At 41.6% G+C, this 239,556-nt stretch overlaps 15 protein-coding genes across 27 annotated transcripts; 9 read left to right on the forward strand and 6 right to left on the reverse strand.

Annotated features, from left to right (window-relative positions):
• Positions 1-8,588: 8,588 nt before the first annotated feature.
• On the reverse strand, positions 8,589-21,443 carry ccdc169 (coiled-coil domain containing 169; the record flags this gene model as incomplete). The annotated part of the gene is made up of 8 exons (XM_084074350.1): positions 8,589-8,763; positions 9,477-9,553; positions 9,852-9,905; positions 11,957-12,055; positions 15,289-15,329; positions 16,658-16,768; positions 17,099-17,181; positions 21,367-21,443. 8 exons carry the CDS (start codon positions 21,441-21,443, stop codon positions 8,589-8,591), a joined length of 717 nt encoding a protein of 238 aa, XP_083930476.1.
• A 5,743-nt stretch (positions 21,444-27,186) lies between these two features.
• Positions 27,187-28,741, reverse strand: LOC311057392 (caspase-8-like; the record flags this gene model as incomplete). Its single annotated transcript, XM_084074351.1, has 4 exons — positions 27,187-27,337; positions 27,500-28,073; positions 28,285-28,387; positions 28,652-28,741. 4 exons carry the CDS (start codon positions 28,739-28,741, stop codon positions 27,187-27,189), a joined length of 918 nt encoding a protein of 305 aa, XP_083930477.1.
• An 18,209-nt stretch (positions 28,742-46,950) lies between these two features.
• LOC311057706 (uncharacterized protein) lies at positions 46,951-50,370 on the reverse strand. 2 transcript variants are annotated; one of them, XM_084074740.1, is made up of 2 exons: positions 50,177-50,370; positions 46,951-48,558 (listed from the first exon to the last, which is right to left on the reverse strand). In XM_084074740.1, the coding sequence occupies exons 1-2, from the start codon at positions 50,244-50,246 to the stop codon at positions 47,318-47,320; spliced, it is 1,311 nt and encodes a 436-aa protein (XP_083930866.1). In that variant the 5' UTR covers positions 50,247-50,370; the 3' UTR covers positions 46,951-47,317. The 2 variants fall into 2 exon arrangements, with proteins under 2 accessions (XP_083930866.1, XP_083930867.1); XM_084074741.1 differs by lacking the exon at positions 50,177-50,370 and adding an exon at positions 48,931-49,011.
• Positions 50,371-52,725: 2,355 nt separating this feature from the next.
• Positions 52,726-188,624, forward strand: LOC311057518 (uncharacterized protein). Of its 4 annotated transcripts, XM_084074479.1 has the most exons (6): positions 52,726-52,927; positions 54,104-54,202; positions 55,558-55,680; positions 56,495-56,596; positions 186,453-186,734; positions 187,309-188,624. In XM_084074479.1, exons 1-6 carry the CDS (start codon positions 52,858-52,860, stop codon positions 188,388-188,390), a joined length of 1,758 nt encoding a protein of 585 aa, XP_083930605.1. In that variant the 5' UTR covers positions 52,726-52,857; the 3' UTR covers positions 188,391-188,624. The 4 variants fall into 4 exon arrangements, with proteins under 4 accessions (XP_083930605.1, XP_083930606.1, XP_083930607.1 ...); XM_084074480.1 differs by lacking the exons at positions 52,726-52,927; positions 54,104-54,202; positions 55,558-55,680; positions 56,495-56,596 and adding exons at positions 144,510-144,672; positions 147,642-147,740; positions 149,447-149,548; XM_084074481.1 differs by lacking the exons at positions 52,726-52,927; positions 54,104-54,202; positions 55,558-55,680; positions 56,495-56,596 and adding exons at positions 175,869-175,949; positions 176,460-176,518; positions 177,629-177,724.
• Positions 57,157-141,478, forward strand: LOC311057520 (uncharacterized protein). Its single transcript, XM_084074484.1, has 4 exons — positions 57,157-57,241; positions 57,526-57,627; positions 61,353-61,631; positions 140,090-141,478. Exons 2-4 carry the CDS (start codon positions 57,558-57,560, stop codon positions 141,406-141,408), a joined length of 1,668 nt encoding a protein of 555 aa, XP_083930610.1. The 5' UTR covers positions 57,157-57,241; positions 57,526-57,557; the 3' UTR covers positions 141,409-141,478.
• On the forward strand, positions 66,403-120,138 carry LOC311057522 (uncharacterized protein). Of its 3 annotated transcripts, none has more exons than XM_084074488.1 (4): positions 66,403-66,557; positions 87,882-87,978; positions 116,845-117,096; positions 118,720-120,138. In XM_084074488.1, exons 2-4 carry the CDS (start codon positions 87,909-87,911, stop codon positions 119,940-119,942), a joined length of 1,545 nt encoding a protein of 514 aa, XP_083930614.1. In that variant the 5' UTR covers positions 66,403-66,557; positions 87,882-87,908; the 3' UTR covers positions 119,943-120,138. The 3 variants fall into 3 exon arrangements, with proteins under 3 accessions (XP_083930614.1, XP_083930613.1, XP_083930615.1); XM_084074487.1 differs by lacking the exon at positions 66,403-66,557 and adding an exon at positions 77,932-78,067; XM_084074489.1 differs by lacking the exons at positions 66,403-66,557; positions 87,882-87,978 and adding an exon at positions 115,039-115,162.
• On the reverse strand, positions 101,219-106,780 carry LOC311057054 (uncharacterized protein). The gene is made up of 4 exons (XM_084073942.1): positions 106,707-106,780; positions 105,007-105,108; positions 102,869-103,147; positions 101,219-102,301 (listed from the first exon to the last, which is right to left on the reverse strand). Exons 2-4 carry the CDS (start codon positions 105,074-105,076, stop codon positions 101,712-101,714), a joined length of 939 nt encoding a protein of 312 aa, XP_083930068.1. The 5' UTR covers positions 105,077-105,108; positions 106,707-106,780; the 3' UTR covers positions 101,219-101,711.
• Positions 110,435-114,064, reverse strand: LOC311058028 (uncharacterized protein). Of its 3 annotated transcripts, none has more exons than XM_084075293.1 (3): positions 113,805-114,064; positions 112,726-112,824; positions 110,435-111,871 (listed from the first exon to the last, which is right to left on the reverse strand). In XM_084075293.1, exons 2-3 carry the CDS (start codon positions 112,793-112,795, stop codon positions 110,544-110,546), a joined length of 1,398 nt encoding a protein of 465 aa, XP_083931419.1. In that variant the 5' UTR covers positions 112,796-112,824; positions 113,805-114,064; the 3' UTR covers positions 110,435-110,543. The 3 variants fall into 3 exon arrangements, with proteins under 3 accessions (XP_083931419.1, XP_083931418.1, XP_083931420.1); XM_084075292.1 differs by having other exon boundaries at positions 113,801-114,064; XM_084075294.1 differs by lacking the exon at positions 113,805-114,064 and having other exon boundaries at positions 112,726-112,864.
• LOC311057013 (uncharacterized protein) lies at positions 125,712-133,802 on the forward strand. The gene is made up of 4 exons (XM_084073888.1): positions 125,712-125,838; positions 128,354-128,455; positions 130,831-131,136; positions 131,349-133,802. Exons 1-4 carry the CDS (start codon positions 125,724-125,726, stop codon positions 132,344-132,346), a joined length of 1,521 nt encoding a protein of 506 aa, XP_083930014.1. The 5' UTR covers positions 125,712-125,723; the 3' UTR covers positions 132,347-133,802.
• Positions 154,540-161,534, forward strand: LOC311057524 (piggyBac transposable element-derived protein 4-like). The gene is made up of 4 exons (XM_084074491.1): positions 154,540-154,675; positions 157,123-157,216; positions 158,572-158,670; positions 159,519-161,534. The coding sequence occupies exons 3-4, from the start codon at positions 158,601-158,603 to the stop codon at positions 160,895-160,897; spliced, it is 1,449 nt and encodes a 482-aa protein (XP_083930617.1). The 5' UTR covers positions 154,540-154,675; positions 157,123-157,216; positions 158,572-158,600; the 3' UTR covers positions 160,898-161,534.
• Positions 168,930-174,124, forward strand: LOC311057523 (piggyBac transposable element-derived protein 4-like). Its single transcript, XM_084074490.1, has 3 exons — positions 168,930-169,059; positions 171,281-171,379; positions 172,000-174,124. The coding sequence occupies exons 2-3, from the start codon at positions 171,310-171,312 to the stop codon at positions 173,394-173,396; spliced, it is 1,467 nt and encodes a 488-aa protein (XP_083930616.1). The 5' UTR covers positions 168,930-169,059; positions 171,281-171,309; the 3' UTR covers positions 173,397-174,124.
• A 1,928-nt stretch (positions 188,625-190,552) lies between the features above and the next one.
• LOC311057519 (uncharacterized protein) lies at positions 190,553-197,016 on the forward strand. The gene is made up of 4 exons (XM_084074483.1): positions 190,553-190,669; positions 192,207-192,308; positions 194,316-194,558; positions 195,504-197,016. The coding sequence occupies exons 2-4, from the start codon at positions 192,239-192,241 to the stop codon at positions 196,862-196,864; spliced, it is 1,674 nt and encodes a 557-aa protein (XP_083930609.1). The 5' UTR covers positions 190,553-190,669; positions 192,207-192,238; the 3' UTR covers positions 196,865-197,016.
• Positions 197,017-198,116: 1,100 nt separating this feature from the next.
• On the forward strand, positions 198,117-222,440 carry LOC311057525 (myosin regulatory light chain 2B, cardiac muscle isoform-like). 2 transcript variants are annotated; one of them, XM_084074493.1, is made up of 8 exons: positions 198,117-198,187; positions 199,324-199,425; positions 217,967-218,056; positions 218,598-218,673; positions 219,581-219,685; positions 220,893-220,971; positions 221,087-221,135; positions 222,306-222,440. In XM_084074493.1, the coding sequence occupies exons 3-8, from the start codon at positions 218,021-218,023 to the stop codon at positions 222,408-222,410; spliced, it is 450 nt and encodes a 149-aa protein (XP_083930619.1). In that variant the 5' UTR covers positions 198,117-198,187; positions 199,324-199,425; positions 217,967-218,020; the 3' UTR covers positions 222,411-222,440. The 2 variants fall into 2 exon arrangements, with proteins under 2 accessions (XP_083930619.1, XP_083930618.1); XM_084074492.1 differs by lacking the exons at positions 198,117-198,187; positions 199,324-199,425 and adding an exon at positions 215,688-215,803.
• On the reverse strand, positions 202,805-208,081 carry LOC311057393 (brefeldin A-inhibited guanine nucleotide-exchange protein 2-like; the record flags this gene model as incomplete). The annotated part of the gene is made up of 1 exon (XM_084074352.1): positions 202,805-208,081. One exon carries the CDS (start codon positions 208,079-208,081, stop codon positions 202,805-202,807), a length of 5,277 nt encoding a protein of 1,758 aa, XP_083930478.1.
• Positions 222,441-227,329: 4,889 nt separating the features above from the next.
• On the forward strand, positions 227,330-239,090 carry LOC311057137 (uncharacterized protein). Of its 4 annotated transcripts, none has more exons than XM_084074077.1 (12): positions 227,330-227,577; positions 230,770-230,882; positions 231,847-231,889; positions 232,556-232,599; positions 232,836-232,881; positions 234,332-234,366; positions 234,695-234,739; positions 234,870-234,900; positions 235,368-235,438; positions 237,006-237,062; positions 237,203-237,265; positions 238,643-239,090. In XM_084074077.1, exons 2-12 carry the CDS (start codon positions 230,780-230,782, stop codon positions 238,705-238,707), a joined length of 603 nt encoding a protein of 200 aa, XP_083930203.1. In that variant the 5' UTR covers positions 227,330-227,577; positions 230,770-230,779; the 3' UTR covers positions 238,708-239,090. The 4 variants fall into 4 exon arrangements, with proteins under 4 accessions (XP_083930203.1, XP_083930205.1, XP_083930206.1 ...); XM_084074079.1 differs by having other exon boundaries at positions 237,206-237,265; XM_084074078.1 differs by lacking the exon at positions 227,330-227,577 and adding an exon at positions 229,322-229,432.
• Positions 239,091-239,556: the final 466 nt, after the last annotated feature.

The raw sequence follows: 239,556 nt of genomic DNA on the forward strand, positions 1-239,556 counted from the left end.
GCGTGCGTGAGAGAGCACAGTGCGTCGGATATCATGTTGTCACGAGCAGCCTCTTAATGCCTAGACTAGAGCCCTGAAAAAACATCATCATCACAGTCATGGATGAACTTCAACCTGGTGTTTGCACTTTCTCCCTTTACGGCCCGTACATCTACATTAACGTTCACATTTCAAATATAAAGTGCTAAACTCATGGCCACGGATGTTATAATTATATACGGGTCATCAGAAGTAGCCGTATTATCCGCGTTGTTCAATAAAAAAGCATTTTAACCCGATCGGTGGCCATTTTCTCGTAGTTATAATGTATCAGAGAGCAATACCCCTCCCAACCGATAAGGTCGCGTAATTGAAAGCATATGGAGAAAATACGGAGAAAATGGCCACCAATCGGATTAAAATGTTTTTCATTAAACAATAAGGTAAATACGGGTACTTCTGAGGGCCCGTACAGAATTGTAACATCCGTGGCCATGGGGTAAGCACTTTATATTTGAATTCTGAACGTGTATGTAGATGTACGGGCCAAAAAGAGAAAAAGTGCAAACACCAGGTTGAACTTCATCCATGACTGATATGACAGTTATGTTTCAGGACTCTATTGGCTCTATCTCCAACTTCATAAATATTGAAACAATGCGTTCGGTCCCGGTAGGGGGGGATAGAATAGGCATAATAGCCTACTTAGCACAGGCCTGTAGCCTACTTGATTGGTTGACTGACTGGCTGCCTGACTGATTGATTGGTTGGTTGGTTGATTTATTGCTCTGATCAATTAAACTACAACAACAGCACATGCATGCAGTCTTTCCCAATTTACCCTGGCAATAAAGTCACAATGACTTAGCCTATTTATATTGTCTACTTCACCAACTGCAAATCCGAAATTAGGCTATGAATTGTCAAGAAAATAACATAAGCTACGCACCATTTAATATTATCTTTGAAATAGAGTAGAAACCTTACATAGATCTATTTGACCATCCAGCTACTAGACTACAGTAAACCACCACCCATCCTTTTTCTGTGCTTGTTTACAAACACTCAGACATACATACAGACAGACAGACAGACAGACAGACAGACAGACAGACAGACAGACGACAGGCAGTGACTGTGTCTTTTCGGTGGGGGAGCTACTGGACAATGAATGAAGCAGTTTCTTTCTTTCTGCTAAAAAAAAACAACACTTTGACAGACAGCAGACTTACCTATAATCGGGTTCCCTATAGAAACGCAGTCCTGTGAAGCTCCTCCAGTGATGAGTGAACTCTTAATGTAGTTCAGTGAGCGGCAGACAGTCTCTGTGTGTTTGTTAATGTGTGTGGAACCTGCGGTCCTGTCCTGTAGCTGCGTGCGTCCCTTTGTTTGTTGTCCACTTGTCTCCAGCACCACCACACCAGTCTGCCAGTGTGCGTGTGTGTGTGTGTGTGTGTGTGTGTGTGTGTGTGTGTGCACCCAGTCTATGGTGTGCACTGTGCACGCGTGAGAAAACAAGCGTGACTGAGTGGGAGTGTGTGTGTGCGTGCGTGCGTGCGTGTGTGTGTGTGTGTGTGTGTGTGTGTTGTCAACAGAGGAGGCTGGTCTTCTATAGGCAGCAGCTGTTTTGCCTCCCCTCCCATTTTCACCCTCCTCTCTCTCTCCTCCTGTCGTGATTTCCATTGACCCCCCCCTCCTCTCATTGGGATGCAGAACCACGCGTCCCTCATCAGCCTTGATACCCCCCCCCCCACCACCACCCAAAAAAAGAGGCGTGAGCCAGTGTTACTATTTATTTAATAAATAATTGCCATTCCGTGCTCGACACTAGGTTTGAGCATTGTGCGTCACGGAATGTTATGCGCTATATGAGGAGCAGCATTATGAATTTTAGACAAAAAATACCTGCCAAAGTAGGCTATAACTCACCCATCTATGTTGACATTAATTGTATTACGTTTTTCTAAATATATATATTGAATAGGCTACTTTATTAGCAGTTTGCAAAAAAAAAAGCACAGGGAAGTACAGTTCAATACAAGGTCTGCTAGGTCTGCAATCTGCTAAGACAAAAGTTATTTGTAAATTGGGTGCATTTCTGAGAAACGTTCTTCTCGAACTGTTTAAATAATGCATGCCATGCCCTTTGCTACGTCTGTACGAATTATGTATTGTATTACTGTATAATTTACGAATCTGTGCTCCATACCATGTGAACATGGTCGTGAGTTACTTAAATGATGATGATGAATGATGGAGTCACGTTTGTTTGTGCGTCGAATGTGTGCTTAATCGATCTGTCCAGCAGCTGATGGTGATTAATTAATTAGCCTCGTTTGACGTGTGCATGGATCCATGTGCTGCTTGTTGTAAACTTTCTGCTAATCAATCACAACAATCAATCAGTGACCCAAGTTACAAGGGTGGGAAAAGAACTCAAATGTTTTACTTAAGTAAAAGTATCAATACTGCAATGTAGAAGTACCCCGTTACAAGTAGGCTATAATAGTCCGTAATAACATTGAGTAAAAGTACAAAAGTATTGGTATCAAAATGTACTTAAAGTACCAAAATAAAAGTAGCCTACTAAAATGTTTGAAAATAGCAGATCTACAAGCTCACAAGGCATCGCCATGCAAAGCATTGTGAGCTTGTAGATCGGCTATTTTCAAATAGCCTAGGCTAGGTCAGTCTATTTTATTAATGTATGTTTTATAATGTAATAATCTATATCTGCAAAGTAACTAGTTGCTAAAGTTTCAAATAATTGTAGTGGAGTAAAAGTACAATATTTGCCTCTGAGATGAAGTGGAGTAGAAGTAAAAGAATAGACAATTGGAAATACTCCAGTAAAGTAAAAGTACCTCAAAATTGTACTTAAGTACAGTACTTGAGTAAATGTACTTAGTTACTTTAAACCACTGGGTACCAGCACTACTTGCGTGGCTACAAAGCCCAGAGTTGGCATTCATTCAAGCACGAACTACAGAAAGAAAGCACGAGAATGTTATGTAATATTACTCCAATGTTTACACTGATGGTGGTCTCAAATATGCTGCTGAATACACCGTTTTCTGCAGATCCATGTGCAGTGGTGGAAAAAGTACTCACATTTTTTTACTTAAGTAAAAGTATCAATACTGCAGTGTAGAAATACTCTGTTACAAGTATTAAGTCTGGAATTCAAAATGTACTTGAGTAAAAGTTGTGGTATCAAAATGTAGGCTACCAGAAGTAGAAAGTACTCATTATTATGCAGAATGTCCCATTTCACAAGTTTTCAAATAATCTTTTGGAAATAGCAGATCTACAAGCTCAAAATGCTTTTCTGCAGATCCATAATATGCAAACTGGCCAGTGACTGTGCAACTTTAATGTCTAGAATGGATGCTGAAATAGGAACCATATTGTTCTTTTCTAGCTGTTAAATGCATTGAAGGAATATGTTCTGGAAGATATTTTTCATGTGGTTGTCAATGTTTTCCTCTCTAATCTCACTTCTTTTCACTTCACCTCCTATCTCACTTCTTCACTTATCTTCAATGGCCTTTGATCATATACATTCCTGAGGTTATTGTATGCTATTTATTTCATTTTAATTGTGTTTTTTGATGCTGCTATGTGGGTGCACAATTGCATAATGTATACTGCTGTAATGTGTACAGCAGTGGTTCTCAAACTTTTTCATGTCAAGGACACCCAAATTGACACATATTAGCCCGCGGACCCCCATTCGAAAAGATAAGCCAGGGATAAGAGAAGATTTTTACGGCTCTCTAGCAGTGATTCTCAACCATTTTAATTTCAAGGACCCCCAGTTTGACATGCATTAGGCTACGGACCCTCATTTAACGGCATTTCTATCCCTGGGACCCCAATTTATATTGTAAAATCAATGTTAATATATCTCTGAGAGTGTACAAATGGAACCAAATGGACCCGTTAGGGTCCATATGGTTCCATTTATACACTCTCAGAGTTACAGACCCATAAGGGTCCATTTGGTTCCTATCCATCATTTAGCTGGGGACCCCCTGGAACCCCCTCAAGTACCCCTGGGGGTCCCCGGACCCCACTTTGAGAACCGATGGTGTACAGCACTTTGGTCCATCTCCATTGTTGTAAATCAGGCTTTATAAATAAAGCCTGATTTAATTTGAATCTTCCAGCTTCCACAATGTTGTTTGTAGAATTGGATGAGGATTTGGTGCAGAAAATGAACTCACTCTCTCTCTCTGTCTCTGTGTCTGTCTGGACTGATGGAAGAGATAAAAGGGCCATTGACCTACATCCTCCTGTCCATCTTCTGCTCCATTACCACCAGAACTGAGTGTACTTTGTAAACCATTTATCTCTGACACAGCCAGTATTGGAGTTAAAGTCCTACCCTGTGATTCTGGCGCCCTCTACTGAAAGCCTGTCTACCCCACCGCCACTGGATTTGTTGATTGATTCAATCAATCAATTGATTGATTGATTGATTGTCCAGTCCACACACACTTACAGGAGGACGCTATCGTTGCAAAAGTGTTTGATTGTGTGATTGATTGAATACTTAATTAACAGTTTAATGATATAAGGATAACATAATGAAAACATAAATCATCACTTTTTTTTACAAACCGTAAACCCTACAAATGTTATTTTTCAAAGAGAACATTCTGTCTTCCCCCCCCCCCCTCACACATAAAATCGTAATTCACATAAATCACATGAAAACACCTTTCTTTCATGAACATCTAACGGTTAGATGTTCATGAAAGAAAGGTGTTTTCATTCTAACCAAAATAGGTTATATTTTACTGTGCAAAGTGAAAAAGGTAAAATCGTGATTATCCACATTTTCACATTGAGTTAGCTGCGAGTACTGTCAAGCTGTGTGACGAAACTACGCCCTGCGTCAGCTGACACAGTGCTAGGGCATAAAACACAAAAAGGTATATTTGGACTGGATCTTGATTCGGCAGAAGAACGAAGACAACATGGGTTGGCAATTCTCCAAAGGGAGCTGTTATATCTACAGCCATTTCTCACCAAACCGTCTGTCCATAGACAAGCAGATGGTGATCCATTCCCTGTGCCTTTTGCCAATAATGTATCAAGTAGGTAGGTAGAAGTATCTGTCAACACAAACACGGACCGTATCTTTATTTTGTACATGTTGTTGGTAGCTGTTATAATGGCCTGGAGACAGGGATGGATTACGGAGCGGGCCAAAGGGGCCAGTAGTGCCCTGGGGCCCGGGTCTCTGACCTCCAGGGGCCAGTAGGCCATACATGAATCTGTTGGAGTTTCGGGGCTAAATATACTGGTGAAAGGCTGATAAGAGTGATATGCATGTTTTTTATCTTAATTTAACTTTAGATATTAAGGCACTGTTTTCATTGTGGCGTCTTGGGACCCCCAGGGGTCTTTGAGGGGGTTCCAGGGGGTCCCCAGCAAAATGTGGAATTGGAAGTGATGGCACGAAGGACAGAGCAGACAAAATTGCAACTGGACAGCTATAAAATCGAAGCTGATGAATGGGTACTCTCTACTGATTGGCTGGAATTTTGTCACTAACTTGAAAATGTATTTTCTGTTTATTAAAGAACTGGAGAGACAGGGAGAGCCTTGTTACTGAACAAACACTCTATAGCAATGATTACTCAGAATATAGTGCTTTAAGCTTTTAACAAAAAAACATTTTGTAAACCAAAACATATCACTTACCCTATAACTTTTTCTTATGAAATGCACATAATAGGGACACCCGGTTGAAAGTGGTTAATTTCACTATGATTTCACAGGATAGAAGGTAATGCCAATGAGAGATCGTAAGGACTTAAGACCATCGGTTTCACTCTCCCCACCTACAGACTCTGCTAAATATAACAAAAAACAATGATCTCTTAACCCATTAAGACCTGAGGCCGATCTTAAAAACCTACCTTCTAAATCCTAAAGTTTTTTGAAAAATGTGACATTTTTGTAAAAAAAAATAGCAGCTATACAGTACAAGCTCACAGTGCGTCACTTTGCGGATGGAAAAATGTGAATAATTTATGCATAAATCTTCTCTTCTGGGGGTCCCTGGAACAAAGAATTTTCAGATTGGGGTCCACGGCCAAATATATATCAATTTGGGGGTCCTTGACAAAAAGAATGACACAGATTATTTCCCGGATTGAAGGGTATAAGAACATATACTGTAGGCTTTCCAGGTCTAAATTGGTTAATGGGGGTCTTGGCACCAAATCTTTTGAAATGGGGGTCCGGAGCTTATTGATACCTATGAATTTGGGGGTTCTTGACATCATCATCATATCCTTTAATTAACCAGGTCAAAATACTCATTGAGATTAAAATATCTTTTCATGAAAATGTTTGAGAGCCACTGTGTTCCTGTGTTCCTGTGAGGAAGGATGAGTGGAGTATCTTACGGTGTGTGAAAAGCAGGAAGTTTAGCACTGCATTGAACCCACAGATTGTGCTATTTTTGGGGGAGAGATGCGCTCGGGGAGCCCACCACGTGCGTCACAAACGTGGTCGTGTCTAAATTAAGCCGGGGGAAAGGGAGCGGGGTGAAGAGGACTGTTGGATCTTCAGATACATTCACAGGAGGGATTCAAGGAAAAGGGGATTGTCAAGGACTTGAAATAGTGAAAATAGCTGATCTTCAAGCTGTCGCACCGCTACATGCTGTGAACTTGTAGATCTGCTATTTGCACTGCTTTTGTGTGACACTCTTGCTGCATGATGAAGTAGGGTATTCATTTACGAAAAAACACAAAAAGTTGAAACATAGAGATACAAGGTTTCTACTTGACAGCCACACTATACATTATCACCTGCCAGGTATTCATCATTACCCAAGCTGCTGTCCAACTGAGGTTGGATAAGAAGGGCAACAAAGAGAACCCACGTCAATCAAATCAAAGAATTTCTAACAATGCGTTCTTACCACTTTTTTTTTTAAATGTAAAAACCCATTTGGGTTTGGAGGTCCTAAAACAAACAAAAGCACTGTGAAGAGGATGAAACAACAATACACAGCTTCCTCCACACTGCTTCAGAAAAGATCATACGTGTGTTACATCATAACTCCACACAGATGGCCATTTGAAAGCATTCTGTTGACACAGATTTCTTACACCCACCTCTGTCTTGGTAGGCAGGATGGAGTACAGTGAGTTTGAGTTGTCTTCGTGGATGAACCACATGGACAAAGAAAGTGGAGGGTGGTGGGGTGGGGGTTGGTTAGGTAACAGAAGTTTGCGTCACTATTTTTCAACCAGTGGTCCATAATGTGTATCTTTTACTACAGTATGTTGTATTTCATGAGTTCGTTATGATGCTATTGTGAATGGAAAGCACTTTGGGTCAACTTCTATTGTTTTTTAATGTGCTATACAAATAAAGGTGACTTGACTTGACTTGACTAGTGGTCAAAAACATGATTACAAGTGGTCCAGTTGAAAATGTTTAAAAACATAATGAATTGTATAGTATCTTTGTTAAATGTATCAAAACTCTGTTTAAAAAAGTTTACAACATTTTTTAACTAATAGGGGTAGTGTGGGAAAATGCTTGATATGAATAAAGATATTCTCTGGCCTTTATGTAATGATTTATTATTTGGATAGTATAGTAGAGAACTAGGAACTAGATAGACACACAGCAAAGGCTGTCAAGCTCGGTAATCAAACTCGCTCTCAGGCTGCATTAGATCATAACCACTAGGCCATTGGTACCTTAACCACTAGGCCATTGGTACCTTAACCACTAGGCCATTGGCGCCCAGAATTAATGACTGTTAAGGGTTGAGAGACTAATTGTAGTTGCGTGTGTGGTGTCTCAAACAAAAAAAAACTAGCAGAAATACAAGTTCATAATGCGTTGCGCTGCAATGTGTTGTGAGCTTGTAGATCGGCTTACATAACACTGTGAGCTGTGGGTCGTAAAAGGTGGGTCACCTTGGAATGCTCAGACGCAGTGGGGTTCTTCTCACACCCGTTGGGAGATGGTGACCAGTGACCACTCTGTCAGACCCATGTATCATCATCTCTGAAACCTCCCAGGATGCAGCACTTCAACAACACTCATTCTGGTCCGTTTAATCTCCTCGCCCTACAGAGAGAAACACAATATTATAATCATGGTCCCATGTGTGGTAACCATTATACACAGTAAAATACCATGTTCATTTATCCATTTGTATCTCCAAGAGTGTACAAATCTGTAATGCTGCCCCAAGGCTTTGTTTGGGCTAGTTTTTCATTAGTTCTTCCGCCTCCATTGACTTTTAAATCCCAGTATCCCACAGTAAGACACACCTTTTTACATTGCCGTTTGAGTCTTAATCACAGCAATACGCCCCAGTCAGATTTACACATACAAAAAAAGTACACATTTTCAAGGCCTTTCTGGTCCATTGTGCAGCACAGTGTGAAAGGGGAAGGGGTCAGGTGTAAAGGAGAGAGAAGGTGACATGTTGAATGGTCATGGAAGGTCAAACCCGTTAGCGTGGTGAACGGGTTTGACAAGACACCTCGCTAAGCCACCAGGACGTGTGTCCCCTATATGATCACCTCATACACTGGTGTGTGAAACAGCAGGCCTGCATGCGGTTAGGAGCTGGGTTTCAGGGAATGCTTCTGCGTGGGTAGCCTGCTTCCTGTCACAGCCTTCCTCATAGCTCCTCCTCTTCCTCCTCCTCCCACGCGTCCGGCTCCACCCACCTCTCGTTTATGTTCCTCTCTCTTAATGGAACGATTCTCTGACGTCCTGGCGGTCTGCTTCTCTCTATTAAGACATAAACCAAATAAGTAAGTAAGTAAGTAAGTAAGGAGGGTCGGAGAGGCTTATTGTCGCTTGTTGGTATCAGCCGAGAACGCAGGAGTCTTTCCGCGTTCCCCTGGGGGGGTCTATGCTACCCTTAGATGGATTGCTGAGGTGGAGGCTCGAGGCTCGAGGCGCAACACGCGACACCTACCATCAGCTCCCAGTACTTATAGCGCAACACGCAACACCTACCATCAGCTCCTAGTACTTATAGCGCAACACGCAACACCTACCATCAGCTCCCAGTACTTATAGCGCAACACGCAACACCTCCCATCAGCTCCTAGTACTTATAGCGCAACACGCAACACCTACCATCAGCTCCCAGTACTTATAGCTCAACACCTATCAACAGCTCCCAGCACTTACCGCACGACTTGCCCCACCCATGCTGTGCTACTCATACGCTGAGTTGGCGGTGCCTGGGATCAAACCCATGACCATCAAGTCCAAGAGCGGAGTGCTCTACCAACTCACTGTGTGTGAGTGTGTGTGTGTGTGTGTGTGTGTGTGTGTGTGTGTGTGTGTGTGTGTGTGTGTGTGTGTGTGTGTGTGTGTGTGTGTGTGTGTGTGTGTGTGTGTGTGTGTGTGTGTGTGTGTGTGTGTGTGTGTGTGTGTGAATCTGGATATTCCCCACTTTTTGCACTCATCTGATTTCATTTACAGTTACTGACCTTGCTAGGTGGCTCTCTGGCGCCTCTCGTGGCTGGGTGGAGTACTGTCTCCTGTTGGCTTCAATGGTTGAAGACAGCTAAAAAAGGAAGGACAGAGAGACACTGTGGTCAGGGCCAGTTCAAGACACTGCAATTGCATAATCAGTCAGAGCCAAAACAAATTATGAGTTGGCACATGATACTACCCATTGTAGCAGCATTTAATTAGAAGAGAATTCTCTTACAGTTGATTTAAAGAGAATTAAATGTAGCAAATCAACACATGCAAAGGTACTTGGCAAATATCCCAACAACTACTGTTAATGATAATTCATTTGTATAGAGCTTTTCCAAACACGGTCACAGATGCTTTACAGAACAAGGTAAAATGCTTACCTTGGCAATTTCCGAGAGATATGCTCGCCTTTCATCGTTTGTTTTGTGGAACGCCTGACATTGGAAGAAATATAAAGTACTGTTTCATTATCTTTTTCTTAATTGAAGCAGATACAAATATGAGCCATTATCAATTTATGCACGTACATCGTTGCTGCCAGGCAGAAATGTGGTATCTCCATATTCCAACTGTATATGTTTTCTTTTTCTTTCATAAATGAATGCCCTACTGCGCCATACAACAGTGTTAGGCAAAAGTGGCGAGCTATTAAATGTCAAAACGTCTTGCCATAGTATTCTACGTATATATCCGTTGCTATACATCTGCTGCTAAGTGATGCCTCTTAATTGTACACGAAACCGTGATATTCTGCTTATTTCTTTTATTTCTTTTGAGCTCACACCTCTGTATATTTGATATCCTACAGTATCTAACCATTTTACTTTGTTTCTATTCTCTATTCTTATATGACTACATTTTGTAAATGCAAAATGTTGGGAGCTTGTACAGAAAATAACTACGCCGCCCCCACACCTGCAAACCTGTGATGCGACAACAATGAACTTGAAGTGGAGTTGAAGTCGAAATAACTGCAGCAAGCGAGGTGGTTTTAGACATGCTGTCACCATTCCAGCTGGCCGAGACGCACAATAATGTTGCATAACATTACAAACAAGAAATACAGTAGAATTACAAGCAAAGAAATAGGTGAAATGGTTAACTTCTGGCTATCAGTGTCCTATACTATGCTAGGCCAACAGTACTCAACAGTTCAATGAATCAATGAATCAATCTACCATACATATCCACGTACCGATCGGTCTGTTTTTTTCTTTTCCGATCTATCTGTATCTAAATGTCACAGCCTTCAGAGCAGTGTTGATTTTGACAGCAATTTTTTATTTAGTTTTAGTCATAGTCCTTTGCATAGTTTTAGTCATATTTTAGAAATCTGAAATGTTTTAGTTTTAGTCTAGTTTTAGTCGACTAAATATCATAAGATTATAGTCGACTAAATCTACAGTTGATTTAGTCAACTAAAATGTATTTTGACTGGCCTTGATGGTGTCGTAATGGCTGATTTTACACTTTTGCATGCTGAAGATAGCCGATCTACAAGCTCACAACGCGTCGCAGCGTGTCATCAGACTGTTGAACAAGGCATGACCAGCGCCTGTCATCAGGCTGGCCCTGGACTTTTGCTTTTCGTCATGAGTCATGGACCTACAATACCTGTGGATTATACCAGCGAAAGTGACCTTTTTGTGGACTATGTGGTAGAACCTGACACACGCTGATACTCTGCACCTCACTGATATTCTTCTTGCACCTTAAAGGGATAGTTCACCGCAAAATTACTTTTTCTATCGATTAGTCATCCCATGGAGACCTGAATTCATGGATATTTTTTTTGTTTTTGTTGCATTCCTATGTCAATAATTTGATTCCGGTAGGATACACAAAGAGTTTCCCTTGTGTCTCCTACCGGAACCGCTGCCTACCGTTCCGCTGGTCATCAAATTATTGGCTTAGCAATGCGTCAAAAACAAAACATATCCATGAATTCAAGTCTCCATGGGGTGAATAATCGATAGGAAAAAAAATGTTTTGGGGTGAACTATCCTTTTAATGTCTATCATGTATATCATGAACAGTATATACCAGAGCTGCTATGCTCATGCACCTGTTTAAACCTCATGTATACACTTATTTTTTCCCCTTTTTATCTAGAAACAACAAAAACGATGGAACTTATTGCACAAAAACAAATTTCACTCACAGTTTTACACCTGCGATGTGACAATAAAGATTCCGATTCTGATCCTGTCTGTGATTAGTTGTCTGTCTGCTTACGGCTTACCAAGGATTACCAACTGCTAATTCTGTGTGATAAACCTTGTTTCAACCATAATATCATCACTGAGCAGAACATTAACCCTGCTATCCTAGTTACTTTCGTTGTTTTCTAAGCACTCCGTTTACTTGACCTCTTGCCCTGTTGTTGTCGACTAGTATTCCTTGAAAAGGAGAAAGGCGAGCACTCGTCAGTTGAATAGTTCACAGTTCACGTGTATCGGGTTCACGGTTCTGGCAGAAACAGTACCTTTCCTTCCTGTTCGATTCGGAGACGACCGTCCATCAGTTGAGTCTGTAGGTCAGACCTCTCATCAGTCAGGAGCTTCAGTCTCTGTCTCAGTGTGTCCTGCAGAAGACAATGTTTGCAGCTACTTATCACAATTTATGTCACACACGCTTACAATTAATGCTGCAAAAAACTGAACTATGTAACTATATAATATGTTTATGGATAAAATGTTATATTAACCAATCTGTATGGTGGAGCATTGTTTCTCAAACTTTTCAGGCTGCGTCCACCCAAAATAACAATATTTTAACTGTGGAGTAAACGATCTACACGTTCATCGCTCTAATATTGGCACCGTGAGCTTCTTAGCAAAGTCTACCACCTGGAGTGGCCACTGGTTGGGACCAGTGTTGCCAGATTCTGTGAAAGAAACAAGCAACCAGGTCTAGGAAAACCAGCCCAAAAGAAGCAACTATAGGCCACATGAGCACTTTAACATACAGATCAGCTATTTGAAAATAGCAGATCTACAAGCTCACAACGCGTCGCGATGCAACGCGTTGTGAGCTTGTAGATCGGCTATTTTCAAATAAAATCTTGCGGGGAAATTATAATAAGCAGCAGATATGGCAACCCTGGTTGGGACCGTGCACGGCGTACAAATATAATAAGGGGGACAGTAACAATTAGTCTGCTATTACATTATAAGACATACAATAACCACTTTAGCCCCATTTTAAACCTAGGCTATTTGAAAATAGTAGATCTACAAGCTCGCGACACGTTTGTGAGCTTGTAGATCTGCTATTTTCAAACATTTTAGTACTTTTGCTTTTGGTACTTTAAATACATTTTGATACCAAAACTTTTGTACTTTTACTCAAGTAATTATTTTATTCTGGACTTTTACTTGTAACAGAGAACTTCTGCATTGCAGTATTGATACTTTGACTTAAGTAAAACATTTGAGTACTTTTTCCACCTGCCAGGAACTGTCCGCCCCCCTTTTCTCAGACCAGGGTGAATTATAAACCACTGAAAATGGCCATGCCAACAAACAGCCCCAAAGACACGATGCCAGCACTATTTTTTTGATCCCACCGAGTAAAAAGGCGATATTTTTAACCACTTGAACTCAATATCGTCTCTGTCGGGTGGAAACCTGTCCAAAACTGTTACTTTTCAGGATTCATATTCAAAAACAGCAAAAGTAGCAGATCATGCCATCATGCATTTGAGTCAAATGTTTCATATCATCATAAAAAAAACTATTTTGAGATATCTTTGGGGCTTTTCTGCCTTTGATTGAATAGTAGAGACGGACAGCATACAGGGAGAGACAGACGGGGGAATGACACGCAGCAAAGGTCGTCGGGCTTGGGAATCGAACTCACGACTCACTGTCGGGCTACTTTAGAGGCTATTTGTGGTATGCGCCTTAACCACTGGCGCCTCCATATTGGTATAACTCAATATTGGAGCATCTGTTGCTTCAGATTTGCAGACACACGCACACTCACGTGTAGGACACACACACACACACACACACACACACACACACACACACACACACACACACACACACACACACACACACACACACACACACACACACACACACACACACACACACACACACACACACACACACACACACACACACTTTGTGCCTGGGTGGAGAGTGATTAAGTAATGTAATTAATGTGTTGCTTTGTATAAGCCCAATGATTACTGTGCTGTGATTAACGTCTGCTTTGCAGCCATCAACAGAAGGAGGAGACGGACGGACGGACGGACAGATGGATGGATGCATCTTCTAATAGATGGTGTTCACCCTTAAATCTCTCTGTCTCCTTCTGCTGGTATACTAATAATAATAATAATGCACATCTCAAACAGTCTGGGAGTGGATTGTCTGTTAATCTGCTCTTTCTTTGGAACATTCTTAGTGCAAAACAAATAAGAGAGGAAATGTATTGAATTATGTAGAGCAGTGGTTCTCAAACTTTTTCATGTTAAGGACCCCCAAATTGACACTTATTAGCCCGCGGACCCCCATTTGAAAAGATATGCCACGGACCCCCCCATAAGAGATGATTTTTTACAGCTCTAGCAGTCAATTCTCAACCATTTTAATTGAAGGACCCCCAGTTTGGCATGCAAAAGGCTACGGACCCCTATTTTATGGCATTTCTATCTCTGGGGCCCCAATTCATATTGTAAAATCAAAGTTCATTTAACTCTGAGAGTGTACAAATGGAACCAAATGGACCCTAACGGGTCCATTTGGTTCCATTTGTACACTCTCAGAGTTACAGACACATAAGGATCAATTTGGTTCCTAACTATTAATTTGGCTGGGGACCCCCTGGAACCCCCTCAAGTACCTCTGGGGGTCCCCGGACCCCACTTTGAGAACCAACGATGTAGAGCAGCGATTCCCAACCATGTGGGGGCTGGGGCTCCACTGGTTGGGCTGTGAGGATTCTGCAAGCGGGCCCCCAAATATTTGGCAAAACACTTGTAATGTCATGGTATTCTTTCCTTAAAACCTTAAAAAAAATGTTATGTGATACTGATGAATAGGAACTTGAAGCATAGCCTACAATACGGTCCATTGATCCAAGCCGCAACACAAATGATTGATTGATGATCATTTAAAATAAACATGCTCTGAAAATGCACCCTGCCCGCCCATGTGACCACGTACTGGTCATGTGACCACGTACTGGTCATGTGACCATGTGCTGCGAACACTTTCAAGACTTTCAAGAAGTGAAAAAGATCCAGAAAATGTTGGGTACCACTGATGTAGATTTGGTGATTTAAGCCAGTGCTTCTCAAACTTTTTCGTGCCAAGGACCCCCAAATTGTTAGGCATTTGGCTGCGGACCCCCATCTGAAAATGTTTTGTGCCAGGGACCCCCCCAGAAGAGAATATTTGTGTTCAAAAATTCAAAATCATTCAAAATGTTAATGTCAAAATGTTTCAAACATTCTAAAAAATAGCAGATGTACAAGCTCGCAGCGCGGCACGAAGTGACGCGCTGTGAGCTTGTAGATCTGCTATTTTTGAATAGCCAACATATTAATTAATTATTAATTAATAGATAAAGGTTAAAAATGATTAAGGACCCCACTTTGAGAACCACTGGTGTAATCGATGCACACACCGCGCAAATCAGCCATCGGATTCCATCCCCACAAACACCTTCAGAGAGAGGCAGACGAGTCTCGTCTCGTATTGTACAATTAAATGTGTTCTTACTTGGAAATGACCAACTTTATTCTAAGAACCTCGGCTGTCATCTGTCCTGCTATTTGGTCACACTGGTCGCACTAATACTCACCACTGGCATGTCATCATAGGACCGGATAGAGGCCAACCGATCTGCAGAGAAATAGTATGATAATGTCATCATCACCAAGCTAATGGAAACTACAGTCTTTCTCTTCCTGGACACTGAAATAGGATGTGTGATCCAAGGTATGAAACATAACATAGAGGCAAATACTCAGCATGCCTTGCTGAAAGACGAGAGGATATTGAATTAATGATCTGATCTTATCTTATCTTATCTTATCTCCGCCACAGACTGTTGATCAGAGCTATGGCTATGTTTTAGGTATCTTACCTCACCTCGATCAGTGATAAGAGTCTCGGCTTGATTGATTCTCTGATTTGCCTATCAGACCCTCAGCCTGATCTGGCAGGTTGCCATAGCAACCAGGTACAGGAAGTTTGACCTCTTTATCACATGACCGAGGTTGGGAGGTTGGGACTGGAGGTTAGGGCCGCAAAGCAAAGCGGGGAGGGTGGAGAGGAGAGGCCAGAGGGGCCGGACTTTGCATGACGTGTGTGCAGAGTGACTAGGCCAGTGCTGTCTGGACCAACCTCGGATCGGGCCTAGATGTCAGGGCTGTGAAGCGGCCCTCACATCTAGTTGTTATTTATTTGTAAATGCACACAGGTATACTAAAAGAAATATATATATATATATATATATATATATATATATATATATATATATATATATATATATATATATATATATATATATACATATATATGTATATATATATGTATATATATATATATATATATATATATATATATATATACATATATATATATATATATATATATATATATATATATATTGCCTACACAGACTGTACATGTGAGCTTTGTTATGACGTTTTGCAATAAAAAACATTGAATATACTGTATTTTCATCACATGCATTTTGTTTTTAAATAAACCTCCTTGCACTCATGCAAGCCTAGCATTTAGAGGTGTGAGGTTTCCCCCTAGTGGCTGTTATAGGTACTTTATCTGAGCTTAGTGATTGTGATTTGTCCTACACAGCAACCACCTGCTGAATTCTACTGTCAAATTGCCCCATGACCGGTGCACATGTGTCCAACAAGGATTTTGTTTGTTTGTTCAACTGTAATGTAGCCAAACTGTATGGATTTGCATGAATAGTCCTACATGGTTAATGGAATGGACGGTGATAGGCAGACACCTTGTTCTCTGATGACACCTGATAGTTTTATTATAACAAAGGTAACACAACTCATTGTTTTTAATACTAAATGAATAAAAACATAATAAAAACATATTTTGAAAGTATGGCGAATAATGGCTGCATGAATAATAGGCTACTCGTAGTAGGCCTATATGACAGTAAATCAGGTTTCAAACATATAGCCTACCCATTGGGTTTCCTCTCAGGTCCTCCAGTCTCTCGTGAACGATGGATATCTGTCTCTCCAGCTGTCCATTTAGCTCTATCTGCGTCTCATACCTGGTCTTCCACTCGTTGCCTGTAAGATATAGATATATATATATATATAGCCTATTAGGACATAATATAACAAAAAAGTTGTATACAGTTATAGTGAATTTGAACATATGTCTGCGTGTTTAATGAATATTCCATAGTTAAGGTCTAATATTTCTACAAATTGCTACAAAACCTGTATATCCAATCATTTTGGGCTTAGAAGTTGCAGGATAAATGTAGGTCTGATAATGATGTAGCGTGCTGTATGTTCATCACTCATACATACATACTTTACATTCGACCATTTTTCTAATGTTTTTTGACATACAAATTCACAGCAGATCAAACACAAAGATGATGATCCCCTCACCTTCTCCATCCACACTGTGCAGTCTGTCCTGCAGCTCACACAGTGTGCTCCTCAAATCAGTGACAGAGTCCTCAAGCATCTCCCTGCAACCAACAACAATTCAATACATATTTGCATTTCACAATAGACCCAACTTCTACACGCAAGCAGGCAGGCATGCAGGCACGCACGCGCACACACGCGCACACACACACACACACACACACACACACACACACACACACACACACACACACACACACACACACACACGCACACAAATTGGTTGAGAACCACTGGGATATAGACGGGGCCGAAAATGGAAAATTCTGTAACCATGTAGGCATTTTTGAGTAAAAGTTGGCATCCAGCATTTTTTCAAAGTTCAATGTGTCCCCAATAAGAATCCACCGGATGCCAGTGAAATAAGAGTCCCAGTTTTTTTTATTCCTCCGCCAAAGAAGATCTGAGCGTCTGTTTGTAAGCAGGATTACGGAAAAACTACTGCGCCAACTTTTATGAAACTTGGTGGAAGGGTGTAGCATGGGCTGATGATGAACCAAATTAACTTCCCATGCCCCTCGGCCATAATGGGGCGGGGCAATGGGCGTGGTCAATCGCAAAAAGACTCCCAACTCCCAAATGGCTTCACATAACGCCACAAAACTTTGTAGCAGGGATGGTCATCGCCTAAGAAAGAACGGATGCACTTTACACATCCACTGGCTAAAAGAGGGCACGGCAACCTAACAGAGCCCAGCACAGCCCACCAGAGCCCATTATAGCCCACCAGAGCCCAGCAGTCCGGCACATTCCAGCACACAAAGTCCAGGCCACTGGGAGAATAGCCTAGGGCATGGGGGTAGTTAAATGACTGTAATAGGCTATACAGGGCTGGGTCCAGCTGGAATAGGCTAGACTAGAATGTTCTAGGCCTTACTAGACTCTAATAAGCTCTAGGCTGTACTAGGCTCTTGTCAGCCCTGTAGCCCCTTTGCACTTGAGATTAACCACTGTGTCCACGGGCAATAGTTTTACAAGGGTTTGTGTCCACCGGCAATAGTTTTACATGACAGTTTCTAGGCTATAGTATAGTACTGCCCCGTACAACCTAACAGAGCCCAGCACAGCCAACCAGAGCCCATAGCCCACCAGAGCCCAGCAGTTCGGCACATTCCAGCACACAAAGTCCAGCCCACTGGGAGAATAGCCTAGGGTATGGGGGTAGTTAAATGACTGTAATAGGCTATACAGGGCTGGGTCCAGCTGGAATAGACTAGACTAGAATGTTCTAGGTCTTAATAGACTATAATAGGCTCTATTAGGCTGTACTAGGCTCTTGTCAGCCCTTTAGCCCCTTTGCACTTGAGATTAACCACTGTGTCCACGGGCAATAGTTTTACATGGGTTTGTGTCCACCGGCAATAGTTTTACATGAACATTTCTAGGCTATTAGAGTCTAGTAAGGCCTAGTACATTCTAGTCTAGCCTATTCCAGCTGAACCCAGCACTGTATAGCCTATTACAGTCATTTAACTACGCCCATACCCTAAACTATTCTCCCAGTGGGCTGGACTTTGTGTGCTGGAATGTGCCGGACTGCTTAGCTCTGGTGGGCTATAATGGGCTCTGGTGGGCTGTGCTGGGCTCTGTTAGGTTGTATGGGGCAGTACTATACTATATCCTAAACATTTTCATGTAAAACAATTGCCGGTGGACACAAACCCATGTAAAACTATTGCCCGTGGACACAGTGGTTAATCTCAAGTGCAAAGGGGCTAAAGGGCTGACAAGAGCCTAGTACAGCCTAATATAGCCAATTAGAGTCTAGTAAGACCTAGAACATTCTAGTCTAGCCTATTCCAGCTGGACCCAGCCCTGTATAGCCTATTACAGTCATTTAACTACCCCCATACCCTAGGCCATTCTCCCAGTGGGCTGGACTTTGTGTGCTGGAATGTGCCGGACTGCTGGGCTCTGGTGGGCTATAATGGGCTCTGGTGGGCTGTGCTGGGCTCTGTTAGGTTGTACGGGGCAGTACTATACTATAGCCTAAACATTTTCATGTAAAACTATTGCCGGTGGACACAAACCCATGTAAAACTATTGCCCGTGGACACAGTGGTTAATCTCAAGTGCAAAGGGGCTACAGGGCTGACAAGAGCCTAGTACAGCCTAATAGAGCCTATTAGAGTCTAGTAAGGCCATTAAGTAAGTGGACATTAAAACATAGACTTAGATTCGAGAGCTAAACTTTTAGGACTAAAAGAGAAAAACAAATTGTAATGCCTTACCAAATTCTTGCATAATTTATGCTAATAAGGAAAGGTAGCATGATTGCATGGTAATAGATGGATTTCTGGACATCATAAACATGGACTTAAACTCTTAGATTACCTTTATATAAGTTAATTAAAAGCTAAATTATAGCCTTTTCCCAGTTTTTGGCAATTAAGTTGCTCATTATGCAAATTTCTCGATATTTATGCATAAACCGAGACTTTTACAGCAGAAAATGGATTCAGCGCCTAAAAATCATATAGAAACAACTCACTTAGTACTTTTACTCAAAAATGCCTACCACATTGTTTTCCAGGGGGAATTTTCCATTTTCGGCCCTGTCTTAATATAAGACAAAGGGGCTCTGATCGGGCTTGCCCAAATTTGGAGTCATTTGTCATCATAGATACTAGATAGATACATGACCGATGTCACAGGCTGGTCACATGCAGTCTGAGATCTAGCAGCCCTACTTTGGAGCCAAATCAAGAAACAAAGGGGTTTTATTTGTCACATTAAGTATATGTACTTGATTAACATGCATTCAATAGTGTTTCTTGTTGATTTTGCCCGTACAATATTTAGAAACAACACAGGCCTACTTACACTAATGTTATGCAAGTAGTTAGCTTTTAATACCATAATTCACCACCAGTGGGCACCTCAGTTTCCGTAGTGTAGTGGTTATCACGTTCGCCTAACACGCGAAAGGTCCCCGGTTCGAGACCGGGCGGAAACAGGCTTTTCTTTTGTCTGTTGACAATAATAAAAATACCAGCGCAGTTTAGATTAGAAAGAGCATAATTAATCATACCAAATTTAACTTAGCCCTGTCTGTGTTTACATATCAATACGATAAATAAATGTTTTACAATCATTTCCCTCTATACCAACAGTTATCAGCCACTAGCTGTAGAATACAACTCTCGTAGACGTATTTATGATTCTGACGTTTTCAATCTACGAGAGTTGTAGGGTTCACGCCCCACGGAGACAGGGACTTTCTGCACTATGCCCCGTAGACACTCCAAACATGTACACATTGAAAGAAAGGGTGCTTACCCCCACGCCCCAAATGTTAAATGTCTCTACGTGGTAGTAGTTTAATGTAATAATCCATATCTTTCAATAAAGAAGTGTTTTAATGCCGTCTGTGGTCGAACGCCATTTTTTCACCCTCGTTTACTTCCTGTTTACATTTAGCGTAATTCCGGGTTTCACCGGATGCGCCCCGTCACTACCGCCCATTGGGAACTTCCGACAGAATCGGCCACAGACGGCATTAAAACACTTCTTTATTGAAAGATATGGATTATTACATTAAACTACTACCACGTAGAGACAGTTAACATTTGGGCCTTGAGGGTAAGCACCTTTACGTCAGAATCATAACTACGTCTACGAGAGTTGTATTCTACAGCTAATCAGCCACTAGAGTTGTGTGGTGTTTTTTACCTGCAGAAACACACTGTCCTCTTTTCAAAAAACATCCCATCTACCAAAACAAACCAGTCAAAACACCCCAAAAAATACAGCGCGATGGCAGAGTATACCTGCATGTAAACACCACCACAAAACATAACACCACAAACAGCCATTATTGTCCAGTTTCTGGGAAACAAATCGCTGGACAGCGCCCGGGGTTCGATTCCCCACATGGAGACGGAAGAGGGACCTACTTAACAAGTAGAATTGTTTGAATGAAGTAACCACTGAACTAAAACACCGCGCGGAGTCCGGAACGGCGGGGACGCTATTGTTATCAGAGAGAGAGAGAGAGAGAGAGAGAGAGAGAGAGAGAGAGAGAGAGAGAGAAGATTTGGTTGCGGGTTTTTTTTAGGGGGGGGGGGGGGGGGGGCTTCTTTGACACACACGTGCACACACACACACACACACACACACACACACACACACACACACACACACACACACACACACACACACACACACACACACACACAAGGCCTATATTATAAACAACTACATGTAGCCTATAGATACAAACTTACTTCATTTCTCTTTCTTGCTCCAGTTCAGCCTGCAGACGTGCCAGGTCATATTTACTGTAGTCTGCCTCCCCGACCATGATGTTCCTGATGTTAGTCATACTGAGGAAAGGTTTGTTTCCCTGGGTTCCCATGGAGACAGACAGCTGTAGTAGGCTAGTCTCTTGATCCCATTGCTTGAAGTGGAAGGGGCCCCTCCCACCAGTGGTGTAAAGTAACTAATTACATTTACTCAAGTACTTAAGTACAATTTTGAGGCATTTTCACTTGAGTTTCTCCAATTTCCAATACTTTTACTTCTACTCCACTACATCTCTTAGGTAAATATTGTACTTTTTACTCCACTACAATTATTTGAAAACTTTAGTTATTAGTTACTTTGCAGATTTAAAATTACTATAGTATGAAACATACATTAACCACTTTAGCCCATAAGCCTAGACTATTTGAAAGTAGCCGATCTAGAAGCTCACAACATGTTGTGAACTTTTAGATCAGCTTTTTTCAAACATTCTTGTACTTTTACTTTTGGTATTGAAAGTATATTTTGATGCCAATACTATTGTACTTTTACTCAAGTAACATTTTGAACACAGGCCTTTTACTTGTAAGCAGAGTATTTTTATGTTGTGGTATTGCTACTTTTACTTATATATGCAGAAGAAAAATGCATTTCCATTGTACTGTTGTATTTCCAGTTTTCAGTACTTGTACTTCTACTCCACTACATCTCAGAGGCAAATATTGTACTTTTACTCCACTACAATTATTTGAAAACTTGAGTTACTAGTTACTTTGCAGATATAAATTATTACATTATAAAACATACATTAACCACTTTAGCCCTATTTTATACCAAGGCTATTTGAAAATAGCTGATCTACAAGCTCACAACGTGTCGCATCGCGACGCGTTGTGAGCTTGCAGATCTGCTATTTTCAAACATTTTTGTACTTTTACTTTTGGTACTTTAAATACATTTGGATACCAACACTTTTGTACTTTGAAGGAGCTGTGTGATACTGAGCTGTGGAGGATCCAGCAATATGCAGTGGATGTAACTCTGGACCCTGATACAGCACACTGCAAACTTATCCTGTCTGAGGATGGAAAACAAGTGAGTTGTGTAACTGTAAAGAAGAATCTCCCAGACAACACAGAGAGATTCTCTAAATATACCAATGTCTTAGGAAAACAAAGTGTCTCCTCAGGAAGGTTTTACTATGAGTTTCAGGTTACAGGGAAGACTATGTGGAGTTTAGGAGTGGCCACAGAGTCCATCAACAGGAAAGATGTAAGCACACTGAATCCCAAAAACGGTAAGTGGACTATAGGGATGTTGAATGGAAATGAGTACTGGGCTTATGCTGACCCTGATGTCCTCCTCCCTGTAAGAGAGGAGGTCCAAAAAGTGGGAGTGTTTGTGGATTATGAGGAGGGTCTGGTCTCCTTTTATGATGTGAACACCAGAGTTCATCTCTACTCTTTCACTGGCTGCACCTTCACTGAGAAACTCTTTCCATTCTTCAGTCCATGTATTAATGATGGTGGTAGAAACTCTGCTCCTCTGATCATCTCTCCTGTCAATCACATAGATTAGACTAGTGTTTCTCAGTGGGGTGGTACAGCCCCCCAGGGGGCATTCAGAGAACTTTGGGGGGCATTAGAAGAAATGTTTTTGAAAGGGGGTTTCACTGAGGTGCTCTTGGGGGGCACCAATTTAATATATTTGAGTTTTCTTTATTTCATCCTAGACTTTCTTTTATTATCACTGCAGTTACATGAGGCGTGGTTTGTGATTTGTGTTTAGTTGTGCTTTGTTTTATGAGGACGATGATGGTAGATTGGCCTCTGTAGCTGTCCAGAACATTTGTTAGTATTTGAATAGGGTTTGTAAATAATATAGCACTATGTTCATGTATTTTTAAATAAACTGCAACAATTGACAGATTTGTCAGTGTTAACCTTAACTTTAACATAAACCAACACAAAGGAGATTTTGATATTGCTGTTATTGATTGTGTTGTCAGTTCATGTTTTCCATAATGAATTTTAACTACTGTAAATGCTTATTTAGGAATAAATATTACTTCTTCCTACTTATACAGTTTTTTTTGTTTATTATGTTATTTCAGTTCAATTATTGGTAATTGTTGGGATGTTTGGCTTTTACATTTTGAATTGTATTCTTTTTTTTAATTTTCTTCAATATAAAGAATACAAAATAAATAAATAAAAATAACTAATGTTTATGTCAATTCTGTTCAGTATTTACGCTATAATGTCAGAATGAAAGTATTTAATATGTGTCTCATGTCTTAACCTTAAACCATTTAGACCTGAGGCTGATTCTACACATCGTCTGTCTAGTAGAAACCTCATAAATCTAAAACTGTTACTTTTCAGGATTCAAATTCAAAAATACCAAAAGTAGCGGTAACTACAAGCTCACAACGCGACGCGTTGTGAGCTTGTAGATCAGCTTTTTTTTATGATATAGCTGATCTTTATCTTTTGATTCTGAAAATAGACGATCTACAAGCTCACAACGCTTGTAGATCGGCTATTTTTTGATAATGTTCCCCCCCAGAGATGCTAGGGTTCAATTGGTAAATGTAAAAAAATATATTAAAAAATCCTATCACACAAAGATTTGTCACCACCCTTATAGTAACCCCTGGAATCCCCTGTTGAAGACCCCTGCTCTAAATACCATCTCCACAATTGGTATACTTTAGGCTACCCATACACATAGTTGAATGGCACACACTAATGTGTGTATTGGAGAAATTATAGGCACACTAAAATCATGAGTTGATTCATTTTGTTCAGTATTTTTCTTTGAAGAATGAAGTGTTAAATCAATATATTATGTAGGCCTATACAATATATTTATGTAATAAATAAACCGTTCATTCTTATGAAGGAACCACCATCACTACCTTTAACATCCACTAGGGAGAAACCTCACACCACTAAATGCTACTTCTCTTCAGTGCAAAGAGCTTTATTTAAATAAATGCTCAACAGGCATGAGATGAAAATATATTCAATGTACTTGTGCTTACAAGTGAGCTTGTAGATCTGCTATTTTTGGCTAAAGTTCTCCTCAGAAAAGGGATGCTAGTGGTTAATGTAAAAAATATATATCACACAATGATTTGGCAAATACAGGTAAATAAGGCCAGCACAAAGCAGGTGCTAAATGTCTCTATATTAGAGACCATTCACCTTCACAGAGTACTTTTTCCACCACCGTCCATTTGTCTGGAGCATAAAAGCAGTCTTTCCTACTAGTAGGGCTAGTTCGCTGTTCATACGTGGAATGATAACAAACGTTGTGTGAATGAAAGCATGTAGAAAGGTTTTATATTTTATTTTTAACATATTGTGATGAAACCTTTTGATGTTTATGTTACTGAAGGAAAAATGATGCAGGTAGGTAAAGGGGGGGGACATGGATTCAGACAGTGGCGTGCGCAGACATTTTGAGGGGCAGGTGCTCAAGTAAATTATACTTTTTTTTGTTTACTTGGTCTGCTCTTTTTTCCCTCTACACCTATACCTCTTTGCCAAAAATAGCCGATCTACAAGCCCACTTTTGGCTAAAGTTCTCCTCAGAAAAGGGATGCTAGGTTTCGAGTGGTTATGGTAAAAAAGAAAAATCATATCACATAAAGATTTGGCGGACCCCCTGTAGTAACTCTGAGGACCCCCTAGGGGTCCCGGACCCTCTGTTGAAGAACCCTGCTGTGCCCTTTTTTCAAAAGGGCACTTCTGGTCAAGAGGGCAAAGGGCAGGCGCTCTAGCACCACCTAGAGTCTATCTGTGCACGTCCCTGGATTCAGAAATCAAGGAAAGGTGGAACTAAAAGCCAACAAAGGTTGTTGAAGAACCACTGATCTACAACACATCTGTGACAAAACATTTGGGCAAGATTTCAGCCCGATCAGAGACCAATTGACTTCCATTATAAAATGTGAGTATAAGTATATAAAAGTATATAAAGTAGTAAGTATATACAGTAAGAACATAGAAAATGCATGTACTTCTGTGGCCTACTGGCAGTGTGCACACAGGAAATGTGTCACTGATCTGTCCAGTGGTTTGAGAGATCAGCTCCAGAGTCACAGACTGAAGCTTTTATAGACAGCTAGACACCCGTAGAGCCATGTTGTAAAAATATAAAACATTATGTGAAAAGAAATTACATTAAAGGTAGGGTAAGTGATTTTCTTTGGTTAAAATACGTGTTAAATAGCTCTATAGTGTTTGTTCAGTAAAAGGAGTCTCCTTGTCTCTCCAGCGCTTTATTAAACAGAAAATGCATTTTGGTTTCAGTTTCAGTTACATTTCCAATTTTATCCAACCAGGATAGAGAACTCAATCAGGATATATAACAAGTGAAATTGGAAGTGATGACACTAAGAAATGAGCAGGCAAAATTGGAACTGGAACACTACACAAATGAAGCTTAAAAATGGGTACTTTCTCCTGATTGGCTGAGATTTTGACACCTACCGGAAAATGTATTTTCTGTTTATTAAAGAGCTGGAGAGACGGGGAGACTCCTGTTACTGAACAAACACTCTATAGCAATGATTACTATCAGATATAGTGATTTAACCTTTTGACAAAATACTTTTTGTTTTTACCAAAAAATATCACTTACCCTACCTTTAACTTTCATCTCTGTCAACTATCTGTAATAGACTTGCATCTACCACCACTCTATGACCCCTAGCTGGCGGTGCTGTATACCACTCTGCATTTAAATGTAATATTTGGGAGTAGGTACCCATCTCTATGTCGTGTGGCCATTATTCATCAATACATGTCTCCAACCCAATGGTGCAATAATTTCTTGAAAATATAAAACTATAAAACATGGAAAGACATATCGTATGTATAATTTGATCTAATTATATCCTCGAATTGAGCTGAGCTTGTGTTGCTTATTTTATCAAGGTATCCACAGTTGTCTCTGTCGGCTGTACCCCCTCACTGTAGATTCTCATCAAATACAAAGTTATATTTCTGGCGGTCGATCGCATTCGCAACCGTGTAACCGCACAGTGCGCGAACAGAGCATTGCCAGATTATGTGAGAGAAATAAGCAACCAGGTCTGTGAAAACAAGTCCAAAAGAAGCGACTATTATAGGCCACATGAGCACTTTAACATATAGTGTACATCGGCTATTTGAAAATAGCAGATCTACAAGCTCACAATGCGTCGCGCTGTGACAAGTTGTCGCATATTTAATTACATTTATCTTCCTGTATATACATAATTCGACTTTACCTAGGACAGGGGTCTTCAACCTTTTCAGGCCAAGGACCCCCTAACTGAGATAGAGATGAAGCAGGGACCCCCAGTACATATTACATAAAATTGTGTTGCAGATAAAAGCTTTTCATATATGTTGGGTTCATGTTAATGTGTATTTTCAGACATTTAACGACTTAAACGTCAATGCTTAGTAAACTTTCACTCAGTACTTGGTTTGCTTTTTTTCCCTCTTTGCCGAAAATAGCCGATCTACAAGCTCACAACGCCTCGCGCTGCGAGGCGTTGTGAGCTTGTAGATTGGCTATTTTCGGCTAAAGTTGTCCTTAGAATAGGGATGCTAGGGTTCAAGTGGTTAATATAAAAAACAATGATCCTATCACACAGAGAATTGGCGGACCCCCTGTAGCAACTCTGAGGACCCCCTAGGGGTCCCGGACCCCCTGTTGAAGACCCCTGACCTAGGACATTCATCATTACCCATAATGCTTTGTGTGTGGCACGTGAATGCACCTGACTTTCTGGTGTTTTGGAATCATTTGGAAATTGGTGAAAACACCAGCTTTTTCCTCAGGGTCATTCGTTTAACGTTTGACATCTGCTTTATGGCCCCCGGAGACTTTGGATGCTTTTTCTGTGCCACATCGTTGTTGACCCGAAGGAGAATGGTCAGGAGGCCGTCACCCCTGTAACAAAAACACAACATTGCCACACGCACATGATTGAACTGCAGTCAATTAAACAATTATTTGAGTATTGTGGATCAAGTAAGATTAAGATTTTCTTAATAATATATTCATATATCAATTTATATTCATGTCTTGCTTTCTTCATATTTTGAGAGTTACCTGGGACAGCCTATGTGTAGCTGTTTGCACACAGACTGTATGAACCAGCTCCCAGTTTCTATGTCCCTAAATGATACATAATTCTCCACAGTGGCCATGGCGACCAGGACATCTGCATCCACAGGAATGTGGACCACCTGAGGATCCTTCACATTCATTTTGGGTCTGATAAAATTGTCTGTTTCAACGCCTTGCTGCTCCGCCTTGCCCTGACAGGCCTGGATGAAGAACACTTTAGGCTTGTTCACAAGGACACGGCAGTTATCTCCGTTGAAGCACTCAATTATGTCTTCAATGAGGAGGAGCTTCCAATCGGTCCCGAAAACACCGCCCTTTTCTCCGTGACTCATAATGCAGCAGATAAAGACATCGCCGTGCTTTGGAGGATCCTCAACTTCAAGGTCGGTGAACTCCCTGTGCTCCGTGGACCATTCCTCTACGTAGAACCTCTGTAACTCAGCGAGGTCCTTCAAAGAAGACAAACAGTTGAGGGTCTCCTGCATTTGGCTCATGGTTTGGTCTTTAAACATCAACACTCTGAAGCCCAGCCAGCTGAATGTATCGGCCACATCGACTGCAGGGGAGGAAAACAAAGATTCAATCACCAAAAGAAACCATTTACAGAATAACATCTACTTATCATGTTACATTTTTAAATGTCAAGTTGACACGCTCGCCAAGAGCAATTTATGATGTGTGCCATAATCTTCTATTTGAGATGATTAAAAGCAACCAACAGTAGAAAATATGAGGGTAAGTGCATACTATCCAGACAACGTCCATACCAGCATCCTTGTTTGTTCCACGTCTTTGAGTGTATCCAAAGTTGTCATTGTTGATGATCACACAGAGACCTGTAGGTTTGCTGCTCACCTCGTACTGGTCATCCTACAAACACCAGAGAGAGATTTTGAGTTGGTCACAAAAACAAAATGTGTTTTTCAAATATCTGAACCCATTTCTGAACATGGAATCAACATTGTAAAGGCATCCTACACCTGTGTGGTTTTGAGATAGTTTTCAAATTAAAAGATGGATTTAAACAACCTTTAAATCTGAATACTTTCTAACTGCCTGTGTCAAATTTGACCGGGAAGTACTTTCCCGATCTGCTGCTGATCATTTAGCGTTTTGCCGTTTGCTACCGCAGACCTGGTCTTTTCCACCTGCAGTCCCATCCTCTTTGGATCGGAGGTGGTCATCGGTGCTGGTACTGGAGGTGTTGTGATCAGGGGTTAGCATCATTGTTGTTTCGATTGGGACTGAATACTAGAAGATGCGAATCCTAATTTGATCTACTCGTAAAGTAAAGGAGTAGATCAAATATCTGCACTGCACATCATAAGAGGACACTTTGGCCATACATACTGTAAATGACAGTTTGTACAAACATCATCAAAATAGCTGGATATGTTTATGCTGTTGGAACTGTTGACATTGGGACAGTGTTGCTGAAAAGGGGCTTGGAGACCGGCACATATATAGCCATGAATGAAAAAAGCATCTGTCTAGTCGTCATAAAACCTGATTGTCAAAGGTCTAGAGTAGTAGACCCCTCATAGCAGTCCGTTGGCTTTAAAGGTCCTGTGACAAGAAATGTCTCTTTTTTCATATTTTATTATTGTCTGGTGGAGAGTATGTTTTCGTTCCCGTCACGCTGTGTGTCCCCCCCCCCCCCCCCCCCCTAGCCAAGCTAACATAGGTCAAGCTTCACGTGACACGTGACAATATGTTGTCACCAATGCTTTTGATTGGCTAGCGAGACGCATGACGAAATAAAATCCTATAAATAGGTGTGTCACTTCCAAAAGCTAACATTGGTCAAGTGACACGTGACAATATGTAATATAAATAAGTAAGACAGGATTAATCAGGAACAGTACTTTCCAGTACAAACAGAGATCACAGCTGAGATCACACAATGCAACTAACTCTCATTACGCAAACTGAAGAAGCAGGAAATCATCGTCTGAAACCTCATGAAGAAGCAAAGGCGCAACGCCGACAGCAGAAGGCCAAAGCTAAGAAACAGAGACAAAGAGCACTTGAATCCCTAAATGACAAAAAACGAAGACGAGCCACAAATGCTGACAACATGACACAGCAAATATTGCTACATTCTCTGGAATAAAAAGTACAAGAGTCTGTAAAGAATATGTAATTTAAATAGGTAAGACAGAATTAATCAGGAACAGTTTTACCACCTCGCCTGGCGGAGAACTGTGCTCCGAGGAGCACATTTTCTAGTTATATTATATATTCGCTTTTTTGGGAGTTCTCTGACATACATTCCACCCCAAATAACAGAAATGTTAACACTCAGTGGTTTATTTGTGGTCAGGGCACTTCTGAATAATGAGAACTGAAATGGGCCGCTGAATAGCCTGCAGAATGTTACGTGATTTTCGTAACAATCTCACCCTCTAGGAAAAGAAGCGGAGAATTATGTGCGCCATTGTATTAGCCAGTCGTCTTTATTTTGTTTATGTGTGTATATAAAATGACAGATTCCTTGAAAATGTGTTTGTTTATACCTGACCATGTAGTCTTAGACTGACCATGTAGTCTGGTACTGATCATGTAGTACTGACCCTGACTAGTAGCTTGCTGTGGCTACTGAACTAGATGCGTTAATGTTTGTATTGTATGTTTAGTATGATCAAATCCATCAAAGACACTGGTCTGAGTAATATTCTACTCTTAACTCTCGTGCTCAATCCCTACACATGGGAGATGTATTGATTGCATTTAGTGTGATTGGTATATAAATGTGAGATAGCCGAAAGCCTCTTACGAGGGCGATCTTATTAGTTACATTGCTTGTGTGATTGGCTAGAAAATTGTACAGTTTACGTCTATTGTATTCCCCTTGGGGTCGATGAATCTATGATTTCCCCTCCTGCTCCATTGCCCCACAATGTGGAGGAGGTGGGAGTGGTTGGCCATGATAGCGTCCAGTTTCCTCGCTATACGCACCTTCCCATAGTGTTGAATCATGCCCAATCACCGCTTTGTTGCTACTGTATGTTTATAGGATTTATTTTAATGTCACTGTGCTGACCTTTGTGGGAGTCCTCTGTGGCAGTATGGATGGCAGGCCGGATGTCAAGCCGAAGTGGGGGGTAGACCAAGGCCGGGTGGCGGATCGAGATCGGGTGCCCTTTTGGTGGATGTTGGTTGAACCAGAGTCGCCTGTACAACAAACATGACATTTGAACTGTCATCATAACTCATATGCAGTCTGATTTATGCAAAACTTGCTATATAGACTCACTCTAAAAAACTCAATAACTACACTCTGACTAGATGTATTTTGACATTTCGTTCTAAATCATAGATCTGATTGCTACCAAATTGTCTGGGGAAACTTATTGGACCAAGCTTATAAAAAACTGACCGGCTGACGGTTTGCAAAAGAAAAAAGGGGAAAATTGGCTTGTAAATGACTTAGTGTCTGTGTCAGTGGCATAGCAAGCCAACACTGGGCCCCAATGTGGGGTGGTTACTGCGGACCCTCTGCCAGCCCCCCTTAGAGACAATAGAAAATAGCATTTAGCATTCGGCCTCAAGCATCAACCGTTCTTAAAAATAAATGTCTTCTTAAGACCCACTTTCCTTACTTGTAAATTGTTCGACACAAACTCAAGAGCACAGTTATGCACATTTGACTGCTGGCATGTTTGCGCAGAATAATTGGTTCTTGCATAATATATTTAAAAATAAAATCATTAGAGTTAGAGTTCATTAGAGAACAGACCCAGTACACTGGCAGGCTGGATGGCAGGCTGGATGGCAGGTTGGATGGCGGGCTGGATGGCAGGCTTAGGCTGGATGGCAGGCTTAGGCTGGATGGCAAGCTGGATGGCAGGTTGGATGGCAGGCTGGATGGCAGGCTGGATGGCAGGCTGGATGGCGGGCTGGATGGCAGGTAGGATGGCAGGCTTAGGCTGGATGGCAAGCTGGATGGCAGGTTGGATGGCAGGCTGGATGGCGGGCTGGATGGCAGGTAGGATGGCAGGCTTAGGCTGGATGGCAGGCTGGATGGCACGCTTAGGCTGGATGGCACGCTTAGGCTGCATGGCACGCTTAGCATGGATGGCACGCTTAGGCTGCATGGCACGCTTAGCATGGATGGCACGCTTAGGCTGGATGGCAAGCCGAGCCGGTGTGGCAAGCTGGATGGCAGACTGGGTAACAGGAGGGGTGACAGGCTGAGGCTGGGTGGCAGACTGGGTAACAGACTGGGTAACAGACTGGGTAACAGACTGGGTAACAGGCTGGGTGACAGACTGGGTGGCAGGAGGGGTGACAGACTGGGTAACAGACTGGGTAACAGGCTGGGTGGCAGGAGGGGTGACAGGCTGGGTGGCAGACTGGGTAACAGAATGGGTAACAGGCTGGGTGACAGACTGGGTGACAGACTGGGTGACAGGGCGGGTGACAGGTTGGGTGGCAGGCTGGGTGACAGGCTGGGTAACAGACTGGGTGACAGACTGGGTGGCAGGGTGGGTGACAGGAGGGGTGACAGACTGGGTGACAGACTGGGTGACAGACTGGGTGGCAGGGTGGGTGACAGGCTGGGTGACAGGTTGGGTGGCAGGCTGGGTGACAGGCTGGGTGACAGGCTGGGTGACAGGCTGGGTGGTGCACATTGGCTCTGCCAGTTTGAGGTCGTACTTGTCATCCTTGCCCATTCTGTATCCCCTGGTCTCACCAGAGTCCCAATGGACCATGATCATTCCACTCTTGCGCAGGTTTGTATGGACCAGACCCAGCCCAGGCGGGGGTCCATCCTGTATCAAAGCACACAAAGCAGTGGAAATTGTATTGATAAAAACTATGAGCTCATACGCTCATCACCAACTGTTAATGTTTTTATCAACTGACCTCATCTCCGTATTTCCAGTCTCGTCCTCTCATAACTCTGGTACCGATCTTCATCTTGGAGACCAGCTCTGGACCGTAGGTTGGCAGGGAGGCTGGACATGGTAAATGATACAGACATTTTAACTGTTTTGATTGATTCATTGATTGATTGAATACTTTATTAACAGTTTGAAAAGACAATTACAGGGAAGTACAGTACAGTTCTATACAAGGTCTGTTAAGATTTTAAACCCAAGAAAGCACTAAGGCTTGTTTCCATTGGGGTCCTTTGTACTCAATTCATCGTAACTCCTATGCAGTCAGTCTGATTTATACCAAATTAGCTAAAGACGTCCATATTTGCTCACTTTAAAAACTGATCCATGTGACTAGATTTTCTGCCTATATACTTCTAAATCATAGGTCGATCTGATTGCTACCAAATTGTCTGGGGATAATTATTGGACCAAGCATATCAAAACTGACACACAGCTTGTTAATATCTCATTTAGTTTTAGTTATACTGACCAATTAATGTCAAACTGGTGTCCTTACTGTAATGAACTGTTGTTACTTCAGAGCTAATTAGACTATTGAACGAACAGAGCCTCATTATACATCTTCATGGCTACCGGCACAAAAGACAGTCTACGTCAATTGTATTTCCCCTTTGGGGTAGATTAATCTATAATTTTCCCTCCTGCTCCATTGCCCCACAATGTGGAGGAGGTGGGAGTGGTTGGCTATGATAGCGTCCAATTTCCGAGCAACATGCACCTTCCCATAGTGTTGAATCATGCAGAATCACCACTTTGTTGCTACTGTATGTTTATAGGATTTATTTTAATGTCACTGTGCTGACCTGTGTGGGAGTCCTCTGTGGCAGGCTGGATGGCAGACCGGGTGGCAGACTGGGTGACAGGTTGGGTGACAGGTTGGGTGGCAGGCTGGGTGGCAGGTTGGGTGACAGGTTGGGTGGCAGGCTGGGTGGCAGGTTGGGTGGCAGGCTGGGTGGCAGACTGGGTGGCAGGCTGGGTGACAGGTTGGGTGACAGGTTGGGTGGCAGGCTGGGTGGCAGGTTGGGTGGCAGGCTGGGTGGCAGGCTGTGTGGTGCACAGTGGCTCTGCCAGTTTGAGGTCATACTTGCCATCCTTGCGCATTCGGTATCTCCTGGTTGTACCAGAGTCCCAATGGACCGTGATCCATCCATCCTTGCCCACATTTGTCCGGGCCCGACCCAACCCAGACGGGGGTCCATCCTGTACCAAGGCACACAAAGCGGTGTAAATTGTATTGATAAGAACTATATGAGCTCATATGCCAATCACAGACTGTTAATGTTTATCTTTTATTAACTGACCTCATCTCCCCATTTCCAGTCTTGTCCTCTCATAACTTTGGCACCGATCTTCATCATGGAGACCAGCTCTGGACTGGAGGTTGGCAGGGAGGCTGGACATGGTAAATGATACAGACATTTTATACACATCGCCTTAACAACCAATATGACATTTGAACAGTCATAACTTCTATGCAGTCAGTCTGATTTATGCAAAACTTGCTATATAGACATCCATATTTGCTCACTCTAAAAACCTCAATAACTAAACTCCATCCGACTAGATTTTTTTTTTACATTTCCTTGCAAATCATAGATCTGATTGCTACCAAATTTTCGGTGGATAATTATTGGACCAAGCTTATAAAAAACTGACATACAGCTTGTTAATACCTCATTTTGTTTTGATGATAGAGTTAATGTCTAAAGGCCAGGCAGCACCAATACAACTAGTCACAACTCCTTGCAACAAAACAGTTTTAAGGCCAGTTCAGACCAATGCAACAACGCAACTGCAATTGGGGATAATGGTTGCAAGTAGTTGCATGGGTGTGGACTGGCCTTGCAGGATGTGGCTCAGCACATAAATGCATTCAAGATTTATGTAGTAGTTAAACTCACTTAAAAGTAATTTGCAGTGAAAATATATTTAAGGCAACAACTACGGGGCCAGTCATCACAAATCTTACAATATATGTACTATGTCTACTTAGTACCTGAAACATACCGCGGAAGTTTCATTCAAATTGAAAAGTCACAGTACAACACTGGACCGTGTGTGTGTAAAATGATGTTGAAGTCAGCCAGTAGAGGTGGAGCCATCATTTTCAAAACAGGGACCGATGGGTAAGTGAGTCAGTAGGTAGTCGCTTATTATCGGTATCAGCTGAGCAACGAGGGTGTCTATTCTCCTACAATAATCTAGACCCCTGGGAGGTCTAGTGCATTGTCATACCCACCATCAGCACCAAGTACTTTGTGCACTCACCCAATCTGTACTACTATACTGTATGCTGAGTTGGCGGTGCCAGGGATTGAACCCAACACCTTGCAATTCAAAGGCGAGTTCTTTTTTCTTTTTTTTCTTCTTTTTACACCAAAATATCTTTGAAAATGGACTGTATAGGGCTGACGGTGTTGCAAAAGAAAAAAGAAAAAAAGGATGGCTTCAATTGGCATGTAAATTACTTAGTGTCTGTGCTAGTGGCGTAACAAGCCAACACTGGGCCTCAATGCGGGGTGGTTTCTGTGGACCCTCTGCCAACCCCCCTCTAGAGACAATAGACAATAGCATTGATTTAGCATTGGGCCACATGCATCAACCGTCTTATGCAGTTTTCATTAAGATCCTGACATTCGCCAATGTGTCCTTACTTGGAAATTGTTCGACACAAACTCAAGAGCACACTTATGCACATTTGACTGCTGGCATGTTTGCACAAAATAATTGGTTCTTGCATAATATATTTAAAAATAAAATCATTAGAGTTAGAGTTCATTAGATTTCTCAACAGGACTGATTATGTAAATCCAAAAACCCAAACAGACCCAGTACACTGGCAGGCTGGATGGCAGGCTGGATGGCAGGCTGGATGGCATGTCGAGCCGGCGTGGCATGCTGGGTGACAGGCTGGGTGACAGGCTGAGTGACAGGCTGGGTGACAGGCTGAGTGACAGGCTGGGTGACAGGAGGGGTGGCAGGCTGGTTGACAAGCTGGGTGACAGACTGGGTGACAGGAGGGGTGACAGGCTGGGTGACAGGCTGGGTGACAGGAGGGGTGACAGGAGGGGTGACAGGCTGGGTGACAGGCTGGGTGACAGGCTGGGTGACAGGGGGGGTGGCAGGCTGGGTGACAAGCTTGGTGACAGACTGGGTGACAGGGGGGGTGGCAGGCTGGGTGACAAGCTGGGTGGCAGGCTGGGTGACAGGAGGGGTGGCAGGCTGGGTGACAGGGGGGGTGACAGGAGGGGTGACAGGCTGGGTGACAGGGGGGGTGACAGGCTGGGTGACAGGGGGGGTGACAGGCTGGTTGACAGGGGGGGTGACAGGCTGGTTGACAGGGGGGGTGGCAGGCTGGGCAGCAGGCTGAGCAGCAGGCTGGGCAGTGGCTGGTGGCTTTGCCAGTTGGAGGTCATACTTGCCCTCCCGGCCCATACGGTAGCTGGCTGCTACAGGACACCAGTCCCACTTGACCTTCATCATTCCATCCTCATCTGGTTCTTTAAAGACACGCCCCAGCCCACGAGGTCCATCCTATACCAGAGCACAACAAGCAGTCTCAATTGTGTTGATGAAAACTATGACAACAATCAATGAAAAATGAAAATGAAAAAAATAACAAAACCCTGACACTATGTTCTTTATTTGTATAAGTTGATAAACACGGACACATAAAGGGAAGTACTGATAAGGAGGGATTATGTCCAATCTCCTCTTAACTCTTTGCATGCCAAAAGAGTGGGTGTTATAACGCTTTTTCAGGGCGTCCTTGAAAAAGAGAGCTTGCTCTCGATGGGCTGTGTGTGGGAGGGGGGGGACCACCGAAGAAGAATGCACCCAGAAATCACGTGATCACAACAAAATAAAGCTAGTTTTGTTTAGCGTTGTGGGATTTATAAAAATCCCTTTTTCTCTGCTTTCTGTTGTTTTTGGCAAAAACAAGCCACATTCGACTGGCCATAGCACTGGAATGGATTATCGAGACCGGCCAACTGTTTTTTTTTTTATTCGATTCTACGAGACCCCCGTTCGTGTAATGAGGATACAGATCTCCGTGAGAAAATATTCCACGATTTTTCAAAAGTAAGTAAAAACGCTCGTTTTTGCTGGCAGTGGGGTGACACTATTACACTTTTACTCTGGCAGTTAAAGAGTTAAATGGCAAGACCACTTTGGTAGAGGTTTGGGTTGTGTAGTTATCTTGCCATGATGCAACTCCAAAGGTGGACAATAAATCAAAAGTAATTGCTCCATTGATTAGAAATTGAGAAAATTCAAACTATCCTCCTCCTTTTAGCCCGTAAACAAACACAAACAAAGCTGATTCAGACAGTATAAAACATTACAAAACCCAGTACAGTTGTTTATTTTTTTCAAATGTTAACATCCTATTGATTTAGGTATTTTCATTAGAAAGATAACCCGGACTGGATCCACAGATCCGGATCCAGATCTTCAAATAGTAAAATCAATAGGAAGTTGACATTTATATATAAATTTATATAAATTATTAAAAAAAAACAGTACTGGGTTTGGTGATGATCTATATTGTCTGAATCAGCTTTGTTTGTGTTTGTTTATGTGCTAAAAGAGTGACTTTGAGAGCTGTTTTACCGTAACATGTACAGTAAGTCAATGAGGAGCATATTTTGAATTATCAATTTCTAATCAATGGAGCAATTATTTTGTATTTATTGTCCATCAAGGCAAGGTAACTACACAACCCAAACCTCTACCAAAGTGGTCTAGCCCTTTAAGACAACACATGATCAATAACCCACTAATCTAAGAGTGATGTACTGGTCTGTCAAACTGTACCTAATGTATAATATTCACTATAAGGTCGCTAACATTGTGTATCTTTTATTATCAAACCTGGTATCTCCATTCCCAGTCTCGTCCTCTCATAACTCTGGTACCGATCTTCATCAAAGGGACCAGCTCTGGACCAGAGGTTGGCAGGGAGGCTGGACATGATAAATTATATTTTATACAAATGTTAATAATGGGTTTGGCATAACGCAAATCATATAAATTAAAGATTGTCCATTCATTACAAAACGTACAGGATATGTTTCATAACACAGTTGAACCATGTGTGTAAAAAAAACTTTTTTTCCCCAGTAGTGACCACCATGAGTTCAAAACACATATGAATGAACCTGTTGGCCATAATTCCATGACTGCTGTTTATTTTAATGGCATTTTGGAGGAATTTGAAAAAGGGCACATTGAAATTGGATGTTGAGAGTGCAAGGCTAAAAGAAAACAAAACCTGCACATCCACTGGAGGGTAATTGCAAGACCACAAAAATCACAGGCAAAGTTAAAGTCTGCACACTGTGGCTTAAAGGGTCTCAGTCAAAGCTTTATTTGTGAACGTTTTGTCTTAAACAGTCTTCTTCAGAAGACGTTCTGAAGAAGGCCGTTTTAGTCGAAACGTTAACAAATAGAGCTTTTACTGGAAGCCCTTAAGCCACAGAGGACTTTAATTATGAATTGCCTCTATAGATTGCACCTCCAAGGTGTTTTACTATTATCATATTTAGTATGTACATATTCACATCCATCATAGACAATACATGTAGGCCTATAAGCATCCATATATTCACTGGTGATGGATTGTACATGTTAACTCAGTCAGACCAAGTGCAGATGTCTTTGCTGCTTCAGAATGTGTTCCGTAGGATTAGCATCTTATTCCATGTAGGTTTTAGGGGTGCTCTCTAGCAGTGTTTTGGTAAAGTTACACTGTGTAATGTTTTCAATGAATCAAAAGTAATTTGTCATACTAGATTTTCAGGCCGCTACACAGCCTTCAAATCCAGTCCTATATACATGCCATTCTTTCTTCTGATTGGATAGAATTCGTATCCCGACCTGAAAATATATTTTCTCCGGAGATCCCCATTACTGAACAAACATTCTATAGCAATGATCACTATCAGAATACAGAGCTATTCAACACTTAGCCTATGTTATGAAAAATATATAAGTAGTTGGAAAGTAGTTTTGTTAAGTACTGTACTTACCACATTTTGTCTTCAGTATGCCTGGAGTCCACACAGAAACAACAACAATACAAAAAACAACAATTTAATATCACACAGTATCAATAAGACAAGAACATGTCATATATATATATATATAATATAAAATATATAAGAATTATAAATAATGCATCAGTAGGCTACAGTATTATTTATTAATTTACAAAGGACAATGCACTTCAACATTTCCCTTTCCACCGTTAGCATTGAGATCATTTTCATCATTACTCCCTGAGCAGGTTGTTAAAATATGTAGGAGTAATGTCAAAAATGTGTTTTGCAAAAATCGGCTTCCTAGTGGCGTTATAACAGGCCACATTTTTTTTCTAATCCTCCAGGGAGTGGGCATGCAAAGTTTAATGCCAATCGATACAACAGTGTTGGACGGATGGACACACAGACACAAACATAGTCTCGGCCACGTCTTCGGTCTGGCGGAGACGATAAAGATTACAATACTAGGAGAGTATTTTATATTATACAGTAGTGTGACCTCCATCTTTTCATCTCTGCATTTTATTTTCTTGTCTTACCTTTGAATCTTGACCATCTCTTTGAAAGCTTGTCTGCTAGATAATTCCTGGTGATTTTCCTCAGGATATCCTCTGTGATCTTCACAGCTTCAGCAGAGCTGTAGACCTGCATCATGCGGCCCACTGTGTCTCTCTTCTTGTCAGCATCCTGCACATTGAGGCCCACTGTGTCTCTCTTCTTGTCAGCATCCTGCACCATGAGGCCCACTGTGTCTCTCTTCTTGTCAGCATCCTGCACCATGAGGCCCACTGTGTCCATCTTCTTGTCTGCATCCTGCACCATGAGGCCCACTGTGTCCCTCTTCTTGTCAGCATCCTGCACCATGAGGCCCACTGCGTCCCTCCTGTCTGCATCCTGCAGATGGTCCTTTGAGATTTCCAGGTGGCTCTGGAACCGCTTAAAGTCCTCGTCTGTCAGACCCTCCAGAGTTTCCAATATGAGATGATCTGCCATTTCTGGGAATGTTTAATGAATGGAGATGAATGCAGCTGAAAAGTATATGGAAAGATAAATCGGTTCAGTTTCTAACTTTAAAAAAACATATATATATTATACTACTAGTAAGATTTCTATGACTCCAAACATTTAAATGTATACAGTACAATATACAAATTTGGACACAATTCTTATTGATAGGATTTAAGTGGCATATTTTTTGTAGAGCACCTTTCGCAGACATTGCTAGACACACAAGCATCCAAATCGTTGCTGTTTAAGTGCTGCTTAACTCCCAAATGGTGTGGATTGCAGACTTGCAAAGAAAACAAATCCAAGGCACTCCGTCTGCGTCTATTGCTCTTGCTTCACAAGCACATCAAAAAATATCAATATCAATAAATATCAATACATCTAAAAACAGAATAAAACAAGCGACATTTAGCATTTCAACCAAAAAGGAGTCAAAGAAAGCAAACAAACAAACTCAGAATAAGGGAGGTGCCTGGACACACAGAGCTGTAAACACAGGGCGCTACAGTATGTGAAAGCATGTCTGAACAGATGACTTCTTCAACAGTCATTTGAAGATGTCCACAGAGGCCACAGTTCTCAGGTCAACGGGGAGAGTATCCCGTAGCCTAGGGGTAAAGCTCACAAGTCCTATCTAGTTTACCTACAAACTGTGCTAATAACATGCAAAGCACACAAAAATAAAATCCCTTTCCGCATTCAGCGGCTGTTTGAAGCTAAAGAGAGCCGGTATTGGGTTGAGGGGAGCAAATATGCTTAAAACAACTATAGGTCCAGATTCAAAACAAATATGAAAAAGCAATGTGCATCTGCAAAAGCGACAAACATATGGAATACAGCTTGTTTGTTGTTAACTAGTTGTACAAACTCTTGTTTTATTGTTTTATTGGATCTTGTTTATTCGATACACTTATTTGTTTTAGCTCTTGCTCATTTGATTTTCCTATTTGTTGTCTCCGCCAGGCCGAAAGGCATGGCGAGAGAGTATGTTTTACCCCCTGTCCGTCCGTCCGTGTGTCCGTGTGTCCGTCCGTGTGTCCGTCCGTCATTCGATCTGTCTGTGTACAGCTAATCTCCGGCACCGTTGGCTTGCTCGCAGCCAAACTGTGCACACACAGTCCCTGGATACCAGAGCAGAACCTCTGCCCCAAATTTTTCACAGGGGCCTGTTATAGCGCCACCAGGAGGCCGATTTGTGCAAAACACATTTTTTGACAGTACTCCTACAGATTTTGTCCAAAAATCCCACAAATCGGTACACAGTATCTCTATAGTCATTAAACGAAACGGGTCTTTCAGATTTCTCATATTCCATCCTGATTGGCTAAAAATGTCTTCCAAAGTTTGCAGGAGTGCACCGTTTTGAACAAAATGCCTCAAATCATGAACACAGCATGCAATTTCCGTGAAATTTTGCACGCACATTCCCCTTAGGCCGAGGAAGGACTACCATTTGAAAATTTTCAAATCAGCCTCATGGTGGCGCTATAACAGGCCGATTCGTGTTTTTACCTATAATTGCACCGATCTGTGTAAAACTTTGTATGCACACTCCCTATAGGTCAAGGAAAAACCTTTGCCCTGCATTTTTCACATCTGCCTTTTATAGCGCCACCAGGAGGCCGACTTGTGTAAAACACATTTTTTTATATTACTCCTTCCAATTTTATCCAAATTTCACGCAAATCGGTACACATGATCTCTATAGTCATGTGATCACGACGGATGTGTTTGATTTTTCATATTCCATATTGATTGGCTAAAATTGACATCTAAAGTTTGCATTATTGGCTTGTTTTGAACAAAATTCCGCAAATCATGAACGCACCGTCCAATTGCGCTCAAACTTTGCACGCACATTCACACTATGTTGAGGAACAAATGCCACCCTTTTAACATTGGCCTGTTATAGCGCCACCAACAGGTCTAATTTAGCGAAACACATGTTTTTAACAAAATGCCTCAAATCATGAATGCAGTCAGTGTCCGATTGTCGTGCAAGGCCTAAGAAGAAATGGCACCCTTTTCACGTTGGCCTATTATAGCGCCACCATGAGGCCACAATAGCCTACCTGACCTGGCGGAGACCTGTGCTCCGAGGAGCACTTTTTCTAGTTTCATCTGTTTCTGAAAGTAGGTAGCTGATATATTGCACTTTTACTTTAGTGCTAGGTATACTCTTGGTTGCATGTTTTAGAAGAGAATGCACTTCATGCTTCTGGTGATTAGTAGTTTCGTTCCCTTCCTATGTTGAATGCACTTATTGTAAGTCGCTTTTGATAAAAGCGTCTGCTAAATTACTGTAATGTAATGTAATGTAATGTAATGTAATGAATAGCTGTGAAAATGATTGAGAAATGTGTAGCTCTATTTGTACATTTAAGAACATGTTTAAAATGTATATGGTATTAATTGAATATAAAAACATGCATACAACAAAACAAACAAAATATGTACACAAAAAGAACGCTAAACTGAAAAGGTGAAGGCCTGGTGATAGTGCCTACCCCATTAACAATTTTTAAAGTAAAAAAGTATTTTATTTTTGGAAGTGTGTTCTAATATTAGTCTATTATAGCCAGATAACATCATTATCCATTATCTTCATTATAGACAGGTTTCCGCGCGACGTCATCACAGAGCAGAATGCGCAATCTGCGCATGCCCGGGGTAGAACGAACCCGGAAGCGCCGTTCACTCTGTTGTTGTGTTTGGGAGTTAGATAGGCATAATGCTGCTATTATATAGAGCATCGCAGTTGCGCAGAATCCGGGTGCCGGAAGTAAATACTCAATGCATTTTTCCCATTGACTTTTCCAAAAATATTTATATCAATGAATTTAAGCCTAGAATCAAGCCATCCAGGATTCTGGTGAATCATGACCATAAAACCTTTTTTTCTGTGATTTTTTAAATTTTATATTTAATGATATGATATACTATGTTTAATAAATACCCTTTGTTTTGCCGTTTTCAAAAAAGTTTTTTCACAGAATCAAACATTTTATGGTCATGATTCACCAGGATCCTGGATAGCTTGATTCTAGGCTTAAATTAATTTATATAAATATTTTCGGAAAAGTCAATGGGAAAAATGCATTGAGTATTTACTTCCGGCAACTGGAAGTGGGCGGGAACTGCGACGCTCTATAGCCTGGTTCCAGACCATGGACCGCGCCCACTCTCTGAGTGGACTGCCCCTCTTGGTCTGGTGTTGTAATGTGAGCCTAGGATTTATTCGGTACAAAAAGTACCGGCCCTTGTGATTGGTTTAGAGAAATTCTAAACCAATTCTAATTGATTTAGGGAAATTCTAATCCCCTGCCCCTTGTAATCGCCTACACTGGAGCCAATGTCTGAAGCTCCACACAGCTTCAGGCTGATAATCAGGCTAGCTATTATAGGCATAATAGGCATAATGCTGCTATTGTATACAAATAAAAGACGAACAGATCCAACTTCCGACAAATCAATTTTTTCACATTTTTATAATTGAAAACAAGTTATATTGAAAGATGAAACCCTAACCCTAACCTAAAATAATATTTTAAAAAGGGTTTACATGGATATGAATGCATAACAAGTCAGCTATGAGGTGGGGGAAATAAGTTATTTTTTGAGTATTTTTGGCTGAGTTAAGTCACTGGTCAAATTTGACCCGCTAACACCAAAAGTGTCAGCAGGTTTCTGACACAATGCAAGGGTTAATGCTGATTATAATATGGCACCATTTGTGTCTACTGGCTCTGCGTCTCAGATGCAAGAACAAATGGCTTCTGTTTCAGCATGCTAACTTTACAACAATATAAGAGTCTGCAGTTTTTATTAACCTTGGATTCCCCCTCGATGATGTCACTGGTAGGCAGGTTTCTGTTAATGTCCACAGCCCTCCAATGAGACACAGATCGAGTGATTAACAAATTGGTATAATGAGCATTAGTGAGGAGCAATTGAATATCTATGATATCTAAGAAAACGTTTATTCTGCAACCCAATTTTGAACAATATGTAGAGAGGGGTCCCTGCTTCATAACTCTCTCACTGCTCTCACAGCTAAGGCTTGAGAGAGAGAAAAGCTTGGCCTGAAACACGTTGAAGTTCCCTGCATTGGAGAATAGTTCAATTCAACCCAATATGTTTGTAAAAGAGTGGAGTGTGCATCTTACCGGCCCACAGACAGCCTCCCATGCAGGGGAACAGAGAGAGAGAGAGAGAGAGAGAGAGACAGAGCCTGGGGTTGAGCTTCAGCGTCTATGGCCCAGGCTGAGTGTCATCTCCTCCCGGACAGAATACAACATCTCCCTGTGTAACCCATCAATGCATCCACGGTAACTTGATTTGATGTATTGATTTTGCACAACAGGATTCAGGAATCATATACATGTACATTATATATAAGTATATACTACTTCTTTCCCAGGAAAGATGACAGAAATATCATTGTGCCGGTGAGGTAAGAAACCCTGTGAGGGCTTTTACGAGAACCTCACCGTTTACATAAAATGACATGCAATGTATTAGTATCTAAAGACACAAAACAATACATAAAATAAATAAAAATGGATCATAAAGTATAAGAAAATAGACAACAACAAAAGAATGCCGCTCCCCCTTACCTCAAGCAACTGCCACAAACTGCCACAAACCTCCGCTCTGGAAACACTAACGACCCCACACACACACAACCCCTCCGCTGTGGAACTCACTCCCTGACCAGGAGCTCCAGTCTCGTCTGTCTGTACGCCCTAGGTTATTATTCTGTACTGTAAGCACTTTGAGATTTGTTTCAAATGTAATGTAAGTGCAATATAAATAAAATGTAGCCTATTATTATTCTAATCATTATCACTTGGTGATTAGACACAGCAGTCATCATTTGGAGGTGATTGAGGAGGAATGCAGGAGGGTACCGCCCCTCAGGAAGGTACCGCCCCTCAACCACTCTGCCGAGGGCCAGTCACTGTCTGCACACACCTCTTACCTGTGTGTGTGTGTGTGTGTGTGTGTGTGTGTGTGTGTGTGTGTGTGTGTGTGTGTGTGTGTGTGTGTGTGTGTGTGTGTGTGTGTGTGTGTGTGCGCGCGCGCGCGCGCAGATATACAGTACAACACAGCGGCTACAAGGCAGCTCAGTGAGACAAAATCTTTGTGGTCGAGCAGAAACACATATTTTTTTACCAGTATAGTTTACCAGTATCCTGTGAGGGACTGGGAAGACATCTAAACTTGTAATTGAATGTATATAGACATATTGTGACACATTATTGGGCCCTATTTTTTGTGGCGTCTTTATGATTATTATATATTTTTTTATGGTGAAAATAGCCTACAGCGACACGTTATGAGCTTGAAGATGGGCTAATTTCACTATTTTAAAATGTAAAAAATTTAAAATTTAAGAAGGATTAGCCATGAAGCATAAGATGCCGCACAAAATAGGTTTAATGCAGTGATTCTCAATACCCCAGTTTGATAACATATTTCATCTCTGGGACCCCAATTTAAACTGATAAAGTGTTAACTTAACGTTTCCATTTGTACTCTCAGAGTTACAGACCTGTAAGGGTCCATTTAGACCCCTGGGGGACAGGGTACTTGACGCAGAAGAAAAGTGCAGTTCCATTGTGGTCCTAATTGGTCTTAATTGGACAAACAACCACACATAAAAAAACAGGTAATGTTGATACATGGAATTATTTAAAACACTTTAATGACTTATACAAACTAAAAACTTAAATAGAGGGATATAAAACGCAGGGCAGCGCCCGTGGTTCGATCCCCCGCATGGTGACAGGAGATGGTTCAATAATTTTTGAAGTAACCACTGAGCTAAGCCTGCGCATCTGATTACCTTGAGACTACGTCCTATAGACAGGTTTCCTGTTAGTAAACATGAGAGGATATGACCGCGCAGAGGAGGGGAAAGCCTATAGAGGGGGCCATTACCCGCAGCAGCTCTGGTCAAATGCCCATTCATAAAAGAAATGATCTTCACCGGCTTTAATGAAAGTAGATTAAATTATGCAGTTTGTAATACCTTGTTTACTCAATAAAAATGATTTGTCGGAAGTTGAATCTGTTTGTATATAATAGCAGCATTATGCCTATTATGCCTATAATAGCAGAATTATGGCTATCTAACTCCCGAACATAACAACAGAGTGAACGGCGCAACAATTCGTTTCCCCCGAGCATGCGCAGATTGCGCATTCTGCTCTGTGATGACGTCGCGCGGAAATCCGTCTATAGCCTGGAGGGACGGATCTGTCCCTCCAGCCTGTGTTCAAAATGGTACTTAAGTAAAAGTACAAGAGTATTGGCTTCAAAATATATTTAAAGTACCAAAAGTAAAAGTGCTAAAATGTTTGAAAATAGTAGATCTACAAGCTCACAACGTGTCACGATGCGACGCGTTGTGAGCTTGTAGATCTGCTATTTTCAAATAGTCTATGAATAAAACAGGGCTAAAGTTGTTAATGTGTGTTTTATAATATAGTAATTTATAACTACAAAGTAACAAGTAACTAAAGTGTTCAAAAAATTATACTGGAATAAAAGTACAATACTGGCCTCTGATATGTAGTGGAGTAGAAGTAAAAGTATTGAAAATTGGAAATTGGAAATACTCCATTGAAGTAAAAGTACCTAAAAATTGTACTTAAGTACTGTACTTGTTACTTTCCACCACTGGTTTTAATGAACCATTAAATTAGGTTATTGAGTTGATGCAAAAGAAAAATACATTTCCATTGTGGTCCATTGGTCTTGGACAAACAACAACACATAAAAGACAGATAATATCGATTGATGTAATTATTTAAAAAGCTTTAATGACTGATACAAACTAAAAACGTAAATAGAGGGATATAAAACGCATGGCAGCGCCCGTGGTTCGATCCCCCGCATGGTGACAGGAGATGGTTCAATAATTTTTGAAGTAACCACTGAGCTAAGCCTGCGCATCTGATTACCTGGAGGCTACAGTACGTCCTATAGCCTGGAGGGACGAGTCTGTCCCTCCAGGCTGTGCTTATGGCATCAAAAGTAATAATCATCAAACTATACTATAAAAACTGGTCAAATCTTGAACAAATTGTCAAATAATATAAGAAAGAGGCAAAAAGGGTGAAAATAGCCGATCTTGCAAAGGCATTGTGAGCTTGTAGATCTGCTATTTTCACTTCATTTTGTTTTTTTCTAAATCGAATGCCTCAACTCCTACAATTCCAAGTGCAGGGTGGGGGATCCCTAGTTCAAATATAATTATTTTGGGGGTCACGGGCTGAGAACAACACATGAAAAACAGGTAATGTTGATACATGGACTTATTTAAAACATTGTAATGACTTATACAAACTAAAAACTTAAATAGAGGGATATAAAACGCAGGGCAGCGCCCGTGGTTCGATCCCCCGCATGGTGACAGGAGATGGTTCAATAATTTTTTAAGTAACCACTGAGCTAAGCCTGCGCATCTGATTACCTGGAGACTACGTCCTATAACCTGGAGGGACGTGTGTGGAGGTCTCTGTTGACATGAGCAGTACAAATATTCATAATAAACAAACAAACAAAACAAGCTGTTAAATTTCATCCTCCCAGCAAGCTAATTTATAGTCGTACCTTTCCCCCTTGTTGTGATTAAGCTGGTGTCTTTTAAAGAAACCTGAGTGATTGAAACTCTTGTCACACTGTTTACAGTGGCGAAGATGTTTCTTCAGATTACATGAATCATTATAACTTTTGTCACAATATTTACAGCGGAAAGGTTTATCTCCAGTGTGGAGACGCTGGTGTCTCTTCTGTGTACCTGAGTCTTTGAAACTCTTGGGACAATGTTCACACTAGAAAGCTTTTTCTCCAGCGTGGATGAGCTGGTGTCTCTTGAGATCAAGTGACCACCTGTAACTCTTGTCGCAAAGTTTACACTGGTACGGTTTCTCTCCAGTATGGACACGCTGGTGTTTGTTCATGTTAAAGGATCTACTGAAACTCTTGCCACAAGTTTTACACTGGAAGGGTTTTTCTCCAGTGTGGACGAGCTGGTGTCTCTTGAGATCAGATGACGACCTGGAGCTCTTGTCACAAAGTTTACACTGGTAACGGTTTACTCCAGTATGGAAATGCTGGTGCTTCTTCAGAGCTTTTGAGTCTCTGTAACTCTTGTCACAAAGTTTACACTGGTACGGTTTCTCTCCAGTATGGACACACTGGTGTTTGTTCATGTTAAAGGATCTACTGAAACTCTTGCCACAAGTTTTACACTGGAAGGGTTTTTCTCCAGTGTGGACAAGCTGGTGTCTCTTGAGATCAGATGACGACCTGGAGCTCTTGTCACAAAGTTTACACTGGTAAGGGTTTACTCCAGTATGGAAATGCTGGTGCTTCTTCAGAGCTTTTGAGTCCCTGTAACTCTTGTCACAAAGTTTACACTGGAAAGGTTTTTCTCCAGTGTGGTGACGCTGGTGTCTCGTGAGATCAGCTGATGCCCTGTAACTCTTGTCACAAAGTTTACACTGGTACGGTTTCTCTCCAGTATGGACACGCTGGTGTCTACTCATGTTACTGGATCTACTGAAACTCTTGCCACAAGTTTTACACTGGAAAGGTTTTTCTCCAGTGTGGACAGGCTGGTGTTTTTTCAGAGAAGTTGACGTAATGAAACTCTTCTTGCACTGTTTACAGTGGAAAGGTTTATCTCTAGTGTCGATACGCTGGTGTGTCTTCAAAGGACCTGACTCACTGAGACTCTTGTCACACCGTTCATCATCACTGTCTTCAGTGGTCTCCTCCCAATCATCACTGTCTTCAGTGACTTCAGTGTCAGATTCAAGTTCAACTTCAACTTCAGAGCAGTGGGAAGAGACGTCTTCTTCTTCATCATCATCATCATCATCTTCTTCTTCACTTTTCACTGCTAGTAATGTCCACATTGACCCATCAGGCTGCTCTGGTCTTTGAAGTAGCACTTCCTGTTCTTCTTTAAGCTCTTCCTGTTCCTCTTTAATGTGTGGAGGCTTTGGTTCCTCCTGGAGCAGACTGGATCTCCTCTGCTGTTCAGGAGAAATAACCATGTGCAGGTTGTCTAGGAAAAACAAAAACAAAAAGGAGAAAAATATCATGATAGTGAATACTGGATTTCTAAATTGTAAAACTATTCTTCCTTTGTCCATGTTCCATCAAACAGTTACTAACTGATACGTAGCTTGCGAGTTCAGGCAGTATATACTCGAGAGGTTACACTGCTCATTACATGGGTGAATATAGACGAATCCACAGACGCACTGCCTGTAGGCGGCCATTGCTGCGGTGTCGCGTCCGCGGAGCGTTGACACCGCAGCAATGGCTGCGCGCAGGGCAGCGCTCCGTGGAATCGTGTATAGTGTTATACAAGACCCACACGTCATACACTGACGTGGCAATCAGCTGATCAATTTGGCGGGTTATTTAAGCTCACCTAAATCTGCGTTCCTTCCGCTGTATCTGTCCCTGGTTTGTTGCTATGTGGCTGTTTGCTGTTTGGGGGTCCTTGACGTGAAAAGGATTGAGCACCACTGATATAGAAACATAGGTTTTTCAGAATACTGTTGAGATTTAGGAGACATGTAGAATCGGCTTCAGGTCTCAATGGGTTAACCTCATCACAAAGTGGAACAATGTAGCCTACTGTAGATAGACGCTACCCCACTCACCTGCATGTAGGCTACAGCTAAAGGCAGTCTAGAAATGAGTCTGTGAATCTGTCTGTATTTTCATATCTGATTAAAAAAAATCTGTTCTTTCCAGATTATCAAAGACTGTAATCTGTCAAATGCTGTGTCATGCCCTAAAATCTGAGAATAGTTTGACATATACTTGCAATGTCTTAACCACTATCACCCTCTATGTCAGGGGTGGGCAACTTTGATGATGGAGAGTGCCACTATATTTCCACACTCACTCCAGAGGGCCACATTTCATATACTGTCGGGCTATTCTGTCACACAAAAGTAGCAAAATAGCAGATCTACAAGCTCAAAACGAGTCGCAGTGCGACCGGTTTTGAGCTTGTAGATCTTCTATTTTTGAATTGAAATTCATTTTTTATGCTCTTTTTTAATTGGAATCCTGAACTATATAATTTTAATTTAATTTCAAATGCATTTAGTTATACTAATGTTAACTTTATGAACTTAAATACAAATACATTGGACATAAATAAAGACAATAGAATTTTAATACTAGTCATTAAGCTACTAATATAGACTGAAGTAATTAAAGCGGGTCATGTTTGGAATTGTAACAGCTGAAATCAATAATATATCAGTACTCCGATATTAACCTGCGGGCCGCATTAAGTGAGGGTGGGGGCCGCATGTGGCCCCCGGGCCGCCAGTTGCCCATGTATGCTCTATGTATAGTACACAAATCTTCTATACTTACTGAACTAATACTTAGTGGACTGGGGTTTGCTCTGTACTGTGTGTCTGCTCTTTTTCCCCCTCTACACCAAATCTCTTTACCTAAAATAGATGATCTACAAGTACAAACTAAAGATCTTGTAGATCAGTTAATTTCAGCAAATGTTCCCCCCATAATAGGGATGCTAGGGTTCAGTGGTTAAATCTCAAAGTTGAGGAAAAAAACTATCGAAGATCTGCGTAATTATTGTAACAGCTCTACAACAGAACATATGAAAGAAAGAGAGAGCACATGAAACTTACTGAGGTGTGGATGGTCTTCAGGTTCCTCCTGTTTAATAGAAATGTCCCTGGATGAGTCTGGAGCGTTCATCTTCACCTGCAGTCTGGACTCCACACACTGGTCTGAAATGAAGCAATTGAATAAGGATGTAATAACTGGAGATGGTCTCAAGAATAACAATAATATTTGCAGAAGGTAATGGCAAAATGGTCTAAGCCAGGGGTCTTCAACAGGGGGTCTGGGACCCCTAGGGGTCCTCAGAGTTACTACAGGGGGTCCGCTTGAACCCTAGCATCACTTTTTTGAGGAGAACTTTAGCCAAAAATAGCAGATCTACAAGCTCACTTGTGAGCTTGTAGATCTGCTATTTTTGGTAAAGAGGTGTTTGGTGTAGAGGGGAAAAAAGAGCAGACCAAGTAAACAAAAAAGGTTTAATCTGCAGCACAATTTTATACAATATAGAGGGGGTCCCTGCTTCATCTCTCTCTCTCATCTAGTAGGTCCTTGGCCTGAAAACGTTGAAGACCCCTGGTCTAAGCCCAACCTTTCAACATATGAACGTTTGGTGCAAATATAATGGTATACTATATACAGTATACAGTATACAGTATACAGTACTATAGCAGAAATCACATTTAACGTAAGCTTACACAAGGGAAGATGTATCAGAAGATGGATTCCAGCGATGCACATAACGGTCCAAAGTGAATAAGGTGAAAGCAGCTCATCTATTATTAATGTTTCTGCAGCCATGATATCCTTACATGATGCCCAGGGTCAGCCCACATATCAGGAACATGTTGACATGTTTTTATGCTTGTTTTCTTTGTTCTTCTATCTATCTCTATTCTTCTTCCGTTTCCTTAAAACTACACTATGGGCTCATACTGTACTTTATTTTCTTTTTTACGTTATGTGTTCTGTCTATCTGTCCTCTCCTCCATTATGTTCTGTCTATCTGTCCTCTCCTCCATATCTGGGTTAGGGTTAGCTCGCGGACACGCGCGCACGCGCACACGCACACGCACACACACACACACACACACACACACACACACACACACACACACACACAATATTGATTTGTTCATTTTAAGTATGAAACGCATCATGAACGAGTTGATCTTTACCTGCTGTGTTTCAGTGGTTGAGCTGCTAACAAACGTCCTCCTGCTGCTTAACGACGACACTGTTTAGAAACGACACGTTTTACTTTTCTTCGTATTTTACTTTCATATAAATCTATGGTATTTTAAAGTGTCAACAACAGTCAGTCAACACACCATGTTGTTTTCACTACTGCATTGTGGGTATGTTCTTCTTCTGACGAACACTTTGTCTAGACGCCAGTTGGCGTGTTGCTGCCCCCTACTGTTGGTCTAGGATACTGTCCATTGTTTATATACAGTAACAGTACTATGTGACCTTCCAGACCTGTAGACAAGAGAACATCCACCTAGGAGTAAAACAGTTAATCAAAATAATACATTTAATTTAAAAATCAATAATGTAATCCCTATTTATCCCTATCTCTATTTTAGTTATGTCATCATTGTACTCATTGGGGGCGGCCGTAGCTCAAGAGTAGTGTGTGTTGCAACACGGATGGGAAAAAGGGGCGGACACGTGTCCCTCTCTCTCTCGTCCGGGTTAAAACATCCACTAGAGTTATATTATACCTCTATGCATCCACCCCGCGTGAACGTGATACAGAGAAAGTTTGTGTTATATTATAAGTCAGCACTTAGCAGTGAACAAACCTTTGTGTAACTTGTGTCTGAGATTGTCTTTGTACGACAGTCTGTGTAAAGTTATGAAAACAGTTGGAATTTCCACATTTCGTTCAAAGACTCTTTGTTTTGTGGTTTAACGCTAATGCTAAGCTAGCTTCAAACCAGTTAAACCAGTTATACGTGTTGAGGGTCTGTCTGTCGTTTTCAACCTGAAGACACAAAGAGGACATTTAACCCAGATAGAGCTTTGAGCAACCAGGGCTTCACTCTGTGTTCTTCTGACAACGTGGGATGAGATTGAGAAGACAGTGAGTGAAATACCACGTTAACCTGTTACCTGCTGCTAAACCTGACCCTGTGACGGTTGGAGAACTGAGGGACGTCCAGGAACCAAAGAACCAAGTCCAAGGAACCACACTTTGTTTTGACTCACCCAGGAGCGAAGTGGCCGTTGAGGTTTTGGGCCATAACGTACACAAGAACTGTAGTGTGTGTGTGTGTGTGTGTGTGTGTGTGTGTGTGTGTGTGTGTGTGTGTGTGTGTGTGTGTGTGTGTGTGTGTGTGTGTGTGTGTGTGTGGTACACAATACGAATATTGTGTAACTTGGAGTGAGGAGTTTACCTGAAAAAGGAAAACATGAACATTTAGGATTAAGAGGGAACTTTTTCTATCAGAGAGAGATTTACATTATATTCATAATATATCCACATCATGTTCAATAATGCTAAACAATACTTTTATGCTGGGCAAAGTGAAGTGAAAAGGGTTATTATTCTTAATCGAAGTGCTCTGTGATAAAAGTGACATGCCCAGTTGACAAGTGATTTACAAAATAAGTTACTCATTCTCTATTCTCTGTTATTTGTTGAAGTTGATTATAAGAGGACTTTTTGTTCTTAATTAATCCTAATCTCTGGGATTTTAATTGTTTTGTTCCAGACTCTGTGGAGTCCAGACAGCAGGTGCAGATGAACTCTCCAGACCCAGCCAGACCTGTTTCAATTAAACAGGATGAACCTGAAGACCAGCCAGGCCTCAGTAAGTCTCTCTCTTTTCCAGCATCATAGTGTTCATATAGTGTTTAATTGCCATATACAACAGTTGCTAGCTGCACTATTTGCAGGGAAGTTATTGTGCTTCAACAGTGTGGAACCAGACAAAATAAAATGTGATATAAGGTAATAGTAGTCAAAAATTGGTCATATTGTCTTGTGGTGCACATGTAATATTTGCGAGAATAGAATACACAAAGGTCAGTCACTTCTTTTGGTGTAACACCCAAGACTCGGCATGTCTTGGGCAAATCTGATTTAGACTGGCCTATTCTAACAATCATTTGACACACATACAATAAAATACTACACAATACAAATACAATTAAATAAAACAATATGTACCTTGTGAGAGTACACATAAGTCTCTGGTCAGTCACTTATTTTGGTGTAAAACCCAAGCCTCAGCACGTCTACAACAGAATTAACAACGTGACCAAAAGTAGTTTGTTGTAAACAATATACCGTTCGGTATGACAAAATGACTAATTGAAAACATGTACAAAGCATCACTACTTCATGAAGGTACATTTGTCATGTTAAGGACAACCAGTATTCATCACGGGTATCACAGTAAACATACAGACTCTTGTTGAAAATATAGTGCACTGAGGAACACATCTTGCCTTGGGCAATCTCATTTAGACTGGCACCGCTCTAACATGGACGCCCGTGTTTACCGATGAGGTGCCGCCCACACTAACCAATAAGAAATGCCCTTACTTAGGGAGCAAGTGGAACCACCAAACTATGTTACATACACACACCACCATAACAAATCTTGAACAGTATTTCTTGTTGTTCCTCATCTGACTTCTGGAAACTAAAATGTTTCCAAACAAATGCATTGCTTTTACTCTGCTTGTTGACGAACGGCTCTCTTGCATCATCTTGGCTACATCTGAACTAAAAATGTCAGTCTAACTGAGATTGAGGTTGGGATTTTTGGGAGGAGGATCGCTCATCCATACTTGTTAACATAAATTGTAGCTTGGGGATTGGTAATTTTAAATGAAGTGAGATTTCTACCCTAACATCAATCTCATTATCTTTGCATTCAAGGTTCATATGTTAGATAGTTGGGCTTAGGCGTCTGCACATATTTGTTATTCTCCACTAGGTCTCCAGTTATTTAAGTCCTTATTCACTTGCTTCATTTCAGACCAGTGTGTGGAGTCCAGACTGCAGGTGAAGATGAGCTCTCCAGACTCAGCCAGGGACATTTCTATTAAACAGGAGGAACCTGAAGACAACCCACACAGTACGTTAAACAAGTCCCCGGGACTGTTTGTGCCTTTGTTTTAGCGTAAATGTTTTACTGTAACTCTGTGCTATTTACAATGTTTGACTAATGAAGTAATCAATCAATCAAGCAAGCAACATCCATAGCCATCATTAAATATGTAATACTACAGAGTGGCCGTAGACCAAAGCATCTACAACAGGGTTTGTCTGTCACACAGCTCACAGCTCAAGCCGCCAAGTGCATGATGTATGTTATGAAACAGAAGCACACCCAGACATGAAATACCTGGTTAAAGTTTGGTAGTAGTTGAAAACTATGAAAACAGATTTTTTTTTTATGCCGTCTCTGTAGGAGGTGAGAGGTCTAGAAATGGGTCTGTGAGTCTGATCTGTGTGAGATAACACAGATATTTGACAGGCTTTTCATAAGCTTCTTGATTTGAGGTTTAACCACACAACCCTGCTCAACATTAGTATTAGTTCACTAAGTATGGTTTTCACACTCTCAGTGTCCCTGGCTGATGGAGAGGTTTGTTATGTGGGCAATGATTTGAGCAATAGAGGGGGCTGCGTCTCTGAGAAATTTGGAGGGGATATTGTGGTGGCCTGTGGCCTTGTTTTGTTGTAGGGCGCTCAGTTTTTTAAACACAGCATCAGTTGTCACCATGGTGAGTTTAAAGTCATCTTCGCATACAGCTAGATTTTTGTAGAATGCTTGGATGTGCTTTACTCCCATAAAGCCAAGAATGAGAGGGCAGTATGTTAACCAGTGTGTAGTTGCTATGGTTGTAAAGAAGCTGTTTAAGCGATTAGCCACATCCAGCTTATCTGTAATGAGCGTGCCATCCGAATTGATGTTGATGTTTGCGGATCTGGTTTTCAGTTTCTTATTCTTACTGCAGCCTAACTGATTAAATATCTTCCAGAGCTCCTGCGTTTTGTTTATGTTTTCGTAATTTATGTCATCGTAGTAGTTTCTTTCTGCAGTTTAATAATGCCAACTACCTTATTACAAAGGATGATGTTCAGTTTTTTGTAGCTCATCAGTACGGTTTATGAGGTATTCAGTGTTGATCTGATCACTCTCAGCGTGGCTTTTACGAAACTCAGAAATACTTTTGTCTCCGACCTTCAAGTCTTGTAGTGTGAGAGCCTGTCACACAATCTTTTAAAAGCCTTTTCAAAGTCTTGTAGTGTAAAAAAGAAAATAAATATAAAAAAACATAAGTTTTAAACCACATTTAAAACTGAGTTTCGGAGGCATTTTATGTCTTTATTATAGTGGATTAAAGCTTTTATACCATATCTCAGATCAAATGTGAGGTTGATGAATGATAACTAAATGTTTTATTCTATTGGTGATTTCCACAGAGCACCACAGGCGGAGATCTACGCTATCAAGAGAGATGGCCTCCAAGAGATCATTAACATGGTCAGAGGAACATGGACTGTTTGATGCAATGCTGCAACCTGTAGTCAAGTTGTACAGGATAGGTATGTACTGTTTTATTGACAACCTGTAGGAAAGTTGTTACAGGATAGGTATGTACTGTTTTATTAACAACCTGTAGTAAAGTTGTACAGGATAGGTATGTACCATTTTTTTTAACCCATTAAGACCTGAGGCGATTCTTAAAAACGTTTTCTAAATCCCAACAGTTTTTTGAAAAAAATGTCACGATTTAAAAAAAATAGCAGATCTACAAGCTCATAGCGCGTCACTCGGTGCCGCGCTATGAGCTTGTATATCTGCTATTTTTGAATAGCCAAAGAGATCTAAAGTGGCACAGATGCGTTCCAGGTCTAAATGGTGAACAGGTAGTTAAACTTACAGTAACTGATTAAGATATAACCTGTCTCTTTTCCTCTGTTATTATTTTAGAACAAAGAAAGTGAAGTTACAGTTAAATAATGAAGAGTTGTATTGATTGATTGATTGATTGATTACTTTATTAACAATATTGTTAACATGTAGTACAGTTAGAAGTTATGCTAAAAGGATAACACAAAACGCTCCGGGGGGCTTGTTTCCATTGTGGTCCATTGTACTCAACTCATCAGTAAGAAATAACAAGACATACATTACATTACATTACGTAACGGTAAACGGTAAAAGCTCCAGAAGCAGAACATTATATATATTTACAGAAAAAGTAGGGGAGGGGGCAAGTTGGTAGGGGTAGGAATCTGTAGTGTTACCATTATTATTCAATGTCTCTCAAAGCGTCGGTTGCTTTAATAACTTTAATAACTGGAGACTACTGTGTCCAGTCATTATTAATATCCTTTTTCAATTACTTCATTTCAGACCAGTGTGTGGAGTCCAGACTGCAGGTGAAGATGAACTCTCCAGACTCAGCCAGGGACATTTCTATTAAACAGGAGGAACTTGAAGACCACCCACACCTCAGTAAGTTTAATGTGCTCTCTCTTTATTTAATTTGTTCTGTTACACACACACACACACACACACACACACACACACACACACACACACACACACACACACACACACACACACACATATATATATATATATATATATATATATATATATATATATATATATATATATATATATATATATAAGATAACAATTTCCTCTTCTCTTTGTCGTTGCCAGGAGAGCGGTAGACTGACACTTTAGTCGTTATTTTAGTCTCAGATCTGTTAAAACAGCGAGGGACACAGCACTGCGCATATTGGCAAAATACATAGAGGATTGCATTGGATTTGTACAAAACACAAGACAAAACAAGAGCATCATTGTGAAATTGAATCTGGCACAATATTATTATTATTATTAAGTCCTTATTCAATTGCTTCATTTCAGACCAGTGTGTGGAGTCCAGACTGCAGCTGAAGATGAACTCTCCAGACTCAGCCAGGGACATTTCTATTAAACAGGAGGAACCTGAAGACATTTCTATTAAACAGGAGGAACCTGAAGACATTTCTATTAAACAGGAGGAACCTGAAGACATTTCTATTAAACAGGAGGAACCTGAAGACATTTCTATTAAACAGGAGGAACCTGAAGACCACCCACACCTCGGTACGTTCCATGTGCTCTCTCTTTCGTTCGTATGTTCTGTTCTGTTGCAGAGCTGTCACATTCCAGTGTTTGAACTGCACTCATTGCCATCGTTGGAATCACTCTTTTGATACATTTCCCATGTGTAAGCTTAAGTTAAGCGTGATTTATTTTACAATACTGTATATAAACTGTATAAACCATTATGCTCGTACCCAACATTCATATGTTGTTTGACTTTAATAACTGGAGACTACTGTGTCCAGACAAGTCATTGATGTCCTTTTTCAATGACTTCATTTCAGACCAGTGTGTGGAGTCCAAACTGCAGGTGAAGATGAACTCTCCAGACTCAGCCAGGGACATTTCTATTAAACAGGAGGAACTTGAAGACCATCCACACCTCAGTAAGTTTCATGTGCTCTTTCTTTCGTTTCCTCCTTTTATTTCTGTTCTGTTGAATGTCTTATTTTCACTATATGGTAATCATAGCACAAAACATCTTAACAATGATAATATCCCAATATGTATAGCTATCATAAGAATACCTCAATACATCCAAAAGCACATCCTCTTATGTGTGAATCAATGTAATGTTATTGTGAACCAGCAATGTTCGGAATTCGCCAATCAGGATGGAATATGAAAAATCAGACGGATCCGTCTTGATCACTTGACTACAGAGATAATGTGTACCGATTTGCGTAATTTTTTTGTTAAAAAAAGGAGTAATATAAAATAATGGGTTTTACGTAAGTCGGACTCCTGCTGGCACTATAAAAAGCAGATGTAAAAAATGCAGGGCAATGTTTTTCCTTGGCCTCTAGGGAGTGTTCATACACAGTTTACACAGATTGGTGCAGTTATAGGTAAAAACAGGAATTGGCCTGTTATAGCGCCACCATGAGGCCGATTTGAACATTTACAGGTGGCATTTCTTCCTCGGCCTAGTTGGGAATGCAGGTGCAACATTTCACAGAAATCGCATGCTGTGTTCATGATTTGAAGCATTTAGTTCAAAACGGAGCACACACTTTGGAAGCCAATTTTAGCCAATCAGGATGGAATCTGAAAAATCTGAAAGACCAGTTTTGTTTAATGTCTCGGACATGCCTTTCGGCCTGGCGGAGACAAAAAGAAAAGAGGAAAAAAAGAGCATATCCTACTATAATTCCAGTAACCTCTGTCTGTAGTGGTGAGTACGTGAGTGAAGATACCCGGTTCTCCTCAGTGGCTGGACCAATTGCTCTGATTTTGCACACAGCCATTGACCATTACCATCTGAACGCAACTGTGAAGCCCGTTTTTCAATTTCATCAAATCTCAGCTTCTTATTAGCGTTTTTGTGTCAAACACTGTCGCCATGGTTACGGGGCTGCCCAGCTATGGGACGAACTGCCTCCCGGGTTGCCAGATCATGTGCGCATATCCCCCCACGGATGCGCTGCGCCGACCGGGTATGGTCTAGTAACTTTAGAACTTTGACAGGCTTTTTCTCGGCTTTTTGATTTAAGGTTCAACCACTTGAAATCTAGCATCCCCTTTCTTGGTGGAACAATAGAGGGTTAGCTCACATAGCTAAACATAGGTAGAGGTCATTGCTTCTTGCCTTGCCCAGGTGTACTCCAGTTATCTGTATGATCCAAATGGACCTTAAACCTTAAAGCTTTTATTATAATACAATACTAGACCATACCCGTAGGGGAATATGAGCACCCAACGTGTGCAGTTTGGCTTATGCGCTGAGAACAGACAGTATCAGGGATTGAAAGTGAGTTTGTACTGTGTAGTGGAGTGGTTCTCAAACGTTTTTATGTCAAGGACCCCCAAATTGACACTTGTTAGCCCACGGACCCCCATTTCAAAAGATATGCCAGGGACCCCCATAAGAGCGTTTTTTTTTTTACGGCTCTAGCAGTGAATCTCAACCATTTTAATTTCAAGGACCCCCAGTTTGACATGCATTAGGGCTATGGACCCCCATTTAATGGCATTTCTATGTCTTGGACCCCAAGTTATATAGTAAAGTCCACGGTACATGCTCCCGTCGCGAACACACACACACACACACACACACACACACACACACACACACACACACACACACACACACACACACACACACACACACACACACACCACGGTACATGCTCCCGTCGTCCCGTCGCACACACACACACACACACACACACACACACACACACACACACACACACAGAGATCGTCCAGCGCGTTTGTTTAGATCCAAGTGATTATCAATGATAGCGGCTACACCAGGCGCGCGGATACGCGAGTCCCCCATACGCAGACTTTTAAAATAGTACTGGATCTAAAAGTGTGCGTGTGCGTATGTGCATGGTGTGTGCGAGAAAAGTCTGCTCTGCTGTGTTTCCACAGAATGCAGTCAGAGAATGGGGGCGGGGTCTATGGTGTGGAAGCAGGCTAAGTTGCCATGTAGGCATATTGTAAGCGCTGTAGTGGCAATATTGGTGTTGTGTTTTGGCGTTGGTTGTGAAAGTGCAGGTGGGTGTGGGGACGCGTTGTGAGCTTGTAGATCGGCTGTTTTCCAATAGGCAAGGTATATGTGTGAAGGCGCTGCGTTTGGCCTTCTTTTCATAGACCTCGTTGCTTGTAGGGTTCGTTTGGTTTGGCCTCGTTTTCATAGACCTTGCTGCTTGTTTCTCTCGCGAAACCTGGCAACGACGCATGCGCAGTTTGATCAAGAGTCCCCCGTACCAAGACACCGCCGCCACCACCACCGTGAGGTTACTAGAATTATAGGAGGATAAATTATAATATATAACAACTATGCTACTTATACTACACTATAATGAATTATAACTGATTATAATACAATATAAATTATTATAATGTATTAAGACTATTATAATTATAATATAATATATTATAACTGTGATTATAATACTCTATAAAGTATTACAACTATGATACTTATAATACACTATAATAGATCATAACAGTGATTATAATAAAATATAATCTATTATCATGTATTACAGTTATATCCTAGCCAAATAAAACGTCAGTGAGTTTATCAGTCATTATGAATTGTTTGACCCCGTTTGGCCTAGCTCAGACCTACTCTGGAGTGGCGCCAAAATAGGCATCCATTCTTGTAGTGGAAACGGCGGCACAAGTAGGCGGAGTGGTGTGGTGCCATGCCAGTGGAAATCCGGCTTAAATTATTCTAATCAGATGTGAAAAATATCTTTGGCCTACTAGCATTGTGCAGACATTTGGCGCCCATCGGTACAGCGGTTTGTCAAGTTCGCCCCGAACACACAGACAGATTCTCACAGACTCACAGAACCATTTCTAGATGTTAAACTATGACCGAATTTCATGGGTGGAGAAGTTTCTGTTTCATGATGTCATGCCGGTAAAGGCAAGAGCTGTGATTGGTCTACTTTTGAGGGGAAATACATACAGTACATATTGAACCCTGTTCTATACGGCTTGACCTACAGCCTAATTTACCCAAATCAGAGCTGATGTGTGACATTTTATCGTTTAATTGTTTCATAATTTGATGATTCAAATTTACCGTAACAACATTCACTTGTTTGGTAAAGTAACTAAATATTTAAATTCAAATTACATGTCATGTAATGTCTGGTCATCAAAAGACTTTCTGTACAATTATAGGGCTGGCTTGTAACTTCATAGACTGGTTAACCAACAGATTTAAAAAAAAATGTTTATGTGAAAATGAAATTTGTAATTGAGAAAAAAAAAAAATGAAATTTGAAAATGAAATTGTGTGTACCGTATGTATAGTGGGGGATTGTATTTGGGGTGGGGTGGGTCGAAGGGTTGTACATTGTGAATTGTGAATGTCGCAATTTGAAAAGAAATATTTTTATATTGTGTTGAGTCTGGCGTAGAGGATTGCATCCTGTGCCAGAACATTTTCAATAAATTTCAATAAATGTCAAATTATGTATTTTGCTAAAACATGATTTTTCTTTCAGAAACACCTGTAGTAACCTGTAGTTAGTAAATATTTGATCAATCAAAGTAGTTGTCAGCTCACTTTGTACAGGGAACATGGACGATAGATGTAGATTTTAGGAATCCAGTATTCACGATCATGTTATTTTTCTGCTCCTAGACATCCTGCACATGGTTGTGTGTAAAGAGGAGTTTTCTCCTGAACAGGAGAGGAGCCCCAGTCTGCTCCAGGAGGAACCAGAACCTCCACACATTAAAGAGGAACAGGAGCAGCTACTTCAAAGACCAGAGGAGCCTGATGGATCAATGTTGACATTACTAGCAGTGAAAAGGGAAGTTGATGATGAAGACATCTCTTCACACTGCTCTGAAGTTGTCAAGTTTGAATCTGACACTGAAGTCACTGAAGACAGTGATGATTGGGAGGAGACCAGTGGAGGTCAGTCAGTGTTAAACACAGGAACAGGAACTACGTGTGTGGGGAATACTGGGAGTTGGTACGACGACTAAATTGGGGAATAAAAGAAAATAAATATATCAGAAATATTAACAAGGAAGCCGTAGTGCTCCTAAACAATTGACTTGTTTGATGATGGAAGCTTTCAAGTTGTATTTGTACTCACCATTTTCAACCTGCCTATCCCCTTCTCTCCCCTTCTCCCCCCCTCTCTTTCTTTCTTTCTTTCTTTCTTTCTTAGACTTCCTGAACTACAGACATCGACCAGATGGAGAAAAACCTTTCCACTGTACACAGTTTGACAAGAGTTATAGTCGTTCATCTCACCTGAAGACACACCAGCGTCTCCACACACAAGAAAAATCTTTCCACTGTAGACATTGTGACAAGAGTTTCAGTGAGTCAGGTTCCCTCAAGAAACACCAGCTCATCCACACTGGAGAAAAAACATTCCAGTGTAAACACTGTGACAAAAAATTCAATCAATCAAGTCATTTGAAGACACACCAGCGTATCCATACTGGAGAAAAACCTTTCCAGTGTAAACTGTGTAACAAGAGTTTCACTCAATCAAATCATCTGAAGGCACACCTGCGTGTCCACACTGGAGAAACACCTTTCCACTGTAAACATTGTAACAGGAGTTTCACTGTGTCAGGTTCCCTCAAGAAACACCAGCTCATCCACACTGGAGAAAAAACATTCCAGTGTAAACACTGTGACAAGCGTTTCATTCAGTCATCTGACCTGAAAAAACACCAGCGCATCCACACTGGAGATAAACCTTTCCACTGTAAACATTGTGACAAGAGTTTCACAGATTCATCGCTCCTTAAAAGACACCAGCGTATCCACACTGGAGAAAAACCTTTCTACTGTAAACATTGTGACAAGATATTCAGCCAGTCAAGTCATCTTGAGACACACCAGCGTATCCACTCTGGAGAAAAACCTTTTAACTGTAAACATTGTGACAAGACATTCAGTCGGCCAAGTACTCTTACGAGACACCAGCGCATCCACACTGGAGAAAAACCTTTTAACTGTAAACATTGTGACAAGCGTTTCATTCAGTCATCTGAACTGAAAAAACACCAGCGTATCCACACTGGAGAAAAACCTTTCCACTGTCAACATTGTGACAAGAGTTTCCGTGAGTCACGCCAACTGAAGACACACCAGCGTGTCCACGCTGGAGAAAACTCTTGTCACAGTGTTAACAGTTAGAGAAGAGTTTCAGTCAGTTAAGTGCTCTGAAAAGATATCAGTGCATTCACACCAAGGGGGAGAAAAAAAACTTTCCACTATAAATCAGCTCACTGGGAGGATCAAATTAAACAGCTGTATGTTGTCAGGGAGTTGGATAGACAAGTAAAAATATGGAGATTTATAAAGCTCCTGTTAATAGAAGTTTCGATTAGGACTTATCGTGTGGAGTCATTCTCCATCTCTTGTTTGTTTTATTTTAAAACACTACAATCAGTTTAGTGTTAACAGTAACTTTTTTTCTTTCTTTTTTATTTATAATATAAATGACCATGTAAACCATATTGTTTGTAAATTGTGATTTGAATCAGAATCAGCTTTTTGGTCACATAACAGGTTTACACTACAGAAATAAAAAAAAGTGGGTGAAAATAGTTTTTGTGCAAGTTCTATAGTTTTTATTTCCATAGAAAAAATTGAAGGGAAGAAGAAGAAGAAGGGGGGGGCAAGGGGGGAGAGAGATCAATCAAAGACACTAACAAATTATCTACATATTTACACATGGGGTATGATATAAAGGTGCGTGAGCATAGCAGCAGATTTATACTGTACATGATATCCTATGGAGTGGACATTAGTTAAGGTCTGTCAAGCATGTCAATCAATCAAACCATTTCAATTATTTTAATTGTATACTGGTTAACTGAGGGATGTATTTTTTTTAATGATTTATGACTAATAATTACACCTAGTGTAATGACTATGATCACTATTAAGTCGCATTACAGTACATGATTAAGATTGTTATGTAAGGGCAAATTAAAGCCTGTGCAAAGCCCTATAGCACACACACACATGTGCAAAATGTTTTATTACCACGCTATAAGCCTAATGGATTATTATCAGGAAAGTTAAATAAAAGCTATGATCTCTTAACGTTACTACATTTGGGATGTGTGGAACAATTTAGTCTACAGGCACAATTGAGAATCAACTTTAGTGTCACATCACATGATTACAGATGTAAAAGAGTGGGTGAGATAATTTTTGTACAAGCTCTCAACATCTACAGTTACAGGAAGAGTTAAAATAGAAAGAATATAGAAGAAAGGAACACTTAAGTAAAAACAAAAAGACTAAACAGGAAAGAAAAACTGTATGCACCTCTAGAAGTATACTGTTGACCAGTGACTCCATGAAACAACACTGTCTGATGATGTGTCCAAGTTTGTGCATCAGCAGATGTTTTGTTAACTGACATATTTTGGGAGTACCAGTGACCAGTGGGTGATGACCACGGAGAGTGTGGTGACATCTGGAGCTACATACTGCGGTAAAACCTGCAACATTCAAGAGGGTTTAAAAACCCATCAAGGCAGAATGAGATGTTTGAAAGCGGCAACGACGAGACAACGCACAGAAGTCACTTCTGGTCAGACGCAGGAGGAGCCAGGCCCGGAGGCAAACCACAGTGCCCAGAGCCTCATAGTGTCGCCAACACCCGCTGCCAACAGCTCACCTGCCAGTGCCACCCTAAGCCCCCAAGGGACAGTGCGGGCAGTAGCATGCCACTTGGACACAGGCCATGTCTGATCAGCCTCGGTCGGACTCGGGACTTCTGGAGGAGGGTACCTGTTGCAAGACCCGAAACACCCAGTGACTCAGGCAACGACACTGATGATGTGTCTAAGTATGTGCATCAGTAGATGCTTTGTGAACCTATATAACATTTGTTAATATACCAACAGAGCCATATCTGCAGACAGGACTGATGAAATAAGATTGTGGGTGTGTTTTTATACCTTCTTGTGGCCCTAGATCTTGGCTAACAATATTATGAAATTTCATGATTAGTACACCATTTTAGGTCAGCCTGACCCAGTGCAAGTCATCCATGACAATCAATCTTACTGAACCGTTTCTTGTTTCCCAGAACATTCTGGTCCAATAACCAAACTCATAACTATTTTGAACATACATTGCTTTGAAATAACTTGTGGTAATCTTACTGTGTCACAGTCCGAATAGACCATACAGTCTGAATTTATCATAGACATATTGATGTAGTTGCATAGTTTGAAAATTGTATGGGTAACAACATGTTTAATACATACAAGGTATACGTTGCATCCTGTAACATGGTATGTGTTAGTTTATGTTGTATCCTGCATTTCTATGAGACGTGATCAGACCTGTGCAGCATCAATGTGCACTGATAAAAGCTGTGATGGATGTAGGGCTGCAACTATCCATTACTGTAACGAAGGGGACACCTCTGGTTACTTTAAATAATAATACTGGTTGAGGCGGCGAATATGGACTGGATTCCGGTCAGAGAATCAGGGGAGTCTGGAGAAGGGATTTCTTTCCAATGATTTATTGTCCATACAGTGTATGAATGGGTACGGGTGAACATATGTGTGTGGTCTGAAAGTGAACAACAATAAAGAAAAACATAGTAGCATTAACATGAGCTCAGGCATTCATGATACAATCACTGGCATGACAGGCTATCTGCACAGTGTAACAAGGCAAACAATAAACACTCACTCAGTGTAGCAAATATTAACACCAAAACTGTCCAAACATTGTAGGCACAGAAGTAAATACACATCATCATCACAGGAGTAACAAAAATATACACCATAAAGGTTACAAACAAACTGCAGGCAGTGGGGAGCTAAATCAGCACTAGCCAAACAAACAGGTGTTGCCAATTAAGCATATAAAGTCACATAAAAGTGATAATACAGAGTCCCAGATATAGTATAACTTACTAAACAACACTTAGGACCTAAATACTGTACTTACATAGTTTCATGAACGCACAATCAAGAATTAAGGCACAAGGGAACAGAAACACACAGTCACAGAGAGAACGTTGTGTCTAACTGACCAAACACTACTCTGACTAAATACACTTGTCAGTGGGTAATACCATGCCAGGCCACTAGGCGTCGCTGGCGGGCTTTCTTACAATTACTTTCTAAGCAATTTATCTATAGATTACTTTTGTGATTAATTAAATAATTAGGAGCTGTTTTTTTCCCTCATGTTTTTATTTCTCAACGAACAGGACATCAGCCCTATGTTATACTATGTTGCACAACAGTGTTGTGTAAGACGTGAAAATAGCTGATCTACAAGCTCAAAACGCATCGCACTGTGAAGTGTTGTGAGCTTGTAGATCTTCTATTTTCAATATTTTTTTATTTTAAATTTGTGGGAAGATTTTTGCCAATAATGACCTATCCAAAATAGGGATTGATTATTAATCGGTTGATAATCAATGATAAACAATTATTATTCTATTTATCATTTTATTTTTTTATAATTTAATTTGATTAGTTGGATTAACTGTTTTACTCCTAGGTGGATGTTCTCTTGTCTACAGGTCTGGAAGGTCACATAGACAGTACTGTTACTGTATATAAACAATGGACAGTACCCGAGACCAACAGTAGGGGGCATCAATACGCCAACTGGCGTCTAGACAAAGTGGTCGTCAGAAGAAGAACATACCCACAATGCAGTAGTGAAAACAACATGGTGTGTTGACTGACTGTTGTTGACACTTTAAAGTACCATAGATTTATATAAAAGTAAAATACAAAGAAAAGTAAAACGTGTCGTTTCTAAACAGTGTCGTCGTTAAGCAGCAGGAGGACGTTTGTTAGCAGCTCAACCACTGAAACACAGCAGGTAAAGATCAACTCATTCATGATGCGTTTCATTTGTATTTATAGCTCCGACGGAACCTCTCCCTCCGCTGTATAGCTCCGAGATGAGGTTCCTCGTTTGTCTCTGCCGTTTGATTGGGACATTGTCGCACATTTTCCACTGTACATGTTTCTTACCCCTTTCTGCACATCGTTTCCAAAAAGTAAAGCATTTCCGCCACTCTCTCAGATGTTTTAAGTTCTAGCGCACCATAAAAGCTATCCAACGAGTTGAAGAAAGTATTTAATTCGCCTCGGTCTTCATCCGGTTCGATAATATTTTGCATTAGAAGACGCAATTCAACATTTGACCAGTAGGGGAAGCAGTAATGTTTTCTCTACGGGCGCAACTCTTGCGCAATGTCTTAAAAACATGTAACCGGATGAAGACTGAGGAAAATTAAATACTTTCTTCAACTCGTTGGATAGCTTTTATGGTGCGCTAGAACTTAAACATCTGAGAGAATGGCGGACATGCTTTACTTTTTGGATACGATGTGCAGAAAGGGGTAAGAAACATGTAAAGTGGAAAATGTGCGACAATGTCCCAATCAAACGGCAGAGACAAACGAGGAACCTCATCTTGGAGCTATACAGCGGAGGGAGAGGTTCCTTACGGCTATTGTATTTATTGACTCAATATGGAATATAAATCTTTACTTGCTGCTAGATTATAATTCATGTGATCATGAAACACATAACAACCAGTACTCAAAACTGATATACATGCATTTGCTACATGTGTTGTTAATTTCACTATTATCAATGTAATAATGGTTAATCTCCTTATAAGCAATGAGATGCAAACCTTTAGGTTTCAAATATAAAGTGCCACTGCCACGGATGTTACAATTATGTACGGGCACTCAGAAGTACCCGTATATTCCTTACTGTTCAATAAGCGTTTTAATCCGATCTGTGTCAGATCTTCTCTTTATGCTTTCAATTGCGTGACCCTATCGTTTGAGAGGTGTATTGCACTCTGATACATTATAACTCTATGAGGAAAATGGCCACCGATCAGGATTAAACGACAGATACAGGTTTGTCTGAGGGCCCGTACATAATCGTAACATCCGTGGCCATGGGTTAAGCACTTTATATTTGAAATATGAACGTTAATGTAGATCTACGGAGCATAAGTGCGAAAGTGCAAAGACTATTTTGAACTAACTCCAAGACTGTCAGTTAAAATATGACAATCTGACAGTCTTTTATCGAGGCTTGTAAACAAGTAGGATCTTTACTCTGTCCACAGTAATGTTAATGTGATTGTCAAGTGAAGTTAGAGCTCCACCTCCATATGTCTTCATGCACCAGACATTGAATCCTTACAAACTAAACATTTGTCATGCTGTAGTGTGTCAGGCCTAGAATGACCATCCAGGTAATGCATGGCATTGAACATAGGTTCCCTGTCTTGTTCACGGGCTGCAAATTGACAGTTTAGCTCCAAACTCACATTTCTGCTCTTATTATAATTGACAAAGGTTTTCTCATCATTTCTTCAAATTTTATAGCGTGTATACTCAAGTTTGTTACATCACAATTTGACAAAAACGGCAAACACACTGAGGGAACATTAATTCAGCTCTAAATGCTGAAAATAAAATAAAAAATGGTTGAATTTGCATCATGTCTCTAATATGCATACAAGCAATACATCGTTTTAACATAGGCCCGGCCTATATTTTCTTTTTTAAATGTTGACAAATGTTGGACACATAAATATTTTATTTGAGGCTTGGCGCTATTGTAATTGTTTGTTCTTGAAGAATAATGCATAATGACATAGACAAGCTTTGGTCCTATGTAAGTCTGCGAAGCCAACCACTCGGCCCACTTGGTGAGAACAGACTACAGCCCCTATTATTAAGTTTGTAAGTAGTTAGGCAAAAAACAGTTACAACGACGTCGGCATGCCGTCTCTAGTGAACTTTGAGCAACGAGAGGCACCGCCGAGTTGCCGTGCCGAATGTTGCTAGTCCACTAGAGCTGACTCAGCAAAGTTCGATTCATGTACCGATAGGGTACAGAATTGTGCAATGACAGGATCGTTATAATTTAAAACATTCTTCCTCCTTATTATATATTAATAATGCCCAATGATCATATTTTAGGGGAAGTAGAACCATGGAACCCTAAAGTCCTTATTCAATTCCTTCATTTCAGACCAGTGTGTGGAGTCCAGACTGAAGGTGAAGATGAACTCTCCAGACTCAGCCAGGGCTATCTCTATTAAACAGGAACCTGAAGACCACCACCCACACCTCAGTACGTTTAATGTTCTCTCTCTTTCTTTAATTTGTTCTGTTCTATTGTACAGCTGTCGCAATATAACATTTTTACTATGCAATAACCATCACAAAATATATCATGATAATATCCCGATGATTAAACACATTGGTCGTGTCGTCTTGTGGTGCACACACCATAAGCACCGGAAGGGGGGTCAGCAAGTCAATTTAACAATCGACTTGTCGAACTCGCCGACCGCTGGTCTATTTATTTCTATTATTTCCCAGACTGGCACTGGTCTACCACCCCACTGTTCCCATTGTGTTGCGCAATCTTTGTTGTGTATTGACTGCATGCCTGCCTCTCGCCACAATGACCGTTCTGTTACTGGCTACGTGTGTAGTTGCTTACAGTAACCAAGCAAGCCCAAAAAAAATCATGTAAATGTATTTTTATGGCATGGCTCTCTAGTAGGTGAGACATGTGTCTGTGAGTGTGATCTGTGTGAGATAACACAGAGCTATGACAGGCTTTTTCTCAGCTTCTTGATTTTGACGTTTAACAACTTGAACCTTGAAGCGTTTCGACCAGTGCTTTATTGGTAAATTATTAGGTGCCGGAGCTCATGAACCCTTCAGTCTGCCCCCCCCCCCCCTCGCATGGCCGATTTAAAATATATATATTATTTTACATAAAATAATATGAATTAATTTAAACATAAAATGGCCCCAGAAAGCTTGGCAAAATAACAGCATAAGGGTCACCGTTTCCACATCAAATAATGTATTCCATAATCAGAACATTAAAATTGGAATGTACTTTTATGGGGGGAAAAACAGGAGGGAACGCGTGTATGTAAACGGCGTGTCTCTCTCTCTCGCTCGCTCGCATGCGCGCGCCCCGGGGCAAATCCGGCGGTATTCACCTGATATTCCCAGTGTTGCTATGCTCATTTGGGATGTGCTTGCACTGTATTTTAATGACGGGACGCGCACGTCGCTTAACACCTACACTACAGGTCACACAATGGACAATTGATATGCATCTAGGCTCATTCTTATGTTAATGTACCTGGTGTGAGTCGGGAGCCTTTGTAAACTTTGTTGAGGTGTGAATTTAAAGTCGTTTTAAATCTATGCGTGTGCCTGCGCGTGCTCCTGGTCAAATAGGTTCCTGCACGCCGTGCAAGGCCGTCCCATGAGCATTGCAGCCCTGGATATTCCTAAACGTAACCTCAGTAAACAATGCCAAAACATAACCTTCTTAGAGGGGGAAATAAGTACAGCACCAAACCCAGTCAACTAAGTATTAGTCCACTAAGTATAGAGGGGTTTTTTCAGATTTCAGTGCATGACACAGCATTTGACAGATTATAGTCTGCACTTTGATAATCTGGAGAAAACAAATGACCGTGACTTGTGGCAAATTCTATCAAATGTGGGGGGACAAAACATCAGATATGAAAAATACTTCCTTCGCCTACTGGCAGCATGCAAGAAGAAATTTGTCACTGATCCGTAAAACGGTTTGTGAGGTTAGCCCCGGACATATAGACAGACAGATTCACAGACTCACAAACCCATTTCTAGACATCTTGCCTCCTCAGAGCCACACTGTAAAAATGAGTTTACACAGATTTTAAACTATGACCCAAATTTCACCAGACATATAAAAGCTTTCCTGGGTGTAGATGCTAGTTACTACAGACGAACCCTGTTCTATAAAGGGTTTAGAGTCAGTTATTGTCCTCTATATTACTGATGCGTCAATGTTAACATTACTAGGAGTGAAAAGTGAAGATGATGATGAAGACATCGCTTCACACTGCTCTGAAGTTGAATCTGACACTTCTCTGAAAAGACACCAGCTTGTACACAATGGGGAAAAACCTTTCTTCTGCAAAAGAAAGGTTTAGTTTTTCTTCACCTGGTATAGTTTTTCTTCACCATGTCCACGATGAAGAAAAACTATACCAGTGTAAAAATTATAACAAGAGCTTCAGTGGGTCAACTGCTCTGAAGAGGCACCAGCTTGTCTACACTGGAGAAACATCTTTCCAGTGTGAACATTGTGACAAGAGATTCAGCCGGTCAAGTAATCTGAAGTCACACCAGCATATCCACACTGGAGAAAAGCCAGGCAGGCCTGAAACTTTGTGTTTTGGTTCAAAATGAGTATATTTTTTTCTGGCTTTAACCCTTATGGTATATGCAGTGTGCATTTGGGTGTGTGTGTTTATACAATAAGACTATTGTGTAACTTGGAGTGAGGAGTGTTTGCCTGAGAAAAGAAAACATAAGCATTTTTTTTTACTTTTTCATTTGCACAAATCAAATATATAATATATTAAATATTAGATTTTTTTCCCCTAAAAACAAGACTGAGTTTAACTGAGCTGAGCTGTGGAATTCATTATTCTACTTACCTTTAAGAGGCAACATGTTCTGTCAGAAAGAGACTTATTATATACTTATTCATAATATATCCACATCATTCAAGACTGCAAAACAATATTTTGTTGCTGGGCAAATTGACGTGAAAAAGTTATAATTCCTAATTGAAGTCTGCTGTTAAAAAGTAACTTGCACATTTTACAAGTGATTAAGTGGTTAAAAACATTCAACCATTAATTTTCAGATTTCACATCACTTAAAAGCTGCACTTCAATAATCTGTACAAAACTGAAACATGACCATATATTGCATCGCATTATATCGGATGTGGAAAACATACTTTGAAAAAAACTTGGTACTGATCGATACAGCGCTTCATGAAATTAGCCCTGGACCCACAGACATATAGACAGATTCACACACTCATAGACCTATTTCTAGATGTAACAGAGCCACGTCATTAAAAAAAAACAGTTTACATAGATTTTAAACGACGACCAAACTTTCACTGTCAAGCTTTCATCGCTGGAGATGCTTCTGTTTCGTGACATCATGCACTTTGTGGCATGAGCTGTGATTGGTCTACTAAACATTTATCCAATATTAACCAACAATTTATACAACATGGTACTTTATAGTTGGATAGTGGAGATATTTGAATTGGTATGAGTAATGTTTCCATAAAAACGCTAATAAACAGCTTACATTTTGGGAAAGTGAAAAACAGGTCATCATTTGGTGCATATGGTAATGGTTAGTGCCCGTGTGCAAATGCAGATCAATTAATCCAGGAGAACGGGCAGAACAGAGAGGTTTCAAGACAGGTTTTCAGGACATAGGTTCCCTTAAATATATTAGGATATATTTTTTTAAATACGTATTTTTGCTATAACGTTGAAGTCTGATTTATCAGAACTTAAGTTTCCAGTAATGACCTGTTCTTAGTAACTATTTGGTGATCACTATCTAGGTGATCGCTCATTTTGTACTCATTTTGTTCTAACATGGAAGATAGAAAAATGCATTTACATTTTGAGAATCCAGTATTCACTGTCATGTTATTTTTCTGCTCCTAGACAGGAGAGGAGCCCCAGTCTGCACCAGTCTGCACCAGGAGGAACCAGAGCCTCCATACATTAAAGAGGAACAGGAGGAGCTACTTCAAAGACCAGAGGAGCCTGATGGGTCAATGCTGACATTACTAGCAGTGAAAAGTGAAGTTGATGAAGACATCTCTTCGCACTGTTCTGAAGTTGAAGTTGAACTTGAATCTGACACTGAAGTCAGTGAAGACAGTGATGATTGGGGGGAGACCAGTGGAGGTGTCCACACTAGAGAAAAACTTTTCCAGTGTAAACTGTGTGACAAGAGTTTCAGTCTGTCGTCTCACCTGAACACACACCAGCGTGTCCACACTGGAGAAAAACCTTTCCACTGTAAACATTGTGACAAGAGTTTCAGTCTGTCAGCCAACCTGAAGACACACCAGCGTGTCCACACTGGAGAAACACCTTTCCACTGTAAACATTGTGACAAGAGTTTCAGTCAGTCGGGTTCTCTGAAGGTACACCAGCGTGTCCACACTGGAGAAAAACCTTTCCACTGTAAACATTGTGACAAGAGTTTCAGTCTGTCAGCCAACCTGAAGGCACACCAGCGTGTCCACACTGGAGAAACACCTTTCCACTGTAAACATTGTGACTCGACTTTCAGGCAATCATATCACCTGAAGAGACACCAGCTTATCCACACTGGAGAAACACCTTTCCACTGTAAACATTGTGACTTGACTTTCAGGCAATCAGATCACCTGAAGACACACCAGAGTGTCCACACTGGAGAAAAACCTTTCCATTGTAAATCTTGTGATAAGAGTTTCAGTCAGTTATATGTCCTGAATGCACACCAGCGTGTCCACACTGGAGAAAAACCTTTCCACTGTAAAGATTGTGACAAGAGTTTCAGTCGTTCATCTCACCTGAAGAGACACCAGCATATCCACACTGGAGAAAAACATTTCCATTGTACATTTTGTGATAATAGTTTTAGTCTGTCAAGTACTCTGGAGACACACAAGCTTATCCACACTGGAGAAAAGTCTTTCCAGTGTAAACATTGTGACAAGAATTTGTGGACATCAAGTAATCTGAAGGCACACCAGCGTGTCCACGCTGGAAAAGAAGTTTCAGTCACTCAGGTTACTTAAAAAGACACCGGTGTATCCACAGCAAGTGAAAAACCTTTCCACTACAAATGAGCTTATAGTCCATGAGCCAGAGCCCCAAAATTGAGCCATGATTATCAAATGGGTGGGCAAATCCAGGTTTGATTTTTTTTGACTAGTTGTACATCTCTAGTTTACAGTTTGGCATGATAACCATTGCAGAGTAGCAGCTTAGTGGTAGTTATCATGCATTGAATATGTGGACCCCTATATTGTCACATGCAAATTGTAACAACTTTTGAACCTTATTTTGTGTAGAGACCTATAAACAGGGGTGCACATAACTGGTGCGCAGGTGCGCATGCGCACCCAAAATAAAAAATGCGCACCACATCAGGCGACGCGAGGCGCTTTTGCGCACCAACAGCTGGGACAGGAATTTCCAAGCTTTTATTTTTTAGCAAAACTAAAAAATAAAAGCCTGGAGATCGAGGCTAGGAATTTACTTCCTGAAGCCACACTCACCCATTCACTCTAAAGCACCCGTCGGCCCCATGTACAGCCATTAGGCACAGGGGTAGAGATATGACTCGTGTCGCCTCGCTGCGTGCACGTAGCCAGCAGCGGCTGTTAGAGGCACTCGTCACCGATGATGAACGCACCGTAATGGTGCAAAATATGCCGTGAACGTCCCAATCTGGCGGATAAAATCAGCGCAGCAGAGCACAGGGCACCAACCTTGGGGGCTTTATCTAACAGCGTGAGAAAAAAAAACGGAAAAACGGCTGAACAAGTATGGGGACTTTGGTTTGGAATTTGTTTTTTTTAATTGGAAATGTTATTTTACGTATTAAATACTTCCATATATGCTTAAATGGCTTTTTATGCAAGATTTTGCACACAAATCGAATAATTAGAAAATAAGTCTTGCAAATATATAGTATATACAGGGGTGCACATAACTTTTTAGGTCTGGTACGCAGAAGAGCACCTGGACATGTGACTTGGTGCGCATGGCGCCCGTCCCGTTTTGTCAACGGGGGGGGAGGGCGATTCAGCCCGGACAGTTTTGTCAACGGGGGGGGGGGGGGGGGGAGGGGGGGTTCAGCACGGTGCCCACCGGACAGTTTTGTCAACGGGGGGGGGGGGGGGGGTACGAGAAAAAAAGGACGCTCTGCTTCTAAATTCCGCCGATTTTCGCCGTTTTTTTTTTCTCACGCTGTTAGATAAAGCCCCCAAGGTTGGTGCCCTGTGCTGCTGCGCTTATTTTATCCGCCAGATTGGGACGTTCACGGCATATTTTGCACCATTACGGTGCGTTCATCATCGGTGACGAGTGCCTCTAACAGCCGCTGCTGGCTGCGTGCACGCAGCGAGGTGATGCGAGGCGATGCGAGGCGACGCGAGTCATATCTCTACCCCTGTGCCTAATGGCTGTACATGGACCGACAAGCAAAGCAAAGCAAAGTTTGTTGTTTACCCAGGGTGTCGGACTAAGCACGAAGCTTGTTTCCAACCGGACCCTGCATGGAAGCCTTGCTCAAGGGCTATTCAGCGGTGATTCATGATTGATGTGATGAATTGGGGAATCGAACTAGGGACCTTCCGGTATCAAGGCCGCCCCTCTAACCACTAGGCCACCGCTGCCACACCGACGGGTGCTTTAGAGTGATTGTGTGAGTGTGGCTTCAGGAAGTAAATTCCTAGCCTCGATCTCCAGGCTTTTATTTTTTAGTTTTGCTAAAAAATAAAAGCTTGGAAATTCCTGTCCCAGCTGTTGGTGCGCAAAAGCGCCTCGCGTCGCCTGATGTGGTGCGCATTTTTTATTTTGGGTGCGCATGCGCACCTGCGCACCAGTTATGTGCACCCCTGAGTATATATAGTCTTTCAATATATATTTGAAAGTATGTGCTGAGAACCAACATGTTCCTAATGTCTATAGAAAAAAGAGGACCTGATTATCACAGAGGCAGACTTGACTGACTTCACTTGACTGAATTTGCTGTGCCTGGCCCCTGATGTGTCCCAGAACCCCTGAACCTTGAACCCTGAATCCCTGCCAATCCCTCCCTTGGCCTTGTCATACACTCCTCCGTTGTATCTGTCTCTAATATTGTTTTGAAAAGTAAAACTAAAATGTTCACCAATACAACAGCTTCCGTCTGCCTTCTGGGTCCCCACTTTCCATGTACATTTCCGCCTAACTAACTCATCTGACATCTGATCATTTGGTCAAACTTTCTGTCATATAAAACAAACTCATTTGTTAAATTTGACTTGAGGTGTATAGAAAGGTAAAACGAAACAAAAAAAAAATAGAATTTGGCCACCAAAACGTGTTTTTGTTTTTTTATGCCTGCTCACAGTATTTTCGTATTTATGGAGTAATACATATAGATATTGAATGTTCCCTCGTTAAAAACCTTTGACTCTAAAATTTTAACAACATGAAATAAGAATGTTGACTGTCCAATGGTCCAATGTTGATTCTGGAAAGTTATGCAAATTCATATTTAAATATACAATTTCAAAAAACTATTTTTTTCATTCTATTCACCTATCATGTTTGTATGGTGAAAATAACAAAATGTGTGATAAATATGAAAAAGTTGCTCCTGTGGAAAGGTTATCATACATTAATTGACTTATATTGACCGTATAAACCATTTAATATAGGTATGGTTTTGCCCACTCATTTGATATGAAATCTTGTCTGGCTCATGGACTATTACTGGGAGGATCAAATATTACAAAAAAATAAAATAATAATTACCGTCCTAGGGTGTTTGTCAGACCCAAGGTAGAAACCATATAAAGTATATTAGATATGATATAGCATTTTGCTTTCCTAGAATTTTACAGTTTTTATGTTATTTTACTGATTTAATGAATTATGACACCCTAACAACCCTTATACACTCATGGGAATAACTAAATGATCACTAATAAGCTGTATTACATTATTAGAGTATGATATGATTACAAATAGTAAAAAGAGTGGGTGGGATCTCAATGTTTGCATTTACAGGAAGAGAATAGGGAAGAAAAGAACACAGACCAAGTAATAAAAGAGGAAGGCACAGGCTGTATGTTTAAGTTTGAGTTTATTTAGGATCCCTATCCTGGAGTCCACAGATAAACAGGGGGTCAGGGGGTCATCCCTATGTTCCCTTGGTTCTATGCTCTCCACTAAGGTTAGGGTTAGGTTTAGGGTTAGGTAAGCGGGGAACATAGACACGCTCCCATAAACAGCAGTGTCTGCAGCCAGGACTGATAAAATAGGATTGGGGGTCAATTTTTATACTTTCTTGTGGCCCTACCTCTTGGCACATAATATGAAATCTCATGATTAGTTACACCATTTTGGGTCAGTCTGACCCAGTACAATTCATCCTTTACATCAATCTTATACAGAACTGTTTTCCTGTTTCCCAGAACATTCTGGTACAATAACCAAACTCTAAACTGTCTGGAACATGCATTCCATCATTCTCTTCTCCACGCAATGATTCATATAAACAATATTTCTGCTACGAAATAACATGTTTTGTTCTTACTGTGTCACAGTCTGAGTATACCATACAGTTTGAATATTATATTTTTTACAAATATTAATCATGTAACATGGTATGTTTGTATATGTTGTATCCTGCATTTCTATGAGACGTGATCAGACCTGTGCAGCATCAATGTGCACTGATGAAAGCTGTGATGGATGTAGGGCTGCAACTATCCATGACTTTCTTCAAGATTATTCTATATATTACTTTCCAGATTCATCCAAAATCAAGAATATATTTTATACTTGTGTATATCAACGAATCAATCAATTACTTTAGCCTTATTTTATACTATGCTGCACAGCAGTGTTGTGCAAGACTATAGACCAATTATTTGTTTACTAACATTGCGACTGGACGCACAGGTGATTGTTTCACGCAATCAATTCTCAACCTGTTGTTTTGGGGTGCGCTAGTTTCAGCACACCCCAACCCCCTCTTGTGTGTTGGCTAGTGAGGCGCGTCCTAGCGAGACCTGACAGAATGGGTTTCATTGAGAGCATACTGGTTGCACGCATACTGGTTCTTATCAGTGTGACGTCGTCTGTTAAGGGGTCTATAGAAAGTAGCTGATCTACAAGCTCATTATCGCATATAGTGACATGTTGTGAGCTTGTAGATCGTCTCTTCACTATTCTTTAAGCTGTGGAAGTTTGTTCTTTTTTCTTTTGCAAATAATGACATCCCCAAAATAGGGATTGATAAATGTATTAAATTATTGATTATCAATTTGTTTTTAATAATACATTAAATGTATTAATTGGATTAACTGTTGCACTCCTAAGTGGATGTTCTCTACAGGTGTGGAAGGTCAGTTAGTACTGTTACTGTCAATCTGTCATGGAGTTAAAAATAAGGGGTTACTTATGGACAATGGACAGTACCCGAGACCAACAGTAAGGGGCAGCAACACGCCAACTGGCGTCTGGACAAAGTGTTCGTCAGAAGAAGAACATACCCACAATGCAGTGGTGAAAACAACATGGTGTGTTGACTGACTGTTGTTGACACTTTAAAATACCATAGATTTATATAAAAGTAAAATACAAAGAAAAGTAAAACGTGTCGTTTCTAAACAGTGTCGTCGTTAAGCAGCAGGAGGACGTTTGTTAGCAGCTCAATCACTGAAACACAGCAGGTAAAGATCAACTCATTCATGATGCGTTTAATTTGTATTTATTGACTCAATATGAATTCGTCATATTGCCGTTACTTGCTGCTAGATTATAATTCATGTAATCATTAAACACATAACAGACAGTACTCAAAATTGCTATACATAGATAGACATTGTTTTGCTACATGTGTTCATTTCACTATTATCAATGTAAATGTAATGGTTAATCTCCATGTAAGTCAGGGGTCTTCAACGTTTTCAGGCCAAGGACCCCCTGGCTGAGAGAGAGATGAAGCAGGGACCCCCTACTCTATATTGTATAAAATTGTGTTTCAGATTCAACTTTTTTTGTTTACTTGGACTGCTCTTTTTTCCCTCTACACCAAACACCTCTTTGCCAAAAAATAGCCGATCTACAAGCTCACAGCGCGAGGCGTTGTGAGCTTGTAGATCTGCTATTTTTTCGCTTAAGTTCTCCTGCAGAATAGGGATGCTAGGGTTCAAGTGGTTAAGGTAAAAAATAAAAATCCTATCACACAAAGATTTGGCGGACCCCCTGTAGTAACTCTGAGGACCCCCTAGGGGTCCCGGACCCCCTGTTGAAGACCTCTGATATAAGTAATGAGGTGCAAACGTCGCGCTTGTACATGAGTAGCCTTGGATCAAGACGGTCGTCGTTCATAATGATATGTCTTGGAGTTATTTCAAAATATTAATAAGATGTGACAGTCTTGTATCACGGCTAGTACATGAGTAGGAACTTTACTCTGTCCACAGTAATGTTAAACCTTTGTCTAAACATTTGTCATGCTGTACAGTGTTGCCAGATTATGCGAGAGAAATAAGCAACCAGGTCTATGAAAACAAGCCTAAAAGAAGTGACTATAGGCCACATTAAACCTATAATATGCATCAATGCATGGGAGATTTGAAATAGCCGATCTACAAGCTCACAACACAACAAGTAGTGTGAGCTTGTAGATCTGCATCTGATATTTTCAAAATAATCTTGAAACATTTTAATGACACAAATGTGGTAAGTGGGCCCCCTGGCACATTTTTTTTTAGATGGGGGGGGGTCTATACATTCTGGGGGTCCCTGCTTGACATGACCACTGGTTTAAACAACATTAGGGAAGCAAGCCAAAACAAGCAACTGGACTTTAGAAACAAGCCCAAATAAACCACAACCCGCAACTACCAATATTTTCAAGCGACTTTACAGAGTTGCAAGTTGCTTATAATATTAGCAGACATGGCAACGCTAATGCTGTAGTGTGTCAGGCCTAGAATGACTCATCCAGGTAATGCATGGCATTGAAAATAGTTTCCCTGTCTTGTTCATGGGCTGCTTTATTGTTATTTGTTTTTTTTTCCCTCATCAGATTTCTTGAAACAGGCTCTCCATCATAATCTTTCCATCATTTTGACTAGATCTGTGATCTAAACATCTCACAGTCTAACTGAGACTGAGTTTGAGCTTTTAGGGAGGGGGGCCAAAGTGCACCGATGTACACGAAAGGGTTGCACTGGATTTATAACTAAAAACAAGACAAAACAAGCATTGTGCGAAATGGATTGCGGCACGATAGATGTATTGTAATTGACAATAGAATTTGAATAATTGAGCATCCCAACTTTGATCAATGCCTTCATTGAGGTCACATAAAGGCTGCTTATGTTAATAAATACAATTCCCCATCCCTACTTGTGAACATAAGTTTTAATTGGGGATGTGTTTTGTGTCACATTCCAGTGTTTGAACTGCACTTATTGGCTACTTTCACCTTATTCACCAGGACTTGGAATCACTCTTTTGATACATTTCCCTTGTGTAATCTTAAATTAAGCATGATGTCTTCTACAATACTGTAAGAAAGCCCATCAGTGACGCCTAGTGGCCCGACATGATATCTACCCATTGACAGTCTATTTAGTCAGTGTAGTGTTTGACACACGCAGGAGCAGTTAGACACGACGTTCTCTCAGTGTGTTTCTGTTCCCTGTTCTTTGATTCTTGATTTGTGCGTTCATGAAACTATGTGAGTACATTATTTGATGTCCTAAGTGTTAAGATAGTAGTTATATTATATCTGAAACTCTGTATATTACTTTATGTAACTTTATATGCTTAATTGGCAACACCTGTTAATTTGGCTAGTGCTGTTTAGCTCCCTACTGCCTGCAGTTCGTTTGCAAACCCTTTATGGTGTATTTTGTTACTTGTGATGATGACATTGATTTACTTCACAGTTTATCTACTGTGTGTTACTACATTTGGACAGTTTGGTGTTTATATTTGCTACACTGAGGGAGTGTTTATTGTTTTCCTTATGACACTGTGCAGATAGCCTGTCATTAGTGATTGCATCATAAATGCACAAGCTCATGTTACTGCTAATATGTTTTTCTTTATTGTTATTCATTTCAGACCACATACATGTTCACCATTACCGAATAAATCATTGGAAAGAAATCCCTTCTCCAGACCCTGATTCTCTGACCGGAATCTAGTCCATATCCGCCGCCTCAACCAGTATTATTATTTCTAAAGTAACCAAAGGTGTCCCCCTTCGTTACAAATTGGTCCTTCGAGCCGGATTGAGTGCACCATCCAACGATATGGACAAAGCAGTTTCAGGACAATCTGAGCCACAGGGTAGGCCCAGCAGAGGACATCGTTTGCCTTCTTACCTTGCCGACTATGAAGTTGGTTATCACCGTTCCGAGGGTCCTCCTTCAACCGCTTCCCACCGCCACTCAAGCCAAACCGGAAGCAATTCAAGGAGAACGTCCAGTCGGAGTGGAACCAGCTCCAGGTCCCATTCCAGTTGGCGGACTTCGGCCTCTGTTGGCATGTATCCTGCTCGGGCTCTATCTGACGTTCAAACTGCCATTCTGGAGGAGAGGATAAGGCAGATGGAGGTTGATGGCCTCCGCCAGCAGCTACATGAGGATTCACTAGTTGACATGGAGTATCAACGGCTAGATGCACAAGCAAAGGAAGCTCAACGGCACCAGGAGGAGGCTCAGCGGCACCAGGAGGAGGCTCTCCAGGCCAGAGAGTATCTAACCGCACAACTGGACAGGAGCCGCCGCCTGAAGGAAGCAGAGAAGGAACTGGAGGTGGCCAAGCTGGTCACATCCTTTCTTGGAGCTGACTCTAACGCCACCGTACCAGATCCTCCCTCATCACGGGGCAGTGTCCGTAGCTTTCACCAGTCCGCTGCATCACTTACAGCTCACAGTCAGCATCCCTTGCCCCAGCATCCAATACCACCTCATCCAACAATGTCAGCCGCAGCCTCTTCAGCCCAGCAGCCAGTACCCCCTTCACCAGCGCTGGTAATTGCATCTACCCAGACTACTAACGCTGCTCCACAGGCACTGTCAGCCAGATTCCAGACCCCTGCTGCACCTCATCCGCAGCAACCTACACCCCAGGGTCGTGTCCCGGCCCCCGCTACACCTCATCAGCTGCCGGTAGTGCATGCTGTGCCTCTCCCGCAGCATTCTACACCAGCACAGCTACCTAGGGCCCAGGGCTCTGTTGCGCCCCCTGCTGTACCTCTTCAGCCGCCAGCACCGCACGCTGCACCTCTTCAGTGGTCAGCATTGCAAGCTGCACCCCGCCCAGCTTCCCGGGGTCCACAGCCTTCTGGCCCAGCACAGATAGCATTACCTGGTCCAGTGCAACTGTACCCACCGACAACTGTAGTCACGTCCCAAGCTGTATCATATGCAGCCACCCCGACTACAGCACAAACGCCAATCGTGCAACAGCCACCTTTTGGTAATACAGCACCAGTCTCTGAGGTCACTCAGCCTCGGTCGTTCAAGGCAGACCCTGATGCTCATCAGGCACTCCCTGCTTTCACCACTCCCTATCCTGGTTACCAACCACCCTGTTGCCAACCACTACCCGGAGCTCCCAACCCTGGTTACCAACCACCACCCGGAGCTTCCTACCCTGGTTACCAACCATCACCTGGAGCTTCCTACCCTGGTTATCAACCACCACCCGGAGCTGAACTGCTAATTGCTTCTGCATATGGCATCCCAAGACCTAACTTGCCAGTGTTCCAGAGTGGCCTGGAGAGTGACTTTGTTCTCCTGAAGATGGCGCTGGACAGTTTGGTGAGCTGCCATAGCCACCTCAGTGAGCAGTATAAATACCAAGTGCTGCTCAACCACCTGAAACTCCCTAGTGCTCTACAGCTAGCCAAAGCGTACATGCACGAACTACAGCCATACACCGCAGCACTGCAGGCCCTTCAAGAGAAGTATGGCCAGCCAAGACAGCTTGTCCAGTCTGAGTTGGGTGCCATCCTCAACGCCCCAGCCCTGAAGATGGGCGATGCGCAAGCCTTCGACACCTTCGCTCTCTCTGTTCAGTCCCTGGTGGGGATGTTAAAGACACTTGAAGGGCAAGGCGGCTACGAACTCCATTGTGGTTCACACGTGGACCGTTTACTCAGCAAGATGCCTCCAGCCTATCGTGACGGCTTTGTGGAGTATTGCCTGACTCACCGCATTCTACAGTCGGGTTCTCACAGAACCTACACTCTTTCCGACCTAGCTACCTGGTTGCAGGTCAAGTCACAAGCCAAACGCATCTCCAGTCGTGCCGCAGCTCTTTATGAGAATGACAACCCCAAGCCAGTCAGGAAAGACTATGGGGCCAATCAGCCAAAGCAAAGGCCAACCCCAGTTTTCCTTACAGCGGAGGAGAAGGCTACTGCACCCAAGCCTACTCCTTACTGTCCCCATTGTGACAACCAAGACCATTACCTCAACGCCTGTGAAGAATTCAAGAAGTTGAACACAAGCCAGATTGTCAAGTGGATTCAAGAGGGCAAGAGGTGTTGGAAATGTGGTCGAGGGCACCCTGTGGACAATTGCAACCTGAAACGCCCATGCAAGGTCTGCAAAGAGCTGCACCTTACAGTCCTGCATGACTCTGTCCAGGAAACCCCCAGTAAGATCTTCATGGTCAACCTACCGACCACCAGAGTCTACCTTGACAGGCCTAATCGCTCTCAGAGAGTCATGCTAAAGGTGGTGAAGGTGCTCCTTCGCAACGGTGACAACACCATGGAGGCCCATGCTGTCCTCGATGACGGATCAGAGAGAAGTATTATTCTCCCTGAGGTCGTGCAGAGACTCAAACTCACTGTCTGCCCAGAGACCCTCCCATTGCAGACTGTCCAACAGAGTGTCAAGGTCCTTCAGGGTGCGTCAGTCTCATTCGAGATATCCCCGCTGCTCAAACCAACTGAGAGGTATCAAATCACTAATGCCTTCACCGCTAATGGGTTAAGCTTTGCTGAGCACACCTACCCAGTTCCTGCTTTGCAGCAGAAGTACCAGCATTTGAGAGGGCTCCCTTTGCCTCTAGTCGACCATGCACTGCCACTACTGCTGATCGGGTCTGACTTACCTCACTTGTTGACTCCCATCCAGCCTGTATGCCAAGGACCACCAGGGGGACCTGTTGCCGTCCATACAAGACTTGGCTGGACACTCCAGGGTCCGATGGGACCCATCCAAGGCCCATACGGTGAGCAACAATGTTTGCACATCACAACTGCTTCACCCTCCAGTGAGCTTCTCAGTCATGTTGAGCGTCTTTGGCAAGTTGACGTCCTGCCTTATAGTGAGAAAATAGTCACCAGGTCCAAGCAGGACCAGCAAGCCTACGCCCTGCTTCAGACAGCCACCAGCAGAGTGAACGTGAATGGCGTACAACGATATGCCACGCCCTTCCTCCGACGGACTCCAACAGTCCCTCTCCACGCTCCAAAGGAAGCGGTACTGCCTAGCCTTCGAAGCACAGAGCGCCGTCTTACCAAAGATCCCAAGCGGGCAGAGTCCTACTGCTCTGAGATCCGCAAATTGGAGCAAGCAGGATATGTCGCAAAGATTTCCCCCGAAGAGGCCAGCCGGACCTCAGAGTCCTGGTTCATACCGCACCATATGGTGCACCATAATGGGAAAGACAGGATCGTCTTTAACTGCTCCTTTCAACACCAAGGACAGTCGCTGAACGAGCAACTACTGCCCGGGCCCACTCTTGGGCCATCGCTACTTGGGGTCCTCCTGAGGTTCCGCCAGCACACAGTTGCAGTGATTGGAGACATAAAGGGCATGTTCCACCAGGTACGCCTGCTGCCCACTGACAAACCAGTGCTACGATTCCTCTGGAGGGAGATGCGGAGGGAAGACGAGCCAACAGTTTACGAGTGGCAGGTGCTGCCATTCGGCACAACATGCAGCCCCTGCTGCGCCATCTATGCCCTCCAGCGCCACGTCCATGACAATGGGAGTGATAAAGCCTCCCTGGTCGATGCAGTGGACCACTCGTTCTATGTAGACAACTGCCTCCGCAGCATGTCTACCCCGGAGGAAGCCAGTGATCTAGTGGATGGTCTACGTCATCTGCTCATGGAGGGAGGCTTCGAGATCAGACAGTGGGCATGCAACATAGTCTCCGTCATCGAGCATCTTCCGTCAGAAGCCAGATCTGCCAGTAGTGATCTCTGGTTGTCAAAAGGCAGTTCTGACCTGCAAGAACTAACACTTGGGCTGCAGTGGAACTGCATTGATGACACCTTGGGGTATAAGCAACGCTCGACCGAGACCCTGCAGCCTACTCTGAGAAACCTGTACAAGACTCTCGCCAGTCAGTATGACCCACTGGGTTACATCATACCGTTTACAACCAGGGCCAAAGTGCTCATCCAAGATCTCTGGAAGCAAAACCTCGGCTGGGATGATCCAATCGAGCCTCAGGGCCTACGGGATCAGTGGTTTACCTGGGAATCAGAACTCCGGAACCTCCCCCACATACGGTTCCCTCGACCCTATGCACCGGCATGTGCTGACACACCTTCTGCTACCAGGGAACTCCATGTATTCTGTGATGCGTCGGAGAGGGCATACGGTTCCGTCGCCTACTTACGTACCACAGACGACCACGGTGAAATACACATTGCCTTTGTGCTTGCCCGGTCCAGGGTCGCTCCTAAAAAATGCTTGTCTATACCTCGCCTGGAACTGTGTGCAGCCCTCACTGGTGCACAGATGGTCAGTGTGATCCAGACTGAGCTGACCCAGCCCATCGAACAGGTCTTCCTCTGGTCTGACTCTACCACAGTGCTACACTGGTTGAGATCGGAATCGTGTCGCTACAAAGTGTTTGTAGGAACGCGTGTAGCAGAGATTCAGAACCTGACAGATGTGGTCAGTTGGCGGTATGTTGACTCAATCAGGAACCCTGCCGATGACATCACGAGGGGTCTGACCCTCGAAGAGTTGATACACCCTCATCGGTGGAAGTCGGGCCCTGACTTCTTATTCCAAACCCCAGATTGTTGGCCGATCATGCCAATCCTGAGCTATCTTGAGCCTGATGATAGTGAGCAGAGAAAGTCCACCTTCATTGGAGCGGTGTCTGTAGCTCCTACTTCCCAGGTCCCTGACCCCAGCCGATCCCACACCTGGAAGGAGCTTGTTCAGGCCACTGTGAGGTCCCTTCACGGGGCGGCTGCCTCCGACGCCAGCTTGCCTTGCGATGCTCAGGATTACATTGCAGCAGAGAGGTTGCTGTTGCAACAGGCCCAGATGGATTCATTTCCAGATGAGGTCAAAGCCCTCAGAAGCACACATCCTATTTCCCCATCTAGCCGACTGTGCTCCCTTTCACCTGAATACGATGATGTCACCAATCTCCTGAGAGTTGGAGGGAGACTACGTCACGCAGCGGAGTTGGAAGTGGAAGCAGTTCACCCCATTGTTTTGGACCCAAGCCACCCAATAACCAAACTACTTATCCAAGACTTTGACCAGAAGCTCCTTCATCCCGGGCCCGAGCGGGTCTTAGCAGAACTACGCCGACAGTATTGGGTGCTCCGTGGCCGAGAGGCCATTCGGAAACATCAGCATGCATGTCGGGAATGCCAGTTCTGGCGTGCCAAGCCAGACATTCCCAAAATGGCCGACATCCCACCTTCAAGGTTGCGTCTCTTCAAGCCCCCATACTACTCCACGGGAGTAGACTGCTTTGGCCCATTCACTGTAAAGATCGGCCGCCGCCAGGAGAAGAGATGGGGGATTCTATATAAGTGTATGACCACTAGGTGTGTGCACTTAGATCTACTGGAAAGCCTCGACAGTGATGCCTTTCTACTGTCACTGCGCCGCTTTATTGCTCGACGAGGTCAGCCATTGGAGCTGCTGTGTGACAACGGCACCAACTTTGTTGGAGGCAACCGGGAGCTGACAGAAGCCTTCAACGCCATGGGCCCCCAACTGCAGGAGCAACTGGCCGAACAGAAAATCTCATTCAAGTTCAACCCCCCTAGTGCTCCGCATTTCGGAGGGACATGGGAACGGGAAATCAAGTCAGTAAAGACCGCATTGAGGGTCATCCTACGGGAGCAGACTGTACCAGAGCCAGTACTCCTGACAGTTCTCATCGAGATTGAAGGCATCCTAAACGCCAAACCTCTTGGTTATGTGTCTTCAGATGTTGCCGACCCAGATCCGGTGACCCCCAACCTGTTGCTCATGGGACGCCGTGACTCGTCACTCCCTCAAGCCCTGTACGACCCGAACAACCTGCTAGGGAGGCGTAGGTGGAGACACAGCCAGGTGCTGGCTGATAACTTTTGGTCTGTCTTCATTCGTCAGTACCTTCCAGGGCTGCAGGAGCGGCAGAAGTGGAGGACTGAGGGCAGAGAGCTTACCACGGGACAGGTAGTGCTCATCATAGATCCACAGCTCCCACGTGCCCTCTGGCCTGTGGGGACTGTCACCGAGACCTTCGCCGGATCGGACGGACGCGTACGGACCGCCACCGTGAAGGTAAAAGACAGGACGTATGTGCGACCAGTCGCCCGTCTGGTTCGACTTCCCAGACTGATTGAAGAAGAGGATGCCCCTGATAGCCCTTCTTCGTGATTACAAATGTCCGATAGACATTTGGGGGCGGCTGTGTAAGAAAGCCCATCAGTGACGCCTAGTGGCCCGACATGATATCTACCCATTGACAGTCTATTTAGTCAGTGTAGTGTTTGACACACGCAGGAGCAGTTAGACACGACGTTCTCTCAGTGTGTTTCTGTTCCCTGTTCTTTGATTCTTGATTTGTGCGTTCATGAAACTATGTGAGTACATTATTTGATGTCCTAAGTGTTAAGATAGTAGTTATATTATATCTGAAACTCTGTATATTACTTTATGTAACTTTATATGCTTAATTGGCAACACCTGTTAATTTGGCTAGTGCTGTTTAGCTCCCTACTGCCTGCAGTTCGTTTGCAAACCCTTTATGGTGTATTTTGTTACTTGTGATGATGACATTGATTTACTTCACAGTTTATCTACTGTGTGTTACTACATTTGGACAGTTTGGTGTTTATATTTGCTACACTGAGGGAGTGTTTATTGTTTTCCTTATGACACTGTGCAGATAGCCTGTCATTAGTGATTGCATCATAAATGCACAAGCTCATGTTACTGCTAATATGTTTTTCTTTATTGTTATTCATTTCAGACCACATACATGTTCACCATTACCGAATAAATCATTGGAAAGAAATCCCTTCTCCAGACCCTGATTCTCTGACCGGAATCTAGTCCATATCCGCCGCCTCAACCAGTATTATTATTTCTAAAGTAACCAAAGGTGTCCCCCTTCGTTACAAATACTGTATTTAAACTGTATATACCATTATCCTTGCACCCAACGTTCATATGTTGTTTGACTTTAATAACTGGAGACTACTGTGTCCTTTCATTAATGTTATTTTTCAATTACTTCATTTCAAACCAGTGTGTGGAGTCCAGACTTCAGGTGAAGATGAACTCTCCAGACTCAGCCAGGGACATTCCTATTAAACAGGAGGAACCTGAAGACCACCCACACCTCGGTACGTTCCATGCACTCGCTCTTTTTCATACTAGGACGTATTCTGGCTTCTTCTGATATTGACCATGCAGCATAGACGTCACACTACCAATCAGTCAGGCTGACGGGTCAGTCAGATTGACCTATCAGGGAAGCCTAGAATCGGTGCCTCCTCCTAAGCCCAGAGTTTAGGGCTATTCAGTATACTTGGTTTTTCAGTTCTCTGGAACCGTAGGCCCCCCCCTCCCTGCTCTATATAGTGAACTATAGTTCACTATATAGAGCAGGGGCAGGGGTGTCGAACTCCTTTTGGGGTGTAGGCCGCATTGGTCAAAAAGTGACTTGATGTGGGCACGCGGACACACATGTGCGCTCAGCTCATGTGCATTCAGTTATACTTCATTGTTTTTCAGTCTATTGTCTCAGTCACTGCTATAACTACACTATATCACTTTAAAAAAATGTTATTGAAGAATAGCTACTTTAATTATTGACATTAAAAACAAGCAATGCAATGTGTAAGGAGCCCCGATAAACCATTTGAAAGTAGAACAATTCAATTTGAAGCTAAACAATACCTGGTAATGTGTGTTGTTATGGTATTGAATGATTGCCATGTCAAAGTCAACATTTACATGTGCAGTTTCTGTTGACTAATGTGTGGCTATTGTTCTCAGGTTTCACAGCTAGATCACCTGAGAGCCCAAATATTTTCAGATTGTAAATAGCTACAGTACACAATCTTTTTTTAATGCAAGCCTACTTTCAGCAATCAAACTCAGACAATGAACTCAGAAGTGACACATGTATAATAATGACAATTCAGAACATGTCAATGAATAATAATGACACTACAGTATGCTTAATAAGGGGTTGACACTAACGGTTGCCCGACTGCCCGTGGCAAGTAAATAAAACATTCGGGCAAGTAGAGTTTGCTTTCAGGTTGCCCGACGGGCAAGTGCGTTTGAATGGGGAAGCAACCGTCTTCATTAAATATTATTGGGTTATTCATGAAAGAACAAATAATGCTACAGTTTTACAAGTAGCAGTTGCGCTCATTCAGACTTTCAAAGTGACTCTCGCCACTCGGCAGTTATCGTTTGTATTTAACACATTGGGTGCCAGAGGTTTTCTAAAGGAGTCTATAGCTGGTGCCAGCATTTTTAAGCTTTCTGACTAATCTTTCATGGACCACAGAATATGCTGTGCTATGACTATGTAAACACCAAATATCTCAAAAGAAAGATCAGAATCTCTACTTTAACCAGGGGAAAAAAGTGAGTTGATAGCATGTTCCGTTTCTGAGATATTGGCCGTTGAATAAAACTTGATTTCACCAAAAAACAGCACTATTTATTTAGAATTAGAGTTATGGCCATTTTAGTAAAACTTTTTCTTTTTTTTCAAACATTATTTGAAAAATGATTTGACATTTATGTTTGCCTTCAGTGACAGTAGTCATCTCAATAGTAGTTACTTTAGAGAAAAGGAAAAAAAAAAACGCTTTTCGTTTTCACTCCTATGGGTAATAACAATAGAATAATGATAGAAAGCATAAAGGCTTACTGTCACTCCAATCTCTTTGAAGTGCTTCTTAGTTCAGCTTATTTCAAAGTTATCAAAATAATAAATCAAAGTTAGTTCACAGTGTGTGTGTGTGTGTGTGTGTGTGTGTGTGTGTGTGTGTGTGTGTGTGTGTGTGTGTGTGTGTGTCTCTCTCTCAATACATTAGTTCACAGTCTCTCTCTCTCTCTCCCCCCATTACACATTAGTATTACTCGAATGTAGTTGGAGGTTCAAAGTTGTACTTCACAGTATATTCTATACAAGAGGAAAACTTTGGTTTCCTACAGACACAGGCAGCATAGGTAATAACAGTAGAATAACCAGTAAGACTCCCTAATCGGGAGATAAGCGACCGTAGGTCACATGTATACAGAAGAGGGCTGTAACGGCGATTGGTTCCTAGTTGTGTGGGCAATGGATAGTTTCGTTTGGTGGTCTAAATGTGGGGTGCCCCCGAGTTACGGCATTTTATGTGAGCTGCAGTGGCAGGGGGTCCTCCACTGGGGGCGCCACCACTTTTGCATCCGTTCTGGAGCACCAGGAGTGGGTGGTCCCCGGGAATGCCCCGTGAGCAGCCCCGTTGGGGTGGTCATTTGGTAATTTGTCCACATGTGCTCATTTTTTACACTTGGGGGTCCCCGAGGCAGCTGGGGGTCCCTGGAGCTCCGGGGGTCCTTGGAGGGTGTAGTTTGGCAGGTAAGGAGTGTGTGTGCAAAATGTGGCATGGATCGGGGCAATGGGTGCGGAGATATGAGCAGGGCAAAAGTGTGACGTGTGTGACGGAGTGACGGACGGACACCTGGAGCAGCTTTCTGTAGTAAGTGCGACCTACGGTCGCAATGATAGAAAACATAAAGGCTTGTTGTCACTCCAATCTCTTTGAAATGCATCTTAGTTCAGCTTATTTCAAAGTTAGTTCACAGTGTGTGTCTCTCTCCCTCCCTCTCTCTCTCAACACATTAGTTCACAGTGTGTGTGTGTGTGTGTGTCTCTCTCTCTCTCTCTCTCAACACATTAGTTCACAGTGTGTGTGTGTGTCTCTCTCTCTCTCTCTCTCAACACATTAGTTCACAGTGTGTGTGTGTGTGTGTGTCTCTCTCTCTCTCTCAATACATTACTCCAATGTTGGAGGTTCAAAGTTGTACTTCACAGTATATTCTATACAAGAGGAAAACTTTGGTTTCCTACAGACACAGGCAGCATAGGTAATAACAGTAGAATAATGATAGAAAACAATAAAGGCTCGTTGTAACTCCAATCTCTTTGAAGTGCATCTTAGTTCAGCTTATATCAAAGTTAGTTCACTGTGTGTGTGTGTGCGTCTCTCTCTCTCTCTCCCTCTCTCTCTCTCTCAATACATTAGTTCACAGTGTGTGTCTCTCTCGCTCTCTCTCTCTCTCAATACATTACTCCAATGTAGTTGGAGGTTCAAAGTATATATTCTATACAAGAGGAAAACTTTGGTTTCCTACAGACACAGGCAGCATAGGTAATAACAGTAGAATAATGATAGAAAACATTTCAAAGGTTCAAGGTTGTACTTTATTGTGTACAGGTTGGATTCCAACCACACACAACAGCAGCATATGTAACAACAATAGGCTTGTTTTCACTCCAAGTGCAAAAGTAAAAAATAGAAAAATAGAGGTTCACGGTTGTAATTCACAGTATAAAATAAATACAAACAATAACAGCAGGCATGCAAACAGCCTGAGGTGAAAAAGGTGACAACATGTTGTTTTCTTTTGGGTCAGGTGTCACACAATTGCTCTATTTGGGTTCAAAAAGGTGACTGTAGCTGAAAAGTGACACTTTTGCATGTCTGTAACAGGGTCTGTAACCACATGAACGCTAGGCATCCCTATTCTGGGGGCGAACAGGTACAATACAACAATTACAATCACAAAACAATAAGGAGGGGGGGACCAAACAGGAGTTTCACTCCAATGTCTTTCAAATAATTATTACCTTTTAGTTATGTAGTCCTTCTTTGAGTGGTACAGTGTTGTGCATCTGATTTTACACAAGGGGACCAAACAGGACTTGCACATGTACCTTGTGTCTACTCTCTTGCCATCTCTTCTTCTGCAAACCCGGCATGCCCTACCTGGGCTCTTTTTTGTGGTTCGGGGGACTGGGATCAGTTCATGTTCAGCCACCTTCTGATTCAGCCTGCTCTTAGGGTCCTTGCGTGGTGCTCTTGTCCGCGGGTTGTGTACAGGTGGGTTAGCAGGTGGGGCAATGTGTGGTGCGCTGCGTCTTGCCCTCCCCCGCGGGTTATGAACAGGTGGTTCAACAGGTGGGACAATGTGTTCCTCCCCAACCCCCACTTCCTCAACCCTCCCATCAGGGTGTCCGAAGGTGGCCCACGATTTCACCACGCTGAGGATGAAGGACTTCAGGGTTGGACAGCTGGGCAGAGGATTGTTGGCCTTGTACAGGACAAAGGCGTTGAACAGGCCAATTTGGAATAGATAGGCAACAAACTTTTTTGGCCACTTGGTGGTCTTCCTCACAAACAGGTAGTATGCTAGGTTTTGGTCCATTTTGTCAACACCATTCATGTGCTTGTTGTAGTCAATAATGCATGATGGCTTCTGTACTGGAACCTGCTGGGCGGGGCGTTTATCTGTGGCCTTCTGCCACACAGGAACTGTTATCATCTCATCAGGGTGGTGTGTGGAGATCATCTTGACGATTCTCTTGTCTCTCCATGCCAACACCATCACATCGCCTGTGTGACGCACTACTGTTGACCCAATTCCCAGCTTAGAATTGGTCACGTCCCTGATGACTGGTGGCTCCCCTCTGTTCGTTCGCAGGGTCCCGCACACATGGGTCTGGAGACTAAGGAGGTGGTAAGACAGCTTCACTGAGTTGTAGTAGTTGTCCATCCACAATCTAAAACCGTAACCTTTTAGGTCACCTAGCAGAAAGGTCACGGTTTCCAGCAGGGGGACCTTCTCGCCACAGAATGGCTTCATGGCATACAGGTACCCTGTGGCCGAATCACACAATATGTATGATTTAATGCCATATTTTATGGGCTTTGCTGGGTTGTATGTCTTCCAAGAGAGACGCCCACGCCAACACAACATTCCCTCATCTAGGCTAATGTTCTTGCCTGGCTGGAACATTTCCTTGAAATTGGAGAGTATGGTGTCCAGGACTATGCGGACTTTGCACAGCGGGTCAACATTGTTGTGAAGGGTCTCATTGTCCACGAAATGGAGACTACTCAGGATCAGTTGGAACCGGTTCCTGGACATGCACTTGTGGAAGTAGGGTGTTGTTAGTGCCTCATCCGTTGACCAATAGTCTTCAAGCTTTGGCTTCTGGATAATTCCGGTGAGGAAGAACAGCCCCAGAAAGTTTTTCAGTTCCCCAACTGTCAGCTTCTTCCATGCACGATCTCTGGCATACTTCAGCTCGCTCTGTACGCGGCGTTTTGCATACAGGTTGGTTTGCTCAACAATGTGAGCAAGCAGCTCATCTGTGATGAGCAGCTCCAGGAAGTCAACTGGTTGGTCAGTAAGTAGTTCAGCAGCCCTGCCCCTAGGACCCGGATTCCCAGCAGTGAATGGGATGTCCTTCGGGTGCCACTCTGGCCAGTCTGCTGACTCAGACCACTCATACTCTGGAGCTGTACGAGGCCTCCCACCACCTGGAAATTAGAAATGCATAAGTTACCATAAAATCAGGAGTCATCGCCATGCTGGCTTGTGGTGGACATTTGACAAAATTCTATTTTTGCCATGGACATACAATATAGACAAACACATAAAGAGCTAGCCCTAAATTACTATTACAGGTCTGTAACTCTGAGTGTGTACAAATGGAACCAAATGGACCCGTAGGGTCCATTTGGTTCCATTTGTACACACTCAAGTTATGGGGGTCCTTGAAAATAAAATGTTCAATACATAGTGTCATAGCAAATCAGTGTCATACATATTCTGAAGAAAACCTGGAGACTGACATTCAGTAATTAGGTGTTATGATCAAAAAAAGAACATTATAATGGTGTGTAAAAACAAAAAAACAAACACTTGTGTACGGACATATTGATGACCCCTGCATAAATTACATATTTTGTCATTTGTGTGGTAAAAGAGAGCTCAGTGTGACAACAGACAAAGTTCTTACCTCGTTTACGGCTGACAGGTGGTACTCCAGGTGTGTCCTCCTCCTCCTCGTCCTCCTCCTCCTCCTCCTCCTCCTCCTCCTCCTCCTCCTGCTCCCCCTGCTCCCCCTGCTCCCCCTGCTCCTCCTGCTGCTCCCCCCTCGACTGCGTGTCTGTGATCACAGTAAAATATGAAATAGTTTGGTAAATATGATTTACACAAAATGAAATAAATTATTTTCACCCCTGTGGACGATTGTACAATCCTTCTGCCAGGAGCACAGGTAATCAGAACATAGCTATACTGTCATGTTACAAGGACAAGCTGTACTATAAACAATAGCCATCAGACCTAGGAGAGACATATTGGCTCTACGTCATGTAAACTAAAATGTATCATAGTACACAAAGATGACTAGAATAAGATAAACAACATAATGTACTGATAACAAGGTTACATATAAGCAATCATGATAACATAATATGATTTCGTCCACACCTTAGAATGAATAATTTGTATTCCTGTTGTAATGTCTTTACTTACCACGCTGATGATACACAGACGCCCCAACAGACGCCCCAACAGCATCTTCCAGCTCCTCCTCCGTGTCGGAGCCTAAGATAAAATATACTTGGTCAATATAAGTACATCATATCTATTTAGGCATAAACAATCTTACTATGACACTAGTGTCTCAGTAAACTATAGGATCATAGAATACAGAGACAGTGTAGTTTCTCAGTAAACTATAGGATCATAGAATACAGAGACAGTGTAGTGTCTCAGTATGCTATAGGATCATAGAATGTGTAGTGTAGTACATCAAATCTATTTAGCCATAAACACTCTTATCCAGAGGGATGACAGATGCATATGTTCTTAGGTCAAGGCACCCCATAGTAAGATTACATCAAAGGAAGAAGAGGATCAAAGCTGTATTGTTTTTTTTTGTTTAGACAATTTGACCTTCTAGCTCTTTGAAGCTAGTTAGAAGGGGGGCTCGCTCACCCCCCCAAAAAAAGCAGAATAGGCCATTTTGTTTACATGAACTTGTGACCGGGGAACAGGTTCAAAGGTGTTGTTGTGTTTTGTTTATCTGACATGACATTATCTCTTTGAAGCTGTCTTAGAGGGGGGGTCACCCCCCCCCAAAAAAAAGCAGAATAGGCCATTTTGTTTACATGAACTTGTGACCGGGGAACAGGATCAAAGGTGTTGTTGTGTTTTGTTTACATGACCTGACATTATCTCTTTGAGGGAGCTTTGCACCTGCTAAAACAAAAAAAAGCAGATCTACAAGCTCACAACTAGATTCTGGTAGTCACTAGTAGATCTGCTATTTTTTATGATTGCCACACACAATACATAGTTTAGCCTACTGCATCTGTCATTCTGTCATTGTACATAGGCTAAATTGTCAAAATCACAGATCAGAAGCATATGTATACTACAGTATACAGAATACATCATTTTCATCTCATCAGTAGCAGGCTATAGTAAAGTAAATGAACCTATAACTTAGAGTTAGAATGGGAGGGTCTAGTACACAGTGAGTGTAACGGTAAGAATCGACACACTTTTCTTGCCAGGCAGACACCTTTTTTCGTATAACAGTGGCCTCTTATTCGGACCATGGCTGCTGATTCGGGTTGCCAGGTCTTGGGATAGGAATAAGCAACCAGGTCTATGAAAACAAGCTCAAAAGCAGCGACTACATGCCAAAAGCAGTGACTATATAATATTGTCACGGCTATTTTCAACTAGGTTTCAAGTGCCATCTGGCCTATAGTTATTTGGCCACAAGAAGGCTTCAAAACTGGACAATAGCCGTGAAAATCACATTCACAATAATACAATTCAAGCTGCAGATCGTCGGATTTCCCGACGTTCTCTTTCTAAACTCCAACCATGGATTGCCTTTCAATAAAACTATATTTGATAGACATACGATTCACCTACATTGTAGCCTAACAACAAGCTCACAATCGCAAGTTCGCAACCATTTTACAAGCAGCTTTTACAGAAAAAACAAGCCTATAGTGGCTTACAATAAGCAGACCTGGCAACTATTACCGTAGTCCACGATTCCATGGAAACTTTATGATAAGTTTTCTCCGTAATATCAACTAGATAACCCATCAAATACGACACAAACACGATAAAATGTATGTATTCTTACCATTGGCTGGTGGTTCCCACTCATCAGAGGCATAGCAGTCTAATGAGTCAGTCTCCGACTCATTTTCACTCCCTGATGCAGGAGGGAGACGCACCACCTTTGTACGTTTCCTTAAACCCTTACGACGAAGAGGGGGGTCGCCGTGTTGATCACCGGCGTCCTTCGGGGCCACAGACCCACCAGGGCCCACCGTTGGCTCTGGTGGTGGTGGTGGTGGTGCTGTTCCTCTCGTACTGGGAGCGAAGTATGAGTGAATTGTTCTCTGCTGTAGCAGCGAGCCTCCGGAGAGCTGACCGCCTCCGCGATGTTTAGAGCCTCTCCCTCGCTGACCTGACATACCAACTCTACTCTATAGTCTATATCTCTCACAAATAGACTATATACTCCTACTAAATATCCTCCTTCACCTGTCTAAATCTAAACCTTACCTACTCCACACTAAATCTTCCTCCACGCCCTTTCTAACACAATATAGCTCACTTGGCACAATACAATATAACAAACTAATAATCTATCTATCTATCTAACTATAATAATCTAATCTATCTCTATATAATCACTCTCTCACTCACTCAAATTTAAATCTAACACAACTATATAACACTAACTAAACTAACTCAAACTCACACTCACACACTCCTCAGTCTCTCCCTATTATCGATCCGATCACAGCAGCTCTCTCTCTCAGTCTCTCTGGCTTGTAAACAGCAATTGTTTGGACGCACAGGGAGAAAGCGTTGTGCAGGTCCCCTTTTTGAAGGTTTTTTTGGTCATATGACTTCGATCACGTGTTTTTTTGAGATCCCTTTCATGTAGTCGCACCAAATTCAGTGAGGATCTGCATACGGGGTTATTGTACAGTAAACCAATAAAAAGACCATTTCACGGTCTGAACCGTGTTTGGCACCGGACCGCTACTCTGCGCAAACACGGTTCAGACCGTGTTTGGCACCCAATGTGTTAACATTCATTTTATTTACTTTTCGGGCAAGCGGGTATGACCTTTAGGCAAGAAGAACTTGACCTATACTTGCCCATGGCTAAGTGCCTCTGAGACCTTAGTGTCAACCCCTGAACTTAATGCATAATCGATTTTAGAAATGAGAAATTTTAGAAATAACCCAACAGTAAAAGCTCAGCTCAAAACAACATCCTTTTTTGTTGTTTTTACCTGTTGCTTCCAGACCCCTGACATCTCTTTGCTTTAACTAACATGTCAACATCAGGGACCAGGTTCTGAGCAGTTGTAACTTTCATAATGTAATTTAGATGTCCATGTGTCAACTGTGAGCACAGTTTGGATTTATTGATGTTCATTACAGAGAAAGCCTGCTCACAGAGGTATGTTGTACCAAACTTACTGAGGATCTTTGAGGCAAACATTTTAAATATTGCAGTCCCAGGTTTTGATAGAATTCCTCCAGAGTCACATTATTATTTTTTCTTTTCAATTCGATATCAATCTGAATATCAATTAGATCCATCTGGAGATTAAAATCCAGGTCCTGCACAGCATCCGACCAGCGTCGGTCTGAAACGGGTAACTAAATATAGAGAATTCTGTCTTTAGCTGAGCAAAGATATGAAAACGATTCTGAAACGCACTTGCCAGCTGTGATTTTTTTTTTGTCCATGTAATGCATGTTGTAATTATTTCCAATATTTTAGGATGTTTTGAGACAGTTGCTTCTCCCACACTCTTAATTGCACTAGAAAAGCATGAATGTTGCGTTCATATACCTTAACAAGCTTGTTGCGGCCTTGCATGGTAACATTAAGCATGTTTAAATGTTCTGTTATATCCACAAAAATGCAAGATCATGAACCCAGTCTGGGTCATCCAACTGTACAACTGGTTTCATGAATTGTCTGAATTCTGCACATTATTGAAGAAAAAGTTTCAGAACAGCTCCTCTGCTCAATCTAAAAGCTCACAACACATTGCGTGTTGTGAGGTTGTGGAGCAGATATTTTCGACAAAGAGATTTGGTGTCGAGGGGAAAAAAGAGCCGACAGAGCCGACCCGGTCAACCAAGTATTAGTTCACTAAGTATAGAGGGTTAGTTCAATAAGTGTAGAGGGTTTAGGTTGTTAAAAACGTTCAACCATTTTCAGATTTCACATCACTTAAAAGCTGCACTTCAATAATCTGCGTGCACAAGAAACTTGGTACTGATCAATACAGCGGTTTGTGAAATTAGACCTGGACCTACAGACTTATACACAGATTCACACACTCATAGACCTATTTCTAGATCTAACAGAGCCACGTCATGGAGATATTTGAATTGGTACGAGTAATGTTTCCATAAAAACGCTAATAAACAGCTTACATTTTGGGAAAGTGAAAAACAGGCGTCGTTATTTGGTGCATATGGTAATGGTTAATGCCAGTGTGCAAATGCAGATGGATTGCTCCAGCCACTGAGGAGAACGGGGCAGAACAGAGAGGTTTTCAGGACAGAGGTTCCCTTAATTATATTAGGATATATCAATTCAGATAACCTTTTAAAATATGTATTTTTGGTCAATCTAGGTAGGTGATCGCTCATTTTGTACTCATTTTGTTCTAACATGGAAGATAGAAAAATGCATTTACATTTTAAGAATCTAGTATTCACTGTCATGTTATTTTTCTGCTCCTAGACAGGAGTGGAGCCCCAGTCTGCACCAGTCTGCACCAGGAGGAACCAGAGCCTCCACACATTAAAGAGGAACAGGAGGAGCTACTTCAAAGACCAGAGGAGCCTGATGGGTCAATGCTGACATTACTAGCAGTAAAAAGTGAAGTTGATGAAGACATCTCTTCATACTGTTCTGAAGTTGAAGTTGAACTTGAATCTGACACTGAAGTCACTGAAGACAGTGATGATTGGGAGGAGACCAATGGAGGTTAGTCAGCTTTAAACACAAGGACAGGGACGTGTAGAGGAAACTGGGATTGGGCGTAACAACTACATTGTGGAATAAAAGAGAAAGATGACAAATACAATATCAGAAATATTAACAGGGAAGCTGTAGGGCTCCCTAACAAGGAGCTGGTGGCCTTTTCAAGTTGTATCCGTATTCCGTACTCACCATTTTTAACCAGGCTCTCTCTCTCTCTCTCTCTCTCTCTCTCTCTCTCTCTCTCTCTCTCTCTCTCTCTCTCTCTCTCTCTCTCTCTCTCTCTCTCTCTCTCTCTCTCTCTCTCTCTCTCTCTCTCTCTCTCTCTCTCTCTCTCTCTCTCTCTCTCTCTCTCTCTCTCTCACTCACTCACTCACAGGAAAGAAAGCCTACATCTGTAAACTCTGTCACAAGAGTTTCAGTCGAACAAGTGAGCTGACGAGACACCAGTCTGTCCACACTGGAGAAAAACCTTTCCACTGTAAACATTGTGAAAAGAGTTTCAGTCGGTCAGCTGCCCTGAAGAGACACCAGCATATCCACACTGGAGAAAAACCTTTCCACTGTAAACATTGTAACAAGAGTTTCAGTCAGTTAGACCACCTGAAATTACACCAGCGTGTCCACACTGGAGAAAAACCTTTCCATTGCAAATATTGTAACAAGAGTTTCAGTCAGTTAGCCCACCTGAAGACACACCAGAGTGTCCACACTGGAGAAAAACCTTTCCATTGTAAATATTGTAAAAAGAGTTTCAGTCTGTCAGCTGCCCTGAAGAGACACCAGCATGTCCACTGGAGAAAAACCTTTCCACTGTAAACATTGTAACAAGAGTTTCAGTCAGTCATATGACCTGAATGTACACCAGCGTGTGCACACTGGAGAAAAACCTTTCCATTGTAAACATTGTAACAAGATTTTCAATACCTCAGGTCACTTGAAAAGGCATAAGTGTGTTCACACCAAAGGGGGGAAAAACGTGTGAATATAAAGTAGCTCACTGGGATCATAAAATTAAACACCTGTGTTGGTAGGGAGGTGGACTGCCACCAAATTGAGTGTGTAAGTTAACTTTCACCTGATTGCATTTTTGCGAGTGCACACTTATTAGGTTGGTCTTTACAGGTTTGTTTATGCTTATCTCTGAGTCATAGTGACATGGCCGTGGTCCTACCTATACCGTATGCATGTGTCAGGTTTGTTTATGATTATGAGTCAGAGTGACTTGGTCCGCCCACCCACCCCCATTAGCCAATGTTGATATAGGATTGCATTTTTTATTTTTAACATTTTAAAATACTGAAATGCACTGAGAGCTTGTACATCAGTTATTTCCACACGGTTATTTTCACTATTTTAAAATGTAAAAAGACTACAGAAAAAAAAGCCTAATAACATTAGGCATAAGGGACATGGTTTCACAATGAGGTTTCTAGGTTTCTATATCTATGGTCAGGCTGACCTAAAATGGTGTAACTAATCATGAGATTTCATATTATTGTGTGCCAAGATATAGGGCAACAATAAGGTATCATCCTATTTCATCAGTCCTGTCTGCAGATATGGCTCTGTTGGTGTATTAACAAATTATATAAGTTATATACAGTATACTTTTAGAGACGCAGTTTCAGTTGCATACAGTTGTTCTTTCCTGTTTAGTCTTCTTTTCTTTTTACTTGTTATGTGTTCCTTTCTCATGTATTATTTCTCTATTTTAACCTGAAACTACAGATGTTGAGAGCTTGTACAAAAATGATCTCACCCACTCTTTTACATCTGTAATCATGTGATGTGACACTAAAGTTGATTCTCAATTGGGCTCGACGTAGAGAGAATTGTGCCTGCAGACTAAATTCTTCCATACATCCTAAATGTAGTAATGTTAAGAGATCATCATTTTATTTCACATTTCACTTCACAATAATCCATTAGGCTTATAGCGTAGTAATAAAACATCTTGCACATATGTGTGTGCTATAGGGCTTTGCACAGGCTTTAATTTGCCATCACATCACACTCTTAATCATGTAGTACGACTTCCTCAGTTAACCAGCATACAATTAAAATAATTGAAATGGTTTGATTGATTGATTGACATGCTTGAAAGACCTTAACTAACGTCCACTCCATAGTATGTCATGTACAGTAGAAATCTGCTGCTATGCTCACTCACCTTTATATTTAACCCCAGGTACTATGTGTAAATATGTAGATACTTTTGATCTTTCTCCCCCCTTGCCCCCCCCCCCCCTTCTTCCCTTTATTTTTTTCTATGGAAATAAAAACGATGCAAAAACTTGCACAAAAACTAATTCCACCCACTTTTTTATTTCTGTAGTGTAAACCTGTTATGTGACAAAAAAGCTGATTCTGATTCAGATTCACATCACAATTTGTAAGTTGTAATGTAATACAACTTAATAATGATCATGGCTATTTCATTAATTGTAACTACTGCCATAATTCATAAAACATACATGGAAATTATTTTTTGCCTCAGTTAACTGATATTAGATAAGAAAGGTAATTGAAATGGTGCCCCATGCATTGAGCATGTAATAGCACACAGCACAATGACATCAAATCATGATATAAAAACTAAAAATCTGGAAAAACAGTTTTATATACAAACAATATGGTTTACATGGTCATTTATATTATAGATAAATAACACCACAATCATTTGGAACACCTTTAAGTAAAAAAAGAAAGAAAAAAGTTACCATTAACACTAAACTGATTGTGGTAATGTTTTAAAATAAGAAAAACAAAAGAGATGGAGAATGACTCCACAAGATGAGTCCTAATGGAAACTTCTATTGACAGGAGCATTATAAATCTCCATTTTTTCTTGTCTATTCAACTCCCTGACAACAATACAGCTGTTTAATTTGATCCTCCCAGTGAGCTGATTTATAGTGGAAAGTTTTTTTTTCTCCCCCTTGGTGTGAATGCACTGATATCTTTTCAGAGCACTTAACTGACTGAAACTCTTCTCTAACTGTTAACACTGTGACAAGAGTTTTCTCCAGCGTGGACACGCTGGTGTGTCTTCAGTTGGCGTGACTCACGGAAACTCTTGTCACAATGTTGACAGTGGAAAGGTTTTTCTCCAGTGTGGATACGCTGGTGCGTCTTCAGAGCAGCTGACTCATTGAAACGCTTGTTACAATGTTCACAGTGGAAAGGTTTATCTCCAGTGTGGATGCGCTGGTGTTTTTTCAGGTCAGATGACTGAATGAAACGCTTGTCACAATGTTTACAGTTAAAAGGTTTTTCTCCAGTGTGGCTGCGCTGGTGTCTCGTAAGGTTAGATGACCTACTGAAACTCACGTTACAATGTTTACATATGAAAAGTTGTTCTCCTGTGTGGACACGCTGATGTCTCGTCAGGTAATACAACATACTAAAACTCTTGTCACAATGTTTACAGTGGTAAGGTTTTTCTTCATCTGGTTGATAGTTCAGGAAGTCTATGCAAGCCTTTAGTTCTTTTGGTTGAGTTAAAGCCTCAAAAGTAAATTGTCCTCGTTTCTGGCTGGTTGTAGAGCTGGTGATTTGAGTCTGCGAAGACTGGAACCTCACTTCTGAGAGAGAGAGAGAGAGAGAGAGAGACAAATGGTAAATTTATATAGCGCTTTTATCCAAAGCGCTTTACATAGATTGTGCATTACCCATTCACACACACATTCATATACCGATGGCGGAGGAAACCATGCAAGGCACCAACCTGCTCATCGGGAGCAATTAGGGGTTCAGCGTCTTGCTCAAGGACACTTCGACACTAACTCTGGGGGAGCCCGGGATCGTACTGGGAACCCTGCGGTTCCCATCCGGCCACTCTACCCCTGAGCCACTGCCGCCCCCAGGGCAGGGAAGGGGAGAGGGCAGTTTAGAAATAGTGAGTACCCTGGTTTCCCTGGTTGGACGTAGCGCGTGGAAGGAACACGTTATTCCAACCAGTTCCTTTCCCCTCCATCAGGCGCCCTGGCTGGCCAGGGGGAGGCAGTATAGTGACCAGGATTCTTGTTAATATTTCTGATTTAATTGTTTTTTTTTCATCTTTTATTCCCCAATTTAGTAAATCTACTACTATCAACTACCAGTATTCCCCACCCATGTAAGTCCTGTCCCTGTGTTTAACACTGACTGACCTCCACTGGTCTCCTCCCAATCATCACTGTCTTCAGTGACTTCAGTGTCAGATTCAAGCTCAACTTCAACTTCATAGCAGTGTGAAGTGATGTCTTCATCATCAACACTTTTCACTGCTGGTAATGTCAACATTGACCCATCAGGCTCCTCTGGTCTTTGAAGTAGCTCCTCCTGTTCCTCTTTAATGTGTGGAGGCTCTGGTTCCTCCTGGAGCAGACTCGGGCTTCTCTCATGTACAGGAGAAACCGCCTCTTTACACACAACCATGTGCAGGATGTCTAGGAGTAGTTAAATAACATTATAGTGAATACTGGATTCCTAAAATGTACATATATTTTTCTATCATCCATGTTCCCTGTACAAATTGAGTTATCAGCTACTTTGATTGACCAAATATTTACTAACTACATGTTACTACAGGTGTTTCAGAAAATGTGTTAAAGCAAAATAAATATTTTGAAATGTAATTTGAATTTAAATATTAGTTACTTTACCAAACAAGTGAATGTTGTTACAGAAAATTGGAATCATTAAATTATGAAACAATATTAAACCATAAAACTTCACACGTCAGCTCTGATTTGGGTAAATTAGGCTGTAGGTCAAGCCGTGTATAACGAAAAAACATCACATGGATGCACCTGGGACGTATCATCAGTGTTGTAGCCTGGGGTCATAGGATGTTTCGGGTCTCGCAACATACACCCTCGCCCAGGTGACCCAGCCAGGGTTGATCAAGCCCCAACTTACGTCCCAGTAGCTACCCACGGTCAGTCCTACAGGGCAAGACAGGGCCACTCAATACGCTTGTCCGAAACTACTCTGCCAGGAATGGGGGAGAGGAAAGGCTCTGGTACGTGGAGGGGCTAGGCTCTGTGGGTGGCCTCCTGGCCGGGCTCCTCCTCCGTCTTACCAGGTCCAGGACCTGAGCGTTGCACCAGACTCCCCCGCCCCAAACATTTCATTCTGGTGTGATGGTGTCTTGGCCCGTGGTGGTACTGCAGGCTCCCTTTGCGGCTTGCTTGAATGGCCCTCCTACAGGCCTCACCGTGGATTTGTTGGGCTTCTTCCTCACGGAAGACACAGACTGGGCCGCCAACCCAAACTGCTCCCGGATGCCGTCTACATTCCGGCTGTCACCCGTCTTTCCGGTGGTCACCAATCTATTCCTGGTTGTCACGTAGTCTATAAATTCCTATGAGCCACTATAAATAGAATAACTATAACGAAAAAACATCACATGGATGCACCTGGGACGTATCATCAGTGTTGTAGCCTGGGGTCATAGGATGTTTCGGGTCTCGCAACATACACCCTCGCCCAGGTGACCCAGCCAGGGTTGATCAAGCCCCAACTTACGTCCCAGTAGCTACCCACGGTCAGTCCTACAGGGCAAGACAGGGCCACTCAATACGCTTGTCCGAAACTACTCTGCCAGGAATGGGGGAGAGGAAAGGCTCTGGTACGTGGAGGGGCTAGGCTCTGTGGGTGGCCTCCTGGCCGGGCTCCTCCTCCGTCTTACCAGGATTCACCTGTACGTACAGTATGCATGTATTTCCCCTCAAAGGTAGACCAATCACAGCTCATGCCTTTACCTTCATGACACAATGAAACAGAAACATCTCTACCCATGAAGTTTGGTCATAGTATAAAATCTAGAAATGGGTGTGTGAGTCTTTGAATCTGTTTGTCTGTGTTTTCGGGGGGGAACTTGACAAACCGCTGTACTGATTAGTGCCAAATGTCTGCACAATGCCAGTAGGCAAAACAAGCATTTTCCACATATGATAGAATGACTTAAACCCTCTATACTTAGTGAGCTAAACCTATATTGTTCCACCCAGAAAGGGGATGCTAGAGTTAAAGTGGTTGAGAAGCTGAGAAAGAGCCTGTCAAAGATCTAAAGTTATATGGTGCTTTTTTTTTCTCTTTTCTTTTTAACATTGATTCACACATAAGAGTATGTGCTTTTGGATGTTGAAGATATAGTTTTTTTTTAGGTATCGTAATGATGGCTATACATATTGGGATATTATCAATGTCAAGATGTCTTGTGCTATGATTATCGTATGGTGAAAATGAGACATTGTGGCAGCCAAGAAACAAGAAAACGAAAGAGAGAGCACATTAAACTTACTGAGGTATTGCTGGTCTTCAAGTTCCTCCTGTTTAATAGAAATGTCCCTGGCTGAGTCTGGAGAGTTCATCTTCACCTGCAGTCTGGACTCCACACACTGGTCTGAAATGAAGGAATTGAAAAAAGACATTAATGACTGGACACAGTCTCCAGTTATTAAAGTCAAACAACATATGAACGTTGGGTGCAAGGATAATGGTATATACAGTTTATACACAGTATTGTAGAAGACATCACGCTTAACTTAAGATTACACAAGGGAAATGTATCAAAAGAGTGATTCCTTAAGTTCACAAGTAGGGATGGGGAATTATATTTGATCACATAAGCCGCCTTTATTTGACCTCAATGAAGGCAGTGATCAAAGTTGGGCTGCCGAGCTGAATTATTCAAATTCTATTGTCAATTACAATTTTGGCTTCTGACAATTATGAAAACAAGATAAAACAATGCAATCCGCAATCCATTTCAATGCTCGTTTTGTCTTGTGTTTAGTCAGAAATCCAGTGCAACCCTTTCATTTCCATCAGTGCACTTTTGCCCCTCCCTAAAAGCTCAAACTCAGTCTCAGTTAGACTGTGAGATGTTTAGATCTCACAGATCTAGTCAAGATGATGATGACAGAGCCTGTTTCAAGGAATCTGATGAAGAAAAAAAAAAAAAAGCAGTAAAGCAGCCCATGAACAAGACAGGGAAACTATTTCCAATGCCATGCATTACCTGGATGAGTCATTCCCTAGGTCTGTCTAACACATTACAGCATCAGCGTTGCCATGTCTGCTAATATTATAAGCATCTTTGGGCTTTTTTATTGAACATTAAGGAAGATACGGGTACTTCCAAGTGCCCGTACATAATTGTAACATATAGATAAAATATGTCCAACGAGTTGAAAAAAACGTTTAAATAGCTTCTCTCCTCAGCCGGTTCAAAGAAGATGCAATTAAACATTTGACCAGTAGGGGGACCATCAGTAATGCTATCTCTACGGGCGCAGGTTCCGGGTATGTCTTAACAACATTTAGGAGAGAAGCTATTTAAACGCTTTTTTCAACTCGTTGGATAAATTTCATTGCGCGCTAAAAGTTAAAACATCTGAGAGCATTTCAGAAAACCTTTACTTTTTGGATACGATGTGCAGAAAGGGGTAAGAAACATGTAAAGTGGAAAATATTCGAAAATGTCCTGCTCAAACGGCACCGGGCCACGTAGGACCTCATCTCGGAGCTACATAGCGGAGGGAGATGTTCTAAATGGGGCTAGTACAGACCCAAAGTGCGAAAGTACAAAGACTATTTTGAAATAACTCCAAGACATCCGATGACCGTCTTGATCCAAGGCTACTCATACAAGCGACGTTTGCACCTCATTGCAGATTAACCTTTACATTGATAATAGTGAAATGGAGTGATTGATGTACTTTATGTAACACACGAGAACATGTACACACACAGTACATGGAAGTACAAATTCACAATAAGGTCTACTAAACTGGAAGACTAAGCACTAAGCTTGTTTAAGATGAGATCCCCATGCACACAAATCATGATGACATATAAGAGACAGACAGAAATCAACAACATACGTAGCAAAATCATTTATGTATAGCTGCTTTTGAGTACTGGTTGTTATTGTGTAACAGCAATTAGATTTATATTCCATATCCAAATGAAACCCAACATGAATGAGTTGATCTTTACCTGCTGTGTTTCAGTGGTTGAGCTGCTAACAAACGTCCTCCTGCTGCTTAACGACGTCACGACACGACAGCACGACACTGTTTAGAAACGACACGTTTTACTTTTCTTTGTATTTTACTTTTATATAAATCTATGGTATTTTAAAGTGTCAACAACAGAGCTCAACAACAGTCAGTCAACACACCATGTTGTTTTCACTACTGCATTGTGGGTATGTTCTTCTTCTGACGACCACTTTGTCTAGACGCCAGTTGGCGTATTGCTGCCCCCTACTGTTGGTCTCGGGTACTGTCCATTGTTTATATACAGTATATGTGACCTTCCAGACCTGTAGACAAGAGGACATCCACCTAGGAGTGCAACAGTTAATCCAACTAATACATTTAATTTATTATTAAATACAAATTGATAATCAAAAATGTAATACATTCATCGATGAATGATCAATTAGTAGTTTCGTTCCATATGTTGAATGCACTTATTGTAAGTCGCTTTGGATAAAAGCGTCTGCTAAATGACTGTAATGTAATGTAATGTAATCAATCCCTATTTCGGGGATGTCATTATTTGCACACAAAAAAACAACTTCCAAAGCTTAAAGAAAAGTGAAAAGAGCCGATCTACAAGCTCACAACGTGTCACGATGCGATGCATTTTGAGCTTGTAGATCAAGCTGCTTTCACATGTCTTGCACAACACTGTTGTGCAGCATAGTATACAACAGGGCTAAAGTAATTGATTGATTTGTTGATATATATTTTTAAATATATATAAATTATATTCTTGATTTTTGGATTAATCAGGAAAGTAATAAATAGAATAATCGTGAAGAAAATCATGGATAGTTGCAGCCCTACATCCATCACAGCTTTCATCAGTGCACATTGATGCTGCACAGGTCTGATCACGTCTCATAGAAATGCAGGATACAACATATACCAACATATCATGTTACATGATAAATATTTGTATTTTATATGACACATTCAAACTGTATGCTGGTATATTCAGACTGTGACACAATAAGAACAGCAAGTAAGAACAACAAGTTATTTTGTAGCAGAAATATTGTTTATATGAATCATTGGAATACATGTTCCAGACAGTTCAGAGTTTCGTTATTGTACCAGAATGTTCTGGGAAACGGCAAAACAGTTCTCTTAAGATAGATTGATTGTAAAGGATGAATTGCACTGGGTCAGACTGACCTAAAATGGTTTAACTGATCATGAGATTTCATTTAATTGTGTGCCAAGACATACGGCTGCAAGAAAGTATAAAAATGGACCCCCAATCCTATTTTATCAGACCTGGCTGCAGACACGGCTGTTTATCTGTTACTCCAAGATAGGGATCCTAAATAAACTCAAACTCAAATGTACAGCCTGTGCCTTCCTCTTTTATTACTTGTTCTGTATTCCCTTCTTCTCTATTCTCTAATTTTTCTAACTCTTCCTGTAACTGCAAACATTGAGAATCTCACCAACTCTTTTACATTTGTAATCATGTGATGTAAAAGGTGATTCTGGTTCTTGCCTCCAAACAAATGGAGTAATGTTAAGACATTATAGCTTATGTTTAACCTAATAGACCATCAGACTTATAGCATTAATGACTTAGATTTCATAACATTGCGCAATAAGACTTAGGGCCGTAAGAAGGCATAAAACAGACCACAATCCTATTTTGTCAGTTCTGTCTGCAAACATGGCTCCGATTGTATGTTAACAAAAGTAGTATATAACCGAATTTATATACTTCTGAAGATGTACACCGTACTTATTTTTTAAAAATCATTTTTAGTTGCTGTTCCTTTCGTCTATATTATTATATTATTTAAACTCTTCCTGAAACTGCAGATGTTGAGTTTGTACAGAATAATCTCACCCACTCTTTTACATCTGTAATCATGTAATGGGACAATAAAGTTGAGTCTTCTGATCCCTGCCTCCAAACTAAATTCGCTCACACATCCAAAATGTAGTAATGTTAAAAGGTCATAGATCATAGCTTATGTTTCACCTTCCTGATAATAATCCATTACAATTCTAACATAATAATGAAACATACTGCATGTGTGTGAGTGCTATAGTGCTTTCAATAGGCTTTAATTTGCCATCACATCAAAATCTAATAATGTAATACAACTAAACAACGATGATAGCCATTCCATTAAATAAAGTAATTGAAATAGTGTCCCATTCATTGGGCATGTAATAGAACACAGCAAAATGATATTAAATCGTAATACAAAAACTGTTCTAGTCCTAGTAAAGCAGTTCTACCTTATACAATTAATATGATTTACATACTATAGTAATTTATAGTATAAATTAATAACATCAAAAATAATTAGCAGTACATCTAGGTAAAAAAGAGAAAACAATATTGTTACCATTAACACTTAAAACTGATTGTTGGAAGGTTTTAAAAGAAGAAAACAAAAGAGCTAGGGGAATGTCTCCAAGAGACGAGTTCTAATGAAAACTGTTGACAGGAACAGTAAATGGTGTTTTTGCTTGTCTATCCAACTCCCTGACAACATACAGCTGTTTAATTTTATCCTCCCAGTGAGGTGATATAGTGAAAACAAAATAATCCCTTGGTGTGAATGCACAAATGTCTTTTCAGAGTGTTGTAGATTATTAATAATCTACATGATTTATCTGAATAATATACTATATGCACTTGATAGTAGCAAGGGCAGAGGTCAGGCAGACTAATTTGTCTGCCTCTTACCTTATAGATACATGTTGTGTGTACCAGTGACTCTGCAAAGTCTAAATAAAAACATGTCATGCCCCAGTCAGCAGATAACACATCAAAGCCCAAAAAAGCAACTTAAGACCATAGGCTACTTTTGGAAAGGAACTGGCACTATGTAACAGGGTTTCTCTGCTTAACCATTACGTTTATTGGCATCATCTCATCTTATGTTTTGATTGTGACAGAGACTTGAAAAGGGCAAACATCTCGCCTGTTTTCTGATGACGTTAATGAATGATACTTTGACCTTCTATGTTCATTATAAGTACCAATCCTGTACCAGTCCATCCTTAGCAGACCTGCCGCGGTATCGTTCGTAATTGGCTTTGCATGGCTGACTATTTAAATAAATTGATATGTAAATTATAACTCGTCGTAGTCTGTCGATTACTTTAATAAATAAGTAACAAGAGCACTTAACTGACTGAAACTCTTCTCAAACTGTTAAAGGGACTACACCATGAAAACTTTTTTTGTGTGTTTTTGGTCTCCACTACTTCTCTTCTATCCCCAAAAAATACTAACCCGACTCCGACAAATGGAAGAAGCTTGCGACACACATTTTGTTTCACAGCCTACTTCCATCTGAGACTCCGGTAGCAGAATCGATGACAGACAGCGTTTTCATTTTTTCAAGCTACTTGGCAGGTGATGGATGATCCCGCCCCTAGCAGCCGCAGATTGGTTCTAACACGCAGCGGACCGGGCAGCTTTACTCCCTGAGCAATCCCAGACTCCTTCCTGAAATCAAATTCAAATTAGATTTCCGGAGAGAGGGGGGTTTACCAGGCTAAAAAAATACCCCAGTTTGAGCACTCGGGCTTTCACAGTTTCCTTTTTTCCCCCCTTTTTCCACACAGAACCAGGAGATAACGTTCATACAAACTGGCTCAATAGCGCCACATGCCAGATAAGGACAATGTGGTATTTGAGGTGAAAGTGCTTTATAAGCCAGAGAGAAGTTAGTTGGAATGAGTATATCTGAGGCTTGATTTAGGCTCAACCCTTTTGAAAAACGTTTGAGGGACATAAACAATATGATATTAAATATATATATATATATATTTAAATTCATGGTGTAGGTCCTTTAACATTGTGACAAGAATTTTCCCCAGTGTGGGCATGCTGGTGTTTCTTCAGGTTGGAAGACTGACTGAAACTCTTGTCACAATGTTTACAGTGGAAAGGTTTTTCCCCAGTGTGAACACGCTGGTGTTTCTTGAGGCAACCTGCCTCACTGAAACTCTTGTCACAATGTTTACAGTGGAAAGGTTTTTCTCCAGTGTGGATATGTAGATGAGTCTTTAGGTGACCTGAATCACTGAAACTCTTCTCACAATGTTTACAGTGGAAAGGTTTCTCTCCAGTGTGGACACGCTGGTGTCTCTTCAGGTTACTTGACTCACGGAAACTCTTGTCACAATGTTCACAGTGGAACGTTTTTTCTCCAGTGTGGACACGCTGGTGTCTCTTCACGTCATTTGGATGTCTGAAACTCTTTAGACAAAATGTACAATGGAAAGGTTTTTCTCCAGTGTGTATACGCTCGTGTGCCTTCAGATTAAATGACTCTCTGAAACTCTTGTCACAATGTTTACAGTGAAATGGTTTTTCTCCAGTGTGGACGTGCTGGTGTGTCATCAGGTCATCTGACAAACTGAAACTCTCGTCACAATATTTACAACGGAAAGGTTTTTCTCCATTGTGAACACTTTGGTGTCTTTTCAGGTGAGAAGACTGACTGTAACTCTTGTCACATTGTTTACAGTGGAAAAGTTTTTCTCCAGTGTGGATATGCTGGTGTGTCTTTAGGTGACCTGACTCACTGAAACTCTTGTCACACCGTGTACAATGGAAAGGTGTTTCTCCATTATGGATCAACTGGTGTCTCTTGAGACCATATGAACGGCTGTAACTCTTGTCACAATATTCACAGTGGAAAGGTTTTTCTCCAGTGTGGACACGATGGTGTTTCTTCAGATCAGCTGACTGACTGAAACTCTTGCCACAATGTATACAGCGGAAAGGTTTTTCTCCAGTGTGGACACGCTGGTGTCTCTTCAGGTGATACGAACCGTTGAAACTCTTGTTACACAGTTTACACTGGAAAGGTTTTTCTCCAGTGTGGTCACCTCCACTTGTCTCGCCCCAATCATCGCTGTCTTCAGTGTCAGATTCAAGTTCAAGTTCAACTTCAGAACAGTGTGATGAGATGTCTTTATCAACTTCACTTTTCACTGCTAATAATGTCAACATTGACCCAACAGGCTCCTCTGGTCTTTGAAGTAGCACCTCCTGTTCCTCTTTAATGTGTGGAGGCTCTGGTTCCTCCTGGAGGTTTGGGCTCCTCTCCGGTTCAGGGGAAACCTCCTCTTTACACACAGCCATGTGCAGGATGTCTAGGAGCAATGATATAACATGATAGTCAACACTGGATTCCTAAAATGTAAATCTACTTTTCTATCTTCCATGTACAAAGCTGATACAGCAGTTACTAAATAAGTACAGGTTGTTACAGGTGTTCTGGGACACTCAAAACCAGACTTCAAATTTTTAGCAAGATTCTATGTCTCCAAGAGATGAGTTCTAATGGAAACTATTGAAAGGAACAGTATAAAGTACAAAGAATAAATAATCTTAAAGTTCGGGGTACCCGTTAATTTGTTATCCAAAGAACAGAAAGCATGGATTTACCACAATGCGGCGGCTCCGTCAGAATCGTCCCGCTGCGCTGCATTTCATTCATAAATCCAGCACTCCAGTTCCCACGGCTTAGCAACAACACGATCCGTTCTCCGCTGGGCTCGACAATTCTTATTTCTTGACTGCAGCTTACTTTTATGTTTAAACTTAATGACTTGTAAAATGTAATACTGGCGCCTAGGAGATCTCCTCTCTCTTCACCTGTTGCTTCTGGTTCACAGGTTTGTTTGTTCCCCCCTCCCCCCCTGTACCACACCCTCTATTAGTAGAGTCGGTGGCATCAATTATTCAATCACCCACAGTAATCAGACCCATTACTTCTCACATGAATTGGAAATGTTCTATTTTTTTAAGTCAATTCATAGATTCCAACATGTTACATATATACATCAAATACAATTGCATAGGACAAGCAGAATAATATAATGTGCCTTTGTCACAGGCTATTTAATAATTTAATAATAAACAGTGCAGTTGCACCTGTTGTACGTGACAAACACCTTCAAGCTAGAAACAGGGAATAAAGAGAAAGAGAGACAGTGAAACTTACTGAGATCTGGCTGGTCTTCAGGTTCCTCCTGTTTCATTGAAACAGGTCTGGCTGAGTCTGGAGAGTTCATCTGCACCTGCTGTCTGGACTCCACCGAGTCTGGAATGAAACAATTAAAATCCCAGAAGAGTTTAAGATTAATTAAGAAGGGAAACACCTCTTACACTCAACTTCAACAATAACAGACATTATGGAAGGAGTTTTGTATTTGCTTAATAACTAGACAGAGCACTTCCTGACAATTAAATTATAATTAATAACCTTTAGGACCCCTTTTCACTTGAATATCAAGTGGAAAATATAATTACAATATATAATATAACCCTCTCTCTAGTAGAAAATGTTCCAAGTAACTGCAATAATGAATTCCTACAGCTCAACTCATTTTGTTTTGAAGAAAATATAATTCTCAAATATTTAGTACTAAAAATAAACGTTCAAGACAAGTGTTCTTTTTTCAGGTATACACAGTTCAGGTTCACAACCGTAATACTGAAATGATCCCCTTCTCTTAGCCACAATCAACTCAGATGCTATAATGCTTTCTGACATCTAGAGTTTTAACACCAACCCTTGACAGCCCTTTCATCCAAACAGAAAAGTCTGATTGTGTTAAACAACGTTACATTCACCAAGATTGTAGCGGTGAATATAACGCTTTCGATTGCAAAGTTTGGGTTTGGTCAGCACTGAAGTTACACAATATACCAGGGGTCTTCAACAGGGGATCCGGGACCCCTAGGTGGTCCTCAGAGTTACAACAGGGGGCCCCATAAATCTTTGTGATATGATTATTTGTTTTTACATTAACCACTTGAACCCTAGTATCCCTTTTCTGAGGAGAACTTTAAAAAATAGCCGATCTACAAGCTCACGAGGCGTTGTGAGCTTGTAGATCTGCTATTTTTGGCAAAGTGTTATAGGTGTTAAGAGGGAAAAAAGAGCAGCAAAAGTTTATCTGAAACAAAATGTTATACAATATAGAGGGGGTCCCTGCTTCATCTCTCTCTCAGCTAGAATATACACAATATTGTTACTGTTTAAACAAATTTAAATACATTAGAAAAAAACTAACCTACCCGAAGAATAACTTGTGGTAGAAAACACACTCTAACACCCTAAAGTGGGTAAAGATCTCTAGTCTAAACTGTACTAGAAGCTAGCTTAGCATTATAACACAAAACACTCTTTAAACTTTGTGTGTAAATTCCTCCTGTTTTCACGACTTGACACAAATCGCCGTACAAAGACAATCTCAGACACAAAGGTTTGTTCACCACTGCAAACTTATAATATAACACAAACTGTCTCTGTAACACTTTCACTCTCTGCTCTGTTTTGTTTGGTTCTGCCGTCATCAATATACGTGGCAGTGTTGCCAGGTTTTGCGAAAGAAACAAGCAACATGGTCTATGAAAACAAGCCCAAAAGAGGCAACTACTGTTATAGCCCTGAAACATGACATGGTGCCGAGTCCCCCCCTGGTCTAAAGTTGTGTTCGATTTTTTCACATTGCCATCTCTCACATAAACATAAACGTTCAGATTTCAAATATAAAGTGCTTACCACCAAGCCACGGATGTTACAAGGCGACGCGGCGATGAGTACCCGTATCTCCCGTAGTGTTCAATAAAAAGCATTTTAATCCCATCGCCGGCCATTGTCTTTTTTCTTTTCTTTTTTGGTAATGTATCAGAGTGCAATACACCTCCCAGCCATTAGTGTCGCATGGTTGAATGTATGGGAGAGAATTTGGAAAAAATGGCCGGCGATGGGATTAAAATGCTTTTTATTGAACAATACGGGAGATACGAGTACTTATCGTGGTTCGCGTCGCCTTGTAACATCCGTGGCTCGGTGGTAAGCACTTTATATTTGAAATCTGAACGTTTATGTGAGAGATGGCAATGTGAAAAAATCGAACACAACTTTAGACCAGGGGGACTCGGCACCATGACGCTTGTATACAAGCGTCATGAACCATGGCTACTACTGTTAGTGTTTTGTATTTGTTGATGACATGTATTATTGTGTAATTGTTTATGCTATGTTAATTACTTGTATACACAATGGAAACAAGTCCCCAGGATTTTTTGTGTATCCTTTCAGCCTTAATGTCTGACTGTGCCTCGTGCTGTTTGCATTTCTGAATAGTACTGTTACTGTATATTAACAACGGACAGTACCCGAGACCAACAGTAGGGGGCATCAATACGCCAACTGGCTTCTAGACAAAGAGGTCGTCAGAAGAAACTACCCACAATGCAGTAGTGAAAACAACATGGTGTGTTGACTGACTGTTGTTGACACTTTAAAATACCATAGATATATATAAAAGTAAAATGCAAAGAAAAGTAAAACGTGTCGTTTCTAAACAGTGTCGTCGTTAAGCAGCAGGAGGACGTTTGTTAGCAGCTCAACCACTGAAACACAGCAGGTAAAGAAGAACTAATTCATGTTGTGTTTCATCAAGAACCTCTCACTCCGCTATACGGTAATTCCGCTATACAGCTCCGAGATGAGGTTCTCTATGTCGTTCTCATCCAGGATCGGTGGAACGTCCGCCAAGACTCCGCTGTTTACCCTTTTGTATACATCGTATCCCAAAACTAATGGTAGATTCCAAACCGCACGGATGTTTAAGGTTTGGTCGGCTGCATAATATTTTAGGTCGGCAGCGAAACTACCCGTTTAAATCGCTTATTTAGTCAGCCTGTGGCCATGTTTCCCATTGTAGCCAAACCGGGGGAGCAGTACTGGCAGCGGACGTAGGGGGGTTTTCCGGGTTGAATGGGAAAAAACACTGGTCACCTCAAAGAAAGAAAAAAATCACACCCTGTGTGAAGGAAGCGGTGCCTTTGATGAGTGGCCTCCTGGTGGCGCTATAATAGGGCAATGTTGAAAGGGTGGCATTTGTGGCCTCAACGTAGTGCAAATATGCGTGCAAAGTTTCACCCTAATCGGACGCTGCATTCATGATTTGCAACATTTTGTTCCAAATGGGTGACTTTGGCATTCTGCAAACTGGAATAATGGCTGTTTAAAGCCCAGCCAATGGGAAGACAGAGGGGGCGGGGCTTAAGTAATTACAGTTCGTCCCTATTGGTGGTCTAAGTCCACATCCCAAATGTGGACTTGGTGGCATGCTGCAAACTGGAGTTATAGCTGTTTAAAGCCCAGCCAATAGGAAGATAGAGGGGGGACCCCTGGGGGTCCCTGGACCCCTCTTTGATAACCAGTGGTACGTGTGGCCAATGAGAGGAGAGATGGAATAGCCGATCTCCAAGTGTGTGTGTGTGTGTGTGTGTGTGTGTGTGTGTGTGTGTGTGTGTGTGTGTGTGTGTGTGTGTGTGTGTGTGTGTGTGTGTGTGTTTGTATGTGTTGCTTCTTTGCCGTGCTCATACGGACGGACGGACATAACATATGGACGGACGGACGGACGGACACACACACAGACACGGTCAAATGTAGAGCGGTTGGCACCGCTAAAAATGAAAGTGCCACAGCCCAGTGTTTGTACTGCACTTATTTGCACCCTATGCAAATGTGTGTTCAACAAGTGCATACATTCATTCAATCATTCAGAATCAGCTTTATTTTCACACCAAAAGTGGGTAAAAAAACAAACATGTACAGTACGAGCCCCATTGTAGTTTTAAGGAGAGGGAAGAAGAATAGCGATAGAAAGAAGAACAAGGAAAACTAGCATAGAAACATGTACAAATCTTGCTGATATTTGATGTGTACAACTCATGACACGTGAATGTCCGTACGATCCATCCATTGGCGGTGGTAGGATGGGGGTACAGTTGGTGTTAGGGTGGGCATATAAGGATAACATGGCTGCAGAAACATTAATAACAGATGGGCTGCTTTCACCTTATTCACTTTGGACCATTATGTGCATCGCTGGAATCCATACTTACATTTTCCCTTGTGTAATCTTAAGTTAAGCGTGATTTCTTCTATAACACCGTATATACAATACGTATACCATTATCTTTGCACCGAATGTTCAATTGTTTTTGTCTTTACCTCCTGCAAATATTATTATTTGTTTATTCTTGAAACCACAAGGTCTCCAGTTATTAAAGTCATTATTCAATTCCTTCATTTCAGACCAGTGTGTGGAGTCCAGACTGCAGGTGAAGATGAACTCTCCAGACTCAGCCAGGGACATTTCTATTAAACAGGAGGAACCTGAATACATTTCTATTAAACAGGAGGAACCTGAAGACATCTCTATTAAACAGGAGGAACCTGAAGACATCTCTATTAAACAGGAGGAACCTGAAGACATCTCTATTAAACAGGAGGAACCTGAAGACGTTTCTATTAAACAGGAGGAACCTGAAGACTATCCACACCTCAGTAAGTTTCATTTGCTATCTTCAAAAAACAGCATGTTACAGGTTAACTGTGCCTTCTTTTAAATTCCACCAACCAGAAGTCAAACACTTACTTTCCTGTGACTTGTCAAATCTCTTTTATTTTAAAGTCCATCCACCAGAAGTCAGTTTACATCCGTCAGACTTTACGAATGTGCTAAGCTTTGCTGATCATCACTGACTGGTCGTACTTATAGTATTTCAATAAACATCACTACTGGCACTGCTATATTGAATCTGACATTAGGAACGAACATAAATACGGAATATATGCTGCTTGCTGCAATCAGGGATTTTCACTCAATCTTTTAGTAATTCATTTGCAAATATGAGAAGCGCGTGAGCAGGTAGGGAGCCTAAAACAACAGAACCTCACCAAAGTGCTGTACAAGGTTGAGACAAACAAAGCATCAGCAGGCGCCCATCAGTGCACAGACAAATATGTACATTGTTAAAACACATCAGAGGATCAAGTGCAATTAAAAGTCAAAGAGAATAGGTTGGCTTTAAGTAAGGATCTGAAAACCTCAATGGACTGGGCAGATCGGATGGGGAGAGGCAGGTTGTTCCAGAGCATGGGGGCGGCAGCAGCAAAGGCGCGGCCACCCCTGGTCTTTTTGCTATTCTTTAGAACGACCAGTAACTACTGATCGGCAGACCTCAGAGCCCTGGCTGGGGTGTATGGTCCCAGGAGCTCAGCGAGGTACAGCGGAGCTAACCCGTTAAAAGGACCTTAATTAAAATCTATTCTAAAGTTGAATAGTTAACTAGTTTAAGTTTTTTTCTATGCGACTCAAAGGGAAAGGAGGCTTAAATGAGCTGCAATTGAACATCACAATCACATTGAACGAACGAGATGCATTGCTTAATGTGTTTATACCAAGAGTGCTAATTCTCAACACCTATCTACAGGAGGCTTTTCTAAATAGAATAACACAAGTCTAAAACTCAATCAAGCACTGAAAATATATATAAAAATATATAAAAGAATATACTGTGAGTGGCTGCCTTTAGCTGTAGCTTACATGCAGGGTGAGGGGGTAGCGTCTATCTACATAGGCTATATTGTTCCATTTTGTGACAAGGCTTAAATCTTGCATGATAATGATATGATCATGATGATTGTCAAGCTCCAGTGTACGCTCTCCTGTGAGAGTGCACTCGTTATGGACATTATTCCACATTATGGAAACACAACTAGCTACATTATGCATTGTGGTAGGCAGCCTATATTTTCTTACCTGTAAGGCTCTGGCAAATGCTGTCTTGGTGGTGTGGGCATGCAGACAAAACCTATTCTAAACATTTTTACTTCCAGATCAGAGCCCACGTGTGAAGTATTGTGTTTTAACATAGTTTCATGTTCACTCAAATTAAATGAGTAACTAAACATAGAAATTCGAATTACTACTCACAATATTTTGCTTATATCTTGCTAAAAGAGTGTGACTTTTCAGAACTTCAGTTTCCAGAAACACCTGTAATAACCTGTTGTTAGTAACTCGCTCAGAGCTCATTTTCTTCATGGAGCATGGACAATGGAAGAATAGTTTTACATTTTAGGAATCCAGTATTAACTATCATGTAATTATTTTGCTCCTACTAGACATCCTGCACATGGTTGTGTGTAAAGAGGAGGTTATTCCTGAACAGGAGAGGAGCCCCAGTCTGCTCCAGGAGAAACCAGAGCCTCCACAGATTAAAGAGGAACAGGAGGAACTACTTCAAAGACCAGAGGAGCCTGATGGGTCAATGCCGACATTACTAGCAGTGAAAAGTGTAGAAGAAGATGATGAACTGCTTCCCACTGCTTCCCACTGCTCTGAAGTTGAACTTGAATCTGACACGGAAGTCACTGAAGACAGTGACGATTGGGAGGAGACCACTGAAGACAGTGATGATGAACGGTGTAACAAGAGTTTTAGTGAGTCAGGTCCTTTGAAGACACACCAGCGTATCGACACTACGGATAAACCTTTCGGCTGTAAACAGTGTAAGAAGAGTTTCACTACGTCAACTTTTCTGAAAAGACACCAGTGTGTCAACACTGGAGAAAAACCTTTCCACTGTAAACCGTGTAACAAGAGTTTTGCTCAGTCAACTTCTCTGAGAAGACACCGTCGTGGCCACAATGGGGAAAAGCCTTTCTTCTGTAAAACTTGTGACAAGAGATTCAGTAGATCCAGTAACATGAGTAGACACCAGCGTGTCCACACCGGAGAGAAACCTCACGAGTGTAAACTTTGTGACAAGAGTTTCAGTGATTCAACTTCTCTGAAGAGGCACCAGCATTTCCATACTGGAGTAAAACCTTACCAGTGTAAACATTGTGACAAGAGTTACAGTTCTGCAGCTGATCTCAAGAGACACCAGCCTGTCCACACTGGAGAAAAAGCTTTCCAGTGTGAATATTGTCACAAGAGTTTTAGTGACTCAAGTACACAGAAGAAACACCAGCGTCTCCACACTGGAGAAAAACCTTTCCGCTGTAAATATTGTGACAAAAGTTATAATGATTCTTGTAATCTGAAGAAACATGTTCGGCTCCACAACGGAGAAAAACCTTTCCACTGTAATCAGTGTAACAAGAGATTCAGGTGGGCAAGTCAGCTGAACGAACATCAGAATGTCCACACCAGAATAAAACATTTCCACTGTAAACATTGTGACAAGAGTTTCAGTCAGGCAGGTTCTCTGACGAAGCACCAGCGTGTCCACACCAGAAAAAAACGTTTCCACTGTAAACAGTGTGACAAGAGTTTCTATCACTCAGGTTTTTTAAAAAGACACCAGCGTAATCACAACAAGGGAGCAAAAGTTCGACTATAAATTATCTTACTGGGAGGATCAAATTTAACAGCTGTATGTTGGCCGAGAGGTGGATAGACAAGCACAAATATCATGGATATTTGTACTGCTCATGTCTTTTTGAGATTTTTTCCCAGCTCTTTTGTTTTCCTCTTCTTTTAAATAAATTTGTTTTAAGTAATAACGGTAACCATTCATGAATTATACTTATTTCTTTTTTAGCTAGAGGATGCCGCGACATGGATTGCAAATTATTTTGGTGTTATTCATTTATAAATTTGGAGAGAATAATCGCACATCCACTGTTACTTATTTCAGGTGCGTTGGATAGTAGATAATCTGAATCAAACAAGAAGTCCCGCACACTGTATCTTGCTGTGGCAACTCACTTTTTTTATTTAATGACAAACGTTTCGATCCTTCTGGACCTTCCTCAATGAGGAAGGTCCAGAAGTATCGAAACGTTTGTCATAAATTACCATTTAAACCATATACATTTGATATGGTAGAACTTATTTTTTTTCATGAATGTTATAATCTTGCTGTTTTCTATTACATATCCAATGGGAGGCACTATTTTAATTATTCTATTTATCAAACATCAGTATTCTTAATGAATTATGACACTAACTCTAACCCTAATTATTACACTTATGGGAGCTGGTGTTGTGCAACGTGCGTGCATGTGCTGTATTGTATGTGTGGATATAGTTTTGGAGAGGGCGAGTTCTAAAGCGGATGGCGCTGATTTTAAATGGAATTGAAACTGGCAGGCTTTTCACAGCAAATTCAGCACAAGTCATAACACCGGCAGTTTGATTGACAGCGACGGGGTGTGTGTGCGCGTGTGTTTTAAAACCTTTTTTATCATTGTATGTTTTTGTTCCATTTACAATGCCTGAACTTATGCTGCAAAATAAATCTGCCCAAGAGGGACAAATAACATTTTCATTATTTTATAACCAGTAACATTGTCTCAATTAATTAGGTTCCACCTTGTTTCACAGTGTTATAGAATTGTATAACAATTAATTGTTTCTATTTCATGAAGGAGTTTTACTTGATTATGAAAACAAAATACATTTTTGCTTAATAACTGGTAATTTTAGGTTGTTTTTTAATGTCAGCGGAATATTAACTTCTTAAGCCGTGGAATCAAGGATTGTTCTTTGCAGAGTCAGGATTAGTCCAGGCGTTTCGGGCCATATTTTGATGGAATCGTGCACTTTACGATAAAAGCATGAAATTTGGCACACAGTTAGAGCATGCCATAAGGAACATTTTTGGCTATAGGGCCATCGCAGATTTGTCCTGTGGTAACCATGGCAGCCATTTTCCAAAATGGCCTCCATCTGCTGTTATTTTACCAATAACTCAGGTGCTAGACCACCTAGGATCTTGATTCTGGTGACTAATCCTACATTTTCAAGTATGAGGAATACACTGGTACTATTTAGAATTGTCCTGTGGTAACTATGGCAGCCATTTTTCAAAATGGCCACCACCTGCTGTCATTTTACCAATAACTCAGGTGCTAGACCACCTAGGATCTAGATTCTGGTGACTAATCCTACATTTTCAAGGATGAGGAATACAGTGGTACTATTCACAACATGCTAGTAACTACCTAACTAACTACAGTACATGAGAAGGCTGATACTCGCGTCATATTACACCTAGAAGATGCTATGAAGGAAGGGTATAGCAAGGTGACAATACGCACAGTAGATACGGATGTGCTGGTCCTGGCAGTAACGTCAGCCCAACACCTCCACTTGACTGAGCTGTGGGTTGCTTTTGGAACTGGGAAAAGTTCCTTAGCTGCTACCCCAGACAAAATAGATGACTGGATGGAGCCTCTGGAGCGATTTGTGGTATTGCTCTTTGACCGCACAAGCGGCCAGGCATCAGTGAATCAGGCACGGAAGCAGCTATTCACCCAGAAGGGTAGAACAATTGATGGACTCCCCCCCAACACGAGCTGCACTGATTCAACATACAAAGAGGGCAGCCTACCAAGCTGGCCACTGCTGGGGACAGGTGATGGTTGCAGCCCCTGAACTCCCATCCCCAGGTGAATGGGGGTGGAAGAGGAAGGAGACAGGTGAATACAAATAATTTAATCCACTTCTTTACACTTGTAAACCCGTGATCTGACAATAAAGCTGATTCTAATTTTGACAGGAGGATGGGAAGTGCACTGGACCACACAGAAGCGAGCCTGGCCTGTCGAGAACTCCTCCGCTGTGGTTGCAAAAAGGGATGCAGTGGACAATGCAGATGTGTTAAGGCAGCACTTCAGTGTACTGCCCTTTGCTACTGTGGTGGACTGTGCAACTAACATTGTGTAGATTATCTGGCTTTATTGAATAGACCCCTTAACAGACGACGTCACACTGCGCGGAACCAGTATGCGCGCAATGAAACCCATTCTATCAGGTCTCGCTAGGACGCGCCTCACTAGCCAACACACATGAGGGGGTTGGGGTGTGCTGAAACCAGCGCACCCCAAAACAACAGGTTGAGAATTGATTGCGTGAAACAATCACCTGTGCGTCCAGTCTCAATGTTGGTAAACAAATAATTGGTCTATATGCCATTAGGCTATGACTCATGAGTACTCTGCCTTTGTTGTGTCTTATTAGTCCATTGAAAATAATTATGCAATACTACTACTAATAAAAGAAACATTCTTGACTCTCATGTGTCAGTTTGAAAACATGTACTGTACTACACCATTACATATTTTGATGGGTTTACTATTATTTAATTAACTGAATGCCAGATATATGTAGTTAGGTAGTAGCATGTTGTAAATAGTACCGCTGTATTCCTCATCCTTGAAAATGTAGGATTAGTCACCATAATCAAGATCCTAGGTGGTCTAGCACGTGAGTTATTGGTAAAATGACAGCAGGTGGCGGCCATTTTGGAAAATGGCTGCCATGGTTACCACAGGACAAATCTAAATAGTACCACTGTATTCCTCATCCTTGAAAATGTAGGATTAGTCACCAGAATCAAGATGCTAGGTGGTCTAAAACCTGAGTTATTGGTAAAATAACAGCAGGTGGTGGCCATTTTGGAAAATGGCTGCCATGGTTACCACAGGAAAAATCTGCGATGGCCCTATAGCCAAAAATGTTCCTTATGGCATGCTCTAACTGTGTGCCAAATTTCATGCTTTTATCGTAAAGTGCACGATTGCATCAAAATATGGCCCGAAACGCCTGGGCTAGATTGTTCTACGCGGAATCAAGACTTTTTCTCTGCGTAATCCTGCGGGGTGGACAATACATTTGTCAAAATTCTATCTTTACCATGGACATAAAAAATGGTGGGAAATTATAACCAGAAACACACAAACCTTTACAACTCAGAGTGCACAAATGGAACCAAATGGACCCATAGGGTCCATTTGGTTCCATCTGTGCACTCTCCGAGTTACGGGGTTCCTTGAAAATAAAAAGTGACACCTGTATGACACCTAATGTGTCATACATAGTGTCATAGTAAATAAGGGACATGCGTATTCTGAGGAAAACCTGGAGACTGAGACATTCAGTAATTGAGTCTTAGGATCAAAATAATGTAAAATACTAAAAATCTAAAATTTGCCACAGACAAGGTCAAGTCTAGCCACAGACACATTTGTCCGTGTACGGACACATTGATAACCCCTGCCTGGAGCATCAATGTGCTTTGATGAAAGCTGTGGTGGATGTAGGGCTGCAACTATCCATGATTTTCTTCACGATTATTCTATACATTACGTTCCTGATTAATCCAAAAATCAAGAATATATTTCATATATATGTATTTTAAAATATATGTCAATGAACCGATCAATTACTAAAGCCTCATTTATACTATGCTGCAAAACTGTGTCGTGCAAGACTAGTGAAAGTAGCTGATCTACAAGCATGCATCGAATCGTGACACGTGAGCTAAGTAGCTTGTCACTATTCTTTAAGCTTTGGAAGTGTTTTTCTTTTTGCAAATGACATGCCCAAAATATGGATTGATCATTAATTGATCTATTGATTTATTGATTGTCAATCATTTTTATAACCAATTAAATTGATTAGTTGGATTAACTGTTGCGCTCCTAGGTGGATGTTCTCATGTCTACAGGTCTGGATGGAAGGTCACATAGTACTATAGATGAAAATGAGAAATTACAGAGATCCTGAATATGGTTTGAGGAAGACTTGTCAGCTTTGTGTGACTCCTGGGCAAAATGACATGTATGTTGAATTCATTGGCTGTTTATTTTTGTCTTGTTGAAAACGATGTTTACTCTTTATGATCTAAATCAGCATTTGTGGGGTTAACAATATGCAGCCAGGAACACAAGGGTAGTGTGTGTTTCTGTTTCAACCCGGACGAGAGAGGGGGACGGATATGGGTCTCGTGCTGGTGTCCGTCCCCCTCTCTCGTCCGGCTTGAAACACGTTGTTGGTAGAGCCAAACAACAGCAGACGGCAGAGAGTGAACGTGAACGTGATACAGAGAACGTGTGTTGTTCTAAATGTAAGTTTGCAGCGAACAAACCTTTGTGTGTAACTTCCACACAAAGTTCAAAGAGTTTTTGGGGAAGATGAACTCTCCAGACTCAACCAGGGACATTTCTATTAAACAGGAGGAATGTGAAGACCATCATCCACACACCAGTACGTTGCATGTTCTCTTTCTTTTTTTTCTTTTTTTTTGAAGGGCTGCCACAATAGTCACACTAATCCAGGGGGTCTTCAACGTTTTCAGGCCAAGGACCCCCTAGCTGAGAGAGAGAGATGAAGCAGGGACCCCCTCTGACTATAGAGTCAGACCCATAGGTCAGACCGTACCAAAAAATTCTGAAGGGGGCGTCAACAAGTGTCTTTTGGTAGCGGCGGCCATTTTGGGAGCCAGGGTTGGCAAGCCAGGGATCCCCATGAGAAGATTTTTACGATTCTAGCAGTGATTCTCAACCATTTTAATTTCAAGGACCCCCAGTTTGACCTGCATTAGGCCTATGGACCCCCATTTAATGGCATCTCTATCTCTGGGACCCCATTCATATTGTAAAATTAATATTAATTTAACTCTTGAGAGTGTACAAATTGAACCCAATGGACCCGTTAGGGTCCATTGGGTTCCATTTGTGAACGGGTCCATTGCGTTCCATTTGTACACTCTCAGAGTTACAGACCGATAAAGGTTCATTTGGTTCCTACCCATCATTTAGCTGGGGACCCCCTGGAACCCCTGGGGGTCCCCGGACCCCACTTTGAGAACCAACAACCTAGAGGCTAGCCCTGGTCCAGAGCATTAATGACTCATGTTCTCCCAGGCTACCGCGCGAGGTCTCCAACTTCAATACAAATAAACAAAACTATTTAATTATTCACCGAAACACAAAATAGAAATACAAATTTACAAAACAATCTGTGCAGAGCTATAACTCATTGTTTGTTAAGTTGCATAACTAAGTTGCATAACTGATTAGCCATGTTGATTTTTTTCCCCCTCAAAGGTTAATTATTACCAAAAACATGAAACTGCTATTTTGTCTCTGCTAACTAAAAGTAACTAGGTAATGCAACTACACTAGGGTAGCCCAGCTGTGTTGCTCCACATGAACCACATAACTAATTATTTTCATTTTTTTTTAATTCTCCAGGCAAACCAGCCAACGAAATGCGTGAGTGTGATCCTGACTGGGCACCTTCATTACACCTGGGGCACACACAAGTGAAGGCATCACCAGTTGACCTTGGCCGGCTTGACCGGAGGAGTAGGAGACAGCAAGCTGCTGTACTGATGGCTGCAACAGCACCAGATGTGGAGATGGATGGCACAGAGGAGGTGGATGGTGACGCACAGCCACCAGATGAAGATGCACACGGGGAGCAGGTGGATGCAGCTCCCCTGCCAGGTGTTGTGGCCCCGCTGTGTGCTGAAATTAACCGCTTGTTGGAGGAGAACAGGACACTGCATAAAATTGTGTTTCAGATCAAAACAATGTTTTACTTGGTCTGCTCTTTTTTCCCTCTACTCCTATACCTCTTTGCCAAAAATAGCCGATCTACAAGTTCACAACGCCTCGCAGCGCGAGGCGTTGTGAGCTTGTAGATCTGCTATTTTTGGCTCATGTTTTCCTCAGAAAAGGGATGCTAGGGTTCAAGTGGTTAATGTAAAAAAAAATCTTTTCACACAAAGATTTGGTGGACCCCCTGTAGTAACTCTGAGGACCCCCCTGTACCTAGGCTATTTTCAAATAGCCTAGGTATAAAATAGGACTAAAGTGGTTAATGTTTGTTTTATAATGTAATCATTTTTATAATGTAATAATTCATATCTGCAAAGTAACTAGTAACTAAAGTTTTCAAATAATTGTAGTGGAGTAAAATCGTGAACAGTTGCCTCTGAGATGTAGTGGAGTAAAAGTATAGACAATTGGAAATACTCTAGTAAAGTAAAAGCACCTGAAAATTGTACTGAAGTACAGTACTTGAGTAAATGTACTTTGTTACTTTACTGCAGTGCCCAATGTGCATATTCATAATTAAAATATCTATCAACATTCTTATTTAAAGGTAGGGTAAGTGATTTGCTTTGGTTAAAATAAGTGTTAAATAGCTCTATATTCTGATAGTATCAGAATTGCTATAGAGTGTTTGTTCAGTATTAGGAGTCTCCTTGTCTCTCCAGCTCTTTATTAAACAGAAAATGCATTTTCGTTTCAGTTTCAGTTTCATTTCCAATTTTATCCAACCAGGACAGAGAACTCAATCAGGATACAGATTAAACAAGTGAAATTGGAAGTGATGACACTAAGAAATGAGCAGACAAAATTGGAACTGGAACACTATACAAATTAAGCTTAAAAATTGGTACTTTCTCCTGATTGGCTGAGACATTTTGACATCTACCGAAAAATGTATTTTCTGTTTATTAAAGAGCTGGAGAGACGGGGAGACTCCTGTTACTGAACAAACACTCTATAGCAATGATTACTATCAGAATGTAGTATTTTAACCTTTTAACAAAATACTTTTTGTTTTAACCAAAAAATATCACTTACCCTACCTTTAACATTTATTAACGTTTATTCTCATTACTACTATATCCAAAAGCACATCCTCTTTTGCACAAATGTCGTAGGCCAGGGGTCTTCAACGTTTTCAGGCCAAGGACCCCCTAGCTGAGAGAGAGATGAAGCAGGGACCCCCTACTCTATATTGTATAAAATTGTGTTTCAGATTAAAGGTTTTTTTTTTACTTAGTCTGCTCTCTTTTTCCTCTACACCTATAGCCTCTTTGCCAAAAGCGCAAGGCGTTGAGAGCTTGTAGATCTGCTATTTTCGACCAATGTTCCCCTCAGAAAAGGAATTCTAGGGTTCAAGTGGTTAATGTAAAAAAATGAAATCCTATCACAAAGATTTGGCGGACCCCCTATAGTAGCTCTGAGGACCCCCTAGGGGTCCCGGACCCCCTGTTGAAGACCTCTGTCATAGGCCAAAGAATCTAGTTCAGGGTTTTTCTGTCACACAGCAGAGAGAGACCAGACCAGATCAGGCCAGGCCAGGCGGAGAGCAGGCCAGGCCAGGCCAGGATAAAGCAGATCTTTTGACAGGCTATTTCTATGACTATAGGTGTGACCACTTGAACCCATAGCATCCATGCTCGGGTCGGGTCGGAGGGCATTTGAAAAAATCGAATACAAATGGTGATCTACAAGCTCACATGTCTCAATAGATTTAAATTTGGTGTAGAGGGGAAAAAGAACGGACCAAGTACAGAATCAACCAATGCATTGGTCCCATGACCAATGCATCCCTGACCTTAGGTCATACAATCAACATATTTTCCTTGGATCATGATGCAAGTTATAGTTTGTGCCAGATTTCATTTTATGCCATAGTGTGTTTTCTTCAAAACACTCTTTGCTACTACTACAAATGTTGTCCAAAACTCACACACATCATCTCTGGGGTCATGTGATCAAGATATATGAGTCAGATCTTTCAGATCCCATTCCAATTGACTTCCAAAGTTTGCTGGCCCTGCCCTGGGTAGGCAACCTGGCCTGGCGGAGACCTGTGCTCCGAGGATCACACTTTTTTAGTTCCCTTGTGTAATCTTAACACAAGTGTGATTTCTTCCCTAACATATAAATCCCATAACCTTTGCACCCAAGATTCACAGGTTGAACATTTTGCCTTTACCTTCGGCAGATTATTATTGTAAAGGGCCGTTAAAACTGAGCACTTAGAGTTGAAAAAAAAATCTAAGTCAAGGCAGAGTTCACACCAGCTATTAAAAAAAGACTACAATGGGGAACAATATAGTTATAGCTATAGTTATAGTGCTCAGTGTGAATGACCATTTATTATTGACACCACTAGGTCTCCAATTATTGAAGTCCTTATTCAATTGCTTCTTTTCAGACCAGTCAGTGGAGTCCACACTGCGGGTGAAGATGAACTCTCCAGCCTCATCCAGGGACATTTCTATTAAACAGGAGGAACCTGAAGACCATCCACAACTCAGTAAGTTTCATATCTCTGACTGTCCAGCGCGAACCTGCTAACTCCAAAACGCTCATTGTTCAGGAAACGAAAAAACAAAATATAAGTTTTTCAGGAAATGAAGAAAACCTTATATTTTTAAAACAAAGCAATACTGCCTCATCAAAGTTGGTATAGTGACTTTATATATTGTCAGATACTTGCATGTGTCATTATATTATCAACACTTTAACCAAATCGCGGGTAAATCAACACTTTACCCAGCGCAAGTGGAGTTAGTAGTTTTAGACGAGCAGAAATCAAGCTGAAGTGGAGTTAGGTGTCCAAACAACAATAACTCCACTCGCTGCTGAGGGAGAGGTTTCAAAAGGGTAGAAATTCCCAAAAGCTAACAATGGATCTCCAAGCTCACAATGCATCACAGCAGCGTGTGAATTAATGCCCTGATGCTTCATGACACTTATTATAATAGGCCTACAATAATAAACAGGACTTTAAATATTACAATAACTTCTGCAAAGAGGTAGTAGAACTAGCGCGGCAGAAATGCTATGAACGTCTTTCTTCTTGTCACATTGCTCTCCTCACTTCATAGATTTTAGAAATATAATTACTTGTTTTCATAACATTAGCGTCAGTGCTAAGTTTGATAAACAGGTACACTGCATAGTTTTAACAGACTACGGGGAGTTTGTTTACGTGTTCCTCCTCCTCATTCACTGCGCAGTGCGCTCTACTCATGCTGTGAAAAGGCAGCACTGGAGAGGGGAGAGTTTGTTTTTGACGGACAGTTTGAGGATCCAATGGAGTTGGGAGTTTTCATCAGAGGCGCTTTTTAATACTTTTCATTGGTTCAAATGTTTTGATTTTTTACACAGACGTAAAGGGTGTTCATTAGCGTTGATTTATGAAAAAAAAAAGAAGATGAAAATGGAGTTAGCTGGTTCGTCCTGGACACCGACGATATACTCTCTGTTTCTTTTTTTTTCTCCCTTCTGTTCTTATTTTCATTATACAATAACCATGGAAAGAATATTGTGACAATGATAATATCTTGATATGTATAGTCTTCATTAAAGTATCTCTCACAATTCATTTTTATTGGGTAATTGGCATATCCAAAAGCACATTCTCCTCCACATCCAAATACAATAATAAAGAAATACTGCAGCACATATCTTTGCATTGTACGTTTTTTTGCAGCTTGGCTGTAGGCCAAACCATATAGAATAGGGTTTGTCTATATCTACTTTATGTACAGTATGTCCCCTCAAAAGTAGACCAAACACATCTGAAGTCTTTAAGTCACACATAGGCAACATACACATAGACCATCTCAATCCGGCCCTCGAAGTCCTCAAAGAAAAACAAAATGACCCCCAAAACATCTACAAACTAAGAAGCAGCATTGTGTTAACGGTTTTGAGGGAAATTAATTTAACTCGACTCGAATTATTAGTAATTAATATGTACCATTTGAGTACATACCCGCATTCCATTCGTATTTACTCAAATGTTAAATGTGTATAACGTAACTGTGAAACAGTGCGCCTCGGGTCTAGCCTGATTATCAGACTGAAGCTAGAGAAGCAGTCCACTCAGTGGAGTGGGCGGGGTCTATGGTCTGGAGCCAGGCTACCGTGGGTCCATATTTATAACACAATGCATGTGTTATAAACACATGCATTTTATAATGTGATTCATACAGTACAGCTGTAAAAACAAAAAACAAAACGTAGTTGGCCCTAATGTAAAGCAGTCTGTCAACAACAAATTCATGCAGTTTTAACATAATTCAGCGCTACTGTATATATGTAATTTCAATTGTCCAATCTGTGGCTCTTCACTCACTTTATGAAAGTCAGTGTGGCCCCCCATGAAAAAAATGCTGCCCACCCCTGCTCTAAGTGCACCCCTGCTCTAAGTGCATGACGTCATCAAACAGAAGCACCTCCGGCCAAGTTGAACATCTATGAGTATAAAATGTTTTGTATGGCGTGGCTCTGTAGGATGTGAGACGTCTAGAAATGGGTCTGTGAGGCTGATCTGTGTGACTGAGATAGATTTGTTTCAGCTTCTTGATTTAAGGTTTAACCATTTGAACCCTAGCATCCCTACATACATACATACTGTACATACTGTTCTAATAAGGCTTGGCCTACAGCCTGATTTACTCCCAAATCAAAGCTCAAATGTTAAGTATTAAGTTTTAATATTGTGTCTTTGCTAAAACATAATTTTTCAGTTTTCAGAAAAACCTGTAGTAACCTGTAGTTACTAGCTAGCAAATGTTTGGTCAATCAAAGTAAGTGATAGCTCACTTTGTACAGGGAACCTAGACGATGGAAAACATAGATTTATATTTTACGAATCCAGTGTGATTTTTGTGTTCCTAGACATCCTGCACGTGGTTGTGTGTAAAGAGGAGGATTCTCCTGAACAGGAGAGGAGCCCCAGTCTGCTCCAGGAGGAGCCAGCGCCTCAACAGATTAAAGAGGAACAGGAGGAGATACTTCAAAGACCAGAGGGGCCTGGATCAATGTTGACATTGCTAGCAGTGAAAAGCGAAGTTGATGATGAGCACATCTCTTCACACTGTTCTGAAGTTGAAGTTGAAGTTGAACTTGCATCTGACACTGAAGTAACTGAAGACAGTCATAATTGGGAAGAGACCAGTGGAGGTCAGTCGGTGTTAAACTCAGGTACAGGAACTACATGTTTGGGGAAACTGGGACGAATTGTTGAGTAAAAGAGAAAGATGAAAAATACAATAAAATCAGAAATATTAACAGGGTAGCCATAGTGCTCCCAAACAAGCGACTTGTTTGATGATGAACGCTCACTATTTTTAACTTGTCTCTCTACTTGTCTCCCCCTCTACTGTTCTCTCTCCCCCCTCTCTTAATTGGACTAGGAGAGGTAAAGGCAACTCATCTGACCTTCACAAGAAAGAAAATACACATCTGTAAACATTGTGACAAGAGTTTCAGTCAGTCGGGTGACCTGAAGACACACAGACAGCGTATCCACACCAGAGAAAAACGTTTCCACTGTAAAACATGTGACAAGAGTTTCAGTGGGACCTTTAATCTGAGGACACACGAGCGTGTCCACACTGGAGAAAAACCTTTCTATTGTAAACATTGTGACAAGAGTTTCAATGAGTCAGGTCAGCTGAAGAGACACCAGTATGTCCACACGGGAGAAAGATCATTCCACTGCAAAATTTGTTACAAGAGTTATAGGCGGGCAGATGACCTGAAGAGGCACGAGCATATTCACACTGGAGAAAAACCTTTCCATTGTAAACATTGTGACAAGAGTTTCAGACAGTCAGGTCAACTGAAGACACACCAGTATTTCCACAACGGAGAAAAGCTTTTCCACTGTAAACTTTGTGACAAGAGTTTCATTCAGAAGTCTGACTTGAAGAGACATCAGCGTGTCCACACTCGAGAAAAACCTTTCCACTGTCAACATTGTGAGAAGAGTTTCAGTCGGTCAGGGGACCTGAAAACACACCAGCATGTCCACAATGGAATAAAGCCTTTCCACTGTAAATATTGTTACAAGAGTTATAGTCGGTCAGATAACCTAAAGAGGCATCAGCGTATTCACACCGGAGAAAAGCCTTTCCCCTCTCAACGTACCCACACCGGAGAAAAAACTTTCCACTGTAAACATTGTGACAAGAGTTTCAGAAAGTCGGGTTGCTTGAAGAGGCACCAGCGTATCCACACTGGAGAAAAACCTTTCCAGTGTCAACATTGTGACAAGAGTTTCAGTCGGTCAGATGACCTGAAAACACATCAACGTGTCCACACTGGAGAAAAACCTTTCCACTGTAAACATTGTGACAAGAGTTTCAGTCGGTCAGGTCACCTGAAGACACACCAGCATGTCCACAATTGAGAAAAGCGTAACCACTGTAAGCAGTGTGACGAGCGTTTCAGTGGGTCACGACAAGTCACCTTAAATTACACCAGCGTATCCACAATGGAAAAAACTTTTTCCACTGTAAACATTGTCACAAGAATTTCAGTTAGTCAGGTCACCTGAAAAGGTTTGTATGGATTCCTGTCTGATCTGAAATGACTGATTGATTTGATTGGTTCAGTTTCTTTACCTCCATGCTTCAAATTACTTGGACTAATAGTTAGAGTCTGTAACTCAATTTTAATATGCAATTAAATATAATGAATGGACTATTGATGTAATTTAGATGATATAATTTTTTATTTTTTTTTCAACATATAATTTTTTTCAAACATGATCAACAGGCAATGCATTTAGGAAGTATATTGTGAGAGAAATTAATGCACTGCACCACTGGCAACGGTACCCTTTAGGCAGAGCCAGGGGGAATTTGGATGGGGCAGGTAGATTAGAGTCGAAACGCTTGAAATACTAATGTCAGACCCTGCAGTCATAATATTGCAAATTATTTTGGTGTTATTCACTTATACTATAAATGACTATATAAATTACTATATTAGCCATATACAGTGTATGGTACAACTGTTTTTCTAGAATTCTACAGTTTTGATATGATCAAATTTAATCTTGCTTTGTTCTATTACACAATCGTAGGCACAATTTCAGTTATTGCACTTAAGGTTAACTGAGGGGAGAAATGTGCATGTCATTTTTATGAATTATGACAGTATCTTTTACAATTAATGGAATGGCTAAGATCATTATTAAGTCGTATTACATTATTAGAGAGTGTTGCAATTGCAAAATAAAGCCTATGCAAAGCACCATAGTGCGCACACACACACACACACACACACACACACACACACACACACACACACGTGTGAAATGTTTCATTATTATACTATGCGTCTAATGGTTATCAGGAAAGTGAAACAACAGCGATGATGATGACTTAACATTACTATATTTAGGATGTTTGGAAGAATCTAGTCTGCAGGCACAATTCAGAATCAACTTTAGTGTCAAGTGATCACATCACATCATCATAGATGTAAAAGAGTGGGTGTGATTATTTTTGTGGAAATTTCCCAACATCTGGAGTTATAGGAAGAGTTGAAATAGAGAAAGAATATAGAAGAAAATTAAAAAGAAAAGTATATGCATCTTCAGAAGTTAATATTAAGGAGCCATGTCTGCACACAGGACTGACAAAATACCTTGTTGTGGTCCTACAATACATATTGGCACAAATAATATGAAATCTCATGATTAGTTAAGAACATTTTAGGTCAGCCTGACCCAGTGATTAATATTGCTTTGATTTGTTTCATTCTTACTGTGTATCCATTGTTGTATTATTTATGTTGCCACATCATTTATGTTTGTTTCTATTTTTTATGATTACTTATATATATTTTGTTTTATTGTTGAGGTGAGATTCACTTTATAAACACCACGGGTTTTCTAAATCTCACCTGCATAATTCAATATTATACACATTTGTTTTTTAATGTGCAAATAAACAAATAAAATAAAAGTAAAACCCAGTGCAATGCATCCATTACAATCAATCAGTTAGGGGTTAAGTAAGTGTCTTGCTCAGGTACACTTTTGACACATTGCTGAGGCCTGGAATCTAATCTGAGACATCTGGCTTCCCAGTTTCTCTAACCATTCAGCTATAGCTGCCCCTATGACTACAATGACATGACTATAATAGAGATCTAGGGATTCAATTATTGATTATCAATTTGTTATTTATAATAAATTAAATGTATTTGTTTAATTAACTGTTTTACTCCTAGGTGGATGTTCTCTTGTCTTCAGGTCTGGAAGGTCACATAGTACTGTTACTGTATATAAACAATGGACAGTACCCGAGACCAACAGTAGGGGGCATCAATACGCCAACTAGCGTCTAGACAAAGTGGTCGTCAGAAGAAGAACATACCCACAATGCAGTAGTGAAAATAACATGGTGTGATGACTGACTGTTGTTGACACTTTAAAATACCATAGATTTATATAAAAGTAAAATACAAAGAAAAGTAAAACGTGTCGTTTCTAAACAGTGTCGTCGTTAAGCAGCAGGAGGACGTTTGTTAGCAGCTCAACCACTGAAACAGCAGGTAAATACCTATTATGAATGAGTACACTCTCAGAGTTACAGACCCATAAGGGTCCATTTGGTTCCTATCTAGCTGTAGTTTACAACCCTCGTAGACGTATTTACGATTCTGACGTCTATCGTAAATACGTCTACGAGGGTTGTAAACTACAGCTAGTTCCTATCCATCATTTAGCTGGGGACCCTCTGGAACTCCCTCAAGGACCCCTGGGGGTCCCCGGACCCCACTTTGAGAACCGATGCTCTACAGATCTGGTCAATGGAATTTGTCTATTGACCAGATTTTTCCTTCCGGTGAAATATTTTCATTTCTGTCCAAAAAGTGTATTTTTGGGGGGCTCAGAGTGTTCCCACTTAGTAGATTAGGCGGTTTCAACTCCATAAAACCGTCTTTGTTTTGGTGAGTAGCGAAAGCGTATTTTTTATTTTGACTACAGACGCGAGGCTGCGCAGCCTGTAGTGCGTGCGCAAAGGCTCGAAAGTCCCATAGCATTGATTGATTGATGTACTTTATTTAGTAAGACATGAGAACAGTACATGACAGTACATGGAAGTACAAATTCACAATACAAGGTCTACTAAACTGGAAGACTCATTAAAGCACTGAGCTTGTTTAAGATGAGATCCCCATGCACACACATCATGATGACATATAAGAGACAGACAGATATACACACTACTATACAGAATGTCATACAATCAGTTTACAGGTTACTGGTATGAAGAGTGAAAAATGTGTACAAAAGAAGAAAGAGAGAGGGGGGGGCATAGGGGGTGGGGTAGGTTAGGACTTGGACAGGGGCCATTTTTGAATTGCAGCCTCCTGAAGGTGTATCTTTAGGGCAGTTTTGAATTAAAACTCATTCTAACGCTATGGACCTGGGGCCAGTTGCACCACCTCACACTTAAGTTCAAACTTAGCCTAGTTATAGCTTAAATGGCTTTAAAAAAAAAAAAAAACATTTAACCCATTTAGCCGGGAAAGTATCTGTGTTATTTTTAGTGTCATTCTTTGACTATTCAAAAATAGCAGATATACAAGCTCATAGCGCGGCACCGAGTGCCGCGCTATGAGCTTGTAGATCTGCTATTTTTGAATAGTCAAAGAAATCTAAAATGACACAGATACTTTCCCGGATTGAATGTGTTTAAGCTATAATAACTAGGCTAAGTTTGAACTTAGTGTGAGGTGGTTCAACTGGCCCCAGAGCTAAAACACAACCAGTATAATGCTGTATAGCTGCTCTGTCTCTGGTGAGACAGGACAACACAGACAGAGAGCAGTGTGGTAAAATATACAGGATTCATTCTGGCTTAATAGGTGATACCAACAGAATAATGGATAAATGGGGGCAGATTATTTATCACGTGTGTGAATTATAACAATGGTCTCAATAAACGTCACATATTTAAAGAGCCGTAGACCATCGGAATGTTTGTAAACAAACAGGCATTTCTTAGGTAGAACTAATCCACAACCACCCAAATCCACAAGGCTATGGAGCGAGTTGCTCAGACCTGTATTTGAACCTTCTATTCTCACAGAAAGGGCCTTTCTAGCTTAAACAGAAGACAACGTCCACTGCAGCTCTGTTTGCACTTTGCATTGCAATGAATTGAATACACAGGACCCCATTGAAACGAGCCATAGTGCTTTCTTGGGTTCAATCCTTTTAGCATTGTATTTGTATTAAACTGTACTTTCTGTGCTTTCTTTGCAAACTGATAATAAAGTATTCAATCAATCAATCAATCAATGATCAAATTGTATCTCCACAAACTTATCAGTGAGATTTTCAGTTCAGTTGTAATGTGCTGCACATGGAATTTATTATTGTTTTGTTTATTTTATATCAAGATGTGAGTTACTTATTTTTCTCACCTAATATTCATGACAACATGCTGGCCACCTTTAAGTGAAAAAGGTTATGGATTGATTATTCAGGAAGTGCTCTGTGAAACAACTTGCCCAGTTGACAAGTGATTTATGACCAAGTTAATCATTCCTTATTGTCTGTTATTGTTGAAGTTGTGTGTAAGAGGTGTTCCTCTTCTTAATAAATCCTAAACTCTGGCATTTTAATTCCAGACTCTGTGGAGTCCAGACTGCAGGTGCAGATGAACCGTCCAGACCCAGCCTGAACCGGTTCAATGAAACAGGAGGAACCTGAAGACCAGCCAGACCTGTCTTTCTTACATGTTTCTAGCTTCAAGGTGTTTATTGTCACATAGTTAGCTGCATAGTCACACAGTCAGTTATCATGTGCACATCCATAGTCTGGACGATTGTTTCTGGTCATAGTTTTCCTTTACACACAGCTCCAACGTTGACTGAATGCAGCTTCTTCCAACAGTTAAATAGTGCCCAGTATTACTGCCTACTACAGCCTTTCCTCTAGCGCGACCCTTAGGCCAAACTTTCCACTTGATTGATTGATTGAACATTTTATTAGGCAAAAAGAATGTAAAACAGCACAGTTACATTTATAATACTTATGTCTAAAAGGTCCGACCAAAAAAGTCCTTGCGGACTTGTTTCCGTTGGGGTCCTTGGTATTCATTTTATAGACATATATAATGGTAAATGGTAAATGGTGCGTTTATATAGCGCTTCTATCCAAAGCGCTTTACATTGATTGTGCCATTAACCCATTCACACACACATTCATACACCGATGGCGGAGGAAACCATGCAAGGCACCAACCTGCTCACCGGGAGCAATTAGGGGTTCAGCGTCTTGCTCAAGGACACTTCGACACTAACTCTAGGGGAGCGCCCCAGCCCGGGATCGAACTGTTTTCCAGTTCACTCTACCCGGCCACTCTACCCCTGAGCCACTGCCGCAGCGTCCGATTATGAGAAACCTTTGCATGCACATTCGCACTACGTTGAGGAACAAATGCCACCCTTTTAACATTGCCCTATTATAGCGCCACCAGGAGGCCGATCTTTGCTAAATTACAAAATTACTCCTATACATTTTGTCCCAACATCATGCAAATCGGTACACATTCGATACACACTCTTTAGTCAAGTGATCAAGGCGAATCTGTCCGATTTTTCATATTCCATCCTGATTCCAAACATTGCTGGCCCACGATAACCTACCTGACCTGACGGCTCCAAGGAGCACTTTTTCTTGTTTTCTACTTTATAATTTTTTTAATCATTGTTGGACACATTGTCCTCAGTACTGATGAAGTAATTTTAACTTAAAACTTTGTTTGCACCCTATGTTTGCAGTGTTTTCCTTTAAACCATTTCTACAACTCATGACACCTCAAAGGTCCATATTACTGTCCTATAGTAATCATTCTTAGTGATGAGGTGGGTGTATAAGGATGCTTTGCTGCAGAAACGTTAAAACGGATGCACTACTTTCAACTTATTATCTTTACTTTTAAATCATTATTATTATTCATCCCTAATATACTGTTTAAACCTCATAATCTTTGCAAAACGAGATTCATATGTTGGAGAGTTGATCTTAGGCCATATTGCCTTTACATTCTGCAAATATTATTGCTATTTTTGACACCACTGGTTCTCCAGTTATTGAAGTCCTTATTCAATTCCTTCATTTCAGACCAGTGTGTGGAGTCCAGACTGCAGGTGAAGATGAACTCTCCAGACTCAGCCAGGGACATTTCTATTAAACAGGAGGAACCTGAAGACCACCCACACCTCAGTAAGTTTCATGTGCTCTCTCTTTCCTTCTTTGTTTTCTGTTCTGTTGTAGGGTTGCCACAATGTCTTATTTTCACTACACACGATAACCTATAGTACACAAAACATCATGGCAATGATAACATTCCCATATTTATAAGCCTTCATTACAATACCTAAAAGAAACATAACATCCAAAAGCACATCTTCTTGTGCAGCATTTAACTTTAGAGCTTTGACAGGCTTTTTCTCAGCTTCTTGATTTAAGGTTCAACCACTTGAACTCTAGCATCCATTTTCTGGGTGGAACAATAGAGGGTTAGCTCACTAAGTATAGCGTGTTTAAGTCATTCTATCAGATGTGAAAAATACTTCCTTGGCCTACTGGCATTGTGCAGACATTTGGCACTGATCGGCACAGCGGTTTGTCAAGTTCGCCCCAAACACACAGACAAAAAGATTCAAAGATTCACAGAAACATTTCTAGATTTTAAACTATGACCCAACTACATGGTTGGAGAAGTTTCTGTTTCATGATGTCATGCCGGTAAAGGCATGAGCTGTGATTGGTCTACTTTTGAGGGGAAATACATTCAGTACATACTGTACGTACAGGTGAACCCTTTTCTATACGGCTTGACCTACGGTCTAATTTACCCAAATCAGAGCTGACGTTTTATGGTTTAATATTGTTTCATCATTTAATGATTCACATTTGATGTAATACAATTCACTTCTTTGGGAAAGTAACTAAATATTTAAATTCAAATTACATTTCAAATGATTTATTCAGCTAAAACATGATTTTTCTGAATTTCCGTTTTTAGAAACACCTGTAGTTAGTAAATATTTGGTCAATCAAAGTAGTTGATAGCTCAATTTGTACAGGGAACATGGACGGTAGAAAAATAGATGTACATTTTAGGAATCCAGTGTTCACTATCATGTTATTTTTCTGCTCCTAGACATCCTGCACATGGTTGTGTGTAAAGAGGAGGTTTCTCCTGAACAGGTGAGGAGCCCCAGTCTGCTCCAGGAGGAACCAGAGCTTGCACAGATTAAAGGGGAACAGGAAGAGCTTAAAGAGGAAGAGCTACTTCAAAGACCAGAGGAGCCTGACGGATCAATGTTGACATTACTAGCAGTGAAAAGTGAAGTTGATGATGAAGACATTGCCGCACACTGTTCTGAACTTGAAGTCTTGAAGTTTGAATCTGACACTGAAGTCACTGAAGACAGTGATGATTGGGAGGAGACCAGTGGAGGTCAGTCAGTGTTAAACACTGGGGCAGGACTTGCATGTGTGGAGAAAATTTGGAGCTCGCTTAGTGACTAAATTGGGGAATAAAAGAGATGCAAATAACAATTAACCCATTAAGACCTGGAACTGTGTCATTTTTTGATTTGAGCTAAAAAGCATTATTTTACACTTTGGGCTATTCAAAAATAGCAGATATACAAGCTCATAGCGCGGCACCGAGTGCCGCGCTACGAGCTTGTAGATCTGCTATTTTTGAAAAATCGTGAAAAAGTGTGCAAATCTTTCAATATATATATTTTTAAAGCGAACATTTTTAACTCAAATCTTTGCTTCTGGGGGGGTCCCTGGAACAAAATATTTTGATGGGGGTCCTCGGCCAAATACATATAATTTTGGGGGTCCTTGACATGAAAAATCTTGAGCACCACTGATATAGAAACATACGTTTTTGAGAATACTGTTGAGATTTAGGAGACATGTAGAATCGGCTTCAGGTCTCAATGGGTTAAAAAGAAATATTAACAGGGAAGCCGTAACGCTCCTGAACAACAGACTTGTTTGATGATGGAAGCTTTCAAGTTGTATCTGTACTCACCATTTTTAACCTGCCTCTCCCTCCTCTCTCTCTCTCTCTCTCTCTACCCCCCCACCCCCTCTCAGAAGTGATGACCCAGTCTTCCCAGACTCAGTTCTTCTCCTGTTCTGAATGTCCATACTCCTTCACATCTCAGGTCTTCCTCAACAAACACATCAGGAGGAGACACAACGACCCTTACTACCAAATGCTGAGGAATGGACAGATCACATCATCAGCCTGTCGGCAAATCACCAGCTCTACGACCAGCCGGAAACAAGGAGACACTGATGAACCGAGATCTTACGGTCCTTTCCACTGTAAACAATGCGATAAGAGGTTCAGTGAGTCTGGTTACCTGAAAAAACACCAGCGTATCCACACTGGAGTAAAACCTTTCCACTGTACACACTGTAACAAGAGTTTCATTTCTTCATCTGACCTGAAAACACACCAGCGTGTCCACACCGGAGAAAAACCTTTCCACTGTACGCACTGTAACAAGAATTTCAATAAGTCAAGTTCTTTAAAAGCACACCAGCGTATACACACTGGAGAAAAACCTTTCCACTGTAAACATTGTGACAAAAGTTTCAATCAGTCAGGTTCTCTGAAGGTACACCAGCGTGTCCACACTGGAGAAAAACCTTTCCGGTGTACACTGTGTAACAAGGGTTTCCGTCAGTCAAGTGGTATGAAGAAGCACCAGCTTGTCCACAATGGAGAAAAACGTTTCCAATGTATGCACTGTGACAACAGTTTCAGTGAGTCAGGTCACCTGAAAGCACACCAGCATGTCCACACTGGGGAAAAACCTTTCCACTGTTCACATTGTGACAAGAGTTTTAGCAAGGCGTATGACCTGAGGAGACACCAGCGTTGCCATCCTGGAGAAAAACGTTTCCACTGTAAACATTGTAACAAGAGTTTCAATGACTCAAGTTGCCTCAAGAAACACCAGCGCACCCACACTGGAGAAAAACCCTTCCAATGTAAACATTGTGACAAGTGTTTCAGTCAGCCGGGTTCTCTGAAGATTCACCAGCGTGTCCACACTGGAGAAAAACCTTTCCATTGTAAACATTGTGACAAGAGTTATAGTCGGTCAGATCACCTGAAGACACACCAGCGCATCCACACTGGAGAAAAACCTTTCCACTGTAAACTTTGTAACAAGAGTTTCAATCAGTCAAGCTACCTGAAGACACACCAGCGTGTCCACACTGGAGAAAAACCTTTCCAGTGTAAAAATTGTGACAAGAGTTTCAAGAACCCAGATCAACTGAAGACACACCAGCGTATCCACACTGGAGAAAAACCTTTCCACTGTAAATGTTGTGGCATGAGTTTCAATACCTCGGGTAACTTGAAAAGACATTTGTTGATTCACACCAAGAGAAACTAATGTTCCACTATGAATTATCACTGGGAGGATCAAATTAAACACCTGTTTGTTGGTAGGGAGCTGGATATTGACTGGCGTGACACAATTGAATCAACAATTCATTCATTCAAATCCCCCCCCCCCCCCCCCCCCCCCAAAAGAAAATCACTGTTACACATAAGACAAACATTGACTTTATTCTAAAGTCGCGTGTGCATGTGCTACACTTCATTTGATCAGGTAGTAGTTCCCTTGTGCACACAAACTAGTATGGAGTGCCGTGCAAAAATTGTGATGCGCTGTTGATTTTCTTTCTTTCTTTTTTTTGGTGAAATTGTTTTTAATAACAATTCAAATTTAATCAAAAGTAACATGTAATAAAACAGTAATAGTAACAGGCAATAAACGTGCCTGACACAAATACCTTCAGTCGCAGAGTAACATTAACAGGCAAAAAAAGTGCCTAATGAGACAGCAAAACGCTTCAGTCCCATTTTTTGTTAGAATCGGTCATTGGTCAGTCGTCACCGCGATCATCTTTGTTGTCGACATTTCCTCCGCCACGGTCCTCGTCCGAGTCTTCCGCAGTATCGCCTATCTGAGCTGGCACACTCCCGCCCTCTTCATCGGCCTCCTCATCCGGCCTGGGTCCGCGGCTTGGCCCGGGCTCCATGGAGCCCACCTGTTGGGGCTGGTTCTGTAGCATCTGCGACAGTTGAAGGTTGTTGTTCCTCGCAGCCCCTCGGCCGTCTCTAGACCCATAAAGACATCAATGTCATGATTCCCCTCCTGTAGTATTGGCTGGTGTACCCTGGTGATTGATCCAGGGCCCTGTTCAGCCTCGTTTGAAGCATCAATCTTTGCTTGAATGTTCTTATCTTTCACGGTGCTCTTCGCGGTGGGACCGCCAGGCCCCGGGGACTTCTCGTGCTTATTCTTTTTATTCTTTTTGGAGCTGGTGGTGATGGAGGGTTCATCCTCAGGTTTCCTTTTTCTGTTGCTTTTGTCGGAGTTATCTTCATCGTCGTCGCCGCGGCCGCCGGGGGATTCAATACAAGCAGACATGTTGCTGAGCTGATGTCGTGATTCAAATTTGAAGGTTGAACTGAAAGAAAAAAGCACTGTTTGCTTGATTTGATACACTGTTTGCTTGTAGAGATCTTCAAGGTCTCAGAAGATGTCTTAATTGCCATCCGGTCTTACACAAAGTTGTGGCTACAGTTTATCCACGATGCCTCAACACAGACAACCTTGCCACCAACACAGACAACCTTGCCACCAAGAGGAGCCATGTTGATATTATATTGTGGGGTGGGGTTAATGAAATATGAATTGTCTGTTACATTAGTATGTCTATTGGGGAACATTTTGTATTACCAGTAGAGAATATTTTTATGCCGTTACCATTTCGTCTCTCCGGTGCAAATAAGCTCAAGTAAACCAGATTATTATTATTTAAGACTGACTCCGTGTTTCTTCTTTTATTCCCTATTGAGAGCATACTATCCTTTTCTTCCTAAGTCCCTGTTTCACCCCAATGCTCCTCTGACCCATGGACCTGGTCATGTGTCCATAGAGGGCATGAAAGGTGTAATTAAGCGTAACTTCTGTGCACACACAGTGGCCCGGGTTCTAATAGATAGGGTTATTCCGACGTATGGATGTTCACAAATTCTGTATTCTGACCGTGGACTGCCATGGCCTCGGTGTGTACCTTTAGCTAGGCTGATTATGCATGTTACTCCCACTCGGAACGGGCTGTCACCTTATGAGATTCTTTTCGGGCGGCCTTACGTTGTCCCCTCACTAAAACCTTTGTCATTACCTCGGAAAGACCAAACCTTTCTCGATACAATAAATCGAATCACTCATGAAATGAAAACAATTCTGTCCTCAAAACCTGTGTGGAAGAATTTAGTCTGCAGGCACAATTCAGAATGAACTTCAGTGTCACATCACATGATTACAGATGGGAAAGAGTGGTTGAGATTATTTTTGTACAAGCTCTCAACATCTACAGTTACAGGAAGAGTTAAAATAGAGAAAGAATATAGAAGAAAGGAACACATGACAAGTAAAAAAAACTAAATAGGAAGGAACAACTGTGCGTTTCTGTAAGTATACAGTTGACCAGTGACTCCAGGAAACAACACTGACGATGATGATGTGTCCAAGTGTGTACATCAGTAGATGTTTTGTTAACTGAAATACTCTGGGAGTACCAGTGACCAGTGGGTGATGACCACAAAGAGTGTGGTGACATCTGGAGAGACAGAGGACGGCTAGAGAGACGGCAACCAGGGGTGGAGAGGGTTGGCAGCCCAAACCACTTCTTCTGAGAAGAAGAACCCAAAGCAACCCACATACTGCGGTAAAACCTGAAAGAATCAAGTGGGCTTAAAAGTCCATCAAGGCAGAATGAGATGTTTGCTCACCTACCATCCTAAGCCCCCAAGAGACAGTGGGGGCAGTAGCATGCCACTTGGACACAGGCCGGGGTCTGATCAGCCTCGGTCGGGTCGCCTGCAGGAGGGCATCTGTTGCAAGACCCGAAACACCCAGTGACTCAGGAAACGACACACAATTCATCTATAGATTACTTTTCTGATTAATCAAATAATCGAGGAGCTGTTTTTTCCTCATATTTTTTACTTCAAGTTCTCAACAATGGATTGACAACATCAGCCCTATGTTATACTATGTTGCTCAACAATGTTGTGTAAGAAAATAGCTGATCTACAAGCTCAAAACGCATGGCTCTGACGTGTTGTGAGCTTGTAGATCTGCTATTTTCAATATTTTTGGATTTTTACTTTTTGGGAAGATTTTGCCTATAATGACCTATCCAAAATAGGGATTGATTATTAATCGGTTAATATATCAATTTACTGATTAACAATTATATTTTATTTTCATAATCATTTACATTGATTAGTTGGATCAACTGCTGCACTCCTAGATGGATGTTCTCTTGTCTACAGGTCAGGAAGGTCACATAGTACTGTTACTGTATATAAACAATGGACAGTACCCGAGACCAACAGTAGGGAACAGCAATACACCAAGTGCCGTCTATATAAAGTGGTCGCCAGAAGAAGAATATACCCACAATGCAGTAGTGAAAACAACATGGTGTGTTGACTGACTGTTGTTGACACTTTAAAATACCATAGATTTATATAAAAGTAAAATACAAAGAAAACTAAAACGTGTCGTTTCTAACCAGTGTCGTCGTTAAGCAGCAGGAGGACGTTTGTTAGCAGCTCAACCACTGAAACACAGCAGGTATGATAAACTCATTCATGTTGGGTTTGGTTTTAGCCCCGTTTGGAACCTCACTCTCCACGATAGCTCCGGGTTGAGGTCCCGCTGTACCGGGTCCCGGCAGAGGTAGAGTCCGTCCTAGCTGTAGAATACAACTCTCGTAGACGTATTTATGATTCTGACGTTTTCAATCTACGAGAGTTGTAGGGTTCACCCCCCATGGACACAGGGACGTTCAGCACTATACCCCGTAGAAACTCCAAACATGTGCAAATTGAAAATAAAGGTGCTTACCCCCACGCCCCAAATGTTAACTCTCGCTACGGGGTAGTAGTTTAATGTAATCATCTATATATTTCAATAAAGAAGTGTTTTAATGCCGTCTGTGGCCGAACGCCATTTTTTCACCCTCGTTTACTTCCTGTTTACATTGAGTGTAATTCCGGGTTTCACCAGATGGGCGCGTCACTACCGCCCATTGGGAACTTCCGACAGAATCGGCCACAGACGGCATTAAAACACTTTTTCATTGAAAGATATGGATTATTACATTAAACTACTGCCCCGTAGCGAGAGTTAACATTTGGGGCGTGGGGGTAAGCACATTTATCTTCAATTTGTACATGTTTGGAGTGTCTACGGGGCATAGTGCTGAAAGTCCCTGTGTCCATGGGGGGTGAACCCTACAACTCTCGTAGATTGAAAACGTCAGAATCATAAATACGTCTACGAGTTGTATTCTACAGCTAAGTCCGTCCAAACGCAGTGAAGATCATCTCGGAGCTATCGTGGAAAGTGTCAAAGTGAGGTTCCAAACGTGGATAGTTTCATCTATTTATCGTTTAAGCTGAACGAATCATGTCTTGTTTAATCTATTTGTCTTTATTAACTCATCATTTAAGTTGGAACATAAATCTAATTACGATCACTTTATAACAAGCTAACAGCTGAGAGTAAACACAATAGCTGCAGCAAGACATTGTACATTGTTTATTTGCATGTGTTGTTTTTAATCTCCATATAACTAAGGGTAAGTGATTTACTTTGGTTAAAATAAGCGTTAAATAGCTCTATATTCTGATTATGCTCATTGCTATAGAGTGTTTGTTCAGTAAAAGGAGCAATGATTACTATCAGAATATAGTACTTTAACCTTTTAAACAAAAGAACCAAAACATATAACTTACCCTACGAGGTGCAAACGTATCTTGTAAACGAGTAGGATCTTTACTCTGTCCACAGTAATGTTAATGTGGTTGTCAAGTGAAGTTAGAGCAAATTTGCCCCAAACCCACCTTTCTGCTGTTATTATTGATAAAGGTTGTCTATATATTTCAAATGACAGTGTGTGTACTTCAAGTCCATTGTTGTCACATCACAAGTTTACACCAGATATAAAAGGTATGGGTGAAATTGTGTTGTGGAAGATTATATCTTGCACAAGAAAACAGCCAACACTGGCATTGCAATGTTGATGCGATAAACCAGACTAGCCAACACCAACTTTGGACTTCTGAATCGCTGTTCTCCACACTCATCAAGGTCTTGACTCTGCAGTGTTGTTAGCTCCGCTGTCGCGCCGCAGTGTGTCTACGTGGGTGGCGTGCCATCTTTCCCTTCCTGGCTGTGCCTTGCGTTGGCTCCCACAGTGTCAGTTTGCTTGCCACCAGTTCCGGATGGATGACACAGTGGGCGAGCACTCAGAGCTGCGGTGGTTTGATTGATTGATTGATTGATTGAATACTTTATTAGTCAGAAATGTAAACAGCATGAGGTATGGTCAGATAGGGCTAAAAGCATAATACAAAAAAGTCCACTCACTTTGGAAAAGTAGTTAGTCAGGTATGAGGGTACTGCCCCCCTTGACTATCTTAAATACCAATCCCATTTGTATTTGATTAAACCTATCTTCAGAGCCATCCCAGACTAGCAAAGTGTGTTTGAATTTGGTGGGTCAGGGGTCCCCAGAGGGCTCACGTGTAACAGACAGGCCCAAGGCTAGCACCTGACCGACCACCACCGTCCCGCTACCTTGTGTGGGTAAGCCAGGGAAGGCTAAAGGTTAGGGGAGAGCACCCCCAGAGAACTGGAGCTGCTCGGAGCAGTGGTGGTCGCCAGAGGTGAGATGCGCAGGCCCATGTTTAGTGGACACGCCCCGGCATCTGACTAACCACCGACCCCACTATCTTGTGGGTTAGTCCAGAGACTCCAGACAGACAAAAGGCTATGGGAGCACAGCACACCCAGAGAGAAAAGACGGGCGAGAGGACCGACGACTCTTGAACCTCGACAGGAAATGATGGACGTGTGTGTGTGTGTGTGTGTGTGTGTGTGTGTGTGTGTGTGTGTGTGTGTGTGTGTGTGTGTGTGTGTGTGTGTGTGTGTGTGTGTGTGTGTGTGTGTGTGTGTGTGTGTGCGTGCACACACAGTTTGACCATTTATTTATGTCCACACACAGGGAAAGCATACAGGTATTTTAGGTGCAGCAAGATAAATTCACAAACTCATGGATATATGTCCTCATGATTCAACACGCGTGAAACTCAGCACTCCATGGGCACAAGTAGCGGCGGTGCTGCCATACATGGCAGCAGAGACAGCACAATGCTTGTGCTTTTTTATTGTCTAATTACTTTTGTTTGTTATACAAATACACAACTGTTAAGAAGCAAGTCATTTAATTTTTTACATTTAAGTATGAATTAGGATGGGTCATGCAGACTTCAAATTCTATCAAGATATTATTATATCATTGTCTCCATAATATTCACGACTGCAAAAATCGTTTGATTCTGGGCAACTTGAAGTGAAAAGGGTTCTGAATTATAATTGATTAGTCAGGAAGTGCTCCGTGAAACAACTTGCCCAGTTGACAAGTGATTAACCAACGTTGCTCCTTCCTTATTGTCTGTTATTTTTTAAGTTGAGTGCAAGAGGTTCTTCTTAATAAATCCTAATTAAACTCTGGGATTTTAATTGTTTTTTTCCAGACTCTGTGGTGTCCAGACTGCAGGTGCAGATGAACTCTCCAGACCCAGCCAGACCCGTTTCAGTGAAACAGGAGGAACCTGAAGACCAGCCAGACCTCAGTAGGTGTCTCTCTCTCTCTCTCTCTCTCTCTCTCTCTCTCTCTCTCTCTCTCTCTCTCTCTCTCTCTCTCTCTCTCTCTCTCTCTCTCTCTCTCTCTCTCTCTCTCTCTCTCTCTCTCTCTCTCTCTCTCTCTCTCTCTCTCTCTCTCTCTCTCTCTCTCTCTCTCTCTCTCTCTCTCTCTCTCTCTCTCTCCTCCCCCCCCCCCCCCCTTCAAGGTGTTTATAAGATACAGCTACTTGCTGCGCTATTAACAGTTAAAGTTGCTGTAAGTTATATGTTTTGGTTAAAACAAAAATTTTGTTAAAAAGTTAAATAGTGTTTTTTTCCTTTTTTTTCTGTAGCAATCTGTTTATGGAGGAAGACTTGAAGGCAATTACCATCAGAATAGAGAGCTATTTAACACTTATTTAACTAGATAAAATAATAATCACTTACACCTTTTAATGCTGCAGAGATTAATCCTAGTGATTTGATGCCCAAATGGCCTTTCCTCTGGCGCCATCTTTTGGCCAAACTCTCCACTTGCACACAAGATGTCTCAAAATGTAAACTTGCTAAGCGCATTCATGCTTCCTGGAAGATTTACTCTAACTGAGTGTGACAATGACCTATCATTCTAGCACCACCATCAGGTCAAAATAATGACGTTTCACACAAGGTTGGGGCTGCTCGATGGCAAAAAAGTATCACAATTATTTTTGGTCAATATGATTATTAAATGTGTGTGAAGCAAGCTTCTTGGATCTGGCAGAGCCCGGTTAGATTATTTACTCCTTGAAACCAAAGTGTTAAACAGATGAATTGGTTTGACCTTTCTTGTTGACCAAAAGGCTCTCTTTCCATCATCTTGGCCAGATCAGAACTAAACATCTCACAGTCTAACTGAGATTGAGTTTGGGTTTTTAGGGAGTGGGTAAAAGTGTACAGATGTAAATTAATGATCTTTTCAGCCATACTTTGATCACTCCCCTCACCCAGGTCAAAAAAGGCTGGTCACAGTACGTGATCAAATACGATCTCTCATCCCCACTTTTTAGTTTGGGGATATACTGTATTTTGGATCACAGCCCGCCCGGTGTCTGAACCACACTTATTTGCACCCTATGCTTCCTCTGTTTTACATGAAACCATTTCTAAAACGCATGACACATCAACGTCTGTACGGCCTTATTGTAATCTATATACCTGGTAGAAGGGTGGGGGGTATAATTGTATAATACTAGAGGGTCGGGGCGCTGCGCGCCCCTCCCCCCTATCCGCTGCGCGGTGCTTTGTGTTTGTTGGTCTCTATAATATATAAAGCCATAATAGGAGATGTTCCCAATGGAGCTATGCCCAAATATGGAGTGTGTTGTCTGACCTCACTTGGGTCTCGTTGGGCGGTGGTCGGCGATGACGCTAAGGAACAACATGGCCGACTGTAATGTTGTGAGTTTGTGTTGGCCGCAATTAATTATGCTGCGAGGGGGCAGATGTGTGCTGAGCAGTATGAAGTGGCCTACAGACTGCGCGTAGTAATTCTGCACGTTGTGGCGTGTCTTGTTAGTGACATTGATATGTTGTTTTTGTGTTTAGTCCCACACAGTGGCAGGTTTTTTTGGGGGGTTTTGGGTTTAGAAATGTATTATAGGATAAGGAGGGAAAGCATGGCTGCAGAAACATTAAAAACAGTTATTAAAGTGCTTGTTAATTTCCTTCATTTCAGACCAGTCCGTTGAGTCCAGACTGCAGCTGAAGATGCATTCTCCAGACTCAGCCAGGGACATTTCAATTAAACAGGAGGAACCTGAAGACCACCCACACCTCAGTAAGTTTAACCACTTGAACCCTAGCATCCCTAAATGGGGGAAAAATAACCGAATGAGGCGAACTAAGCGTTTCGTCAGTTCGGTACTATTAACTCCAATTGGAAAATCACAACTGAGGCGATGTTGGCTTCTCCCTCACTTCACCCTTCATGCATTAATATTGTTGTTTAGGAAATGTTTGATTCATCCATTTGACGGTTTGATCTATGTATTTTAGTCATGAAATAGAACTTGTAGTTGCTGAATATTTCTTATTTTCACACATACAACTGCTAGATTGAAACTTTGTTATTAGAATTCTGTATTGTTTTCGTATGTGTGTAGTAATTGACCGTATGGAGAGGTGATTAGTTGAACACGCAAATGAACACTTTTGTCACCATCTCAACACCCAGCGATCAGAATGACGCGATTCAGGCACTAGAGACAGATATTTCGGTGGGAATACACCTTAGGATACCACTTTTTGCACATGGAACATGGAGGATGGAAAATTGTATTTACAAATCAGGAATCCAGCGTTGATTAGCATGTCATCTTTTTTGCTCCTAGACATCCTGCACACAATTTTGTGTAAAGAGGAGGTTTCTCCTAAACAGGAGAGGAGCCACAGTCTACTCCAGGAGGAACCAGAGCCTCCGCACATTAAAGAGGAACAGGAGGAACTGCTACTACTGCCTGATGGGCCTATGTTGACAATACTAGCAGTGAAAAGTGAAGTTGATGATCAAGACATCTCTTCACACTGTTCTGAAGTTAAAGTTGAACATGAATCTCACACTGGAGACAGTGATGATTGGGAGGTCACCAGTGGAGGTCAGTCGGTGTTAAACACAAGGACAGGAACTACATGTGTGGCAAAACTGGGAGTTGGCATAACGACTCAAGGCCTGTACGCACTACACAATTTTAAGCCTGATTTTAGCCTGATTATGAACGTCGGTGCGCGTTCCCGCAGCTTTTCCATCTTGTAGTGTGACATGTCAAAAGACCTGGATTTGGGCCTCTTTCATTGGACATGAAAATATTTTACGGACTGCCTGATGAGATGATCTTATTAAGATCTTATCTTAAAGTGTACTAGAACTTGTCCATGCACATACTGTGGCATTGATTAATTCTAGCCTCAGAATGTATTATTTGGTATCTGTATACCTACAATTGAAATGCAGGCGTATGCGTGCATTCGCAAATGTGTTTGGTTAGACATGGGAATGTATTAAAACTACTTATTATAACAGGCCTACTCATAATACTAATTCTAATACAAATATTAAGCTATAAGGGCCCACCGCACTTTTATTTTACCTCTGGGGCAGAATCTGCCAATGCTTTGTCAATGCAAATGCGTGGATTCTTGGAAAAAATCTGCAAGACCAGGAATCCACGCATTTGCATTGACAAAGCATTGGCTGACTGTGTCAGGATTTGAGGCAACACTCACACAATCACGTGCACTGCAGCATGCGTCCCCTCCACCTCCGCCTCCTCCCCATGGGTGTGTATTGTGTATGGGCGTGTATCACCGTGCATGTGTGAGTGTGGCTTCAGGAAGTAAATTCCTAGCCTCGATCTCCAGGCTTTTATTTTTTATTTTTGCTAAAAAATAAAAGCTGGGAAATTCCTTTCCCAGCTGTTGGTACGCTGTTGGTAAGCGCCTCAAGTCGTCTGATTACGTCGCGCATTATTTATTTTGGGTGCGCATGCGCACCAGTTACGTGCACCCCTGTATATAAAAATATAATTATTAACAGAGAAGCCATAGGGCTCCCCTAAACACGGACTTGTTTGTTGATTGAAGCTTTTCAAGTTGTATCTGTACTCACCATTTTTAATCTGTGCGTGCGTGCGTGCATGCGTGCGTGCGTGCGTGTGTTGTGTGTGTCTCTCTCTCTCTCTCTCTCTCAGGTGTGAGGGCCCAGACCCCGGTCTTCTCTTGTTCTGAGTGTTCATATGCCCTCACATCCCAGGTCTTCCTCTACAAACACATCAGGAGGAGACACACTGACCTCTACTGCCAAATGCTGTTGAATGGACAGATCACCTCATCAGCCTGTCAGCAAGTCAAGTCTGTAACCATCCCCAAACGAGGACACGCTCAAAAGGCACGTCGGCTGACCTTCCCATTAAACAAAACCCACTTCTGTGAACAATGCAACAAGACTTTCACTCAGTTGGGTAATTTGAAAAGGCACCAGCGTCTCCACACTGGACTGAGACAGTACCACTGCACACAGTGTGACGAGTCATTCAATAGGTCAAGTAGTCTAAACACACACAAGCGTATCCACACACTAGAGAGAAACCTTTCTGTTGTAAAAAGTTTCAACATGAGTTACAGTGAGTTAGGTACTCACTTAAGTAAAACTACACCAGCATATTCACACCAAGGGGGAGAAACATGATCCACTGCAGATTAGCAGGGGTTAGGAACCACAGCACAGAGAAAATAGAAGAGAGAGCAAGACCACTGGAGACAAAACAGAAATATAAACACCTGGGACAGTTTTAAAGGAGTAACTCACCCCAAAAATGACTTATTTTCTATCAATTACACATCCTTGCCTTTAATTCCTGGAGATTTTTTTGTTTAATGTCACATTCCTGAACCAATAATTCAATGACCGGGTAGCTGGTCAGTACAGTAGGAGACTCAATTGAGTCTCCGCTGGTCATCAAATTATTGGCTCAGCAATCCGACAAAAACAAAGAACTCTCCATGAATTCAAGGCTTCACGGGGTGTGTAATTGATAGAAAATAAGTCATTTTTGGGGTGAACTACTCTTTTAAAGTCTCTGAGTAGAGAGTCTGAATCACTCTGAAAGCCCTGTCTCTCTTGTGTCTTTTATTTTATTTTATTTGACTCAATTCCTTCCATAATGTTAGGTTCACAAACTATTCTCAACATAACTCGAACTGCATTGATAAAGAACCTTTAAAATTGACTGTGGTCAACCAAAATGCTATATAGGTCAATACAAAACTATGAAAACAAAAGGTGAAAATATTAAGGAATAAGAAAAGACAAAACTAGCAAAACATTACACAAATGAATTATAAACGAAGGGCTAAAAACAGTAATAGACAATAAAGGCCAAGTGGGGAAAGGAGATTATTTTGCATAAGCTGCAACTTAAACCCTTTAAACGTAGAAAACTGGACCTGAGTTGGTTCTGTACGTGTACCACTTTTTTGTCCACACCAAAACTCTTTGCCAAAAATAGCAGATATACAAGCTCACAAGATGTCAAGTTGTGACGTGTGACCAGATACAGGGAGTTGCAGCAATGGAGCCTTGAAGAAATTAATTCATGAATCTAGATCTTTTGGGGAGAGAGGGGTCTTTGTCTTAGCTAAAAGTAGAAACTGGTTTTCATTACTGAACTGACTGAATACTAAGTAAAAAAGGCTTAAAATATAACAAAAATGTATGATTAATTTGTATCTATGATTCTCTACTTTCGTATGAAATGAAAAAAAAAAAAAAATGGAGCTTAATTTAGAAAAGACTGGTGTCTGTTGTGTCTGGCCAAATTATTTTGGTGTTATTCATAACATGGTTTTTCAACAGTTTTTCTATAATTTTTGTTTTTATATTTTATGTAATCTTACTGTTCTGTTATGTGCCCAATGCAAGGTGCTATTTCAATGGTTTTATTGATGATTTTTACCCTGAAATCCAAACTGTTATTCTGAATATAAAATCATAGTCTGCATTTAGAAATAATGATATATACATCAATTTGGAAATGATATGCTTAAAGCTGCAGTAGGTGATATGTTTTTGTTTAAGTTAAGTTAGGTTGCAATACCCTTAAGTTTTGAATGGCTCTATATTCTGATAGTAATCATTGCTATAGAGTGTTTGCTCCATAACAGGGGGTCTCCTAGCCGCAAGCAACTCTTAGATCTTTTTAATATCTGGAATGTAGAGTTGCAACACAAATCCAGCCCATACATCCAAACAGAAAAGTCCTATCTGATTGTATTAAACAATGTAAAACTCACCAACATTGCAGCTGTATGGAAAGCTTGAATTATCCTCTATCTACAAAGTTTTTGTTACATAAAACTCCACCATTGTCATGTTATGAGCTACTTTCTGTCAATAAATTCCATGCAGGTGATTTCGGGAGTTTGGAAGCACTCAATGGTCCTGCGTACCACCTGTTTCGAAATTCCACATAATGCAGGAAGCAGCATTAAACATTCAAAATAGGATCTAAGAGTTGCTTGCGGCCATATAGGGGTCTCCCTGTCTCCCCACCTCTTTTGACAACAGAAAATGCATTTATAGGTCTGTAAATCACATCATGATATCCAATCAGGAGAGAGCACTTCAAGGATACAGGGATAAACAAGTGAAATTGGAAGTGATGACACAAAAGAATTGGCAGACAAAATTGCAACTGGAATACTATAACATTGAAGCTGCACATAGTGCTGTTAATGTACATATAAACAATGGGCAGTACCCGAGAGCAACAAGGAGCAGCAATACTCCAATTGTCGTCTAGACCAGGGGTCTTCAACAGGGGGTCCTCAGAGTTACTACAGGGGGGCCACCAAATCTTTGTGTGATATATTTTTTACATTAACCACTAGCATCCCATTTCTGAGGAGAACTTTAGCCAAAAATAGCAGATAGTAGATCTGCTATGTTTGGCAAAGAGTTATAGGAGAGAGGGGGGGGAGAGCAGACCAAGTAAAAAAATAATAATCTGCAACACAATTTTATACAATATAGAGGGGGTCCCTGCTTCATCTTTCTCTCGGCTAGGGGGGCCGGGGGTCCTTAGTCTGAATTCTCTGAAAACGTTGAAGACCCCTGGTCTAGACCATAGACTGTATGGTCTAGACTAGAGTAACCTCGCATCACCATTCACCTTTCTAGCCTGGTAAACCCATAACTCTATGGGTAACGCCCCCCGACCCCTTCCGGAAATCTGTTTTGCATTTATATCCGGAGGGAGGTGTTTATCAGGCTGCAGTGTTTCCACTTTCCATCTCGGAGGGAATGTCTAGACAATCTCATCGTCGTCGGAAGAAGAACATAGAACAAGGATACAAGGATTTACAGCGACAAAGAGGACCATCCAAGATATCCATACAGATGCAATATTTGGTGAGTTTATCGTCGTTTAAATACAAATGTTTCCGTTTCCTGAATGGGCGGGAGGGTATTGCAACCTAGCATTCATAGCATTTAAGTTAGCTTGCGACTAAACGAATTCATGTTGTTTTTCATCATTAATCATTTAAATGTCTTTGATGACTCATTTAAGACGGAACATAAATGGTATTTTTATTAGCTAGCTAGACTAGCTAAGCCGAGCTAGCCTAGCCCTGAAACATGACTGTCCATATCATGACAGTCATGACGAAACTTCCAGCTTGTTTTTGCACTTTCTCAATTTAAAGCCCGTCCCGTACATCTACATAAACGTTCAGATTTCAAATATAGAATGTTTACGTCATGGCCACGGATGTTGCAATTCACTTCGGGTGGGTATAAGTCCCCGTATTGAACGTATTGTTCAATAAAAATCATTTTAATCCTATCGGCGGCCATTTTCTCATAGAGTTATAATGTATCAGGGTGCAATACACCTCCCAACCGATGGGGTCGCGTAGTTGAAAGCAAATGGAGAGAATTCTAAGAAAATGGCCACCGATCGAAATAAAATGCTTTTTATTTGAACAATACGGAAGATACGGGTACTTCTGAGTGGCCGTACATAATTGTAACATCTGTTGGCCATGGGGTAAGTACTTAATAGTTTAAATTTTAACGTTTTATAAAAAATGTACGGGACAAAAAGGGAGACAGTGCAAACACCAGGTTGAAGTTGTGCTATGACGTTCATGACGGACGAGCGTAGTGTATCCATGGCTATGCCCTTAGCTACTTTCTGGTAAACCCTCCCTCCAGAAAATGGAAATGAGATTTCTGGAGGGAGGGTTTACCAGGCTATTAGCTACTAGCTTACTGTGAATGTTATAAACAAAAATAATTAGTGTGGTTGCCCGAATGGGAAATTTCCCCATCCACTTTAATGGAAAGGTGAAAACTCAACTTCAAGTATTATTTATCAAAAACCGTAAGAGCTAGAGTTACCAGATTTGGAGGGGAGATTCATATTTTATTGCCAAATTATTGAAACAAATATTACACCATTCGGCCTCATGGTGGCGCTATAGCAGCCCACTTTACCTTTTGGCCTATAACTCTTGAACCGTAGGTCGTAAAATAAAAATCTAATAAACCCAAGGAATTCCCTAGATTCCTTGGGTCATTGCGCAACTTTCCATGTAGGCCACGCCCATTTGCGTCTGGATAGATTTTTTTTTATTAGTGCATTAAATTTCCCCATCCACTTTAATGGGAATTGCAAAAACTCCCATTCAAGTATTTTTGTCTCGGAAACCATAAGGGCTACAGTTACAAGCCTTGGAGGGGAGGTTAATAGTTTATTCCAAAATTATTTAAGCAAGAATCACACCAGTCAGCCACATGGTGGCGCTATAACAGCCCACTTTACATTTTGGCCTATAACTCTTGAACCGTAGGTGGTAAAATCAAAATGTATTTTCCCCTAGATTCCTTAGGTCATGACGCAACTTCCCATGTAGGCCACGCCCATTTGCGCCAGGACAAATTTTCCGCCATTTTGAATTTTCTGTAAAACACACTTTTAGCTCCTCCTCCCACATATTTTCTCAAAAATCGGTACACATGATCTCTTGGCCCATGTGGTAAACATATCCAAACGGCATTTTGATAGTCTTTACCGTTCATCCGTAAATGGCTACCAAAGTTAGTGGGAGGGCCCTGTTTTACCAAAAATGCCAGAAATCACGAACGAAACGTCCGGTCAATCCCAAATTTAAATCACATGTCGAGGGTGGTTTACTCAACGAATTCCCAAAAGCATTTCCACTTTGACCCATAGGGGGCGCCACAAATGCACGAAACGTTACCGTTTGATGCAAAAACATGATTTTTGGGGGGAACAATCCTCTCAAAATGTAATAAAAGCGATATCAGGAGTGACGTGACAATATGATTGGCCCCTTACATTTGTGGGAGGGGCCTATTTATTTAGTGGGAGGGGCCTATTTCCTAAAATCAAAACACGTATCACGAAGAAGGCAGGATCAGATCGGCACCCGATTCGAATGGCACGTCGCACGGCCTTCGACGGTATTCCTCCCGGCGTATCCCTCCCGGCGTATGCCTCGAGTCCCGGCGGCCGAGACCCGCGACCGGCGTCGGCGCAACCACACTTTGCAATTTCCCAGAATTGCGACGCGTCTAGTTGTTCATGTTCTTATGTCACTATTATCCATGTGACATATAGTTACATCAATGTTGTATTACATCCCCGTGGTTAATCATTCTCTAAATAAGCAATGAGGTGCAAACGTATCTTGTAAACCAGTAGGATCTTTACTCTGTCCACAGTAATGTTAATGTGATTGTCACGTGAAGTTGGAGCTCCATGTCTTCATGCACCAGACATTGAATCCTTACCAACTAAACATTTGTCATGCTGATTTGTCTCACTACAGTGTGTCAGGCCTGCGTGATTTGGGAACGTACGGAACCGGTTGGAAAACCCCGCCCCCGACTGTCTTCACTGGCTGAATCACGCCTGCTTGAAAGGTAAATAGGCGGGCCTTGATGTATATGTTATGCAACGCAGTTAGTAACAGGACACTGTTACTAAAAACACAATATAAAAGACATCTTTTGTGCATTTGTGCAGTAGGAGAGGCGTTCTCACAAGCCCTATTTTCCTGTAGAGTGTGCGGTATGTATCGTACTCATTTTTGGCGCAGTACTTGTTAGGCCTAGCCTGACAACTGAATTTTCATTTTGTGCGAGGCTAGCGATTTCAGGGGCTGGAGCCAGGCTATGTCAGGCTCAGGCCTAGACTGACCATCCATGTAACGCATTTCTGCTGTTATTATAATTGACAAAGGTTTTCTCATGTTTTGTTATGAAAATTATATAATAGCGTTTATACTAAAGTTCATTGCCACATCACAATTTTACACCAGCATTAAAGGAAGGTGTGAAGTAGTTTTTTGCAAGATTATATCTTGCACAAGAACACGGACAACATTGGCAACAACTATACAGTATAGGCTACTGTAGAGCGATATAGTCTGTTTCCTAAACCAGACACACTGTACTTAACAAACTGAAGGATACAACTGCAAGAACCATGTTGTACTTGCTCATCCCATTATATTCCAGTTCAAAGTAAAATATGTAATCCACAGTAAGGAAGGGGGAAAAAGTCCTTTGAAATGCAATTCATTTGCTAATAAGTCATTCTTTATAAACTGCCTATGGAGTGTCACTATTACTAATGTTGCCATAACTAGACAGGAACTATATTGTGTCATGCGTGCACACCCTCAGTGCATAATGTGCACCATCATCAAAAACATAATCAGGTGAAGAAGAGACATAGATAACTCAAAAGAACCAGCTTAAACAGAAGACAACGTCCACTGCAGCACTATTTGCATTGCATCTCATGGTCACAATTGTATGACAGTCCATTTTCAGACTTTTGCGACATAAACGTGTCGATCAAGTTCCACAAACCTGTCAGTGATGCATCAGCACTGTGCTGATCTGTTTTCTTTTCCCCATATTTTTTATACCCGTTGTTTTAGAAGCAAGTTGTCAAAATAAGGATGGGTGAGGTAGACTTCAAATTAATTATATTTTCTAAATAATATTTGACTGTGCAGCAAAAAAAAAACCTACATTTTACCCAGTTAGAGTGATTAACCAACCAAACAAGTTACTCCTCCTTCCACATGTGGCAAACCATGCGGGTCACGCATTGGCCTGCATAGTCACATGCAATGGCACAACCGCAATCCCCCTCAACAATAACCCATTCTTGGAGCAACGTCATCATCGAAATCGATGGACAGCCATAAGCATAAGCTTCTTAATTAATCCTAAACTCCTCTGGGATTTTAATTGTTTCATTCCAGATTCTAAGGTGTCCAGACAGCAGGTGCAGATGGCGTCTCCAGACCCAGCCAGACCCGCTTCGATGAAACAGGAGGAACCTGAAGACCAGCCAGACCGTAGTAAGTTTCAGTGTGTCTCTCTCTCTTCCCTTTTTCTAGCTTCAAGTTGTTAATTGTCCCAGACACATGTACAATACAGTTACAGTTGCTATCTGCACTATCAACAGTTAACACATTGCCTGCCAAGGACTCATATATGTGTCCTTTCAAATCCAACACTTCACCGCCAAAGACGCATATCCGTCTTTTAGTCTTTTCAGTGGTTTACGATAGATGCCGCAACCAGTGCGTTTATACAGGACTTCCAGATCAAAGGGAACCCGGAAAATCACGTGATCAGAGTAAACCGCGAGCAAATCATCGTGACAAAACAAGAGACGAGAGACATGTTGAGAGATCGAGCGAGTGATAGTTACAGAGAGTTAATTTAGTGTTATTGAGAGTTATAGATTAGATTAGTTATAGATTAGATTAGTTATAGAGTAAATTGTAGAGATAAGATTATTATAGAGGGAGGGGTCTGTGTGAACACACTCACTTTTGGAAAGTAGAAAACAGAGATAACCACATTTCAGTGTCACACACACACACACACACACACACACTCTAGTGTGGGGACACTCCCTATCTGCACCATTATTTCCACTGACCATCCAAGCAACTTTCCATTCCTGGTTTTCCCATTATATACAGTACTGATAAGATGAAATGATGTATTTATTTATTCTGTATCTATCTATGCATGGGATGTATTTGATTATGATGACGATGTAGCCTATGAATTTACTATGACAGTAGATGCAGTAGGCTAACTATCTCTGCATTTGATGTATGTGCTTATTGTAAGTCACTCTGACTCTAGATAAGAAAAGTATTTTATGGTAACTACGCATTTCTATAATTTACAGGTGGTGACAGGCCCCGTAATGGCGGTCCAGCTGCAGATCCTCCTGTTTGGCACGACACGAACTGGCAGCCAAAGGACATCCCCTTCACTGCCGTTCCAGGGCCTCGCAACGATGCTGCTAATCTTCAGTCGGATCAACCTGTTGACTTTCTGGAGCTATTCATGTCGGATGAGCTGCTCCAGACCATATGTGTTCAGACTAACCTGTATGCAGAGCAGAGCATTAGAGCTGAAGAGAGTCGGCATCCACATGGCAAAACACATGCATGGAAAGATGTCACAGTTGTAGAACTAAAGAACTTCTTCGGCCTGTTGTTTCTCACTGGTGTTATGCGCAAGCCTAACCTTGAACTGTATTGGTCTACTGATGTTCTGTACGCTACCCCGTACTTCGGTAAAACCATGTCTCTGAATAGGTTTCAGATTATTTGGAAGTTTCTGCAATTCAGTGACAATGACTCAGTTGATGATGATGATGACGATGATGATGACTTGTACGAAATCCGCCCAGTCTTGGACTACCTACTCGCCAAATTCCGAGACATGTTTCTACCCAGTCAAAACGTCAGCATTGATGAAGGGATACTTCTGTGGCGAGATGGCCGCCGCCTAGCTTTCACGGTGTACGATCCACAAAAACCGACCGACTATGGCATCAAATCGTACATTCTGTGTGACTCGGAGACGGGGTACTGCTTCAATATGAAGCCATATTGTGGAGAATATTTTGGAGAATATCCTTCCACTGTTGTTTCTCTGCTCGCTGACCTTGCAGGTCACGGCTACAGGTTGTACACAGACAACTACTACAATACTGTACAAACGTGTCAACTTCTTCTTGGTCTTCAAACACATGCCTGCGGTACCATAATCAAGAATAGAGGTGAACCACCAGCCATTAGAGAGGTGACAAACTCCGGCCTGAAAATTGGAGAAAGAGTGATGCGTCACAATGACTCGGTGATGGTACTGGCATGGCGGGGCGAACGCATTGTGAGAATGGTCTCAACACTCCACAAGGATGAGATGCAAACTGTTCTGGTGACGCAGAAACGCCACAGAGAGAAAATGCCACAAGAGAAGCCAGTTTGTGTTGCTGACTACTGCCAGAACATGAATGGAGCTGACAAACTGAACGAAAACCTCAGTGAAAACCTCAGTTTCTATCCCTTTCTCACTAAGTCAGATACGTTGACCAACAAATTTGCAGTCTATCTTTTTCAGATCTGTCTGTTTAATGCGTTCATCATTTACAAAGCAAAGAACCCAGACGGCAGTTGTAAATATCTTCAAACTTTCATTCAAAGTGTAATCAAGTCCTGGACCACTTTGAGACATGCCCCAGAGAAGGCAAGTGATGACCCACCTGCAGTGGTGTAAAGTAACTAAGTACATTTACTCAAGTACTGTACTTAAGTAAAATTTGTGGGTACTTTCACTTTACTGGAGTATTTTGAATTGTCTATACTTTTACTTCTACTCCACTACGTCTCAGAGGCAAATATTGTACTTGTACTCCACTACAATTATTTGAAAACTTTAGTTACTTTGCAGATATAAATTAGTTCCTCAGCCTGCTAGCGACTATTAAGTCATATTACATTATTGGTGTAGCAAATTAAAGCCTATGCAAAGCACTAAACATTACAACACACTCACTATTTGGCAGGGACTCTGGTCAACCAAGTATAGGGTTCAAGTGCAATGACGGGTGGTATGTGCTTTGGTTGTGTTGTTACCTTGTCATGATGTAGCCTAACTAGTCCATTTGGCTAGATATCTTGCTCCGTTGCACCATTGCCATTGATTAGCAATTGATAATCTAAAAATAGTCTCTTCTTTGACTTGCATTGTATGGTGAAACAGCTCTCAAGTCAATTGTTTAGCACATAAATTAACACAAACAAAGCAGATTCTGCTAATATATTACCCTTTTCTTTTACAGAAAAATGTCAACTTTGTGTTGATTTAGCTATTTGTATTAAAACAAAGACCCGGACTGGAGTTTAAAAACAAAAAGAAGAGGGGGGTGGGGGGCTTTTGGTGCTTTTGATATGTATTGTTTGCATTCATGTATATGCTAAAATACAGTGACTTTGACAGCTATTTTTGGAATATACATTTCTAAATAAAAGTGTCCCTTGGACCTGAGTACATGTTTTAAGTGTTCCCTTATTCAATGATGTGCATATAGATTCCAGGTTGTATGAGAATGAATGTTTGCATGTATTTAAGAGGGATAGGCCCACTCAAATGGAAGGTGTGTACATTTGGCGGGTGTGTGTTAAGGTGTATAAAGGGTGCACTTTGCCGTGTTTAAATTTGCCTCAAATCTTTTTGACTGCAACGATTATTTAGCGAATATTCTATTGGTTTCTTTTTTGATTCATAGAATAATTGAGAAGCTTGCTATATATTTAAATTAATCGATAAAGCCTATTTTATATTGTCACACAACGGTGTCATGCAAAAAGTTTGAAAATAGCGGATCTACAAGATGATCTATAGGCTCAGTTGTGAGCTTGTAAATCTGCAACTTTCACTATTTTAAATATTTGCACATCCACTTAGTTCAGATGCAGGTGCATTAGACAGCAACTTAACAAACTAATCGTGAAGGAATTTTCATGAACAAAAATCCTGCAAGCTGCTCGATCTTGCTCCGCAACATACATTGTATTCAAGCATTGACATTGACCTATCGGTCCCTCTGGACCTTCATCATTCCACGGACCACATACCACAGACTGTCCCTTATGTATAGTAGGCGTACAACTCTTTGGCCTGCCCTCTAGGCTGCTTCATTCACTAGAATGGGGAATCTCACTGCCAGCTGAAACAGTGATACTTGTAGTAGTTTATAATGGCATATTGTATATCACGTTTAACAAGACGTATAGTACTTGTAGATAATAAAAAATCTATTGGCTGAACATTTTTATTTGCATTTTTTTCTGATGGGTTCCCACGTCGGCTGACCTTCCCATTAAACAAAACCCACTTCTGTAAACAATGCAACAAGACTTTCACTCAGTTGGGTAATTTGAAAAGGCACCAGCGTCTCCACACTGGACTGAGACAGTACTGCACACAGTGTGACGAGTCATTCAATAGGTCAAGTAGTCTAAACACACACAAGCGTATCCACACACTAGAGAGAAACCTTTCTGTTGTAAACAGTTTCAACATGAGTTACAGTGAGTTAGGTACTCACTTAAAGGATGACTTCATCGCTTTTCAACCTATCTTCATATAATAGGTCCTCACTAATACTCATGATAAAATGGTAAAAAAAAATCTACTCGGTCTGTGTCTCAGAGGAGGGCTGTGGACAGGAGTCCCGTCTACCAGTGACATCAATGGGGAATCCAAGCTAATAGAAACTGCAGGCTTTCTATTCCTGGAAAGTTGCAATGCAATAAAAGAAGCCATTGTTCTCGTGTTAATAAAAATCTAGATAAAAAATGTGAAATCTTGTTGGAAAAAAAGATCCTGCCTAACGATGATGTCACTGGTAGACAGGTTTCTGGACTGTCCACAGCCCTCCTATGAGACACAGACCAAGTAGAAAAAGATTGTACGATTTTATCATGAGTATTAGTGAGGACCAATTATAGGCATGGCATGGTTAGGAACCACAGCTCAGAGAAAATAGAAGAGAGAGAGAGAGACTAATGGAGACAAAACAGAAATGTAAACACCTGGGACAGTTTTAAAGGAGTAGTTCACCCAAAAAAATTACTTATTTTCTATCGATTACACATCCTTGCCTTGAATTCCTGGAGATTATTTTGCATAAGCTGCAGGTGCTTAACAACTTTTAAACTTAGAAAACTGGACCTGAGTTGGTTCTGTACGTGTACCACTTTTTTGTCCACACCAAATCTCTTTGCCAAATATAGCAGATATACAAGCTCACAACATGTCTCGTTGTGACGTGTTGTGAGCATGTAGATCTGCTATTTTTTAGCTATTGCTATTTCAATGGTTTTACTGATCATTTTACCCTGGAATCCAAGCTGTTATGTAGTATAAAATCATAGTCTGCATTTAGAAATAATGAGATATTTACATCAATTTGGACATTTTATGCTAAAGCTGCAGTAGTTGATTATGTTTTTGTTAAAAAGTTTTGAATGGCTCTATATTCTGATAGTAATCTCTTTTGACAACAGAAAATGCATTTACAGGTCAGCAAATGACGATCAAATGATATCCAATCAGGAGAGAGAACTTCAAGGATACAGGGTTAAACAAGTGAAATTGGAAGTGATGACACAAAAGAATTGGCAGACAAAATTGCAACTGGAATACTATAAAATTGAAGCTGCACATAGTGCTGTTAATGTACATATAAACAATGGGCAGTACCCGAGAGCAACAGTGGGGAGCAGTAATACTCCAATTGTCGTCTAGAAGACCAGGGGTCTTCAACAGGGGGTCCTCAGAGTTTCTACAGGGCAGGGGGGGGGGCACCAAATCTTTGTGTGATATATTTTTTTACATTAACCACTAGCATCCCATTTCTGAGGAGAACTTAAGCCAAAAATGGCAGATAGTAGATCTGCCATTTTTGGCAAAGAGTTATAGGTGTAGAGGGGGGAAAAGAGCAGACCAAGTAAAAAAAAAAGGAAAAATAATAATAAATCTGCAACACAATTTTATACAATATAGAGGGGGTCCCTGCTTCATCTCTCTCTCAGCTAGGGGGGCTGGGGGTCCTTAGTCTGAATTCTCTGAAAACGTTGAAGACCCCTGGTCTACTCTAGACCATAGACTGTATGGTCTAGACCAGAGTAACCTCGCATCACCTTTCTAGCCTGGTAAATCCATAACTCTATGGGTAACGCCCCCCTCCCCCTTCCGGAAATCTCATTTGCATTTATATCTGGAGGGAGGGATTTATCAGGCCACAGCATAGAGGTATAATATAACAGTGTTTCAGCTCCGTTCCGTAAGCAGAAATAGGACATCCGGTTTTCGAGCTAGCAGAAATAAGGTTTCCGGTTGCCTTCAAAATAAGATCACAAATTTGTAATGTTTTTTAAAAGAGACAAATCTATTTTAAAAATAAATTTAGGATGTATGTCTTTTAAATGGCGCATACTAGAACACTTCTAAGTATTTTTTTAAAGAGATAAATGTATTTAAAACATACATTTATGATGTGTGTCTTTTTAAATGGTGCTAGGTTGTTCCTGATTTAAACTGGCTATTGATCCCCACATTTAGCACAGTTTCTGATCCTGTTTTGAACTTTAACTGGATATAATATATATATTATGTTTGTTACATATGTATTTATTGTTTTTGTATTGTTTGTCCATTGTTGTAATAATGCTGCCTCTAGACCAGGTCACTCTGGAAAATTATCATGATATAATATTGTTTATTGCAGATGCAAATAAACAATGATAAAAGCAACAACAAAATATGCTACAAATAATAATAGTAGATAGTGCAGGTGAGATTTTAAAAAATTAAGCATGGGGGGTTTATAATGCTGATCTCAACTATTTAAAAACTAAAATACAAAACAAATAAGAATGTAATCACAATAATTTATAAAAAATGTGTATGTGTGTGTGTGTGTGTGTGTGTGTGTGTGCGTGCGTGCGTGCGTGCGTGCGTGCGTGCGTGCGTGCGTGCGTGCGTGCGTGCGTGCGTTCGTGCGTGCGTGCGTTTGTGAGAACAGTTCCATAACTGAGCGCCCCTGAACTTGATAGAAAATTGATACAGACCAGTACAGAATGTTGGTGAACATTGTGAGATAATTTGTAAAAAAAAAAAAAAGTGGCAGGCCATCCAGTGCGGCCAGAGGTAAGAAAAGTGCCGTTCTCAGACAATAGTGGACACTGGACAGGAGACGGCTCTTTGCCGTGGCACTTGTAAGATATGCACACGTTCAGGGAGACCCCCTCTACCACGCCACACTCTTCGCTAAGCATGAGAGGTGTATTTTGAAAAGTGGCGGGCCGTCCAGTGAGGTCAGAGGTCAGAAAAGGGCCATTTTCAGTGCATAGCCTTTACAAATTGGACACTGGACCGGAGACGGCTGTGGATGCCAACACTTGTGACATACGCACATGTTCAGGGAGACCCCCTCTACACCGCCACACTCTCCGCTAAGCGGGAGAGGTGTAGAAAAAAGTGTGGCGGACCGTCCAGTGAGGTCAGAGGTCAGAGAAGTGCCGTTTCTGCCATTTTCAGACAATAGTGGACACTGGACCGGAGACGGCTGGGGATGCCAGCACTTGTGACATATGCACGCGTTCGGGGAGACCCCCTCTACAACACCACACTCTCCGCTAAGCGGGAGTGGTGTAGAAAAAAGTGTGGCGGACCGTCCAGTGAGGTCAGAGGTCAGAAAAGTGCCCTTTTCTGCCATTTTCAGACAATAGTGGACACTGGACCGGAGATGGCTGGGGATGCCAGCACTTGTGACATACGCACGCGTTCGGGGAGACCCCCTCTACACTGCCACACTCTCCGCTAAGCGGGAGAGGTGTAAAAAAAAGTGTGGCGGACCGTCCAGTGAGGTCAGAGTTCAGAAAAGTGCCATTTTCTGCCGTTTTCACTTTTCAGACAATAGTGGACACTGGACCGGAGACGGCTGGGGATGCCAACACTTGTAACATACGCACGCGTTCGGGGAGACCCCCTCTACAACGCCACACTCTCCGCTAAGCGGGAGAGGTGTAGAAAAAAGTGTGGCGGACCGTCCAGTGAGGTCAGAGGTCAGAGAAGTGCCGTTTTCTGCCATTTTCAGACAATAGTGGACACTGGACCGGAGACGGCTGGCGATGCCAGCACTTGTGACATACGCACACGTTCACGGAGACCCCCTCTACAACGCCACACTCTCCGCTAAGCGGGAGAGGTAGAAAAAAGTGTGGCGGACCGTCCAGTGAGGTCAGAAGCCCGAAAAGTGCCGTTTTCAGACAATAGTGGACACTGGACAGGAGACGGTTCTTGGTGCCAGCACTTCTGAGGTACGCACGCATTCGGGGAGACCCCCTCTACACCGCCACACTCTCCGCTAAGCGGGAGAGGTGTATTTGGAAAAGTGGCGGACCGTCCAGTGAGGTCAGAGGCCCGAAAAGTGCAGTTTTCAGCCAATAGTGGACACTGGACCGGAGACGGCTGGGGATGCCAACACTTGTGACATACGCACAAGTGCGGGGACACCTCCCCTACAACGCCACACTCTCAGCTAAGCCGGAGACGTGTAGATAAAAGTGTGGCAGACCGTCCAGTGAGGTCAGAGGTCAGAAAAGTGTCTTTTGGCAGTCTCTGTTGTTGCTTACAATTGACCTCTGATCTATTCAGGCTACAGTCACAATTTAACACAGTGTTAATTTTCCAAATTATTTAGGAGCAAGTGAATTAATGTCCACTGATGAACTAGTATTTACTAGATTTGTCTTGTACCATGTTTTGACCTGATTTAAATGGGAGAACTGCAGTATATTTGACACAAACCCGGATTGACTCCAGTAAACAACACTATCATTTAACATTAAAATAGTGCATAACGTTTTGTAAGTGACTATAACAGAACCCCCACATTGTTTATTTTCACAATTATAAAGAATAATATAAATAATGAATGAAAATAAACTTTTAAGTGCATACTTTTAGTGGCATGTCTATTACATCATGCGTACCAGCTTAATATTAATCAGGCAATGGAAGTGGATCCATTTCAAAATGTGTGACATTTTCAAAGAGAACTCTGGAACTAATCTGAACAAGAATCAAGAGGGATTTATTTGTCACTTACTCGATACAAGTACAAGCAGTGAAATGTTGGGACCTGTTTCTAACCAAACAAAATAGGTCTTTTTAATTAACAATACTGATGTAATGAAGTAGAAATACAATAACAGATAACAGAAATAAAATTAAAGTACAAAAAAATATTAAAAAAATGGGGCTTGCAATGTCCAATATTTGCCCACACAAAAAAGTGGCAGGCCGTCCAATGCACCCAGCGGCACTTTTAGTCCAGTGTCCACTATTGTCTGAACACTTTTCTGACCTCTGACCTCACTGGACGGTCCGCCACACTTTTTTTTACACCTCTCCCGCTTAGCGGAGAGTGTGGCGTTGTAGAGGGGCTCTCCCTGAACGCGTGTGTATGTCACAAGTGCTGGCATCGCCAGCCGTCTCCGGTCCAGTGTCCACTATTGTCTGAAAATGTCAGAAAAGGGCACTTTTCTGACCTCTGACCTCACTGGACGGCCCGCCACACTTTTTTTTACACCATTCCCGTGGTTAATCATTATTCTCTAAATAAGCAATGAGGTGCAAACGTATCTTGTAAACCAGTAGGATCTTTACTCTGTCCACAGTAATGTGATTGTAAAGTCAAGTTAGAGCTCCACGTCTTCATGCACCAGACATTGAATCCTTACCAACTAAACATTCGTCATGATAATTTGTCTCACTACAGTGTGTCAGGCCTAACCTGACGATTTCAAGGTCTGGAGCCAGGCTATGTCAGTGTCGGGCCTAGAATGACCATCCATGTAAAACTCAACCTTTCTGCTGTTATTATAATTGACAAAGGGTTTCTCATGTTTTGCTTTTAAAATTATATAATGGTGTGTATTATACTAAAGTTCATTGCCACATCACAATTTTACACCAGCATTAAAGGAACTAAAGAACACGGACAACATTGTCAATAACTATATACAGTACACTGTATAGAGATATAGTCGGTTTCCTAAACCAGACGCACTGTAGGCAACTTAACAAACGGAAGGATAAAACTGCAAGAACCATGTTGTACTTGCCCATCCCATTATATTCCAGTTCAAAGTAAAAGATGTAATCCCGCTTAGCGGAGAGTGTGGCGTTGTAGAGGGGCTCTCCCTGAACGCGTGTGTATGTCACAAGTGCTGGCATCGCCAGCCGTCTCCGGTCCAGTGTCCACTATTGTCTGAAAATGTCAGAAAAGGGCACTTTTCTGACCTCTGACCTCACTGGACGGCCCGCCACACTTTTTTTTACACCTCTCCCGCTTAGCGGAGAGTGTGGCAGTGTAGAGGGGGTCTCCTTGAACGCGTGTGTATGTCACAAGTGCTGGCATCGCCAGCCGTCTCCGGTCCAGTGTCCAATTTGTATAGGCTATGCAGTCCTTTGAACAGCATTTATCCATTTAGATAATGTTTTAATGTTTTAAAAAACGTTGTTGTTACACAGAAACATAATATGTGTTATATAGCTTCGTTTAAATGCTTAATTTATAGTTTTAATGTGCAAATGAACCGTTTTTCAATGATTTTCAATGGTTTCTTTTTACTATAGAGGATACTCTTATTCTGAAGAGATCGTCAACCGGAAGTCTTATTTCTGCTCCGTTATTTCTGCTCACGGAACACAGCTCAGTGTTTCCACCTCAGAGGAAATGTCTAGAAAAACTCATCGTCGTCGGAAGAAGAACATAGAGAGTTGCTCATAATAACGTGTCGGTGGAACAAGGATTTACAGCGACAAAGAGGACCATCCAAGATATCAATACAGATGCAATAGTTGTGAGTTTATCGTCGTTTAAATACAATCAGATGGGAATGTTCTGTTTCCTGAATGGACTTGCAACCTAGCATTGATAGCATCTAAGTTAGCTTGCGGCTAAACGAATTCATGTTTTGTTTTTCATCATTAATCATTTAAAATGAATACATAAATGATGTTGTGTTTCATCAATTTGTCTTTGATGGAACATAAATAGTATAGTATTGCTCTTAGCTAGCTCTGGTCCATAGCCTTAACTCCTTCTAAGGCTATGGACCAGCGCTAGCCCTTAGCTAGCCCTGAAACACGACTGTCCACATCATGACATGACATGACATGACAGTCATGACGAAACTTACACCGTATGTTTGCACGTTCTCCATTTAAAGCCCGTACATCTGCATAAACGTTCAGATTTCAAATATAAAGTGCTTACCCTATGGCCACAGATGTTACAATTCACTTCGGGTGGGTATAAGTACCCGTATCTTACGTATTGTTAAATAAAATGTATTTTAATCCGATCGGCGGCCATTTTCTCATAGAGTTATAATGTTTTAGGGTGCAATACACCTCCCAACCGATGGGGTCGTGAAGTTGAAAGAATGGAGAAAATTCAAAGAAAGTGGCCACTGATCGAATTAAAATGTTTTTTGTCGAACAATACGGTATACACGGCTACTTCTGAGCGGCCGTACACAATTGTAACATCCGTGGCCATGGGGTAAGCACTTCATAGTTTAAATCTGAACGTTTTATATAGATGTACGGGACAAAAAAGGAGAAAGTGCAAACACCAGGTTGAAGTTGTGCCATGACGTTCATGACGGACGAGCGTCGTGTATCCATGGCTATGCCCTTAGCTAGGCTAGCTTACTGTGAACGTTATAAACAACCATCTCTTAACAGCAGCAAACTTTTTTTTGTTCATGTTCTTAATTATGTCACTATTATCCATGTAACCATATAGTTACATCAATGTTATATTCCATTCCCGTGGTTAATCATTATTCTCTAAATAAGCAATGAGGTGCAAACGTATCTTGTAAACCAGTAGGATCTTTACTCTGTCCACAGTAATGTGATTGTAAAGTCAAGTTAGAGCTCCACGTCTTCATGCACCAGACATTGAATCCTTACCAACTAAACATTCGTCATGATAATTTGTCTCACTACAGTGTGTCAGGCCTAACCTGACGATTTCAAGGTCTGGAGCCAGGCTATGTCAGTGTCGGGCCTAGAATGACCATCCATGTAAAACTCAACCTTTCTGCTGTTATTATAATTGACAAAGGGTTTCTCATGTTTTGCTTTTAAAATTATATAATGGTGTGTATTATACTAAAGTTCATTGCCACATCACAATTTTACACCAGCATTAAAGGAACTAAAGAACACGGACAACATTGTCAATAACTATATACAGTACACTGTATAGAGATATAGTCGGTTTCCTAAACCAGACGCACTGTAGGCAACTTAACAAACGGAAGGATAAAACTGCAAGAACCATGTTGTACTTGCCCATCCCATTATATTCCAGTTCAAAGTAAAAGATGTAATCCACAGTAAGAAGGGGGGAAGTCCTATGACATGCAATTTGCTAATAAGTCATTCTTTAGAAAGTGTCTATGGAGTGTCACTATTACTAATGCTGCCATAACGAGACAGGAACTATATTGTGTCATGCGTGCACACCCCCAGTGCATAATGTGCACCATCATCAAGAACATAGTAAGGTGAAGAAGACACATGGATAACTCAGCTGTTCAGATTCTCAAGACTTTCAGAACCAGCTTAAACAGAAGACAACGTCCACTGCAGCACTATTTGCATTGCATCTCATGGTCACAATTGTATGACAGTCCATTTTCAGACTTTTGCTACATAAACGTGTCGTTCCAATTCCACAAACCTGTCAGTGATGCATCAACACTGTGCTGATCTGTTTTTTCCCCCATTTTTTTTACGTGCTGCACATTAATTACTATTTTATTTGTTTTTACGATAACACACGCTGTTTTAGAAGCAAGTTGTTTACTATACAAGTGTGAATAAGGATCGGTGAGGTAGACTTCAAATTAATTATATTTTCCAAATAATATTTGACTGTGCAAAAAAAAAAAAAAAAACATTTACCCAGTTGACAAGTGATTAACCAACCAAACAAGTTACTAGAAGAGGTGTTTCTCTTCTTAATTAATCCTAAACTCCTCTGGGATTTTAATTGTTTCAATCCAGACTCTAAGGTGTCCAGACCGCAGGTGCAGATGGCGTCTCCAGACCCAGACAGACCCGTTTCGATGGAACAGGAGGAACCCGAAGACCAGCCAGACCGTAGTAAGTTTCAGTGTCTCTCTCTTTCTTCCCCTTTTCTAGCTACAAGATGTTAATTGTCCCAGACACATGTACAATACAGTTGCTATCTGCACTATCAACAGTTAACACATTGCCTGCCAAGGACTCATATATGCGTCCTTTCAAATCCAACACTTCACTGCCAAGGACGCATAAAGTAGAAAACAGAGCTAACCACATTTCAGTGTCACACACACACACACACACACACACACACACACACACACACACACACACACACACACACACACACACACACACACACACACACACACACGTGTGGGGACACCCACTATCTGCACCATTATTTCCACTGACCATCCAAGCAACTTTCCATTCCTGGTTTTCCCATTATGTACAATACTGATAAGATGAAATGATGTATTTATTTATTCTGTATCTATCTATGCATGGGATGTATTTGATTATGATGACGATGTAGCCTATGAATTTACTATGACAGTAGATGCAGTAGGCTAACTATCTCTGCATTTGATGTATGTGTTTACTGTAAGTCTAGATAAGAGCATTTGCGAAATGCACAAATTAAAAAAAAAAAAGTATTTTATGGTACAGTAACTACGCATTTCTATAATTTACAGGCGGTGACATGCCCCGTAATGACGGTCCAGCTGCAGATCCTCCTGTTTGGCACGACACAAACTGGCAGCCAAAGGACATCCCCTTCACTGCCGTTCCAGGGCCTCGCAACGATGCTGCTAATCTTCTGTCGGATCAACCTGTTGACTTTCTGGAGTTATTCATGTCGGATGAGCTGCTCCAGACCATATGTGTTCAGACTAACCTGTATGCAGAGCAGAGCATTAGAGCTGAAGAGAGTCAGCATCCACATGGCAAAACACATGCATGGAAAGATGTCACAGTTGTAGAACTAAAGAACTTCTTCGGCCTGCTGTTTCTCACTGGTGTTACGTGCAAGCCTGAGCTTAAAATGTATTGGTCTACTGATATTTATTACTCTACCCCGTACTTCAGTAAAACCATGTCTCTGAATAGGTTTCAGATTATTTGGAAGTTTCTGCAATTCAGTGACACTGACTCAGTTGATGATGATGATGATGACTTGCTGTACGAAATCCGCCCAGTCTTGGACTACCTACTCACCAAATTCCGAGACATGTTTCTACCCAGTGAAAACGTCAGTGTTGATGAAGGGGTATTTCTGTGGCGAGGGCACCCAGCTTTCAGGCTACCGCACCCAGGTGACAGGCGAGGGCGCCTAGCTTTCATCGTGTACAATGCACAAAAACCGACCGACTATGGCATCAAATCGTACATTCTGTGTGACTCGGAGACGGGGTACTGCTTCAATATGAAGCCATATTGTGGAGAATATTGTGGAGAATATCCTTCCACTTTTGTTTCTCTGCTCGATGACCTTGCAGGTCACGGTTACAGGTTGTACACAGACAACTACTGCAATTCTGTACAAATGTGTCAACTTCTTCTTGGTCTTCAAACACATGCCTGCGGTACCCTAAAGAAGAATAGAGGTGAACCACCTGCCATTAGAGAGGTGACAAACTCTGGCCTGAAAATTGGAGAAAGAGTGATGCGTCACAATGACACGATGATGGTACTGGCATGGCGGGGCAAACGCATTGTGAGAATGGTCTCAACACTCCACAATGATGAGACGCAAACTGTTCTGGTGAAGCAGAAAGGCCACAGAGAGAAAGTGCCACAAGAGAAGCCAGTTTGTGTTTTAGAGTACATCCAGAACATGTATGGAGTTGGCAGACTGGACGAAAACCTCAGTGTCTATCCATTTGTCACTAAGTCAGATACGTTGACCAACAAATTTGCAGTCTATCTTTTTCAGATCTGTCTGTTCAATGCGTTCATCATTTACAAAGCAAAGAACCCAGATGGCAGTTGTAAATGTCTTCAAACCTTTATTCAAAGTGTAATCAAGTCCTGGACCACTTTGAGACATGCCCCAGAGAAAGCAAGTGATGACCCACCTGCAGTGGTGTAAAGTAACTAAGTACATTTACTCAAGAAATGTACTTAAGTAAAATTTATAGGTACTTTCACTTTACTGGAGTATTTCCAATTGTCTATACTTTTTACTTCTACTTATTAGTGTAGCAAATTAAAGCCTATGCAAAAACAACACACTCACTATTTGGCAGGGACTCCGGTCAACCAAGTATAGGGTTCAAGTGCAATGACGGGTGGTATGGGTTTTGGTTGTGTTGTTACCTTGTCATGATGTAGCCTAACTAGTCCATTTGGCTAGATATCTTGCTCCGTTGCACCATTGCCATTGATTAGCAATTGATAATCTAAAAATAGTCTCTTCTCTCAAGTCAATTGTTTAGCACATACATTAACACAAACAAAGCCGATTCTGCTAATATATTACCCTTTCCTTTACAGAAAAATGTCAACTTCATGTTGATTTAGCTATTTGTATTAAGACAAAGACCCGGACTGGAGATTAAAAACAAAAAGAAGAGAGGGGGGTGGCTTTTGGTGTTTTTGATATGTATGGTTTGCATTCATTTATATGCTAAAATATAGTGACTTTGAGTTGACAGCTATTTTTGGAATATACATTTCAAAATAAAAGTGTCCCTTGGACCTGAGTACATGTTTTAAGTGTTCCCTCTTTCAATGACGTGCATATATCCAGGTTGTATGAGAATGAATGTTTGCATGTATTTAAGAGGGATAGGCCCATTCAAATGGAAGGTGTGTACATTTGGCGGGTGTGTGTTAAGGTATATACAGGGTGTACTTTGCCGTGTTTAAATGTGCCTCAAATCTCATACATTTGGTGTGCAACGATTATTTAGCGAATATTCTATTGGTTTCTTTTTTGCTTCATCGAATAATTGAGAAGCTTGCTATGTTTATTAAATATATATATATATATATATCGATAAACCCTATTTTATATTGTCACACAACGGTGTCATGCTAAAAGTTTGAAAATAGCCGATCTACAAGATGATCTCTAGGCTCAGTTGTGAGCTTGTAAATCTGCAACTTTCACTATTTTGATTTGATTGATCGATGTAACTTGTAATGACATGCCCAAAATAGGGATCAATTATTAATCAATTATTTCACTAATTCAATCAATTAGTTCAATTAGCTGTTGCACCCCTAAATTAATTCCCTGCACAGAGCTCATCATGTCCTATTCTTAGACACCTAATAACCCCATGCAGCCTACCTGCAACCTCTCAAGGACCCCCAAATTGAAATGTATTTGGCCACGGACCCCCATCTGAAAGGATTTGTGTCGGACAGGGACCCCCATGAGAAAATAGCAGATCTACAAGCTCACAACGCATTTTGCAATGTGGCACGCAGAGAAGCTGAAGTATAAAATGGGGTTTAAAGTGGTTGAACTGATACATCAATTTTGAGAACCACTGCACTGCATGCACAGATTTCATACCATGCCTGATGCAAAGGAAATATTTGCACATCCACTTAGTTCAGATGCAGGTGCATTGGACAGGAACTTAAACTAATCGTGAAGGAATTTTCATGAACAAAAATCCTGCACACTGCTCGATCTTGCTCAGCAACATACATTTTATTCAAGCATTGACATTGACCTATCGGTCCTTCTGGACCTTCATCATTCCACGGACCACATACCACAGACTATCCCTGGCCTTATGTATAGTAGGCCTACTCTTTGGCCTGCCCTCTAGGCTGCTTAGAATGGGGAATCTCACTGCCAGCTGAAACAGTGCTACTTTTAGTAGTTTATAATGGCATATTGTATATCATGTTTCACAAGACATATAGTAGGCCTACTTGTAGATAATAAAAAATCTACTTGTGGAACATTTTTTTCTGATGGGTTGCCACTTCCCAGAAGGGGGGGGGGGGGTGCTTTTTTCTTATTTCCACGCAATGGCTCTTATTTCATCCAGGCTCGATTATTGCAAATCACTCTTATGTAGGCATCGACCAGTCGGCCCTTAGACGTCTACAGCTCGTACAGAAGGCTGCCGCGCACCTCCTTACTGGCAAAAGGAAGCACGATCATATCACCCCGGTCCTCGCCTCACTCCACTGGCGACCCGTCAAATTGAGAATTGATTTTAAGATTTTACTGTTTGTTTATAACGCCCAAAATGGGCTGGCCCCCCAGTATCTCTCTGATCTCATAAAGCCATACAGCCCAGCCAGGGCCCTGAGCTGAGGTCGCTGACCAGCTGCTCCTGATTGAGTTTCTTCTTGTTTTTAATCTGACTTGTACAGCACTTTGGTTATTGTAAATGTGCTCTATAAATAAAGTTGATTTGAGTTGAATAGCTCTCAGTCTAAGGTATTAAACATAGAGTTCAAAATAAGTATATACATGACGTAGTAGTTCAATGTTGAAAATGAGTGGTATACCCCTTTAATTTCATCATGACGTCATCACGTTAGCATGTGGACCGTAACAAACGTGCACAGGAAGTAGGTAGTATTTTCATCCCATCCCTTCATCCCATTATTATACCTCTATGCTTCATCCAGGCTGTAGAAAGTTATCGCGGAAAAGCTGTTTTACCAGAAAGTAAGTACAATTATAAAGTAAAAAGTATTTTTTGACTGCCAACCTTTTCTCCTAGAAAAGTCTTCTAAGCTTAACACCAGAAACGTTCTGATGTCTGAATTGTACGGTGCGTTTTAACTGCGGGCAACTCTCGGGCGATGCCGGGCAACATCGCCCAAAAGATAATGAAAGTCTATGAGAGCCGGCGATCGGGCGAAGTGGGCGGGGGGGCGATGAAAGATGGATTTTCTTTATCTTTTTGGACGATGTCGCCCAGTATCGCCCGCTGTTAAAACGCACCAAGACTGTTGGGAATAATTATGATATGGGAATCTGTAGCAGTTAAATAACTCCAGCAGGTGGCAGTAATGCAACACAATGGATGCAAGCTGCCGCTAAAATCCACAGAAGAATAATAAGAGGAAGTTTGTTAGAACAACAACATGGCGACGTCGTCCTGACAACTCTATGCGTCCTGACTGTTGTTGACATTTTAAAATACAAAGAAAAGTAAACATCGTTTCTAAACAGTGTCGTCGTTAAGCAGCAGCAGGACGTTTGTTAGCAGCTCAACCACTGAAACACAGCAGGTAAAGATCAACTCATTCATGATGTGTTTCATCTGTTTATAACATTTAAGATGAACAAATCAATGTTGTGTTTCATCCGTTTATCTTTTTAGATGGAACATAAATCGTATTACTCTTATATCTGCTTGCTTGTTATAAATGTGATCATAAACAACCAGTAGTTAATAGCAGCCGCAGCAGTAATAATATATACATTGTTTTGTTGCGTCTTTGTTTATTCCAGTCATTCCACTATTAATGTAACCCTCGTTACATCAGTGTGTTGTATTGCAGTGGCTATAGTATAATCATTATACTATGAATATAGTATAATCATTATACTATAGCAGTCTACTATACTGTATATATATACAGTATTGGAGAGGGAGGGAGAGAGAGAGAGTCATAGCCTATACTGTAGGATGTCTGTTTTCTTACTGAAAGAACCATGTTTGACTTGCAGCTCATCCCATTACATTTAACTTTGAAATGCAATTGAGATGTACATTTGATTACCCTTTTTATCCTTAAGACTCATATATATATATATATATATATATATATATATATATATATATATATATATGTGTGAGAGAGAGAGAATTGGTTTAGTTCTTGTTGAACAAAGGCTCTCTTTCCATCATCTTGGCTAGATTTGAACTAAACACAATGGGCATTATTGTGAAATGTAATGCTTCAAAATATATCCTTTTTAAAAATAATTAAAATACAGTAGTAAATAATCTAGCAGCCCTACTTAGATCACTCTCCTCACAGAGGTCAAATGAAGGCTGGTTATGTGATCAAATATGATCTCCCATGCCTACTTGTGAACAGTTACAATTTACGCCCAGAGAAATGGTCTTACTGTACGCTCCATGCTGCTTGAACTGAGGCAGAACATTAAAAACAGATTGGCTACTCTCACCTTATTCACTTTAGACCATTGTTCCTTTTGTAAACTTAAGTTAAGCATGATCTCTTCCATAATACATAAATCCCATAATCTCAAGATTCTGGAGAGAGTTGGGCTAAGGCCATTTTGTCTTTACCTTCTACAAATAGTATTGTTATTCTTGACACTACTAGGTCTCCAGTTATTAAAGTGTTTATTCACTTGCTTCATTTCAGACCAGTGTGTGGAGCCCAGACTGCAGGTGAAGATGAACTCTCCAGACTCATCCAGGGACATTTCTATTAAACAGGATCCTGAAGACCACCCACACAGTAAGTTTAATGTGCTTTTCCTTTCCTTAATATATATATATATATATACAATAACAATATAATACAATAATAATGGCAAATTGCCATATCCAAAAGCACATGGAATTTTGCACAAATGAGAAAGAAAACTGGACCATATAACCTCACCTTGTGATTTTCTTTGCAGTATAGATGTAGGTCTAAAACTTATTTTGATGGTGTGGCTCTGTAGGAGATGAGGCGTCTAGAAATGGGTCTGTGAGTCTGAACTGTGTGAGATAACACAGATCTTTGACTGGCTTTTTCTCAGCTTCTTGATTTGAGGTTTAACCATTTGAACTCTAGCATAATAATAATAACTAGTCAGCGGCCCTGACATCTAGGCCCGATCCGAGGTTGGTCCAGACAATGTATTTGTGGAAATAATCTATGATTATGAAAGATAATTGTGGATTATCATTAATGATATAGTAATGTACTTTATTTCAACTGTCCTGTTGAAGTAATTTAATGTCCCTTTAAGTGGAGCCTAGCAAGCCCACAGTAGACCCCCTGCTAAGCAAGAGCCTCAAAGGGTCTCCTGGAGCATTCCTGAGCGGGGGAAGGTGAGATAAGGGACTTGGGCTTTGTGTGAAAACAGAGCCTTTGGTTGACTGAGCAGATGCCAGGGCTAGCCAGCCCATGTGTAACTAGAGACAGTACCAAGAGCAATGCCTCATGGGAGAAGATCTGCCTGCCCTAAAGGCGGACCCTATGTGTGAAGTTGATATAATAGCTTGTCTTGGGAGAAAGCTTTAGATTCGATTGCTGTGCCAGGGGAATGGGAACCTGGTACAGTTGCTAACAACTTGGCGAGAGAATGGATGGACTAAAGTAAGTGAGAATTAACTATGTAACGATTATAACTCTGATGTGTTCATAATGGGGTGAAGATTCATGTCATTTATATTGTTGTTCCCTGTGTTTTGTTTTCTTACAGGTTTAATAACCTAACTAACCGGTCTGTCTAAGTGATGTAACTAACGTCTGTTTATACCTTAGCCTGACGCTGACTTAATGAACCAGCGCCAGGTCTATCTGTAACTGACCATGTAACTTATGTATTCAATTTATGTATTATGTGTGATTTAGTGAATAAATATCTAAAAGACAACCGATTGAGTGATTAGCTTAAAACACCAACATCTCTCTCGAACCCTTTCAATGGGTCTAGCGATTGTAGCTTAGCTGCATCAAACGCAGAAAGTGCGATTTGCTACAAAATTGAACAGTTATTAAACTTTAGAGTCTCTTATATAAGAGACATCTATCAGTTTTAAGTTTAATTACAAGTTATTAAACTCTAGTAGTCTCCGGAGGGGACTTTTCTACTAAGTTTAAGCGGCCTTTAATAAGGCCTTTGTGTTATACAGAGGTATAACACAGTACTAGTTTGTCTGAGAGGGACAACTAGGTATAAGTATAATTACAAAGTCATTAACAAAGTTTAAGTGTTACATAGTAATCAACCACTAGTGTGTCTGAGAGGGACAACTAGTTGTGTGTATTGGTTACATAGTCATTAAACAGAGATTAAATGTTACAGAGTAATTAAACAATTATAAACCCGTGGTAGCCTTGGTAAACTCTAAGAAAGTATTTGGCCATAGAAGCGGATGAACCTTGAGAAAAGGTCCCGTGGTAGCTTCTGTAATTCTAGGAAAGAGAGAGGCCTTGGAAGCGGATGTTATGCATGTTATATAAAGAATAACAAACTCCTATAGCCATAGGAATGAAGACGCACGGTCTCTTTAAGATGAGACGTGAGTTGTAATAATAAAATACTTATAAGCCTGGTTATGGGACAGGTTAAAATAGGTTAATAGCACTAACACTGGAGTAATGAACTAGTGGTAGAGTGAAAATCAGCAACTGAAGGGAGTCGTCAGATCCACGGAGGCGAAGGGGACAAACGGAGCAGCTTGCGGCCTACAAAGAGGACCGAGGCATTGAGACTGTACGTACCTACGAGGAACCTCCGGGAGAGAGACTATCACTATCAGGTTGCTATGAATGAAACAAAGCCCCACAGTTTGTGAAAACCGTGGAGAAAAGAGACTGTAGATTGTGAAACGCTGCGTGCTAAGAATAAGGAGCTGAGGGAGAAGCTAGAAGCTAACCACAGGTTACGTAGCTAGGCTACCGTTAAAAGTTTGATTAGCGTACCAATAAGGGGGTTTAGAAAGCTAACAGTCCTGAGAGCTACTCTTAGTGTCGCTAGCTCACAGTGCTAACAGATCTATTGTCTAGCATAAAGTGCTAGCTGCTAGCTAACTGCCACTGCCACTGTTGAGTGGTGGGGGAGAAAATTAGCATTGTCTTTGTTCACTTACAAGACAGTGCTAAGCTAACCGCCAAATTCTAACACGCCTTGAGAGGAGAAGTAGTTAGGTTTGGTTAATAATCTAATCATAGATGCTTGCTTTAAGCTGATTAGACAAACTTTAAAATAGTATTCATGGTTCAACCAGGCTTTATGAGAGACCAGACACTGCAATATAGCTAAAAATTAGACTAAAAGACAGTGATTATGAGGTGATCTTATAATTAGGAGTTAAAGGCCATTGTTTACTGATAAGGGGTGGGGGAGGTTTTCTACCACTAGTGTAATACCATGTTCAACCAGACTTTATGATAGACTAAAACTGTGAGCAACTACATGATTAGTTACGATAGCAGTGGATTAAGTCATCATTGTGGGTTAAATGCTATTATTTACTTTGGTAGAGCTAAATAAATCCTGCCAGTATTAATTAACAAAATAACTAAATGTGAATAGACCATTAACAGGCTTCTTGCATAGAATGCTAAAGGGTGGGTGCTATTACAGGTTAAACACAGTGTTAATTAATTATTGTTGTTATTAGCTAAAGGCTGAACAACACTACTACTTGCTAAAAATAACTGACGATTGCTTTCACGGCCTATTGAATCAAAACTAACTAAAAAAAAGGCCTACCTAAAGTCCTGTAGAAGCCAAGAAGGCGAGGTAAAAAAGGGGAACATGGCAGAGTTAAGGAAAAGGTTGAGAGCAGCACAGTCAGAATTGGAGGTGAGAGAAATAGCGGCAGACTATCGGAGCAATAGGCCACCGCTTGATGAATATGGCTCAGAAGAGCTCCCAAAGTGTATGGCAGCTCAGGCAGTCTTGATGGAAAAAGCTCAGTATATGGCCTATATCCTTCGTGATCTACCGACAGAAGAGATAAGTCCAGCGTTACATTGGTTCAGGGACGAATGTTTTAAAGTACTCGAAATGACTTTAAATTCTGTGCGAAGAGCCCGTCGTCCTGCCGACAAATCTGAGATACGCAACATAAAAGAGGCCTGTAAGCAGGTCTGGGTTGAGGCGGAACATGCGATCCAGGAAGAATATGGGTCCCGCTTCACACAGCCCGAATTGTGTGAATCCCCTGCTGTGAGGGAAGAGCAAATGACCTCCCCCACAGAGATAGCAGCAAAGCCGGTTGTGCCTGGAGAGGGGGTTGGAATCACCAGTCCTACAGATGAGCCGGTCGTAAAGGACAGAGCAACTGGAGGAGGTGAGGATGTCACCAGTCCTACAGATAAGCCGGTCGCTGCAAAGGGGGGTTGGAATGTCACACCTACAGCCGGATCAACTGGGCCAGCAGTTCTCAGAGTCCCAGATGGCATCACTACTGCACCAGGAGACGACGCTGAGAAGGTTCCAGAGGGAGCCGTGCTAGGAGCCGACATCGCAGATGAGCAGGCGGCCAGCAGAGCAGTCTCGATGGACAACGCGGCGGAGGGAGTGCCATCGGAGGTCGAACCAGCTCCAGGGGACCACGTTGAGAAGGAAGACCATCCAGAGGGCCATCCGGAGGGAGTGCCATCGGAGGTCGAACCAGCTCCAGGGGACCACGCTGAGAAGGTGCCACTGGAGATCGCAGTTGGTACTGCTCCTGGGGACAAGGCCACGGGTGACGTGGTGGTCGAGGCAGAGGCGTCAATCGTGACAGTCACGGAGGAGGACCCACTCAACGCAGAGGGATACCATCCACCAGAGGCCGCAGGAGAGGCGCCGGCGAGGGCGTCGGAGGACGTCGTCGTGACAGCTGGAGGAGAGGAACCGTTGACGGCTGAGAAGGAGGTGCCATCAGACAGCGTTGCTGCTCCCGCAGACCAAGCTGCGGGCGCGGTGGAGCTGCCACTGGAGGTCGCGAGAGAAGCTGCAAGGGAGATGGTCGATGGAGCCGCGCAGGCGAGGGCGTCAGAGGACGTCGCCACCGAACCAATCAACGCTGAGGGGTGCCAGCCACTGGATGTCGCTACTGGAGGAGCTGCACCGGGAGAGGCACCGTCGGGGGTGTCAGCCACAACAGCTGCCATGGAGGACCGTCCAGAGGGCGCCGCTACGACGGACGTCGACACCAGCCCACTCAAGATGGAGGGGAAGCACACCACTACGCCAGAGCGCAGAGCCATGGCCAGTCAGCCGGGAGGTCCTTTGAAGCCTGCGGCTAACAAAGGTGGCAGGCGACCAGCTAAAAGCGTCCTGGTGGCATCCGAGAAGGGTGGCGTTCGCCCCAAGCCTGCGTGTCACAAAGGTGGCAGGCGACCAGCTAAAAGCAGACTGGTGGCGTTCAAGAAGGGCGGCGTTTGCCCCAAGCCTGCGTGTCACAAAGGTGGCAGGCGACAAGCTAAAGGCAGACCAGGGTCTGTCCGAAATAGGGGGCTGGGCGCCAACCCAGCACCCCCAAAACCACTCAGAAGGAAGTCTGAGTGGGTGTGGCCTGGCGTACAGGTCCTTTCAGTTCTTACCGCCAGGATCCAGGCAGAGAGAATGCTTCGTCCTGGTGGGGCTGGAATAATTAGAAAAAAGAAGGTAAAGATAAAAGATAAGCCTTCCTCACCCTCTGCGGAGGGAGCAACCAGCTCTTTCTTGGCAACAGCTGAGAACTGACACTTGCGCTGCCACCCTCAGAGTAAGGGAGCAGTGCAGACGAGAAGCGAAAAGATGCCAGCGCGGTGTCTAAAAAATCGAAATGTCTTATTTGAGCGACTGTTTACATAGGAATTTCGAGATATACTTTGTAAATGAATGTATCATTTCTAGGATTTGCAATATTACCACAGAAGAAATAACTTAACGCATAATGAAATGTATTAAGCTACTTGTAACTTCCAAAACTATGCCACTAAGTCCAAAATGCAAACAATGGAAGGTTCTTCCGCCCAACAAAATATATTCTTTACTGATGTTTGACTCATGATCTGAGTAACCAAACCGTTTGATTGATTGTATAAGCATTTTTGTATGTGTGCTTGAGGTTAAAGTTAAAATTTCTTAAGGTGAAATTGTAGATCAACTATTTTAATAATCTTTTAACCCTTTTGCCCAAATTGCAATGTCAGTTACCATGGCAAAATGCCCTAAAATAGGACATTGACTTAGTGGGAGGAGAGAAAAAAGACAAGACACGTGGGTGTCAAACAAATGGGCCCTGGAGGGTTCATGCTTAAACGTAGATAATAACTACAATTAAAGTTAAGTTGTCCTGGGATTTAGGAAAAATCTCAGGGATAAACTAGTGGAAAAGAATTGTTGCTAAATTAAATTGGTCTTGATTTACTATGAAGTAAAGTCAATTTGAGATCAAATATTAGCCACAATGTCCAAAAAGTATTTCAAACAAATTGAGAACATTAAGTTGAACTGTTAATTGTTTCAAAATATGGGTTTGGAGCCACTGAGAGACAATGTGTGTTGAAAATGTAACCTGTATGAGTATGGGATCAAAGCAGTTTACAGAGAGCCATACTAAATAATTGTTTTACCGAGCCGTTATCTAAAGAGCCAAAAAGCTCACGAGGAATGTTTTGTGTGTGTCCTGGATCCTAGATCAGACACACAGGTGGCAGGTGTGGAAATAATCTATGATTATGAAAGATAATTGTGGATTATCATTAATGATATAGTAATGTACTTTATTTCAACTGTCCTGTTGAAGTAATTTAATGTCCCTTTAAGTGGAGCCTAGCAAGCCCACAGTAGACCCCCTGCTAAGCAAGAGCCTCAAAGGGTCTCCTGGAGCATTCCTGAGCGGGGGAAGGTGAGATAAGGGACTTGGGCTTTGTGTGAAAACAGAGCCTTTGGTTGACTGAGCAGATGCCAGGGCTAGCCAGCCCATGTGTAACTAGAGACAGTACCAAGAGCAATGCCTCATGGGAGAAGATCTGCCTGCCCTAAAGGCGGACCCTATGTGTGAAGTTGATATAATAGCTTGTCTTGGGAGAAAGCTTTAGATTCGATTGCTGTGCCAGGGGAATGGGAACCTGGTACAGTTGCTAACAACTTGGCGAGAGAATGGATGGACTAAAGTAAGTGAGAATTAACTATGTAACGATTATAACTCTGATGTGTTCATAATGGGGTGAAGATTCATGTCATTTATATTGTTGTTCCCTGTGTTTTGTTTTCTTACAGGTTTAATAACCTAACTAACCGGTCTGTCTAAGTGATGTAACTAACGTCTGTTTATACCTTAGCCTGACGCTGACTTAATGAACCAGCGCCAGGTCTATCTGTAACTGACCATGTAACTTATGTATTCAATTTATGTATTATGTGTGATTTAGTGAATAAATATCTAAAAGACAACTGATTGAGTGATTAGCTTAAAACACCAACATCTCTCTCGAACCCTTTCAATGGGTCTAGCGATTGTAGCTTAGCTGCATCAAACGCAGAAAGTGCGATTTGCTACAAAATTGAACAGTATTGTTCAAGTTCTTCCCTATTTACTTGGCTGGTGTCTTCTTGGCTCAAAGTTAAGACACCATCGCTATTGCACCATCGTTCAAACTCCTTATCGTTCCTAAACATTTTGACTGCACACACAAGATAAGATAATATAATAAAGCTTTATTCATATAGCACCTTTCGAAACAAAGTTACAGAGTGCTTCACAGTGAATCAAAAACACACCACACAGCAAAAGATAGAGCTAAAAACAAAAAGACATTACGCAGCAATGCAGTAGGACACAATGGGTAAAAACATGTAGGGAATAAAAGCAGCTTTATGAAATCGCTAGAGGGAGGGCATTCCAGAGAGTCGGAGTTCTGAAAGCTAACCCTTTTTTGGAATATAGGATTTTGAGTAGAGCTTTGCCTGAGGACCTCAAATTGCTTTGTCTGAGGACTTCAAATAGCCATATATACCAAAGGTATGTATGGCTAATGTATATCTCCGACCTACTCGAGCCATGGCTCGAGTAGGTCGGAGATATAGGATGGGGCCAGACCAGAAATGGCCTTAAAGCAAATTAATGAGAAAGAAAATAGGCAACGCACATCGACTGGTGGGTGCTGGGCTAAAAAATAACAGTATAAAAATGGATGGAGCCCGCACACCGGATTTGGTACAAGAAGACTTTCTTTATTTGGACAACGTTTCGATCTTATAGATCTTCATCAGGTCATGATCATACACAAACAGTCTGTGCTTTTATCAGGAAATGGCCAGTGTCAGCCACTCCCACTTGTGACACCGCAGGTGTGACACATCTCCCCTGAGTGAGCTGGCACCAGGCCTACCTTTGCACAGATATATATATATATACCTTTATTTTACTTTATTTGTATGCCCGTAGGTCAAACCAGTTAAAAACAATTAAAAACATATCTATGGTTACTTGTTCTTCTTAACCAATTGTATTCTTAGTGGCCTGTCTGGGTCTGTGGTTAGTCAGAATTTCAAGGTTCAATATTTCTATTTTCAGAATATCTATAGTCCCTGTAGAATTACTCAGAATTACAAATATAGGGAATATCAAAAAAAGACAGGAAAATAATTTCCCAAATTATTTAAGGGATATACAAGACTAACACCAAAAAGGGAGGGCAGAATACACTACATGACAAAAAGGAAAATACAAGAACACGGAACCATTAAGCAACACAATGATGCAGAGACTCGCTTTGGTAGGATGCATGTTCACAGAGGCAAGCTGGCACCAGAGTAAAGGATCATATTACCAGAATAGTTTAAAGCAAATTAATAACATTTCTGAAAGTGATTGGGAGCCAGTGTAAAGATGCCAGAATTGGTGAGATATGATAGTACTTTTTTTAGCCGGTCAGGACCCGGGCTGGAGCATTCTGAACTAGTTGTAACCGTACAAGGTAAAAAGTAAAAGTACAGGGCCGACCCCGATCAACTAAGTATTAGTTCATTAGGTATAGAGGGTTAGTTCAGTAATTACAGAGCGTTTAAGTGGTTAACAAATTTCAAACAAGTATTTGAAAGCTTACTGTCTGCATTCTGCACTTTCTTACTCTTTACAAAGACAAACAGGCAGACAGATTCACAAACTCACAGACCCATTTCCAGACGTACAGAGCCACGACATAAAAATCTTTTACATTGATTTTTCAGCTAAACCCACATTTCAAGCTTTCATTGTCAGAAGTGCTTCTGTTTCATAACGTCATGCACTGAGTGGCATGACTTTTTCATGATTCAAATAAAACAACCAGTATTCATTTTGGGGGTAAAGTAACTAAATATATTCTTCAAATATATATATATGTATTTTTTGCTAGAACTGTAATAACGTGTAGTTGGTAACTGTTTAGTCAATCTTATCTTGGTAGGTAATAGCTAATTTTGTACATGGAACATGGAAGAATGGATTTACATTGTAGTAGTCCAGTGTTAACTATCATGTTATTTTTATGCTCCTAGGCATCCTGCACATGGCTGTGTGTAAAGAGGAGGTTTCTCCTGAAAAGGAGAGGAGTCCCAGTCGGCTCCAGGAGGAACCAGAGCCTCCACAGATTAAAGAGGAAGACGAGGTGATGCTTCAAAGACCAGAGGAGCCTGTTGGGTCAATGTTGACATCACTAGCATTGAAAAGTGAAGATGATGATGAAGACATCTCTTCACACTGCTATGAAGTTGAAGTTGAACTTGAATCTGACACTGAAGTTACTGAAGACCGTGATGATTGGGAGGAGACTAGTGGAGGTCAGTCAGTGTTAATGCTGTTGTTTTAAGGTCGTAACACACGGCACGTGGTATCGTTTGATCACTGCCGTTCTGTCCTCCTGCACGGTGCGGAGAAAACAAAAGCTCACCACAATCCAGTTCCCGCCGCGCGCGTGCACAAACGAGCATGCGCGCGAACATTTCACGGGACCGCGCCCGCTCGCCTCACCACCCCCTCAACTTCTCCGTGCGTCCCAAATAATCGCCCGCCTCTCATTGAAAGTGAATTACATAGTTGCGTTGGCCGCTTGCCGTCTGAAAGGACCCTTATGCTTTTGCTTTTCTTTTTGCCTTATTGTTAAATTAGTTGTACTTTTTCTGTAATTGTATTCTTGCTCTGTAAAGTACTTTGAGCTGCATTTCATGTCATGACTAAGAAAAGAGAAAGATGATGAGCAAAAACAGAAATATCAACAGGGAAGCCGTAGGACTCCTAAAAATGGACCTGTTTGATGATGGAAGCTTTTCGTTTGTGTCTGTACTCACCATTTTAACCTTTCTCTCACCCTCTGTCACCCCCATTTTTGTCTGTCTGTCTGTCTCTCTCTCTCAGAAGTGATATCCCATTCTTCCCAGACTCAGTTCTTCTCTTGTTCTGAGTGTCCATACTCCTTCACATCGCAAGTCTTCCTCCATAAACACATACTGTATAGACACAATGACCTCTACTGCCAAATGCTGAGGAATGGACAGATCACCTCAGCAGCCTGTCAGCAAATCACCAGCCGGGAACTAGGAGACACTGATGAACCGAGATCTTACTGTCATCAACAGTTTACAAAGACTTTAGCTGAACTAGGAGAAGTACAGACACATCATCTGACTGTCACAGGAAATAAAACACACATCTGTAAACAGTGTGACAAGAGTTTCAGGAACACAACTAATTTGGCAATACACCAGCGTGTCCATACTGGAGAAAAACCTTTCCAATGTAAACAGTGTAACAGATGTTTTACTGTATTATCTAATCTGAAAACACACCAGCGTATCCACACTGGAGAAAGACCTTTCCAATGTAAACACTGTGACAAGAGTTTCAATACTTCAAGTAGTCTGAAGTCACACCTTCGTGTCCACACTGGAGAAAGACCTTTCCACTGTAAAAACTGTGACAAGAGTTTCAATGAGTCAAGAGCTCTGAAGACACACCAGCATGTCCACACAGGAGAAAAACCATTCCACTGTAAATATTGTAATAACAGTTTCACTTCGGTTACTACTCTGAATAGACACCAGTCTGTTCACACTGGAGATAAACCTTTCCACTGTACACTCTGTAACAAAAGTTTCAATATGTCAAGTTATTTAAAAGCACACCAGAGTGTACACACTGGAGAAAAACCTTTCCACTGTGAACATTGTAACAAGACTTTCAGTAAGTTAGGTCACCTGAAGATTCACCAGCGTATCCATACTGGAGAAAAACCTTTCCACTGTAAACATTGTGACAAGAGTTTCAGTGAATCAGGTGACCTGAAGAAACATCAGCGTATCCACACTGGAGAAAAACCTTTCCACTGTAAACATTGTAACAAGAGTTTCAGTGTTTCAGGTAATCTGAAGTCACACCTTCGTGTCCACACAGGAGAAAAACCTTTCCACTCTAAAGTTTCACTTAGTCAGGTACCCTGAAGAGACACCAGTGTGTAGAAAAACCTTTTCAATGTAAACACTTTGACAAGAGTTACAATGTTTCAAGTTCTAAAGGCACACCTTCGTGTCCACAGTCCACACAAGTGAAAATAAATGTCCACTGTAAACGGTGTGACAAGAGTTTCAATAACTCGGGTAGACAGGCAAAATATTATGGATATATATATACTGTTCATGTCAATGGAGGCCTTTATTCTCCAGCTCTTTTGTTTTCTTCTTATTTTAATTCCTTACACCAATTTCTTTTTAGTGTTAATGTTAATGATTTATGTTGACTTTATTTTAGCTAGAGGATGCCATTACAGTCATATGTATTGCAAATTGTTTTTATGTTTTTGTAGACTTTTACTTTTTTGATATTATGATTTGAATGTAATCAGTTCAATTATTTTACTCATATGACAGAGGGAGAAAAAATGCATGCATGTATTTTTAAGGAATTATGAGAATAATTATCATTGCAAAACTTTGGACTGAAAAAAATGCATGCATGTATTTTTAAGGAATTATGAGAATAGTTATCATTGCAAAGTTCTGAATTTTCGGAAATATTTAGAAATGACAAAACCTGGAAAATATTTGGATATTGGATAATTTGAATACAATTTGAATATAACTTACATAGTGTTTGGCTATTGATTTTGTTCATAAGAAAACATGTCTAGCATTACGTGAAATACGTGTGGCCTAAGAAGTCGCGTGACGAAAAGAACAGATCTACAAGTTAACATTGAATTTGATTGAATACTTTATTAACAAGTTTCATATAAGTGCATGTAGTACAGTCTAAAGTTATGCTAAAAGGATAAGACAAAAAGTCCCAGGGGGCACTCGGGGTCGAGGGTAATGCAATATTTGATAAAGTGTCCAAGAAAGTTCTGTTGAAAGAAACCTTAGATCTGAAGGTTCAGTTTGGAAAATGTGAATGCTTTAGAATTTGCAGAGAACAACTAGAGCTCCATTGGCAAAATGAGTGGTTAGAAGAGCAAAAGCAATGCAACATGCCCTGTTCTCATGTAATAAGTACAGAGATGAGAGGCACCAGCTGTTTTGACAATTGGCAGGTATGCCAGATTTTGTGAGAGAAATAAGCAACCATATCTATGAAAACAGCCCAAAAGAAGTGACTAGGCTACATATTAAACCTAATATGCATCGGATATTTGAAAAATACATTTTGAAAAAAAAAAGTGAATCAATTTGAATATTCTTTTTTAAAACATTTTACTTTTAGATGAGGGTCCGTAGACAAATATAAGCTACTGTACATTTGGGGGTCCTTGACCTGAGAACCACTGGTTTAAACAACATTTAGGAAACAAGCTCAAAATAAGCAACTATACATTTTAGAAATAAGCCCAAAAAACCACAACCCGCAACTACCAACATTCTAAGTGACTTTTACAGATAAACAAGCCCAAAGTCGCTTATAATAATAAGACGACTTGGCAACACTGCAACTGGACTGTGAGCACTGCACCAGAAACAGTAGAGCTTATACTTCTATACTGCAGGGAGTATACAGAAGAAAGGAGGGAATGGAAAGAGCTGGATTAGCTGGAGTAGGAATAAAGGGAGTGGTGGAAGTAGGCAAGAAGTCATTTGCTCAATGTCCCACTCCCCAGGGGTACTTAAGAGGGTACCAGGGGGTACCCAGCAAAATGTGTAAATATAGCATCAGAATAATTATGACCTTTTTTACTTTGGCTATTCAAAAATAGCAGATCTACAAGATCATAGCGCGGCACTCGGTGCCGCGCTATGAGCTTTGAGCTTTGCACAAATCTTCAAGCGCTATGAGCTTTGCACAAATCTTGAAAATTTGTGCAAATCTTTGAATATATATATATTTTTTAAGCGAACATTTGTAACTCCAATCTTTTTTTAGATGGGGGTCTGCGGCCAAATACATATAATTTTGGGGGTCCTTGACATAAGTTTGAGAACCACTGTTTTAAAGAGAGCCAGACTGTATGGGAAGAATTATGATATGGGAATCTGTAGGAGTTAAATAACTCCAGCAGGTGGCAGTAATGCAACACAATGGATGCAAGCTGCCGCTAAAATCCACAGAAGAATAATAAGAGGAAGTTTGTTAAAACAACAACATGGCGACGTCGTCCTGACAACTCTATGCGTCCTGACTGTTGTTGACACTTTAAAATACAAAGAAAACTAAAACGTGTCGTTTCTAAACAGTGTCGTCGTTAAGCAGCAGGAGGACGTTTGTTAGCAGCTCAACCACTGAAACACGGCAGGTAAAGATCAACTCATTCATGATGCGTTTCATCTGTTTATCATTTGAGATGAACGAGTTAAGATACATAAATCGTATTATTCTTATATCTGCTTGCTTGTTATAAATGTGATCATAAACAACCAGTAGTCACTAGCAGCCGCACCAGTAATAATATATACATTGTTTTGTTGCGTCTTGTTGATGCCACTATTAATGTGACCCTATCGTTACATCAGTGTGTTGTATTGCAGTGGATATAGTATACTGTATAAACAGTATATATTTAGAGCCATAGCCTATACTGTAGGATGTCTGTTTCCTTAATGAATGTTTGACTTGCAGCTCATCCCATTATATTTCACTTTGAAATGCAATTGAGATGTACATTTGATTACCCTTTTTATCCTTTTAGACTTATCAAGTATTTAACCCTATAGTTTGTTACATCAGTGTTTTGTAGCATTGCAAAATATCCCATAAGCAATGAGGTGCAAATGTAGCTTGTAATTGAGCAGGATCTGTACTCTGTCCACACAGTCTAATGTTGATGTAAGTGTCAAGTGAAGTTAGAGCTCCATATCTTCATGCACCAGACATTGAATCCTTACCAACTACTAAGTGTCACTGTGTCAAGTTTAGAATGAATGGCCCATCCAGGTAATGCACAGCATCGAAAATAGTGTTCCTGTCTTGTTCACAAGCTGCAAAGTTAGCCCCAAACCCACTTTAAGATTCTCTCCTTATTTCATTGTCAAATCTCAAGTTTACAGCAGGTATAAAGGAATGGGTGAAATTATATTGTGCAACATTATTACATTATATATTTATACTGTGTGTGTGTGTGTGTGTGTGTGTGTGTGTGTGTGTGTGTGTGTGTGTGTGTGTGTGTGTGTGTGTTTTAAATGGTTGTACTTTTCTTGTTGACCAAAGGCTCTCTTTCCATCATCTTGGCTAGATCTGAACTAAACATCTCACAGTCTCACTGAGCTTTTTAGGGTGCGGCAAAAGGGCTCAGATATAGATGAGAGGGTGTTTATATCCACAAACACAAGACAAAACAAAGAGCATCATTGTGAAATGGAATTATACTTAAAAATATTGACTTTTTAAAGAATTTTGTTGTTGGAATCCTGAATTAAAATAGTAATTCATCTAGCAGCCCTACTTAGATCACTCTCCTCACCGAGGTCAAATAAAGGCTGGTTATGTGATCAAATATGATCTCCCATCCCTACTTGTGAATGTGAACAGTACAATTTACGCTCACAGAAATGGTCTTACTGTACACTCCCTGCTGCTTGAACGGAGGCAGAACATTAAAAACAGATTGGTTACTTTCACCTTATTCACTTTAGACCATTGTTCCTTGCGTAAACTTAAGTCAAGCATGATCTCTTCCATAATACATAAATCCCATAATCTCAAGATTCACATGTTGGAGAGAGTTGGGCTAAGGCCATTTTGTCTTTACCTTCTGCAAATAGTATTGTTATTCTTGACACTACTAGGTCTCCAGACTCCAGTTATTAAGTCCTTACTCACTTGCTTCATTTCAGACCAGTGTGTGGAGCCCAGACTGCAGGTGAAGATGAACTCTCCAGACTCATCCAGGGACATTTCTATTAAACAGGAGGAACCTGAAGACCACCCACACCTCAGTAAGTTTCATCTGCTCTTCCTTTCCTTAATATATATATACAATAATAATACATATAATAATACAATAATGATGGCAAATTACCATATCCAAAGGAACATTGAATTTTGCACAAATGCAATGCCAAAAAAAACTGCACCATATAACTTCACATTGTGATTTTCTTTACAGTATGGATGTAGGTCTGAAACGTATTTTTAAGGTGTAGCTCTGTAGGAGACGAGGCGTCTAGAAATGGGTCTGTGAGTCTGAACTGCGTGAGATGACAGATCTTTGACTGGCTTTTTCTCAGCTTCTTGGTTTGAGGTTTAACCAATTGAACCCTAGCATAATAATAATAATAATAAAGCTTTATTTATATAGCACCTTTCGAAACAAAGTTACAAAGTGCAGAAGAGATCAACGCTGGACCAACATGGACATTTTAAGCCTTTTATTATTTAGGTGCAAGTATACATTGTGACTGACGTTTCGGTCTTTCGACCTTCCTCAGAGTCATGGAAGTTACAAAGTGCTTCACAGAGAATCAAAAACACACCATACAGCAAAAAGATAGAGCAAAAAACATTCAAAACAAAGACGTTACGCAGCGATGCAGTAGGACACAATGGGTAAAACATGTACTGTAGGGAATAAAAGCAGCTTTATAAAAGTGAGTTTTCAGGAGGGATTTGAACCGGGGCACAGGCTCTGCGAGCCTGATCTCTAGAGGGAGGGCATTCCAGAGAGTTGGAGCTCTGAAAGCGAAGGTCACCTTTTGTTTATTTTGTCTGAGGACCTCAAATTTCGCTTCGGTATGTATGGCTCAAGTAGGTCGGAGATATAGGATGGGGCTGACCAAAAATGGCCTTAAAGGAAATTAATAACATTTTAAAATCAATTCTTAAAACGATTTGGAGCCAATGTAGGGATGCCAGAATTGGTGAGATATGATCATACTTTTTTTAAAGCCGGTCAGAACTCTGCAGCATTCTGAACCAGTTGTAACCGTTGAATCGACTTATTGGAGAGACAGGAATACATCCCTATATTGTGGGGGGAACAGTTACCTGCAATAGCCAATCTGGAAAAAAAGAAAAGTACAGGGCTGACCCCGATCAACTAAGTATTAGTTCATTAAGTATAGAGGGTTAGTTCAGTAATTATAGAGCGTTGAAGTGGTTAACAACTTTAAAACAAGTATTTGAAAGCTTACAGTCTGCACTCTGCACTTTCTTAAGGTCATTACACACCGGCGATTATGCAAATATACGCAAAATTCGGACTCGGTCCGAATAAATAATATTTTTCGCTCCGTGAAACTGATGTGAAAGCTTGCATTGACTTTATAAGGTTTTTTAAAAAAAACGTATTATTCGCATAAAAAAAACGCCCCCGGTGTGTAAGGACCATTACTCTTTACAAAACTGAAACATTACTATTACATGCGACACATTTCTTTCAGATGTGAAAAATACTTGCTTGGCCTACTGGCAGTGTGCACTAGACTTTTGGCGCTGATCGGTACAGCAGTTTGTGAGATTTGCCCCAGACACACAGGCAGACAAATTCACAAACTCACAGACCCATTTCCAGATGTACAGAGCCACGGCATAAACATGTTTTACATAGCTACCACCCACATTTCAAGCTTTCATTGTCAGAAGTGCTTCCGTTTCATAACGTCATGCACTGAGTGGCATGACTAATTTACTCCCTAATCAGAGTTCAGGCGTGAAGTATCATGTTTTGAAATTGTTTCAGAATTTCATGATTCAAATAAAACATTTGCCGTAACACCATTATTCATTTTGGGGGTAAAGTAACTAAATATATTACTTCAAATATTTATTTTATATTTAGCTAAAATCTTGCTAAAACTTTCAGTAATGTAATAACCTGTAGTTAGTAACTGTTTAGTCAATCTTATCTTGGTAGGTAATAGCTAATTTTGTACATGGAACATGGAAGAATGGATTTACATTGTAGTAGTCCAGTGTTGACTATCATGTTATTTTTCTGCTCCTAGACATCCTGCACATGGTTGTGTGTGAAGAGGAGGTTTCTCCTGAACAGGAGATGAGTCCCAGTCTGCTCCAGGAGGAACCAGAGCCTCCACACATTAAAGAGGAACAGGAGGAGTTACTTCAAAGACCAGAGGAGCCTGTTGGGTCAATGTTGACATTACCAGCAGGCTCTGAAGTTGAAGTTGAACTTGAATCTGACACTGAAGTAACTGAAGACAGTGATGATTGGGAGGAGACTAGTGGAGGTAAGTCTGTGTTAAACTCAGGGACAGGACTTACATGTGTGGGAAAAACTGGGAGTTGGCTTAAACGACAAAAAAAAAGAGAAAGATTATAAATAAGGTAGGATATGTGATATTCTTTGCATTTATGAAAAAAAAGGTTAAAGTACTATATTCTGATAGTAATCATTGCTACAGAGCATTTGTTCGGTCACAGGGGTCTCTCCAGCTCTTTAGTAAACAGAATATACGTACATTTTCAGGTAGGTGAAAAAATATAAGCCAACAGAAGAGAGCACTGAAAATGCATTTTCTGTTTAATAAAGAGCTGGAGAGACATGGAGACTCCTTTTACTGAACAAACACGCTATAGCAATGAGTATTATCAGAATATAGAGCTATTTAACACTTATTTTAACCAAAGTAAATCACTTACCCTACCTTTAACAATGAAGTCGTAGGACTCCCAAAGATGGGATTTGTTTGAGGATGGAAGCTTTTGAGTCGTGTCTAGACTCACCATTTGTAACCTGCCTTTGTAACATTGTGACAAGACTTTCAGTGAGTCAGGTGACCTGACGAGACACCAGTTTGTCCACACAGGAGAAACTATTCCACTGTAAATACTGTAACAACGGTTGCACTTTGTTAGCTACTCTGAATAGACACCAGTATGTTCACACTGGAGTAAAACCTTTCCACTATAAACATAATGACAAGACTTTCAAATAATCTGAAGTCACATCTTCGTGTCCACACAGGAGAAAAACCTTTCCACTGTAAAAAATGTGGCAAAAGCCAGTCAGGTGACCTGAAGAGACACCAGTGTGTAGAAAATCCTTACCACTGTAAACATTGTGACTCACCATTTGTTATCTGCCTCTCCCCTTCGCTCCCCCTCTCTCCCCCTCTATCACCCCCATCTTTGTCTGTCTGTCTGTGTGTCTCTCTCTCTCTCTCTCTTCACAGGAAAGAAAACACACATCTGTGAACATTGTGACAAGAGTTTCTGTCGGTCAACTGAACTTAAGAGACACCATTGTTTCCATACCGGAAGGAAGTCTTTCTATTGTAAACAGTGTGACAAGAGTTTCAGTAACAGAACTAGGTTGACGAGACACCAGCGTGTCCATACTGGAGAAAAACCTTTCCAATGTAAACATTGTGACAAGACTTTCATTGAGTCAGGTGATCTGACGAGACACCAGCGTATCCATACCGGAGAAAAACCTTTCCAATGTAAACATTGTCACAAGACTTTCAGTGAGCCAAGTGACCTGACCAGACACCAGCGTATCCATTCTGGAGAAAAACCTTTCCACTGTAAACGATGTGACAAGTCATTTAGTGACTCGGGTAACCTGAAGAGACACCAGCTTGTCCACACTGGTGAAAAACCTTTCCAATGTAAACAGTGTAACAGGTGTTTTACTCAATTACATTCCCTGAAAACACACCAGCGTATCCACACTGGAGAAAAACCTTTCCAATGTAAACACTGTGACAAGAGGTTTACGGACTCATCTTCTCTGAAAACACACCAGTATGTTCACGTTGGAGAAAAACCTATCCAATGTAAACATTGTGACAAGAGTTTTACTAACTCAACTTCTCTGAAATACCACCAGAACCTTCACATTGGAGAAAAACCTTTGCAGTGTAAATATTGTGACCAGACTTTCAGTGAGTCAGGTCACCCGACGAGACACCAGCGTATCCATTCTGGAGAAAAACCTTTCCACTGTAAACATTGTAACAAGACATTTAGTGCCTCGAGTAACCTGAAGAGACACCAGCTTGTCCACCCTGGCGAAAAACCTTTCCAATGTAAACATTGTGACGAGAGTTTTACTGACTCAACTTCTCTGAAATACCACCAGAACCTTCACATTGGAGAAAAACCTTTCCAGTGTAAACATTGTGACAAGAATTTCAGTCAGTCATGGGACCTGAAGAGACATCACCGTATCCATACTGGAGAAAAACCTTTCCAGTGTAAATATTGTGACAAGACTTTCAGTGAGTCAGGTCACCTGACGACACACCAGCGCGTCCATTCTGGAGAAAAACCTTTCCAGTGTAAACATTGTGACAAGACTTTCAGTGACTCCGGTAACCTGAAGAGACACCAGCTTGTCCACACTGGTGAAAAACCTTTCCAATGTAAACAGTGTAACAAGTGTTTTACTGACTCAACCTCTCTCAAAAGACACCAGCGTGTCCACACTGAGAAAAACCTTTCCACTGTTAACACTGAGACGAGTTTCAGTGAGTCAAATGCACTGAATAAACACCAGCTTGTCCACATAGGAGAAACCATTCCACTGTAAATACTGTAACAACGGTTACACTTTGTTAGCTACTCTGAATAGACACCAGTCTGTTCACACTGGAGTAAAACCTTTCCACTGTAAACATTGTGACGAGACTTTCAAGTAATCTGAAGTCATATCTTCGTGTCCACACAGGAGAAAAACCTTTCCACTGTATACATTGTGACAATAGTATCAGTCAGTCAGGTGACCTGAAGAGACACCAGTGTGTATAAAAAAGTTGTTTTAGCTAGAGGATACCATTACATCCATATTATGTATTGCACATTATTTTGGTGCTATTCATTTATATGGTAGAACAGTTTTTCTATAATTGTACTGCTTTGATGTTATGATTTGAATTTAATCAATTCATGTCATTTGAATGTAATCTTTCTGTGTTTTAGTACACGCCCAATGGGAGGCACTATTCAATTATTTTACTTATGAAATATTAGGTAACCGGGGAGGGGAATTAAACTTTGCATGTATTTTTAAGGAGCACCCGGACTGGATACACAATTTTATAAAAAAAAAAAAAAAAGAGTCCCCGATGCATTTGATGTTATGTATTGGCATAACATCCTTTCCTCTCCTCTCTGATTTTGCACTTTTAAGTCACTCTGGATAAGAGCCTCTGCTAAATCAAATGCATAAATTGTATATGCAGCTGGATTCTGCAAAAAAGTGTCCCTTGGACTTGAGTATCTGTTTTTCTTTTTACTTCTAAATTTTTATCCCACGATTTTGTAACCCCATTTTTTTTACACCCAGTGCCAATTGTCTATGTAATCCAGGGCACTACCTTCCCTCTGCCAACCTAGGGAGGCCAGGGCTGAGCTCATGCCTCCTTCAATGCATGAGAGCCAACTGAGCTTCTTGTCACCTGACAGGGGTGAGTGAGGGGTGGTTGGACGTAGCGCGTGGAAGGAACACGTTATTCCAACCAGTTCCTTTCCCCTCCATCAGGCGCCCCGGCTGGCCAGGCAGTATAGTGGCCAGGATTACTGCATACCCGCTAGGGAACACGGGGAGAACATGCAAACTCCACACAGAGAGGCCCTTTCGCCAACCTCACCTAGGGTATGGGCACTGATGATGCGGAGGAGAGACACGTCCACAGCGTCCCCTGCGGGAATCAAACTCGGGACCTTCTAGCTGTGAGGCGACACACTACCGGCTGCGCCACCATGCCCCGGGACACATTGAAGAAAAAGAGGCGACGTTATTTGTGAAAACAACATGGTGTTGTCTGACTGTTGATACTTAAAAATACTAAGACATTAGAAACAGTGTCATCGTTAAGAAGCAGGGGGACGTTTGACCACTGAAACACAGCAGGTAGGTACAGTAGGCCTATTATGAACTCAAATGTGTTCCATCTATTAATCATTTCAGATGAACTCATCAATGTGTCTTTATTGACACATCATTTAAGATGGAACATACATTGAATTGCTCTGCTGCTATCTTATACATGTGATTATAAACACAACCAGTATAATATTATAGATTTCTGCTCTGTCTCTGGTGAGACAGGACAACACAGACAGAGCAGTGTGGCAAAATATACAGGATTTATTCTGTTTATTAATAGGTGATACCAACATAATAATGGATAACTGGGCACCATTTATCACGTGTGTGAATTATAACAATGGGCTCAATAAACATCACATTTATAGAGCCATAGACCATCAGAATGTTTGTAAACAAACAGGTTTTTCCCAGTGTTGCCAGATATTGCGAGAAAAACAAGCAACCAGTTCTATGAAAACAAGCCCAAAAGAAGCGACTATGCTACGGCTATTTGAAAATAGCATATCTACAAGGTCACAGTGCGTTGTGACGTGTTGTGACCTTGTAGATCTGCTGTTTTAAAAATAAGAAAATATCTATATTTTTTAAAGGTAGCTTAATTTTGGAACATTTTTAAAACACAAATCTTGTATTGGCACAAAATGTTTTCAGATGGGGTCAGGGGGTCTGTGGACAAATACTAGCCCTAGAATGTCTGATCTTACATACATTTCATGTATTCCAAATACACAGCCAGATCGGTCCGATCCCTGCCCGGTTAGTAGACTGATCTCCGCGGCATAAAAGTTATTTGAGCTGCGTGTGTCCTCACCCAATAATTAATTCCTAAGACTTTTAGTCAGATATTGTCCTCTAGTTTCATCATTTCCCTTTGAAAGTTCTGGCAGAAAACTTGTGTTTAGTAAAATATCCACTTTTCCACGAGCTGCAGAAACGTTAAAAACAGATGGGCTACTTTCAACTCATTAACTTAACTTTAAATCATTATTTGCATTCATCCCTAATATACTGTATGAACCTCATAATCTTTGCACCCAAGATTAATATGTTGGAGAGTTGGGCTTAGGCCATATTGCCTTTACCTTCTGCAAATAGTATTGTTATTCTTGACACCACTGGGTCTCTATTAAAGTCCTTATTCAATTGCTTCATTTCAGACCAGTCTGTGGAGTCCAGACTGCAGGTGAAGATGAACTCTCCAGACTCAGCCAGGGACATTTCTATTAAACAGGAGGAACCTGAAGACCACCCACACCTCAGTAAGTTTCATGTGCTCTCTCTTTCTTTAGTTTTTTTCTGTTATGTTGTAGGGCTGCCACAATGTCTTATTTTCACTATACGATAATCATGGCACAACATAACATGATAATGATAATATATGTATAGCCAACATTACAATATGTCTAAAAAATCATTTTTAACATTTATTGTCTTATTACTACTGCATTACTATACATCCAAAAGATCAATGTAAAAGAAAAAACTGCAGCATCTAACTTTACAGATCTTTGACAGGCTTTTTCTCAGCGGTTTGTCAAATTTGCCCCAAACACAGACAAACTCACAGACTCACAGACCATTTCTAGATTTTAAACTACAACCCAACCCAGATGTTTCTGTTTCATGATGTCATGCACTTACAGGCATGAGCTGTGATTGGTCTATATTTTTGAGGGGAAATGCGTATACTGTACATATTGTACATACAGACCAACCCTGTTCTATACGGCTTGGCCTACAGCCTAATTTACTCACAAATCAGAGCTGATGCGTGAAATAGTATGGTTTAATATTGTTTCATAATTTAATGATTACCAATAACATTATTCATTTGTTTGGTAAAGTAACTAAATATATTAATTCAAATGACATTTCTCAATATGTATTTTGCTAAAACCTTTCTAAAACATGATTTCTCTGAAGTTTTCAGAAACACCTGTAGTTAGTATGTAAATATTTGGTCAACCAAAGTAGTAGGGCTGACCTTCTAATTTTTTGTTTTAAGCTTCTGGGAACTTAAAGCGACCAGAATTCAAATCTGTGTGGTTCGTTGAGCCAAAACCCGTCACTTTCGTTTCAAATCGTATCCTTTGATCGGCTGGTGAAATAACTTAACTGACACAAAGTATTTATAAACATACTTGTTTGTATTACAGAGAAATCTTTATGAAATCTCGATCAGAGATCCAGATGCACTGTGCACTAATGTTACAGTGTTGTGAATCACAGTATGTACTGAATCAAAAAGAATCAATATATTAGTGAAAAAACAAAATACTGTGCTAACAACAATGACGATAGTAATGATAGAAAGAAAAACTAGGATAAGAATAAAAAATAAGCCTTACAATATGGGCATGGAGACATAAAGTATGTATGTAAATGAGCAATGAGGCATTGTAGGCTACTGTACCTAATAAGTCTATACTAAAAGTAGCAAGTGGTCACAATAGTAGTCACAACAACATGACAAATGTGCAAGATGCCTAGTATCTATGTATAATATAACAGCAAACGGTTTGCCTTTTTGTACTAGGTGATAACATTCAGTATATGTAAGAAGAGAAGACTAGAGTTTCTAGCGCCAACCCACTTTACTGTTTTGTCATTTTTCCTTGAGTGGTTTGTTTTTTCTTTAATAGGTTTGTTTTTTCTCTTTTTTGTCTCTTCTCCATGCCCCTGTTTATGGCTCTAACAGCTGCCCGATATAAGCTTTTGCCCAGCTCAACAGTAGGCTACCTCCACAATAAGCATACTCTTTCACGGAAGCTGTGGTCCACAGACTTGGACCTCCTCTCTATCCCCCTCTATTTAATCACTTTAAACCTGGTACTATTTGTGGCATATCACTGTGTGATCCTGTCGATCTATCTTCACTGTATTCTAGTATTTAGGGCTTGAGTGGAATGTATCTTGGCAAAAAAAAAGGCCCACCACCATTTATTTGGGGGGCCTCAGTTACAAGGCCCTCCATGTTCAGCCACTCCCGCTGGACACCCTGGACACCTAGGGCTGCTCCACCATGACACTTTAATCTTTCACTGAAGGGGCGACAGTGCCAACTCCCCTGAGAAAGTCTCCGCACTCATATGCTTCATCTTTTGCTCTACCTCGTTCTTTTCTAGCTGGTCCTTTGGGTCAACAATTGAGTGCCAAATTCCTAACGTTAAAACGACCCCGCCTGGATAATGAAGAATCTTTCCCATTCAAACTTCCCTTAGAAGTTTTTTAATCACATAATATTATAAAAAAGATTGTTTATATATTCAGTCAAATTGAACTGTGTTTGGGGAACAGAAGAATTAGGAAATCCAGTGACTCGCTGTTCCCACTGAAGCATGTCATGCTTCGTCACAAATATTCCTGAGATTCCTTCAATTATTAATTTGTTTATTTAAAAGGATCCCCATTAGCTGCCGCCTGAAACGGCAGCTATAGTCCTCCTGGGGTGTAACACAATAATATACATTAACAATAAGAAAAACATTACATTCTGAATGTATTACACACTTAAAGTGTAATATTTTGAAATTGAAAAGCATTTCATAAATTATTTATCCCATAAGAAAATAGAATACAAAAAAAGGAAACAACAGCAATAAAACAATTCAAAATCAAGTAGACAAAATAAGGTTCACCAACCATAAAACCATCATGTAAGCGAAGATGTTATTGCACTGAGAGTTTGTAGGTAAAGTCAAAGTTTCTTTTTGAAACAAGCCTTTCCTTCTATGCTACAAACATCACCTGGAAGACTATTCCACAATGCAATTGCCCTATAGAAGTAGTAATCAGTCCACTACTCGCCCCTCGAGTGGAATATGTATGATCTGAACAATAAATTCTGTTATTATAAAGAAATAACAACATCCTTAGATGTTGTGATTTATTTGATAAAACAACAGAGAACTGACAACGCTGCTCTTCTACAGAAAGAAAAAATCCAATGCAACACAACGTGACACTGCTTACGGTAGGCCTATGTGCGTTCGGAGTCGCCGGGCAGTGGCCAATGTGTATTGGGAGATGTAATTAGGGGCGGCCATAGCTGAGTGGTTAGTGAGCCCGCCTAGGGAGCCAGAGGCCCTGATTGCCCCAGGTTCGATTCCAGGCCAGGTCAGATGTGTCGATGAAATGAAATTTGTCCCTGAGCAAGACTCTTAACCCCTAATTGCTCACAGGTTCTCATTGGAAACAAGACCGCAAGGACTTTCATGAACGACCTGTTAAAAGGAATTATCCTTATCCTTAATTGTTACCCGGTTTGTAGGACTAGGTGGCATTTTATTTGATATCTTTGGATAAAAACTTTTTCTCAGTTGGTTTAATGCTTCATAACCATACCTTTTATTCCCTCCTATTTTTGTAATACAGTTCCTATATTAGGTGATTTAAAAAGGGATTTTGATTGGGAAACAAATCGTCATGATCCAGGGACGATGACGATTTATTCCCACTTCCAGCAGAGGAGTAGGGATGAGATGAGATAGAAAAAAGGATAGGAGTCAAAGAAACAAGAAAAAAAACTGTAATTGAAAACAAAAAAGGAACACAAATTATCCTGATCAGAGAGAGTGCTGCATAGTCTGTGTAGGTGGTCTCTCTGGACCTTCAATCCCCCCTAGAAATGGTTTCAGTTCAGGCAAGGGCAGAGTCTCCCCTCTTTTCTATCCGTTCCACACAGACACTCACGCCCTTCTCCTCTGCTGTCCCTCCAGAGTGAGCGCTGCCGGGAGTGGTGATATGGAAGACGGAGCCGACGCGCAGAAAGAAGCGCTGCAGCTCGGTCCGCAGCTCCGGGTTCAGGTCAAACTGCATAATGTGACACAAATGGGTGTAGTAACAGGACATGAGGGGCTTGAACTTGTTGTCTGGCAGTCGTTGTGTCCCGGTGAGCAGCAGCATCAGCACGCTGGTCCAGGCCTTTCTGTGGCTTTCTGAGGTCAGGCTCATGAAGTAGGAGAGAGCGTCACCGCACAACTGCAGCAGGCGTGTCTCTGTGTCGGGCCACGAGGCCTGATGCTGGGTGTCAGAGTATATCCGAAACAGGATCCTCAGACTGCAGTCCAGACTGCTGGTCTCCTGCTCCAGAAGGTTGGGCTTCCCTTTGAGGTCTCGAGTCCAGGGTGCTGTTCTCTGCTCATTGTTGGAGTTCAAGTCTTTGGCGAAGTTGTGTGACTCTAGCAGACAGTCAAGCAGCTTGAAGAGATGCTGGGAGGACAGGTGTCTGTACATGCCCTGGTCAAAACCTGGCTCCACTTCGTCGACCTCAGTCTCTTCTAGATCGTTCCTCTGTGAGGCAGCCATGTTGTCTGCATCTTCCTTCTTTCCGGTAGCTAAGAATACAATGTTGTCTATGGTCTGGATCAGCTCCAGCTGTAACACGGACTTTATCAACAGACCTGCAGTCAGCTTCTGGTCCGCGATGGCCTTGCCCTTCCAGCTGGTCATCATCTGAGTGTCCAAGTCAATATCTGTATGTTTGCCATCGTCAGATTCCTCTACCTGTCCAGCTGGTCGCTGCGTCAGCAGGGCATGAGGGCTGGTATTCTGGACAATCTCCAACATGCAGGAGCAGGTGACATTCCACACCTCTGGGCTGAACTTCTTACCATTGAGAATCACTAGCTTTCCAAAAAGGTTGGTACCTGACCGGGCCAGCTGCTCATTGCCTTGTCTGACACACCGCTGTAGCTGTGTGCAGATGTCTGTTAGGAGAACCTCACTGAGAGGCTCGTAGAACTGGGTGAACACATCACAGATGGTGTTGTGCACATGGTCCTCTATTTTCTTTGCCTGCTGCTCAGGCAGATTCATGTTGTCAAGCATTCGGAAGATGATGCGGAAGAGGTCACGCCACCACCCCTTCTCAAATGTGTGTCCATTACTCTTCATGATCTCATACATGACTGTCAGACCGGTGGTACTGACATCCAGCTTGCAGCGGTTGATGATGTGGGAGAGCTGAAACAAGATGGGGAACCAGCCTCGAACCCACACTCGGTCACCGGGGGCCACGCTCATGTCATCACTTGTGTACTCTCTCAGAGCCTGTGGTCTCTCAGAGACATATTTAGCGCAGTGGCCTATGAGCTTGATAGCCTCCATGCTGGTGGTGTCAGGGAAGGCAGTGTTACACGCAAACTCTGACAGACATTTCACTGCGTCTTGGAACGAGTTGGTGGCTGCCTCAAAGTGCTGCTGGAAGGTGTTCATGACTATGAGGCCTGTGGTCTGGAAGGCTAGCACCACTATGGCCTCGTTATGGTCGGATGCTGCCTGGTGGAACACTGAGAAGACGTTCTTCCAGCCTGAGCGAATGTTGGCTGCCTGGGAATTCACTATCTGGGCAACGCACCTGATCAGCATTTCCCTGATTTTGGGTGATCTGTTTTCCTTCATGATGTGTTCAAATGGCTTAAGGAAGTCCTTCTGGAAACGGAAGTTGTCCAGCTCTCCTTTCTCCAGGAACTTCATGGACAGTTGCTTCAGAGAGACCACCGCAAAGATGGCTATGTCCTCATTAGGGTTACAGCCTACCTTGTTAAAGTGGTCTCCTATGATCTGCCAGATTCTGGACCACTGCAGTCTGATGCGGTCCATGTTGTAGTAGGAAAGTTCTACTATTTTCTGCAGGCTGAACATCCTGGATTGGTGGGCTGATGCCAGTTCATCCATGGAGACCATGCACAGCAACCGCACAAAGTTGACAATTGTATTTCCATCTAGCCTTGTGGAGCCAGTGAAGATCCTGTCTACAGCAACAACTATACTCTGAGAGCTAGTCTCCCCCACAGACTCCTGGATGTGAGCCATCTGTTTCCTGTCCTGAGGGCCCAGCCCCAGGGGCATGAAATCAACGCTCCCCTCCAATCCTCCCTGAGTCTTCACCCTTGTGCCAATCAACTGTGCAAGCTCCAACTGGCTGATGCACCTCAAAATCTCATGCCAGGAGTTGCCCAGGCAGTTGCCGTCTGTGTATGCCACAGTAAGGAGGGTTTGGATGGTGTTGATGTTCTTTTGTTTCATCTCTGTGATTCTGGAGCTGGCTGTCAGCAGGCTGAACCTGGCCAGGGCCTTAACGTATGCTTCACGCTCCAACTGCATGCTGAAGATGCAAGCAATTCTGATGGCACAGCGGATACCTTCAAGACACAAGGAGGCCACCTCTAGGTCATCACAGTCCTGAAGCCCTACACTGAATGCTGCCAGCAAGGGAGTCCATGCCAGCTTAAACATGTTGTGGACATGCTCCATGTACGTAGCACTGAAGGGGGACTGTGCGTGGCTCACAGCCTCCATCCGAGCCTTGGCCTGTTCCATCTCCAGGTTGTACATGGCACTGTTCTTGCCGGCAATCTCATCATATATAGAAGACAGGTAGTCCTCTGACAGGTTCTTGCTGTCATTGATGCCTTGGTTCATCTTGATGTACTGCTCCTTGGTCATATTGTTCTTCACCTGAGGACTGTGCAGGTCTGTGGTCAGTATGATAATGGAGTATGCCAGGACATAAGCAGTGTCTGCACTAGCAAACTGTGTCTGTCCCTGGTTGCACTCCAGGTATCGCGCAGCAAACTTCTCCATGAGCCTGTCGATCTTCTGGGCCTCTCCAGGCAGCCCAAAGCCCTCCCGGAAGGCTCTGAGTGCAGAGACAAAGTCTTGACCACAGAAGTCCAGCTGGTTCACATAGCAGTACATCACCTCCTTGTTTAACTTGATGTTCTCCCCTAGGAACTCACCCACCTGGATTGTATCCAGTCTCTTCTCCTTGTGGAGGAACTGTGCGATGTCCTCGGCTGTGCTTCCTAGCATGCCCTGGTCCTGCAGGTACTGAATGCCTTGCTTGGGCTTCTGGTTGAACAGTTCAATACCAACGATGTCCTGCTCTTTGATGACCTCATACTGCTCTGGATGCTCGTGCTGCGAGGTCAAGATGTTGGATGACACGGTGGAGTCCACGGTGCTTGCAATGTCCCTGTGGTTTGCAAGGTTCTCTCGCAGCTTCAGCTCTGCTTTCTCGCCATCCCCTGTATACTCCTGGCCATGGTTAGGCTGCAGGTTGGGGTCGACATACATGTCCTTGCTCCACTCTACCATGCATTTGAGGATTGAGACCAGGCACTCCAGACCCTTCTTACGCAAACTCAGCTCCTGTAGAGCGGTAATTCCCAGCTCCTGCCCACTCCTGCCCTGAGCAATCTTAGACAGGTTGTTTATCAGCCGCTCAAAGATTTTCGTGGCGTTTGGGTCACAGTCGTAGTTCACGTAAATATATCCAACACATTGGGCATCTGCACAGATGTGTCTGAGGGTCTGAATGACCACCCATTTGTGCTCAAAGGTGCTGGAGGACGTCTCCAGGATGGTCAGAAAGATCTCCCTGAAAAACACCTCGATCTGCATCTTGAGATGGACGTTGAAGTGTGACAGCAGTGTAAGGAAGATGGCAAGCGAGAGATGGAACACCTCGGGCACAGAGGAAACGCCATTCTTGGACAGTGGTTTGCACAGGTACTGCTGGATGGCATTAATGAACATCTTGTGGTTGTGGAATACTGGGCCTGCCCCCTGGAGCACAGAGAGCAGCAGCTGCATTGACACCACCTTGGATCGCAGCTCATGAGAATTGGGGACATCTGGCAGCAGTGTCATGGAGAGCTTACAAAACGTCCGTAACACCAGGAAGGCGTCCTTCTGGAGCACGTGAGAGAAACGTGCATCTGAGTGGCCTCCATGCAGGTGCTCCGTGTCCAGCATGTCTGTGGAGGACACAAATGCACAGTCTTCTATGATGTCGTTCATCTGCTGGCCCTCGGGGGGAATAACCTCTGTGTGCTCTGGGACAGGATAGGGTGCGTAGTTACCTCCTGGTCCAGTCTGTATCTGTGATGGTGGTGACGTCTGCTCTGCCTGCTCTGCCTCAGTATCTGTCAGTTCCGTTGTGGTTGGAACACTGTCTGGACTCTGCGGCCCTTCTTCTGCTAGCTGGGTCACGACGGGGGGTGTCTCTACGCCTTCAAATTCAAATGCGGTGTGTGAAGTCGGCGTGACCTGTTCTTTCACCACTGCTCCGTCAACCCATGCCTTAGCACTCTCGGTTTCCGCATTGGTGGAAGGTGTGTCAGGGGCCTGGTCCTGGGTTGAAGCCACGGGTGTCAGTGAGCAGTCAGCAGTGGTAGTGGTGGAGTTGGTGAGGTCTGGAGTGGCAGCTTGAGGGGAAGGGGAGCTATTGCTCTCCAAGGCCAGGGTCTGGTCGGAGTGGGGGGAGGTGGACCTCTGACCCCTTGGGACTATGGAGGGGTTCTGCTGCTGTGGCCGATGCAGACAGTCCATCTTCTGCTCCTGGGCCTCCATGGCCGCCTGGTTCTCCATGCGTGTGAAGATGACGTTGATCATCTGTGTGAGTGTGCCCTTGGCTGTGGTCTGGTTGATGAGGTTGCGGCTGGCCATGTAGATGGTGTAGCACGTCTTGACTGTCAACAGCATCGTACCCTCATGGATCTGTATGTGGGGGGAGGTGACCACCGTCAGGAGGGCCTTGATGACCTGCAACTGTACGCCCTCGTCCGTCTCTGGACCATGGAAGCAGTTGCAGATGGTCTCCACCAGGCGATCGATCAGCCTCTTGCCTGGGGTCCCGCTGTCCGGGGTGTTCCCCGTGAGGTGGCCATATGCTATCTGCTTCTGTAGACAGTCCAGCGCAATGCTGACTATCCGTGGGCACTCTGACTGACAGGCCAGCATGATAGCCAGGACATATTTGTCAGCCACCACAGTGGCATCTTTTTGTTTCTCAAGCTCGACTTTGATTTCATCCTGTGCCTCCTGACAGGCTTTGTGCAGTTCACTGTGCTGGCTCTTCACCATCTCCTTATCTGACAAGATTTCACCCAGTGCCCTGGACAGAAACATGCTTGTTTGTCTGCTGCTATGGTTGTAAGAGTTCGATGTTGGTTGACGAGTCAAAAAAGGGTCGACATCAGCCAGTCAAATACAGGGAAATACATATGTTTACAAGATCCTATCTTGTTAAGTACTTGGAATGGTACAAAGTGTCCGCATGTAGGCCAAAGTACAGTATAATAGAGCCATAGATATCAGATTATCATAGTCTTCACACTTTATATAGGCTGACCACAGCTATGGTCTGATGTCACACAACACAAACCTTGCCAATGCCATGCATGCCTAAACAATGTAGATTTGCACAGGTGTCCTTGTGGTTCATCCATGTAAATTAAAGGGGCTACACCATGAATTTCATTTTTTTTTTTGGTATTTAGTATTTTTTGGGCTCCCCAGTGTCTCTTGTACCCAATTTTTTTTTTTTTTTAACATTCAGTCATTCATGCTCATTTCATGGATTTCCTGAATGGGCGTGTCTGAACAGGCCATTTCAGAATGGCTGTGCAAGTGATGTCACTTGCACTGATTTTGCATTGACGATGGCCAGACAGAATTGCTCAGTAGCTCCCCCCTGCCCAATAGGACGTTTTGGTATTGCAGCTGAAAAAGCTTGGAATGACAGACAGTCAGATTGTGAGAAAAAATATCTGGATGTTTTTTAGGCTTACAACCTGTTTAAAACGTATTAGGGGGCAATATTTATATATAATATATATTTTTTTAATTCATGGTGTAGCCCCTTTAAAATGGCACTTTCCAGCCAAAACAGTTATAATGCTAATGACAGGCTGAACCCCTTAACGGTACGTACAGTACAGTATCTGCCAATGCCAACATGGAGGATTTCTTGTGCTGTTCTTTTCCATTGAAATAGAAGCTGTTTGTATTAATTAATCCAACATTAAGGTAGACCAGAGGAATGTGTCAGTGTGTTGCACAAAGATATGTGCTGACCAACTTCACAAAACGCGTACTGATAATGTAATTAACTAAGTAAGCATGTCATTAATTACATTTTTGCCGGACCCAGGGGGTCTGGCTTACATGAGGCTTTGTACCTGTTTTCTCCATACATGGGCATGGTCACTTTGTCCTTAGGCCCCAGCCATAAAAGTCTGTCCCCCTTTCGTCCATACATGGGCATAGACACAGGCTGACACGTCATGTGAAGTCTGGGTCTGGCGGAACCAGGTCTCCTGGTCTTGTTGTTTAGTTTTTACCTATATATTTAGACCATTTGGACTGCAAATGAGAAATAACAAAATAAGCCTATATTTGGAAAGGGGAGACAAGAAGCACGAAGGTGAAGGTTGTTAAGCCTCACAGCCCATGGCTGCCAAAAGCCCCCTGGTAATCAAGGGCCCACTGGGCACTTGCCTCTCACTAAATTCACCAGAACCCAGGAAATGGCATCTAATGGGGTAAAAGGGACGGAGGACCCCCAGCCCAGACCCGTCGGCCTTACTCAGCGTTTCAAACACAAATCAGTAAACTAAATAACCACAAATGGTTTTAGGCCTACAGTGTATGCAGTCTTTGTCCGTTTTGGAGAGTGGTGGGGTGCAGTTTCTTGGCCTCCCCACACAGGGGCGATGTTTAACAGACTTTCGCAGGCTCAGATAGCAAGATGAGTTTGATCGATTGAATAGTGTATTGCCAAGTTTTAAAAGTACAGGCAGTAAAATGAGTTGTAGCTAAACTTGCCAAATGACACAAAAAGACAGAGGCTTGTTCCCATTGTGGTCCATTAAATATTCAACACTCAAGCAACTGGACAAAATAACAGTGCAACAAAAACAACTACACAACAGTAGCCAATAGAAAATCTAAATATACAGATTAAATCTGTGATAAAAGTGCAGTCCTCTCAACCTAGGAAAGGAACAAGCTCACTCTATCTCTGGTGTGGTCTCTATGATAACAGCTCCTTAAAGTTGGTGTAACTGATACCTTTTTGGTTAAAACTTTTTTTTTTTGTGAAAAGGTTAAAGCTCTATATTCTGATAGTAAGCATTGCTCAATAACAGGGGTTTCCGAACGAATCTCATTAATAAACAGTAAATACATTGTCAGTTGGATTGATTGATTGATTGATTGATTGAGATAATCAACATATTCAGTTTTCAGCACTCAAAATAGGTCAGGTTGTTGTGTGGGTGAAATAGTCAGTCTCTCTCTCTCTCTCTCTCTCTCTCTCTCTCTCTCTCTCTCTCTCTCTCTCTCTCTCTCTCTCTCTCTCTCTCTCTCTCTCTCTCTCTCTCTCTCTCTCTCTCTCTCTGCCTTCCTCACTCCCTCCCCCTCTTACTGTCCCTCTCCTCTCCATCTCCCAATCCTATCTCTCTCTCACTGATTGAGCTCTCCCTCTTTCTACTGCCACAAATTTGACTTTATAGGCTCACTCCCCAGGCATGTCCATATTTGAGCGCAATCCGCCCGCCAAAGACACCACTGCAACTTGACCTTTAGGCCTATATGTGAGGTCACAATCAGAAATCGGTATAACAAGGCTAAACTAACACTGCTACATTCAGTCTTTGGCCGAATGCATAGCGGCAGTCAATTAGTGACTTGATATTCAAATTTTAAAAAGTGTAATCTGTGGATTAACCTCTTTCAACCAGGCGTCCATAATTTGGGCACGTCAATGACGTCATTTCAGGCAATGCACAAGTCCACAAAAAACAACACTTCGCTTTGCGACGTGTTGTGAGTTTGTAGATTTTTGAAAATTATTGAAAGTATGAACTAGGGCTTATAAGTGGTTAAAATCGGATTTCCTGTCTCCTCTCTACACCAGCGGTTCTCAACCTGTGGGTCAGGATCCCCAAGGGGGTCCCCACATGATTTGGGGGGGGGTCCTCAGATGATAGTTAAAGGACGACTTCACCACTTTTCTAGGTCCTCACTAATGCTCATGATAAAATGATACCATTTTTTTCTACTTGGTCTGCGTCTCATAGGAGGGCTGTGGACAGTCCAGAAACCCGTCTACCAGTGACATCATCGTTAGGCAGGATTTTTTTTCCCAAAAAGATTACAATTTTTTTATTCAGATTTTTATTAAGGCGAGAACAATGGGATCTATTATTGCATTGCAACTTTCCAGGAATACAAAGCCTGCAGTTTCTATTAGCTTGGATTCGCCATCGATGATGTCACTGGTAGACGGGTTTCTGAACTGTCTACAGCCCTCCTCTGAGACACACTGATTAGATTTTTTTTTTACCATTTTATCATGAGCATTAGTGAGGACCTATTATATGAAGATATGTTGAAAAGTGGTGAAGTCGTCCTTTAAGTGACAATTTAAGGACTTTTAAAGACTTTTTAACACCTAAAAAGGTGCATCAAAAGTAATCAACAAACTATGCTGTAAAACATTGGCCAAATTGTCGAATAATATAAGAAAGAGGCAATAATTTTGAAAGTAGTACAATATTTATCTGTGGAACGGAGTCACACTAAATGGGGGGGTCCCCAGTTCAAATATGATTATTTTGGGGGTCACGGCCTGAAAAGGTTGAGAACCACTGCTGCTATAGACGAGTCCACAGACGCCCTGCCTGTAGGCGGCCATCGCTGCGGTGTCGCGGTGTAGGAGCGTTGACACCGCAGCTATGGCTGCCTACAGGCAGTCTGTGGATTTGTCTATACACCACGCTCTACCCACCCAGGCGCCAGCTGCTCCACCCCTGGCCCCTGGCCCCTAAACCAGACCGTATTCCCAGTAGTTGAGAAGTGAGAACACAGGTCTGACAGGTCTGATGTGATACAATCTCCTGCTGTTGTGCTCGCGTGTGTGAAAGGGCAACTTCAAGTTCATACGAGAAAGCGGCTAATGTGTAAACGACCCCAGCCAACCCCGCCCCCTCTTTTTCCTAAGTCCTATTTAAACGGTTGTGGCTGCGGGTGTCAATCCTTGTGGATCCAGCGGGGCAGAGCGCAAAGACACACGCAGGGGGCCAGGAATCAGCTCTAGGTCATGATGACAGCCGACAGCACGGTAGCCAACTGTCCGAGCTCCATGTTGTTGTGAGGAAGAGAACGGTGGGAATGACTGCATGGATTAAAGTTCTCAGTCGCCACGACTTATTTCAGTCATTTGGATTCCATAAAGAAGCCAGCATGTCTTCTATGGCAGTGGTTCTCAAACGTTTTCATGTCAAGGACCCCCAAGATGATATGTATTTGGCTGCGTACAAGGCTTCAGTATTATTGAAAGAATGCAAGTCTCTCCTGTATATTTGGACTTCACAGCCACTTTCTTAAACCCGTCTAAACGTATCCCAGTCCGGCTCTCTAGTGCTTGGTCCGCTCTTTTTACCCCTCTACACCAAATCACAGGAAATAGCCGATCTACAAGCTCACAACGTGTGAATAGGGATGCTATAGGGTTCAAGTGGTTAGAGTGCTCCCAACCCCCATCCCTCCAACTTAAAACCTAAGCATCCCTGTTCCCTGTGTTGTGAGCTTGTAGATCGGCTATTTCCGGTGAAGAGATCTGGTGGGTGGCGACGGGCCACAGAACATTCTTCAAACGCTGATCCGTGCCAAGCGCTTTATAAAAGTGACGGGTGTGCACACACACATATTTGAACACGTTTGGCATGCATGTTTCATGCACATAATAGTAATAATTCACCTGCTTAACAATGAATTTAAGACGCTAATGTGTCACCCCAGTGCACACACACGCCTTGCACCCACACACACACACACACACACACACACACACACACACACACACACGCACACTATACTTGTGAGGACAATTCGATTTTGTAGATCCATGCGCTATCAAAGCGCAACTAAATATAAATCAAGCCCAATTCTAACACCAACTCTATAACCTCTAAATGCCTAATCCTAAACATAACCGCAATTTGATTGTTTTCTAATTGTAAGACTAATTCTAAAACATACTTTTTTAACCCTAAAACAACCATTTCTCTAGTAAGGACCAGGGAAATTGTCCTCACATAACATCCACTGTATTTCTCAAACTCTTCTTGTGGGACTGTTGGCCCTCACAGCTACTTTATATTAAACACACACACACACACACACACACACACACACACACACACACACACACACACACACACACACACACACACACACACACACACACAGTTATCTAAAACAGGCTCCTCTCCAAGGCTGCGTTGCGGGCGAGGAGAGATTCATGGCTGTATGACAGAATCACAATGCTCACCTGTTATTCCATCAAATGTACAGTATAAATAAAGCAACACACTCCACTCTAATGACTCCATATCTGTACTACAGGGTCACTGCATGAATCTATAGTACCGCAGTGGTTCTCAGTGTGGGTCCTTGGGGGGGTTCCATGGGAATCCCCAGCTAAAGTATTGATAGTTCGGAACCAAATGTAACCATTACAGGTCTGTAACTCTGAGAGTGTACAAATGGAATCAAATGGACCCTTAGGTGGTCTGTAACTCTGAGAGTGGCGTGCACAAATTACTCTACATGATTCTAGTATAGCACACAGCAGATTCGGTACTAACAGCAGTGATCAAACATTTTTATGTCAAGGACCCCTAGATTGATATGTATATTTGGCCACAGAACCCCATCTGAAAAGATTTTGTGCAAAGGAGCCCTGTGAGAGAAGAGAAGATTTGTGTTGTTAAAGGACCCCTGGGGGTCCCCAGACCCCACTTGGATAACCAATGCCATCAGACAGGGCTCATTTGTCCATTATAATACTTTTTGATCCATTATAATATTCTCTTGATGATTTTCTATAATTTAGTCATTATGTACTTGGAGAGAACATTATATTATATTAAACCTGTTCAAGTAATATAAAAGAAAACTTTAGAACAATGTGTTGAGGGAGCACTGATATGTATTGAACAATAGTACATGTAGTTATGCAGATGTATTTTCAAATATTATACACAGGGGAACTTCTGTTTACAGGATAAAATATGTAATATGTTCACAGGATAAAACAAAATAGAACAAAGTATGCAAAAGGTATTAACAAAATATATATTAATATTCTTTATTATGTGAAGCACTTTGTAACTCTTCTGAAAAGTGCTATATGAATACATTTTATTATCATTATTATTATTATTATTATAGAAACCGCCTGCATCTTGACATCTAGTAACCACCACATAAGTTTGTGCCCCATTTTTTATCAGCACAGATCTGACCAAAGAAACCGTTAGTTCCACAGAAAGGCTGCAGGCTCAGCTGTCGCCACGGGGGTATTATTTCATTATGGTGGTAATCTGGCACGTTGAGACACTGCATGTGCACCTGTGACCACACACCACACCCGTCAAGTCTGCACACAAAACCACAATTGAAGGTCACATGCGGCCATCATCGGCCTTGATACCTGTGCTTGCTTTGACCGCCATACAAAACAAGAGGTAATAATTATAATAAATGTTTATTTATATCACACTTTACACTTTACATTTTCGCAAACCTCAAAGTGGTTGACACAGTGACAATGACCTCTGTCTCAACTACACTGGTTAACAATAGCTGTTGTTGTCGCAGCAGTGGACAGTAATGAAGTACATTTACAGTACTTGTGTACTGTGCTTAAGCAACATTTTTGGGGTATCTGTACTGTTTGTTTGTTTTTACTTATGACTTTCACTCCAATATTATTTCAAAGACACATATTATACTTTTGACTTCAATACATTTCTAGGAAATGACCCCAGGACCCAAACTTCCAAAAATACATTAATATACACTACATTAATTAACCATTACCCTGTTTCAAATATAGAATGACTATTTAGCCTATGTACAAGCTCACAAGCTTACTATTTGAATGAATACTACTATCAGTCAGAAAAAATTAAACGGCACAAGGTACAGTCAGACATTAGGGCTAAAAGGATAGCACAAAAAAGTCCTGGGGACTTCACTCCATTGTGGTCCTATGTATTCAATTAATCAACATAGCATAAAAATACATATCAACAAATATAAAACACTTTATGTAGCCTACAAAGGAGAAAAAGGGGGAAACATTTGGCAGTGAATGTCTCCTCCTTTCAATGGGAAGAATCAGTTTACCTCCCCTTGAGGTAAACTGATATTAAAAGGAAAATGTTGGCTATTTTGTCATTTGTCATATTTTTACAAGCATGTACTTGAGACCTGGAACGCATCTGTGTCACTTTAGATTTCTTTGGCTATTCAAAAATAGCAGATATGCAAGTTCATAGCGCGGCACCGAGTGCCGCGCTACGAGCTTGTAGATCTGCTATTTTTGAAAAATCTTGAAAATAAAATTTTCCTATTTTTTTTCAAAAAACTGTTAGGATTTGTAAGGATTTTTAGAATCGGCCTCAAGCCTTAATGGGTTAACTCAAATCCAAATTTGATCTAATTTGTAGTTGAGAACAATAATATTTGGTCAGGACTCAGGAGTTGAGTGCAGTCCTTCTTGATAGTGACACTGACCTCTGCCTCAGCTACACTGGGGGTGGGGGGGATTAACAATAGCTGTTGTTGTCCGACGCAGGGCGGTAGATATTAACTCTGTATATGGCAGAGAATACCTTGGGTGACAATCAAGCCCCCCTATTGTCTAAAGTTAGCACAGGTTGGTGGAGGAAGCCAAGCCGCCGGTCGCTATATAAACACAAAATGTGGCCTTTTTGGCAACTTGTCCTCCCAGTCACGCTTTGAGAGCAGAGACGTGTTGAGAAGCTCCTCGCGATGGTAAGACAACAGCGCATGATGCACGCCTTCGTCGGCTTTCACGCCGTTTTCCTTTGTCTCTTATCTTGAGCCTTTTTGCATCCTCCTTCTTCTGCGCGTCTGGGAGGTCGTTGGTGTCAGTCTGTGTCTAGCTGGGCTTCTGTCAGAAAGGATTTAAACATTCATATTTATTTTTTTATTTTGGGGGCTGTGGGGTGAAAATAAGGTTTTGGGCTCAAGTATCATAGGGTTATTATCAGGAGTTAACCTTTTGTTAAGAAAAAAAAGTACTGTAACTGACAAATTGTCATATAGCATTCATAGCAAAATACTGTCAATTGAACTCTGAAAGTGTAAATGTACCTGTAAATGGGACCGCTAAATACATCAGATCCACAAAATGAACTCTCAAGAGAGCTCATTATTTTAGTTTTAAGTGTGTTTTAAGTTTATTGATGTGAGGGTCACTTCATTCATGTTAGAGACACCATAATTATGAATGGCACTCTGTTAGATATTGCATGTTCACTGGGCAAAGATTGTTTCTCAGCAAATTATTTAAAAATAAATTAGGCAAAGTATATCATCAAAGTTCTTAGCATTTTAATGTGTATTGGGGTGTATAGAGGGAAATGCTAGCAGACCTATACTAGAGCCCCGAGGGACTCCTGTCAACTAAGTATGTAGGGTTTAAGTGGTTAAATGGAGTTGTCACTTAATGTCAACATAAAGCTTTGACCTGCTGTAATTATCACACTTTGTCCTTGTCCTCACATAACCCGAGACATGAGTATGACACTGGGCATTCTGTGACATCAGCCAGTTACTGTAGCATGCAGCACAGGTGCAGACCCACTGCACACTGCAACATTCTGTGTGTGTCTGTCTGTCTGTCTGTCTGTCTGTCTGTCTGTCTGTCTGTGTGTGTCCATACTGTAGCTAATCTTGCAAACCGCTGCACTGATCAGGGCCACATTTCTAGTGCACACTGCCGGTAGGCCACAGAAGTAATGTAAATAATACTTAATTTTACATGTTATAATGGAAGTCAATGAGGCTCTGGTCAGTTTGAAACGTTGCCTAGATTTCATTCATATAGATATGTTATATCTATGACGTATGACGACTGACGTCATACAGTAGAAGATGACTGACGTCGCATGAGGTCCGAGATCCACATTGGAGCCACAGCATTTCTAAGCGGATCTCAAGACACACAATCAGGGCAGGAATTTCAGGGACCGTCAGTTTGGCCCTGTGCCCCTCAAAAGAATGGCATGCCCTGAGGCCACAGTGGCCCTAATGCCCCAGCTGACTGTACCACTTTCTCCTCTGTCTCTTTCTTGTCAATATGTAGACACCAGTGTCTCTTTCTTGTCATTTAGACACCAGTGTCCATACCATTATTTATTTATTTATTTATTTATTTCACTGCATATAGTCCACATATTAAATATAAGATAATCCTTAACCCTTAAATTCAATTAATTCTTTCAATGGACTAAAACCTTGTTGATTGCTGATTTTGGTATCCTGCTAGACTTAAAGCGCTATTATGTACTTAAAAAAAAAAAAAGGAAATGTAATTGAGTCCATTCTGTATGGTAGAGTATGTTAATACAATATAACTTATACAATTGAGGTGGTTGCATTTTGTCTCCCTGCTCTCCCTGCTCTGTGTCTATAGCTGTTTCTGGTTTGACAGGAATTTCGACCTGAAGGTCAAGATTCAATTTATCCCCTGAGCAAGCAGGCAGGCTCTATTAGCTCAATCGTAAACATTTCAGCACTTGCGCAGGGTTCAAATCCGGGGTAGAAGAGGAAAGTTACATAGTGCAGCTTTAACCACCTGAACCCCTCAGTAGCATCCCTATTCTGGAGGGAACAGGGTGAAGATATTTGGTGTAGAGGGGGAAAGACTGGACCAAGTACAGAGGCATCTCATGTCCAGTTTACTGAGTGTGTTTTAGTGCTGTGTGCTTCAGTCCGTTAGTTGAAATATCATTCACATAATTCTTTGTACATCCTGTAGTAGGCCTACAGCAGCCTGTACAGTAGCTACATACTGTAAGCCTCTAATCTGATATACAGAACAGGCCCTTTCAACTCTTGTGCAGGACGGCAGTCAACGGCACTAATCGTTTATTCACAGACATTAAATCAAACTTGTCCTCCTCCCCTCAGTCACCAAAGAAGGCCAAGAAGAAGACGGCGGAGGCCAGCTCCAATGTGTTCAGCATGTTTGAGCAGGCACAGATCCAGGAGTTCAAGGAGGTGCGTTAAGCGTGATGTATACTTTGTGTATTATATACACGTCTCTCACCCCATTTTTTTTACCTGTACAGGAAAAACAAACTAAAGAGATCGGCCTATTGTTTAGGTTGGTTTAGCAGTAGTTCGCCGGAAAAAAATGACTCATTTTCTATCAATTACACACCCCATGAAGCCTTGAATTCATGGATATTTTTAAGTTTTAAGTGGTCAAATTATTGGCTTAGGAATGTGACAAAAACAAAATAATCTCCATGAATTCAAGTCTCCATGGGGTGTGTAATTTATAGAAAAAAAGTCATTTGGGGGGTGAACTACCCCTTTAACTATTCACCGGTGGTCAAGTCAATCTGTTACCGTTCTTGCAATGCAAGTGCAACATATATTGTACAGCTTCTTCTTCTTAGAATTATTAGTATTAATACAAGGAATGGCGGTAACTTTTTTTTTAGGCATTTTTGAGATTGCTGTCGAAAGCTGTTGTTGACATTCAGTGTGGCTGAAACTCTCTCTCTCTCTCTCTCTCTCTCTCCCTCCCTCCCAGGCGTTTACGATCATGGACCAGAACAGAGACGGCTTCATCGACAAAGGCGACCTGAGAGACACATTCGCAGCCCTGGGTGAGCTACTACTTTAACCCATTAAGACCTGAGGGACAAGTTCGCAGCCCTGGGTGAGCTATACTACTTTAAGGCCAGAGGAGAGATTATTACAGTAGTCAAGAATCAGCGGACGAGAGGCCTCCTCGTACAGAAGCCATGTACTGCAGGCACACAGACATACAGTAGATGCGATAAACTTACATCAAGATTCTTCATATTACTTTATTAAGAAACAGAAACCTGGAGCAGAAAGAGACGTAGATAGTGTTCAAAGCAGTGTATTAATGTCACATGCATGTAAAACACAGCTGGTAGCATCATTGCAGGCGGTTTAATTTTCTTGGTTGTGTAGTTGACTATGGACGGTTCCTCTTTACTGTTCTGTATGTCAATGTTAAATTACAAATGCTTCACAAAACAGAGTTATTGCAAAGCAGCTAGTTACCTTGAATGGAGAAGTATTTACATTATTAATGATTCAGCACAATGTAATGTTTCCATAATTGATATAACATTTTGGAGCAGCATTGCTGAGATGGAACAGACACAATAGACTGGCAAAAGTGTCACTTCAGCACTCGATAGAATATATCTATGGCATCAGTGATTCTCTCACGACGGTGTTCTGTGTTTGTGGTCCAGGCCGTCTAAACGTTTAATTCTGTGTTTGTGGTCAGGCCGTCTACACGTTTTATTCTATGTTTGTGGTCAGGCCGTCTAAACGTTTAATTCTGTGTTTGTGGTCAGGCCGTCTAAACGTTTAATTCTGTGTTTGTGGTCAGGCAGTCTAAACGTTTTATTCTATGTTTGTGGTCAGGCCGTCTAAACGTTTAATTCTGTGTTTGTGGTCAGGCCGTCTAAACGTTTAATTCTGTGTTTGTGGTCAGGCAGTCTAAACGTTGTTGTGTTCTGTGTTTGTGGCCAGGCCGTCTAAACGTTGGCCAGGATGAGCTGGATGAGATGATGAAGGAGGCCCCTGGTCCAATCAACTTCACCATCTTCCTGGCAATGTTTGGTGAGAAGCTGAAAGGTCAGTTGGATCCGGGCATCTGCATGGGGACATGCTCTATCTGGGAAAGAATAAAACTGGCACATCCGCTGGAGGGCAGGTGCAGGACCAACAGTGGATATAAGGCAATATAAAAAAGTAGAAGTCCGCACACTGTTACTTTTCAAAAGCTCCCAGTCAAGGCTTTATTATAGATTAACGTTTCGACATAGAGTCTTCAGAATGAGGCATAGGACAAACACAACACTCCTTAAATAGTGACACCTCAGACTAGCCACCGACACAGGTGCAGTCAGTGTGCTCCGAGTGTCTGTTGACTTACTCAAGTTCAAAATAGCCTATAGTAAGACATACTGTATCAGGGCATGAATACAAAATAGCTGCCAACGAATATTGAACATCTATTTCTATCTATCTATCTATCCGTCTGTCTGTCTGTCTGTCTGTCTGTCTGTCTGTCTGTCTGTCTGTCTGTCTGTCTGTCTAAAATAGAAATCCCCCATTAAAAAATACAACAACATATTTATGAATTAAATAACGTATTTATTAGAAATAGGCCTACAGTATCTGTGATGTACAGTAGCATGGACGTTTCTTAATGGGAAGAAAAAGGGAATGTCCGCACAACATAACCTGCTCTCCCGTCTTTTTTATTTATCTAACCAAAAGTAAACAACGTTTGGTCCATGTAGGGCTTCATCTGGTGGTTTCTTAAAGGCAGTGGTGGAAAAAGTACTGGAATGTTTTACTTAAGTAAAAGTATCAATCCTTCAGTGTAGATGTAGGCTACTACAGAAGTATTGGTATCAAAAGGTACTTAAAGTACCAAAAATAAAATAACTAAAATGTTTGAAAATAGAAGATCACATCTTGTAGATCGGCTATTTTAAATTAGCCTAGTTATAAAATAAGGCTAAAGTGGTTAATGTATGTTTTATAATGTAATCGTTTATATTTGCAAAGTAACTAGTAACTAAAGTTTTCCAATAATTGTAGTGGAGTTAAAGTACAATATTTACCTCTGAGATGTAGTGGAGTAGAAGTGAAAGTATAGACAATTGGATTACTCTAGTAACGTAAAAGTAGCTCAACATTGTACTTAAGTACAGTACTTGAGTAAATCTACTTTAGTTACTTTACACCACTGCTTAAATGGGACATAATGTGTAAAAAGTCCTATTAGTTTTGGCTTGGTGTGTATCTGACAGTGACACCGCTCTCACTGCAGGTACTGACCCAGAGGACACCATTCTCGCCGCGTTCAAGATCTTTGACCCAGAAGGAACGGGCATCCTTCGAGGAGAAGAGTAAGAACATTTTGTCAATTTAAATTTAAACATGCATGTTTTACACAGTATGCTGTGAGGATAGAGTTGAACAAAATAGTGAATGATACCTTTTTTTCCCTCTTCTATTTTTAAGCATCAAATACCACCTCATGTCTCAGGCGGACAAGTTCACAGAGGATGAGGTAATGCACTGGGTTTTGAACCAGACTCTAGTCAATAGGCTCTAAGCACAGCAGCCATATTGGAAAGAAATTGGGCCCTTCTTACTTCCTTCACAGGTGTTACCAATTATACTAATGAAGGGCTCTGTTCCATTTTGGTCAGGGTGCTGATATCGTGCATGTTGGCTCACTAGAAACACTCCATTTTGGTTCCCAAATAGCCCCTTATGGTGGGTGTGTAACTCTGAGAGTGTACAAATGGAACCAAATGGACCCGTAAGGGTCCATTTGGTTCCATTTGTACACTCTCAGAGTTATGGGGGTTCTTGAAAATAAGACAACCATTATGTCACACTAAATGGAACAGAGCCTTAATTAGTATCATTGGTAACACCTGTGAAGGAAGTAAGGAAGGGGCCCAATTCATTCCCAAAATGGCTGCTGTGCATAGAGCCAATTGGCTCTAAGCACAGCAGCCATATTGGAAAGGAGTTGGGCCGTTTTCTTACTTCCTTCACAGGTCTTACCAATGATTCTAATGAAGGCTCTGTTCCGTTTAGTGTGGCACAGTGGTTCTCAAACTTTTTTTCATTTCAAAGACCCCCATAACTCTGAGAGTGTACAAATGGAACGAAATATTTGTACACTCTCAGAGTTACACACTCGTAAGGGGTGTGGAACCCGCCTCAAGGGACCATCAGGGTCCCTGGACCACACTTTGAGACCCACTGGTATGGCAGAGTGCTTCCGGGGGGCAAGCTGGAAACGTCCGTGTGCGTCACAGAAGAGGGGGGGGGGGGGGTCGGGTTCGGCAGGCCAATCAGAGGCAGGTAGGGGCGGGACAACTAGATTCTGACAAGTCCTGGAAAAAACGTGCTGTGATTGGCCAGTAGTCAACGCGCTGTGATTGGCCAGTGCTGGTGCCCCCCTGAAATATGGCCGCCACCACACGAAACAGGTCGCTCCAACGAACTGCAGAGGCCAATGAGGTATGTAGGTTTCTATATCTATGAGCCAACATGCACAATATCAGCACCCTGACTCTTGTTTGACCAGAATGGAACAGAGCCTTAATTAGTATGATTTGTAAGACCTGTGCATTGAACCTGTTGTGACTGAGTGTCCATTTAAACTGGAGCGCTATGTCGTCTCTGTGACGTTTAATCTCCCAATCCCTTTATCCTGCTCCAGGTCAATCAAATGTTTACTAACTTCCCCCTGGACGTTGCTGGCAACCTGGACTACAAGAACCTGTGCTACGTTATCACCCACGGAGAGGACAAAGAGGCAGAATAATGAGAGAGGACATGACACACTGTATGCCCCCACCGCCACCCTCATAATAAATGTTTGATAAAAGTCCAGTGTGTATTAGTGTGTTCTATATTAACTGTTCTTATGTGACATATATACACCATAGGGCACTGCTTCTCAAAGTGGGGTCCGGGGACCCCCAGGGGTCTTTGAAGTGGTTCTAAGGGCGTCCCCAGCTAAATTAGTTAATATAGATAGATAGATAGATAGATAGATAGATGCCTTTGTTTATCCCACGGGGGAAATTCAGTCGCCCAGAGTCGGCACAGCAGTTAAAGGTTACAAAGTTACAGGTAAAGAGTAAGGAAAAGAAAAAGTAGCCTACTGTCATGCACAGCAAAAAAATCAATAAAAACAAGAAGCATCAACAATAAAGAGCAATGGTATACAGAAGTAGAACCTCATAGCATCACATAGCATCACAATGCAGTGTTCGTTGTATATGTCTCTGGCTGGAGATTAAAGTCAGTCTTTTTTTTTTTACAGTGTCTTTCATATTTATTTGACTTCCAATAGGACGGAGCTATTGCACAATGTGGAATGGAACAGAACAGAACTGAATTGAGTAAAAGGATGATCAGCCCTATTTATATGATCTTACGGTACATTCGTGGCACAGCTGTGTTTGGTGTTCTCTTAATTACATTCACTCACAAATCCACACGTTCAAAACCAGTGTGCTGCGTCTGACATACATAGAGGAGTAGAGGTCAAAGAGGTCAAAGTTCCTTTCAACAGGGGTACATTTGGATGTTTCAATTCGACCAGCAGGGGGTGCACATATACCCAACCCATACAAAATGGCCAGTTGACCTAATTTGACATGAAAATGAAGGTTCACTCCTGTAAGACTTTCACTTTTACTTTGCTCTACTGCTGCAGTGTTAACATAGACTGTCTGACTAGAAGACTTCACTGAAAAGGAAGATGCCAAAATGATCCTGAATGACTGATCTGGTTCTCAACCTTTTCAGGTGGCGAAGCTCCCAAAACAATCATATTTGTACCCACTCTGACAAGCAATTGGAATTGTAGGAGTTGAGGCACTACTTATTTTGTTTGACTCGGTTCTACAGATAAATATTGTGAAAATAGCCGATCTACAAGCTCACAACGCCTTGCAATGCGAACCTGGGGCCCTTGGGGACCCCCCAAAATAATTTGGGGACCCCCCCTTTTAGTTTAGGTATTAGTCACCAGCGTTTGTAAGATCGGCTATTTTTGCAACTTGTGCGCAACACTCTTGTACAGACAAAGGAGGGCCAGGGACGTGCATAGATAGACTCTAGGTGATGCTAGAGCACCTGCCCTTTTTTTCCAGTTTACAGCAGGGGTCTTCAACAGGGGGTCCGGGACCCCTAGGGGGTCCTCAGAGTTACTACAGGGGGTCCGCCAAATCTTTATGTGATATGATTTTTCTTTTTACCATAACCACTCGAAACCTAGCATCCCTTTTCTGAGGAGAACTTTAGCCAAAAATAGCCGATCTACAAGCCCACAACGCCTCGCAGCGCGAGGCGTTGTGGGCTTGTAGATCGGCTATTTTTTGGCAAAGAGGTATAGGTGTAGAGGGAAAAAAGAGCAGACCAAGTCAACAAAAAAAAGTATAATTTACTTGAGCACCTGCCCCTCAAAATGTCTGTGCACGCCACTGAGGAGGGCATTACATTTACGGGGAAAAAAAACATAAAGAGTTGAAATGTGGAGATACAAGGTTTCTGCCCGACAACAGCGATATGCTTTCTCAACAGGAACCTCTTGTAACATCTTGTGCCGTCTAGTCTATGTGAAACACTTATGGCCTGTTGCCTCATGTTCCTTGAAAGGGAAGGAACTTGTTTTTTTGCTTTAGGTCAGAACCAGTAGTGGTGGAAAAAGTATCAATACGGCAAGTACTCTGTTACAAGTAAAAGTCCGGAATTCAAAATTTACTTTCTTAATTTACTACAAAAGTATTGGCATAACATTTTTGGACCACGGTTTTCTTACCTTTTGTATGATGTTATGATATCTTAAGATGATTGGTACAGTAGAAAAAGCTTAAAACGTGCACCAATAGGCCTTGCGTTAGATCACGTATTTGAATAGCTTTTCTTTTTCTTTTTAATGAGATCTGAAGTGACAGAACACTATGCAAAAAAAGAAAAGAGCGGAAGTCTCGCTAGAGGAGATTTCAATCTTGATATTGTACAGTACAAGTGGAACCCATTTGTACAATCCTCTGATTTAAATCAACAAAATTAATCTAAAATTGATCTTGGATGGCCTGTGATCGACAAAGAATCAATTGTTTTTTTTCCCATTCGTACAATATTGGTAACAATGTTACTAACCATTGTGAAGCTGGCATCCCTATTTTGGGCATTTTGGGTATTTTTACAAATGTTGTCATTTTTTGGATTTTAGATGTTTAGCTATTTAGCATTTTGCTATTTGCTAAGTACAGTAGGCGTACAGGGCTCAAGTGGTTAAAGTAGGGGTATTCAATGTTTTTCAGCCCAAGGACCCCCTAGCTGAAAGAGAGATGAAGTAGGGACCCCCGCTACGTACTGTTTAAAATTGTATTTTCATAGATTTTATGTATAGACCAACACCAAATCTCTTTGCCAAAAATTGCCGATCTACAGGCGTTGTGATATTGTAGATCTGCTAAGTTCTCTTCACAATAGGGATAATATAGGGTTCAAGTGGTTAATGTAAAAAAATCCAATCACACAAAGATTTGGCGGCCCCCCTGTAGTAACTCTGAGGACCCCCTAGGGGTCCCGGACCCTCTGTTGAAGACCCCTGCGGGTTAAAGGGAAATGCCACACCGGGTGTCTCTTGCTTTCACGTGCCCCTGTTTCCTGTTTCACAGGAACTCGAGGACTCTCAAACCGAGGGCATCAGATCAAAAAACAATCCTATCAAACAAGGAAATCAATGGGTTTCTGTATGTGTCATCGTTCCTGTATACCACAGTGGTTCTGAAACCTTAGTAGTTGTTTGGCACACACACACAGCGGGCCGATTCTACAAATGTCTTCTAAATCCTAACAGTTTTCTACAAGGGTCTGCAAGCTATGAGCTTGTATATCTGCTATTTTTGAATAGCCAAAGTATGAAATAATGGTTAAAGTGGTTAAAATCTAAAATGACAGATGCTTTCCCGGTCTTAATGGGTTAAAAGCAGGCAGATTGTATGTTAGAGAAGCGTGGTGAGAAGAGTTTGTCGGTGTGGTTACCTAATCTGTTTAGTTTAGTTTGAATCCCAGTTCCTTTTATGCATTATTTGATCATCATCAGTTGTCCATCATCCACTGATATGTTCCATCATTGTGCATCTGTTCCATCATCTGTACTAGTAGATCAGTGGTTTTCAACCTTTTTCGCATCATTGACAAATATTAGCCCAGGGACCCCCATTTGAAAAGATATGCCAGGGACTCAACCATTTAGATTTCTTGGGGGTCCCAATCTACACTGTATCACCAACCATCATCAGTGTTCATTTAACGGGTCCATTTGGTTCCATTTGTACACTCTCAGAGTTACAGACATATAAGGGTCAATTTGGTTGCTAACTATTAATTTGGCTGGGGAACCCCCTCAAGGACCACTGGTGGTCCCTGGACCACTGGTTGAAAACCCCTGTAGTAGATCATCATGTATGAAAGACTTTGAATCTACAACGCTATCAGTCTGGTCCTAATATTTTACCAGTATTCCGACGTCTGAGTGCTTACCCTATAACCAGCAACATAGACAGCTACAGTAAACCCCAAATGAATATGTATTTGGCTGCCGACCCCCATGCAAAATGCATTTGTGCCAAAGGACCCTTGAACAAGATTTGTTGTTAAAATGTTTCAAAAATATTAAAAATTCTTCCGATTTCTTCAAGATTTGTTGAAAATAGCCGAACTACAAGCTCACAACGTGTCACCATGCGACGCGTTGTGTGCTTGTAGATCGGCTATTTTGAACTATTCGACATCAAGCTTGAGAACATCATTCAGGTGAATAGAACAGGGCGGCCGTGTCCATCGAGTTCAATGGAGAAAGTGGTGCCCTGTTCTATTCCATTCCTGAAAGTGGTCCACTGATTTTGATGCTATATTAACTAATTGTGCTGGGGACCACCTGGAATACCCTCAAGGAAAGAAAACACCAGTTAGTGGTGGAAGAAGTACTCAGATCTTTATCTATGTATTACTTAAGAAGAAGTAGCAATACCACAATGTAGAAATACTCTGTTACAAGTAAAACTCACACATTCAAAATGTTACTTGAGCAAAAAAACAAAAGTATTGGCATCAAAATGTAGGCTACTTACAGTATCAAACAGTAAAGTAAAAGTACTCATTTTGCAGAGTGGTCCATACTATTGTATTGTAATCAGTGATGTGTTCATCACTTTAACGTTGCAGCTGGTAAAGGTGGGGCTGCTTTTAATGACTTTATGTGCTGCTGGGAACCTAACCTATAGTAATATAATTTGTCACCTAATGTATGTTTGGTATTAATAACCTTAATCTGCATAGTAACTAGTAACTACAGCTGTCAAATTATTGTAGTGGATTAAAAAGTGCAATATTTGTCTCCGAACTGTACTTGAGTACCTTGCTTGAGTAAATTAACTTACTTTCCATCGACTGTGTGTGTGTGTGTGTGTGTGTGTGTGTGTGTGTGTGTGTGCGTGTGCGTGTGCGTGCGCGTGCGTGTGTGTGTGCGTGTGTGTGTGTGTGTGTTTGTGTGTGTGACACAACATAGCTTGGCATTCGTCATAGGAAGCTCAAAACATGTCACATGAGCTTGTACATTAGATCATCTATTTCAAAACACTTAACATTATTTATTTTGTCACATTTTTTTTTTTTTTTTTACTTTTTCACCTATACAGACATGCCCAAAATAGAGACCCTGCAGGTTGAAATTGGTTAAACACCAAATGGCTGAGAATCAGACTGATGCACCTTGTGTCCGCTATAGCGAGGGTCTCATTTCTCTGAGCCTGGCGAGGGTGGTGCGGATGTGGTGAGGGCTTCAGTTTGAAAGAGGAAGCACATTAACCTCTTCCGTCTGCACGAGAAACCTCTGTACCGTCGCTATTGTCTTGGTCACACTCTGAGAATGGAGACGGCCTGCTGAGAGGAGGGCTTCACTGGAGGTAAAACATGTAAAAATGTCATTCGCTTTGTGTGCTTGCTTTTGGTGGAGAGTTGAAAATGATATATGATAATTGCTTTCTGGGGTGTCTATTGTGGTATCAAAAGCAATATTTGCGTATTTTTTGTGGAATTATTATACATTTTATAATGCTGCTGAACTGTATGTTCCAGCTAAGGAATGAGGTTTGAGTTGGGTGAGGCCCGCAAACACTGAAGAACATTGATTGTTTTTATTGAATTAATAAATGTTTAAAAGTAATTGACATTTCATGCCATTACAAGGCCTTCATCAGAGATGTTGTTTTGCTGAAAGCCAGAGTTTTGCCTTTATTCCTTGGTCTGGTTTTCCACTTTAAAAAGCAACACTGCTGCTGAAGTCAGATTCTGGACAATTAATTAATGTGACAATATCAAGACCCTGAATACTTAGTTGGCTAGGTCCCACAGGGCTCTATGCTTGGTCTGCTGTTTTTTCCCTCTTTACATCAAATCTCGAAATAACCGATCTACAAGCTCGTGTGTTGCGTTGCTACACATTGTGAGCTTGTAGAACCACTATTGTCGCCAAATGTTTTCCCCAGAATAGGGAAGCTAGTCTTGAATTGTTTTTAGGCCTTCGTTTCCATTGTATGTCTCATAGGTCAGTAATTAATCCTCAGATAAGTGTACTTGTGTGTGTATTCATGAGTAAGTGATATACATTCACAGAATATGTGTGTGTGTGTGTGTGTGTGTGTGTGTGTGTGTGTGTGTGTGTGTGTGTGTGTGTGTGTGTGTGTGTGTGTGTGTGTGTGTGTGTGTGTGTGTGTGTGTGTGTGTGTCGGGCGATTGACCTCAAACCTGGCATGTGTGACCCAAATGACCCGGGGGTATATTATTTAACATGTTTTGAAAACTAAAACATTCTCTACACTTTAAAGCATGATTTGGGGGTCAAGGTTCAATAGGTACTATGCTTCACTCAAATCATTGAATTAAATTCAGTTCAATTCAACAACTTTATTAATTCCACTAGGATCAATTAGTTTTGAGCATCTTTTTCAGCGAAAGACGGTAACTTAAAAAATAAAAAAAAAGTGCTCCAATTGGAGCCAATGAGGAATAATGTTAAATCTTAAATATTCTCAAGTAAACAAGATTTAAATATTAGGTAAAATTATTAAAAAAAAGAAAGAAAAAACCTGCAATGTATTTAAACGCTGCAGAGGTTATGAACGATATTGAATGAAGGTTAGTTCAAGCGAGTAAAACACATCAAACTCAGTATCTTCAGTAGCATGACAATGTGTTTTGTTGTTGTTTAAATGGGGCAAAAATATCCAACATTTATTTTTCAGGCCACGGCCCCTCATTCACTTTATCATTCTCCTGTCACCACAGCTGAGAAAATGTATCATCCATGAACTGACTCATCATGGATGATAAACTTATACTAGTAGTTCTCAGAGTGGACCCCCTGGAACCCCTTCATGGACCCCTGGGGATCTGCAGACCCCGAGAGGTCCTTGACAGGGTTCCAGAGGGTCCCCAGCTAAATGTGTTAATATAGCATCAGAAGCAGTTAGTTTAACCACATAAACCCTGTACACATCAGCTATTTTTCAGAAAATCTTGAAAAGAAATTGGAATATTTTTTTTGAAACATTTTAACACCACAAATCTTGTATGGGGGTCCCTGGCATAACATATTTTCAGATGGGTCTCAAAAGTTTGAGAACCACTAACTTATTATAGTGTGATTTCAGTTTGACTTGTTGTGTTTTGGACCAATGTGGTTTGCCACGGAGAGCGTTTACAGGAAAAAACAAGACTGGGTACCTGTGTGAGGTTTCTTCACACACCATTTTAGTGCAGGTACTGACGTCAGCAGTGGTGGAAAAAGTACTCACATTTGTTACTTAAGTAAAAGTATCAATACTGCGATGTGGAGAAATACTCTGTAACAAGTAAAAGTCTGGAATTCAAAATTTACTTGAGTAAAAGTACAAAGGTATTGCCATCAAAATGTATGTTTTGTAATAATAATCAAAATCTACAAAGTAACTAGTAACTAAAGTTGTATAATAATTGTAGTAGTAAAAGTATAATATTTGCCTCTGAGATGTAGTGGAGCAGAAGTAAAAGTACAGAAAATTGGAAATACTCCAGTATAAAAATACCCCAAAAAAAGTACAGTACTTGAGTAAATGTACTTAGTTACTTTACACCACTTGACATCAGTGAAAAACACAGTGTAACATCATAAAGGCTTTCTGTTGTATTTTTTTTTGTCACTTGCATACTTGAAGGGGGTGCAATTAAGTGATAGTTTCTGGTTAAAATAATTACTGCATTGTCTGATAGTAATCATTGCTATAGTGTTTGTTCAGTAATAGGGGTCTCCCCTTCTCTCCAGCTCTTTAGTAAACAGAAAATACATGTTCAGGTCAGGAAACCAGTTACATCCAATCAGGAGATAGCACTCATACAGGAAACAAGTGAAATTGGAAGTGATGAAACAAAAAACTAACAAATGAGCTGATTTTTTTTTGGAACTGGACAAAAACAATTGTGAGGTTCTCCCTTCTGATTGAATAACATTGTTATCCTGTCCTGAAAATGTATTTTCTGTTTACTAAAGAGCTGGAGAGACAGGTAGACCCCCTCCCCTGTTATTGAACAACCACTCTGCAGTGATTTTCAACCTTTTTCACATCAAGGACCCCCAAATTGACACATATTAGCCCAAGGACCCCCATTTGAAAAGATATGCCAAGGACTCAACCATTTTGATTTCTTGGGGAGTCCCGATCTACACTGTATCATCATCATTAGTGTTCATTTTATTGTTCATGTGTTCAAATGGAACCAAATGGACCCTAACGGTTCCATTTCGTTCCATTTGTACACTCTCAGAGTTACAGACACATAAGGGCCAATTTGGTTCCTAACTATTCATTTGGCTGGGGACCCCCTGGAACCCCCTCAAGGACCACTGGTTGAGAACCACTGCTCTTTAGCAATGATGATTACTATCAGAATATAGACTCTAGAGCATTAACAACTTCTTTTGTTTTCTTTTACAAAAACATATCACTTACACTCCCTTCAAACTGATACATATCTTTCTTCCTGCTTTGGTAATGTAATCTCTCTGTAGGCTACTGTAACTGCTGTGTAATGACTCAATTTCCTCTTGTGTGTTGTTGTAGGTATGACAGTATGACAGGCAGCGACAGCGTTGTGGCCGCTGGCCTCACGGTCGCGTCTGTGCTCTCGCTCAGCATGCTCACGTTCCTGTGTCTGCGATGCAAAAAGAAAAGCAGTAAGTTCCAACCAAAAGTTTATTTTAATTTTTTTTTAAACAGTGGTTCTCAAACAAAGTGTGGGGTTCAGGGACCCCCCAGGGATCCTCGAGGAGGGCACAGGGCGTCCCCAGAAAAAATGAGGAACAGTTTAATGTCACTGTTATTTCACTGGCTAAAAAAAGAAACTAAACAAAAAAACAGAAAACAACCAAACTGACATTAAATCATTGGTTCTCAAAGTGGGGTCCGGGGACCCCCAGGGGTCCTTGAGGGAGTTCCAGGGGGTCCCCAGCTAAATGATAGATTAGGCACCAAATGGACCCTTATGGGTCTGTAACTCTGAGAGTGTACAAATGGAACCAAATGGACCCGTTAGGGTCCATTTGGTTCCATTTGTACACTCTCAGAGTTAAATTGACATAGATTTTACAATATAAATTGCGGTCCAAGTGATAGAAATGCTATTAAATGGGGGTCTGTAGCCCTAATGCATGTCAAACTGGGGGTCCTTGAAATTAAAATGGTTGAGAATCACTGCTAGAGCCGTAAAAGATCTTCTCTTATGGGGGTCCCTGGCATATCTTTTGAAATGGGGGTCCGCGGGCTAATAAGTGTCAATTTGGGGGTCCTTGACATGAAAAAGTTTGAGAACCACTGCATTAAATATCACCAATATACATGCTTTTGAATTCCAGATCGATACTATCAGTACCAGGTCCATTATTACACCTCCCTCTCTCTCTCTCTCTCTCTCTCTCTCTCTCTCTCTCTCTCTCTCTCTCTCTCTCTCTCTCTCTCTCTCTCTCTCTCTCTCTCTCTCTCTCTCTCTCTCTCTCTCTCTCTCTCTCTCTCTCTCTTTTTAATTATTTTCCAAACACCATGGTTTAACCTCTGGCGGTTTGTTGAGGTGAAATGTTTTCCGCATGTCTGAATGTGTAACAGTGTCATCTGTCATTATGCTGTACCTCTCCTCTCCCACAGAGATCATACATGAAGAAAACTACCTTTATGACCCGCAGACATTGTGAGTATCTATGAATAAATATTCCTTCAGCCTGACCCAGTGGTGGAAAGTTACTAAGTACAAATACTCAAGTCTTGCATTAAAGGGATAGTTCACACCCAAAATGACCTTTTTTTCTATCGATTGCTCCCCCCATGGAGACTTGAATTCATGGATATTTCTTTGTTTTTGTCACACTCCTAAGCCAATAATTTGATGACCGGCAGCGGTTCCGGTAGGAGACACAAAGAGTCTCCTTTGTGTCTTCTACCGGGACCGCTGCCTACCGGTCCGCTGGTCATCAAATGATTGGCTTAGGAATGCGACAAAAACAAACAAATGAATTCAAGTCTCCATGGGGTGACTAATCGATAGGAAAAAAAATACATTTTTTATCCCTTTAAGTACAATTTAGAGGTACTTTAACCTATCAGAGTTCAGTTAACATACCTATATACTAATTATAAAATGACATGACATGTTTTTTGTTATGATATGAGAAATGTACAGGATATATCTTTTAAATACATTTGCCCCAAATGCCACTTGCCACTTCCGCTTCAATTCCTTCAAACTCATGATCGATAAGAATGTTTTCATTAATTTATGATATCATAAATTATTATTTCATATTACCACAAGATTGTTGTGTATGTTGAACTGACTTACAAAGCACTATGTTGACAGCCAACGCGAGGGGAGCAGGTTCGCTGTGATGCGCTCAAAAACAGGTAAACATACTTAAACAATGATGTCATTATTTATTATACACAATTATACAGGTTATTATTACATAATCATACAATTATTACAGATTATACATGTTGATGTCATCATATTCAATATAAAAATATCTATAGGCAGGTCAGGAAGCTAAATCAATCCGTATTTTCTTCTTTTTTCTCTTGCAAATGAGTGTTTTATCAGTGGTGAAATATGTATTTCTTTTCCTGCTCTATTGCTCCAGTCACCAGACCTAATCAGATTACGAGACAGCTACCTACAGCCCCGGGGTAAGTAAGCTACAATATGATAATACTACCATCACTGCATCCATGAACCTCCTCTTTTGGCCTTCCTCTTCTCCTCTTGCCTGGCAGCTCCATCTTCAGCATCCTTCTCCCAATGTACCCCTCATCCCTCCTCTGCACATGTCCAAGCCATCTGAACCTCGCCTCTCTTGCTGTATCCCCAAACCTTCTAACATGGGCTGATCCTGTAACATAGTCATATCTGATCCCGTCTATCAGGGACGTGCACAGATAGACTCTAGGTGGTGCTAGAGCACCTGCCCTTTGCCCTCTTGACCAGAAGTGCCCTTTTGAAAAAAAGAAAAAAGAAACGTTTTTTTTTTTTTCAGTTTACAGCAGGGGTCTTCAACAGGCGGTCGGGGACCCCTAGGGGGTCCTCAGAGTTACTACAGGGGGTCCGCCAAATCTTTATGTGATTATGATTTTTCTTTTTACCATAACCACTTGAAACCTAGCATCCCTTTTCTGAGGAGAAAAAATAGCAGAAAAAATAGCAGATCTACAAGCCCACAACGCCTCGCAGCGCGAGGCGTTGTGGGCTTGTAGATCGGCTATTTTTGGCAAAGAGGTATAGGTGTAGAGGGAAAAAAGAGCAGACCAAGTAAACAAAAAAAAGTATTATTTACTTGAGCACCTGCCCCTCAAAATGTCTGTGCACGCCACTGCTGTCTATCCTGTCACTCTAATACGAATCATTAGCAGCAGCTACAGAAATCTAGCGTTGTTTCATCATTTTCCCTCACCTTCTCTCTCCACACAATTCCTGGGGGAAACACATTATTTCCATCAGCCAGTTCCTTGTTCTTTATAACCCGAGCATTTATATTTTCCTTTACATTTCCCTCTCATCGGACGTACGTTTATGACATCAACGAGCGTGGTGCACAACACATCAACAGTGTGTCAGCGACTGGGGGCGCTCGGGTGGCGCAGTGGTAAAAGTGCCTGCCCACCACCACGGAGGTTGTGGGTTCGAAATCCACAGTGGTGCTGCATCCGGCTTTGTCGGGCGTCGTCTATACGAACACAATTGGCCCGTGTTCGGGGGAGGGAAGCCGGGGAGGGTGATATGTGTCATTGCATGTACTCCTTCGGGCTGGGGCGGCACCTGTCAGCAGGGAGTGTTTGGCGGGAGGAGTAGGACGAAAGCTTTATGTCCTTCCAGTGGGGGCTCCTCACTGGCAGGTGAGTCAGTAGGATACAGCAGCAGTGATCGCACGCACAGATGTGTGTGGGGAGGAATTAATTGGCATAACGACTAAATTGGGGAGAAAAAGGGATAAACATGCATGTGTTCAATAGTCTTTGTGGTGGGAATTTTCAAGATGCACTGTAAGCTAGAATTTGCTCTTTTTAGATAAGGATTAACAGACCTTTTTTTTAATTTCCGCATGGTAAACTCTGAATTTAAACAAGCACAACAATTTTGCAGGGAAGCTCCAGTGGAACCTGCGCAGATCTCACCAGGTAAGCCAGTTATGTCTAATGTATATGCTACTTTATGCTCCAAAAATAATGGACCCTCAAGCTCACGAATGCGACGCGATGTGAGCTTCTGGATCAGCTATTTTTGACAAGTGGCATCGTCGTACAACAGAGGATAAATGAGGCTTTAGTTTGCCATACATGTTCAGTCGCACACAAAACATGCCACTCAGCTCATTATGACAGCCCAGTTAATTAAGATAATGACATGTTTTGATATAAATCACCATCGATTACAGTCGTAACGATGTATTTACATCATATGCCATTTACATGTAATTTAAGTAAATCATCTTCATGTTGATTATAGTCACAAATAACGAGGAGCAGCCTAATTATGAGAATGTCTCGCGTGGTAAGTACGACTGAGAACATTATTCACCTCTATAGTTATTACGATACAGTATATGCATGTTGTACAGGGAAAAGTACCCATGGTCTAATATTATTCTCTGGCTTTTTTTTCTGATTTCTGTGTCATTTAGCTCAGAGAGGAAGTATGGAAGCGATGTATGTGTAAGTATAACACATCTTGTGGTAGCTACATACTGTAGTACATCCTCACTAAAAGAAATATCACCAACAATATATGTTGAGATGCCTGCTAGTGATTAAACAACATATTCTCACCCTCAAGTCATACAGCTGTTATGTATAGTGACAAGTTGGGGAAAAATCTGGCCACGTGTCACCCATTTGATGCAGAGGGACTGCCCTGTCACGCTTCTCACTCCCAACTCGTAATCGGTTGATGCGTCTGCTAAAAGCTAAAAACGTCTGATGCAAAAGTCTGGTTGTGTCAAACGGGCGCCACGTGGTCAAATCCTGTCCCAACTCGGGTGTGGGAATGCGAACCACATTTAACCTGGCATGGTTTAAGTGGTTAAAAGAATATGATTTGTTTTGTGCATAATCAACAGGCAAACAGTCTGATATTTAAAACCAGAAACATAATGTTTGGCACATCTCTGTTGTTTTTGCAGAAATCCACTTCCAGAATCAGATGTATATCAAAATGTTGATGTGATTACAGAGACGGCGAACTCACAAAACGGTATGTCTTACTTACTGTCTTACTACACCCATTTATTAACATCTGGTCAACTAACAATAATAATAGATCATAGAAGCACAAATAGGTCCATTGGTATGAGGAGTTGGAATGCATATTTACCTTACATTATGTTAGAACATTCATCATACAATAACGTATAGGATTGCAGTGGTTAAATGTACCATAGTGAAGTTAAAGGCCAACTTTCAGTGGACAATAGAGATTTCATTTCTCCCTCATGCCCTATTCAGAATTTGGTATTCAATGCTTTTACCTGGGTAGTCTCTCATAGTCATAGGATGGGAGATCTCGGCCATAGCTGAGTGGTTAGTGAGCCCGCCTGGGAAGCCAGAGGCCCTGGTTGTATTAAGTTTGATTCCAGGCCAGGCCATGTGATAGTGTGTGTCCCTGAGCAAGACTCTTAACCCCTAATTGCTCCCAGAGTGCCGTAGAATGGCTGCTCACTGCTCCTAGTAGTTATAGGATGGGTAAATGCAGAGGACAAACAATCAGTGCATGGGGACTATTCTAATTCTAATTCTCTAATCTCTTCCAATTGTCTGAGGGAAATCCAAAATTCAATGCTGGCGCTTGAACAGTGGAGAAAAACAGCGCTAACACACTACGCCCACTGCTTTGAAAACCAATGCTGATACCGTCCCAATATGAACGACTGTGCCCCCTAAAGACTTTGCAATGGTCCTGCAATACAGTTAGTTTTTAATTCTCTGAATTGGTTCCACCCAGTTTTAGCCCATACATTGAATTTAGATGTCCCCAGACATATTGGTAGTAGGTACAGTAGGTGTAGATCTCTGATAGGCTGGCTATGCAAGACGAATATTTGGGCTACAGTGGAATATCGGATTGTGTGCATGTGTGTATTTTCACGTGTGTGTATTGTTATGTGGGTGGGTGGTGATATATGTTGTAGTGGAGAATAATGCAAATTGAAACTAACGTGCAGCAATGAAGGGGAAACTGAGGGGGAGTCAAGTCACAACATGTCCTTTAAAATAGCATTTGTGGTTCAAATAAATGTCTCAGTGAAAAGATAAGTCAGGTTCAACAGCAGGCAGCATTCGCAGAACTTTGTTGTTCTGTCTTACTATATTAAAAGGGTAGGGACATTGACGGACGGACGGACGGACGTACGGACGGACGGACGGACAGACAGACAGACAGACACACAGACACACACACACACACACACACACACACACACACACACACACACACACACACACACACACACACACACACACACACACACACACACACACACACACACACACACACACACACACACACACAGACAGACAGACAACATATTGATTGGGTGGGTACAGACAGACAGACAGACAGACAGACAGACAGACTGTATATTGATTGGGTAGGGACACAGACAGACAGACAGACAGACAGACAGACAGACAGACAGACAGACAGACAGACAGACAGACAGACAGACAGACAGTTCCATGACAAATGACAGGACCACATTCTGTAATAAGCTTGGTTAACTAATTTAGCTCTTCTCTGTGATTTTCTTTCTTTGTTCTTTTAGAAGAAGATAATCAGTATGATTATGAGAACATTTTTCCATCTTTACCAATCAGTGAAGGTAAATGTTTTCATCTAAATAATTTTGGGGGGTAAATTATTTCAATCACCTTCATTAGAAACAGAACTAGACCATCTGTATCTGAGTGAAAATCGTCTTATAAATAAATGATTGACTCAAGCTGTTGTGCCATCAAACAGAAGATGGCGACGACTACGAGAACTCAGACTTCTTGGAGCAAGTGGCAAATCAGCAGAAAGAAGGTAAGTGTCATGAATAGATAAAACATTGAATTCTTGGGGAGAACATTAGGCAAAAACAGCATATCTACAAGCTCATTATGGTGCAAAGTACAGTAGCACACTATACACACAACCGATTCTGAACAGACTCAACAGAACTGTTGATGCCTGATGTATTCAACAACATACCTTGAAATCAGACTGTTTAGTTCTTATAGACTGGAGCAGACGATGAGAGACTGCTCATGCTTGAACTCTGCGTTGTGTGGGTTTAGTGTGTGTGTGTGTGTGTGTGTGTGTGTGTGTGTGTGTGTGTGTGTGTGTGTGTGTGTGTGTGTGTGTGTGTGTGTGTGTGTGTGTGTGTGTGTGTGTGAGTGTGTGTGTCACACACACACACACACACACACACACACACACACACACACACACACACACACACATACACACACACACACACGCTGGGGGTGGGTTGGCTGCAGGGCTGGGATTGAAAAGTGAGTGTGAACATTAATGTGAAAGAACAAAATCTAGTGTGTCTTCATGAGCTGTCTTCCTTTGAACTTGTGTTGCCGTAAAACCACAACTAAAACTTCTTGTTGGCGCCTCTGCTTTTGAAAACGGAAGTCACTGCATGCACCCTTAGGCCAGAATTTCCACTTGTACACAATCTCAAAATCTAATGGGCGGCTTGCCCTGAAACATGAGAGCCTTCCACCTTGGGCCAAAATTTGCACGTGCACAAATTGGCAGATAACCACGACATTTGCTGTAGTGTGCACACATCCACGGTCCCTAGAGGAAGGTTTTGGAGACCTCATGACCTGTTTACTAGCACTACCCTCAGGTCAAACTTTATATTTTTATCCTGCCTAATAGCAGCAAGGCTCTATAGGCATGGCAATGCCAATTGTCCGGCCGGTTGGTCATTTGGTCGCTTGCCAAGGTGCTGGGCTCTCATTGGTGTCACTTAGACCCCCTCCCCTTTTCACATTGGCCAGTGATAGATATTTCAGAACTTTTGGACCTCATATTATGTAACAAAAGCACATAGGCAGCCACTGACCAGAGGGGAAGTGTTTATAACTTTCAACCTGGTGTCCCTGTTTTGGGCACTAGCCAATGTTTAAAAATTAGCACATAGGCAGGAGGTTGAGCACTTCTCCCCCAAAACAATTAGCTTGGACTTTGACTTGTAGTGGAGCAAAATTTGGGGGCATAGACCAGGGGTATCTAAGTACTTTGACTCAAGAAGTACTGGGGTTGAGTACTTTGTCCAACACTTGATATTGGCGAGAGTGTTTAGGGGCGTGGGAGAGATATTGGTGAGAGAGTTTAGGGGAGTGGGAGAGACACACGTCTTAATTTAAAGATCTGCACTTTTTCCCCCCGTTTCTCCAGAGGAAGATTATCCAGATTATGAGAATGCAGAGACACAACCTGATATGGACACACACAATACCTGAGGACACACATGGGAGTTTACTGTTCTTTGACAATGTTGATTCAATATTCAGTTGCTCTATTGAAACTGAGAGTTGATGTCTTTTTTCTGCACCTTCTATGTGCTCTAGTTTCTTTCTACAGCAGTGGCTATATAAGGTTTATCTACAGAGTTTCGCTGTAACAGGAACAAACAGAGGACAATCTACCTTAGAGGTATTTTTTGTTACCTGTGATGTTGTGATACGCTGCCATCTATTGTTAGAGAAATACATTACTGCAGTTGTTTTGTAAAAAGCCTTGGCCTATATGGTGAGAATTGGCCTGTATTTTTGAATGATCAGAGCAGAGTAGCAGTTTTTAAAGAGCAAATGTGAAACGCATTAAAATGATAATCGTTATGAAATTGAAATGAGTATTATTTGTACCTACTCATAAACCGACTGATGCCAGCAAAGAATGGTACAGAGAAAGAAATGTGTCATGTTGAGCATTCAATAACGATTGAAAACATTAAATGAGACTAATGTCTCTTTTGGACTACGAATGGTTTCCTAGAACCCGCAAAGTTCTGTGATAAATACTGTAAGGGCAATGGCTCCCAACTGGGGGTCGGGAATTTATTTTGGGGGGGTCCCCAGATGATTAGCTTATTGGGCAACATTGTTTTCGCAGTGCAAGGTGTTGTGAGCTTATACAGTAGATCAACTATTTTCACAATATTTATCTGATGAACCGAGTCACTAACTAAATGTAATGCCTACAATTCCGAGTGCTTGTCAGGGTGGGGGTCTTGTCAGGGTTCAAATATGATTATTTTGGGGGGGTTGCAGCCTGAAAAGTTTGGGAACTCTTGCTGTAGTGTAGGGCAT

This window comes from Gymnoscopelus microlampas (assembly GCF_963454915.1).
Source record: "Gymnoscopelus microlampas genome assembly, chromosome: 12".
In the NCBI taxonomy this organism is placed as follows: Eukaryota; Metazoa; Chordata; class Actinopteri; order Myctophiformes; family Myctophidae; genus Gymnoscopelus; species Gymnoscopelus microlampas.

Coding starts and splice junctions, on each gene's coding strand:
- LOC311057013 (XM_084073888.1), top strand. CDS start 125,724: ATGGCTGCAACAGCACCAGATGTGGAGATGGATGGCACAGAGGAGGTG. Junction 125,839..128,353: donor GGATGCAGCTCCCCTGCCAG/GTGTTGTGGCCC, acceptor GCTTCTTTTCAG/ACCAGTCAGTGGAGTCCACA. Junction 131,137..131,348: donor TCAGTCGGTGTTAAACTCAG/GTACAGGAACTA, acceptor TAATTGGACTAG/GAGAGGTAAAGGCAACTCAT.
- LOC311057518 (XM_084074479.1), top strand. CDS start 52,858: ATGAACTCTCCAGACCCAGCCAGACCTGTTTCAATTAAACAGGATGAA. Junction 56,597..186,452: donor TGAAGACCACCCACACCTCA/GTAAGTTTAATG, acceptor TTATGCTCCTAG/GCATCCTGCACATGGCTGTG. Junction 186,735..187,308: donor TTGGGAGGAGACTAGTGGAG/GTCAGTCAGTGT, acceptor TCTCTCTCTCAG/AAGTGATATCCCATTCTTCC.
- LOC311057137 (XM_084074077.1), top strand. CDS start 230,780: ATGACAGGCAGCGACAGCGTTGTGGCCGCTGGCCTCACGGTCGCGTCT. Junction 231,890..232,555: donor CTTTATGACCCGCAGACATT/GTGAGTATCTAT, acceptor CTATGTTGACAG/CCAACGCGAGGGGAGCAGGT. Junction 234,367..234,694: donor ACCTGCGCAGATCTCACCAG/GTAAGCCAGTTA, acceptor TGTTGATTATAG/TCACAAATAACGAGGAGCAG.
- LOC311058028 (XM_084075293.1), bottom strand. CDS start 112,795: ATGAACTCTCCAGACTCAGCCAGACCTGTTTCAATGAAACAGGAGGAA. Junction 111,872..112,725: donor TGAAGACCAGCCAGATCTCA/GTAAGTTTCACT, acceptor CATTGCTCCTAG/ACATCCTGCACATGGCTGTG.
- LOC311057522 (XM_084074488.1), top strand. CDS start 87,909: ATGAACTCTCCAGACTCAGCCAGGGACATTCCTATTAAACAGGAGGAA. Junction 87,979..116,844: donor TGAAGACCACCCACACCTCG/GTACGTTCCATG, acceptor CCTTCATTTCAG/ACCAGTGTGTGGAGTCCAGA. Junction 117,097..118,719: donor TGAAGACTATCCACACCTCA/GTAAGTTTCATT, acceptor TGCTCCTACTAG/ACATCCTGCACATGGTTGTG.
- LOC311057525 (XM_084074492.1), top strand. Junction 218,674..219,580: donor AGACACATTCGCAGCCCTGG/GTGAGCTACTAC, acceptor GTTTGTGGCCAG/GCCGTCTAAACGTTGGCCAG. Junction 221,136..222,305: donor ACAAGTTCACAGAGGATGAG/GTAATGCACTGG, acceptor ATCCTGCTCCAG/GTCAATCAAATGTTTACTAA.
- LOC311057524 (XM_084074491.1), top strand. CDS start 158,601: ATGGCGTCTCCAGACCCAGCCAGACCCGCTTCGATGAAACAGGAGGAA. Junction 158,671..159,518: donor TGAAGACCAGCCAGACCGTA/GTAAGTTTCAGT, acceptor TATAATTTACAG/GTGGTGACAGGCCCCGTAAT.
- LOC311057519 (XM_084074483.1), top strand. CDS start 192,239: ATGAACTCTCCAGACTCATCCAGGGACATTTCTATTAAACAGGAGGAA. Junction 192,309..194,315: donor TGAAGACCACCCACACCTCA/GTAAGTTTCATC, acceptor TTCTGCTCCTAG/ACATCCTGCACATGGTTGTG. Junction 194,559..195,503: donor TTGGGAGGAGACTAGTGGAG/GTAAGTCTGTGT, acceptor CTCTCTTCACAG/GAAAGAAAACACACATCTGT.
- LOC311057520 (XM_084074484.1), top strand. CDS start 57,558: ATGAACTCTCCAGACTCAGCCAGGGACATTTCTATTAAACAGGAGGAA. Junction 57,628..61,352: donor TGAAGACCATCCACACCTCA/GTAAGTTTCATG, acceptor TTCTGCTCCTAG/ACATCCTGCACATGGTTGTG. Junction 61,632..140,089: donor TTGGGAGGAGACCAGTGGAG/GTCAGTCAGTGT, acceptor ACCCCCTCTCAG/AAGTGATGACCCAGTCTTCC.
- LOC311057054 (XM_084073942.1), bottom strand. CDS start 105,076: ATGAACTCTCCAGACTCAGCCAGGGACATTTCTATTAAACAGGAGGAA. Junction 103,148..105,006: donor TGAAGACCAGCAATACCTCA/GTAAGTTTAATG, acceptor AACTACTCCTAG/ACATCCTGCACATGGTTGTG. Junction 102,302..102,868: donor TTGGGAGGAGACCAGTGGAG/GTCAGTCAGTGT, acceptor TCTCTCTCTCAG/AAGTGAGGTTCCAGTCTTCG.
- LOC311057523 (XM_084074490.1), top strand. CDS start 171,310: ATGGCGTCTCCAGACCCAGACAGACCCGTTTCGATGGAACAGGAGGAA. Junction 171,380..171,999: donor CGAAGACCAGCCAGACCGTA/GTAAGTTTCAGT, acceptor TATAATTTACAG/GCGGTGACATGCCCCGTAAT.
- LOC311057706 (XM_084074740.1), bottom strand. CDS start 50,246: ATGAACGCTCCAGACTCATCCAGGGACATTTCTATTAAACAGGAGGAA. Junction 48,559..50,176: donor TGAAGACCATCCACACCTCA/GTAAGTTTCATG, acceptor TGTTTTTCCTAG/ACAACCTGCACATGGTTATT.